At 44.8% G+C, this 288,358-nt stretch overlaps 2 protein-coding genes, 1 non-coding gene and 1 pseudogene across 6 annotated transcripts; 2 read left to right on the forward strand and 2 right to left on the reverse strand.

Moving 5' to 3' along the window:
- The first annotated feature begins 3,315 nt into the window (after positions 1-3,315).
- ATP8A1 (ATPase phospholipid transporting 8A1) lies at positions 3,316-234,872 on the forward strand. Of its 4 annotated transcripts, XM_075997959.1 has the most exons (37): positions 3,405-3,532; positions 41,787-41,901; positions 44,237-44,336; positions 45,303-45,401; positions 53,073-53,118; positions 60,455-60,495; positions 71,673-71,746; positions 75,418-75,487; positions 77,785-77,912; positions 81,874-81,985; positions 84,118-84,283; positions 86,268-86,395; positions 90,156-90,233; positions 91,548-91,636; positions 98,837-98,881; positions 106,589-106,661; positions 108,557-108,662; positions 110,809-110,891; positions 112,983-113,032; positions 114,593-114,662; positions 121,929-122,013; positions 123,805-123,944; positions 140,090-140,228; positions 143,166-143,230; positions 161,624-161,796; positions 180,134-180,317; positions 181,142-181,252; positions 187,977-188,051; positions 188,158-188,280; positions 192,174-192,252; positions 198,967-199,028; positions 201,010-201,066; positions 203,230-203,337; positions 219,723-219,811; positions 220,562-220,654; positions 227,534-227,625; positions 229,929-234,872. In XM_075997959.1, exons 1-37 carry the CDS (start codon positions 3,484-3,486, stop codon positions 230,024-230,026), a joined length of 3,495 nt encoding a protein of 1,164 aa, XP_075854074.1. In that variant the 5' UTR covers positions 3,405-3,483; the 3' UTR covers positions 230,027-234,872. The 4 variants fall into 4 exon arrangements, with proteins under 4 accessions (XP_075854072.1, XP_075854074.1, XP_075854071.1 ...); XM_075997957.1 differs by lacking the exon at positions 98,837-98,881 and having other exon boundaries at positions 3,316-3,532; XM_075997956.1 differs by lacking the exons at positions 71,673-71,746; positions 98,837-98,881 and adding an exon at positions 69,401-69,474.
- Positions 25,477-29,152, reverse strand: LOC142864715 (large ribosomal subunit protein uL29m-like; annotated as a pseudogene).
- On the forward strand, positions 94,240-94,349 carry LOC142864759 (U6 spliceosomal RNA). The gene has a single exon (XR_012915106.1). It is a non-coding gene; the product is annotated as a U6 spliceosomal RNA (small nuclear RNA).
- Positions 234,873-239,451: 4,579 nt separating the features above from the next.
- Positions 239,452-245,480, reverse strand: SHISA3 (shisa family member 3). Its single transcript, XM_020284630.2, has 2 exons — positions 244,795-245,480; positions 239,452-240,951 (listed from the first exon to the last, which is right to left on the reverse strand). Exons 1-2 carry the CDS (start codon positions 245,069-245,071, stop codon positions 240,503-240,505), a joined length of 726 nt encoding a protein of 241 aa, XP_020140219.2. The 5' UTR covers positions 245,072-245,480; the 3' UTR covers positions 239,452-240,502.
- Positions 245,481-288,358: the final 42,878 nt, after the last annotated feature.

Consider the following 288,358-nt stretch of genomic DNA (forward strand, 5'->3'; position numbering starts at 1 on the left):
ATTACATAATATTTCTTTTCTTCACTGGTTATCCTATCTATATATCCAACATCACAGTGCTTCCATAATATACAGTGGAAACAAAATGCACAGCGTACAGTTTCACATATGTTGCGAAAGCCCGTGAAAGCAACTTTAAAGAGCTTCAGATATCGGTAGGATAGCCTGGAAATATTTGGGGGCACAGTCAATACGTACAGATACAGACTACCTTTCCTGTGGAGTACAATATGCCGTTGCGATTTTACATTTATTTGCCTACACAATTATTGGATTGGCATTTGTCTTCCTGATGTGACATAACTTCTATAAGCATCTGGGTCCTGACTTTTTCCGCTGACTGCTCAATTCCCAATACCCAGATCAGTATCTAGAACGTGGTGGACTCCCAAATGGCATGAAGAAAGAGCATCGCTAGTGACAGATAAGGACCATACCGTGGGGCCGGGCGCAGTGGCTCACGCCCGTCATCCCAGCACTCTGGGAGGCCGAGGCGGGAGGATCGCTCGAGGTCAGGAGTTCGAGACCAGCCTGAGCAAGAGCAAGACTCCCCCCCTGTCTCTATTATAAAATAGAAAGAAATTAATCGGCCAACTAAAAAATATACAGAAAAAATTAGCCGGGCATGGTGGCGCGTGCCTGTAGTCCCAGCTTACTCGGGAGGCTGAGGCAGGAGGATCGCTTGAGCCCAGGAGTCTGAGGTTGCTTTGAGCGAGGCCGACGCCACGGCACTCACTCTAGCCTGGGCAACAGAGCGAGACTCTGTCTCAAAACAAAACGAAAATACAAACAAACAAGAAAGAAGGCCATACTTTTAAGCCACGCCTATCACTGAAACAGATACATTTACATGTGAGTCCCGCTTTTTACCCTGAGATGTTCCGTGAACACTGAGGACGTATTTTCTTTGTTCTGGTCCCAACCCCTAAATCAGAGGTGAATAGAGTGGGCTCTCCATACATTCGCATGGACTGCATGGGTATTAAGGTAGCGCAGGGCTGGGAGCAGCAAATGCTACCTGCAGGAAGCAGGGGAAATGCCACCATTGGCGATAAGATGCTATTAGCAGATTTATTTTCATTTTTTTCCCCCCTGAGGCTTGGTAATAAGACCTCTCCAGATCTTTCTTTCCCTTCAGGATCTATCTCAAAGAAGCTCATACAAAAGGCCTCTTTCATTCGGTGGTGAAGAAGAGCAGGAAATGAGGGAAGAGGCGAATTGCTTCTAATTCACTAAATTGCTTCTACTTGATACCTTCCTTGCAGGTTCAGCAGGGCAGATACCAGAATCTGCACAAAACCTTACATCTTCACTCGAAGGTGATCACGTCAGCCGTGAATAAAAAACTACCGTGCTCGTTTGCATGAAGGACCTCAGAGAGCTAAATTCAGCCTGCCCTTCAAGCTAAAACAGGAAGGCTGTCCCCTGTAGCAATGGATGGTAATTGTTAGTTACCCTGTGATTCTTTTAATCCTGTTGATGGTTTCACTCTGTGTAATGCATTGTGTAGTTAAAAATTTACCGTGATTGCTGGATCTGTACAAGAATGCATTTTGGTTTGGGCTAGGGGCTAATGCTTTCAGCTTCTGCAAACCTGCTTGCCTAAGGGTTGCTATCGGGTGGTCCGGGGAGGGCCCCGGCCCCCGCAGCTGTGGAAAACAGGACGTGAGGCTGTAACCAACTCTTGTCACGTAGCCCCTAACTTGGGCCTGTATAAAACCTCCCTGCTTTTTCAGCTCGGGGCCGCTCCCTGAGCCTGCCTGTCCGCAGTGCCGGAGTGGGGCCGCTGGCCGGCTAATAAAGACTCACAATCTGGCTAAGTTCGGTCTGAAGTGGTCATTTCTCACTTTCGAGTCCCTAACAGTCTGGACAACTTGTTAGCACAGATCTAGGTACATGCATTTTGTTATGATGGTCTCTAAGATAGGAGGCAAGTTAAAATTTAATGTATTTACGGACTTTTATTTTATTTTTTTGAGACACAGTCTCACTCTGTTGCCCAGGCTAGAGTGAGTGCCATGGCATCAGCCTAGCTCACGGCAACCTCCAACTCCTGGGCTCCAGCGATCCTCCTGCTTCAGCCTCCCGAGTAGCTGGGACTACAGGCATGCGCCACCATGCCCGGCTAATTTCTTCTATATATATATTTTAGTTGTCCAGCTCATTTCTATTTTTAGTAGAGACGGGGTCTTGCTCTTGCTCAGGCTGGTCTCGAACTCCAGACTTTTCAGTGATCCTCCCGCCTCGGCCTCCCAGAGTTCTAGGATTACAGCTGTGAGCAACTACGTCCGGCCTTATTTACGGATTTTATACTAAGACCCCTCTGCCCTTTTCAGATAAAACTACTGCAACCAACTCTCTGCACGTTTGACTAAAAGCAAAAATCCGAAACAACAGAAGTTCTTTGTGCGCCTCCTGGGCCAACGGTTAGCTGGTCACACGGCAATCTCAGGACCTCGCCAGCCTGCGCCAGGAGCTGGGGCGACGCGCTGGGCCCGCTGGCAGGCGACAAACGCGACTGGAGGGACCCAGCGCCCAGAGACCCCCGGCCTTGCAGCCCGTCGCTGCTGGGCGGGGCGAAGCCCACAGGGGCTGAACTTGCACCCAGGGGGCGAAGGCGCGGGATGCCCCTGCTCCCACCGGGACTTAGCTCGGGGCGCCCCAGAGCCTGTAGCCGTCGCCTGCCCGCTCAGACAGACCCAGCACCCCGTTCTAGACCGCGGGCGGGTCCATCGTTAGTGAACGCTAGAGGATGGCCGGAGGGGACAGAGAGTGGCCGGAGGGGACACAGGGTGGCCAGAGGGTGACCAGAGGGTGGCCGGAGAGTGGTCGGAGGGGACACAGGGTGGCCAGAGGGTGGCTGGAGGGTGGTTGGAGGAGACATAGGGTGGCTAGAGGGTGGCCAGAGGTGGCTGGAGGGGACACAGAGCGGCCAGAGGGTGGCCGGAGGGTGGCCAGAGGTGGCTGGAGGGGACACAGAGTGGCCAGAGGGTGACCAGAGGGTGGCCAGAGGGTGGCCAGAGGTGCCTGGAGGGGACACAGAGCGGCCAGAGAGTGACCAGAGGGTGGCCAGAGGGGACACAGGGAGGCCAAAGCAGCAACCAGACCGCCCTTTCCACCCCGGCCAAGCCCTGGGGGAGTCGCGGACGCCTTAGCAGACACGCGGCTCGCAGAGGCGGCTGATGCCGGACCCCCCCGCGCAGTGGTACGGTCCGCGGTGGCGCGGGGCGGAGCAGGCCCCGGGTGCCGCCCCCGTCCCCGCCCCTCGCGAGCCTCCCCGGGAGCGCGCGCCCCAGACCCCGCCCCGCGCGGCCGCTGGGAGACTCGCCGGGCCCTGCGGACGCCGCTGCGCTTCCTCCTCCTCCCGCTGCGGCGTGCGGGGACCGGGCCGGCCGAGCGCTCTGCCCCGCGCCCCAGCTCCGCGCCAAGCCGCGCGGCGACAGGTGCCGCCGGGCCGAGGACCCACCTGCGGCGGCGGCCGCGATGCCGCCCATGCGGAGGACCGTGTCGGAGATCCGCTCGCGCGCCGAGGGTGAGACGCGCGCGGGGGCGGCTCGGAGCGGGCCGGGGGCGGGGGGGGGGTGCGCTTATCCGGCAGGAGACCCCGTCCCTCCTACCTCCCCCCTCCCCGCTAGTCTGGTGTCGCGCGGGCTCCCGCGGACCCTCCCCCCGCGCTGCCTCCGGGGACACCCGCAGACCCTTTCCAGGGCCCCCGGGGCCTCGTGCCGCGTCCTGGGCGGGCGCCCCGGGCTGGCTCCGCACCGCGGCGTGGCCGCTCGCCTCGGCCGCCCAGACCCTCGCCCTGCCCGGCCCCGACCGCGCGCGGACCTCCCGGCTCCACCCGCACCCCACTCTGGGGAGCAGGTGCCCGCCGGTCGCCCTGCCCTGCGCCCCCCCTGCCCTGCGGCCCCCCTGCCCTGCGCCCCCCTCTGCCCTGCGGCCCCCCTGCCCTGCGGCCCCCCTCTGCCCTGCGGCCCCCCCTGCCCTGCGCACCCCCTTGCCCCGCGCGCCCCCCCTGCCCCGCGCAACCCCCCTCCGCCCTGCGCCCCCCCTTCCCTGCGCGCCCTCCCTGCCCTGCGCGCCCCCCCCTGCCCTGCGCCCCCCCCTGCCCTGCGCGCCCCCCCTGCCCTGCGCCCCCCCTGCCCTGCGCCACATCCGCTCCCTGAGCTGCGCGCTCACCGCCCGGGGCTGCGGGACCCCTGGATCCGCAGTCCCCGCGCCCGGGCCCTGCGGTTCTGCCCCCCGCAGCGCGGCGCCGTCGCGCCCGGCTGGCCCGCGCCCCAGGTTTCGTTTTGTTTTCCCTTTTGCCGGAAGCTCGCGCCGGGGCCGGCTGAGCTGACCGGGCGCCCAGGTGGAGGCTGTTGTTGGCGCGCCGGGGCCAGCTGTTGAGCGGCCGGCTGCACCTGTCGGCCCGGAGCAACAGATGCCCGAGGGTGTCGCAGGCGCAGAAGCGTCTGGAGGCCGAGACGCTCCTAGTCCGCCCGACTCGGACCCCTCGGCATCCTGCTTGGCGACCCTGCGCCAGGGCTGGGGGCAAAGCACAAACGCTGCTGCGTATCTCGAGTTTTGTTGTCCTTTTTTTTTTTTTTTTTGAGACACATCTCTGTTGCCCTGGCTAGAATGAGTGCCGTGGCGTCAGCCTCGCTCACAGCAACCTCCAACTCCTGGGCTCAAGCAATCCTCCTGCCTCAGCCTCCCGAGTAGCTGGGACTACAGGCATGCGCCACCACGCCTGGCAAATTTTTTGTATATATATTAGTTGGCCAGTTAATTTCTTTCTATTTATAGTAGAGACGGGGTCTCCCTCTTGCTCAGGCTGGTTTGGAACTCCTGACCTGGAGCAATCCTCCTGCCTCGGCCTCCCAGAGTGCTGGGATGACAGGCCTGAGCCACTGCACCCAGACAAGTTTTGTTGTCTTTTGATCTTTCCAGTGAACCTGTGCTTTGAACTTGACTTTGTCCAGGGCAAAGCGAAAACTATGCATATCTCGAGGTTTGTCGTCTTGGGTTTCTTTCCCCTAATAAACCTGAACTTGAATCCTGCAGAGGGAGGAATAATAGGTCCCTGAGAGATCTTGCCATCCTGGTTCCTGCTCTTCCACCCAGCCCCCACCCCCTAATGGGAGGCAGGTGGGGAAGTGGTTTTGGGAAAAAGAGATAATACAAGTTAGGAGGATAGCACCCCGGGGCTCGAGACAGCACATTTTTTTTTGTTTTTCACAGAGTCCCCTTGTAAAAATAGGATCCGTGGGCTCTGAATATCTAGAATTTTCTGATTCCAGTGCTGAGAAAATATTAAACGAAACTGCTCTTGGGGAGAAGGCCAGGCAAGAGTCACAGCTGAACGGTAGTCGTGTGCTACGTGGGCATTTAGCGCTTGCTTATTGGCATTGATAAAGCACCAAAAGACACTTAACATGGGCCATCGGCTGTTTTAGATTATCACCTGTTGAGTAGGTGATAACATTATAAAAAATACTAAAGGATGCATTCTCTTTTGCTCGTCTGAGTGGAACCAACAGGTGTTGCCCATCACCACTCCATCAGCATGTAGGGGTAATGAAAATATAGCGGCAATGATAATTGTGTATTGTTCTTTGCAATAATAGCGTCGGTGGGTCCTGCATTGTAGGAAAACAGGGAGGAGAGAAAAAAGCTGAAAGTGATTCCAAACCCGTGGCACGCCAATTAGCGGCCTTGGTTTGCACGTGAGTTTTTCGAAGCACTTTCAGGAGGATTACTTTAGGGAACCTTGCAGCAGTCCTGGAGGCTGGTGGAGCTGGAGTACCGTCTCCCAGTTGGGGAAGCTGGCCCCGGATGGTTTGGTGACTTGCCCACGGTCGGGTAACACGTTTCAGCCAAGAGCTCTGGGAAAAACAAGGCTGGCTTCTTACTTAATCTTGGTGCTCTCTTTGCTTCCGGGAATTGTCAGGTCCACGGTGGCAGCTGGGCGAATGACCGTCCCCTCCCATAACTGGATGATTTCGGTTTGCGAACGGGTTCAGGATTGTGCTCAGGACGGAGGGACGGCGGTGAAGAAGACAGAATAAATAATGACTCTGCGGGCTGGTGGCTCTTGGTGGCTCATTGCCTGCTCTGCCCACACCTTTCTTTCCTGAGGAATATTCGGCTTTGAGAGCTCCTGCTGCCCACAGGGCCTGGTTCTGAGCCGCAGCGTCCCTGGTCCGGGCTAATAGACTCCTGACCCAAGGGAAGCCGATTCTTAGGTTGACTCAGGCCCTTGCAGCCTTGTGGTTTGGCTCAAAAGGATTGTCCCTGCTGATCTCTCTGGGAGGCATTCAAGTTAGAGACTTAGTGGGAAAATGAAAGCACAAAGGGGCAGAGGTGGATATAGGCTGGGAGGTGAATGGTGCTGATAAAAGGAAACAAAAATCAGGAGTGGATACAGACAGGAAAGGGAATGAAACGGGCAGGGCAGCCCCAGGTGCTGAGAGAGGTGGCCAGATCTTGAAGCCTGCCCTCCCTCTCTCCCTGAGTTTTCTAGTGCCAACACCTGTAATCCTAGCACTCTGGGAGGCCGAGGGGATTGCTCGAGGTCAGGAGTTCGAAACCAGCCTGAGCAAGAGTGAGACCCCGTCTCTACTATAAATAGAAATGAATTGGCCAACTAAAAAATATACATATAAAAAATTAGCCGGGCATGGTGGCGCTTGCCTGTAGTCCCCAGCTACTCGGGAGGCTGAGGCAGGAGGATCGCTGGAGCCCAGGAGTTAGAGGTTGCTGTGAGCTAGGCTGATGCCACGGCACTCACTCTAGCCTGGGCAACAGAGTGAGACTCTGTCTCAAAATAAATAAATAAGATACCAAAAATCTCATTAAAATGCAGTTTCCTGTGCTGGCTCATGAAGATTCTGCTGAATGAATCTGGTACCCTGGGAATCTGCATTCCTAAGGCCCCTGCCCCGTTCCGGGGATATTCTGGTGCTGGGTAAACATTTTGAGCAACTCTCCTGCATGCTATTGAAACTGTCTGAGAAAATCGATTAAAAAGGTAACTGAGAAGGAGGGTCCGTGTGCTCAGAGAAGGCATCCTAATTTGGAGGGAACTGTGGGTCGTCCCATTGGACTTGTTTTAAAGGTGCATGGAAATTTTGAGGTCAGATGTGGGAGAAATCAAACTGGGGAACCTTCTGAGTTCAGAGATAATAGCCGAAACCTTGACAGTTGGATAAATTTGCAAGAGTGGATGATATACCAGAAGGCCAAGATGTTTAGGTCTCTCCACTCCTGTCTCGGCTAAATCAGATGGGCACGGGAACACAGCATGAATGATCTGCAAGCTGGGACGCAGATAATGGAGGCTTACACACAACTCGTTTTTTCTCACGCGCGCAAAACCGGTATGGAAGTAGTTCAGGGTCAGCTGTGTTTGCCGCGCACACACGCACAGTCGTAAGGGGTGTTGGTTCCTTGTGCCTTTCTGCTTCACCACCCTGAGTATTATTATGACATCCATAACGTCGCATCGTGGCTGCTTGGGTGCCAGCCATCGTGTAGGAGTTCTAGGCAGGGAAAAAAAAAATGGAAGGGTGAGAGACAAACAGGTTTGGTAGAAAGCACCACCCAAAAATGGATGTTTATTTTTCATTGGCTCCCAGCTGCAAGGGAGGCTGGGAAATGGAATTTTCCAGTGGGGCTCAATGCTCAGTGTTGTCTTCTTAAGGAAGAGGGGAGAGTAGTTTATTGGGCAGGTAACAGGCTCAGTCACACTCAGGTAATCAGATTGCCAAAGACTCTTGCTTGAATAAAACTGTTCTAAAGGTCATACTTTGCAAAAGAAGCATTAAATTATTCAGAGTAACGTAGGCAAAACCCACGTACCTATCCAGTGGTTTGCATTTTCCTCTGCTGAAGGTAATAATGCCACAATGTAAGAACGGTGCATGTGGTTTTGGAAAACATGTGCTAAGTGATTGTGTTTGGAAGTAGTTTTAGGGATTGTTTTCTTACATGGCAACTCTACAATGTAACTACATAGGATACTATGTTTCATTTGTTTAAAAGATAACCAAAGGAACAAGAGAAGTAATTTCTTTGTTTGTTTGTTTGTTTGTTTGTTTTGAGACAAGAGTCTCGTTTTGTTGCCCAGGCTAGAGTCAGTGCCGTGGCGTCAGCCTAGCTCACAGCAACCTCCAACTCCTGGGCTCAAGCCATCCTCCTGCCTCAGCCTCCTCCCGAGTAGCTGGGACTGTAGGCATGCACCACCATGCCCGGCTCATTTTTTCTATATATATGTTAGTTGGCCAATTAATTTTCTTTCTATTTTTAGTAGAGACGGGATCTCGCTCTTGCTCAGGCTGGTTTCGAACTCCTGACCTTGAGCAATCTGCCTGCCTCAGCCTCCCAGAGTGCTAGGATTACAGGTGTGAGCCACCGTGCCCGGCCTAGAAGCATTAAATTATTATTATTATTTTTTTATTATTTTAGCATATTATGGGGGTCCAATTGTTAAGGTTACATACACTGCCCATGCCCTCCTTCCCCCTCGAGTCAGAGCTTCAAGCGTGTCCATCCCCCAGACATTACACATCTTACTCGCTGTGTTTGTATACACCCATCCCCTCCTCCCCCCTCCCACCCTCCCGACACCCAATAAATGTTACTCCTATGTGTCCACTTAGGTGTTGATCCGTTAATACCAATTTGCTGGTGAGCACATTAAATTATTAAAAGTAACGTGCACAAGACCCACCACCTACCTATCCTGTGGTTTGCATTTTCTTCTGCTGCTCGGCAATAATGCTACAATGTAAGAACAGTGCACGTGGTTTTGGAAAACAGTGCGCTAAGCGATTGTGTTTAGAAGTCGTTTTAGGGATTGTTCTCTTACGTGGCAACTCTACAATGTAACTACACAGGATACTATGTTTCATTTGTTTAAAAGGCAACGAGAGGAACAAGAGAAGTCATTTCTGTGTGCACTGTTGAAGGGAAACTCTTAGGCTATTGCAATGGTCCAGGTGAAAGACAACTGCACGTTCTTTTGTCCCCTTAATAAGCGTGCATTATGCACTTGTTGTGTGCCAGCCAAGTGGGTGATGGGACAGAAAGGAATGAACAGTAGTGAAGGAAGGACAGGTTTCATCAAATACGGTAGTGCATGCAAGGTTTGTAACGGACGTGGCCCTGTGCTACAAGGTTGCCATGCTCGTTGCCTTTTAAACAAATGAAACATAGTATCCTGTGTAGTTACATTGTAGAGTTGCCACATAAGAAAACAATCCCTAAACCAACTTCTAAACACAGTCACTTAGCCACACACGGTTTTTCCAAAACCACATGCACCGTTCTTACACTGTAGCATTATTACTACATCCAGGAGAAGAAAATGCAAACCACTAGATAGGTACCAGGGTTTTCTGTATCTTACTTTTAATAATCTAATGCTTCTAGGTCGGGGGGGGGTGGTGGTGGCTCACGCCTGTCATCCCGGCACTCTGGGAGGCCGAGGCGGGAGGATCGCTCGAGGTCAGGAGTTCGAAACCAGCCTGAGCAAGAGCGAGACCCCGTCTCTACTAAAAATAGGAGGAAATTAATTGGCCAACTAATACATGTAGAAAAAATTAGGCGGGCATGGTGAGTGTAGTGATATGCATCCTGCAATCAATATCGGAAAATGTCAACACGTGTGTCATTTTACTTAGTGTCATTCTGGAGATATTAAGTGCCTTAGGACTGTTTTTTTGTGTGTGTGTTTGTTTGATTTGTTTTCTCATCTCTAGTACAGCATGCATTTACTATTATTATTATTTTTTCATTTCGTGTCAAAAACAGTGAGCATGGGAGGAAGCCCGTTGCCGACATTATTACAGCTGTGGCTTGCATCGGTCAGAAGATGCTTTTGAAATGAGCGAAACTCGTTCGCCGTACGGGTCTCCGTTCTGGTGGTTTTGTTGGAACGGCGGCGCTGTGACGGCCACCGGGGTCCCCTCCTTCCCGGAGCCCAGCCCTTGCGGAGATCTGGGGGTCTGGACACTCAGCTCCCGTTTAAGGCAGGGACTTGTGTCTGTTCTGTCCGCTGATGTGCTGCTCCGTCTGGGACATTTCCTGGCACATGGCAGGGCATTGGGGCGAATGAATGACTGCATCCGTGGCCTAGGGCAGGGAATGAATGCCTCGTGGTCCAGTCTGTAAAGCGCTGGGAGCCAAGTCCAGACGTACTGGGTCTTGTCTTACTAAACCCCGAGCACGCCAGGAAGGGGGCGTTTTCTGCGTGTTTGTCCCGCAAGTCCTGTCCACTTCGGAGCAATGAAATAAATGATAACGCCACCGCCGCCATGCTTTGGTTTTGTTTTTGTTTTTTTTTTTAATTTTTTCATTTTAGCGTATTATGGGGGTACAAGTGTTAAGGTTACTTATATTGCCCATGCCCCCCTCCCCCTCTTGAGTAAGAGCTTCAAGCGTGTCCATCCCCCAGACGTTGCACATCTCACTCATTATGTTTGTATATGCCCATCCCCTCCTCCCCCGTCCCACCCTCCCAACACCCGATAGATGTTATTCCTGTATGTCCACTTAGGTGTTGATCCGTGCTGGTGAGTACATGTGGTGCTTGTTTTTCCATTCTTGGGATACTTCGCTTAGTAGAATGGGCTCCAGCTCTATCCAGGAAAATACAAGAGGTGCTAGATCACCGTTGTTTCTTAAAGCTGAATAGTACTCCATGGTGTACATATACCACATTTTATTAATGTACTCATGTATTGATGGGCACTTGGGTTGTTTCCACAGCTTTGCAATTGTGAATTGTGCTGCTATAAACATTCCAGTGCAGGTGTCTATTTCATAAAGTGACTTTTGTTCTTTTGTGTAGATGCCCAGTAGTGGGATTGCTGGATCAAATGGTAGATCCACTTGTATCGCTTTAAGCTATCTCCATATTGCTTTCCACAGAGGCTGAACCAGTTTGCAGTCCCACCAGCAGTGTAGGAGTGTTCCTCTCTCTCCGCAACCACGACAGCGTTTGTTGTTTGGGGACTTTTTGATAAAGGCCATTCTCACTGGAGTTAAGTGATATCTCACTGTGGTTTTGATTTGCATTTCCCTGATGATTAGAGACGTTGAGCATTTTTTCATACGTTTGTTGGCCATTCTTCTGTCGTCTTTTGAGAAGTTTCTGTTCATGGGAGGAAATTTTACAAGCTACACATCTGATAAAGGGCTGATAACTAGAATCCATTTAGAACTCAGGAAAATCAGCAAGAAAAAAATCAAACAGCCCTATCAAAAATTGGGCAAAGGACATGAACGCTTTGGTTTTAGTGGAAGAGCTTGATTTTGTCCAAGCGCGGCCTGCTCCTTGGGAAAACTCACCGCTGCAAAAAAGGTTTCAAGGAGAGAGTAAAAATGTACCACAAACTTTGTGATCATCCACATATGATCACAGTGTGATTCTATTATGAAATGTTGCATGTTTTTAATACTTTTTTATATATATTTTTAGTTGGCCCATTAATTTCTTTCTATTTGTAGTGGGGGGGGTCTCGCTCTTGCTCAGGCTGGTCTCGAACTCCTGACCTTGAGCGATCCTCCTACCTCGGCCTCCCAAGAGTGCTAGATGTTACATATTTTTATATAAAAGTATATATATAAAATGTTAGCGTTTTAGTGTATATCCTTCCCAACTGTTTTCCAGAGGAGGAGAGAGAGATTTATTTATTAAGAAAAAATAAGATCATACTTTCTGTTATTTCTGCTCTTTTTTTTTTTTTTTTTTTTTTTGAGACAGAGTCTCACTATGTTGCCTGAGCTAGAGTGAGTGCCGTGGCGTCAGCCTCGCTCACAGCAACCTCAACCTCCTGGGCTCAAGCGATCCTCCTGCCTCAGCCTCCCCAGTAGCTGGGACTACAGGCATTCACCTGCATGCCTGGCTGATTTTTTCTCTATATATTAGTTGGCCAATTAATTTCTTTCTATTTTTAGTAGAGACGGGGTCTCACTCTTGCTCAGGCTGGTTTCCAACTCCTGACCTTGAGTGATCCAACCACCTCGGCCTCCTAGAGTGCTAGGATGACAGGCGTGAGCCACTGCGCCCAGCCCATTATTTCTGCTCTTTTTTTTTCTCCCACTCATTGAGCATTTCAGAGATAACCAGGCCCGTACAGCATAGATTTGTGCAAATTCTACGGAGGATGTGATTTTTGTCTCCTGTTGCTGCTTATTTTCTCAATGCCTACAATAGTGCTTGGCATTGGTAGAGGTCAGTAATTATTTGTTGAACGCACAGGTTGATTTTGTTAATTTTAAGAAAGCTTAGCATTTTTACATTAGTCTAGAATAATTTACTAAGGAATCCCCTCTGTATTAGCATTTGTGTCATTTCAGTTTTTTTTCTTCAAACAGTTCTTGAACAAGCACCTTTGTACAGCCTTCTGATGATTTTTGTGAGCTAGAAATAGGGTTTTGGGGTTGAATATGTATCTTTTCGTACATAGTTCATAATTGCTAGGAAGATTATACTGGTTTATACCTCCCACTGAAAAATGAGCAAGAGTACCTATTTATCACTTCCCAGCATTGTATGATGTTCTTTTTTATCCTTGTAAATATACAATGCAAAGAAATACAATGCAATATACAATGCAAAAATACAGTACAATGTACAATGCAAAAAATATACAATACAAAAAATATACAATGCAAAAAATAAGTCTTTAAGTTTACATTGCTTTAATTATTAGGTTGGACACAGTTTGTAAGTTTGGTGGTTTTTTTTTTTTTTTTTTTCTTTCTGAATTGTTTACTCCTGTTCCTTTAAGAAGTTTGTGTTGAATCTTAAGGGCTTCTTATATTTAAAGATGTGAACTCTTTTCCCTGTTGATAGTTTATCTTTTAACTTTGTAGTACTTTAGCATATATATAAGTTCATTTTAATGAAGTATACTCTTTAAGCTTCTTTTTCTTGAAATTTCTTCTTTAATGTCATTTGTCATTTCAAGATAGTGGTCATTTCTCACTTATATTTTTCTCCTAGTACATTTGAGTTTCATTTTAAACAACTACATCAGTAATTCCTGTGGTATTTACTCTGTTGTAAGATAAAAGATCTAGATCTAATTTGTTTTCTCAAATTGTTTTCTACCTGACATAATAACCAAATATTTAATGATCCATTCTTTCCATACTGATTTTAAGTACTTCTTTAGGTATGTATTTGAGTTGCTTTTTTGTTTGTTTGTTTTTTAGTTGGTCTGTCCCTCCCCTTCTCCCCCCACCTCCCTATTTTGGTCTCTTTTAGCCTCTGGTATCAAATTTCTTTTTCGCAACCTAATAAAAAATCCTCAGAGCTGTCCTTCACTCACTGCTCCTTTCTCTAAATTTTTCTGTCTTTCTCTACATGTGTATTTTTCTACCGTGAACTTATGACCACATTGAGTCAAGTTAAAACATATTTTGGAATATTTATTGGGATTGCATTAGGTTTATAAATTTACATTTGACAGAATTGACGTAGTGTCTCATTTATGCTCAGTGTCTCTATTTATTGGTATTTTCTTTTTACTACTGGGGATAGTTTTCTCAAATCCTGTCCACTTTAATTATTCCTAGATGATTTAAATTTTGTGAAGATACTGTGAATGCAATTCTTTACAAAAATTTTATGTTCTTATAATTTTTTAAATAAAAATAAAATTTATATGTTCATGTTTGCGACTGTTAGCATATAAAAGGTGGACACTACTGATTTTGAAATTGATCGTCGGTCTGAATTCTTTCATTTCAGGTAGTTTTTCAGTTATGTTTTTATCTCTATAGTTTTTTAAATTATATATCATAAAGCAAGAGTGTTTTTTATTTTATTTTCTTATTTACTAGATTCAAGCTATACTACAAAGGCAGAGTGTTTTTAAATGAGATTTTCAGTTAGTGAGATCTGACCAGGTATACATTGGCGATGTTTTTATTGCAGCAAGATTGATTCATTTTTACCTGCTGAAGTGTTGTGAGCCTTGCTTCTACCTTACTATGTTTAAGCTTTCATGGAGTAGCCGTTACATAATAACCAAGATATTACTCTTTTTTGCTAAGCGTAAGGTCGGAATTTAGATCACCTGGAGTTTAATGTTGCTGTGGAATCTTCTTACCATATGAAATTGGTGTTCATATCTCACATCAGTACTAAGAGAAATAAAACGTGAGCCACAAACGCTAGATACATACGTCGTTTAAAATATTCTACTACCGTGTTTCCCCGAAAATAAGACAGGGTCTTGTATTTATTTTTCCCCAAGAAGACACCCTAGGGCTTATTTTCAGGGGATGTGTTATTTTCTTTTAAGTACGGTACAACCATCTCCATTGATTCAAATAGAGTGAAGGCGTCTTCTTCTGGAACATCATCCTCACTCTCCAAACCCCGAATCCCATCCTGAATGTCTTGCGACTCTGTTTCCTTTAGAACCACTGGCCCCGATCTCTCCTGTGGGGCACTAGATCTCTCACGGGGTGGATGAGAAGGGCTGCTAGTGTTCTTTCCCGCTCCGCGATGACACGCATGGGTTGTGCAGATGCGCTGCGCAGCCACGCCCGTCACTAGGGCTGATTTTCATAGCCACGCCCATCACTAGGGCTGATTTTCATAGCCACGCCCTCCACCAGGGCTGATTTCCATAGCCACGCCCATCACTAGGGCTGATTTTCGGGGTAGGGCTTCTATGGCGTACATGCTTAGAAATCCTGCTTATTTTGTGGGTAGGTCTTATTTTCGGGGAAACACGGTAGCCATATTTAAAATGTAAAAAGAAATAGGTGAAATTAATTTTAATACCATACTTATTTAATATCAATCAAATATTAAATCTGATAATATAAGTAATAGTAAATTTAATAGTATACAAATAAATTACATATATATTATAAATATATATTTTCTTTACCCTGTATATGCAAAATATCATGGTTTCAACATTTTATTGATATAAAAATTTTAAATGAGATAGTTTACACTTTTTTGTACTAAGTTTTCTAAATCTGGTGGTTATTTTATATTTACAGTACATCTCAGTTCAGACCAGCCCTGTTTCATGTGGTTAGTAGCACAGTGGTAGATTATGCCTCTAGCATAAGCTTCCATGTTAAGATTTACTAGAATTTACTAGAATTTTTCAGAATACAAAATTTTTTATAACAGTGGCTCACGCCTATCATCCTAGCACTCTGGGAGGCTGAGGAAGGTGGATTGCTCGAGGTCAGGAGTTTGAAACCAGCCTGAGCAAGAGCGAGACCCCCGTCTCTACTAAAAATAGAAATTAATTGGACAACTAAAAATATATAGAAAAAATGAGCCAGGCATGGTGGTGCATGCCTGTAGTCCCAGCTACTCGGGAGGCTGAGGCAGGAGGATCGCTTGAGCCCAGGAATTTGAGGTTCTGAGCGAGGCTGATGCCACGACACTCACTCTAGCCTGGGCAACAGAGCGAGACTCTGTCTCAAAAAAATAAAAATAAAATAAAAATTAAAAAACATAAAGACAAGGCATGCACACCCTGCAACCATTTCCCTGACCCTGAGTGTCTGTCTCAGCAGCTCAGAGAGATCCGGGGGCCCTGCCTTGCTTGTGGCAGCCCCTTCCCAGAAAGATCTTAGTCCCTGACCCCCACTGCACTCCAGGATGACTTTGGATGCTGAGCCAGGCCTGCCGAAGTTTCCAAAGAGCATTGGCAGCTCCATCTCATCTCAACAAACTTGCTGTCCCATGCAGGAGATTTGGGTTCTGAGCCTGTGTCTATTGTCTGTGACCCTTTCTTCCAGATCTCTCTCTCTCTCTTTTTTTTTTTTTTTTTAAGACAGAGTCTCACTCTGTTGGCCAGGCTAGAGTGAGTGCCGTGGAGTCAGCCTAGCTCACAGCAACCTCAAACTCCTGGGCTCAAGCAATCCTCCTGCCTCAGCCTCCCGAGTAGCTGGGACTACAGGCATGCACCACCATGCCCGGCTAATTTTTTCTATATATATTTTAGTTGGTCAATTAATTTCTTTCTGTTTTTAGTAGAGACGGGGTCTTGCTCTTGCTCAGGCTGGTCTCGAACTCCTGGCCTTGAGCGATCCTCCCACCTCGGCCTCCCAGAGTGCTAGGATGACAGGCGTGAGCCACCGCGCCCGGCCTATTCCAGATCTCTTGCTGTGCTGCTAGACTGTCCTTCTGATAGCTGTGACTAGTTGACTCTTTCCAGTTACCTCCTCGTCTGTCTCACTCTACTTTTCCCTTTTTTTTTTTTTTTTTTTTTTTTTACCTAGCCCATAGTAGGCTATGTCCTGTGTCTGACCAAAGAAAGGAAACAGGTCTTTGTGTATAAGTTTGACCCAGATCTGATAGGCAGCTCTATATGTTAAGTTGGTTCAGTCTATGCCAGTGTCAAAGGGAAAAAGCCAGACTCTGCAAAAATAAATTTTAAAGAGATTTATTCCGAGCCAAATTTGAGGACCATGACCCGGAGCCACTGCCAAGAGGCCTTGAGCAAGTGGACTCGCTGTGGCTGGTTTACAGTTTGGTTTTTATTCATTTCAGGGAGGCAGGGGTTACAGGTAAAGTCATCAATCAATATGTGGGAGGCAGACATTGGGTTGGCCCCAAAAGGTGGGACATCTCAAAGGGGGGTTTACGGTTACAAGTAGGTTTAAAGATTCTTTGGCTTGTAATTGGTTAAAGACATGGAGCTCTGTCTAAAGGCTTGGAATGTTTCAACATAAGGAGCTGTGATCAGAGATAAGCCACCGGACATAGATTTGCTGAATAAACTGAGGACCTGCAGGTGTGTCTTGCATACCCTTAGGCCTGTTAATGGGTCACAGAGGATGTCCCCAAGAAGGGAGTGAGGGCATGATAAGGCCTGTCTGACCTCCCTCCTCCTGGCAGACAATTTAGTTGTAGGATATTCCTTTGGCCACAAGGGGGGGTCCATGCAGTCAGCTGTTGGGGGGGGGTGAGCCTTAAAATTTTATTTTACTTCTTCATACCTGAATGGTTGTGCTAAGTGTCCTCAGGCGTCCTTGGTCGACTTTCCTAACTTTATTTTCATTGTTGTAGGCAAATGGTAGAGGAATGGCAGGTGGAAGGGTGACTCCCCTGTCTTGGATCCAAGCACAGCGTGTGCAGTGTGGGTGGGTCAGTGGGCAGCTTGTGACATACAGCTGTGTTATAGCCATACCGTGTCCCTCAGTGCCCAGCCCTGGCTGCGCAGGGACTCAAACGGGGGCTTCTAAATAATGCCGCTGCCTCAACCCATCCCAGCCCATCTGTCTGGTCTAGGGGGATATGGACCAGGCATTGACATTTTATCTCCCAGGTGATTCTAATGTGCAGCAGGGTTTAAAAATAATAATAAAACAAGCACCACATGTACTCACCAGCAAACTGGTATTAACTGAGCAGCACCTAAGTGGACACGTAGGTACTACAGTAATAGGGTATTGGGCAGGTGGGAAGGGGGGAGGGGGGCAGGTATATACATACACAATGAGTGAGATGTGCACCATCTGGGGGATGGTCATGCTGGAGACTCAGACTTGGGGGAGGAGGGGGAGAAAGGGCATTTATTGAAACCTTAAAATCTTCACCCCCATAATATGCCGAAATAAAAAAAAATAATAATAATAAAAGATGTAGACTCTTGAATTTACTTACACAGAGGATGGGGAATAGCTTGTATATAAAGCTATGTAGGTTGTCAGCCAAGAAACAAGAGCATGTGGAGATTTTTGATAATTTTTTTTTTAAATCTATCACCCAGTTACTTAATAGATCTAATTATACTCCTCTTCATTTCCCCTCCCTCCCAGAAATGGGCAAGGTCATGGGATGCTACTCAGTTATTGGGTTTTAAAGACTTTAAGATGCTGACTCGAACAGTCAAATGAAGTACGATCAAATGAAGCATACACACGTTTAGTTTATTATTAGCTGGTGTTGTACCTACTCTGGGAGCTTGTTGACCATGAGCTTTTCTGCAGTGTCATTACTAGTTTTTTGCTAACCTGCTTGCTTGTAGTAGTTAATGGCTTTATTCATCCTGTATTTATAGCTCACATCGTTTAGACCAGGGGTCCTCAAACTTTTTAAACAGGGGGGCCAGTTCACTGTCCCTCAGGCCGTTGGAGAGTGCGCACTGCGGGCCGGGGACCAGTCGGCTGCTAAGCAGGACAGGCAGCAGCGGCAAAAACATCCCGGATAAATGTCCTGGGCAGGCGGGCGGGCGGGCGGGCTGCGGCATGTGGCCCTCGGGGCCGTAGTTTGAGGACGCCTGGTTTAGACGTTTGCAGCTGGGGGAAAAAAATAGCTTAACGACTTAGTAAACGTCTTTTAAGCTTCTGTGGAAACCTTGTTCCCAAGTGGTGTATTTTCTTTATACCCGCAGTTACCGGTCTGTCCCACCGTGACAATGTGAAACGTACCCCACGTCCTAATTTACCAGCTTCCCTGGCTGCTGAGGTGAAGCCTGTTTTTGAGACTTGATTTGGCCTCTGTGTGTGTGTGTGTGGGGGGTGCTGGGTGCTGGCTTCAGGGTGCTGAAGGTGAAGATTGTCCCTGGAGGCTCTGAGCATCAGGAAATAAACAACCACAGTGCCTTAGACAGAGTGCATTGTGTGCAGCCTTGGCCCGAGTGTTTATAGTTCTCTGCCCTAGATGTTTCTGCATTTAGACTTTTCTTTGTTAGGTGATGGTGTGACTTGTACTCTACAGGCAGAAACAGTTCCAAAGAACCCAGAGTTCGACTTTCGTAGAGGAGGGAAAGTTCTGAGCTCTTGGCTCCATTCAACCCCAGATGGCGACCGGTTCCTGTCTCTTTGTTTAAAGTTCAGTAACAGAATCATTACAGGAGTTGGCCTTTTGTTGACTTCCAAGTGAATATAATTAGCAAAGGAGAGGGGGGGAAGCCTCTTAATTTTCCCAGGTGCCAAATTGAATCCCCCTTGGTCTTATTAAGCGGCTTCCCTGTGGAATTTATCCTTGAGGTTGGTGAACCACTCTCTCCTGTATGTTTTAATTTTAACTAAGCTTGGATACTAAGGCCTTCAGTCTGGACTTAATAGTTTTCTTTATAAAGTGTCAGGCATTTTTCCATATGTTTAGCTAACTCTGTCCGTTTTTTTTTTTTTTTTTTTGAGACAGAGTCTCACTTTGTTTCCCAGGCTAGAGTGAGTGCCGTGGCGTCAGCCTAGCTCACAGCAACCTCAAACTCCTGGGCTCAAGCGATCCTCCTGCCTCAGCCTCCCGAGTAGCTGGGACTACAGGCATGCGCCACCATGCCCGGCTCATTTTTTCTATATATATTAGTTGGCCAATTAATTTCTTTCTATTTTTATAGTAGAGACGGAGTCTTGCTCTTGCTCAGGCTGGTTTCAAACTACTGACCTTGAGCAATCCGCCTGCCTCGGCCTCCCAGAGTGCTAGCATGACAGGTGTGAGCCACCGCGCCTGGCCTCTCTTATATATTTTAATTTTAACTAAGCTTGGATACTAAGGCCTTCAGTCTGAACTTAATAGTTTTCTTTATAAGGTGTGAGATGATTTTTCCATATGTTCAGCTAACTCTGTCCGGTTTTTTTTTTTTTTTTTTTTTTGAGACAGAGTCTCACTGTGTTGCCCAGGCCAGAGTGAGTGCCGTGGCATCAGCCTCGCTCACAGCAACCTCAAACTCCTGGGCTCAAGCGATCCTCCTCCCTCAGCCTCCTGAATAGCTGAGACTGCAGGCATGCGCCACCACACCCAGCTCTTTTTTTTTTTCTATATATTTTTAGTTGGCCAATTAATTTCTTTCCATTTTTAGTAGAGATGGGGGTCTTGGTCTTACTCAGGCTGGTTTCGAACTCCCGACCTCGAGCGAGCAATCCACCGGCCTCGGCCTCCCAGAGTGCTAAGATTACAAGCGTGAGCCACTGCACCCACTGCACCCGGTCAACTGTGTCCTTTAAAAAAAAAAAAAATCGAGGGGGGGAAGGGCACTTATTGAAACCTTAAAATTTGTACCCCCATAACATGCCGAAATTAAAAAAAATATATATCACCTTAAAAAATAATTCATTGAAGCAAACTAATAGAATCGCCGTCTTTTTTCCCCATGTTTCATGTTGTTTTCGTCTGTTCTGTACAGACTGTTGGATGTGGCAGTCACTTAACAAGCAGGGTGGTTTGTCTTGTGGCATAAAAACACTCAAGGCTGTATAACTCTTTTAGTGCTCTCCCTTTTCTTTTTTAGCATCTTAAGAGAATGCCTTGTACACAGTTGACTTCAGAGAAGGTGAAAGGAGGCACTTGGGGCTCCCTCTCCCCCAGGAGGGATATCTAGGTTCTAGCCTCACAAAGCCCTGTGTGGCCTTGGGCAAGTTGCTTAACCTCTCTGGTTTTTCTTTGACAAAATGCTAATCGCCTGCCTGTTTGGCTAGTGAGGAGGAGACAAAAGCACATTGCCAATCTCCGGAGGAGGAGCTTTCAACCTCTAGGGCTCACCTGCAGAGGTTCTGACTTCATCTTTAGGATGAGGCGGGAAACAAGGAGAAGTGGTGAAGGCTTGGACTTTTATTTATTCTGTAAGAGTAGAGGTTTGAGAAGTGGTGGGAATCACCACGTAGCCTGAAGACAGGTCTGGCAGATTTGCTGATGGGGAGGATGCAGAGTGTGAAGGAAGAAGAGGAGTCAGAAATGACTAAAGCTTTGGGCCCTAAGCCCAAGGAGATGGTGCCATTTACTGAAATAGAAAACACTGGGAGGAAGGAGTGAAAAGAGTGAGAAGGGCCCCCTGGGGCAGAAAGCATGCGGCGTTTCTTTATTCTCTTAGAAAGAGTATTGCATCTGTCCTAAAATCCAGACTTCAAGGTTTCCCTCCTCTCCTTCCCCCATTTTTCTTTTCTTGTCTTTCTTCTTCTTCTTCTTTTTTTTTTTTTTTTTTTTCGAGACAGAGTCTCACTTCATTGCCCAGGCTACAGTGAGTGCCGTGGCATCAGCCTCGCTCACAGCAACCTCAAACTCCTGGGCTCAAGCAATCCTCCTGCCTCAGCCTCCCGAGTAGCTGGGACTACGGGCACCTGCCACCATGCCCGGCAAATTTTTTCTACATTAATTGGCCAATTGATTTCTTTCTGTTTATAGTAGAGACAGGGTCTCGCTCTTGCTCAGGCTAGTTTCGAACTCCAGACCTTGAGCAATCCTCCCACCTCAGGCCCCCAGAGTGCTAGCATGACAGGCGTGAGCCATCGAGCCCGCCCTGATTTATTTTCTCTAAATATTTTTTTTGAACTTCCGTAAGCATCTATATTAGCGTCTTACCTGTTCCCCATTGCTGTGAATTTTTGGCGTCTAGGAACCTTGTTGATTTAATCCAGGGCGTCCTCAAACTTTTTAAACGGGGGGCCAGTTCACCGTCCCTCATACCATTGGGAGGGCCGGACTATAGCTTAAAAAAAAAAAAGCAAAACTATGAACAAATGCCGATGCACACTGCACGTATCTTATTTTGAAGTAAAAAAAAAAAGTAACCAGGCAGAAACACCTGTGTGTGGCCCTCGGGCCGTAGTTTGAGGACGCGCCTGGATTTTAATCTTTTTGGGATTGATAATTCGACCCTCTCCTCTCCTCCCCTCCCCTCCCCTCCCCTCCCCTCCCCTCCCCTCCCCTCCCCTCCCCTCCCTCATGAGAGTTGATGAGAACGTCATTGTGTTCTTTTGGCTCTTGAGGCTGCTCCGAAACAGCAGGGACGTCTCCCAGAGTGGGATCTATCTATTCAATGAAAGCGCTCGCCATAAAGCAGGTGCTAATAAGCAAATGTTTCTTGAGTCTGCATCTGGTGAGCGATGGCATTGGAAGCCGAGCTTGTGTGGTTTTGAAATCTCATGGCGTTTTTTGTTTTGTTTTGTTTTGTTTTGTTTGTTTTCACGTACAGGCCCCGTTGCACCTTGCTTGTCACGCGGCCCCAGGCGTGTGACCCGGGGCACCAGTTGCGTGATTCTGGGTAGTCTAGGTGGTCGAATCTGGAGCTCCAAGCCTTGCATAATTAGCAGGTTCTTTCTGCTGCTGGGTGGGTGGTTTTTCATTTCCGGCGTTGGAAGGCTCTTGAAGCGTGTGCGGCCCATGCATCCTCGCCTGGCTCTCGCGCTACCTGTGGGTCGGGCGGGGCTGGTGGCAGTCGCACACCTGTGCAGGTGCTGTGGCTCTCACGTGCCGGAGCGCGGCGCCGGCTCTGCTGCGTCTTTGCAGCCCACCAGCCGCCAGCCGCACGTCCTGGTTTAATCTCTTCCGTGGAGGTTTCCGTGTTCTTTTTAGCAGCCACGGCCTGATGAGCCGAAGGAGGCCAGCCGTGCCTTTGCTTATTTTTTTTTTTTCGGCATATTATGGGGGTACAGATTTTAAGGTTTCAATAAATGCCCCTCCCCCCCCACAAGTCTGAGTTTCCAGCATGACCATCCCCCAGACGGTGCACATCTCACTCATTATGTATGTATATACTCACCCCCCTCCCCCCTGCCCAATACCCTATTGCTGTAGTACCTATGTGTCCACTTAGGTGCTGCTCAGTTAATACCAGTTTGCTGGTGAGTATATGTGGTGCTTGTTTTTCCATTCTTGGGATACTTCACTTAGTAGAATGGGCTACAGCTCTAACCAGGAAAATACAAGAGGTGCTAGATCACCGCTGTTTCTTAGAGCTGAATAGTAAGTACTCCATGGTATACATATACCACATTCTATTAATCCACTCATGAATGGATGGGCACTTGGGTTGTTTCCACAGCCTTGCGATTATGAATTGTGCTGCTACAAACATTCTCGAGTGCGGGTGTCTTTTTTTGTAGAGTGTCATTGGATCTTCAGAAAAGTTTGGCCCTTTTCGTTCTGTGCAGATTTGACTCTCAGATCTTTGAGCCTGTCTTGTCTGACTAGTCCCGGTGGGTTCTTTCATCCTGCTCAGGTGCCAGCCCGGAGCCACACCCCTTGGCCAGGGTCACGTTGGGGCGTGCCGGCTGGGTGCTCCTCGATGGGTTTCCTATTTTTTCTCGCCTTGTTCAGTGGGCTCGTTGGAGGTTTTGCTGGCCAGGCTGTGACAGTGCTTGTCATCGGTAGGCAGATACGCAGTGTATGGTTGCATAGAGCAGAAAGCTGTTGTTATTTATCCTTGCTGGCGAGCAGTTTCTGTTCTGTGTGCTGTGCTGACGGCCCCGCTAAAGTCGTGACCTGAGTTTCTCTATAAGACACGAATTCATTTAAATCAGCCAGGTGTGCTGGCTTTTCTTTTTTCTTTCTTCAGTAATCCCCCTACCTTCTCTTTTGTTTTAGTTCCTCCAACGAATGTTCGCTCCAGCCTTTCTAGTCTTCATATATATATATATACACACACACACACACACCACTTAACATGTGTGTTACTTTCATATACAGACTATTATGCAAGAAAAACAAAAGGGTAAATTCAGGAGTTCTGACATCTCAGACAAGACTTGACTTCGAAGTTTCAGAAAGATATGGAAACTTTTCTTGAAGAGATCTTTCTTCTTCTCTAAACATTTCTTCCTTGTTCTAAATGTGGGCTTCTTTCTACAATTTCAGTCTGTTGAAAATGAGTGTTCTTGACGGTTAGGACTTTAAAATGCAAAGGTGAATTAGGTTTTCTCTCTTGCAAAGTCTCAGTGGAGGTAAGAAGTAGGTGTGAGGCCGGGCGCAGTGGCTCACGCCTGTAATCCCAGCACTCTGGGAGGCCGAGGCGGGCAGATTGCTTGAGGTCAGGAGTTCGAGACCAGCCTGAGCAAGACCCCGTCTCTACTATAAATAGAAATTAATTGGCCAACTAATATATATATATATATAGAGAGAGAGAGAGAGAAAACTTAGCCGGGCATGGTGGCGCATGCCTGTAGTCCCAGCTACATGGGAGGCTGAGGCAGGAGGATCACTTGAGCCCAGGAGTTGGAGTTAGAGTTGGAGGTTGCTGTGAGCTAGGCTGACACCACGGCACTCACTCCAGCCCGGGCAACAGAGTGAGACTCTGTCTCAAAAAAAAAAAAAAAAGCAGGTGGGAGTCAAATGCTGCTGACTTGTTCTGAGAATCAGAACAGCAGGAAAACGATGCTATTTGGGTGTGTCTGCTGCTTTTAATAAAATGCGGACAGGTCTATTGGAACCAGCCACCTATCTACCTGTTTTTATGTTTTAAATGCACAAATAGCTCTAAAAAGGAAAGCTGTGATAACTCATATCACATTGTTTATTAATTTTTTTTTTAGAGACAGAGTCTCACTCTGTCGCCCAGGCTAGAGTGAGTGCCGTGGCATCAGCCTAGCTCACAGCAACCTCAGACTCCTGGGCTCAAGCCATCCTCCTGCCTCAGCCTCCCGGGTAGCTGGGACTACAGGCATGCGCCACCATGCCCGGCTAATATTTTCTATCTATTTTTAGTTGGACAATTAATTTCTTCTTTCTATTTATAGTAGAGACGGGGGTCTCACTCTTGCTCAGGCTGGTCTCGAACTCCTGACCTTGAGCAATCCACTTGCCTCGGCCTCCCAGAATGCTAGGATGACAGGCGTGAGCCACCGTGCCCAGCCTTGTTTATTAATATTTTTGTAGCGCTTTTTAAGGGCTAGCTCATTCAGAACTATAATTCAGTTCTGTCTTCCCGTGAGTGCTTTGCTGCCGGAGTCAGTGGGGTTAACTGTCCCACGAGCATCTATGGCAATGAATTCAACAATACTTTTCCACGTACAAAATGTTGAAAACCGGCTCCCTGCATTGGCACTGTATTACTGGCTCTTTTTTGATACCCTTATAATATTGTCTTTTCAAAAATAAAAAAAATAAAAAATCCTACCAAGTACTACGCTGTATTCACACGAACAAAGATGTGTAGGCATTGCATCGGGTGTTGTGAGTAATCTAGAGATGATTTAGGGGAAGGCGTGTGTAGGTTATATTCAGATGCTACACCTTGATCTAAGGGATTCGAGCATCTGCGGATTTTGGTGCTCACAGGAGGTGAGAATTGGGACAAGGGGTCCTGGAGCCAACCCTGCATGGATATCACGTGACCCCTGAATTTTTTTCATCTTCCTATTTTAGATCCTCTCTCATTCACGGAAGTTTTTCTATGATGAGTGGCAATCTAATTCTGTAGCTTCTCATGGTTCTATAGCCAAAAATAATTTACATATATATATATATATATTCTATATAAGATATGAATTCATTTAAATCAGCCAGGTGCTGGCTTTTCTTTTTTCTTTCTTCACTAATCCCCCTGCCTTCTCTTTTGCTTTAGTTCTTCCAACTAATGTTAGCTTCAGTCTTTTTTTTTTATAAACTACTTAACATGTTTATTACTTTCATATATAGACTATTATGCAAGAAAAATAAAATGGTAAATTCAGGAGTTCAGACATCTTAGACAAGGCTTGACTGTGAAGTTTCAGAAAGATGTGGAAACTTTTCTTTTTTTTCTTTCTTTCTTTTTTTTTTTTTTTTTTTTTTTTTTTTGAGACAGATTCTCACTTTGTTTCCCAGGCTAGAGTGAGTACCGTGGCGCCAGCCTACCTCACAGCAACCTCAAACTCCTGGGCTCAAGCGATCCTCTTGCCTCAGCCTCCCCCCGAGTAGCTGGGACTACAGGCATGCGCCACCATGCCCGGCTCAATTTTCCTATATATATTAGTTGACCAATTAATTTCTTTGTATTTATAGTAGAGACAGGGGCGTCTCACTCTTGCTCAGGCTGCTTTCGAACTCCTGACCTTGAGCGATCCTCCCGCCTCTGCCTCCCAGAGTGCTGGGATGACAGGGGTGAGCCACCACGCCCAGCCTGGAAACTTTTCTTAAAAAAAAAAAAAAAAAAAATCTTCCTTTCTTTTTCTCTAAACATTTCTTCCTTGTTCTAATGCGGGCTTCTTTCTGCAATTTCAGTCTGTTACTAGGTTCAACGTAAGGCATTGCAAAGAATCGCCTCCTGTGGTTTCTTTTATTTGGGTGCCAGGGTATATAGCCCACTGCTTGAACTTGTGCCAGAAGATTCTTCCAAAGAGGTCTCTTCTGCAAGCACTAGGTCGAGGTTTTTTCCTGACCAGTCTGAAGAAGCCTCAGGGCACCTTCTCTTTCCTGGACAACTTTATCTAATGCACCCATGGAATCTGCCACCTTTGCTGACCGCTCTGGACTTGGCATTGGCAGGCTCTGCCGCTTGGCCTCTTGCTCCAGGGTTAAGAAAGAGCATGTTTCTTTCTTTCAGTAGGACATACCAAAGTTTTATGCAAATCTTCATGACTTTTCGTTCCTTCATTGCTGACGACAGGTCCATGGTGCTCCAGATTTTACTTTTCTCTTCTCCCCAATTCTTTGGGTCATCAGAAAAATTCTTCCAGTCCTTTTCTTAATGATGTAGCATGCAGTAATTTGCACTGGTAAAAGGACTGTGACATCTGGTATACTCTTAGGCAACAGACTGAGAGAAAGCCTGCAACCTGTGCTGGCAGGGACCGGAAGAGTTAGCTGAGACTCTTCTACAAACAGTAGCAGAACTGGCCACAGCCATTTTTCACATAATTCCCTTTCTAGCCTTAAGATGAGTATGCTCGATAGCCCAAGGAAGAAGAAGTAGGAGAAGCAGGAGTCGGGATGTTCTGGTTTTCGTTGATATTTTGTTGTCTGTTGACATTGTGTTGTAGTCTGCAGGCCCATCTTGTCAGTCCCTTGTGTTTTCAGGGAAGGAACAAGACATTGCAGTGGGCTCTGACATTTCTGCTCCTTTCTCAGATATCTGTGCATCTGTTAATAGCCACTGTCGAACGTGGGAGCCTCTTTTCAGCCTTTCTCATGATCTGTTTTTTGAGACAGAGTCTCACTGTGTTGCCCAGGGTTGGGGTGCCATGGTGTCAGCCTAGCTCACAGCAACCTCCAACTCCTGGGCTCAAGCGATCCTCCTGCCTCAGCCTCCTCCCGAGTAGCTGGGACTACAGGAATGCGCCACCATGCCCGGCTAATTTTTAAAATTTTTTTGTATATATATTTTTAGTTGGCCAATTAATTTCTTTCTATTTTAAGTAGAGACGGGGTCTCGCGCTTGCTCAGGCTGGTCTCGAACCCCTGAGCTCGAGCGATCCTCCTGCCTCGGCCTCCCAGAATGCTGGGATGACAGGCATGAGCCACTGCGCCCGGCCCCCATGATCTTTGTTTGATCTTCTTCTTCAGGGACTTGCTGTGTGGGGTGGCAGTGGCCTCTCTGAACACAGCTCCCTGTGCCTGTCCCCTCCTGTCCGGGCTCTTCACGGTCACCCGGAGTGCTGCTTCAGAGGGCTGCCTAGGCTTCTGCCCTTTTTTTTTTTGGGTCTTGATAATAAATCAAGCTGTGTCTTCCTGAAGCCTGGGACAGGTATCTGACTTGGCCTGGTATTCCCCTCTTTGACGGTCAAAAGCCCTTTGGTACAGTTACGTGTTTGTGGTGGACCCTTACTACTTTGCTCCTTTTGTGCTGATGAGACCCCGGTCCGTGGGGACAGTTCCTCGTCTTGTTCCCTGCGCCTTCCAGAGATGAGCTTGATGCCAGAGCAAGCCGGCGATGCCTGTAGCTAACCTGAGACCTCTGGACTCTCCGCTCGTTGAAACCCCCTCACTTCTTAGAGCAGTCTGCTTCTGTGACAGCTTTTAGGTCTGTATCGGGAGCATGCCATTTACTTCTTCTCTGGGATATTCCCAAGGTGGTGTCACCAAACCGCCTTCCCCTTTCATTGTTTTACTTCCGTTTCCACCGGAGCATGGTTCGGCATCAGCCGATGTTTTATTACGATTTCCAAACCACTCGGCCTGCCCAAGATGATGATTTTTTTCCGGGCTCACATCCAGGGAGCTGGAGTGCTTTCTGTGTGCAAAGCCCGGCGCCGGGCATACCGTGGACTCTCTTGTGATTCTGCGTAAGGACAGCCTTTCTTCCGACTGTCAGCAATGCTTTCTTCAGTGTCTGGCGCTTAGAACTCGGAGCACTGCTTTTGGAGCTTGCTGCAGTTCAGCTTGAGTTCAGGAAGTATCAAGCCTTTCCTTCCTTTTTCCTGTTTGAGGCAAGAAACGCTGTTGACTTGTTTGTTGCACACTGGTTTATTTTTAGAGCGGTTCCCAGAAAAGGCAATTATATTAAAAATCAGTTATCATTGTATGCTAATGACAGGTCTCCATTAAGAAAATATATATTAGTGGTTTTCGGGATAGGGGCAAGACTGTGGAGTTTCTGAGAATTTTTGCGTGGCTTCACATTGAAACAGAAAATTTAGTAGACATTTAGTACTCTGTTGCATGGTCATAGAACCACATGTCTTTGTCTTATAATATCATTAGGGTCTAGCCAAAAGCCTGTTGAAATCCAAACGCCAAGGGATCTATTTAAAAAAATAAAAAAAGGAAAGGAAGACGATTTAGTAAACTTGGTTGAATGTTACTTATGTTAGTTCTTCCTATTAGAGTAACAAACCTAATAGACACTTTCTTATACTCTTATGCCTGCTCCATCCTCCGTACCCAAGTCTGGTGCATCTATAACATCTATTATTATTCTCAGTCATGGTAGACCCAAGTATATAGCTCAAAAGATTTTAACATTAGAGATACAGTGGCCTGTTACGTATGGGACATATTCAGAACTGTGACAGCAAGTCACTCCATCCCAAAGTTAACTAATAACTCTTTTTCTTTTTTTTTTTATAAATTAAATAAATAATATAACTACTTCTCATATTTTTTCTTTACTCTTTATGGGGATGAGATTTGCCAGAAACTCTTTTCTTTTACGACGATGCTTCCTGGTGGGCTCGCTCAGGAATTCCCAGGGACTTAACCACAAACCGCGTGGTTGACCTTCCATTCTCTTAACGATCTCGCCGACGCCAGCCGGCCGCTACTCGAGGTGACCGTGCGCGGGTACAGTGACTTGCAGGCCACGAGCTCCCGCACCCAAACCCCCAGGACTCCTTTCCCTTCTAAGCCTTTCCGCCAGCCCGCGGGATTTCAGGTGGTCTTGGAGACGGCGCTCGGGTGCCAGCTCTTGAATACAGCCACCTGTTCCCGTCACCGAGGCTTGTCCTCTGGGCGTGGCTTTCCGAGTGGCAGGCAGCCGGGCTTGTGCTCCCTGGAGGAAGAACGGCCGGGGAGGGTGCTCTGATCTTTAACATCTAACATGGGGCTGCGAGTGTACCGCGTTTCCCCAAAAATAAGACAGGCTCTTCTATTTATTTTTCCTCAAGAAGACACCCTAGTAGGGCTTATTTTCAGGAGATGTGTTATTTTTTTTAAGGATGGTACAACCATCTACATTTACTCAAACAGAGTGAAGTCGTCTTCTTCTGGAACATTATCCTCACTCTCCAGACCCCGAATCCCATCCTGAATGTCTTGCGACTCTGTTTCCTTTAGAACCACTGGCCCCGATCTCTCCTGTGGAGCACTAGAGCTCTCACGGGGCGGATGAGAAGGGCTGCTCGTGTTCTTTCCCGCTCCGCGACGACATACATGGGTTGTGCAGATGCGCTGGGCAGCCACGCCCGTCACTAGGGCTTATTTTTATAGCCACGCCCATCACTAGGGCTGATTTTCATAGCCACGCCCATCACTAGGGCTGATTTTCATAGCCACGCCCATCACTAGGGCTGATTTTCATAGCCACGCCCATCACTAGGGCTGATTTTCATAGCCACGCCTGTCACTAGGGCTGATTTTCCGGGTAGGGCTTCTATTGCGCACATGCTTAGAAACCCTGCTGGGTCTTATTTTCGGGGAAACATGGTAGGGGTAGGTCTTGAGTGGAAAAACTGTGTTGTGGTGGGACAGACCCAGGAGAGGGGAGAGTGAGGGAGAAGTGAGGTCAGGCTTAATTGTTGCGTCAATTGACGAGCCCATCCCTGTTGGAGCTTTTGCGTTGGGGTGGACTTTACCTATGTCCAGGTGCTGTCCCGGCCGTTGTGGTCACCGGTGCTCTGACCATGAGCGAGTCCCCATATGAGAAGTGAGGTTTCCTCATCTTCATCCTTCTGAGAATAATTCTTTTAATAACTGAGCCCTTTTGTATGATGAAAAGCAGTCCATTTTTGAAGGAAATAATCATGTTTTACATTTTTGGGGTAAATGTCTCATTGGGTCTTTTTTGTTTGTTTTGTTTTCTGTTTTGTTTTGGGTTTTTTTGAGACAGAGCCTCGCTTTGTTGTCCAGGCTAGATAGAGTGAGTGCCGTGGCATCAGCCTAGCTCACAGCAACCTCAGACTCCTGGGCTCAAGCAATCCTCCTGCCTCAGCGTCCCGAGTAGCTGGGACTACAGGCATGCGCCACCACGCCCGGCTGATTTTTTCTATATATATATATTAGTTGGCCAGTTAATTTCTTTCTATTTATAGTAGAGACGGGGTCTCGCTCTTGCTCAGACTGAGTTTCCAACTCCTGACCTCGAGCAATCCGCCCGCCTCGGCCTCCCAGAGCGCCAGGATGACAGGCGTGAGCCACCGCACCCGGCTGAAATGTCTCTTTGTTGCCTAACGCTGTTATCACTCAGGTGGCCTTGCAGGTAATGAGCTGGGATCGCAGGTGCATGAACAAGAGGGCAAGGGAGAACACGCCACAGATGTGGAAGCTCTTTGGCTACGTGCAAGTTCCCTAGGGTGCCATCCACGGTTATCCAGAACAAGCTGGGCTCGGAGCCTGCTTAGGGCGGCTGTTAATGTCAGTGGAGATCTTATCCAGCCAGCAGGGCCTGTTGGGGAAGGTTCCAGGCAGCCCGATGAGCTCTTGAGCAGGCAGTTGCTTTGTGGTTATAGGCCATCGTTCCAAGTTAACTACTGTGTTTCCCCGAAAATAAGACCTGCCTGTAAAATGAACCCCAGCAGGATTTCTAAGCACGCGCACAATAGAAGCCCTACCCCGAAAATCAGACCTAGTGGTGGGCGTGGCTATGAAAATCAGCCCTAGTGGTGGGCGTGGCTATGAAAATAAGCCCTAGTGATGGGCGTAGCTGCGCAGCGCATCTGCACAACCCATGCGTGTCGTCGCGGAGCGGGAAAGAACACGAGCAGCCCTTCTCATCCGCCCCGTGAGAGCTCTAGTGCTCCACAGGAGAGATCGGGGCCAGTGGTTCTAAAGGAAACAGAGTCGCAAGACATTCAGGATGGGATTCGGGGTCTGGAGAGTGAGGATGATGTTCCAGAAGAAGATGACTTCACTCTATTTGAATCAATGGAGATGGTTTTACCGTAGTTAAAAACAATAACACATGCCCTGAAAATGTGCCCTAGGGTGTCTTCTTGAGCAAAAATAAATAGAAGAGCCTGTCTTATTTTCGGGGAAACACGGTATGTAAGTCTCAGCCTTTAAAACAACCCCGTTCATTATTTTCGGAGTGACGACTCCTCCTTTCCTGCTCGCTCGCTCTCTCTGCACGGCCGCCGTCAGGCTCACGATCGAACATTCAAAATGACCGTTCCGCTCCCAACAGTGCAGAACACGGCATCTCTAATAACCTCCTTTGTAGCCACAGTAACTGCCTGTGTATTTCTAATCAAATAAACTATGTCTTAAGTATCTGTCAGAAGGTACCATCAAAAACAAATAAACCACAGACATCTGCCTTAATCAGCCAAAGATTGTTTTGATCCAGAAGCTGGAGGAAAAAAAAAATAATGATATGTGTTAGGTGAGGACTTTTAACGATTATTTTTTTCCCAGAGAAAAAAATAAAAATATATTAAGCCTTTGAAAAGGACAGTGGGTAGTGCTTAACAATCTCCTAGTGAGTAGCACCTAACTCTATCCGCTCCTGAGTTCTGCAGGTGAACCTCTAAAAGTCTCTAGCTAGTTTTCCAGTTAATATTCCTTTTTTTTTAGATTCTGTGATCGTTGCAAGCGTGACTGCTTGCTTAATGACCTTAATCTAGGGGAAGAAACTTGAGCAACTAACATAGTCTCTTTTAATGTCTAATATCAGAGGCCGTGGAGTAAAAGCTTACATGATTGGACTCTCCTGAATATCTTTAGGAGATAATGTAGTAGATATTCTGATTCCAATTACAGCCTTACGTACAATTGCCATAAAGTTTAGCCTGCAAAAACATAATCGTTCTATAAGCATGTTACCAAGCAACAGAATGATTTCGTATCTTTGTTCTCTTCTGCCTCCTACCTACCCACCCCTGCGTTTCTGTTGCATAACCCCTACGCAGATGACAGTTTTGGGGGAAAAGAAACAAAACATGTTACTTATTTAATATTAATTTGCAAAATTGCATGGTCAAGTTCATTATTTCACTGTCTACGTTGACTCACACCGGTCACCATTATTAAATGTTATCCCCAAAAGTTAAGAAATATTAATACCTACGTTAGTGCCTTTAAGACTTTTGTTTCTCCTCTATCAAGTATTTTGAAGGGGAAATTAGCTTTGGAATCTGAAGGGGAGGGGAGGGTGACGAGGACTATTTGAATGACAAGCATAGTGCTACGTTGCTAACATAAGATCATCGCATCAACCGTGTTGATGGATAAATAACTCAGTGGATAAATAGCTTGCCTGGTGTCACGTCCAAATGCCTTAATCTGAATGTGAGCATAGAGCTGACTACAAAGGCTAATTCTTTTCCCCTGCAGTCTGCCTCTCTGATTTCATAATAAGAATAACAGCTAGGATTTTTGCATGCGTGTGAGGCCCTGTCCCAAGTGCTCTCCACGTGTGTTGTCTCATGTGATCCCCACAAAACCCATGGAAGAGAGTAGGCAGCTTAAGCTTAATGACTAAGTAACTTGTCTAGAGTAACCATAGACCTAACCCGCCTCTCTCACTCTGTAACGCCTTCCCTGATCATATTCTGCATTTTCAGTATTACCGATTACCATGTTACCATGACTGTAAGGGGAGTCCTGTTTATTAAGTGGTCGATCGTTTGTTGTGTTTAAAATCCTACCTTAAAAGTAACAGGCGGAATTGGCCGGGTATGGTGACGCACGCCTGTAATCCTAGCACTCTGGGAGGCCGAGGCGGGAGGATCGCTCGAGGTCAGGAGTTCGAAACCAGCCTGAGCAAGAGTGAGACCCCCCCCTCTCTACTAAAAAAAATAGAAAAGAAATTAATTGGACAACTAAAAATATATAGAAAATATTAGCCGGGCATGGTGGCGCATGCCTGTGGTTCCCAGCTACTCGGGAGGCTGAGGCAGGAGGATCGCCAGGAGGTTGCTGTGAGCGAGGCTGACCCCACGGCACTCTAGCCCGGGCAACACAGTGAGACTCTGTCTCAAAAAAAACCACACACACACACAAAAGTAATAGGCAAAATTAATTTGAACACCCAACACGTCCAAAATATCATACATTTAGCATGTCATCAAAATAAAAGATTACGGATGAGATTTTTTTACTTCCTACATTTCTTTCTTTCATGTCTTGGGCTTTTGCTTGGGGTCCCGTCACATGGCAGGAGAGTGTTGCCCGGTGCAACGGGGGACTGATGCTGAGATCGTTGTCACAGCATCTTTTACAGGCATGCGCCACCAGGCCCGGCTGATTTTCTCTCTATATATATTAGTTGGCCAATTAATTTCTTTCTATTTATAGTAGAGACGGGGTCTCGCTCTTGCTCAGGCTGGTCTCGAACTCCTTAAGCTGAAGCTTAAGGCTTTCAGCGCATTCCGACTGCATAGAGAATATGGGTTCAACTTGCTTATGGTTTCTCCCCACCTGGCCCTGCCTCTTCGTGTTTTATGCTCCACCTGTTTACTGTCACTGGTGCTCACGTTGCAGGGAATGCCAAGTGCATCCTTCCCTGCGGGGCTCTGTTCCTGCTCTCCCCTTGTTGGGGTTACGCTGTCCTTTTTCTTTCCTTATGTATCGTGGAGATCTCAGCCGGGCATCTCCTTGACAGTCCTTCTCCGGGCATTCGGCGTCAGACACCACCAGCTGTTGTCATGGCGTCACTGGCAGTGGCAGCAGCAGCAATGAGAATAGCTGGCCCTTGTTTTCGGCTCTTACCGTGTTTCCCCCAAAATAAGACCTACCCATAAAACAAGCACTAGCAGGATTTCTGAGCATTTGCGCCATTGAAGCTCTATCCCGAAAATAAGACCTCCCCATCAAATAAGCCCTAGCAGGATTTCTGAGCATGTGCGCAGTAGAAGCCCTACCCCGAAAATCAGCCCTGGTGACGGGCGTGGCTATGATAATCAGCCCTGGTGATGGGCGTGGCTGTGAAAATCAGCCCTGGTGATGGGTGTGGCTATGAAAATCAGCCCTAGTGATGGGCGTGGCTATGAAAATCAGCCCTGGTGATGGGCGTGGCTATGATAATCAGCCCTAGTGATGGGCGTGGCTGTGAAAATCAGCCCTGGTGATGGCCGTGGCTATGATAATCAGCCCTAGTGATGGGCGTGGCTATGAAAATCAGCCCTAGTGACGGGCGTGGCTGCGCAGCGCATCTGCACAACCCGTGCATGTCGTCGCGGAGCGGGAAAGAACACGAGCAGCCCTTCTCATCCGCTCCGTGAGAGCTCTAGTGCTCCACAGGAGAGATCGGGGCCAGTGGTTCTAAAGGAAACAGAGTCGCAAGACATTCAGGATGGGATTCGGGGTCTGGAGAGTGAGGATGATGTTCCAGAAGAAGATGACTCAACTCTATTTGAATCAATGTAGACAGTTATACCGCACTTAAAACAAAACAAAACAAAACTCACATCCCCTGAAAATAAGCCCTGGGGTGTCTTCTTGAGGAAAAATAAATATAAGAGCCTGTCTTATTTTCCGAGAAACACGGTACTACATGCCGCCTATTGTTCTTTCGTCTTATTCACCCAGCAGGTGAATTCCACCAGCCGTGGAGCCGAGACACTGTCATTATCTCCATTGCATTGACAATGAAACCGAAGCACAGAGCATTCTATCGGAGTCAATTCTGTCACTTACTCGTCTTATTTTCTTCCTCACCCTTACCACGACTTGTAATTATCTTGCTCCGCTGTAGAAAACGAGTCCCCGAGAGAGAGAGGGGGGACCTTATCTTATGTTCTGCTGTTTCCACAGCATTTTAAAACATGCCTGCCAGGTGGTGGGCAGTTAAAGTATGTTGCATGAACCGACCAAAGAGCAATGGGACCGACTGACCGGATTGGGATATTTATAGGAATGAGAGGCAGAAAATTTCAGAGATACTACCACCTCTGCTGTCGTTGTGCCAGGAGGTCGAAAGCCTTTCGCTTGAATAGCCGTTGAGCATTTTTTTTCTTCCTTTGCTACGTGGTCTTGCGTGCAGGTGAGCCCGTGACCGTGAACCCGGGCAGAAGAGGGAAGGAAGACTGTGCATAGGTCGGCCCACTCGGTATTCCCTGGCAGCTCTTGGGAACAGATTTACAGTCACCGCTTATTTTCTTCAGAAATGTGGAAATTTAGCCACGATCACAAAGCACCAGTTGACTTCGTGACTCAGTTTTGGCTGCGGATTAAGTTAAGGCAACTGTTCTCGTGAAAAAAAAATATCTTCGGAAAGTCTCAAGTAGGGAGTTTTTTTTTGTTTTGTTTTGTTTTTCTAATTTCTCTGCTCTTCTGAACAGATGGGATATTGATCTTTTTCCCCCCCTACCCGAGGCTTGGTACCCAGTGGATACTAATTGCACAGGATTTTAGAGCTGAAAGGGAAATGTCCTGTTACTAGCCTGGCTTCCTCATTTTACAAGAGAATATGACCCCCCAGGGGTGGAGTGGGTTGTGCTGGGTCAGGTGATTGGCAGAATTACCAGAACTCACCTCACAGCTTCTAGGCGAGTTAAATGATCAAACACTACTGGGGACAGTGAACACTTGCTCACTTTGGAGTCACAGTTAGGATGCTCACACTCCAGCATCTTATGTTTTCTTTTTCTTTTTCTTTTTTAGACAGAATCTCACTCTGTCGCCTGGGCTAGAGTGCCGTGGCATCAGCCTAGCTCACAGCAACCTAAAACCTCTGGGCTCAAGCGATCCTTCTGCCTCAGCCTCCCGAGCAAATGGGACTCCAGGCATGCGCCACCATGCCCGGCTAAATTTTTTCTATATATTTTTAGTTGGCCAATTAATTTCTTTCTATTTATAGTAGAGATGGGGTCTCGCTCTTGCTCAGGCTGGTTTCGAACTCCTGACCTTGAGCGATCCAACCACCTAGGCCTCCCGGAGTGCTAGGATGACAGGTGTGAGCCACTGTGCCCGGCCTCTTATGTTTTCTTGATAATGAAAATCATTGCTGGGAGCTGAAATGGTCTCCAAGACATTGTTGCTTATATATATTTTTGTGTTACTTTGTATATATTTTTGTATTATATTTTATATATTTTGTATATATGTTTTTGTATTACTTTGTATATATTTTTGTATTATATTTTATATATTTTGTATATATTTTTTGTATTACTTTGTAATACAAAGTAGCTTCCTTTTGTTAGCATATTCAGTAGTGAAAACTGGCACGTGACTGCTGATTTCTCTCTACTGAAATTCTTGGCCATTCAGGACTCTGGAAATAGCATTTGGTCCTTTTATCAGTGGGAGTGCAGAATTCTGCCTGATCGTATATCTCTGGTTTGGTGTGTGCTCAGGAAATAGTTATTTTATCATGAGTTGAAATAAACCACAATTCAGAAAACAAAACTGCTCCTCTGCTCAAGGGGAAAAAAAAATAAGGAGCAGAATATCACAAACATGTGATGTGGAACTTTCAGTATAGCTAGAATTCTGAATTGCTGAATCATTGTCTATTCCATTTGGCATAAATAAGGACAAGTCTTTTCCTTGCTCGTTTCGACAAAAGCCAGACCAGAATCGTATATTCTGAGACGCTGGTTTGCTTCTGGCCACTTTTAAGAAGTGTTATGGACCTTGGAGAGCAAAAAACTTAGACATCCCAGAAGCCACTGTACAAATAAATGTGCTTTTGTGGAGAAAGAGGTTTGCTCAGTTCAGCTGCACGCAGCGACGGATGTGTGAATGTGTCTGCTTATTTGCTCTGGGGAACTTTTAATTTAAGACTAATAATGGTATTAGCCTCTTTGTGCAATGGGAGATGTCCCACTGAGCACCAGGGCCATCGGGGAGGAATGCCTGAGCGATTCTTCTAGAGAATCCACAAGGTGAGGAAGGGAGTGCAGTGGCTGGTGCCGTTAACACCCTTGGTTTGGGTGTCTGTCCTTGGGCCGTTTGGAGATGCCTCCAAGAGCTTGGAAATTTGGAGACACTGGAGCGGGTCTTCTCACTTCTTTGAGAGGCTACCACGTGACGGGAGCCAAGTCACCTGCAAGGAGGCCAGGTGGGTTCCGAGGTCTGCAGATGTCTAATCTGGAAGACGAAATACCAGTTTGAATTTGTGGAGGAAGGCAGTCAGGAAAGGGGTGTGACCCGTAGAGTGAAATGTCGTCAGCACGAAGCTCAGCTCTTTTGGAAAGGGAGAGGTGTTAGAGAACAGGCTTGAAGCGTCTTGGCCCTGTTGCCAACCTATTCCAGCAGTCTTTGAAGATTGGGGTCCTATGGGTACGTCTCCCCCTTTTTTCATGGGACTGGGTGCGGCAGGCTGGTGCTTGCCTGATGCCGTGAGATTCTATCTCATCCCACCGCTCGTGAGTGACAGCTTCCGTGCTCTCAGACACCCTGTCACTTGGTCATGTAACTTTCAACATGGGCCCTGCTACCAGTCTTGAATTGATTATGGGATTTCAGTTATTATTCTAGTCCCTATGACAGTTCATTCATCATCATCAATTTACTCACGGTTTTATGCAATGCATACATCAATCTTACAGGCTTGGATAACCTCTGCCTACCAAAAAGAGAGGGATCTAGGCTGGGCACGGTGGCTCACGCTTGTCATCCTAGCACTCTGGGAGGCTGAGGCGGGAGGATCGCTCAAGCTCAGGAGTTCGAGACCAGCCTGAGCAAGAGCGAGACCCCTGTCTCTACTAAAAACAGAAAGAAATCAATTGGCCAACTAAAAATATATAGAAAAAAATGAGCCGGGCATGGTGACACATGCCTGTAAGTCCCAGCTACTCGGGAGGCTGAGGCAGGAGGATTGCTTGAGCCCAGGAGTCGGAGGTTGCTGTGAGCGAGGCTGACGCCACGGCACTCTAGCCCGGGCAACAGAGTGAGACTCTTCTCTCAAAACAACAAACAAAAGAAATTGTGGAAGGTTGATACACTTCTATATTTGATGAGTAAAATCTCAGTCGTATAAAAGTAAGGGCAAAAGCTTACACTGTGTCTGAAACATGGAGTGGTGGTGACAGACCAGGTCACTGACCCTGTGATGACCATGGGCAGAGGTGCTAATGGGTCTCAGAGTGTGAAGTGGGTGTGACAGTTCTCACCTGGAGCCAGGTGACCTCCAGGATGATGAGGATGAAATGTGACTCTCACCCCTCCCCGCCCCTCCCACTTGGAGGGCTGTCCCTGGCTGGCTGCCAGGCAGACCAGGAGCTCCAGGCTTCTTCCCTGGCACGTGGGGCCTCCCCGATCTAGCCGGCGTGGTGTCCCGCCCCGCTCTGCCTCACCTCTCTGTGTGTGCCTCAGCCACCCACGCTGCCCTGCCTGCACCCCTGCACCGCCTCTCCCCTCTCACCCTGGCCCCCTGTGCCCACGCCTTGCAGAACCGCCCCAGTGATTTTCCAGTGTTTTTTTTTTTTTTTTTGAGACAGAGTCTTGCTTTGTTGCCCGGGCTAGAGTGAGTGCCATGGCGTCAGCCTAGCTCACAGCAACCTCAAACTCCTGGGCTCAAAAGATCCTCCTGCCTCAGCGTCCTCCTGAGTAGCTGGGACTACAGGAATGTGCCACCACGCCCGGCTAATTTTTTTCTATATATATATATATATATATATATATATATATATATATATATATATATATATATATATATTAGTTGGCCAATTGATTTCTTTCTAGTTTTAGTAGAGATGGGGGTCTCGCTCTTGCTCAGGCGGGTCTCGAACTCCTGACCTTGAGCGATCCTCCCGCCTCGGCCTCCCAGAGTGCTAGGATGACAGGCGGGAGCCACCAAGCCCGGCCTAATTTTCCGGTTTCTGGTTTCCGGTTTCTGGTTTCCGGTTTATAGTCACCAAACCCCACAGGCAAGCTTTGCATGTGCCGTTTGTCGCCAGCACTTGGCTATCTGGACCGTCTTTTTTTTTTTTTTTTTTTTTTTTTATCAGTGGGTGGAGCAGCGTTTGCTCACCCTCAAAAAAACAGCCCTGTGGCCACTCCTTTGACCTGCGGGAGCATGTGTGTGTGCAGCAGACGTGTGTGGAGCCTCTGCCGTCTGTCTGTCGCTCCGGTGGTAGGAAGATGAGTGAGGCACCGTCTCGGGCCCCGGGGGGCTCCCATTCTGGTGGGGGGAGCCCGGCTGATAAGCAGACAGCAGCAGAACCTTCTGGTAAGTGTTTCGCTGAGCGTGGGGAGGCGCGGAGGCTGCGGACTCCCACATCAGAGAAGACTTCAGAAGGGACCACGTGTCGGCCGGTCTTTGGGGAGGGGTTGACGTTGGCTAGGCGGAAAAAAAAAAAGAATAAAAATGGAACTTTTTAAAAAATCTTTATTATTATTTTTTTATTATTTTTTATTTTAGCGTATTATGGGGGTACAAGTGTTAAGGTTATGTATATTGCCCATGTCCCCCTTCCCCCCTCGAGTCAGAGCTTCAAGCATGACCATCCCCCAAACGTTGCACATCTTACTCCTTGTGGTTGTATACACCCATCCCCTCCTCCCCCCTCCCACCCTCTCAACACCCGATAAATGTCATTCCTATATGTCCACTTAGGTGTTGATCCGTTAATACCAATTTGCTGGTGAGTCCATGTGGTGCTTGTTTTTCCATTCTTGAGATACTTCACTTAGTAGAATGGGTTCCAGCTCTATCCAGGAAAATACAAGAGGTGCTAGATCACCATTGTTTCTTAAAGCTGAGTAGTACTCCAGGGTATGCATATACCAAATTTTATTAATCCACTCATGAATTGATGGGCACCTGGGTCGTTCCCACAACTTTGTGATTGTGAATTGTGCTGCTATAAACATTCGAGTGCAGGTGTCTTTTTCATAAAGTGACTTTTGTTCTTTTGTGTAGATGCCCAGTAGTGGGATTGCTGGATCCAATGGTAGATCCACTTGTATCGCTTTGAGGTGTCTCCATATTGTTTTCCACAGAGGTTTAACTAGTTTGCAGTCCCACCAGCAGTGTGGGAGTGTTCCTCTCTCTCCGCATCCACATTTGTTGTTTGGGGACTTTCTGATAAAGGCCATTCTCACTGGAGTTAAGTGATATCTCATTGTGGTTTTTTGGAGGTAGAGCACTGTTGGCATTTCTTTCTAGGGAAGCAGTGAGGAGTGGATTGAATCTCATTTCGTTTAATTTTCACTAGAAGGTGTAATAGGCAGTTTAAAATACTCTGTGTTCATTATCCTTCGTAGAACTTGTATTTTTGTGTAAGGTGTTGCCAACATCGTAACAAGGGACCCGGTTAAATCTGTTGCGTGGTTCCAACGATTGAGATCTTGACAAATTTAAAATTCATTGGTGAACATAAATTCTCACTGGAGAAAAATAGAAGAGGATCCCAGTGAGTTAGATCTATGTGGTGGTTGCCTGTTTAAAACCTCACCATTTATTTTTTCTCTGTCTTCATCCAAACAAAAACAAAACCAGAAAAGCATTCAATGTGTATGCTTACATTTTTGGAATATATTTTAAATTATCTTGTTTTGTCTAAAACTGTAATGTAAATAAGTTTAAAATTGTTACTTTTAGACATATTTTTATATAATGAGAGGAAATAACTTGAACATGTGTGGGAGAAAGATGAGAAACAATTTAAAATCCATGTTCCTGTTTTTGAAGTGGGTCGGTTTTTACGTGAGTATTAAATGCTGGCCTTTATCAAAAAGTCCCCAAACAATAAGTGGCGTGGATGCAGAGAGAGAGGAACACTCCTACAGTGCTGGTGGGACTGCAAACTAGTTCAGCCTCTGTGGAAAGCAATATGGAGATACCTCAAAGTGATACAAGTGGATCTACCCTTTGATCCAGCAATCCCACTACTGGGCATCTACCCAAAAGATCAAATGACACTCTACAAAAAAGACACCTGCACTGGAATGTTTATAGCAGCACAATTCACAATTGCAAAGCTGTGGAAACAAACCAAGTACCCATCAATACATGAGTGGATTAATAAAATGTGGTATATGTATACCATGGAGCACTATTCAGCTCTAAGAAACAATGGTGATCTAGCACCTCTTGTATTTTCCTGGATAGAGCTGGAACCCATTCTACTAAGTGAAGTATCTCAAGAATGGAAAAACAAGCACCACATGGACTCACCAGCAAATTGGTATTAATGGATCAACACCTCAGTGGACACATAGGAGAAACATTTATCGGGTGTCAGGCAGGTGGGAGGGGGGGGAAGGGGATGGGTATATACATACCTAATGAGTGTGATGTGCAACGTTTGGGGGATGGTCACGCTTAAAGCTCTGACTTGAGGGGGGAGGGGGCAAGGGCAATATACACGACCTTAACATTTGTACCCCCATAATATGCTGAAATAAAAAAAAAATTTTGTTTACATTTAAAAAAAGTAAATCTAATGGAAATTTTAGATGGGGGTATTTTACTTCTTATTAATATTATAAAATGACACCCATAAGAGGGAAGTGTGTAGCTTTTTGCAGATTTTATATTCCGGACTGGTTATGAAATAAATGTGTTTTTGGTACGGCTAACAAAATGGAACATTTCTTGTCCAATGAGCAGGTTGTCTCTTTTTTTAAGGTTACGAGAAGACAGACGAGGTTTCGGAAAAGACCTCCCTGGCTGACCAGGAGGAAGTGAGGACTATCTTCATCAACCAGCCCCAGCTGACGAAGTTCTGCAACAACCATGTCAGGTAGGAGCTGCCAAAGAACACTTGGGACCCGCCGTAGCAGGTCCCAAGATAGCTGTATCTTGGCTATTGTGATTGAAGAAATATTAATTAAGAATTCTGGAAGTAGGAAGACTGCAAAAGGGGTAACCAGCACTCATCACACTCTAATTGCTTTTCCAAACTGGATAAATGTTGCAAAGGGTCATTAACTTAAATGGAAGAGGGTAAAAGGCAATGGCTACCCACACAGGAAGGAGAGGATATCTGGATAACGAAAGCTATTTGGAGGTAAACTGCCTTTGTCCCAAACCTGTTAAATAGAGCGCAGTGTGTTGTTGGTTCCTGTTAACAAGACTTAACATTTTAGGAGAGGCCATTCCGCCTTTCCTTTAAACAGTCTTCAAATACCGGGTTTTGATGCTTGTGCAATTTGGTGCGATGAGGAGGAACAGAGGACTGTGAGAATTATGTCGCTGCACCGTTGTTTTATTCCAACAATAATTTAAAATCTATCCCGGTAAGCGCCGGCCACCAAGTGCACACGCCCGGTGTTTCTCTAGGGGAGGAAGTCCCAGATCTGGGAAGGGCCCATTTGAAATTAATATTTGCAACTTCAGATTCTAGAGGACCATGTTTCGCCCCAAAATAAGACCTACCCACAAAATAAGCCCTGGCAGGATTTCTAAGCATGTGCAATAGAAGCCCCACCCCGAAAATAAGCCCTAGTGGTGGGCGTGGCTATGGAAATAAGCCCTAGTGGTGGGTGTGGCTATGGAAATCAGCCCTAGTGATGGGCGTGGCTATGAAAATCAGCCCTAGTGATGGGCGTGGCTATGGAAATCAGCCCCAGTGAGGGGCGTGGCCGCGCAGTGCGTCTGCACAACCCATGCGTGTCGTCGCGGAGCGGGAAAGGACACGAGCAGCCCTTCTCATCCGCCCCGTGAGAGCTCTAGTGCCCCACAGGAGAGATCGGGGCCAGTGGTTCTAAAGGAAACAGAGTCGCAAGACATTCAGGATGGGATTCGGGGTCTGGAGAGTGAGGATGATGTTCCAGAAGAAGATGACTTCACTGTATTTGAATAAATGTAGATGGTTGTACCGTTCTTAAAAAAAAAAAAATACCACATCCCCCAAAAATAAGCCCCAGGGTGTCTTCTTGAGGAAAAATAAATATAAGAGCCTGTCTTATTTTCGGGGAAACACGATAACATTTCTCCATTTGGGAAGTGTGGCGTTGGCCTCTCCTTTAATGTCCTTTCTATTGGATAATCAAGAGGAAGATCTGGATGTTTCCAAGACCTGAGTGGCGATATCTCACAAACGTGGGCACATCAGGTGTGTTTAGTTTGGGGTCTGAGCCAAGTTCCTGGTGTGGGCGCGAAGAAAATTCAGGTACAAGTCCCGGAAACTTCCCTGTTTCTCTGAAGTTATCCAGAAAAGACATCTCTGTGTCCTGTGTCTGGTCCTGCTCAAGTGGCTGATTTTTTTTTTTTGGCAAGATTGCATTTTCTATCAGTCATGTTATACAAGATCTTATCTAAAGTGGCTCTTCTTTGTAAGCTGCTTCTAGTAACGTTAAGCAGGGTAATTGGCCAAAGAGGACAAATGATACAATGTTGAAAGTAAAACTGGTCTTCTCTCTCTCTTTTTTTTTTTTTTTTTTTTGAGACAGTCTCAGCAGTCTGTTGCCTGGGCTGGATTGCCGTGGCGTCAGCCTAGCTCACAGCAACCTCCAACTCCTGGGCTCAGGCGATCCTCCTGTCTCAGCCTCCTGAGTAGCTGGGACTACAGGCACACACCACCATGCCTGGCTAATTTTTTCTATATATATCTTTTTTAGTTGGCCAATTAATTTCTTTCTATTTTTAGTAGAGACAGGGTCTCGCTCTTGCTCAGGCTGGTTTCGAACTCCTGACCTCGAGCAATCCTCCCTCCTCAGCCTCCTAAGTAACTGGGACTACAGGCATGCACCACCATGCCTAGCTAATCTTTTCTCTATATATATTAGTTGGCCAATTAATATCTTTCTATTTTTAGTAGAGACGGGGTCTCGCTTTTGCTGGTTTCGAACTCCTGACCTCGAGCAATCCTCCCGCCTCGGCCTCCCAGAGAGAGTGCTTAGGATGACAGGCGTGAGGCACCGAGCCCGGCCCTGGTACCCTCTCTTTACCGTTTGGGTAGCCAGTTCCTTTTGCTCTTTTCCGTTCAGGTTAACAACCCTTCGCAACATTCTTCCAAGTTGAGACAGCAAACCCCCATCATCCGGTTTTCATACGGCAGCGACAGAACGTTGTAAATGTAGGTGCTGATCAGGGAGTAATTAAGTTTTACGCTGCTTTTTGTTTTTGTTTTCCAGCACTGCAAAATACAACATCATCACCTTCCTTCCGAGATTTCTCTACTCTCAGTTCAGAAGAGCCGCGAATTCATTTTTTCTCTTCATTGCACTGCTCCAGGTAAAGCCACGTTGCAAAACCTTAGTTCAAAGTCAGGTGTTCAGGTATCGTAAAGTAAATGATTTTTGTTAAGTCTGCGGCCAGTTCACTGAGTTTCCCTGGATGCAGAGAGCTAGGCTGGTTTGGGTAAAGGCTCCGGCCCCCTCTGTTGTAAGCAGTGTCATTCTTCCACCACCTCTTCGAGCCTGCGATTCATTTGTACCAGCTCCTTTTAGATGCTCTGTAAATTTGTTGGGGCAAGAGCCGTTCATTTTGGGCGGCAAAGGAGGATGGGAATTTTTCTTAAAATACTGATTTTCACAGCAGTGAAAGCATCCGCTCCGAACCTCAGAATGCCAGAATCACCGCTTAAAATCTTGAGTTTCTCTTTGTATTTTTGTCAGTTAGCATCAGAAAAAAAATGGTTTCATTAAAAAGTAGCATATGTTAGTCGTAAAAAAAAAAAAAAAAGAATTTAAAAGCACAACAGAACACGAAGAAAAAAATTAAAACTTATACTATTCCACCGCCAGAGACAAACACTCTTAAATTTTGGGCACATGCCCTTCTGATCTTTTTTTTTTCTTTTCTGCAATATAAACGCATGGGTTGTGCAGATGCATTGTGTAGCCACGCCCATCACTAGGGCTGATTTTCATAGCCACGCCCACCACTAGGGCTGATTTTCATAGCCACGCCCATCACTAGGGCTGATTTTCATAGCCACGCCCATCACTAGGGCTGATTTTCGGGGTAGGGCTTCTATGGCGCACATGCTTAGACATCCTGCTGGGGCTTATTTGATGGGTAGGTCTTATTTTTAGGGAAACACAGTAAATACCAGCAAATTGCCTCATCCAGTGTTAGTCTGCTGTGATAATAAAATCAGCAAGGCATATTTTAGAAGGCACTAAGACTTTGCTGTTTTTAAATCGGTTATAAACTTTCTAGCTCTCATTGGATTTTTCTCTTTTTTTTCCCAAATAGCAAATACCCGATGTATCACCAACAGGTCGTTACACCACACTGGTCCCTCTCTTATTTATTTTAGCTGTGGCAGCTATCAAAGAGATAATAGAAGATATTGTAAGTATTTGGCTTTTTTTTTTTTTTATAAATACTTGTGACTCTGTTATTTAACATTTTTTAAAATATTAATTTCTAGAGTTATTTAATGTTGGCATAGACTGCTTAAAATATCCATTCAGCTTAAAAATGTATAGAATATGTTCTTAACCCCCCAAATTAATTTTTGTTGGTTTCTTTAGGGTTAATATTCCTGAATGCTTGTTACAGTATTCTGTTATGTTTCTTTGCTATTTAATTTAACTTAAACAATTGGCTTGGGGAGAAAACTGTATCTGAATTTTATTTTCTATTAAATGAAATAAAGTAACCTCCAAATTATCTAACTATAATGGGGTTTTTGGTATTTTTAATCCAAATACTATAATTTTCACCTTTTTAAATGTTTGATTTTCTTTTTGTCTTATTTTAGTAGTTCTTACATTTCCTTTTCTTTTCTCTGATTTCACTAAAAGAAAGTAAAAGCAAGTTTGCTATTTTTGCCATTCCATAGTAGTAGAAAAAAAGGGGAAGTCATTTTGCCCTTTTATAAAATAGATTCAGGCTTCCCTCCTGCCCTCTAGTTTACCTATTTTAACTATCTTACTTGAAGATGCCAATGTTTTGCTTTGTTTTGTTTTCCTATTCTTTTAAAGTATTTCTTTGCCTGCTGAAATGGTCTTCCATCAAGCCTTTGGAAAAAAAGTTAGATGTCAAGGCAAGGAAAGACTGAGAAGTGTTTTAGAAAGTGCCAATTTCAAGTTTTACAAACATTAACCTTTTTTTCCTGTAGAGAATCTTATTAAGACGAAGACATGAGCCATAGCATCACTAACTAGACCCCTTAGAAATGGGTCAGTTGAACATTTAGATCATTGGGTTCAAAGGCATCCGACTGTGTAGGAGTAGACATAGATCTTGATTGGAAAGAACATATTTGATGGGTACCACCAGCTGGGAAATTGAAGAGATCGTCTTCTCACCTGTATTGTTTTCACAGGCTTACGAACCTTTAAATTATGGTTGGGTTTGGCTGTCTATTCGGATTGGTCTTTTACCACAATTTTGTCTCTTTCTTTGCTTGGCGGACTCATTTTTCTTTCTTCGGTGTAACCTGATTTTCATTCCGCACCCGTTATCTGCCAGGCTGTTGTGCTTGTTGCTTTTGCAAATGCTCTCTCCTCGTTTAATTGCCTCAGTAGCTTTCAGAGTTGGGTGCGAACCCCATTTTACAGGTAGGGAAGCTGAGGCCGGGGGAGAGGTCGTTGTAACTTCCCCGAGAAAGCGATGGAATCGGAATTCCATCTCAGTCCAGTGCTCTTGGCTGCTTGTTATCGTGAAGAGTCACTGACAACAATATTAGCAACATCGATCGTGTTTCTGGGTTCCACGTACTTGCTTTTTGTCCTTTACTAAATCTTGTAATAACCCGTTATGGTATCACCTTTTGGGTTGCTCACGAGTTTTCTCGTGTTCCATGAGCCATCTGTTAGGGACCTCGGATATCAGCACACTGTCCTGTCCATTAGGGACAGTTAGAGGTTTACCGCCAGATTTGCAAATGAAAGCATCAAGAATGAAGAAAGATGACATCATACATAAATGTTTTACCCAGTACCATATGTTAAAAAGGTACTAGGAACTTTAATTCGTTGTTTAAAATTGTTTTTGTAAGTAAAACTGTTATCATTATTGAAAAACAACACCCAAAGTGCATTATGATCTGTCGTTAAGATGATTTATTTATTTATTTTTTCCGAGACAAGAGTCTCGCTTTGTTGCCCAGGCTCGAGTGAGTGCCGTGGCGTCAGCCTAGCTCACGGCAACCTCCAACTGCTGGACTCAAGCGATCCTCCTGCCTCAGCCTCCTCCAGAGTAGCTGGGACTACAGGCATGTGCCCACCATGCCTGGCTAATTTTTTCTGTATATATCAGTTGGCCAATTAATTTCTTTCTATTTATGGTAGAGACGGGGGTCTCGCTCTTGCTCAGGCTGGTCTCGAACTCCTGACCTCGATCGATCCTCCTGCCTCGGCCTCCCAGAGTGCTAGGATGACAGGCGTGAGCCACCGCCCCCGGCCAAGATGATTTAAATAGCGTGCAGTTTGCCCAAAAATGTGCCGTCCCTGGCGTGTGTCTTAGAGAATGTGGTCCGAAAGGTGGTATGATGGATCGATCTTGTCCCCATTTTGCAGAAGAGACAGAGCAGGGAGAGGGGTGAGAATTCAAACAAGGCAGTTTAACTCCAGAGCCCTGCCTCACAATCACTCTTCCAAACTGCCTTCCCACTTTTTGTGGCAAAGCTATAAGCTCTCTAGCTGTGGTTTCTAGTACCCCATCTTTGCAAATAGATGGTGAATTAAATTGTACCCAAGAACCTCTTTTTTAATAGAACTCTTACTGGCATAAGATAATAATTGAGTACTATTAGAAACCAGCTAATCAGGCAGCCCCTAAAGAATGTAGTAATAGTATTGTAAAGTAATGATAGTGACATATGGAGTAGTTTTCTAGTGAAATCGGTGGTCAGAAATTAGCCAAAAGTTGTAAGAGTTGTTTAACAAGAGATCTGTACCAAACTATAAATTGATAGAAAGTTTGAAATATTTACTCCCTATAGAAGGAATGGAAATATTTACTCTTTATAGAAGGAAACTACCAATCAACAGTTTAGATAGTTGCACAAAGAGCTATCTTTATCAGTAGCTGTAACGATTACATCTGCTAATCAGTTCTTTCGGCAGGAGTATTTGAGGTATGACTTAGGTGCTGGGCATTCGTTAGGATACATATTAGGAGGTGTTAGGCCGGGCCCGGTGGCTCACACCTGTCATCCCAGCACTCTGGGAGGCCGAGGCAGTCGGATCGCTTAAGGTCAGAAGTTGGAAATCAGCCTGAGCAAGAGTGAGACCCCATCTCTACTAAAAATAGGAAGAAATTAATTGGCCAACTAATATATATAGAAAAAAAAAAATTAGCCCGGCACGGTGGCGCACGCCTGTAGTCCCAGTAACTCGGGAGGTTGAGGCAGGAGGATCGCTTGAGCCCAGGAGTTGGAGGTTGCTGTGAGCTAGGCTGACGCCACGGCACTCACTCTAGCCTGGGCAACAAAGCGAGACTCTGTCTCAAAAAAAAAAAAAACAAAAAACAAAAAAAAATCCTATTATTAATAAAAGAAAACTAAGATCTGTTAGACTAACGGGTAGAGGCGGGGACAAGTGGAAAAATGAATTCACTATATGTTTAAAAGTAAAATTGACCAAACTTAAACTTACCATCGCCCAACATGATACATACCCAACTCAACCTTGCTCGTATTTTTAGCCCCAGCTGCGGGAAGGCAGGCTCCGTGACAGCGGGCGGTTTCCGCTCTGGTTGAGTGCCCAGCAGTGGTAACGGGGCTCGGCACGTGGCGCTACTGGTAAAGACCGACGGAGTGAAGAAATAGGTTGGGTGGCAGTGAGAGCGAGAAGGGGGCACAAGAATGACTCTTGACGAGTTCCTGGCTCCTGCGGATAAGCGGTGTTCGGTTCCGTGTTCTGAGACGAGGACCAAGGCTTGGGGGGTAAGGTCGCAGGTTGCCTGTGGGCACGGTTCGGGATGCTTTTGGGACTGCGACAGGGAGATGCCAAGCAAGCAGGTGACTGGCTGTAACTGTGGAGGTCAGGGGAGCGTCTTGGCTGGCGTGTGTGTTGTGTACTGGCTGGAACTGCACACGGCGGGCAGCACAGAGCTGAACCAGGAAGAGGATGAGGAGTGAGGAGGGTCGGGGGAATACGCCTTAAGGAATCGAGTCACTGAACAACAGCAGCTGGACGGAGAGGACAAGAAAGGGTCAAGATGCAGACGGAAAACCTGGGCAGTGATGTGATTAAAAAAAACAAAACGCCTTGGGGGTGGGGGGGAAGGATTTCCAGAAGGAGAGTAGAGTGGTCAGCATTGCATACTTAAGTATCCTAAAGTTCATGCAACTACCGTGTTTCCCCGAAAATAAGACAGGAGGGTCTTATATTTATTTTTCCTCAAGAAGACACCCTAAGGGCTTATTTTCAGGGCATGTGTTATTTTTTTTTAAGCATGGTATGACCATCTCCATTGATTCAAATAGAGTGAAGTCGTCTTCTTCTGGAACATCATCCTCACTCTCCAAACCCCGAATCCCATCCTGAATGTCTTGCGACTCTGTTTCCTTTAGAACCACTGGCCCCGATCTCTCCTGTGGAGCACTAGAGCTCTCACGGGGCGGATGAGAAGGACTGCTTGTGTTCTTTCCCGCTCCGCAACGACATGCATGGGTTGTGCAGCTGTGCTGCGCAGCCATGCCCGTCACTAGGGCTGATTTTCATAGCCACGCCCATCACTAGGGCTGATTTTCATAGCCACGCCCATCACTAGGGCTGATTTTCATGGCCACGCCCGCCACTAGGGCTGATTTTCATAGCCACGCCCATCACTAGGGCTGATTTTTCATAGCCACGCCCATCACCAGGGCTTATTTCCATAGCCACACCCACCACTAGGGCTGATTTTCGGGGTAGGGCTTCTATTGCACACATGCTTAGAAATCCTGCTAGGACTTGTTTTATGGGTAGGTCTTATTTTCAGGGAAACACGGTATTTATAAAATACTCTAGTGTATGCTGTCAGATATCGATAATGTTAAATAATTCACTAGCGCTCGGTGATAGGAAATGAGTTCTTATTCTAAGACAGTGAACTCAGAGAATACCTGTTAATTATTTTTAGCTGTTAGGTTGAGAAGGAGTAATGATCTCTCTAAGATGCAAAAGTTAGATGCTTTCTTTCTGTAGTCGTAAGGTCACAGTTGGATTGTGGAGGTGGACCCTTACTTCTTGACAGGTAACCTTATTTATTCTGTGGTGGGTAACACACTTACTTCTTGACAGGTAACCTTATTTATTCTGTGGTGGGAAGGCTGAGGAGAGAGAGAGCCACTTGTGCAAGAATTCTCTCCAGATGGAAAGTGCTGGTTAGGGTGGCCTTGGGTTTCACTAAGATTAAATTTCCTTTTCGAAGTGGAGTGTCTCGTTAATAAGCTTTCGCGAGTCTCCTTCAGTTGGAAGTCTAACCGTTGTCTGTCGTAGACGTGCATGCTTTTGGGAATCTTTGCACCTCCTTTGAATATCTACGTTTACCTGGGGCCATTAATTTGGACCGAAACTTATTTGGTATTACTTTCTAATTTTTTTTTTTTTTTTTACAAACTTGATGAAAAACAAAAAGCCAAATGAGTATTTTTTAGAGTGCTACAACTATAACACATTCTCTCCTGATGGTCCAAATTTAAAAGAACGTTAAAAAATTTATTTAAGAAGGAATTTTCTGGCAAATCGTGTTTACTTTTGAAAGCAATACTCTGCCTGTTAAAAGTCTACGTTAGTATCCTTTTCCTGCCTACTGAGAGTTACAGTGTATCCTGCATCTGGATGTGTCTAGAATCATTTTCGACAGTTCTTCCCCAGAGGAGATTTGAATGCTTTATTTATGCATTTTACGCAGTTCAGTGGCAGATTGTTTACGCAGATTGCATTCACTCTACCAGCTATGACTCCATCCCTCCCGGGTGCTGCTGAATCTTTGCGGAGTGCTGATCCACAGCTCTAGATTTTTCTCTTGGAGAGTGTTTGCGTGTATGCACTGTGATTCTAAAAACCGTGGGGTTTTTTTGGCCTCCAATGGAAAATTTGGGAACTCCACTGGTTTTACATTTCTTTTTTCTTTTTTTGAGACAGAGTCTCACTCTGTTGCCCAGGCTAGAGTGAGTGCCGTGGCATCAGCCTCACTCACAGCAACCTCAAACTCCTGGGCTCAAGCGATCCTCCTGCCTCAGCCTCCCGAGTAGCTGGGACTACAGGCATGCGCCACCACGCCCGGCTAATTTTTTCTATATATATTAGTTGGCCAATTAATTTCTTTTATTTATAGTAGAGACGGGGTCTCGCTCTTGCTCAGGCTGGTTTCAAACTCCTGACCTCAAGCGATCCTCCTGCCTCGGCCTCCCAGAGTGCTAGGATTACAGGAGTGAGCCACCGCGCCCGGCCTGTTTTTATATTTCTTTCAACCCATGTTATAGTCAGGCATGCGCAACTGAATTTGACCTTGAGGTTTGCAGGGTGGCACCCTTGAGCAGAGAGAGAGTTACCCTCAGTGCTTTCCTGCAGTGTTAGCCTTACTGATGGGTTGTGCTTGATGCTGCAAGTGTAGACTTAAGTCATGCAAAACATCTCATTGATTCTCGTAGACAAGATAGCTTCCACTGGCCACTCACCTTTCCTCTGACCTTCTGTTTTTGTTTTCTTTCTCACTGCCATGAAACCTGGGCTCAGGTAACTCTCCAGACTTATCCGCCTAGACCCAGGGGTCCTCAAACTTTTTAAACAAGGGGGCCAGTTCACTGTCCCTCAGACCATTGGAGAGTGCGCACTGTGGGCCCGGGACGAGTCGGCTGCTAAGCAGGACAGGCAGCGGCTGCAAAAACACCCAGAGGGCGGGATAGATGTGCTGGGGGGAAGCATGTGGCCTTCAGGCTGTAGTTTGAGGACGCCTGACTTAGAGTAATGAACCTGTTTACCCTTTAATTTTGGAGGTACTTTTGGGAGCAAGGAGAATAGGATAGGATCTTGCGGTTCAGTGGCTCATGGTTGCCACTGGAGGTAGATTTTGGGGAACAGTGAGCAGAAAGGGCCATTTGCAAGTGGTAGATGCATCTGGCTCTGGTCATCCACACACTCCAGCACATCCATAAATCATAGTGGATGTACTCAGCTTAATTAGATAATGAATTTCAAAAGAAGCTGAGACTATTTCAATACCATGATTAAAAGGGTAATTATTATAGGTAACTCTCTTGAGCATATCTTCACTTTCGAGTGAGTTATTTAAGCCAAAGACAAAATCAGCCTTTCAGTTTGAATTTTCCTTGTATGTTAAAATTTTAGGCCAGGCAAGGTGGCTCATGCCTGTCGTCCTAGCACTCTGGGAGGCCGAGGCAGGAGGATCACTTGAGGTCAGGAGTTCGAAACCAGCCTGAGCAAGAGACAGACACCGTCTCTACTAAAAAAAAAAAAAATAGAAAGAAATTAATTGGCCAACTAAAAAAATATATGTATATATATACATATATATACATATATACATACATATATATATATATATATATATATATATATATATATATATAATGAGCCGGGCATGGTGGCGCATGCCTGTAGTCCCAGCTGCTCGGGAGGAGGCTGAGGCAGGAGGATGGCTTGAGCCCAGGAGTTTGAGGTTGCTGTGAGCGAGGCTGATGCCACGGCACTCACTCTAGCCTGGGCAACAGAGTGAGACTCTGTCTTCAAAAAAAAAAAATTTTTTTTTTTTTTTTAATCTGACCTGTGTGCTAATGTGAGATCCTCCTGAAGGGAGCCCAAACTTGAGCTCTCAGAAGAGGATCACTGCAGAAAGATGCTGCAGCTTGTGCTTCTGATTTTAGAATTCCTGAGCATCTTTTGCTTTCTCATGACCCTTCCCGCGTTGATGCAGCTTACTAAACACTGAGATGGACGTGAAAGGGACCAACCTGCAGAAACAGGAGCTAAAAAGAAATCCTCTCTTTTGTTGTGCGTGCTCTTTGGTTTCATTGATTTCATTCCCTTTCTCACAGCTGTTCTTTTTGCTTTTGAACTTTAGAAACGCCATAAAGCGGACAATGCTGTGAACAAGAAACAGACACAAGGTAGGAATTTTACGTCTTACTTCTTCCCACGTGTGTCAAGTAACGCTCATGGTGAAATATTTTCAGATCGTTCCGGTTAAGTATAATTCAGTGGAGAGTACTTCGTTATCCCTTAGGTTTTTCTTTCAGGGTAGGATGGATTCTTGCTTTGTGGCGTTTGTGGCTTAAGTTCGCATTAGAGCGATTCTCGGTGATAATGCTTTTGAAAGCCAACGTTTTTCTAATATGTTTAAGTGCTTGGTAGCAGTGAGCTCCCGAATATAGTCCTTAAAGTCTGGCGGTTGTTTCTGGCAGCGTTAAATACCGTAAACTGTCTTCGCTTGTCATCTGCAGGTGTTGCCGTAGAAAAAATTTACAGAAAATAATCACATGTGATCTTCCTGGGGGTGAAAAGCAAAATTGGAAAGCAAAGCACTCTTGAGTTATTTTATACATGTAGATGGCGTGTGCTCCGGAAATAAAGATGGGTAACACCGGGCCAGCTTCTGCAGAGTGCATGGTGTTCTTGGCGTGGCTCTTTTCGAGTGAGGAGCCGAGACCAAAATGACCTTTGATGGAAGCAAATAGACCATCATGCTCTAAGATGATTTAAAAAAAAAATACCCAGGAACATGGAAACTCGTTGTATTCTGTCCTGGAGCTTTCCCCTCTGTGAGCCTCATCCTTCTCAAAAGTTCTCCTAGTGGCATGAGGGTCAGGGAAGTCGGCCAACGTTACCTGGCAGTTAAGGACAGGGTTTTTACCTGGCTGATATTTTTACGGGGCCCCGTCAAAATGCCCTGCTTCTTTCTTTTCTTACCACTTCACACCTAAAAGCATCATATGCTGATTTTCGATATATTTGAGGGAAGATGTATTTATTAATTTACCTAATAGAATTATAAAATAGTTACTGAGATTATATTATGAGACGTACAAAAAAAGTGTAAGATGAGAACTTCAGCTCCGAAGAGCTTGTCGCCTCTTTGGCGAGACAGGTGCGTGAACAGGTGTACAAGTGCGAGGTAAGAGATTTTGTGGAAGACGCAGGATTTGGACCACATGATCTCAACGTCTCTCTGGATTTTTGTGGCCAGTCGTGGTGCCCATGTGAAATGCCATAGCAGCTCAAAAGGAGAGAAAAAGCTGGTGTATCCTGAGGTAGACCTTGAATGTTGGGAGGACTTTGGATGAGCCAAGAGACAAGGGGAAGACATCATACCATGTTTCCCCGAAAATAAGACCTACGGAGACAACAAGCCCCAGCAGGATTTCTAAGCATGCGCACAACAGAAGCCCTACCCCGAAAATAAGCCCTAGTGACGGGCGTGGCTGCGTAGCGCATCTGCACAACCCATGCGTGTCGTGGCGGAGCGGGAAAGAACACGAGCAGCCCTTCTCATCTGCCCCGTGAGAGCTCTAGTGCTCCACAGGAGAGATCGGGGCCAGTGGTTCTAAAGGAAACAGAGTCGCAAGACATTCAGGATGGGATTCGGGGATTGGAGAGTGAGGATGATGTTCCAGAAGAAGACGACTTCACTCTATTTGAATCAATGTAGATTGTTGTACCGTCCTTGAAACAAATAGCACATCCCCTGAAAATAAGCTCTAGGGTGTCTTCTTGAGGAAAAATAAATATGAGACCCTGTCTTATTTGGGGGGAAACACGGTATGTGGGGGTCGAGTGGGAAAGGAGGCGGTGAAAATTATTGTGGACAGGAATGAAGAAGACTTCTGGGCTGGTCTGCTAAACCGTTATTAGAATGCCAGGGATGGGACAGAGACTCATACCAGAGGGAAACAAACACAGGATTGAAAAGGCAGGCAGGGGTCAGATTTTACAGGCCTTTGAAGGCCGAGCAAAGGGAATTCCAACTTCTCTGTTGAAGGTTTATGAGCCAAAAAAGAGGCAGGATGCACATGGAGGGAGAGAATGGAGGGCAGGATGAATTGGAAGAGGGGAGGAAGCTACCCCAGCAGTTTGGGTGTGAAGGGACACACAGAGGAATCGAAAGAGGAAAAACCCAGGTGTTTCAAGTACTGGTGTTTTTGGCAATATGCACTTTTTGCATTTGTTGCTATATTGCTCAAAATACTCATTAACAGCTTTGGAAATAAAATTAAGTAAACGCTTTTCCAATGCAGCGGAACGTTCTGTCTTCAGTGACTGGTGGTTATTTATCTTCAAGCCTCTGCTCACGAAGTCAGCATCGTGCAGTCAAGGAATATCGTGTTTCCCTGAAAATAAGACAGGGTATTATATTTATTTTTCCTCAAGAAGATACACGAGGGCTTATTTTCAGGGGATGTGTTGTTTTTTTTTAAGTACAGTACAACCATGTACATTTATTCAAATATAATTAAGTTGTCTTCTTCTGGAACATCATCCTCACTCTCCAAACCCCGAATCCCATCCTGAATGTCTTGCAACTCTATTTCCTTTAGAACCACTGGCCCCGATCTCTCCTGTGGAGCACTAGAGCTCTCACGGGGCGGATGAGAAGGGCTGCTCGTGTTCTTTCCCGCTCCGCGACGACATGCATGGGTTGTGCAGATGCGCTGTGCAGCCACGCCCATCACCGGGGCTGATGTTCATAGCAACGCCCACCGCTAGGGCTGATTTTCATAGCCACGCCCATCACTAGGGCTGATTTTCATAGCCACACCCATCACTAGGGCTGATTTTCATAGCCACACCCATCACTAGGGCTGATTTTCATAGCCACACCCATCACTAGGGCTGATTTTCATAGCCACGCCTGTCACTAGGGCTGATTTTCGGGGTAGGGCTTCTATTGTGCACATGCTTAGAAATCCTGCTAGGGCTTGTTTTATGGGTAGGTCTTATTTTCGGGGAAACACAGTAGCCATCGTGGCTGTAATGATTTTGGGCTGCCACACCTCGTACTCACAGGTGCTCCCATTTTTTGGGTCCTTATCTGCTTCCAGAAGTATTCCCTTTTGTCTGCCGGTCAGAGAAAATGTTCTTTCTTGGTTCATCAGTCTTTTTCATGGATTCACAGGTGAGCCCTGTGGCTAATAATGAAGACTAGGCAGGTGAGAGAGAAAACTTCTAGAGTCAGTGTCCATAAAACTCATCTCAAAAATAAAACGTTAGGGCTTAGCTATAAAAACCATTTTAGTCAACAGAATACGGTCAGCCCTCTGCAACCTGTGGGTTCCTCATCTTCAGATTCGGCCGACCGAGAATTGAAAATATTCAGGGAAAGAGAAATACAACAATAAAAAAAAAAATTCCAAATATAAACATGCAGTATATAACAGCTATTTACACAGATACTGTTTCCATATTTCCTGTATGCTAGTTACGCCATTACATTGTATGAGACATTGCAAATAATCTAGAGACGATTTAAAGTAGATGGGAAGATGTTCCTAGAATATATGCAAATACTACACTGTTGCATATAAGGGCCTTCCACAAGTTTGAGCGTCTTGTAGCTGTACTTGGAAGTCCTATTTCCAGGCTATTAGTTTAATGCTTGAAATTTGTTCTCTAAAACAATGGTATCTTTTTGTGTGTGTGTTTTATTCTTTTGCCTACTTTTTTGAGTATCGGTCTCCTTGGTTTGGCAGTTGATAGGAGATAACAAAAATGTTATTAAGTAGGGTCCTGTCTGCTGTCCGATAACTCAAATTGCTTAATATGAAAAGCCACCTGTTGGCATTACTCTAGAATGAAATTCCGTTTACTTTCCTGCATCCAGGCAGGAGTGAGGGTGTAAGAGTGTGGGAAGGGGGGTATTTTTAACGGGCAATTGATTTCTGACAGACATTCAAAGCACTAAACTTAAATTTTCATCTTCCAAATGTTTACCAAGACCACATAATATAGAAGGACATTTTTTCCCCTCCATTCAAATATTAATCCTTCTATAGTCTTAGAGAGGTGAATGTTATCTTTCCTTATTTTGCATGGAGCAGTAGAGAGGGATTCTGTCATTCCCTAGCAGCTGCGTAAATGTGAATTTGTAATTTTATTTCCTACCTTTTCAACCATTCGACTGAAGACTGGTGCCTGTCTGGTTGTCTCATTTTCATTGATTAATGGGCTCAGTCGGGGATCTCGTTATGGAATTCAGACCTAGCTCAGACCTTCATGCACTCCACATTTGTGCCTGTCATCAACATCACTTCTGGACACAAGCCACCTCTTGCCCCAAAGATGTCAGCCGGTTAAGTAGATGGTTCAACCACCAGGCAAATGTGCAATTGTGTGTTGTTTTCTGAAAACCCAAGTTGCAGAGGGAGGGCAGAGTAAATTGATGCTCAGAAGTCCAGGGTGCAGTGAGTGAGTCTTTTTTGGTTTTCTTTGTTTGTTTGTTTGGGTTTTTTTGTTTGTTTGTTTGTTTGAGACAGAGTCTCACTCTGTTGCCCGGGCTAGAGTGAGTGCCGTGGAATCAGCTTAGCTCACAGCAACCTCAAATTCCCGGGCTCAAGCGATCCTCCTGCTCCAGCCTCCAGAGTAGCTGGGACTACAGGCATGCACCACCATGCCCGGCTAATTTTTTCTACATATATTTTTAGTTGTCCAATTAGTTTCTTTCTCTTTTTAGTAGAGATGAGGGTGTCTCGCTCTTGCTCAGGCTGGTCTCAAACTCCTGACCTTGAGCGATCCTCCCACCTCGGCCTCCCAGAGTGCTAGGATGACAGGCGTGAGCCACCACGCCCGGCCGTGAGTGAGTCTTTATGAGTTTTATGAATGGTGACTGCTTCTCTTTGCTTGAGTATTTTTGTTTGTGACGGTCCCTGCATCCTAGCAAGGAACTCTGCAGAGCGCAGGTCAAACCTCCGGCTTGCCCTTGCGTTCCCAGCAGCTATCCCAGCCCAGGGTCCTTTCGTAACAAACAGGTGCTCTGCGTGTGCATGACCGATGAATGGGAGAATGAACCTCTCTCTAGGTAAGGACGTGGGCGTAGATAATGGAGGGAGCAAAGAGACCAGGAATGAAAGGAGCCTTCCTGAGAATTCATTATCTGGACTGTGAATGAGCTGAAAAGCAGTATTTTCATAACACTGTGCTCCACACTGTCTCATAGGCAACCGATAAAATACTAATATTAAAATTTCCCCTTGCTTTGCCTTCTGTGAACAAAACCATGTCAGCCCGCCACCCCCAATACTCAAAGCCCCCCGCCCACTGCCCTGTTCGGGACAGCCCTGTCTTCCTGGCATCTGAACCTACCTTCATTTTTCTCTGATTTCTTCCCTCCATACGTGAACTCGGCACCTGACATACTCCCACGTGTCTACACACACGCTGGGGGCCAACTCTGGTTGTTTTCCCTGCACTGGGGTTGTTTTGCCAAATTTATCTCCGCAGCAATCTGTAAATTATAAATTTCTAACTGCCATCGTAATTTGTACATTGAACTCAATCCCCACGTGGATCTGTGGTGGCGGCTGAGATAGATCTTTTTTGAAGTCGTACAAAAAAATATTCTTTCATTTTGTATGAAACACTGCCATCGTGTTTCCCCGAAAATAAGACAGGGTCTTCTATTTGTTTTTCCTCCAGAAGACACCCTAGGGCTTATTTTCAGGGGATGTGTTATTTTTTTTTTAAGTACGGTACAACAATCTACATTGATTCAAATAGAGTGAAGTCGTCGTCTTCTGGAACATCATCCTCACTCTCCAAACCCCGAATCCCATCCTGAATGTCTTGCGACTCTATTTCCTTTAGAACCACTGGCCCCGATCTCTCCTGTGGAGCACTAGAGCTCTCACGGGGCGGATGAGAAGGGCTGCTCGTGTTCTTTCCCGCTCCGCGACGACACGCATGGGTTGTGCAGATGCGCTGCGCAGCCACGCCCACCACTAGGGCTGATTTTCATAGCCACGCCCACCACTAGGGCTGATTTTCATAGCCACGCCCACCACTAGGGCTGATTTTCATAGCCACGCCCCTCACTAGGGCTGATTTTCGGGGTTAGGGCTTCTATGGCGCACATGCTCAGAAATGGACACGCCACAGTGCATGTAAGATATTCATTCTTGTATTCGTTTGTGTTGCAAGATTTGAACGTCCCGTTTGCCAGGATCCTCCTGCCTCAGCCTCCCGAGTAGCTGGGACTACAGGCATGCACCACCACGCCCGGCTGATTTAGCCGGGGAGATACAGGGAATACAGAAATGAATACGCTGTAACCCCGGTGTTCGGGGAATTTGGAAACACAAAACGATAGTATTTAGATTAAAATAATGTATACTTCTGGTTTTAAGACCTCTTAGTAATTAATTACTAGAGTTGCTGTTTAACATTTGGGGGATTATTATTATCATAGGGATTCCTCTTTTCCAGCATCAGAAGGAACTAAATCCTAGTGGTTTCGTACCTGTAAATTGTTCATTTTGCAAATATTTACTGCTTTGTGCTTGGTACTGTGCTGTTTCCAGGCAATTCAGGGTTAAAGCAAATATGAGCTTTGTCCCTGTGGAATTTACTGTCTGGGTAACTTGATGTATTCCTTTTCCTAAGTACTAAGTGCTGTGCTTTCTGTCTGATATCATTCTCTTGTCCTCTTTTATTTATTTACTTATTTTAGTGTCTATTAGCATGTTCAGTATCATACACAGTCGCATAGTAGGGGGGAACGTGTGCGGAATAGCTTGACTGACGTGAAGCAGTAGTGAATGAGACGCTGAGAAATACCTTCCTCGCTATCATACTTGAATAGTAGTAGCCTCTCTGGCTTTTCTTCAGTAAACCAAATATAGAAAATTTGGGGGTGCAGGTGTTTTGCGTTATTGTAAACTTTAAAGGAGGTATCGATTCCTTTTTTATACATATATTTAAATTCTTTTTTTAATTTTATTTATTTATTTTTTTTTTACTTTTGCCCAGGGATGTCCCTCATTTACTGAATGGATTCTTGAACTGTTGGCTTTATGTGTTAAATGTTTACTAGCCTGTTGGAAACCTGTTAACTTCCACGCGTGTGATTCTTTTCTGTGTTTTAAACATTGCCCCTGTCAGGGCATCTGGAGTGTTTTTAAGCCTGTCGCTTCCTGTTTGTTCCACGTCATTTTGGGGGCTCTCCCCTCCAGGCAAGCTCAGTAACTCCTCTGGGTACTGAAGAAATCCTAGATCACACCAAAGAGATTGTGATGATCCTCTCTTAGTGATGTGTAATTGTGGGAGCTAATTGTGCCTTGGTTGTTTCTCTTCTCTTTGTACAATTTTGCATATTCTTGCTAGCGTGACGTTAAAACTTGTAAGAATGGCTGCCGTTTTACTTGAAGTTATTTGTTAGAAATGGTCATTTCATTAGAAATAGCCTTTTCGTGTCCAGTAAAAAAATGTTGTTAAAAATGTCACCTTTTGTCTTTCCAGTGTTGAGAAATGGTGCTTGGGAAATTGTTCACTGGGAAAAGGTATGCATTGATTTTTATTTTGTTCCAGGAGAAAAAAAAAATATGCATAGAAATGTACAGTAGTCGATGTAATTTTTGTATGTGACATAAAGCAAATGTCAAAATTCCACTAATATGAAAGCTATTTAGGAATGTAAACATGCATGGAGTCTTCAGTTAGTCTCATCCATTTAATATTTCTGCAATATTCAAGAAAGACTATTATTTTTTTAAAAAAATAATCTAGAACTTTTATTTCTTTCATAGTATATTTTGAGTACTGTTTTCGTAGATTTTTGTTTTTAACCATGAACTGTTTTGCATTGTAATTTTTTTCTTTAATCATCTACTGTCCAAGTAAAAATAAAAGTTTGAGTTTTGATATTTTACTTTTGTCTGTTTACCTCAAATTCATATATTGAGACTAATCACATGTGCATACTGCTAATTCCTTTAAAACAAAAGTCTTAGAGATTAAAACTCATCTTCTTATGGACTGGAAGCCAGTTCTATAATATCAGAGGTTAATTTGCACATGGGATCTCTAGCATGGCAGTTATGAGTTGAGTCTTAATGTAGCAAAGGTTACTTAGGTGTTCATTCTTTTCAGACCTCACTTTGGAACGGTAAGCGGTTATTATGAGTTCTCCCTTAGTTCTGGAAGAAGATTTGACCTGTAGTCATTCACAAGTGAATAACTTTTGTAACTTGGTCAAAGTCTCTTTGGAGGCCAGGCTACTCTACCCAGGGGACCTTATTTCCTGGGATGCCAGGACACTAAAGGTGTATATCTAAGGACAGTATATTGTCAGGACAATAGATAGAGGTCTAAAGACCACACTTGGTTTGCATTCCAGTATTTCCCAGCCAGTTTCTGCCTGTGGTCTCAATTCTACCTTGTGATGTTCATGGTCACCTTATATTCCTATAAGAGATACATTGTATCTCTCTCAATCAAAAATTAATTGCATTGTTTCATTGATTTTAAATCAGTAGCTGCAATAGAGTCTGACATCTCCTCTTCCAGATAGTTGAAAATTCACCCCCGTCTTTACTTTGGTCTTTGACATAAAAGCAAAAAGAGGAATATACTTTGATCGTGCTTGCTTTATTTCCATGGTAGGCATCTCTCAAAAAAAGCAAAACAAAAAATAAAAAAGCTAGGCCGGGTGCTGTGGCTCCACAGCCTGTAATCCTAGCACTTTGGGAGGCCAAGGCAGGAGGATCGCTCAAGGTCAGGAGTTCGAGACCAGTGTGAGTAAGAGCGAGACCCTGTCTCTACTAAAAATAGAAAGAAATTAATTGGCCAACTAAAAATATATAGAAAAAATTAGCCGGGCATGGTGGCACATGCCTGTAGTCCCAGTCACTTGGGAGGCTGAGGCAGGAGGATCGCTTGAGCCCAGGAGTTGGAGGTTGCTGTGAGCGAGGCTGATGCCATGGCACTCACTCTAGCCTGGGCAACAGGGTGAGACTGACTCAAAAAAAAAAAAAAAAAAGAAAGCTAAAAACAATTTCAAAATAAGTTTCTTTTATGTTCTTGTCTGGCACTTATGGATTTAAACACTTTAGGGAGAAGATGGGATGTAATTAAGTAGGATAAATTGAATTTTATTAGAAACTTTTTAACTAGGGTTGTCAATGTAGTTAAGTATTAATACACATCCCAACAGATTTATATATCAGTTTTTTTAACTTTTTACCTAGACTGCTTGCTCAGAAAATAAATAAAGTCAGGAGATAACCATCTGCTACTTCACTCTAAAATTAACCTTTAAAATATCTTATTTCCCTAATAAACAATCATCATTTCAAAATGGTGCTAACTAACTTGGTTGATTATAACGAATACTTTTTCTGTTTTTGACAGACAAAAATTAAATCTCTAGCCATGCTCACCCATAATGGTAGTGTTTCCCGTTGTCTTTGGAGATAAATGCCTCATCTCACCTGGGCATTCCATTCTGAGATACAGAGGGATAGAATTTAAAGTGTTGCCAAAAGTCGTTCAGCCAAAAGAGCTGAAGTTTTTTAATATTCATAATTAGAATTAGGTAATTAAATAAAATTAATAAAAGTTAAGTGATGAAAATTCATGATAAATATATAAAAATTGACAGCATTCTTATGTTGGCAATATCAAGTTAGAAAATAAAGTGAAAAGAAATCTCATTCCCAGTGCCAGGTAGGATGCTTACAAATAAATTTAAAATACGTGTATATCCTTTGTAAGGAAGGCATCCGTGCTTTAAGCGTTAAAGATTCACACATTAATAACTGTACAAATATGTCCTATTCCTAAAAAAAAGAAAGAGAAAATATTGTTTCAAATTATTAATATAACATAATCACAAGGACATTATTGTTTTTTCCTCCAGAATTGACTAAATGATTAATTTGATTTGCAAAAATGAATAGTAAAAAAAAAGAAGAATACTTTGGAAAAATGAAGAACAGTGTGCAAACGTTAACTATAAGTAAAAGGGAAAGCAAAAGTAATTAAAACAGTGTGGACGAGTTGTAAAAATAGATACTGATGAATAGAATAGCATGGAATACATTGGAGTAGTATGGAATAGAATTTAGTGTCCTGACATAAAGCCCCTTTAATATTTGATAAAAGAGGCAAAAATAATTGGTAAAAGGATTAATTAATCATGTTGGGATTGCAGATTGGCAGTTTCAAGAAATAATACTTGAATGTTTAGTTTATATCTATATTACAACCTATTGCAAAAATAATTTCCAACTGACTAAAAGTTAAATATTTAAACATTGTTTTGGGAAAATATGCAAATAGGATAAAGACTTTAGCAAATATTTGGAGAACAGCAATGAATCTCAAGATCTGTGGATTTTGCTTATATAAATTTTAAAACTAACATACCACGAAAACCAACACAAATAAGTTGGCAGTGTATGTGAAATATTTGTCATACCATGTATGACAAAAGATTTAGGTCATTGTTACATAAATAGGAAATAAAAGTAGGTAATAAGCAGGAAGAAATAGAATAACCAACCAGACTCAGTGTAATATTCAACCTAATAATAAAAGTTGCAAATTTAAACAAGATTGAAATCTTATTTGCTATCTCTTCAAAGCTTGTTATTTCAGAATTTTTATGAAATATTTCATTTATATGCTACTGTGGATTAGCAGCTTGACTATTCATATCGAGAACCACAAAAAGGGGAATTTATCCCAAGAAAATTTCTACATGCATAAAAATGTTTGATTGCAGCATCATTTATAATGGTGAAAAAGGAGAATGCACGGATATACAATGATGGGGAAAGTATTTTATAAATAAGTTACGGCACTCTACACTGTTTTTTTTATTTTTTTTTATTTTTGAGACAGAGTCTCACTCCATTGCCCAGGCTAGAGTGAGTGCCGTGGCATCAGCCTAGCTCACAGCAACCTCCAACTCCTGGGCTCAAGCGATCCTCCTGCCTCAGCCTCCCGAGTAGCTGGGACTACAGGCACGCGCCACCACGCCTGGCTAATTTTTTTCCCATTTTTAGTTGTTTGGCTAATTTCTATCTATTTATAGTAGAGACGGGGGTCTCCCTCTTGCTCAGGCTGGTCTCGAACTCCTGAGCTCGAGCAATCCTCCCGCCTCGGCCTCCCAGAGTGCTGGGATTACAGGCGTGAGCCACCGCGCCCAGCCACACTCTATACTCTTATATATTCTGTGACAAGTAAAAGCTGTCATTTCACAGGCTGTGGCGATAGAAAAAAAAAAAAAAAAAAAACTTACACTATTCATTTAATGAATGCTTGTTGAGTGTATATGCCAGGCGGTAAGCTCACAGCGGCAGGCAGGGCATATATAAAGGTCCCTGTGTTGCAAAATACAGTCATGGGTGACAAGGACAGGACCTGATGGCAGCCGTGTGAAAATGGCTGTTGAACAAGTGGACGGGCACTGAAAAGCAGCCTGACTTGTTGGGGTAGCCGGATGGTGAGGCGGGTCTTTTCTTTGGCTTATGTGGTATTGTGCACCGTTAAACATAAAAATCGATAAACCAAAAACCAAGATGATGGTTGCATGCCAAGGTAACACGATAGGGCTTGGTGCAGACGGCCTCTCTCTTTGCCTGCCCTTCTGAACGTGCAGCCGCTGCGGTTGCTTTCTAATGGGTCTCGGGGGACCTGCAGAGTTGCCCACGGTCAGCCTAGCCACTCGCAGACTTCAGCCCTGAAACACGCACGGGGTTCAGCTCTTGCCCTGAAGCCTCCTCCCTGTTCCAGGAGGTTAAGCTGCAGGTATCTCGTTTTAAAAAGAAACTGTTGCAATTGCAAAGCCCTGCATGAAAAGAGCCATCTGTGTCTTCACTCTGGATGGGTCAGCGGCTGGCTTCATTGCCTGCCCTCCCCCTCCCCATTACATAGAGCGGTTCTTTGCATTGAGATGCAGCTGAGTGGCCACGGCTGTTTAGACATATGCAGGTGGTGAATTTAGAGGAAGAGTCTGGGAATCTGGCAGGTTGTTCTGGCGGAGTGGAGAAGCACAGCCCAGTTGGGCTGCATACATGTGTAAAAGTCCCTCTGGGAAGCTTTGGTGCATGAAGTTTCCACGACAAAATGCATGCCTTTGGATTAAGAGTTTGCATCTCTAAAGATCCCTTAGTAAAAAATGTGAACCTACTGGGACCTAGGATTGGACCAAAGTAGTTGGATATTTATCCATCTACCTTCCTATCAATCAATCAATCAGAGTCTCGCTTTGTTGCCCAGGCTAGAGTGAGTGCCGTGGCGTCAGCCTAGCTCACAGCAACCTCAGACTCCTGGGCTCAAGCGATCCTCCTGCCTCAGCCTCCCGAGTAGCTGGGACTACAGGCATGCGCCACCATGCCCGGCTAATGGATTTTTAAGTCATTCCGTTAAACTGCTTTGTGACGATATTCCTCCTGTTAGAATAGGTGGTGGATAGCATTTTTGCCGTCTTGACCTTTTCTTCTGTCCTAGTCGTCTGGTGCACACACCAGGCTGGGAAGGGGGTGCCGTGTTAGAAGCTCAGAACCCCAAAAAATAGAGGTGCTTGGATGTCTTTTGAGAAATGGATCTAAATTGTAAGCAACGCAAGGAGCTAATTTCCGGGCTTTCCTTGCAGTAATGAAGTTTATCATTGGCTAATTTAGCATTCCATAGTAAGAATTTCAGCATGTAGTGAGCCTTAGGTTTTCCCATGCCTCTGGGCTAGCTCCAGCATCCCAAGTAAGGTGTTTTTATTTCCCCCATTTTCTTTTTTTATTTTAGCATATTATGGGGGTACAAATGTTAAGGTCACACATATTGCCCATGCTACCCCCTTCCCTCTCGGGTCAGAGCTTCAAGTATGACCATCCCCCAGACATTGCATAGATCACTCATTATGTTTGTATATGCCCATCCCCTCCCCCCACGTGCCCGACACCCTATAAATGTTATTCCTATGTGTCCACTTAGGTGCTGATCAGTTAATACCAATTTGCTGGTGAGTCCATGTGGTGCTTGTTTTTCCATTCTTGGGACACTTCACTTAGTAGTATGGGCTCCAGCTCTATCCAGGAAAATACAAGAGGTGCTAGATCACCGTTGTTTCTCATAGCTGAATAGTACCCCATGGTATACATATACCACATTTTATTAATCCACTCATGTATTGATGGGCACCTGGGTTGTTTCCACACCTTTGCAATTGTGAACTATGCTGCTATAAACATTCGAGTGCAGGTGTCCCATTTGTAGAGTGTCATTTGATCTTTTGGGTAGATGCCCACTAGTGGGATTGCTGGATCAAATGGTAGATCCACTTGTATCACTTTAAGGTATCTCCATATTGCTTTCCACAGAGGTTGAACTAGTTTGCAGTCCCACCAGCAGTGTAGGAGTGTTCCTATCTATCCACATCCACGCCAACATTTATTGTTTGGGGACTTTTTGATAAAGGCCATTCTCACTGGAGATAAGTGATATCTCATTGCAGTTTCGATTTGCATTTCCCTGATGATTAGAGATGTTGAGCATTTTTTTTATGTGTTTGTTGGCCCAGAATATACCATGCTCATGGGTCGGCAGAATCAACATTGTTAAAAACGTCTATACTACCCAAAGTGACCTACAGAGTCAACGCAATCCCTATTAAAATACCATCATCATTTTTCACAGATACAGAAAAAATAGTTTTACGCTTCGTATGGAGCCAGAGAAGACCCCCGTATAGCAAAATCAATCATAGGCAATAAAAACAAAATAGGAGGTATCAATCTACCAGATTTCAAACTATACTACGAGGCTATAGTAATTAAAACAGCTTGGGACTGGCACAAGAGCAGGGACATTGACCAGTGGAACAGAACAGAGAACGCCAGATCTAAAACCATCCTCATATGGCCAACTAGTCTTCGACAAAGCAGACATGTAAGGTGTTAATGTTTCCTTGAGTTTAGTACCCACAAGCTCTTCTTTTGTTTTACAACGAATAAAGATGCCAGAAAGCAGTGCAGTCGATTTAGGGACTTTGTGTCCTAAATACTTTTTTGTCCTAAATCGATTCAGGGACTTTTTTGTCCTAAATCGATTTAGGGACTTTTTGTCCCTTTATACTACGGCATAAAACGTTGTGACAAGACAAGTCTCCTGCTTTATATAGCTTCTTGGATTCAACTAAGATGTTTCAAAGCTAACTAATAGCATAAATGCCTGGAACCAACGTTGGCAATTATTTTATAGCAGGAGAATACTGTCTTAATATTCTTCTTAAATTCTTTAAAAAGGCAAAATAGGATTGCCCTGTATTAATGTGTAGAAATGTCCGTAAACAGAGCTTGTATGGTTTGCTGGGTCGAACAATGTTCCCAACCTAAAATCTATCTCTCATTGCCACTTTAACTACTTTTAGTCATATTTATTAAGTAATACGGTTTGTACTTTTTTTTTCTTTTTTTTTGCAGTTTGTACTTTTTTATTTTGTAACATTTTGTGATTTTTTTTTTTTGGTACAAAACTGTCTTTGTACCATAGAGCAATTCCTAGCTGATGGAATGAATGAATAAAATGCAAATTTAAAAAAAATAGGCCACCCAGATGTGATGCTGATTTTATGAAGCGTATCGTTTAACTGGACAGGAAACTTTAACCCACAGGAGGTGACAGGACTGGACAGTTAAATGGTAATCTAGGAAGCATTATCTATAAGTGCCAGGATGACAGAGGATTTTTAATATCTTACCAATTGTGTGTGCTATCACAGCATATTATTTTAAACACCAGTTTGCATTTATACTTAAAAGTTTATTTTTCCTTTTTGCCCTTTTTTGTGAGTTAGTGTGATTCCAAGGTCCCTGATAATTTGTCAATTTCAGATAGTCCAAATTTCACATTTTAGCTAGAAATAAATTTTTTCCAAATCCAGGCATCCAGAGCTTCCCTCCCTGGGAGTCAGCGTGCATGCCATAGATAAAAAGACAACATCCCCCACCAACCTTCTGTAACCTGTTCTTCCCAGTGTATAAAGCAGAACGCAGTGGGCTGTCTTCTGTGATACTTTTTTATTATAATTCCATTAAAAATACTATTCTCTCCTTCCTCCCAGTAGTGTCATTTTAGCCTTCAAGGAAAAATAGAGAAGGGGAAGAACAAAAAAGCTTTAATTTAAAAAGACTTTTATGTGGGCCGGGCACGGTGGCTCACGCCTGTCATCCTAGCACTCTGGGAGGCTGAGGCAGGAGGATCACTCAAGGTCAGGAGTTCGAAACCAGCCTGAGCAAGAGCGAGACTCCATCTCTACTAAAAATAGAAAGAAATTTATTGGACAGCTAAAAATATGTAGAAAAAAAAAATTAGCCGGGCACGGTGACACGTGCCTGTAGTCCCAGCTACTCGGGAGGCTGAGGCAGGAGGATTGCTTGAGCCCAGGAGTTTGAGATTGCTGTGAGCGAGGCTGACGCCACAGCACTCACTCTAGCCTGGGCAACAGAGTGAGAATTCTGTCTCAAAAAAAAAAAAGAAAAGAAAAGAAAAAAGACTTTTCTTCCATCTATTAAATGGTGAAACTTATTTTTAGGTTCATTTGTCTACTAAGAGGGAAGGCACCTTCCAGGATATAATGGAAGTGGCTGTGAGTGTAACTGGGTCAATGCTAATTTAAGCCAAGTTGTTACTTAGCTGAAGTTGTGTTTGCCGGAAGCTATGTGACAAACCTGTCACTTATATTCTAGCAGTTTCTGGCCATAGTATGTCTCTAATTTGTCTTCCTGTCATGCTTAGAAAGAAATGCTAACAGGTGGTAAAATAAAGAAATTAAGCTGTTTATTTTTAATTTAAAATACTGTGATAGTGCCACTAAATTTAATTATACAAAAACCAAGCTTTGCAGACAGTCAGATGTGGGTTTGAGTCTAAGTTCTTCCACTTCACTGTTATCTTGACAAATAATCTTAGACTTACTCTCTTCCTCTCTGAATTATGAATTTTAACTAGTACTTATTTCAGAAGGTTCCTTGTGGGGAACAATGATGAGATCTATGCTAGTTTCTCCAGTCGTATTGAGAAAACTGCATTAAGAAATTCTTGAAGTAGGGAAAAAAATTTCAACGGGTAAAAATTCCTCCTTTTTACTTTCATGTCAAAGAGAGACTATGAGAAGTGGAGATGTCGATTAAGTGGATAAAACGGATCGTTTAATTTTGTTACGTTACATAGCCGTTAAAACAAAGATGTTCGTTGTTTTTTTTTTTTTTTTTTTTTTTTTTTAGAGGATTCCCCCCCAATCCTGGCCTCATCCCTAGATAATTTCGTTCAGTTTCGAGAAGACAAGTGGTTCTTGGTTTGCCAGTAACCGTTTTGACTTCATTCTGTGCTTGAATGCCATGCGCTGTGTATTTGCAACTGTATCTTTCAATGCAGATTATTAACCGATTCCCAGTTTTCTTTCAGGTAAATGTTGGAGATGTAGTTATAATAAAAGGCAAAGAGTATATACCTGCTGACACAGTACTTCTGTCATCAAGGTAGAGACACCTGCAGATGCTCCTGCAGAGTAGAGGATGGTTTCTCTACCCTGCATTGACCCTTGTCAGTTCTCCAAGGAAATAAGGAATAAACGAAGCGTTTTAAACCTCTTGAATTTTTACTTAAAAAAAAATTGATCGGACTCGAAGGGCTCTTTCATGTTTGCCGCGTAGAATAAGGGGTAGGGACTGTACTCTTATCATCCAAAAGTTGCCATTAAGACTCTACATTCCTTCTGGATGTAGCCGGATACTTTTGTGTGTGTGCCACTTACTCTAAAATTTCCTGTCATTTGTTTTATATAATACACGGATTGGGTTCTATTGACTTTATCTTTCAGTCATGGTCGTCATAGATCCCTGCAAAGTTTCTCGAGCATTATGGTGAAATGGTACCCAAAAAAAAAAAAAAAAAAAAAAAAAAAGGATGAATTCCTTTTTTGTCATCCTACGTTTTGAAATGCCATCCTCTTCCAACAACAGCACCAAAAATTACTTTGCTCTTTCTTTTAAGTTCTGTTGCTTCATTTAGAGGATTTTTTTTTTTTTGGTTTTACTCATATTGAAGATAGTCATGAATTAGTATTCAGAACGTATGGCACTGTTACCCTTTAACGAATGTGACTTCCAAATGGTTTCAGGTTTCAAAACTGCAAAACTAGTCCTCACAAATTGAGAAGAAATGTTTTTTTTTGTTTTTTTTTTTTAATATTTTAGAGGTTGTTTATCATCATTTCCTTGGACAGTTTTATTTGTAAAAATCCACAAATAAATATGGACAGTGTCCTTTTTTTCAAAATCTATTTAATCAGGTCTTCATTTAAGGTGATTATATTCATGACAAGTTAGTGAAACTTAATTGAGCAAATAAGACTCAACCAGATAGTCATAGAAGTGAGTCCGCAGGTGTTTGCAGTTAACTGCAGGTAACAGTATTTCCGTTTGTAGTTGGCATCTTTTTTTGTGCCGTGTGCCTGTCAGTTTTTGTTTTCAGAAAAATCCTTATGGATGTTTTCAAATCAAGCTTTCTTAGTTTCCTCTGCTTATAACTTTCTCAGGGTAAGTTTCTAAAACTGAAGTCAAGCTAAGTGGGTTTGGAGTATTCCTAATCTACTATCTTCATTATGCAGCTCCATCCACTGTCAAGATAAATATGGTGATTTTCAACCATTTCTGAGCACCATTGAGCAGTAACAATAAACCACTGTTTATAACATTGTAACTTTCAATATTTTTCAGTTATGAATTACTAATAGTGCATCTTTCTGTACGGTAGTTTGAAATGAAAGCGTGAACATGGTTGGAAGTTACTGCATTTCATTGGCTTTCATGTTGAAGAAACTGAAATTTTAGCAGTTAATAAACACTACATTTGTGTGTTAAGGAAGTATAAAATAGGGTGAAATAACTCAAGCTGTTAGTTCAAGTCTAAACAGATTCTTGGAACGTCTGTTTCCTTCCCTCTCTGAAAAATTTTCTCTGGGTTCAAAGGCTTACCCTCTGAAAAGAAGGCATTACCTGGATTTTATTAATTATAAAATAAAAGGCTCCAGGTATACATTAGGCTGACTTCCTCAGGCCCATGTCTTTGCAACTTTGTACTAAGGTTAATAAGATATTTATGCAGTTTACTTTGAAAATGTCTTATAATCAAATTTTCAACAAAGTTTTTTTTTTTTTTTAGGGTATATGATGAGGAGAGGAAAAGTATAGCACACTCCATTTTTCAAAAATTTAAAACCATAATTATTTCTTTCCTTTTTTGGGGGGGGGGGTTAGGAATGGACATACAGTGGATGGCATGAAGTTGAGGAATTTGAGAGAGGAAAAAAATCCATAAGATCAAGTAGCTGTGTATATAAAATACGTTCTTGGTTTCGTTTGATAAAGGCAAGCTTATGAGTAAACTTTAAAAATCAAAAGTGTTCACCTTGAACATTAAAAAAATTGGGTTCCCCCTCCAAAAATCAAGTGAAGTCATTCTTAAACATCAGATATTTTGTTACTACCTTCAGACCTGATCAAAATAAGTTTTGAAAAAATCGGCATTAGACATTTTTATGAACGTGTCTTATTTTCTATAATGATTTCAAACTTTCTGTCTCTTTTTGTCCATTTGTTTGTTTTTGTTTTCTCTCTCTCTCTCTCTGTTATTCATTTTTCCCCCCATTTTAATTATTTTAAACTGGGACGTGCAGGTGGCAGTAGGGGAGATAGTGAAAGTGACCAATGGGGACCACCTGCCCGCAGACCTCATCAGTCTGTCCTCCAGGTTAGAACCCCCGAGCCGTGCAGGACGTGTTTGTGGGTCCCCACCCTACCCACCCAGACACACGGCTGCGCTCTGTGTCTCTTCCTTTAAAACACAAACTTTTTTTTTTTTAAGCTTCTCGGTGATAGACACTTCGCCTACGTTTTCAAGGCGTTTCACGAACACCATGTCGAACGGTGTTCGTCCCTCAATTGGGAGGATTCCAACTCCTGTTGCCATCAATAGGAGTGTCTTAAGAGGCATGCCGCTAAAGGTAGACTTTAATGTCCTCCACACCATTATTGATCCATAGTCCTATTTAAGAACATGCCTAAAGATGAAGGCTTGCTTCATCTGCTACCTCTCCAGGGTATTGCTTTGAACGATTGTTGGTGAAGCAGTCATTGGAAATCGATGAGATTTTTAAAAAAAAAAAAAAAAAAAACAGATGTGTCGATCACGTCTTAAATTTTCTGTCGATTCTAATAGAACCCTTCCAGAGATGACCATGGCTGTCATTTGGGCTTGCATATATAGGGTTCAAAGAGGACCCCCCCTACCCCACCCCCCGGCACAAGGCTGGCTGTGTTGTGCATTTTGCACGGCATGCTCTGGGTTCAGTTCTCATCCCACTTGCAACTAGTGACAAAGTGCACGTTACTGTGATCAATGTCAGCTGTCTGTTAGTGTCTGTATTCTGCTGTGCATCTTGTTTCATTTTTCCACCTTGCTAATCCAAAAGCTTGCTTTGCCTCTCTGACCAGTTTGTGTTTTGGATGTCATTGTCATTTGCCGAAGTCCTTGCTATCTAGCATGCTTGCTTCTCTGAGTCTTCTTGCTGCCTTTCGTAGCACGAAGAACTGCTTTGGTTACAGCTTCCTTAAGTGATTATTAAGAATGTTCACAATTTGGATGCGTTTTTTTTTTCATTTGTCCGACTTCAAATGTAAGTCAGCCATTTAAACTTCCTGATGTCCTAGCCATTTGAAGTCTTAGAAAAGTTACTTTATGAGAGAGGAAAAAAAAAAAGTAGAATTCGAATGTTATTCTCATTTTAATAATGGCTCTGGCCTTGGATAAGCCTATTGAACAGTAAAATCTTAATGCATTTTACTGCCAGAATACGGAATCAACATTGTCATCTAGCATTTTGTTTGCCATCATGCTTCCCTGTGACCAGAAGATGTGTTTTATAAATCCATAGGCTATTTCAGATGTATGCATAAAGAAATCACAAATTTAGAGCAATTGCCAGAGGCTCAAATTACTATTGTGACAGTGATCAAAAAATAAAATTTTTGAATAATTGATAGAGTGAAAATGTAAACACCAAACAACTTCTCATTGGGAAAAAATAGCAGCTTTTACGAAAGAAAGCCCAGAGAGTAAATTGAAGAACTTGCAAAGGTTACTTTAAAATGAATCTGTTGGCCGGGCACGATGACTCATGCCTGTAATCCTAGCGCTCTGGGAGGCCAAGGCGGGAGGATTGCTCGAGGTCAGGAGTTCGAGACCAGCCTGAGCAAGAGCGAGACCCCGTCTCTACTATAAATAGAAAGAAAATTAATTGGCCAACTAAACATATATATAGAAAAAATTAGCCGGGCGTGGTGGTGCATGCCTGTAGTCCCAGCTACTGGGGAGGCTGAGGCAGGAGGATCGCTTGAGCCCAGGAGTTTGAGGTTGCTGTGAGCTAGGCTGACGCCACGGCACTCACTCTAGCCTGGGCAACAAAGCGTGACTCTGTCTCAAAAAAAAATTAAAAAAATAAAAAAATAAAATCTGTTAAATATTTGATGAATGTCCACGTGTTTAAGCAGTCTGCACAAAATTCAGGCCACAGAATTCAGCCAAATGCCAATTTCCGAAACGTGGAACGGCCGGTTCTGCACATGGGCAAACTGGAAGTTGATGAGAAAATTCCAGGGGTTCGTCACTTTCGTCATTTCTAGCTTCAAGGACACATGCTTCTCAGAGGTCGAATTCATAGTTACTGATAGGACGTCAGTAAGATTAGGGTTGTTCCATAACCAGGGGCTGTAATGAGATGGATTTCAGGATGCTTTTCCCATAGAGTTGAGGATCGGATTATACGGCTGGGCTACAAACTCACGTGTCTGTAGTTACTGGGCAGGTAGATATGCAGGTGAGGAGGAGGAGCTTAGGACAGTCTAGGGAGGGACACCTTAGACAAAAGTGGAGAACACAGGCCCCTTCTGCCTGTCACTGCCCACCAGACGTTACCACGACACTGGTGGGGACCATGACATGGATCTTCTAGGCTGAGTTCCAAGAGCAGTAAGGCAAAACTGAAAGAAGATTTTACCGTGTTTCCCCCAAAATAAGAAAGGGTCTTATATTTACTTTTCCTCCAGAAGACACCCTAGGGCGTATTTTCAGGGGATGTGTTATTTTTTTTTAAGCACGGTACAACCAGCTACATTGATTCAAATAGAGTGAAGTCGTCTTCTTCTGGAACATCATCCTCACTCTCCAAACCCCGAATCTCATCCTGAATGTCTTGTGACTCTGTTTCCTTTAGAACCACTGGCCCCGATCTCTCCTGTGGAGCACTAGAGCTCTCACGGGGCGGATGACAAGGGCTGCTCGTGTTCTTTCCCGCTCTGCGACGACACGCATGGGTTGTGCAGATGCGCTGCGCAGCCACGCCCGTCACTAGGGCTGATTTTCATAGCCACGCCCCTCACTAGGACTGATTTTCATAGCCACGCCCCTCACTAGGGCTGATTTTCATAGCCACGCCCATCACTAGGGCTGATTTTCATAGCCACGCCCATCACTAGGGCTGATTTTCATAGCCACGCCCATCACTAGGGCTGATTTTCATAGCCACGCCCACCACCAGGGCTGATTTTTATAGCCACGCCCACCACCAGGGCTGATTTTCATAGCCACACCCACCACTAGGGCTGATTTTCGGGGTAGGGCTTCTATTGCGCACATGCTTAGACATCCTGCTCTAGGGCTCAGGTAGCCCTATGGGTAGGTCTTTTATGGGTAGGTCTTATTTTCGGGGAGACACGGTAGTTTTAGCTTTTGCTGCTGTCAGAGTAGCAGCGGAAAATATAAAGAGAGAAAAGTGCCTATCCGCTTTCCAACCGTACAAATTTGTTTGTACGGTTTTTAAAAGTAACCTTAAAATTTCAGTTCTATGGGATCATAGACTCCTATCCGTCATCGTAGCTAAAAAGGGGAGTCAGTGCAAGTTTGTAGACGGGGCCGTCTGGAATTTTCTAATCAACCGCCTCTCTTCACCAATTGCCATGTGGGCCGTGAGCATGAAATCTCACTGGATGTGTTTTGAGCTAAAGACAAGTCTGGACACAAGCTGCTTCACGTTCCGGGTGCAGGCCGTGTTGTGTCTGAACGACTTAAATGAGATGTGACAAATCCCTTTGCATCACCTGGAAGGCCGTTACGGATTGCTGTCAGGAAGTGGCTTTTGGGCCCCTCTGGCTGCAAAGCTGATGCATGAGTTGTCATGCATGGGCTCTGCATCACTGCCCCTTGCTGTTGGATTGCAAGCTGTCAAGAAGCTCGGTGACAGCCACTGTGTCTAGAAGGGAAGGCTTCAGCAGAGTCTGGGCATTTAAATAAGGTGGTGGTCTCATGCCCGCCTCCCTCCACTAAACCTCTGCACTTCTCACCCCCTGCCCCCTCCCCCACCACAGCGAGCCTCAAGCCATGTGCTACATTGAAACCTCTAACTTAGACGGCGAAACCAACCTGAAGATTAGACAGGTAAGCAGAGATCCTACGGGTTTATATTATCATTGCTGGTTTTTTGTTTTGTTTTGTTTTGTTTTCAGACAGTCTCACTCTGTTGCCCGGGCTAGAATGAGTGCCGTGGCATCAGCCTCGCTCACAGCAACCTCTAACTCCTGGGCTCAGGCGATCCTCCTGCCTCAGCCTCCTCCCGAGTAGGTGGGACTACAGGCATGCGCCACCATGCCCGGCTAATTTTTTTTTCTCTATATATTTTTAGTTGTCCAATTAATTTGTTTCTATTTTTAGTAGAGACGGGGTCTCCCTCATGCTCAGGCTGGTTTCGAACTCCTGAGCTCAAGCGATCCTCCCGCCTCGGCCTCCCAGAGTGCTAGGATGACAGGCGTGAGCCACCGCGCCCGGCCTATAATTGCTATTTTATCGTAGGGAATTAAGAGCTGCTTTCTCAGTGCTGTTGTCTTGAGTTGAAGTACGTGTAATTGCAAATATTTTCTCACCGAACCACTGTGAAGATAGATGGCTTATAAGCCGGTGGTGTGTTAAGTAATACGGAAGACTCGGACTTACTTGCCTGATGCAACATGACCCATTGATTGTATAGTTACTTCTCGTAATATCTTAAATGCCTTCATGTACTAGCCAGGACTCAGGTAATCGTAGTAGCTCTAAGTGCTTTGACGTGTGCTAGCTTATTTATTTGCCCTGTGCACCCAGCCCAAATAATTATTTGGCTTTGCCATATTAGAGACCCATAGTTTCTATTGCGGTTCCAAAACCCTGTTTGTCTCGGAGAATAGTTTGTATTTCTATGTTTACTTTTCGTACCATCTCTAGCAGAAAACAACCGGAAAAATTTTTTGGAGTTTTAAAAGGCACTTAAAAATGTATGCCCTTGGGTTCCAGCCAGTGATGAAAATGGCCCGTGGCAGGACTGGGAGGTGGCAGACCTGGGTCATCACAGAGCACCTAGACACAGGTGCCAGAGGGGGAGGGGGCGAGCTCAGTGTCAGTCACTTCTCATTGGCCGCAGGGAAGAACCTGTTGGAATTTCCCTTCTCAGTGGAAAAGAAAGAAAGGAAGAAAGGGAAGAGAGAGAGGGAGGGAGCAAGGAAGGGAGGGAGGGGAAGGAAAAGGAAATAAAGAAAACGACTTTCTTTGAACGTAGATTCATCCATTTTTCATCCCATTTTGTTAGAGAAGACAGACTCAGCCTGTGTAGTGCTGCCGTGCTTCCCTGAAAAAATAAGACGGGGTCTTATATTTATTTTCCCTCAAGAAGACACCCTAGGGCTTATTTTCCGGGGATGTGTTAATTTTTTTTTTAAGTACGGTACAGCCATCTACATTGATTCAAATAGAGTGAAGTCGTCTTCTTCTGGAACATCATCCTCACTCTCCAAACCCCGAATCCCATCCTGAATGTCTTGTGACTCTATTTCCTTTAGAACCACTGGCCCCGATCTCTCCTGTGGAGCACTAGAGCTCTCACGGGGCGGATGAGAAGGGCTGCTCCTGTTCTTTCCCGCTCCTCGACGACACGCATGGGTTGTGCAGATGCGCTGCGCAGCCACGCCCCTCACTAGGGCTGATTTTCATAGCCACGCCCACCACCAGGGCTGATTTTCATAGCCACGCCCATCACTAGGGCTTATTTTCCTAGCCACGCCCGTCACTAGGGCTTTTTTCATAGCCACGCCCACCACTAGGGCTTATTTTCATAGCCACACCCATCACTGGGGCTGATTTTCATAGCCACGCCCATCACTAGGGCTGATTTTTCATGGCCACGCCCACCACTAGGGCTTATTTTCGGGGTAGGGCTTCTATGGCACACATGCTTAGAGATCCTGCTGGGGCTTGTTTTATGGGTAGGTCTCATTTTCTTCGGGGAAGCACGGTACTTTCTTTGAACATAGATTCCATCCATTTTTCACCTCATTTTTTTTTAGATAGAGAAGACAGACTCAGCCTGTATTGTGCTAAATATTAATTTTGTTTTTGGAAGCAAATGGTTCTTTGGGGACATGCTTCAAAACATCTTTGCGGACTAGCTTACGGTCTATGAAATAACATTTTGGAACTTTTGTTAAAGCTGCCTCGTTGTTCTAGAAACCTGTGCTCGAATCAGAGAGGAAGGTACCCTTTCATTATGATTTGACAGAGTATTGAATAAGGGGGTGCGGGGTGAAGAGGTTCTAAAATAAATGGGATCCCTTAGATCTTAAGACCTGCGAGAATTCAGAATTCCTCCTCTTCTTCCCCCAACACACCTTACTGAATGTCCTCTTTGCTTATTTAAAAATTTCTAACAGGGCTTACCAGCAACCTCAGATATAAAAGACATCGACAGCTTAATGAGAATTTCTGGCAGAATCGAATGCGAAGGTCCAAATAGACATCTCTACGATTTTGTTGGAAACATACGGCTCGATGGACATGGGTATGTGAAATCGGTCTTCGTGAAAACACAGAGTGTCCGCTGTGTGGTAGTGTTTGCCTGGATGCCTTCCAAGCATGGGCACATACTGTTTTCTTGGGCACTGAGTTGCAATACTGAAAACCCCTTTTTGTAGCGTTTTTATATCCTACGCCAAGTCCTTGTGTGGAAATTCTGGATCTTATCCGTATTCGTGTGGTATAACTGAAGACTCCCCCCCCACACACACACTTTTTTATTCTTTTTTTGAGACAGAGTCTCACTCTGTCACCGGGCTACAGTGCCGTGGTGTCAGCCTCGCTCACAGCAACCTCCAACTCCTGGGCTCAAGCAATCCTCCTGCCTCAGCCTCATGAGTAGCTGGGACTACAGGCATGCACCACCATGCCCAGCTAATTTTTTTTTCTATATATTTTTAGTTAGCCAATTGATTTCTTTCTATTTATAGTAGAGACAGGGTCTCACTCTTGCTCAGGCTGCTTTCAAATTCCTGACCTTGAGCGATACTCCCTCGTTGGCCTCCCAGAGTGCTAGGATGACAGGCGTGAGCCACCGCGCCCGGCCATCGAGCACATTGTTTAGTGAGTAAATAACTTGTAGATTACTCTTTGGCCCAAATACTGGTACTGTAAACTTAACTATGCAATCTTCTCATTGTGTATGTGTACACCCATCCCCTCCTTCCCCCCACCCGCCTGACACCCAATAGATGTTATTCCTGTATGTCCACTTAGGTGTTGATCAGTTAATACCAATTTGCTGGTGAGCACATGTGGTGCTGGTTTTTCCATTCTTGGGATACTTCACTTAGTAGAATGGGCTCCAGCTCTATCCAGGAATATGCAAGAGGTGCTAGATCACCATTGTTTCTTAGAGCTGAGTAGTACTCCATGGTGTACATATACCACATTTTATTAATCCACTCACAGATTGATGGCCACTTGGGTTGTTTCAACATCTTTGCAATTGTGAATTGGGCTGCTATAAACATTCGGGTGCAGGTGTCCCATTTGTAGAGTGTCATTTGATCTTTTGGGTAGATGCCCAGTAGTGGGACTGCTGGATCAAATGGTAGACCCACTTGTATGGCTTTAAGGTATCTCCACATTGCTTTCCACAGAGGTTGCACTAGTTTGCAGTCCCACCAGCAGTGTAGGAGTGTTCCTCTCTCTCCGCAACCACGCCAGCATTTGTTGTTTGGGGACTTTTTGATAAAGGCCATTCTCACTGGAGTTAGGTGATATCTCATTGTGGTTTTTTGGAGATAGAGCACTGTTGCCATTTCTTTCTAAGGAAGCAGTGAGGAGTGTTAGGATTCTGAAGGACAGTCGGAGCCGTGCCCTGGACTGTCATCCTCATTGAGACCCTCCAGAAGCTTCTTTTTGTAATCTTTGAAGTGATTATACGTGTTCCAGAATTCGCACAGAGTGATCCTTCCATGAACATACGGGGTTGTAGGCTGATGGTAGATTTGGCCATTTATACAAGCAGTGTTCCTCTGGTCCCATGTTCCTTGCTGGGCAGCTTCCACTCCGTATCAACTTTCCATCACATTGACGCCTAAGCGAATCTACGGCGTGAAGGAGAAACTTGGTAGGATGGTGCCGAGATCCAGGGTGCAGATAAAATCTGCCTAACGTGCTTTATTAGATGTGAAAGGCAGAAGCAGATTTGCAAGACCTTTGTGTTTGTAGCACATTTAGCTTTGTACCTTAAGGCACCCAGAGCTCTTGGAGACCCTTTGGAGTGAGCGTGCTTTGGTAGCTCAGGACATGGGGGGTCACCGGCTAATGCCAAGAGCCCCGGAATTCCCTCTGCGATGGAACTAACAGGAACTACCTCCTCTTGAGTCCTTGTAATCGAAAAGCAGCATGTTTTGCTTTTGAAGAGTTTGTACCTAATTCCTGTGGGCACGACGACACAGATGTGGAGGGGGTGAGAGTTTGCCATCAGTGTATCACACTCCGCTGGGTGGGTGAGCCACACTTGAGACATGCATGCCCAAGAGCTCAGCCCAGCAACTTTCCAGCAACTTCTTGGAAACCTGGTTTAGGCCCAAGGCCCGTCCCAACTCTGAAGTGCATCCCGAATCTTTTTTTTTTTTTTTTTTTTTTTTGAGACAAAGTCTCATTTTGTTGCCCACGCTAGAGTGAGTGCTGTGGTGTCAGCCTCGCTCACAGCAACCTCAAACTCCTAGGCTCAAGCAATCCTTCTGTCTCAGCCTCCCGAGTAGCTGGGACTACAGGCACACGCCACCATGCCCAGCTAATTTTTTTTCTATATATATATTAGTTGGCCAATTAATTTCTTTCTATTTATAGTAGAGGCGGGGTCTCTCGCTCTCGCTCAGAGCTGGTTTCGAACTCCTGACCTCGAGCGATCCTCCCGCCTCAGCCTCCCAGAGTGCTAGGATGACGGGCGTGAGCCACCGCACATTTTGCTTTTGAGGAGTTTGTACCTAATTCCTGTCGGCACGACGACACAGATGTGGAGGGGGTGTGAGTTTGCCAGCAGTGTGTCACGCTCCGCTGGGTGGGTGAGCCACACTTGAGACATGCATGCTCAGCCCAAGAGCTCAGCCCAGCAACTTTCCAGCAACTTCTTGGAAAGCCAGTTTAAGCCCAAGGCCCCTCCCAACTCTGAAGTGTACCCCGAATCTTGACGCACACACCAGGGGGTTTGGGGGGGGGGGAATTCCCTTCCAGATGGGTCCCGAAGGCATAACGGTCTACATGAAGAATGAGAGTTGTAGTTTTAGGAATATGCTATCTCCTGACAGTTCATTCACCTGCTGTTGTCACCTGCCCGCCCGCCGGGGTCCATTTTACCTGAGCTGCTAGAATTCGTGTAGCTCCTGCAAGACGTTCGAAGCCCACGAGGCCGCTGGCCTTACAGGCCTGTTGGGCCACAGAAGCCACCGGATATAAAGGCGGCCTCTGTCTCACTTTTCCTCCCATTACAAGAAAGTCCTGCGTTCTCTGCAGACTTCCTTCTTTTTTTTTTTTTTCCAGCATATTATGGGGGTACATATGTTAAGGTTACCTGTATTGCCCTTGCCCCCCTCCCCCCTCGAGTCAGAGCTTCAAGCGTGGCCATCCCCCAGACGGTGCACATCTTACTCATTATGTGTGTATACACCCCTCCCCTCCTCCTCCCCTCCCACCTGCCCGACACCCGATAGATGTTATTCCTATGTGTCCACTTAGGTGTTGATCCGTTAATACCAATTTGCTGGTGAGTGCATGTGGTGCTTGTTTTTCCATTCTTAGCATACTTCACTTATTAGGATGGGTTCCAGCTCCATCCACGAAAATACAAGAGGTGCTAGATCACCGTTGTTTCTTACAGCTGAATAAGTACTCCATGGTATACATATACACCACATTTTATTAATCCACTCATGGATTGACAGGCACTTGGGTTGTTTCCACATCTTTGCAGTCGTGAATTGTGCAATAGAATTTCTTATAGAATCATTTCTTTCCTTTTCCAGAAAGTTTTTAAATGTATTTTTCTTTATATTTGCCTTTTCTTTCTTTTTTTTTTTTTTTGCCTTTTTTCTTATTAAAATGAAGAATTGGTCATAGGAATCCTTGAGCCATTAAAGTTGTATATATCACATGTCTGTCAAGAACTCAGTACATCTGTGAGAGTTTGTTTCTCTTTATATCCCGGTGTGAGTTTGTATCAGCCAACAGCCTAGCAGAGCTGACGGCCTTGTGCAAAACCCGCAAAATACCCCAGCTTGTGCCTTATTTGTTGAAAGTGTGGTTTTAAATTAGGGGGGATGGATAGCTGCAAAAAATGCTTTACTGTTCATTGGACGTTTATCAGTAAATTTGCAAGTGAATGCGAGAAGGGTTATTTTAACAGTGGGACTTTTTGAAGCTGCACGGTGTCAGTGTAGTGTTCTCGAGGCCCTTCCGGAAGTGGCGTTCCTGACGTCTCCACCCATCTGTTCTAGCACGGTCCCGCTCGGGGCCGATCAGATCCTTCTCCGAGGCGCTCAGCTGAGAAACACCCAGTGGGTCCATGGGATCGTTGTCTACACCGGACATGACACCAAGCTGATGCAGGTGGGGTTTTTATCTGTCTCTTGGTCCTAAGTCTTTTGTCAGTGTATCTGACATAGTGGAGTAATCCCACACATAGCATCCCGTCTGTCCTTAACATCCAGAATCTGGTACCCCAGCGAGCGAAGCCTCGAATTTACCATGTTTCCCCCAAAATAAGGCAGGGTCTTCTATTTATTTTTCCTCAAGAAGACACCCTAGGGCTTATTTTCCGGGGATGTGTTGTTATTTTTAAGGACAGTACAACCATCTCCATTTATTCAAGTAGAGTGAAGTCGTCGTCTTCTGGAACATCATCCTCACTCTCCAAACCCTGAATCCCATCCTAAATGTCTTGGGACTCTGTTTCCTTTAGAACCACTGGCCCCAACCTCTCATGTTGGGCACTAGAGCCCTCACGGGGCGGATGAGAAGGGCTGCTCGTGTTCTTTCCCGCTCTGCAACGACATGCATGGGTTGTGCAGATGTGCTGCGCAGCCACACCCATCACTAGGGCTTATTTTCATAGCCACACCCATCACTAGGGCTTATTTTCGGGGTAGGGCTTCTATGGTGCACATGCTTAGAGATCCTGCTGGGGCTTATCTTATGGGTAGGGCTTATTTTCGGGGAAACATGGTATCTCAATAAGAACGGCTCAGAGTACACAGGAACACCGGGAAGTCTCACCAGAGATCACCTGGTACATGAGCCCCCGATGGTTTTGTGCATTGGGCTGTTGGCCGCATCTACTGACTCTTGTAGTGATTATTGCAAGTTGTCTGTGCAACAGTGAGTGCTCTGCCTTATGGGGCATTTGCTTCATTGTTTTAATGCAATGATCAAATTTTAAAATGTATTTAATTAAATGCTTTTAATTAAATGCATTTAATTGGAAGAAAAAGTTTGCGAATCAGATGATCATATTTCATAGCATTTATATGTGTAAGGCTGTTTTGGCCATCAGCATTCATCCAAGCGCTAATGTTTACACGTGCCTATGGGTGCTTCTCCACACGGTAGGACCATCAATGTTCAGTAGATAGACGGGCACAGGGAGCTCAGTTTTATGATGCTCGGTGAAACTGCTCTAAGGGCTAATACCTTTGCACATCTGGTACTCCAGTGAGCGAGGCCTTGAAATTACCATGTTTCTCTGAAAATAAGACAGGGTCTTGTATTTATTTTTCCTCAAGAAGACACCCTAGGGCTTATTTTCAGAGGATGTGTTATTTTTTTTTTAAGCACATTACGACAATCTACATTGATTCAAATAGAGTGAAGCCGTCTTCTTCTGGAACATCATCCTCACTCTCCAAAACCCAAATTCCACCCTGAATTTCTTGCGACTCTATTTTAGAGTCGCAAGAAGTTAGAACCGTCGGCCCCGATCTCTCCTGTGGGGCACTAGAGCTCTCACGGGGCACGAAGATGTCGTCAACAGGCAGGTGGGACTGTTGTTAATGATTCTACCCCGAGTCATTCATAAATCTCCATAAATCCTCCTTTTATAGTAGTCAGGACATTTGATTTTCTGTCCCGTGGGTGTCTTGGCAAGCACAGATCTCGCCTAACCATCTGGGTCATCAGACACAAACGAGGAAACTTGCCTTGGTTATTCCTGGTAGCCCAGACCACTCGATTGGCCGCTGTGTGTCCAGTAAAACACAGTTGCTAAACGCCGCCAGAAATTTGGGGATCAGAGATCCCTTAAACGTTGCTCCCATACCTTGAAATTTCCAGTTGGCCGGTTGTGCACGCACAGGCCGGCTTCTCTTGCTCTCTTCCGAGTTCAGACACTAAGTCGATCCTTCTAGATACCCTGTTTGCCCAAGCAGGCAGGGAATTCATCTTACCCGACACAAAACCAAAACCTATGTCTGCAGAAGGAATGTAATTCCCTTTTCTTCTTCTTTCTTACTGTTTCACTTCCTTTAAAAAAATAATAATAATAATAAAGCTTGGGTGGTATAGTGGCCTTCGCAAAAAGAGGTAGTTAACCATGGATACCTTACATTTGTCGTGGGTTTCGTGCGGTATTCATGTGTGCACCCCAGTCTGGATACTGTGACTCTGTCCTCCTCGTGAGCATGCTGAGTGCACGCTCCTAAATCGTCCGTGGCTATTTTTATTACTCATCTCGTCTCCTTTTGCAGAATTCGACAAGTCCGCCACTCAAGCTGTCCAACGTGGAGCGGATCACCAACGTTCAGATTTTGATTTTATTTTGTATCTTGATCGCCATGTCTCTCGTCTGCTCCCTGGGCGCGGCCGAGTGGAATCGAAGGCATTCCGGAAAGGACTGGTACCTCAATCTGAACTGTAAGCGGTGCCCTGCCTACGGCACTCACTCATTTTATTGAAACGTGTGTTTGCTTTGCAGTCGATCTCGATTTGGGGGATTTCCTATTGCTTCTGAAGAGAAGCCCTGGTTGCCAGGATAGCTGGGCATTTAATCTTTATTTTTTTTCAGTGAGATTTTCCAGAAAATGTAAGTAAAATGTTTAGCACCTCTAAGAAGTTCAAGTCCTTGAAAATATAATAAGCACTCCATAGTAGTATAAAATATTTGCTAAATACAGCCATGAACGATATTCTTTTACAATTTCTTTTTTTTTTTTTTGAGACAGGGTCTCACTTTGTTGCCCAGGCTAGAGTGAGTGCCGTGGCGTCAGCCTCGCTCACAGCAACCTCCAACTCCTGGGCTCAAGCGATCCTCCTGCCTCAGCCTCCCGAGTAGCTGGGACTACAGGCATGCGCCACTATGCCCGGCTCATTTTTTTTTCTATATATATTAGTTGGCCAATTAATTTCTTTCTATTTATAGTAGAGACGGGGTCTCTCTCTTGCTCAGGCTGGTTTCCAACTTCTTACCTGAAGCAATCCACCCACCTCGGCCTTCCAGAGTGCTAGGATTACAGGCGTGAGCCACCACGCCTAGCCAATGATAATTTTTAACATAAATGGTTAACTATATGGTAAAGAAAGTAGATTGAGTATGTGTGGAGGATATTATAAAATACACATACCTATGTATACATACATATGTATATCTATATTTAAGTAAAGTGTACCAAAAGCTCGTTCACATAATTTAAAAATGTTTAAACTGAACGTACTTTCATTCGAACTCAGTAATGCAGTGAGTGCTGTGTTAAATGGTCATCTTGCACTGGAGAAAATGCTATTAAATAGTTTCCTTGGTCAGGTGCAATGGCTCATGCCTGTAACTGTAGCACTTTGAGAGGCTGAGGTGGGAGGATCGCTTGAGGCCAGGAGTTCAAGACCAGCCTGCGCAAGATAGTGAGATCCATCTCTACTAAAAATTAAAAAAATTAGCCAGACATGGAGGCCTGTACCTATTGTCCCAACTACAGAGGAGGCTGAGGCAGGAGGATCGCCTGAGCCCAGGAGTTGGAGGCTGCGGTGAGCTATGATGATGCCACGGCACTCTAGTCTGGTCAACAGAGTGAGACCCTGTCTCAAATAAAAAATTAATAATTCCCTTTTGGAGCATTTATCCTTTTATTATTATGGTATTAATCCCCACCCACCCCCCGATATTTCTAAGAAGTGAGTTTGCATTTCTACCTGATAAATGCTTATCCAATAAATACTTAATTTCCAAAAATGTGAAAAAAATCTAGTAAGATCTTGCAGCAAAAAAAAATGATTTTTTGAAGTTTTTTTATTACATTTATTTAACTTCACAGCCATTCTGAGTTATTTTTATAGTCATTGATTTATTATTTCAACAGGAGAACTGTTATTACTACCATCAGTTCGTTTCTCCGTATACTTTACAATATATTTGGTGTAGCTGTTTTATTTTCATTGTTGAGAACAAAGAGTATAATTTGCCTAGGAGAATAATTTACCTGAGACCGAATAGTACTCATACAGTTTGGATTGTTTTTGAAGCTGCTTTTTCATCTGTTTGCTTTTAAAGCATGCTTTTGATTAGAAATGCTTTTAAGAATTCATGTAAAAGTAATTTACCTAGTTGAGATTTTACATTTATAAACCCTCAGTGGTATACTTAATATCTAAACTTCCTATTTAGAACCGCATTTGTGATACTTGGTAATACTTTCACTTTTTAGTACTATTATACAGTTTTGTTTTTTTTTTATTGAACACAAAGAATGCAATTCCATCTTGACAGATGCATTCGAGAATTATGTGATAGTACCAGAAAAATGTTCCTCTCTATCTGGGCATGCTGTATCATGTGGAAAATTCTTATGCTAAATTTCTGGTCAATGCAAAGAAACTATTAAAACTGCAACTGACATTCTCCCCACAGATGGTGGCGCCAATAATTTTGGACTGAATTTCTTGACCTTCATCATCCTTTTCAACAATCTCATTCCTATCAGCTTGCTGGTTACGTTAGAAGTGGTGAAATTTACCCAGGCCTACTTCATAAATTGGGTAAATACGAATTATTGTTTGTCAGCACATTGCGCATTCATTTTGTCGTTTTTTTTCTTACGGTGGGATCTTTCCATCTCTCGGGGAGAAAAACGCTTAATCACACCTACCTTTTTGAATACGAGACAACATTTTTGAGCCTGGTAGCGTTATAGCACAGAGGTCCCTCCTTTCAGACTCATGCAAGTTTACGAGGCAAACACCATGGGGGAAGTAGGTGTATCTAGTGCAAGAAAACTATTTTGGGATATATAGTGTTCATCAGGGAGGGAGAACCAGGAGTTTGGAGTTATTCATAAAATATTCGGATTGTGGGTCTAGTATTATAAATTTACTAGACGTGTAAAACGTTCTTCAGTTGCTTCTTTGAAACTTATTTTCTTTGGCGCTAACGTGGGAATGACAAAATATGCCTTACCTGTGTCTCATAGTAGTTGCATGGATCAAGGAATCTCTTGACATACCAAAGAGCTTCATAAAAAATCAAGCACCCTACAGTTAATGCTATATTTGCTACTAGTAACATGTGTATTCATCTTTGCAGTTCATTTTTCCACACTGTAAACCATTGCAGCTGTGCTTAAATTTTTCTTCTTAACTTTTTTTCTTAAATATTTTTGAATACTGGAAAAAATATTTTGGACATCCATTTCCCAAATGTTGTTGGAAAAAAAAAAATACGTTGTTGTTCTTACAGACTAGGCCTGATAGCTGAGCTCAGATACAGAAAAATAAAATGATTGACTAGTTAATTTGACTAAATTAAACAAACCCTCAGGCCTAATCTGCCAGAAAGTTTAATGCTTCTTTTATTTTGAGAAATCTTGGTGTTCGTTTTGATGTTTCTTTCTTTTCATGGCATTTAAAAGTCTTTCCATAGGAAGAGTATTAGGATTTTAGAGAATATAACCGCTGATACTTATGCAACTGTTCGTTATCTCCTTGTGATGAATGATCCACCTAAAGCTGTCAGTCTCTCAATTCGTTGGTAAAAGATCAGTGGAATTTAGAAATCTGAAATGAGCCGTGGGTGTAGCCCACTTCATGCAGGAGATAATGTTACAGAAAATTTGTGTAATATAAACAAAATATATGCAAATACAATTAAAATGTATTGAAGTTTCTCATAGCAAAACTAAGGCAACTCATTGTGAAGGTCAAAGAACTCATCGACAGCTTTCTTTTTTTATTTGGATTTTCAAAAATAGTGTTTACTTCAAATAAGGATCTGATTTTAGTGTTGGATGAGTCCAGCAGGCTCAAGCTTTTCAAGGACCTTTCTAACATACAGAGATTTTATAACATCCTTGACAAATGGACGGGGAAGGTTTCAAGGCTTCCCTTATAAGGCAGCTGTATAATGAGATTAGTAGCTGTTTTTCACTCGTTGGTAAATGAGATTAGTGTTGATTAAATGAGATTAGTAACTGTCTTCCTTTGATTCTTGTTCTGCTCAGCGGATCTTTTATGAAAATGTTTAATCTGGTTTTCAAATGAGATAGCCTTGCAAAATATCCGAGCTCAGGCATCATGCCTATTCATTCTTTTTTTTTTTTTTTTTTTTTAATTTCAGAATATTGTAGAGGTACAAATGTTCTGGTGACATAAATTGCTTTTGTACCGTTCGAGTCAAAGTTATAAGTGTGCCCACCACCTAGCTAGTGTGCATTGTACCCATTAGGTGTGAATTTACCCATCCCTTTCTCTCCCCTCCCACTTGCTTGATTTCCAATGAATGTTATTTCCATGTGTGCACCTAAGTGTTGATCGATTAGTTCCAATTTGCTGGTGAGTACATGTGGTGTTTGTTTTCCATTCTTGGGATACTTCACTTAGTAGAATGGGTTCCAGCTCTATCTAGGTCAGTACAAGAGGTGCTAGATCACCATTTTTTTATGGCTGAGGAGTACTCCATGGTATACATAAACCACATTTTATTAATCCACTCATGGATTGATGGGCACTTGGGTTGTTTCCACATCTTTGCAATTGTGAATTGTGCTGCTATAAACATTCGAGTGCAGGTGTCTTTTTTATAGAATGTCTTTTTTTTCCTTTTGGGTAGATGCCCAGTAGTGGGATTGCTGGGTCAAATGGTAGATCTATTTTTAGTTCTTTGAGGTATCTCTACGCCATCTCCAACTACTTTTCATAGAGGTTGTACTATTGTACTAGTTTGCAGTCCCACCAGCAGTGTAGGAGTGTTCCTATCTCTCTGCATCCTCCCAGCATTAGTTGTTTTGGGACTTTTTGATAAAAGCCATTTTTACTGGAATTAAGTGATATCTCATTGTGGTTTTAATTTGCATTTCGCTGATGATTAGAGATGTTGAGCATTTTTTCATATATTTGTTGGCCATTACTCTGTCTTCTTTTGAAAAGTTTCTGTTCATGTCTCTTGCATGTCTTGCCCACTTTTTTTTTTTTTTTTTTTTTTGAGACAGAATCTCACACTGTTGTCCTGGCTAGATTGCCGTGGTGTCAGCATAGCTCACAGTAACCTCCAACTCCTGGGCTCAAGTGATCCTCCTTGCCTCAGCCTCCTGAGTAGCTGGGACTACAGGCATGCGCCACCATGCCCGGTTAATTTTTTTTACCTATATATTTTTAGCTGGCCAATTAATTTCTTTCTATTTTTAGTAGAGACGGGATCTTGCTCTTGCTCAGGCTGATTTGAACTCCTGGCCTTGAGGAGTCTGCCCGCCTTGGTGTCCCAGAGTGCTAGGGTTACAGGCATGAGCCACCGCGTCTGGTCTCTTGCCCACTTTTTAATGGCTGATTTGTCCATCTTATCTTATTCTCCTTAACTAAATATTTTCCATCTCCTTTCATTGTTCATTTCATGTTATGTCTACTTAATCTCCATTCTGATCATGCCTCTTCTCTAAACATAAACCAGTTGTTTAATCTCTCTCTTAAACTCAACAGCCTATTCCAGAAGGAATACTGATTAGTTCAGAATACAGACCTGGCAGAGATCAGCTTTGATTTAGATTTGCTTTGATTTAGATTTGCTTTAGATCAGCTTTGATTGAGATTTCGGCCTTTTCACTCGAGACGTGAAAAATCTGTAGACCACAACCGGGACTTGTTAAATAAGATATTCTATGGAAAATCCTGTTTTTGTAGGATAATATATTCAAGCCTCATGATTACTGGGTACACAAGGCAAGTACACATAGATAAAGAAACTATACATTTTCGTTTGGCTTTTGCGAAGTTCCTTTGTTTTATTTTCAAGTTATATGCAGTGCCAAGAAACTTGGCCCAGAAAGTACAAACAGATAGAATTCCTTGGGTGATTTTTCCAGGGGTTCAAAGACCTAATTATTGGAGCAATATTTAGTTGCTGATGTCTCTAGCTCACATTGTTAAACACTTGCATTGTGTCAGACGCCCTCGGATTCATTTTATGTGTGTTAACTTATTTGATGCTTGGAATAAGACGCGTATACAGAGAATGGTGGGATGATAGTAAATCTAGATGACTCTTAGGCAGGCACTAACCACCATACATACTGTTCTTCCTTTACTGGGAAATACAATATTCTACGTTGAGTATTTTCAGAAGAATCAAGTGAAATGGTACAGGGATGACAAGAAATAAGAGTGATTCCATCTAACTCACCGGTTAAAGAGTGACTCACTCAACACTGAAGGTGTTAATCATATGGATTATTAACTTTTAAAATTTCACCCCATTCCTTATTATCAGTTGTATTCAGTGATTTATTTTACTGATTTTTTTTTTTTTTTTAAGGATCTCGACATGCACTATGAACCCACAGACACTGCTGCTATGGCCCGAACATCTAATCTGAATGAGGAACTTGGCCAGGTAAACGGCATTTCTTGTTGATTTTTTTTTTCTTTTTTTTTTTTGAGACAGACTCTCACCCTGTTGTCCAGGCCAGAGTGAGTGCCGTGGCGTCAGCCTCGCTCACAGCAACCTCACACTCCTGGGCTCAAGTGATCCTCCTGCCTCAGCCTCCCGAGTAGCTGGGACTACAGGCATGCGCCACCACGCCCGGCTCATTTTTTCTATATGTTTTTAGTTGGCCAGCTAATTTCTTTCTATTTTTAGTAGAGATGGGGGTCTCTCTCTCTCTTGCTCAGGCTGGTTTCGAACTCCTGACCTTGAGCGATCCTCCTGCCTCGGCCTCCCAGAGTGCTGGGATGACAGGCGTGAGCCACCGCGCCCAGCTCTTGTTGCTGTTTGATGATTTAGAAATCAGACTCCGTGTAGTATCTGCTAAACGTAGCAACTTCAAAGGAGCAGACAGCTTATAATTTTCCATTATTTGAATAATCAGCAAAAATATATTTGTTAGTAACACTTTTCCTTTTCAGTAAATGAAGTTTTAAAAACACTATCTAAAGCAGAATTCTGCTCTCAGGGTAAGGTACTTAATGAGCCTAGAAATGTCCCTCAGTATATGGTCTGATTAGTATGTAAAATATTGGCTGTTTTTTACATACAGTATTAGAATGGTTCATAGCTTTCAACCAAGAAGGAAGGAGAAGTTCAAGTTCATCCGTGAAGTTGTGTGAGTCTAGTCAAATAGGAATTTTAGATTTATAAATCACACTATGTTCCCATAGATGGATATTTATAATCCATTTACACATGCTAGCTGAAAAAAAGATTTTTCTTTTCTGTGCCGTTGCCTTATCCCAACTCTTACTCTTCAAATAGCATTTGGTCCAGAATTATCCTTTTTCTTAACAATTCAGATGTTGCATGAAGTTAATCGCACAAACCATCACCAATCCTACAATCGCTCGTCGTGCTTGAGAAAAAAACCGATAGAGGTCTTGTTGCTCCGTAAATTTACATAGTGGTAATGGCCCCTTTTAGTAGAAATTCAGACCATAGTAAGGCATGTTTCTATGTAACATGGTTTTCCTAATATGTTGATAGTCTTCAGTATTCATACATAAAATGATTCGTTGCTAAAATAAAAAAATAGCTGAATATATTCCTCGATGAACGTGAAGAAAGTATTCGGTTAATAGCATTCGTTGTGTCCCTAAAATGTAACAAAGTTGATACACAAAGTACAATCTAAGGGATTTTTTTTTTTCCTCTGTAAAAGACTGGCATAAAAAGACTTCTGCAATATTCATGAGAAATGGTAAAACTTCTTTCCAGGTGAAATACATATTTTCTGACAAGACCGGCACTCTGACTTGCAATGTCATGCAGTTTAAGAAGTGCACCATTGCAGGGGTTGCTTATGGGTGAGTTTTTTTTTCTCTTTCATGAGAATATGAAATACACATTTAATCCGTGCTGGCCATTTTTATATATATGTGTGTGTATATATATATTTGAGAGTTCTTATGAGGGGAGAATTGTGGGATTTTTTTTTTTTTTAATCTAGAAAGCAGATATTTTAATTTCAGGACACCTGTGCATTTCATGTTTTATAGCTTGGTATTGCTTTCACTTGGGATGTGCCCAGGAGTTTATCCAGTGTTTATTGTCGCTGAATGTGCTCTCTGGCCCTGGTAATAAGGAACAAATACATTTCCCTTTACGATGCCATAAAGCTAGAGCACAGCTTGGGCGTGGTGAGAACACGCAGTCAGGCCTGGGGCAGTTTCGAAGTTAAAATAGTATTACTGTTCCTCTCACGGTTATCCCTTTGAATTATGTCTTTTACCACCCTTCCTTTTTGCAGTCACCAAGCAACCTAAAATTCAGATGATAGGAAGGAGGTAGAGACATGAAACTCTTTAATACGGAGGGTAAAGAATATCATCCAAACCTTTTATCGGGCTATTAACGTCCTTTAGAACATGCTTGCTGAGCACCCATTTGATTTATTTCTCTCTTTTTTTTTTTTTTTTTTGAGACAGAGTCTCACTTTGTTGCCCAGGCTAGAGTGAGTGCCGTGGCGTCAGCCTCGCTCACAGCAACCTCAAACTCCTGGGCTCAAGCAATCCTCCTGCCTCAGCCTCCTCCCGAGTAGCTGGGACTACAGGCATGTGCCACCATGCCCGGCTCATTTATTGTATATGTATTTTTACTTGGTTAATTAATTTCTTTCTATTTTTAGTAGAGACGGGATCTCGCTCTTGCTCAGGCTGGTTTTGAACTCCTGACCTTGAGCGATCCTCCCGCCTAGGCCTCCCAGAGTGCTAGGATTGCAGGCGTGAGCCACCGCGCCCAGCCCACATCTTGTGCTTATATATTCACCCGTAATTCTCCCAGAGGAGGAAAGAGAAGGCCTGTTGTGATTCTAGAGTTTGTTGTGCTTTCAGATTTATGGCGATGTCTGTTTTTACACAAATTCTGCATTCATTCGTAAATAGTAGTGTGTCTACGGTGGCCTGTTTAATAATGATCATCCTTTTTCACTCTGTCTAGCTTTCAATTCAGCGATAAGCAAGTTCTTCAAAGTAGTCATCATTGATCATGAAACTATCAGAACAGAAAACTAAAATTAGATCTAGCCTCTCTCCTGAATTTTATCGGGTTGTTTCTTGTTCTTGGAATAAATAGATCTTTAAACACTCCCAGGCAGTAGTTCTGAAGAGCAGTGTTCTTAATGTCTGTTGATGATGTGATCTTTAGCAACTGATACAGGATAAGGGTGGGTTTGAGCTAAGTATTGCCATCATTTGGATTAAATTGCCGAGTCAAACGAATTTCCTCATGGAAAAATAGCGTTTCTTAATAATGAGGGATAGTCATAAGGCACAAGGTTCAGCTTCCTCTTGAATTCTCCTTGTGACCCTAGACAATTTCTCCCACTCTTTTTTTTTTTTTTTTGAGACAGAGTCTCGCTCTGTCGCCCGGGCTTGAGTGAGTGCCGTGGCGTCAGCCTCGCTCACAGCAACCTCAGACTCCTGGGCTCAAGCCATCCTCCTGCCTCAGCCTCCTCCCGAGTAGCTGGGACTACAGGCATGCACCACCATGCCCGGCTCATTTTTTTCTATATATTTTTAGTTGGCCAATTAATTTCCTTCTATTTTTAGTAGAGATGGGGACTCGCTTTTGCTCAGGCTGGTTTCAGACTCCTGACCTTGAGCCATCCTCGCATCTGGGCCTCCCAGAGTGCTAGGAGTACAAGTGTGAGCCTCCGCGCCCGGCCTCTCCCACTCTTTAAAATGGGGATGGTGAGACCAGATGATCTCTAAGGTCCTTTTCCAGATAGGAAATCTAACATAAGGTTTAGAAATAAAAACCCAGAAGTGCTGTTGTTTGCAGATTTTTAACTGTATAAACCAGAATGTGTTTTCTCTTTGGATATCGTGTCATGTTTTCAAGAATACCAGAGGCCACGCAGAGTAAAGCTAAGTTGTCGAACTGCTTAAGGTTAGTGATCACGTATTGTTGGCGTTGTGGGCTTTTAGGCGTCCTTAACCCTGATTGAGTTGTTAATCCACCTCCCCTTCCCCACAAGTCCTGGTTGGGGTTGGATTGTCGGTGATGTGTAGAGCTGTCGCTATCTGAAATCTCTCGATAAGCCGTGGCCATGTGTTTATAGAAGGAGGGAGCATGGCACCAACCCCCTTTCTGTGTGGATTTCCTCTGGACACTCTTGGGTTACAGGAACCCAGGCAGGGAAAGAACGTGGTCTTGCTATCCCGGAAGAAAGCAAGGTGTTTGTCCTCCTTACCCCAAAGACCATGACAAAACAAGAGAGAGGGTCACACAGACTTTCAAAGACCTTTGGGGTTACAGGTTCAGAGCTAATTTGCCCTCAGCGTTTTTTAGGCAGTAAGGTAGAGAGCTTGGTTTTACCCTAGGCAGAGTCAAAGGTGAGTTCTGCTGTGTTTTATTAGCGAGAAGAATAAGACTTCTGAAGTCTCCTGAGAGTATATGCTTGAGCTAGGTGTTCACTTCGGCAGCTCATATACTAATAAGATTGGAAAGATAGGGGGAGGATTATCATGGGCCCTGCACAAGGATGACATGCAAATTCATGAAGCGTTCCATATTTTTCTATCTGGGTAACAGGCCATGGAACCCAAAACATAGATACCCTGTGATACTTCAAAATAAAAAAAAATAAAAATTGCAATAGAAAAAAAAAACTCAAGTAGTTCTGTGCATGTATATCATAAGCTTATAAGAAGATAATAATACTTAATCATGCTTCCATATTTAATTTTAGTAAATTTTCTCTCATTTCCCTTAACCTTTGCCCCAAATTGGATTCACGATGAGCAACAAAATAAAAAGATTTGAGCACAGTTGCTGAGAACGATTACTTTGTAGAGGTTAACTTGGTGGTACAGATACACTGTACTTTAACTTGTTAGATTATTTCATTAGATCTTTATAGGGGATAATTGTGGTTAAACGGTAGTGAGTGGTGCTATCATTTATAAATGACTACAAACCGGACATTCCACTGTAAATATTTATTATTAAAGTATCATTTCAGCGAATTGCTTCCCGTAGAGAATAAGTCAGTTTTGTCACAGTGACTGGAGCGACAGGAACATAGGCGAGAAGCTTCTGGGCTCAGTTGTCCGGGTTCTCAGTCAGATGGAGACACAAGCCTACGGTTCCATCTCACCGGACACGGTAGACCTGACTGTTAGAATGAGCTGGCTGGGGCTTAACAAGTTTCGATCTCTGATGCATAAAAGAAAAAATGTTGTTGAGCAAACTAAACAGTACTTTTTTTGTGGGCAGGACATTCAGTTAGCATTATAAAAACATCATTTACATTTTCCTTAAGTAAAAAAAAAAAACCAATAGTTCTTAAAAGCAATCTTTATCTCTCTATATAAATATAGTCTATGAATAGCTTTACTCGATAATATTTTGTGCAGTAGTGTGTTTGCTGAAAGGATCAGTCGCTTCTTTGATCCTGAGAAAAGATTCCCCAATGGGAAACTTCACAATTGCAATACTTGGCCCCATTGTCTATGGCAGGCGTCCTCAAACTACGGCCCGAGGGCCACATGTGGCCCACCGAGGACATTGATCCGGCCCCGCCGGGTGTTTTCGCCGCCGCTGCCTGTCCTGCTTAGCAGCCAGCTGGTCCCGGGCCCACAGTGCGCACTCTCCAACGGTCTGAGGGATGGTGACCTGGCCCTCCTGTTTAAAAAGTTTGAGGACCCCTGGACTAGCGTGTAACCAACAAGTTTGCCTCACTGCTCACCATGCTGATAAAAGTCCATGCCGTTCGTCCATCTATTCACAACCCCCCACGGGCCTTGTCCAGTCTCCTGTGTGCTGTGGCACTTTGAGTCAGATGACGATGGAGATGAAACAATCAGCACGAGTTCCCATCGTTCCCGCCCTCCTGAAGTTTACAGTCTAATTGTGGGGCGTGATGGAGGCTAATTAAGGAATCCTGTAGACCAAGCATAACACCATAACACAGTGCAAAGGTCCATCTGAGTTTATGCTGGGTGGTTCGATCTAATCTAGGAGGTCAGGGAAGGGTCCCCGAGGAGCTGATACTGGGGCCGAGATCTAAGCATGAATGAACTTGACCACGAACGTGCAGAACTTGCCGGATAGATCCGACAGGGGCGAAGGCCAGTAGCCAGACCTGGCGCGTGAAGCCCAGAGCCGCTGCAGCAGTGATGACCAGAAAGCTCGCAGGCTCTGTAGTAGCAGGTGCATGGGGGTCACCTGCTCCTGTCACGCCCTGGAGTGACGCTCAGCGTTCTGCCAGGGCAGTCCCACCGGGTGGGGGACTGTGACCCTTGAGCTCTGGGACTTTCAAGCTGCAGTTAACTCGAGAAGCCCCAGCCCCTGCCCTGGGGTGAGATCAGTAGGACTTTGCCCAGGGTGTGTTGCTTGGGTGGTGCCGGGCCCTCCCCTGGCGTGGTCCCTAGGGGCCGAGGTCCAAGCCTTGAGGTCCATCAGGAGTGATCGCTTCAAACACGGGGCCGCCGCCAGTTTCCCCAGAGCCTGGCAGCGTGCCGGGCTCGGTTTTTTCTGGGAGCCCAGCCCACAAAAGGCTCGGTTGGCCCCTTCCTCTTGAGCATGCACAAAAGCCCTTTGGTAGGAGAGAGAGAACAGGGAGTTGAAAGAGGTCGCCACTGTGACTGCAGAGGTCCAGCAGGTACCAAGCTGGGAGCGGTTTGATGTTTGGAAGTACAAGAGCCACCCTGGAGGGACGAGGTCCCGGCCCTGGCTGGGTGGATGAAAGGGTAAAGAGAGAGGAGGAGTGGACGTGTGGGGAGTGAACGGGTCTCATGAGTTTTCAGCGGGGTTTATTGTCTCATCTGTCAAAGATAGCAATGACTTTGCATCTGTAGTGAAACTCTGAATTTCAGCACCACTGACTGCCCTGTGGGTTGTGTTTAACTCAGGCTAGTTTGGAGCCCGGGGCCTCAGGAAGCAACGGCCTGCAGTTGATTTGTGAAAATCTTTTTTTTTTTTTTTTTTTTTTGAGACAGAGCATCACTTTGTCACCCAGGCTAGACTGAGTGCCGTGGCGTCAGCCTCGCTCACAGCAACCTCAGGCTCCTGGGCTCAAGCGATCCTCCTGCCTCAGCCTCCCGAGTAGCTAGAACTACAGGCATGCGCCACCATGCCTAGCTGATTTTTGTGTATATATATTTTTAGTTGGTCAATTAATTTCCTTCTATTTTTAATGGAGACGGGGTCTCGATCTTGCTCAGGCTGAGTTTTGGACTCCTGACCTCGAGCGAGCGATCCTCCCGCCTCAGACTCCCAGAGTGCTGGGATAACAGGCGTGAGCCACCGCGCCCGGCCAGATTTGTGAAAATCTTTCTTGTTGATGTTCTTATCATTACGATGAATATTGACAATTTAATTCTAAAAATGTGGATTGAGTTACATGTAACTCATGCACAGAAAACAATAAAAAAAGAATAAATTAAAAAGGATTGTTTTGTTTTAATAAAACACGATGTCCCCAGGGGAAAAAAATTATTTTTCTAGAGTGTCAATGTGTTAAAACTCTACCTATACCTAATAAATTTAACTTAAAGGAAAAATACTGATGAGTCTTATATAATGAAAGATATGGGAAGTAAAGAAATCCGCTCTGTTATGTAGTGTGGACCATTTTCACCTGAATACCCAACTGGCTGGTTAAAATGAAATACATCCCTTAGAGTTTTCCTAGTGCTCAAATGAGCTAATGGATGAAATTAAAGAAAGTATTGATGAACATGCTTTCTGTTTGTGATAGAGAATAGTTTAATGAGTGAATGATGGTTTAAGTGAAAATTTTTGAATATCAGTTCATCTTTTAAAATGTGATTCCATTGAATTATAAAAATACAATTACCTTTTACTTTAATATACCTGTTTAAGGAACCACCATCTCATGGTAGCCGGAGTTACCTCTGAAATCATAGCAAATTTTATCAGTGTGATGCTTTGCTTCTAGGTATAGGCATGTCTGTTTCATTGAGACACTTTATTCAGATTATACGATATGTATGATTGATTTCCCATTGACTTTGGCATCAATTTAAACTGCTGGGTTCAAATGTTTCCTACTGAATCCTGAATTTTGGTGCATAGAATAAATAAATTTTGTGGTGAAGAGGCAAGTTGGCTCCCAGCTACAGGAAAACTTTGCAAGCCTGCTTAGTAACCATAAATCATCATGTTCTGCCGTGCTTCCCCGAAAATAAGACCTACCCATAAAATAAGCCCTAGCAGGATTTCTAAGCATGTGCGCAATAGAAGCCCTACCCTGAAAATCAGCCCTAGTGGTGGGCGTGGCTATGAACATCAGCCCTAGTGCTGGGCGTGGCTATGAAAATCAGCCCTAGTGATGGGCGTGGCTATGAAAATCAGCCCTAGTGATGGGCGTGGCCATGAAAATCAGCCCTAGTGACGGGCGTGGCTATGAAAATCAGCCCTAGTGACGGGCGTGGCTATGAAAATCAGCCCTGGTGGTGGGCGTGGCCATGAAAATCAGCCCTAGTGACGGGCGTGGCTGCGCAGCGCATCTGCACAACCCATGCGTGTCGTCGCGGAGCGGGAAAGAACACGAGCAGCCCTTCTCATCCGCCCCGTGAGAGCTCTAGTGCTCCACAGGAGAGATCGGGGCCAGTGGTTCTAAAGGAAACAGAGTCGCAAGATACTAGGGATGGAATTCGGGGTTTGGAGAGTGAGGATGATGTTCCAGAAGAAGACGACTTCACTCTATTTGAATCAATGGAGATGGTTGTACCATAGTAAAAAAAAAAAAAAAAAAAAAAAAAAAAAAAAAAAAAAAAAAAACACATCCCGTGAAAATAAGCCCTAGGGTGTCTTCTCGAGGAAAAGTAAATATAAGATCTTGTCTTTTTTTATTTTCGGGGAAACACGGTACTTACTACACTAACCGCCATTCTTTCGGATCCAACTAAAAGTTCATTTTCTTAACTTTCTGTAGATCTGTCTTTCAGTACTTCCCTTATTCCTGGTTTTATGTTCCCGGCCTTTCTGTGATTGTTTTTCCTCTCTCTCTCTCTGCCCCTCTGCTTGCTCTCCCAAAGCCACATCCCTGAACCCGAGGATTACGGCTGTTCTCCTGATGAATGGTAAGCGGCATGTCCCTTCCTGTATCCTTGAGCTCTTTAAAAGGTTTGCATCGCAAGGTTGTTTTTTTTTTTTTAGACACATTTCACTACTTTTGAAAGAAAAAATAAAAAGCATTGCTGACCAGGTAGGATGCCAGTGTTTATAATGTAGGTATTTCTTTTTAGGTATCCTTGATTTTCTATGGAATAACCTTTAGTCGTTTTAGAGGCATGTAAAGGTCAGGCTTGCTAGAGTTTTGCAATATTTGTCTGTAATGAGGTCCAATGTCCCATTCCTGAACCATCCCTGGCCTTGGGTTGCCTGGGATTTCAACTCTAAGGGCTGAAGCCTTCTTAGGCTTTTCTAGCTCAGCAGCGCCACCTGCTGCCACCACCTGTGAATTCTGCTGCCCCCTCAACGTTGGGAATTGCATTTCACATTTCTTTCCATTTTTCTAGTAAATCTGGAGGCTAGAAAAATAACATCATTTACATGAAATGTCTGAGACAAATGTTGGAAACCCATGCCACCGAGGACTAGAGTTAACTTGAATCGATTTAATTTTAGAATTATTTTTTATTTTATTTTACTTTTTTTTTTATTTTGGCATATTATGGGGGTATATAATAATTTTAGGGTTATTAAAGATAGATTTTTATAAGTTTAATTTCACTACTTGTGGGGGTTTTTTTGTTGTTGTTTGTTTGTTTGACCTTAAGATCCACCTTCTCCGTGGATTTCCATTTTCATCTGGGAATAGTATGCGTTTATTTTGCTGTTTTTAAAATTCATCATGATTTGGTGGCAAAGGGAGTTTCAGAAAACAAGTTATTTTGATGTGAGTAACTTTAGAGAACATTGAGAATGTATAGGTGGTTATGTTTTTATTTTCGGATTACATGTGTCTTTTATGATTAACTTTTGAGAACATTGAGAATGTATAGGTGGTTACGTTTTTGTTTTCGGATTACATGTGTCTTTTATGATTCAGCCACATTTCCAAGATGCATTGAAGTTGAACAGCATAATTTAATATTTTTCAACTTTCAATTAAAGTGGGGATTTGGTAACAATTTTCAGTGAACCCCAATACCTAGGATTAATGACAGAGGCAGCTGTTTGGTTCAAGTGAAAGCCAATACTGTACTCACATGCTCATTGTGTGGAGTATCATACATTTTGACACCTACACATGACTAAATCATTTCTAGTATTATTATTATTATTATTATTTTGAGACAAGTCTCTGTTGCCCGGGCTAGAGTGCCGTGGCATCAGCCTAGCTCACAGCAACCTCAAACTCCTGGGTTCAGGTGATCCTCCTGCCTCAGCCTCCCGAGTAGCTGAGACTACAGGCATGCGCCACCATGCCCGGCTAATTTTTTCTATATATATTAGTTGGCCAATTAATTTCTTTCTATTTTTAGTAGAGACGGGGGTCTCGCTCTTGCTGAGGCTTGTCTCAAACTCCTAACCTTGAGCGATCTGCCTGCCTCGGCCTCCCAGATTTCTAGGATGACAGGCGTGAGCCACCGCGCCTGGTCTGATTTCTAGTGTTTTTTAAATGTGCCAAAGCGTCTTACTATTGGTGGATAATTCAAGTTTAATGTTTTATATATTCCCTTTTATTTCATCCTTTGAGAATGTAGTTAAAATTTTGACTGTATCTTATTTATTGTTTTTCTGCATCCTTCACATAATTCTGTTAATTTTAAACACTCTTTCATTAGTGTAGAATTGATACACATTTTCTCTAAGAAAGATAACTCAGTTACTCCTAACAGAAGAAAATTACTTTTACCATATTCTTCTTAAGATTGGATGGAAATGTTTAAAATTGGTGTTTGTTTGCTCAGATCATTTAAAATATCCTTTCCATAGAGGTTGCTTCAAGATTTTAATGACTGTTGGAAAGAGGCGGTTACTTTATCTAGTTTAATAAATTCTTTTTTTCTTTTGGAAAACTCTATATTTGATATTCTGAACTAGGTAACTCCAAATGAAAAACCGTCAGCTTTTTAATAGATTGTACATTTTTCACTTTTACTTACATATAAACTTAGATATTAATGGTTTTATTTTTATAAAAAGCACTACAGAAGGCTTTTGCCACCTTATTTATAATAAAATTAGCTTTATTTTAAATACGTACTTGACTACTTCATCTGTAAAATAATTACCTGTAGACCTGCAAAGGTGAAGAAAGAACCGTTTCTTGAGCTTCTATGTCCCGGGTTATGCGGTATGGTCAAGGATGTGGACTTCGGATTGTGACCACCCAAGCAAGTTCAGATCCTCATTCTACAGGTGGCTTTGAACGTATCACTTCACTCCCTGCCCGAGTGTCCTCATCTGGAAGAATGTAGATAATATACTAATAGTAGTTACATCATCGGGAAGCTTTGAAGATTCAATGGGTTCTGTTTTTTTTTTAAAGTTCTCAGTACAGCGTCTGGACGTAGTAAGCCCACAGTGAGTGCTAGCTCTGGCGGATCTCACTGTGCCTTTGTGACACATTTGACGTGGCCACTTTAAAGTTGGCGAAATTTAGGAAAAGAAGCCCGTAAGTGATTTGCCCCCGAAGTAGACAACCAGAGTTAACTGTGGGAGCCAGAGTTCAAACCTCAGTCAGCCTGGTTATAAAACGAACGCTGGTTGCATTACATCCTGTAGACGCCAAAGAACTTTTAAAGACTATCTGCTTTTCAGAGCACGAGATATATCCTTTGCAATTTCCAACATCATTTTCTTCTTTTTTTTTTCTTTTCGGTGTTTTCATTTAACCGTTTTTCAACCTGGAATGTGTTTCCCCGAAATTTCTTGTGGTGGTTTTGAAAAACAGGTGGAGCGGGTAAAAATTTAAATTGACTGGAGGAAAGTTTTCGTTGGAGGCACACGGCTTTGCGGACTCACAAACCTGGCCGTTTTCCCAGCCTCATCCAATTGGGTTCTTGTTGCCGGTGAAACCAAGGTGACAGGTGTGATCCTGGTTGGATTCTTGTTCTCCCGGCATCTGACCATACCTTCGTGCTGCTGGTGTGCAAGAGTTAGAGAGTGTAGGTGACTCTCTAAGTCTTAAATACGAAAGTGCGTCCCCCTCTGCTATTATACAGCTTCGCCTGGTGATGTGAAGTCCATTCGATTTCACGTGCACATGAGCTGTGCATATTTTACTGCCCTACTTGAACCAGTACTCACCACCCAAATGTGAGGTTAAAAAAAATACATAATGTTTAGCACTTAAAGGTAGGTAGGTGACTTTATATGTAGTTGAGTTTGAAGGCAAATCTTCAATGCATTAGCCCTTTGAAACAGATTCTGTTAACATTAAAGGTAGTTAGATGATGGCTGAGGCCCTGCTCTGTTAAATATATTAATATAGTTTACAGAAATAAAATTATTTCCCAGCCGCTAGTTATTTGCTCCAGAAATCAATACAGGTTTCTTGTTATTGCCAAGAACCATCAGCTAGCATTATAACCTCACAGAGCGATTCCTTTTTATTAAAAAGCTACCATTCTCTAAATTGATCATCATTATTTGGGAGATTCATTATTTGGGAGATTAGAGAAAAAAAAAATCTGTTATTCTCAGCATCTGTATAGCCCTGAGATCTGCTTATTTTCCAAAACTATATATTTCCATAACCATTTTTTCTCTTTTTATAACTCTTTTTTTTTGTGGAAAATTTTAATCATAAACGAAAGCAGACAGATGTGTACCCAATCCACTTGTTTCAGTCGTAGGTACTCAAGACCAATTTCAGTCCATCTATGCCTTTTTCCTCACTATTATTTTAAAGCAGATCTCAGATAACATTATTTCAGTTTTCCTTAACTATTTAATGTAGTTCCACATTATTCTTAAAAATTTTTTAGGAAAATTTTTCAGAATAATTTTTAGGTAAATACTAGTATGGGTGATTCTTCAGAAGGGTCACCATAAAGTGTTCTTGTGCTTAGTCATTTCGCTGTGCTTTTTAGTATTATTACAATACCAATATCAGTGGGTAGTACTACACTGTATTTTCTATTTTACGATCTTATTTATTTTCTCATTGCATTCTGGCCTGAAATTATGTACGACGTGAGTGGCATTTATTTACTCTGCTGCCAAAAAAAAAAAAAAAAAAATAGGCTTACTAAAAAAAATCTTTCCAGGTGTGACTGAGTAATAACAAGATCTAATGCATCCAGATCAGCGTTAGTTAGTCTTCAAAGCAGTCACGCCGGCAGTTGACTCCCACAGTGCGACCGTTTTGTTTCACTCCACGTTTTTGCAACTCTACGATGGGCCCCAGAAATACTTTGAGTCACGCAGAAAACCAGGCTTCCTTCCTTTGGTGGAAACCAGTGTCTAACGAAAATACTGTGATTGACTTCCATCACTCGTTCATAATTCTTGGACTTGACTCTGAATAATGACAGGTTCATTTATCTAAAAGTTAAATCTCTCTGCAAGGAATGTTGACTTGGAACCAGTGGTGCCCTTGGGAAAAAATAAATAAAAAAAAAAAAAAAAACAGGAGGAGTGGACCTTTTCAAAAAACAACAATGCCCACATAGAGAAGCCTCAGCACCACCACGACCTGGAGACTGGCCTCTACCTGCCTCCACCTGGCAGCTTTTTTCTTCCAAGTCCCTCAGTGAGCCTCTTGTGGAGCGTGTTGTCGATGGCCTGAGCTCACCTGGCCTCCAAAACAGAAGGGGCTTCAAGACAGGTGGAGGGCCCTCCTCGGTGTGTGTCACTGCTTTCGGCGTCTTTTGAACTCAGAACAATCAGCAAGAAAAAAAATCAACCCACCCTATCAAAAAGTGGGAAAAGGACATGAACAGAAATTTTTCAAAAAGAAGAAGAATGGCCAACAAACATGTGAAAAAATGCTCAGCATCTCTAATCATCAGGGAAATGCAAATCAAAACCACAATGAGATATCACTTATCTCCAGTGAGAATGGCCTTTATCAAAAAGTCCCCAGACAATAAATGCTGGCGTGGATGTGGAGAGAGAGGAACACTCCTACACTGCTGGTGGGACTGCAAACTAGTTCAACCTCTGTGGAAAGCAATATGGAGATACCTTAAAGCCATACAAGTGGATCTACCATTTGATCCAGCAATCCCATTGCTGGGCATCTACCCAAAAGATCAAAAGTCACTCTGTGAAAAAGACACATGCACTCGAATGTTTATAGAAGCACAATTCACAATCACAAAGATGTGGAAACAACCCAGGTGCCCATCAATACATGAGTGGATTAATAAAATGTGGTATATGCATACCCTGGAGTACTACTCAGCTTTAAGAAACAACGGTGATCTAGCACCTCTTGTATTTTCCTGGATAGAGCTGGAACCCATTCTACTAAGTGAAGTATCTCAAGAATGGAAAAACAAGCACCACATGGACTCACCAGCAAATTGGTATTAACTGATCAACACCTAAGTGGACACATAGGAGTAACATTTATCGGGTGTCGGGCAGGTGGGGGAGGGTAGTGGGTATATACACACATAATGAGTGAGATGTGCACCATCTGGGGGATGGACACGCTTGAAGCTCTGACTCGAGGGGGGAGGGAAGGACAAGGGCAAGATACATGACCTCAACATTTGTACCCCCATAATATACTGAAAAAAATAAAAAATAAAATGCCAGGAAGTAATTGGAGGGCACAAAGAAAGCCCAGGCTGACAGCCCTGTGAGTGTCTCTCCAAAGGCAGAGAGACATGAAGTCGGAGCAGGAGCTGAGTCTACAGGGTCCCCGCTGAGATCCGCTTTTTCCAAGAGGAGGAAGAGCACCAGGGCTCAACCCACTTCCGGTCAGAGCCCGAGTGACTCCGTGTCGCAGGGGCACTTGCGGTATTCCCTGCAGGGACTCTCTGCGCCTCCGTGGACTTGCAAATACCCACCCAAGTCTCGGAGCCAGACCTCAACCCCGGCTGTCCGATGAGAGCGTGCCTTTGTTGGTTTGTGATCTTGGGAAGGAAGCCTCTTTCTGGAAGAAGAGTTCTTCCTGGAGTAGTGTCCCTGGCAGAAGCCCTCATCAGGGAATGGAGAATGGGATATGTCTCTATAAATATTTCAGTTGCTCGTCTAGAGTTACTGGGTTATAAATACACTTGAAAGTTGTTATCAGTCACGGTAACTGTGATTTATGAAATGAAAGAATTGCTGGTGAGATTAGTGAGACACATCTTCAGATTTGTAAAGGCTTTTAGTCTGGAGTTCTTTGGAAAGGAAATAGACTTGTACATGCGAGATGTTACTGCGAATATTCCTTGGCATTTCAGTTTATCTGGCAAATAAATAGGTAGGAAGGTATGACTACAAGCCATTGATGAATACATTTTAACAATAGAGAAATTTCATAAAGCCCCAAATAATGAATTATTTTAGTAAATGGTAACATTTGGAGAAGGCATGTGTGTTAACTTTTTTCTGTGAACCCATTGATAAATCATTTATAGAGTTCTTGGATTTTTTTTCCCCCTCCATCCTTAAAACTAGAGCAAAAATAACGACGGTAATCTGTTCATTCTGCCTCCCGGGGATATTTTGAGAATTCTAAACTGCTGCCTGCTAATAAAGGTGTATTTCATTATAAACATTCTAACTTCCTCCTTTGGTTTATTGGAGAAAATGTATTTTACTAAAGATTCTATGGCTGTTCTATTTCTTCACATTTTATTTTCTTCAATGATTTTTCTTCTTTTCCAGCTTCTGGCTTTTAAATATGAAAGTCTCGGTAGTTGACACAGGGGCATTGGTAATACTCTTTGTAACCTGTGAAAATTGTGATGAAAATCTTTCTGGGTTATAATGATTTAATATTGGACACATTTTTTTCTCAGTGGATACTGACATTTTCTTCTGTGCATAAAAGCTCAGATGTGTGTATATATATATATATATATATTAATGTATTTTTTTCACTAAATGTTGTGAACTGTACTCTTCTATTTTACATTCCCACTTAAATGTCACCTGTTTTTCTTTTGAATCTCAATATTTGTATATTAAACTGTATGGCCATGAGATTAATGATAGTTTACAGAGATGATTGGACTCTATTTGTGTCCTGTGAAGTACCTAACACACATGCCAATCTGAGGATAGCCACAACACAGAAAATTCCATACGCTTTTATGATTCGTTCCTATATATAAAGAGCAAATATTATATGTTCAGAAATGTTTGCTCAGATATTAGTGCTAGACATGGGTGCAAAATGTAAATGGTTTATTACTCATTTTTGCATTTCATATTGTAATGATCATCACTATAAAGATTTCTCGTATGGCTAAAGTAAAAGAATTAGTCAATATTGCTTTTATAATAACTTTATTCTTAGAATTCTAAAATAATGACGATATTATGGAAGTAGAAGAAATTCAATTTCAGTTGTTTTTGTTCCTTATACTTTTTGAAATTCATTTTTTAAAACTTCATGCTGGTATAATGGTAATTTGACTCCAGAAAAAATGAACTATAAAATATTATTTTTCGTTACAATGTGATGTCACGTTTTAAAATACATTTAGAGTGTATTTCAGGATACAATCACAAAGTCTGTGGTACCATACTTAGAAATGCAGGCCAGGTTATATTTAATTTATCAAGGGTTTGGAGACATAATGATTTACTTAAAAGTAAGTTACACATAGCAGGCTCGTATAAATGATCTGGGTTTACTCTGGTTTTTTTTTTTTTTTTTCCCCCTTTAGGCAGAGCTCACAGTTCGGAGATGAAAAGGCATTTAGCGATTCATCATTGCTAGAAAATCTCCAAAATAATCACGTAAGCGATGTAAAACCATTACCTTTTCATTAACGGATGACACCTAACGGATGTTTCTCCGCATTATCTTCCATGTTTACGCATTTCTCTCTTTTTACGTACACGGTCGTTTTTTAACGGTTATTAATTTCAAAGCCTATTCTGGCTGGATCCTTTTTGCTTGGCCTTCGTGAACTCATGGCTGCTAGAAATTTGGTTTTAACATGGAACGAGTTGATCAATATTCTGTCTTTTCAAAGATGATGATAGAATTCTCTGGGAAACAACCACAGAATTTTCTACGAAACAGCTCACTATATTAACGATTTCAGAATATCTGTAGGAATGAATTAACCTGCTCAGTGTCGTGGGTCGGTACCAAATCTACGTCTACACTCCAAGTATCTGCTACCCAGTGTGAACCTCCTCCGGCCTGTGAGGTTACTAACACTTACCAGATTCCATAAGATCAAATTATAGTGTCTCCGGGAGTTTCAGCCCCATAACTTTCTTTTCTTGCAGTTGCTTTAAGCTCAGTACGTCAAAACTCAAAGTCATACTTGTTACCCCAAAACCTGCAGCTGTTCAAGCACAGGTAGACTTCCCACCTCTGCCCCCGAGTGAGGTTCATACAGGTATTTTTGTACCCTTTTTTTTTTTTTAAGAGAGCCGTCAACAACATATTAGCTTCAGGATCAACAAAACCTAGATCGAGACCACCTCTTCCCTCTGGGTTCTCAGTTTCAGTAAATCGCACCATCAGCTGTGTTATCATTCTTTCTGGAACTCAAGGGCTGCCTTGGATGCCCTCCGTGTTTCCCTGAAAATAAGACAGGGTCTTATATTTATTTTTTCTCAAGAAGACACCCGCAGGGATCCTCAAACTTTTTAAACAGGGGTCCAGTTCACTGTCCCTCAGACTGTTGGAGAGTGTGGTGCACATTCCACACATGCGCACTGTGGGCCCGGGACAAGTCGGCTGCTAAGCAGGACAGGCAGTCCTAGGTGGCAAAAACACGCATCTGCACAACCCATTCGTGTCATCGAGGAGCGGGAAAGAACACGAGCAGCCCTTCTCATCCGCCCCGTGAGAGCTCTAGTGCTCCACAGGAGAGATCGGGGCCAGTGGTTCTAAAGGAAACAGAGTCGCAAGACATTCAGGATGGGATTCGGGGTTTGGAGAGTGAGGATGATGTTCCAGAAGAAGACGACTTCACTCTATTTGAATAAGTGCAGATTGTTGTACCATAGTTAAAAAACAGTAACACAATATAACACATAGTTAAAAAGCAATATCCCCTGAAAATAAGCCCTAGGGTGTCTTCTATAGGAGAAATAAATAGAAGACCCTGTCTTATTTTCGGGGAAATACAGCACTTTTCTCCTTTAAACTCTAAGCTCCTTGCAGAAAGGGTTCACCTTACTGTCTTCCTCAGGCCACGAAAGTCCATTGGACATCGTTGGCTCGGCTATTTATTTTTATTCAGTAAAACACGGACCAGGCTGAGGTTCCCATTTTTGGAGAGAGGGAGGACAGAACATTCCAAAGAAAACCCCCTGTCATCTTCACTCCAAGCAAAAGTAGGGGAGTAAGATTACACACCTAAAATTTAAATCGGATCGGGAATTGCAACCGGGTAAAAATGGACAGCGTTTTCCCAAGGACGGGATTCAGCCCTGTCTGCTTTATTTCACTGCACAGTTTCTGTTTGATGACATGAATGAGAAAATGTAAGGATGAATAACTTGAGTTAAAAAAATATATATTTTTTTCGTGCTGATAGATGTTGGCTTCTTAGTTGGCTATAATCCCGCACGCCCAGCGTTTAACAACTACATTCTTCATAGATGGCAAGTCTTACTATACTCTTGGTGTGTAAGTGAAAAGGGCTGAGTTATGCGTTTATTTCTTGCAGCCCACTGCACCCATAATATGTGAATTTCTCACGATGATGGCTGTCTGCCACACTGCGGTGCCAGAGCGGGAAGGCGATAAGATCATTTATCAAGCAGCCTCTCCAGGTACAAGTATTTTGGAGTATTTTGTGGAGTATTTTTCCGTGGAAAGTTGCCCTAAAAATTTGGGATCGTCGAGGAAAAAAACATCAATTTAGTTTGAAAATAAGAGATCCACATTGTTCTGATGCTGAATGAGCTGTGGGGGAAAAAAAGAAAAGATAGCCACATTGAGTATGTTTTTTAGATTAAAAAATGTATTTACTGATCAGAAACTCTTGGCTGTCAGGATTAAATATAGGTGTGTCAAAATGCATGACTTTGTGTATGTCATTTTTGGCGTGTGACAAGACTTACGTGGAAATTTAACAGAATTCTCACAAGTGAAAAATACTTTGTGACATACATATAATACTTTTTTTCCCCCTTCTTTATAAATAACCAAGAACAAACTATTAGGCTACTTTTGCATCTAAGCAAACAGGAAAAAGAAGATATGTTTTCCTAAAAATTGTCAGCATATCTGACATTAAAACACCAATTTGCTTTTCGATTTTGGAAATGACAGTCAGGGAGCTTGTTGTGTATTTATTTGGGTGAGGAAAGTTTTACACATTTTTTTTTTTTTTTTGAGATAGAGTCTCGCTTTGTTGCCCAGGCTAGAGTGAGTGCCGTGGCGTCAGCCTAGCTCACAGCAACCTCAATCTCCTGGGCTCAAGTGATCCTGCTGCCTCAGCCTCCCGAGTAGCTGGGACTACAGGCATGCGCCACCATGCCCGGCTCATTTTTTCTATATATATTAGTTGGCCAATTAATTTCTTTCTATTTTTAGTAGAGACAGGACCTTGCTCTTGCTCAGGCTGGTTTCAAACTCCTGACCTCGAGAGCAATACTCCCGCCTCGGCCTCCCAGAGTGCTAGGATTACAGGCGTGAGCCACCTCGCCTGGCCAAGTTTTATACATTTGAAGAGAGCCCATAAAACATTTATTGGTATAATTACCAATGTTTAATATGCATGCTTGATTTCAGATCTATTTTCAACGTAAAATCGGATAATTAGGTGATTGCAAAATTCTAGGAAAGAAGGAACACATTTTAGAGAACCTAAAGTGTTTTAAACTCTAAACTGGCACCTGTAATTTGTAGAAGGCATCGAATTGCTTAAAAATCTAAGCATCGTCACATCTCATAATTAGAACAGAAACTGTGTGAATGTTTTCTTACGCCACATCCTGCTTCTGGCATTGAAAAAGTTTTATGTAACATGAAATTAATTAATACGTAGAAAATAAATAAATCTGTTTAAATCGAATCCTCAATGAGTAGAATTAGTTCTTTATATTTGACTTTTTAGGAGTAAAAGAATAAAACTTAAGGTAATCTCGTGCCATTCGTTTTGAGAACGGTTTTCTGGAGAATATGCTAGACTAAAGGGTACATTTAAATTACCCTTTTTAGGAATTTATGACTAGCAGTGAGACTTAATATTCAGAACTATGACTCTGGAGTCTGTATGTGTCTCAGACACTTAAGATTACAGAGATGGGTGCAGTCACACCTAATGGGAGAGGTGTGCACCGTCTGGGGGATGGACGTGCTTGAACCTCTGATTCAGGGGGCCAAAGGCAATATATATAACCTAAACATTTGTATCCCTGTAATATGCTGAAATAAAAAAAAAAATACTACCCTCGTTTTTTTTAGCATTGTCACACAATGTTTTTTTTTTTTTTTTTTGAGACAGGATCTCGCTTTGTTGCCCAGGCTAGAGTGAGTGCCGTGGCGTCAGCCTAGCTCACAGCAACCTCCAACTCCTGGGCTCAAGCGATCCTCCTGCCTCAGCCTCCCGAGTAGCTGGGACTACAGGCATGCGCCACCATGCCTGGCTCATTTTTTCTATATATATTAGTTGGCCAATTAATTTCTTTCTATTTATAGTAGAGATGGGGTCTCACTGTTGCTCAGGCTGGTTTTGAACTCCCAACTTTGAGCAATCTGCCCGCCTCGGCCTCCCAGAGTGCTAGGATTACAGGCGTGAGCCACCGCGCCCGGCCCACAATTTTTTAAATAATGGATTTCAGTAGTCGGCTAGAAAAGAGAGAACTTTAAACAGAAAGCGATATCACCTTGTTACACTCATGTATTTCTCTTGCATTTTGGGATAAACTGTTTTCCGTCACCTGTTTGCTTTGACCTCTTTTCCGAGAACAGATGAGGGAGCGCTGGTCAGAGCGGCCAAGCAACTGAATTTTGTTTTCACGGGGAGAACACCGGACTCAGTGATCATAGATTCAGTAAGTTGTGTTTGTTTAAAAGGCCCTTTCATCGGAGAAACACATTTGCATAGCTTCCAGGGTTAAGCAATACCAAAAAAGCCAGTCGTAAAATAGAGATTTCTCCACTCCAGAAGCAGCCACTTCCTGTGCTTGTAGCTGTTTCAAGCACTTACTGTTTTAAGCTGTTTCAAGCATTTACATTTTTTCAGAAAATATGTGGTGAAGGATGCGTGTTGTGGTTCTTTCAGTTTTAGTCTTATTTACTGACTGTTCTGTTAAATGAGGATTTATGTCTCTCAAATCACTATCCCTTTGTTTGCCCTTCCTCAACACTCCCAAAATTATTACAACAATTTTCGGTTAGGTGTTCAGGCTCCACTTTTTACATGAGTAAAAGAATTGAACAGACATTTCACAAAAGAAGATAATACGAATAGGCAATGAGCAGCACATGAAAAGGCATTGTTGTTAGTCAGCAGGGAAATGCAGGTAAGACCACAATGGGACACCACTACACACCCACCAAGAAGGCTAAAATTAAAAATAGTGACATTAACAAGTGTTGGTGAGACTGTAGAGCAAGTGAGACAGTCATACGTTGCTAGCTTATGTGTTAAAAGTGGTGCAATCCCATTGGAAAACCTTACAGAATGTTCTAGTAAAGGTAAACTTGAACCCGACCCAGCGATTGCACGTTGTTACCCAGAAAGAAATGAAAAGTTTGTGTCTACAAAAACACTTGTAACAGAATATCCATAGCCGGCTGTATTCATAGTAGCTAAAAACTAGAAACAAACTAAATCCCCATTATAGGAGAATAGAAACAAACCGATACATTCTTACGATGGAATATAATAAACTGTAAAAAGGAATGAGTTATTGATTCGTCAGCAGCATGGATGAATCTCAACCACATTATGTTGAGCAAAACAAAAAACAATAAAGGGGAAAAAAAACGCACAAATGAGTGCATCCTCCTTCTTTTAATTTAGGTGCAGCTCGAGACCAGGCAGAAGTGATTTATGGTGACAGGATTCAGAACAGTGGTTGCCTTCGGGTGGGGAGGAGATTGATGAGAAAAGGGCACTTCTGCATGTTTAGTTTTTGTAAGAAATTACCAAAGTGCTTTTCAGAGCGGTTGTGCTAGTTTACACCCCCACCAGAAATGTTTCTCTGCAGCCTCGACACTATTTTGTGTTGTGACTGGTTTTTATCTTAGCCACCTGACACTTATATAGTGACATTTTACTATTTAAATGTGCATTCCCCTAATGACTAATAAAGTTGAGCATCTTATGTGCTTAATTGCCAAAAGAAAGAGAGAGAAAGAAAGAAAGAGAGAGAAAGGAAAGGAAGGAAAGAAAGGAAGAAAGAAGAGAGAAAGAAAGGAAAGAAAGGAAAGAAAGAAAGAAAGAAAGAAAGAAAGAAAGAAAGAAAGAAAGAAAGAAAGAAAGAAAGAAAGAAAGAAAGAAAGAAAGAAAGAAAGAGGTGCAAGGGAATTTATGGGATGGTGGGAATGTCCCATATCTTGACTGGGGTGGCATGTGTTTTGCTGCATATAAATTATATCTCACTTAAAAAATCATTATTTAGTGTGCTTCTATGATACCCATACCAGTATTCATAGCTGAACATTGTTGCATTCACTAATTATTTTCTTTTTTTAATTTCATGTTTTCCTGGCACTAAATTATTTCCCTAAAGATAATTTTTTTATTTTCTAAAGAGAAATCTTGTATTTTTGTTTAAGTTACCTGTGTTACTGTCCCCCATAAACTTCTAGTATATTTTTCTCAGTACAGTCACACCAAACAATCTGTTCTTTCTTTAGGCTATTCCTTTTGAGGTCCTCCATTCTCTTGTCTGGGCTGCTTTAATTCTAAGACTTGCTTCCGAAGCACTTGGAATTCCTTTTGGCTTTCTCCTGTTTGGCACTTTGTATTTCCTATGTCTCAGTCAACCTTAAAGTTAAGAAGTCCCCTTCTTTATTTCAAAAGGGAAGGTTTGTGCTGGTCCTTTTTTACAATGAAACTTCATGACAAGGGTTTATCTCCAAAAAGCTGAAGATATTTCCAACTGTATGTAATCGTGTATTCCTTTTCTTCCTAGCTTGGACAGGAAGAAAGATACGAATTGCTCAACGTCCTGGAGTTCACCAGGTAATAAAACATCTGCTCTGTGATTTGTATGGGTAAGATACTGTGTTTCCCTGAAAATCAGACCTCCCCATACAATTAGCCCCAGCAGGATTTCTGAGCATCTGCACCATAGAGGCCCTACCCCGAAAATCAGCCCTAGTGATGGGCGTGGCTATGAAAATCAGCCCTGGTGATGGGCATGGCTATGAAAATCAGCCCTAGTGATGGGCGTGGCTATGAAAATCAGCCCTAGTGATGGGCGTGGCTATGAAAAATAAGCCCTAGTGATGGGCGTGGCTATGAAAATCAGCCCTAGTGACGGGCGTGGCTATGAAAATCAGCCCTAGTGATGGGCGTGGCTGCACAGCGCATCTGCACAACCCATGCATGTCATCGCGGAGCGGGAAAGAACACGAGCAGCCCTTCTCATCCGCCCCGTGAGAGCTCTAGTGCTCCACAGGAGAGATCGGGGCCGGTGGTCCTAAAGGAAGTAGAGTCACAAGACATTCAGGATGGGATTTGGGGTTTGGAGAGTGAGGATGATGTTCCAGAAGAAGACGACTCCACTCTATTTGAATCAATGTAGACGATTGTACCGTACTTAAAAAAAATAACACATGCCCTGAAGATAAGCCCTGGGGTGTCTTCTTGAGGAAAAATAAATATAAGACCCTGCCTTATTTTCAGGGAAGCACAGTATTAACTGTTGTCCTCGTGTTGTGCTTTAGAGACAGCAGAATATTATAAGGAAAAACAAATAGGTCCAGACATTTGAGAAGTCCCTTTTCCCCACAGTTCTATAGAGATTGCTTGTAAACGCATGGGTCAAAATGAGTTCTAACCTCTATAATGCTGTGCCCATTTCTTCTGTTCAGTGTTACTTGCTTTCTCTTCTTACTAACGCATCGAAAGATAGTACACATTTGACTAACAGTTTTGATTAGGCTCACGTCACCAACACGGCGTTAAAATGTCTGTGCTCATTAGCTTATTAACTTTGCTGGCGTTAATTAGGTTTTCTGCATGCTGCCAGTGGTTTTGCTAGTCATCATTGAAAAACGGTAGTTGTTTAAGTGCTTAAACTACTTTTTAAAGCACTGGTGCTTGCCCTTTAGGTGTGATTGGTGTCATTGATTATCATTCGTTTTCAATAAAAATTGATTTTTTTTATTATTGATTATCATTTCTGTTTTTAATTTAAAAAAAACCCGTAACATACAATCAATCCATCTTTTAAGATACTGGCTTAAGTACGTTTTTCAAATCTGAAAATGTTGAACCAGGACTACTCTACTCTGGTGGGTTTGAGCTCTTGCAGGTTTCTAAGGAGCTATTTTGTAAATTATCCCACTGGGGCAGTATATGATACTCTGGTGCTTTAAAAAAACGTGATGTATTTTTTCAAATGTACCCAGCTGCACTCCCAGGGGATGGTTTGTGTGTGTGGAAGGTCAGGACTCATAATTTGGTCAGATTTATTTTTTCCACTGTGACTATGAAACCATGAGAAGGCATGACAAGCATCTATATGCATGTATGCTTGGTATGATGACATATCACGGAAAACCTCTTTTCTTTCAGCGCTAGAAAAAGAATGTCAGTGATTGTCCGCACTCCGTCCGGGAAGTTACGGCTCTACTGCAAAGGAGCTGTAAGTTTTTATTTCCGTCTTTCACAGTTTTGATTTATGATGGTTTATAATGTACGCGTTGGGCGTTCTGCTGTGGGAACGCAACACAGATGTTTAACACGGAGTTGCTGACATCCACTTTTTGCCGGTGTTTTATTGTAAGAGTGTTCGGCCTCTTCTGGTGAAATGTGGAATTTCCTTCTGGGTAAATCGGGTGCTTTGAAAAAGTGTGGCCTAGGTTGTTTTTTATAATTCGATTTTTTACACATAGTATTTGGAGTTTGTATTGTATACGCTATGTTAGAAGACAGTTAAATATAACCAAATATTTTAAAATTTTATTAGAATACACTGATCCACTCCAGTTTCAATCTAATTTTCTAATGATCATAGGAATGGGGTGGGGGGATTGGATTACACTTTCTGCTATAATTTCCTCATGTGATTGCTGTTTGTCTTGCATTTCTTAAATTGTCATAGCATTTCTATTGGTTGGCTTTGGTATATTGGCAAGTTATATCGACAGAAATGGTAATACATCATTCTAACTGAATTTTCCTGGTTAAAATGATATTTACGCTCGTGGAAAAATGAAAAATGTGCTGACTGGAGCCTTTTTAAAATTAAGATCAATCATTATTTTCCTTCTGAATTGCTACTTCCAGGTACCTGGTTTATAAACTTACCAACTCGGAACTTTCTAGTTTTAAATAGAATCAACAACCTTGCTTTATCGCTTGGAAACTTGGTAACTGAACTTAAGAAGCCCAAGACTGTTGTTTAAATTCCTCTTGAGAATGTTAAATGCCCTGGCTTTAAAGCATTTTGGTAGAATTATTTCGTGATGTCTCATGAATTTAGTTTTAGGATTCCTTTGGTTTTGTATTCTCATTGATTCAAACACCCAACATTGATTCATTCTATATATTTTATCATCAGAATTTGAACTGGAGGAAAGACCTAAGATTTGTCAGAAGCATAAGACTAGTCAGGGGAATATTTACAATAAAGAGAAGATTAGGATACAATTTTAAGTATATTGTTAAATTCTTCTACATCCCCAAGGTACCATTCAGCGATAAGGCAATAGAGTCATTAAGACCACCCACTTTAAATGGTTGCTATATGTCTAGTTTACAACCCTCAAATCACATTCTTACTTTTTTAGTTTTGAATAGTCTTTTACCTAGAAACTTTGGGAAGTTAAAACACTGAATAAAAAATAAAAACATTGCCTTTGCTTTAGTAATAATCATAGACATAGTTTGCATACATTTTTTGTTCTGGAAAAAATTTTTCTTAATATAATTTTATTAACTCTACTTGTCATGTTGTAGATTGGATCTCTAAACTTATTGATCCTCCATGTGTGCTATTTTGTATCCTTTGGCCTATATTTCCCCATTTCCTCTCCACCTCCACCTGCCCATGGTAACTAACCACTGGGTTATTCTCTATCTCTATGTACTAGAGCTCTTTTTTTAAAAAAATATATATATTCCACATATAAATTAGATCATGCAATATTTTTCTTTCTGTGTCTGGCTTATTTCATGTGGCATAATGTCCTCTAAGTCCATCTGTGTCATGTCAAATGGCAGGATGTCTTTCTTTTTCAAGGCTGAGTAAATATTCCCTTGTGTATAGGGACCACGTTTTCTTTATCCATTCATCTGTCCATGGACATTTGGGTTTTCCCATATCTTTACTATGTGAATAATGCTACAATAAACGTAGGAGTGCAAATACCTTCACAAGGTGGTGATTTCATCTCCTTTGGGCATATCTTCAGAAGAGAGATTACTAGGCCATGTGGCAGTTCTATTTTTAATTACTTTAGGAACCCCCATCCTGTTTTCCATAATGGCTGTATCAGTCTAAATTCCCACCAACGGTGCACAAAGGTCCCTTTGTCCCTGCACGTTCACCAACATCTATATCTTTTTAATAATCATCCGTATGAATGTGATACCTCACAGTGGTTTTAATTTGCATTTCCCTTATAACTGGTGATGTTGAGAACCTATTCATATACCTATTGGCTATTTTTATGTCGTCTTTGGAGAAATGTCTGTCCAGGTCCTTTGTGCCGATTTTTTAATTGGATTATTTGTTTTTCTGCTATTGAGTTGCAAGAGTTCTTTATGAACTCATCAGATATATGGTTTGCAGATATTTTTCCTAGTCTGTAGGTTGCCTTTCCATTTTGTTGATTGTTTCCTTTGCTGTGCGTAAGCTGTTCCGTTTGATGTGGTCTCATTTATTTATTTTTGCTATGATAGCCTGAGCTTTTGGTCTGATAGTCAGAAAATTATTGCCAAGGCCAACATCAAGGAGCTTTTCCCACTGTATTCTCTTATCAGAGTTTTACGGTCTCAAGTTTGACATTAGGTCTTTGTTCCAGTTTGAATTTGTTTATGTATAGTGTAAAAAAAAAAGGGGGGGGGGTCAGTTTTATTCTTTGCATGTGGAAATCCCATTTTCCCAGCACCATTTATTGAAAAGACTATCTTTTCCCGACTGTGTTCTCTTGGTGCCCTTGTTAAAAATCAGTTGACCGTATATGTTTAGATTTATTTCTGGGCTCTCTGCTCTGGTCCTTTGACCTAGGTTTCTGTTTTTATGACAAGTTTGCATATATGAACTTGCCGACTTGTTTCCCCTCATTCCCAGATTGGCTGTGAAAAGTGCTTAGGTAATGAAAAGACATCAGCATGCAAAACAGCAAGGAGCATTTGAAAACCACTTGTAGCTTGTCAGGGAAGACCTGAACATGTGGCTGGAAAAGTGGGTGTGAGTTAGATCATGTGTGTGTGTGTGTGTGTGTGTGTGTGTGTCTGTATCATGCTCAAGAACTTGTGCTTTCTTCCTGATCATTCCGATGCTATTTGGAAAGATGATTTAAGGCTGAAAAGAGATGCAGACAGAGCTACCAACTGGGACCACTGACAACAGTACAGGCAAGAGTCGAGAAGGATCTGAACCAAGACAACTGCAGAAAAGACTGGGAGGAGAGAGATTAGGACTTACCGTGTTTCCTAAAAAATAAGACAGGGTCTTATATTTATTTTTCCTAGGGCTTATTTTCAGGGGATGTGTTATTTTTTTTTTTAAATATGGCATAACCATCTCCATTGATTCAAATAGAGTGAAGTCGTCTTCTTCTGGAACATCATCCTCACTCTCCAAACCCCGAATCCCGTCCTGAATGTCTTGCGACTCTGTTTCCTTTAGAACCACTGGCCCCGATCTCTCCTGTGGAGAGATCACGGGGCGGATGAGAAGGGCTGCTCGTGTTCTTTCCCGCTCCTCGACGACACACACAGGTCGAGCAGATGTGCTGCACAGCCACGCCCACCACTAGGGCTGATTTTCGGGGTAGGGCTTCTATGGCGCACATGCTTAGAAATCCTGCTGGGGCTTGTTTTATGGGCAGGTCTTATTTTCAGGGAAACTTGGCAGTCATCAGTTGCATGTGGGTTAGGAGCAGAAGGATCCTGTAGGAGGATTGCTTGAGCCCAGGAGTTTGAGGTTGCTGTGAACTAGGCTGATGCCACGACGCTCTAGCCCAGGCAACAGAGTGAGACTCTGTCTCAAAATAAATAAACAAATAAAAATCCTTGAGTTAAGCATCACAGGCTGTGGATTCAGAATCAAAGAGCAGTGGCTGGAGTTTGGCTTCCGTGGGGAAATGAGGCGAATAATGCTTTATGTAAAAAGCAGGTGGGAGCTAGCCTGCTCACTTTGAAGCCTAAGACGGTGGTAAGCTTCACCAAGATCATGAGGAGAGGCTGAGGAAAGCTCATGCCAACCTGGAGGTTGGGATGCATGCAGAGAGTGAGAGAGCAACAGCAGCTCTCATAGGCACATGAGGAAATTTCATGCCAAGGGACATGATCAGTGTCTGTATCAAATAAAAATAGATTCATCTCTAAGCACGCAGCTTTATTTGGGAATATACAAATGATACAATTGCATTTGGGGGCATATGCACAGACTAGGGTGGCCTGAAGTTGTTTTGAAAGAAAGTTCATTGAAAGTTAATTGATGCCCAATTCACAATTGCAAAGGTGTGGAAACAACCCGAGTGCCCATCAATACACGAGTGGATTAATAAAATGTGGTCTATGTATACCATGGAGTAATTATTCAGCTATAAGAAACAACGGTGATCTAGCACCTCTTGTATATTCCTGGATAGAGCTGGAGCCCATTCTGCTAAGTGAAGTATCTCAAGAATGGAAAAACAAGCACCACATGTATTCCCCAGCAAATTGGTATTAACTGATCAACACCTAAGTGGACACATAGGAATAACATCTATCGGGTGTCAGGAGGGTGGGAGGGGGGAGGAGGGGATGGGTATATACAACCACAACGAGTAAGATGTGCAACGTTTGGGGGATGGACACGCTTGAAGCTCTGACTTGAGGGGGGAGGAAGGGGCATGGACAATATACGTAACCTTAACATTTGTACCCCCATAATATGCTGGAAAAAGAAAGAAAGAAAGAGAGAGAAAGAGAGAGAGAAGAGAGAAGGAGAGAGAGAGAAGGAGAGAGAGAGAAGGAGAGAGAGAGAGAAAGAGAGACAAAAAGAAGAGAGAAAGAGAGAGAGAGAAAAAGAAGAGAGAAAGAGAGGAGAGAGAGAAAGAGAGACGAGAGAGATGAGAGAAATAGAGAAAGAGAGAGAGAGAAGGGGAGAGAGACAGAGGGGAGAGAGAGAGAGAAAAGAAAAAAAAGAGAAGAAAAGAGAAAAGAAAGAAAAGAACAGAACACTTTTGCCAGTGGCGTGGGGTTGGCCAGCTCTGATTGGGCGGTGGCAGCGGTTGTAGGTAAAACTTGTGATCTGGACATCATAGCAGGCTGCCTGGTTGCACTGGGTTTGGGAGACAGCGTCAGCTGTTTGGTATGAGCTGCCGGCTGTCCTCCTGTGGCTCGTGGTAGTAGGCTGCGGTTTGGAAGAATTTCGAGTCACAGTTCCTGTCTTAAGGCAATTCATGCCTGAGAACCTCTCTCTTATGGTCCTCTCCTGCCTCCGTTTTGCCAGGGTTTGCTCTGTTTGGAATCTGACACCTTTCACAGTGACAGGGACCAACCGGGATGCAGACTCCCTCCAGGTTAAACCCCTCCTTCGTGTGGACTAATCTGGCAGGGATGTTTACAGCTCAGCATGCAAAATAAATTCCAACTATTTTTTAACCAAAAACAAATTAGGGCCGGGCGCGGTGGCTCACGCCTGTCATCCTAGCACTCGGGGAGGCCGAGGCGGGAGGATCACTCAAGGTCAGGAGTTCGAAACCAGCCTGAGCATGAGCGAGACCCCATCTCTGCTAAAAATAGAAAAGAAATTAATTGGCCAACTAAAAGTATACATAGAAAAAATGAGCCGGGCGTGGTGGCGCATGCCTGTACTCCCAGCTACTTGGGAGGCTGAGACAGGAGGATTCTTGAGCCCAGGAGTTTGAGGTTGCTGTGAGCGAGGCTGACGCCACGGCACTCACTCTAGCCTGGGCAACAGAGTAAGACTCTGTCTCAAAAAAAAAAAAAAAAAAGAAAAAAAGAACATAGAAAATTAATTTCTCAAAGCATCAATCTCTTCCACTAGAATGTTTGGATACACTGCAGAATTTAATCTTTCTACCTTATTACCTACCACTTTTATTTTCATTATTTTAAATTTAAAAAAAAATTTTTTTCTTAGTTTTAAAGTGGCCTGTATTGTTTTCATTGACAATTTTATTAGCCTCTGGAAAAAAAAAATAGAGTTTGTAAATCCTACTTTTCATTCTCAGGAAGGAGCCATGAGAGGAAATCATCATTTCCTTTTGCTTTGCTCCCCCTTCCCCTTCAGCGACTGGAAAATGAAAAGAAATTCATAATTGGGGGCCCGGAATATTCCATCCGTTCTGAGGTCACTAAGTTCTGTTTCTCTCCAGGGTTCTAAATCATGCTCCATTAGTCTGCCTCCACATCTCAGCCCTGAGACTAGAGACCCCACAAATTGGGTCCTACCACTGAGAAAGTAATTGCAGGTAGATGATTTATTTTCTCCTGGTCTCATAAACCCATGAAGGCTGAATACTAAAAATTCAGAAAGCATTAAACCCCAAAGCCAGGTAATAACTACAGGAATAATAGGCAATTTTAGGAAAGAGCAAAGAGCAGGGACAGGTAAGCGGTGCATGAAGTTTTAAAGCTGAAAAGAACCTGAAAGATCATCCAGTGATTGAGTTTTACAGATTAAGTCAACGGGATCTTAGGGCTAAAGCGACTCCGTCAGAAATATTCAGCTACTTACGGCAATTCGAGGTTTGTCCAGGGTTCTTCCCCCCCCTGTACCCACTGGTCCTCTGAGTGGATGTAGTTTTGTGTCCCTTAAAGTTTGCTTTGTGGTGAGGACCAGTCACCCTTTAAGGTTCGGTGGTCTGATGAGTTTGGATAACATAGCAAATAACCTGCTTCAAGATGCACTGTGTATACCGGCATTTTAAAGAGTTTTGAGGAGGAGTCCCGGAGCAGGACGAGCTCTTCTGCTTTGCTCTGTCCGGCCCATGCTGGGCCATTCTTCTTGCAGCACCTACGGTTTCCTGCAGAACCTTCCGGAATAGGCCGGGTGCGGTGGCTCACGCCTGTAATCCCGGCACTCTGGGAAGCCGAGGCGGGCGGATCGCTCGAGGTCAGGAGTTCGAAACCAGCCTGACCAAGAGCAAGACCCCGTCTCTACTATAAATAGAAAGAAATGAATCGGCCAACTAATACATACAGAAAAAAATCAGCCGGGCGTGGTGGCGCATGCCTGTAGTCCCAGCTACTCGGGAGGCTGAGGAAAGAGGATCGCTCGAGCCCAGGAGTCTGAGGTTGCTGTGAGCGAGGCTGACGCCACGGCACTCACTCTAGCCTGGGTGACAAAGCAAGACTCTATCTCAAAAAAAAAAAAAAACAAAAACAAAACAGAGCCTTCCGGAATGGAGGGAAGCTCTCACAGCACGTGTGGAAAGGCAGGTGCAGGTATTAATGGACGGTGAGATGCTGAGCATTGGCATAACTAGGGAGTCACTCGGAAAGAGGAGGGTCGAACATGCAGGACGCGAGCCTTATTTCTTAAGGTTTCACCAGGGAAATAGTATTTATGAGATGAAAATATTTGGCGCTCTAAAACTAATGCTAAACGCGATTGATGGGCTGTCACAGCGATTTGCTGCTGCTGATGTGGCCACCGTCAACTCTGTTACACTGAGAATTCTTAAGTAAGTGGGTTCCTTACACCTTCTGTTTGTTCCTGCAGGACACTGTCATTTACGATCGGCTGGCAGAGACTTCGAAGTACAAGGAAACTACCCTCAAACATTTGGAGCAGTTTGCTACAGAAGGTGAGTGCAACAGGACAACAAAGCATGATCGAAACAAGAAGAAATGAACTTCCGACTCCTCGAAGGATTACTATTACCGTTTTACTTTAGAGATCTCTGGAAGCAAGATACCAATTAGCGTTGATAATTTAAATCGTACTGTGTGCTCTTCCCACTTAGCGTTTTTATTTCCCTTTTCTCAGACGGGGGTTTTAAAAACCTTGTTCCCTGTGCGACAGGTGCCAGGGGCCTATAAATCTGTTCTGCTTTTTGGAACGGATGCGATGTACGGCTCAGGCATGTTGCCTTGTATCGCGAGCAGTTTTCCGTCAGGAAAAGAGGGAAGGGTCGGAGAACTCTGAGGTATTGCCATCTGAATCAAAAAGAGGAGAAATAAATCTAAAAGCTGTCAGCGCAGTGATGCAAAATGTAATTTCAACTCAGGACTTTTGATTAAAAACGTACTTAACTAGTAAAGTAGTTTGTCCTGGCCCGTTTACAGGATGGAGGATGAACACAAAACACAAACGCAGAACACAAAGAAAAACGCAGACACACGTACAAACGGTTGACTCGAGTACTAACACACCGGGTCGGTTTTATTTTTATACTCTAAAAGATTAAAGTTAGTTCCTTGTACGCAACCACCCAGGCGTGGCAGCGATAGCCATAAATTCCGGAAAGCGTAGCCTTAGGGAAGCAGATATCCCCTGACTCAGAATTTCAAGGTGGTCGCTCTAGGCACTAGGCGTAGATAAAGGACCGAGATTAGCAAGGATGGGCAAGGTGAGCCACAGGGGGCATTTCTCATCCCCAGCTTCTCTTAGGGTGGCCCCCTGAGATCTTCGGCTGAACTCCGATGGCTGTGCCTGGCTTAGGTCGCCCCTCCCTTGAGGGGTCTTACCCGTCATTGACTAACCAGCCATCTTATGGGGTGTACGCAGCAATCACAGGAACAACGTGTTTATCGTGTGGCCTCCAGACCCCCAGTGCCGTGGGATGGGGCAGTACAAGAATCCACATTTATTCAAACATAGTTAAGTCTTCTTCTGGAACATCATCCTCACTCTCCAAACCCCGAATCCCATCCTGAATGTCTTGCGACTCTGTTTCCTTTAGAACCACTGGCCCCGATCTCTCCTGTGGAGCACTAGAGCTCTCACGGGGCGGATGAGAAGGGCTGCTCGTGTTCTTTCCCGCTCCTCGACGACACGCATGGGTTGTGCAGATGCGCTGCACAGCCACGCCCATCACTAGGGCTGATTTTCATAGCCACGCCCACCACTAGGGCTGATTTTCATAGCCACGCCCATCACTAGGGCTGATTTTCATAGCCACGCCCGTCACTGGGGCTTATTTTCGGGGTAGGGCTTCTATGGCACACATGCTTAGAAATCTTGCTGGGGCTTATTTTATGGGTGGGTCTTATTTTCGGGGTAGGGCTTCTATGGCACACATGCTTAGAAATCCTGCTGGGGCTTATTTTATGGGTGGGTCTTATTTTCGGGGACACACGGTAGGAGATTTCAAGCAAAGGAATAGCCTAATGTGATTAGGATTTCAGGAAACGTTCTGTAGGCATTGCAGATGGATCAGAAGGGCTGCGAGTTATAAGCAGGGTGCAAGTTTCAAAGACCGGGGGAAGAGTAAAATCTACACTTTCTGCTAAGACTTTTGTCGTAGCTCAATCAGACTTTTGGCATAGAATGGAGTGGGTCCTTTCAAAACGAGTTTGTTAGATAAGGACGCAGACTGTAGACCTCTGAGGAAGGTCTTTGGTTGTGTTGAGGAATGTACCCTGCCTTTTTCCAGGGCTGAGGACGTTGTGCTTCGCCGTGGCCGAGATTTCGGAGAGCGATTTTCAGGAGTGGCGCGGCGTGTACCACCGGGCGTCTACATCCGTGCAGAACAGGCTGCTCAAGCTGGAAGAGAGTTACGAGTTAATCGAAAAGGTATGTTGGATGGCTCCTTTGATCCTGCAGAAAGTTTGGTTTCCAGAAAGTTCCGGTCTTTGCTCGAGGGACCGGTGGAACAAAAAAATCAAAATATCCTGACGCAGCCCTTCCCGTTTGGTCTCCCCTTCTTGTCCATGAGCTGAAAAATCTTAGTGCAGGTTAAAATGTTGCTGAAGAGTCTTTGGGGTTCGGTGTTGCTCTGCACAAATAAATCTGCACGCTCGTTCCACAATGTCAGGTCAAGGTTTGGCCGATCTGGCGATCTCTTTGCCCAAATGTATTTCGTTACTTCTGCGTCAACTGAGGATATGAAACGTGCCCGTGCAAACACGTGCACACACATTACACGCACATACGTGTGCACTGAGAGTTAGTAAATGTGTGCATTGTAAGATATAAAATAATGTAATATATACAGCTTTTGTGAATCTGCAACTGATAATCGATAATGTATATAAGTGAATAGTCCAGTGCTTACACCCAGCCATTGTGCCAAGCATATCATTTGTCATTTCTGTCACAGCTATAAATATCCTCCTTTTACAGATAAACCGAGACTACTCAGCCAGCAAGTGATGGATACATTATAATTATGCTATTGGATACATTATAATGATGCTATTATGCTATTGGATACATTATAATTATGCATTATGAATAGCAAGAAATATTTGTTCCTTAATTAAGAATGGCAGATATTTTTATAGGTTATATGATTGTAATATTTTATATATTATATAATTATAATTATTTTATATATTATAATAATTATGTATAGGGGGAGATAGCTAGGTATCCATCTACATATATATATACATATATATATATATATAGGTATGATGTATATGATCTAGATCCATATAGATCATTTAGGTCAGGCATCCTCAAACTGCGGCCCGAGGGCCACATGCCGCCTGCCTAGGACATTTATCCGGCCCGCCGGGTGTTTTTGCCGCCACTACCTGTCCTGCTTAGCAGCCGACTCATCCCAGGCCCACAGTGCGCACTCTCCAACGGTCTGAGGGACAGTGAGCTGCCCCCCACCCCCCGTTTAAAAAGTTTGAGGACTCCTGAAATAGATCATATCATATAGAGATATCTAGATATCTATCTACATATATATATGTATGATGTATATGATCTAGATCTATATAGATCATATCATATAGGGATATCTAGATATCATGCAAGTATGATATCATACCTGTATATATAGATACAGCTATGTAGATGCATATCTAGATATTGCCCCCTTATATTTGAACATCATTTGTTATAGTGGCTCAGTCCTGCACCCTTTTTGGAGGGACAACCTTTGGCTCAGTCATGGGGTCATGGCTGGAGGTCATGCTTCCCCACAGCACGGGGCAGATCCTAGCCAGTGGCTGACTGCAGCCACATTTTCTTTTCCTTTTATAAAAGCAATTTTATTGTGTGTCTTTAAGGTATACAGTGTGATGGTATGCGTCAGTGTATATATATAGCAAAGCAGTGACTACGGTGAAATGAAGCAACATTATCGCCCATAGTTGCCCATTCTCCCCCCCTCCATGGCGAGAGGAGCCATGACCCACTCGTTTAGCGAAAATACTGAATACCATCCGCTATTACCCTGTTTCCCCGAAAATAAGACCCACCCATAAAATAAGCCCTAGCAGGATTTCTGAGCATGTGCACAATAGCAGCCCTACCCCGAAAATCAGCCCTAGTGACGGGCGTGGCTGCGCAGCGCATCTGCACAACCCATGCGTGTCGTCGCGGAGCGGGAAAGAACACGAGCAGCCCTTCTCATCTGCCCCGTGAGAGCTCTAGTGCTCCACAGGAGAGATCGGGGCCAGTGGTTCTAAAGGAAACAGAGTCGCAAGACACTCAGGGTGGGATTCGGGGTTTGGAGAGTGAGGATGATGTTCCAGAAGAAGACGACTTCACTGTATTCGAATTAATGGAGATGGTTGTACCGTAGTTAAAAAACAATAGCACATCCCCTGAAAATGAGCCCTAGGGTGTCTTCTTGAGGAAAAATCAATGTAAGATCCTGTCTTATTTTCGGGGAAACACCATATTAACTGTTGTACTTTAGAGCTTTAGACTTGTTCATCCCACATCTTATTCTTATTTCTAAGAAGATATTTTTTTATGGTACCTTACACTGTTAGGGGCTTGTTAAAAATTGACTTAGAGTCAGTCTCTCTCTCTTTTTTTGGGGGGGGGGAGGGGGGGAGATTGCCACTTCCTAACATATTTATATATGATTGTGTCTTCAGGATATTATGATTGGTGAAATAATCTGAGGTCTTAACTATAATCTCTTTCAATCTCTCCAACCAAAGTCACATATTATCTTAAAGCATTAATGGTATTAATTTTTAGTCTTTTGCTTTTCTTACTCATTTAAAAAAAATTTTTTAAATTATCTTGTTTGGAAATGATTCTCTTTTTTTTTTTTCCTGTCCCCTTTCCTGCATAGCCTGAATATAGCAAAACCTGTACCATTATGCTCATGAGACAGAATTTATATATAGTAAGTGGAAATAAAAAATATATTTAAAAATGGATCCTAAATATATGAAATTGTTCATTTCCCATTTTGCACAGTACAGAAAATCTGGAGTTGAATGTCTAATGTGCCTAATGTTCTTACTCTCTGGATGTCCTAGAGTTTTTAGATTATAATTTCTAGGTTTTACTGTTTTGTTCTCATTGGTTTTTTTTTATTGTTTATTTTTTTTATTTCAGCATATTATGGGGGTACAATTTTTAAGGTTTCAAATAATGCCCTTGCCTCCCTTCCCCCCACAAGTCAGAGCTTCAAGCGTGACCATCCCCCAGATGGTGCACGTCTCACTCATTGTGTATGTATATACCCACCCCCCTCCCACTTGCCCAATACCCTATTACTGTAGTACCTATGTGTCCACTTAGGTGTTGATCCGTTAATACCAATTTGCTGGTGAGTATATGTGGTGCTTGTTTCTCCATTCTTGGGAAACTTCACTTAGTAGAATGGGTTCCAGCTCTAACCAGGAAAATATGAGAGGTGCTATGTCACCATTATTTCTTAGAGCTAAGTATTACTCCATGGTATACATATACCACATTTTATTAATCCACTCATGGATTGATGGGCACTTGGGCTGTTTCCACAGCCTTGCAATTATGAATTGTGCTGCTATAAACATTCGAGTGCAGGTGTCTTTTTTTGTAGAGTGTCATTGGATCTTTTGGGTAGATGCCCAGTAATGGGATTGCTGGATCCAATGGTAGATCCACTTGTATCGCTTTGAGGTATCTCCAGCTTGCTTTCCACAGAGGTTGCGCTAGTTTGCAGTCCCACCTCGTTGCTTTTTTCATGTCTGGTTAAAAGCCTTGTGACTTCCAGCTTTTAACTGAAACAGGTGCTCAGCCTTTCCCAGCAGATGGCGATTGTGAGTTACATTGAAATTTAAGTTGCCTGAGGAAATCCATTAAAAGTATATATATATATTTTTTATACCCCGTAATATGCTGAAATAAAAAAAAAAAGAATAAGTAAGGCCGGGCGCGGTGGCTCACGCCTGTAATCCTAGCACTCTGGGAGGCCGAGGCGGGCGGATTGCTCAAGGTCAGGAGTTCAAAACCAGCCTGAGCGAGACCCCGTCTCTACCATAAAAATAGAAAGAAATTAATTGGCCAACTAATATATATATATATATATATATAAAAATCAGCCGGGCATGGTGGCTTGTGCCTGTAGTCCCAGCTACTCGGGAGGCTGAGGCAGGAGGATCGCTTGAGCCCAGGAGTTTGAGGTTGCTGTGAGCTAGGCTGACGCCACGGCACTCACTCTAGCCTGGGCAAGAAAGCGAGACTCTGTCTCAAAAAAAAAAAAAAAAAAAGAATAAGTAGTCCAATGTTCTAGGGAAAAAAAGTATGTGTATGCATATATATACATGCATACGTATATATACATATATATGTATATACACATATATGCATACACATATACACATATGTGTATGCACATATATGCATGTGTATATACACATATGTGCATATGTGCATGTACATATGTGCATATGTGTGCGTATACGTATATACACATATGTGTGTATGTACATATATACACATCTATGTACATATACATATACATACATTTTTTTCTTAGTTTCAAAATACAACTGCCTTTTACCTAAAATAAATGAAAAAGGGAATCCGTAGCTGGTTCCTCTTTGCTTGGTGATAAGCCGTGCTCTCTGTTCTTGAAAAGGCCAAGACCCGGAGAGGTAAAGGGGCTGGGTCCCTTACTCAACCAGCCTGTTGCAGACCCCGCTCCTGGCACTGCATTTCGTGCCGTTGTCCATTTCGTGGACTTCCAGCACGGGGTTGATACGTGACTGGAGCGGGGGTCGCACTGGCGGGCGAGGGGGTTGGCGCCGGGCCTCTGGGTCCCACGGTCTGAACCCTTTTCCCAAGCGGACGAGTGTGGGGGACCCCAGACTCTTGGTCCGAAGGAGGCTTTTCAGAGAGGTGGCAGCTTTCGAAACCGGCCTCAAAGGGTGATGTCACCAGTTACGGGGACCATAAGTCTTTTTTACCATTTAGGGGAAAAAAAAAAAAACGGGCAAAATGACATACCGGGGGTCTCTAAGACCAAGCTGTTTTTCTGAAATGTGCTTCTGCCAACCTTGATCTAAGTTGGGGTTCTGTAGGGTTTTTTTTTTTTTTGAGACAGAGTTTCACTTTGCTTCCTGGACTAGAGTAAGTGCCATGGCGTCAGCCTCGCTCACAGCAGCCTCCAACTCCTGGGCTCAAGCAATCCTCCTGCCTCAGCCTCCCGAGTAGCTGGGACTACAGGCATGCGCCACCATGCCCGGCTCATTTTTTTCTATACATATATATATATTTTTAGTTGGCCAATTAATTTCTTTCTATTTTTAGTAGAGACGGGGTCTTGCTCTTGCTCAGGCTGGTCTCGAACTCCTGACCTCGAGCGATCCTCCCACCTCGGCCTCCCAGAATGCTAGGATGACAGGCGTGAGCCACACCGCGCCAGGCCTGTGGGGTTTTTATGTTAATCTCTCTGGAGCCAGAGCGCTGTCACTTCTGTCTTGGTGTGAGCTTCCCTTCGTTGTTAAAATCAGGGGAGCCGAGTGTTCGGTGGACATTGGGGTGTACTGCCACCAAAACCATTCAGCCTGAGCAACAGCGAGACCCCGTCTCTACTAAAAATATAAATAAATTAATTGGCTGACTAAAAATATATATATATATATATAAATTAGCCCAGCATGGTGGTGCACACCTGTAGTCCCAGCTACTCTGGAGGCTGAAGCAGGAGGATCGCTTGAGCCCAGGAGTTGGAGGTTGCTGTGAGCTAGGCTGACAAACGACACTCTAGCCTGGGCAACAGAATGAGACTCTGACCCCCCGCAAAAAAATAAAAAATGAGTTACCATCACTCCTGCAAGACCAGGCTATGGGGCCTCCACCACCACTTGCATTTATGTGGTAAACTTTTCAGCGTGTTAAAAGAGTTCTAATGCTGTGAGTTGTTTCAGAAATGAGTTCCTGACACATCTTTTCTTATTTATTTTTTCTGTTGCTAAATAAACCAAGAGGTGGCATTTATTCCCGGCAAGGCCTGACTTGCTCAGGAATGAGAAAGTTCGCGTTGTTACGTAAAATGCAAAAGGGGGTTATTAAAATTATCAGGCACCTCAGCTGTCTTGACGGACTTTGAGAAGTGAGGCTTCACTTTGGGTGTTGTGGACGGTGACACCTCTTAGTGTCTCTTCCCTCACCAGTTGGGAGAATTTACAGTTGTCTCATTCTTTTTTCAGACACCAAACCTGACCTCTTTTATCTTCCTTAACCTTGTTCTTTTGAATCACAGTTAACATAGTCTAACTCCTAAGTTTAGGTTATGAAACCACTTACAGTGTCGATCTGTGTTTCTTTTAAATCAGACTGCCTTGGCCGGGCGCGGTGGCTCACACCTGTCACCCTAGCACTCTGGGAGGCCGAGGCGGGAGGATAGCTCGAGGTCAGGAGTTCGAAAGCAGCCTGAGCAAGAGCGAGACCCCATCTCTACTATAAATAGAAAGAAATTAATTGGCCACCTAATGTATATAGAAAAAATTAGCCGGGCGTGGTGGCGCATGCCTGTAGTCCCAGCTACTCGGGAGGCTGAGGCAGGAGGATCGCTTGAGCCCAGGAGTCTGAGGTTGCTGTGAGCTAGGCTGATGCCACGGCACTCACTTTAGCCTGGGCAACAGGGTGGGACTCTGTCTCAAAAAAAAAAAAAAAAAAAAAATCAGATTGCCTTTAAAACAATTGTTAAAAATGTATTTGCAGCCAGGCGCGGTGGCTCACGCCTGTAATCCTAGCTCTCTGGGAGGCCGAGGCGGGCGGATTGCTCAAGGTCAGGAGTTCAAAACCAGCCTGAGCAAGAGCGAGACCCCGTCTCTACTATAAATAGAAAGAAATTAATTGGCCAACTGATATGTATATAAAAAAATTAGCCGGGCATGGTGGCGCATGCCTGTAGTCCCAGCTACTCGGGAGGCTGAGGCAGAAGGATCTCTCGAGCCCAGGAGTTTGAGGTTGCTGTGAGCTAGGCTGACGCCACGGCACTCACTCTAGCCTGGGCAACAAAGGGAGACTCTGTCTCAAAAAAAAAAAAAAAAAAAAAAAAATGTATTTGCATTTATTTGCTCATGAAGAATTGTAAATAACAGGATAATTATGAAGTTTTGTGGTTAATTAGCAGTGCGCTCTCTGAAATTTCTTACTTCGATCTGTCACTTGACTTCTATTCTAAGGGACATAGATTTTTTTTTTTTTTGCCTAATATTCATATTATGCCATTGGATTCCTTTGAAATGAATACGACAGAGGACACTGATCTTAATTTCTTATTTTATAATTAAGCCGTTGGTGAAATATGAAGGCATGCCCTCATGGCATGAAACAGGTTCTTGAAAAATTTCTGTTTATTTGCTTCAATACACAGATGCAATTATGTGTTTAAGCACTGCATAGATTGCCTATTAATAGCTTCTGTGTTCATAAAAGCCAGTCATTTATCTTGAGAATTACGGAAAATAGAAAACAGGGTGAGCTCTAATACCTGTCTAGATTGAGCCTTGATGGAAGCAGCCTTTCCCTGTTGATATAAAATTTTTCTTTCTCTCTTCTTACGAGCTGTAGGTTGGGAAATATGTTTTTAGAAAATGAAAACCAGGCCGGGCGCGGTGGCTCACGCCTGTCATCCTAGCTCTCTGGGAGGCCGAGGCGGGAGGATCGCTCAAGGTCAGGGGCTGGAAACCAGCCCGAGCAAGAGCGAGACCCCGTCTCTACTAAAAATAGAAAGAAATTAATTCGTTGACTAAAAATATATATATAAAAGAAAAATTAGCCGGGCGTGGTGGCGCATGCCTGTAGTCCCAGCTACTCGGGAGGAGGCTGAGGCAGGAGGATCGCTTGAGCCCAGGAGTTTGAGGTTGCTGTGAGCAAGGCTGACACCATGGCACTCACTGTAGCCTGGGTGACAGAGTGAGACTCTGTCTCAAAAAAAAAAAAAAAAAAAGAAAAGAAAAGAAAACTTATCCAATGCTTTATCTGTTAAATTTTTCTAAAAATGGGTTATGGGTCAGAGGATCATTTCTGAGCTTAGGAGTAAAATCAGAACACCATAATTTTGGCATCCAGCCCTCTGCTTTGATCAGACAGCGATACCGGCGTTTTGTGTTTGTGATGAATGCATCCCCTCCTCGGGATGGAAGCTTCGTGAGGGCAGGCCCCTGTGTCCATCACATTCCTCCCTGCATCTCCACCACCCGCCTGTCCGGAGTGTGCTAATCATTCAATAAACGTTTGGTGAATAAATGCATTATGCAATTAAGTAACGCATTCAGAAGCCGCAGCTTAGGACGTCCTTGCTTAAGGAGAGCCTGGCCTGGATTACGTTCATGCCTCCCACACATCCAAGGCCTTGGTATGGATTGTGTTATCACTGAGGATTCTTTTTTTTTTTTTTTTTGGAGACAGAATCTCGCTCTGTTGCCCAGGCTAGAGTGAGTGCCGTGGCGTCAGCCTCGCTCACAGCAACCTCCAACTCCTGGGCTCAAGCGATCCTCCTGCCTCAGCCTCCCGAGTAGCTGGGACTACAGGCATGAGCCACCATGCCCGGCTGATTTTTTTTTCCTATATATATATTAGTCGGCCAATTAATTTCCTCTTTTCTATTTATAGTAGAGACGGGGTCTCGCTCTCGCTCAGGCTGGTTTCGAACTCCTGACCTCGAGCGATCCTCCCTCCTCGGCCTCCCATACCAAGTGCTAGGATGACAGGTGTGAGCCACCTCGCCCAGCCCCACTGAGGATTCTTTTAGGGATACGTTCTCCATAGAAAAGAAGCCAGTAATTTTACAGGATGCGTTCTTTACAAGTTTAGGCTTCTTTATGAGAACCTGTCTTCAAAGTTACTTAATATGTAAACGGGAGACTGATACGGATGAGAAGATTCGAGAAAACCTCCCAGCACTGCTGTCCGGCAGATTCTGTTCTAGGCTCTGAGCACACCCGGGAAAAGGAGAGAAAAATTCTCCGCCTTTGTTTTAGTGATGGGAGATATGGGGGGTGAACTTGTAACCTCAAAAAAAAAAAAAAAAAACCAGAAAAAGTAATCCCAGACAGAGCTTAGTCCTTGGAACTGAAATACGGCTCTAAGATAAGACAACGAGGTAGTGATCTTTTTTTTTTTTTTTTACATTATTTGCTTTACTCCTTCCCTAAATATGATTGACATTTTTGAGATGTTTACAGACCGCCTTGATGTGGCATAGTGTGTGGTTCAATTATTACACTCAGTGTGACTAAACAGCGACGTAGCCACATGTGGCAAGGAATGGTTTAGAGGATTCCTAAAGAACTATAAAACGTAATGGAAAACAGGACATTCTTGAACACGTAAGGATTGCCAAGTTCACAGGAACTTCTGTATTAGGATGGAAAGCTTTTTCAGGTAAAACTACCACATCTGTTCGTAGCAGCTACAAATACTGCTTTCATGTGTACTGAAAACCAAAATGAAAATTTACATAATATACTGGTGATTTTTGTGGCTTAGAATTTCAGTAGTTTCCTGTTTTACCGCTTGGTTAAGAACATCTGCAGTTAGTCAACTCATCTACTAATAAGACCTGCCACTTTTTGGCCATCTGCATGCTCTAGTCTTTACCCTGTATGTTTTGTTTTAGTTTATTTATTTTTTGAGACAGAGTCTTGCTCTGTTGCCCAGGCTAGAGTGAGTGCCGTGGCGTCAGCCTAGCTCACAGCAACCTCCAACTCCTGGGCTCAAGCGATCCTCCTGCCTCAGCCTCCCAAGTAGCTGGGACTACAGGCATGTGCCACCATGCCAGGCTCATTTTTTCTCTCTATATATATTAGTTGGCCAATTAATTTCTTTCTATTTATAGTAGAGACGGGGTCTCGCTCTTGCTCAGGCTGGTTTCCAACTCTTGAGCTCGAGCAATCCGCCCGCCTCGGCCTCCCAGAGTGCTAGGGTGACAGGCGTGAGCCACCGCGCCCGGCCACCCAGTATGTTTTTAGTTCAATGTGGAATGCACAAGATATTCCATTGCAGTGAGCAAGAAAATGCCAGAACTTCTGTTTATGTTTTATCTCATCTTTTTTATAATCTGTTCTCACGTTTTGTGATGCCCCTAATCTATTAATATTAACAGAACGAATACGTCAGACAAAAATGTAGCTGTCATAAATGCTCAACATTTTTTTAATTATACTACTCAAAAAAATAATTTGAGATGACTGATCTACTTTCATCCCCAGAACAGCTCTGTTACATCAGTGTTATTAGGTTTATCCTGCCGCTGTAGAAATTGATCCTTAGGTAAGTTACTTGCCGATGAACCTATATCCCGTGGTTGGGGAGAGCAAGGATGCAAAGCCCTGTCCTGTCTTAATTCCAAATCCCGTGTTTGCAGTCTGCATGCTCTGCTGCCAGCTTCCTGTCGAAGAAAGCAAGAATGTGTACAAAATATTGCAGACTTGGAACATAAAGCCTAATCAAGCATGTAGTTGCGTGATCGCTAGATCAACCTTTAGGCAGAGGGACCCACTGATTGGCCTGTTCGTCTATTTACTGAGGCAGCCTCTACGTGCTTCATGTAACGTGCAAAAAATAAGACGGAAATGTGATTTTTTTTTTTTTTTTTTTTGCATTTTCCACCAGCTTGTCTTTAGAATCTTCTTATTTGAAGTACTTAACGTCCCCTTATATCTCTAAGCACAAGCTCCTCCTCTCTGGCCTGATAGATTCCTCTCTGCAGATGCCTCCTGGTGGCCTTTCCACACTGCACGTTGCTGTCTCCTCAGCCCAGATAAGACGGGTGTGTTGTTTTTGCAAGTCACACCCAGCCGCCTCTCGACTCGTGATGTTTTTCAGCTGGGTGTGTGAATGCTGGCCTTACTGGCCAAGCCCTGGGCTTTGTGAGTTCAAGTGTGAATTCTGTGGTTTGAAAAACACCAAGTTTAAAACTTTTTTTTTTTTTTTTGGCCTTGGAAAAATTAACCGGTTGCGTGATTCCCCAGAAGCAGGCAAAGGAGCTGTTCTGATGGTTTAATCCTCTTAGTCTTGATACGGCGGCCCAGGTTACACTGAAAGAAAAGGAGATATGAGTTCTTTTTTTATTTCGGCATATTATGGGGGTACAGATTTTAAGGTTTCAATAAATGCCCTTTTCCCCCCTCCCCCCACAAGTCTGAGTCTCCAGCATGACCATCCCCCAGATGGTGCACATCTCACTCATTGTGTATGTATATACCCGCCCCCTCCCCCCTCCCACCTGCCCAATACCCTATTACTGTGGTTCCTATGTGTCCACTTAGGTGCTGCTCAGTTAATACCAGTTTGCTGGTGAGTACATGTGGTGCTTGTTTTTCCATTCTTAGGATACTTCACTTAGTAGTATGGGTTCCAGCTCTAGCCAGGAAAATATAAGATGTGCTATATCACCATTGTTTCTTAGAGCTGAATAGTACTCCATGGTGTACATATACCACATTTTATTAATCCATTCTTGGATTGATGGGCACTTGGGCTGTTTCCACAGCCTTGCAATTATGAATTGTGCTGCTATAAACATTCGAATGCAGGTGTCCTTTTTGTAGAGTGTCATTGGATCATTTGGGTAGATGCCCAGCAATGGGATTTCTGGATCAAATGGAGATATGAGTTCTGTTATTATTATTATTCATTCATTCATTTATGAGACAGGGTCTTAGCATATTGCCAGGCTAGAGTGCAATGGCACAATCATAATTCACTGCAGCCTCAAACTCTTGGGCTCAAGCGATCCTCCCACCTCAGCCTCCCCTGTCGCTGGGACTACAGGCATGCGCCACCATGCTTGGTTAATTTTTTAAATTATTATTATTATTTGTAAAGTGGGGGTCTTGCCATGTTGCTTAGCTGGCCTCAAATTCTTGGCTTCAAACGATCTTCCCTCAGCCAGGCATGGTGGCTCACACCTGTCATCCTAGCACTCTGGGAGGCCGAGGCGGGAGGATCACTCAAGGTCAGGAGTTCGAAACCAGCCTGAGCAAGAGCGAGATCCCATCTCTACTAAAAAAGAAAAAAAATAGACAGAAATGAATTGGCCAACTAAAAACATATAGGGGAAAAAAGTCAGCCGGGCGTGGTGGTGCATGCCTGTAGTCCCAGCTACTCGGGAGGCTGAGGCAGAAGAATGGCTTGAGCCCAGGAGTTTGAGGTTGCTGTGAGCAAGGCTGACGCCACGGCACTCTAGCCGGGGGAACAGAGTGAGACTCTGTCAACAAAACAAAACAAAACAAAAAAACAAAAAGAGGAATTGAATCCCCCTGGCAAGAATGTCTCAGGACTGCAGCCGAAACCCCCATTCATAGAAACAAAGCACGATTACAGACTGAAGAGCAAAGGCAAATGTTTTTAAAAGCCTGATGATTTCCCCTTCAACTCAGTTTTACTTCCCATTTGCTTCCTCTGGGCGTGTCTTGATTCTTGGTGTTTGGTTAATTGTCATCGCCCAGCTGTCCCTTTGTGTGAGCCTAGGTACTTTACTCAACCTCTCTGAAGTTACTAACGGAATTAATACATGTAAATTGCTTAGCAGTGTCTGGTCCATTTTCTCTGCTCAGGAAATGCTAGTTGCTGCTTCATCATCTTCCTATCATAATCTTTTTTCATATTAATATAAAGGTTAATACACATTACTAGTATCTATCCGTATTTACACCAGTGGTAACATTTTGCTTTTGCTTACCAATATTACTTCTTTTATTTTCTTTTTTTTTTTTTTTTTTTTTTTTTTTTTTTTTTTTTGAGACAGAGTCTCACCCTGTTGCCTGTTGCCCGGGCTAGAGTGAGTGCCGTGGCGTCAGCCTCGCTCACAGCAACCTCCAACTCCTGGGCTCAGAGATCCTCCTGCCTCAGCCTCCCGAGTAGCTGGGACTACAAGCATGCGCCACCATGCCCGGCTGATTTTTTCTATATATTTTTAGTTGTCCAGCTAATTTCTTTCTATTTTAGTAGAGACGGGGGGTCTCGCTCTTGCTCAGGCTGGTCTCAAACTCCTGACCTTGAGCGATCCTCTAGCCTCAGCCTCCCAGAATGCTAGGATGACAGGTGTGAGCCACCACGCCCGGCCCATTTTACTTCTTTGTCTTTAAAGAAACATCTGCCAAATAGCCCATGTTGTAATCTGAAGCCTGAGTCGATAAGAGTTTGATTATTATACTTTTCTCATTTAGGAACGTATCACAAACTGTTTGAAACATATGACATCATTAAAGCACTGACAAAATATTTGCTAATGTGGAAATAGGTTACTTTGAGGTTCTGTTATTAGCAAAATACACATCTATTGGGGAAAAGACAAACTTTCTGAATCTATTATTATTCATTTTAACCAGACCCTACATGACGTTTTTAAATACTCTACATGAAGCTTTTTATCTGCAGTAGGGTAGAAATTTTATATGCCTTTTTTTAAATGCTGCATACATTAGGAACATATGAAAGAGAAAATACAATTATTGCGGGCTTTACTAGGCTAATAAATATTATTTCATGATTTTTCAGTGATAACTAAATCTGTAGTATATCTAAGAATAATCAACCTAAAACCTTCATAACTGCTGGCATGGTGACATTTTGAAAGTAAAATTAGCGTTCAGTTTTTTTGTTTTTGTTTTTTTTTAATTCCATAAATGCCATGGGAATTTCATCGCGTTTCAACGCTCGCCGACCATATAATTCCCACAGTGCCCATTAGTGGCTGTCTGTGTAAGGTAATATGTATTTGGGATGAAATTGATTATGGCCTAAACACTCCTGTGTTATGCTCAGGAAAAGCACGCAAAGTTCACATCTTTTTTTTTTTTTTCTAATGATCGTTCTGTAGCTAAAGATATTAATTTCCAGAGGCAGAACAGCCTATCACTCAAGATCTCAATCTCAAAATAAATGACACCCGGACAAAAGGAAATAAATCTGCAGGGCCTACCACTAAGATGAATAGGTTCTCTTCTCAAGGAGCTCTTAGGATAAAGGGAAAATTTAAAAAAAAACTGTTTGAGTACAGTGTTTTCCTTATAGGCATCAGAGTAGACCCACTGTAATTTTTGCTGAATTTTCAGAAGTGCCCTATTACCCTTGTTAGAAATCCCCGTGATCATAAACACCAGCACACTCCGATGTTAACCTACTTGTAACTTTTCTCAGTATACCCTGCTGGCTGTATACATCTTTGGTCCTTTATTTTTCCCTGGTTTAAAAAAAGTGTTTTTTCCCCTTCCATCCATGCAAAATCAGGTGCTTTCCTTCTTCCAAATACAATTTCCACACGATCTCCCCAGTGAAATAATTTTATTTTTAGGCGTTTGTGTCTGTCAATGTGTGTCTGTATGCTTTCTGAGCTCATTTCTCTCCTTAAAGCTAGAAAATACACAGATATATTTTATATGGTTCCAGTGGATGTGTTCATATCTTAGCTCTCCTGTCATCTAGTTACCCCAGTGTTTTATGAAACATACCATGAAGAAAACTTTTTTTGGTTTAGAAAATTTTGAGGGCTTGTATTACTAAACTGTCCCGTGATCACTATAATCCTCATGGTGCTTCCTGTAGAATATTTAAAATTTGAATATAGCTATGTCCTGATTTTCCCTGGGATGTGAGCCAGAACGATTTAACTGAAAATGCCCTGTAAGTAGCCGAAGGCATTGATAGAACCGTGGTCTAAAATGTTGAAGTTTGGTAATTGCGGTGTTCGCATAGTTGATGCTGAAATGTTCTTCCTTTCCTTTCTTGAACTTCTTGATGATGATGACGGTTCATCAGGTTATGATAGATTTCCAATCTGCTTCCCATTAAAGGTAATAAGATAAATACTATCTTTCCAAAGAAGGAAATTTGCCTTCCTGTTTTATACTGTGTTTCCCTGAAAATGAGACAGGGTCTTGTATTTATTTTTCCTCAAGAAGACGCCCTACGGCTTATTTTCAGGGGATGTGTTTTTTTTTTTTTTTAAGTACTGAACAACAGTCTTTATTGATTCAAATAGAGTGAAGTCGTCTTCTTCTGGAACATCATCCTCACTCTCCAAACCCCGAATCCCATCCTGAATGTCTTGCGACTCTGTTTCCTTTAGAACCACTGGCCCCGATCTCTCCTGTGGAGCACTAGAGCTCTCACGGGGCGGATGAGAAGGGCTGCTCGTGTTCTTTCCCGCTCCGCGACAACATGCATGGGTTGTGCAGATGCGCTGCGCAGCCACGCCCGTCACTAGGGCTGATTTTCATAGCCACGCCCATCACTAGGGCTGATTTTCATAGCCACGCCCACCACTAGGGCTGATTTTCGTGGCCACGCCCACCACTAGGGCTGATTTTCGTGGCCATGCCCATCACTAGGGCTGATTTTCATAGCCACGCCCATCACTAGGGCTGATTTTCATAGCCACGCCCATCACTAGGGCTGATTTTCATGGCCACACCCATCACTAGGGCTGATTTTCATAGCCACGCCCATCACCAGGGCTGATTTCCATAGCCACGCCCACCACTAGGGCTGATTTTCATAGCCACGCCCGTCACTAGGGCTTATTTTCGGGGTGGAGCTTCTATTGCACAAATGCTTGGAAATCCTGCTAGGGCTTATTTGATGGGTAGGTCTTATTTTGGGGGAAACACGGTAGTTCCAGCGCCTGGTCACGTGATGAAAAGCAACATCTAAATCTCAAAGCGTCACTGTGCATTCCTGTGTGTTTAGGACCAAGAACACCATTACCTGTGTCTTCTTTGCAAACAGGGTTTCCTTAACAGAGATTAAGAGATTATTATTCTCACTTCACACCCCTACCACCACCTCCTCCCTTTTGGGAAGACGAACGTAGAAACCATTCTCCTTCCTGAGACATTGAAGACGGCTTTACCCAGAGCCAGACGGCTTGTGTTCGCGTCTCAAAACAAAAGATCCCATCTGATGAGCAGAAGATCTTTTAACAGAGTCTTACCTTCCACCAGGCCAATGTGGAAGCAATGTGGAAAACACTTGAGCCTGTTCTTTGTTAAGTATGGGGAGTGATGCTGTCACCGTGTGTATTGGTCTCTTCCTCATTGTTTCTAATTGTATCACGCGCGTGTACATTTCTCAACGCTGCGCCGCATTATAACACAATTCAGTAGCATTATTAGCATGCACCCTTAGTCTTTTTCAAACAGGGCAACAAAATCCCTTCTTCACTGTTGTCATCTCCCGTAGTTTTTTTTTTGTCTGTGTATTTTTTTCTTAGCATGCCTGCTCTTTCGTAGCCGAGTTTTGATTCACCGCCACCACCTCTTCGGTGAGCATTGCTTTTAGAATCAGTCCCTCACCTTAGGACAGCTTCGGGGAACCTCTGTCTCATGCCTGAAGACTGGAAGAAAGTCAAGGATCCCTAAGCGAGAAAACTCAGTGGCGTGGTTGGAATTTGCACTGGCGTCCAGTAGTTGTCATTTAGTCTCTGATTTTAAAATATAAGACACACTTTGGGGTGTTTTTGTTGTTGTTGTTAAGGATTCTAAACTGGTTTTCTTCTTAAAATTCTCATTTTTCTCCAGAATCTTCAGCTACTCGGAGCTACGGCCATTGAGGACAAATTACAAGATCAAGTGCCTGAAACCATAGAAACGCTGATGAAAGCAGACATCAAAATCTGGATTCTCACGGGGGACAAGCAAGAGACTGCCATCAACATCGGTAATTCACCTGACTCTGACGTTAAATCTGGTGCTTTTTAATAGGTTGATATGTTTTTTTGTTTGTTTGTTTTTTGAGACAGAGTCTCGCTTTGTTGCCCAGGCTAGAGTGAGTGCCGTGGCGTCAGTCTGGCTCACAGCAACCTCAAACTCCTGGGCTCAAGTGATCTTCCTGCCTCAGCCTCCTGAGTAGCTGGGACTACAGGCATGCACTACCATGCCTGGCTCATTTTTTCTATATATATTAGTTGGCCAATTAATTTTTTTCTATTTATAGTAGAGACAGGGTCTCGCTCTTGCTCAGGCTGGTCTCGAACTCCTGACCTTGAGCGATCCACCCGCCTCGGCCTCCCAGAGTGCTGGGATGACAGGCATGAGACACCCACCACACCCAGCCTCTGGGGCCTTTTTTAGCAGGGCACGAATCCCAGCCCCATTCATGGGGTCTCTGCCTTCATGACTGAACATGTCCCAAAGACGCCCCCTGCTTCCCTCTTCTCACTGGTTATTAGGTTTTGACACGTGAGCTTTGCAGGAACGCAAGCACTCAGACCATAGCTGGCCCCATCCTTTGACCTCCATTTAATCTCAGTAGCCTCCTTAGAGGTCCTGTGTCCAGATGCAGTCACACTGGGGCTTAGAGCTTCAGCGTATAAATTGGAGGGACAAAGACACAATTCAGCCCACAACAGAAGTGTTCCTGAGAAGAAAGTTAGTATTTGGTGTTAGAAGACTGTAGTGCCAATAATATACCCCCTCAAAAAAAAAGAAAAAAACTACTCCTTTTCCCCCAAAATTCAGTAATATACCATGTTTCCACAAAAATAAGGCAGGGTCTTATATTTATTTTTTCTCAAGAAGACACCCTAGGGCTTATTTTCAGGGGATGTGTTATTTTTTTTTAAGTACAGTACAGCCATCTCCATCGATTCCAATAGAGTTGAGTCATCTTCTTCTGTAACATCATCCTCACTCTCCAAACCCTGAATCCCATCCTGAGTGTCTTGCGACTCTGTTTCCTTTAGAACCACTGGCCCCGATCTCTCCTGTGGAGCACTAGAGCTCTCACGGGGCAGATGAGAAGGGCTGCTCGTGTTCTTTCCCGCTCCGCGACGACACGCATGGGTTGTGCAGATGCGCTGCGCAGCCACGCCCGTCACTAGGGCTGATTTTCGGGGTGGGGCTTTTATTGCGCACATGCTTAGAAATCCTGCTGGGGCTTATGTTATGGGTAGGTCTTATTTTCGAGCACTGTAAACTGTAACATTCAGCCTCTTGACATTCATCACGTATATTACATATAAAAACTCCCCATCGTTGGAAAAAAAACATTTCAGGGGTTTTCACAGCGTGAAACTACATTTTCAGGAAGTCATTTTTAAGTGTTCTCTATTTTTAAAAATCCAGCTAATATTTATTTTAGAAGTGTTAGCAGTCTCCTAAAGTAGCCTACAAAAACAGGTCTACTGCAAATTCATAGTAAATTGATGTTATTAATAGAAAATTGATTTTTGTTTTATAAAACCAGCCAGTAGAACTTTAAATCTACATGCCACACATGTTGTTGATTTTGATTGTAAAAATTGTCACTGATGTTAGAGACAAAAATGGAAAGAAGATGAGAAGGGTATTAAGATAAATGCAGATCGCGTTAGAATTGGGAGATGTAAAAACACAAATACAGTAAAATGGTAAGACTGCAAATGGATAAAGAGTGATATGTGAGCAAAATGCCATGTTTCCCCCAAAAATAAGACCTACCCATAAAGTAAGCCCTAGCAGGATTTCTAAGCATGTGCACAATAGAAGCCCTACCCCGAAAATCAGCCCTAGTGATGGGCTTGGCTATGAAAATCAGCCCTGGTGGTGGGCGTGGCTATGAAAATCAGCCCTAGTGATGGGCGTGGCTATGAAAATCAGCCCTGGTGATGGGCGTGGCCATGAAAATCAGCCCTAGTGATGGGCGTGGCTATGAAAATCAGCCCTAGATGGGCGTGGCTATGAAAATCAGCCCTGGTGGTGGGCCTGGCTATGAAAATCAGCCCTAGTGATGGGCGTGGCTATGAAAATCAGCCCTAGTGATGGGCGTGGCTATGAAAATCAGCCCTGGTGATGGGCGTGGCTATGAAAATCAGCCCTGGTGATGGGCGTGGCCATGAAAATCAGCCCTAGTGATGGGCGTGGCTATGAAAATCAGCCCTAGATGGGCGTGGCTATGAAAATCAGCCCTAGTGACGGGCGTGGCTGCGCAGCGCATCTGCACAACCCATGCGTGTTGTCGCAGAGCGGGAAAGAACACGAGCAGCCCTTCTCATCCGCCCTGTGAGAGCTCTAGTGCTCCACAGGAGAGATCGGGGCCAGTGGTTCTAAAGGAAACAGAGTCGCAAGACATTCAGGATGGGATTCAGGGTTTGGAGAGTGAGGATGATGTTCCAGAAGAAGACGACTTCACTCTATTTGAATCAGTGGAGATGGTTGTACCGTTCTTAAAAAAAAATAACACATCCCCTGAAAATAACCCTTAGGGTGTCTTCTTGAGGAAAAATAAATACAAGACCCTGTCTTATTTTCGGGGAAACACGGTACCTGCCTGCCTGCACCCTTCTCTGGAAACGGTCGTTGGCCCGTCTTTTACTCTTCATGTCAGTCATCACGAAGGGCATCCTGTGGACATCTGTCAGCTTTCAGGATGTTGAGAATATTTACAATCTCTCTTTGTATTTTTCATCCAGATAGCATTAACAAGCCAGATGTTGTCCTCGTAACATATTCCATCCTTTAGCTAGCAAGAGCATTTCGTGTTTATCTGGCTGCCATCCCTCCTGATGAGTCCATCTTTAGATATTTTGTTAGTACGTACTATTACTACTTTAACATCTTTATAGGTTTTCTCTGGAGAGATTAATTATATCAACTGATTTACTCTGTTTGGACGTAGGGCACTCCTGCAAACTTTTGAAGAAGAACATGGGAATGATTGTCATAAATGAAGGTTCTCTTGATGTAAGTAAAATTATGCCTTTATTTTTTTTTTTAAAAGAAAAAACTTCTTTAATAACTCATTTATCTTGTAGCATTTTATTTCGTATTCGGATAGCTGTGGAAATAGTTTATCTTCCCGAGGTTAAAGGATTCCTCATCACTCTTGTCCTTTAATACCATGTACACTGTCTCGAACCATATTGAATTAAATTGATTCGAGCTTCGTTGCATCTGTGACAGTTAAAAGAAATTTCTAGACGATTTGCTTAATACCGTGAGACAGAAAAGCCACTTTGCAACAGTGTTATGTGGGCAGGTTGCCCAACGACTTCAGCTCGTTCGTGTCTAAGTGTTTTGTACATTGAGCATCGTACGTCTGCTTTAACTTCCTGTGCTAATATGTGTTTTTGACTCTTAAAAAAAAAAGGTTGAGTGCCATTGAACACACAAAGTAGCCATTCCTACTAGGACAGATTTTTATTTTATTTTTTTTAATTTCCTGACTTCTGGGATGAAAATTTAAATTCCCAGGGTATCTTTTTCTTTTTCATGGCTACGATCACGTGTGCTTATTATATTTGGGAAAGGGGAGAGGATTTGTTAGGAATACAGCGTAAAGTAGAAGTTAAAAATAATAATAATAATAAGATGTGGGCCAAATGACCTGTTAACTATTTTAAAGTAATTTAAGGTGGAAGACAGAACAGGACAAGTGATGATACAACTGCTTGAAATAGTCACTGTGATGAAAAGAGCAGAGCAGAGAATACCTGATAATTAGGCATCTTGGTGAGACCGAGAAGCCAGCCATGTAAAAGGGACAGCGTTTATGCCTTTGTCGGTCACGTGGGTCACGCGTGATGCATGACTTCTCCTACATTTAAAGGAAATCAGAGCTAGGACCCTATGATGATGAAGGAAAAACAGCACAAGCTGTCCTGGATTTGACGTGGGATCCCTCTTGCCTAGATTTACGCCTTCACCTTTGGTAGCATTTGCTGCTTTCGTTTTATTCCTTTCCATTATTTCCTCCAAGTTTTGGATAAACTATCGGGGGAAATAATGGAACACAATAAAACAAAAGCAGCAAATGCTAGACATCAAGCATTTATATGAAGAAGTGCTTTAGGCCAGGCGCGGCGGCTCACGCCTGTCATCCTGGCACTCTGGGAGGCCAAGAGGCGGGAGGATCGCTCGAGGTCAGGAGTTCGAGACCAGCCTGAGCAAAAAGGAGACCCTGCCTCTACTATAAATAGAAAGAAATTAATTGGCCAACTAATATATATAGAAAAAAATTAGCCGGGCTTGGTGGCGCATGCCTGTAGTCCCAGCTACTTGGGAGGAGGCTGAGGCAGGAGGATCTCTTGAGCCCAGGAGTCTGAGGTTGCTGTGAGCTAGGCTGAGGCCACGGCACTCACTCTAGCCTGGGCAACAGAGTGAGACTCTGTCTCAAAATAAATAAATAAACAACAACAAAAAAAGAAGTGGTTTGGTTATCAAGAAGCATAAATAGTAATCTCAGGGAAAAGCCAAAAGTGAAATACCAAAGGTATCCACTGTAGCGGTAAGACAGCAGCAGCATGTGTTTTCATTTTTGAGGTTTCTAAGGTGGTGACTCAAAATTAATAAACACCTCGAAGTTGCTTGCACCGCCTGTTTCTGCCGGAGCAAACGTTGGCGGGAGTCTCAGTTTGAATACTCAGTTTGGATGGAAGCGAGGATGGAGTCTCTTCTGGTTTTCCTTTCTCTCTCAGCACCCAGCAAATGGTCTAGCGTAGGAAGTACTCTATCAATGTTTGAGAATTGACTCACTGGGTGATGTTAAATTATGGGGTTCCCTTTTTTTAAAAAAAGTTTTAAAAAGTTGTGCATGAGTTTTAAATTTGGTAGCAATAGATCCTGTCTGATATGGTAAAAGTAAGGCGGTTAAAAATCTCCTTAGCAATAATTCAAGTACTGTGTTTCCCTGGAAATAAGATGGGGTCTTATGTTTATTTTTCCTCAAGAAGACACCCTAGGGCTTATTTTCAGGGGACGTGCTATTTTTTTTTAAGTACGGTACAACCATCTCCATTGATTCAAATAGAGTGAAGTCGTCGTCTTCTGGAACATCATCCTCACTCTCCAAACCCCGAATCCCATCCCGAATGTCTTGTGACTCTATTTCCTTTAGAACCACTGGCCCCGATCTCTCCTGTGGAGCACTAGAGCTCTCACGGGGCGGATGAGAAGGGCTGCTCATGTTCTTTCCCGCTCCGCGAGGACACGCATGGGTTGTGCAGATGCACTGCGCAGCCATGCCCGTCACTAGGGCTGGTTTTCATAGCCACGCCCATCACTAGGGCTGATTTTCATAGCCACGCCCACCACTAGGGCTCATTTTCATAGCCACGCCCATCACTAGGGCTGATTTTCACAACCATGCCCATCACTAGGGCTGATTTGCATAGCCATGCCCATCACTAGGACTTATTTTCGGGGTAGGGCTTCTATGGCACACATGCTTAGAAATCCTGCTGGGGCCTATTGTATGGATAGGTCTTATTTTCGGGGAAACACGGTAGCAGTTTGGTAATGGCAGGCAGACACCGTGGCTAAGTAGATTAACTTTAATTTGTCCACCCCCAGACTGCCAGGCCTTCTAAGGCTACTGTCTGGGGAAGGGTTTTCTCCCAGGGAGTTTGGTGGTGAGGGTACCAATCCGACTGTTGGGGTCAGGCCTGCTGGGCGCCCTCATTTGTTTCTCAGCAGGAAAGGAAGCACCACTTTGCATAGCTCTTTCCAATCTCGTGTCTCGTAAAATCCACGGCCGAGATGTCAGGCAAATCGTTAGGTGTGCAGGAGTGCCTGTGGGTAAATGATGATTTATTTTTCCACCGCTGTGGGAGAGAAAAGCATCCAGCCTGTGTTCAGATTGTACTGATGGATAATAAGATATGGGATTATCGTTCCATCAGCATAAAGAATAAATAACATTTAAGTAATAAACTTAGGAACATAATACCTTGGGAAATAAATTGTCCGTGTACGTTTTTTTTTTTTTCAAGTGACAGGTTTTCATGAGCAGACTCAAATCATTCTGTGCAAACAGCACAGTGGTTAAGTGAGCACAGTTTGCCCCAGCCTGACTTGGGGGTGCGGAGGAGGACCCTCAGCAAATAAAAACCTCTCAGAAACCCCCCCAAACCTCTCAGAATCCCCTCCTACTTAAATCATCTATATCCAGGGAATCTTTTTTCTATGTCTTTTAGTTTGTTGTAAAGTGGTGTGTTCAAAGCCTGTCTATTAAAACTAGAAGCGTTAAAATTGTGAGCCTAAGAGCTAGAGTGTCTCATATTGTGACCTATTTTAGCTCCCAGTTTTTAATTAAAGTCTTTCAAAATGCACTAAATAAAAAAAAAAACGGTTCTGGAAGGATTGGACTTACGTGATATTAAGAAGTGTGATTATAATATTATTCAAATTGCTCCTAGCATAGCTACTCTGTGACTCCCTGGAAATAGTTTCAGGTGACTTAAGATACTAGCTCTTTCAAGTGAGGCACAGGGCATGTGCCCGTGGTCCTGGCTACTCAGGAGGCTGAGGCAAGAGGATCCCTTGAGCTCAGAAGTTCCAGACCAGCTGGGACAACATAGCAAGACCCCATCTCTTTAAAAAAAAAAAAAAAAAGCCTTTTTATATAATAACTTGTAGCAAAAGTGTTTAACATAGGAAATCCACCGAAAGACTACAAGAAAATAAAACAGCAACGTTTTTTTAAAAATACATTATGTATTGCTTTTTTTCAAATTAGTTTGGTCCAAAGTCTTGTGCTTCATGGTAGAAAAATGTTGAGGAGTTGTTTCGCTGCGATAGCTCAGGATTTCACCATTATTTCATCTAAATGCGAGGTGGGCAGGAGGGACCATAATTTCTGAAGCCACTAACTGTGGGACTTAAAGAAACAGATGTCTTATCGGTGTCAAAACTGTCTTTCTCGAATCTCTCGTGATATACCTGTAAGCGTGGTCTCTCCTTCTCAAATCTCTTTTCTATGGAGGGTTGTGGAATCTGGAATCCTGGAGGTGGAGCTAAATCTTATTATCACACCCATCCGTGCTGTTTTCCCTCCTCCTTCCTGCTGCCTGGCTTGCCCAGGAAACAAAACAGGAGCAGAAAGAGAAAACAATCACTGTGCATTTATTGAACCAACAGGCATGATGTTTGGAGAAATAAATTTCCTTACCCTCAAAGTCTAAGGCTTCCAGCATTCCCAAAGTTTCGCCCTGGAGAATCCCTGCCTACCCTCCACCCCCCATGACCACCTGGGCCCAGTTTTTTCCAGATCGTCCCTGCTGTTGTGGACATTCACATTCAGCTGGCGTTTTTTTTTTTTTTTAAGTCCTCATTGTTTTGTGGCAGGTACTGGACTAAGGGCTTGACAGGGACAATCACATTTGCACCTAAAAATACTAGCAGGCAGATACTGGTGTGCCCATGTTGCAGATAAGGAACCCAGAAAGGGTGACTTGGCCAAACAAGGGTAGCTCAGCAGCGTGGAGTATGTCTGTCTAACTCATTTGAGCATGAGAAGCAAAATAGGTCTGTCTTGCTCTCTCAGCTACCACATTTATAAGACAAGAGCAGTGAAAAGGTCCCTCTCATACAGGGGTGAGGTTGTGAGGATCAAACTAAACAATACCTGTTAAATACTTAGAAACAATGCGAGGTATGAGGATTGTCCTGCTTATTATTTCTTTTGTGTAGCATTATTTCTGGAGGAGGAGGGTTCTTCGTGGCCAGCTGCTATAAGACACGACCTCGAACAGCCACCCTGCTCTTAAATTACTTAACTTTCTCTATTTAATTTAAGAACATGAGGCCGGGCGTGGTGGCTCACTCCTGTCATCCTAGCACTCTGGGAGGCCGAGGCGGGAAGATCGCTGAAGGTCAGGAGTTTGAGACCAGCCTGAGCAAGAGCGAGACCCCCCCCCCACCATTTCTACTAAAAATAGAAAGAAATCAATTGGCCAACTAAAGATATATAGAAAAAAATTAGCCGGGCGTGGTGGCACATGCCTGTAGTCCCAGCTACTCGGGAGGCTGAGGCAGGAGGATCGCTTGAGCCCAGGAGTCTGAGGTTGCTGTGAGCTAGGCTGACGCCACGGCACTCACTCTAGCCCGGGCAACACAGCGAGACTCTGTCTCAAAAAAGAAAAAAAAAAAAAGGAATATGACCCCAAAGCAACCCTAGGTTCGATTAAGTTTGCCAGTGTTTCCCTTTGCTTATGTATTTTACAGAAAACGAATTGTTAACCACATTGGATATTAAGTTAACAAGCATTAGAATATACATTTTTCAACACCATGGTAAAAGAAACCCCTTTATGGGATTGCTAATTTTTTTTTTCTAAGCTTAATTTGACATTCTTGCACCGTGTAAGTTTCGACCATAACTCACAGGACGTGCAGGGCGCAGTGGCTGATGTTGTCACCTGTACCCTTTCAAGCTCAGCGTACACGTATTATTATGCAGAAGGACCTCACTGTTTTGGGAACCAGCCAGCGTCGAATGGCTTCTGAAACAAATCCAGAGTAAGCAAGCTATTGACTGGACTCCAGAAAAGAAGGGGGGAGAAAGAGAATTCCGGCTACTTCAGGTTTTATTTTTATATGTCCCAGGAGTCTCGTACAGTATATTCTGTATCGCTTTTGAAAACAGTTCAGGAAGAGGTTTCAACCACACTGAGCTTTTCCTCTAGTACCAGTGTTGTTGCTTCGTGTCTGTGAATTTTCTTCTGCCGTTAGCAGAGCTGCTTCAAGGCCTCTCTGGCTTGAAACCGTGAAGATCTTAAGTTTAACTTAGGAGGTGTTAATGTATGGCTATCAGAAGCAAAGATGCTTTTTGATGATATGCTCTTGTAGGAAGCTTGCTCCAATACCGCCTGGCACAGGGATCTCTCCAAGTAGCTCTCAGGGAAGAAAGCCAGTGGTGTTACATCCGAAAGAAGTGGGTTAGTAAAAAAATGTAAACATTACCCAAAAAAAAAAAAAAAAAAAAAAAAAAAAGAGAATCTGTTCCCTTTTCCCCTGATTTCATACAGCGTCTGCTGCACGCCAAAGTAGGTGGTCAGTATAGTTGCACCAAACCCATGGTTTGGTCTCATAGAATTAAATGTTGTGCCCCCCACACTCCTTTTTTTTTTTCTTCTTCTTCTTTTTTTTTTTTTTTTTAAACATAATTCAGTGATCCTGGCTTGTGTGCAGAACCCTAAGTGAAGTTGTTCGCAAATGCAGAGTGTCTCTGTTTCAAGAAATTCTCCCTCCTCCCAAGCCTGCATATTTGTTTGCCTTGGTTTTGGCTAAATGTCTGAACTCTTCCAGGAGCTGGCAGGCAGGTAAATGCCTTCTAACAGAACGAGAGTTGGGGAGGGTGGAAAGAAGCGAGGCCCGCTCCAGACTGCGGGTCTCAGACAGCCCCACCCCCACACGCAGACTTTCTGGCTGAGCGGGGCCATTCCAGCCCCGCCCTGACAGCTTTCCCTGGAAGCAGAGAACAGAACGTTGACCCCTGCTAACGGCCTGAGGGCAGGCTTACCCAACCCAGCTCCGCCCAGAACAAGAGCTGATAACAGGACACAAAATCAACACCATAGCCTGTTCCTCCAAGCAAACGCCACCTACTGACAGGGACGGCATCTTGCACAGCCTTTCCACGGCACCCACTGACTCAATATACAGGGAGTGGTCCAATTTCACCCACAGACACCACCTAACGCCTCAGAAACTAAACAAGGGGTGTGAATACCCAAACAAAAACCTAAAGGAAAGAAACAACAACTGATTGACATGGGAAGAAATCAGCGAAAGAACTCAGGAAATATGAAGAACCAAACGGAAAACACACCCCCAAAGAGGAGCACCAGCCCCCTAGAAACGGACACCAACCAAAATCAGGCAACCAATATGACAGAAGAGGAATTTCGTATGTGGATCATAAGAACACTCACCCAGCTGCAACAACAACTCAATAACCAACACAAAGAAACCACAAAATGCCTCCAGGATATGGGAAAAGAAATAGACACAATGAAGAAAAGTGTAACCGAACTCCTGGAAATGAAGAATCAATTCAAGGAACTACAAAATACAGTGGAAAGTCTCAAGAACAGGGTAGATCAAACAGAAGAAAGAATCTCAGAGCTTGAAGATAACACCCTCCAATTAAAGAAATCAGTCACAGAAATAGAGCAGAGAAACAAGAGAAAAGAGCAAAGCCTACAAGAGCTATGGGATTATGTGAAGAAACCTAATGTGAGGGTCATAGTGTTACCAGAAGGGGAAGAAGACAACACTCAAGGGTTGGACAAGCTGTTTGAAGATATAATAGAGGAAAATTTCCCAGGCCTTGCTCAAAATCTTGATATACAAGTTCAAGAAGCTCAGAGGACCCCTGGGAGATTCAATGCAAACAGGAAGATGTCACGACATGCAGTCATCAGACTGACCAAAGTATCAACTAAAGCCCTTCTAAGAGCTGTAAGACAAAAGAAGCAAGTAACATACAAGGGAAAGCCAATTCGAATAACATCAGACTTCTCTAATGAGACTTTACAAGCAAGGAGAGACTGGGGCCCCATTCTCACTCTTTTGAAACAAAACAATGCCCAGCCTAGAATCTTATTCCCTGCAAAAGTAAGCTTCGTATATGAAGGAGAAATAAAAACATTCTCAGACAAGCAAAGGCTCAGAGAATTCACCAAGACAAGACCAGCCCTACAAGAAGTACTCAAAACAGTGTTACCCCCTTGTGTTTTTAACCTCCTCATCACTCATTTCCCTACTTCCTTTCCCACTCAACCACCAGGACCACGGAGTAGCTGAGAGAGGGATGTCCTTTTGGAATGGCAGGGTTTGGACACCTCGTGTTGTGAAAGGAACTCAGGAAGGACCTTATAGTAAGAGTTTTCCTAATACAACGACTGCACATAAGACTGTATTAGACATCTATAAAAAATGATGGAAATGGTGTGCATTTGGGATTTGCACTGAAAATACAGCAGATGACTCCTCTGTGTTCCTACATTAATTATTAAGAAAATAGGCCCAGCACTCACTTTCTCTGTGGCTCTGGGTAACAGTTTCTGACAGGCCCTAGTCGCTACCATCTCCAAAGCGTTCATTGTAAATGTGCGTACTTTCGGGGAAACTGGTTGCACGTTCCAATGGGCCCCAGCCTGGCTGATTTGGAGGCAGCCTGGGAGACCTGGTGTCTGCCCGCCAGCCCAGCCCAGCCTCTCCCGGGCCCCTCCTCCTGCATTTGAACTCGGCCGCCACTGGAGAACGGTGGATGCCCGGGCTTAAGACAAGCGTTTAGGAGGCTCTCGGCGGTGGTTTGAAGCAATTTCCGTGAGGGTTTTGGTAAAAGCCTTTATGCACAAAACTGCTCAAATTATGTCATTATATCCCCTCCTCCGCCCCCACCTCACTCTTCCTTCCTGTCCCTGGCTGGGTCTTCCCTGGGCTCTACCCCAGCGCTGAGACGCAGACGGGATGCAGAGGCAACACCTCTCTGCCTGTCTCTCTCTGCTGTGCCCCAGGTGGGACCAGGCGCAGTGATTTGCCCCCTGGAATCTGTCAAAATTCCCAAACCCCAAACCTCCGTGGAGGGGGCCAAGTGCCATTTACCAAGTGGCTGCAGCTTCCTCTTCTTACCTGCTTCCATTTGGGGGACCCTTGACCTTTCTCAGATGGCACGGCCGTGCTGGGAGAATGAACCATTTCCCCAGTTACGGAGTTTTCCTATCTGTCCCCCCCAAACCCTGGAAAACCTGTATCTGTGTATCCACATGGCATGGATTTTTTTGTTGTTGGTTTTTTTTTTTTTTTTTGGTCTCTTCCCCTGCGTCCATTATCTTTAGCAATATATATATGTTGATTAAATGCATTCGTCTGGCTGCCTTCCACTAAGCTGTTTTGAGGGACCTCTTTGACCATGTGTTTTTAATGACTTCGCCTTCTGTCTGCCCTCACCCATTTTGGAAAAATTGCTTTTCTATTTGGTTTGGTTCCGTGTGCATATCTTTTTAGACGTTCTGTTCCAGTATAGGCTAGCAGTTTATTTCTTTTTTATCTTTTTAATTAATTTTTTTTTATTTTAGCATTTTATGGGGGTACAAACGTTAAGGTTACGTATATTGCCCATGACCCCCCTCTCCCCTCGAGTCAGAGCTTCAAGCATGACCATCCCCCAAACGTTGCATATCTCACTCATTATGTTTGTATATACCCATCCCCTCCTCACCTGCCCCCTCCCACCCTCCCGTCACCCAATAAATGTTACTCCTATGTGTCCACTTAGGTGTTGACCCGTTAAAACCAATTTGCTGGTGAGTCCATGTGGTGCTTGTTTTTCCATTCTTGGGATACTTCACTTAGTAGGATGAGCTCCAGCTCTATCCAGGAAAACACAAGAGGTGCTAGATCACCGTTGTTTCTTATAGCTGAATAAGTACTCCATGGTGTACATGGACCACATTTTATTAATCCACTCATGTATTGATGGGTACACTAGCAGTTTAGAAGCACCAAAGCTTTTCCATCAAAAACGACATCAGATAAATAAATACGTAAAATCTTTAAAAACAAATTTTGATTTTTATAATTGTGGGAAAAACAAATTTTTTAAAAAAAATTTTATAATGAGGGAGGAAGGCCACATTCTCTATCAAAGAGAGGGAGTGATCCTGACTGAGATGGGCCAGTCGCACACAAACGCAGTTCCTCTCTGCTCCAAGGCGGGCGTTCTTGTACTGCCGCTTGCAATAGCTCGAGGAGTCATTGACATATGTCTTACATAGGAGTATGTGGACTGTCCATGTTCCGCTGAATCAGTAACACATTGCAGGAAAATAAGTAATACCCGATGGTCTATCCATATGTTATTACGGGAGTCGTAACTCACGCTTTAAGCGCGTGCTAACATTTGTCCATACTTGATATGGTCGTAATGGAGTATTAAGAATGTTCTTGGAACGTTCCGTTTAATGCGTAATCTCAAAGTGTGAACATTTGGAGAATATAAACGCAGAGAAAGAATGAAACGTTATTTGACCGTAAATTTGTAAATACCTCGTGTCTTAAAATGATGAGGAGGGTGGAGTTCCAAAAACCACCAAAACAGCTAATAAAATATGTGTTAAAGATTATATATATATATATATATATATCGCCTCTCATTTGACATTTTTTTTTTTTTTTTGAGACAGAGTCTCGCTTTGTTGTCCAGGCTAGAGTGAGTGCCGTGGTGTCAGCCTAGCTCATAGCAACCTCCAACTCCTGGGCTCAAGCGATCCTCCTGCCTCAGCCTCCCGAGTAGCTGGGACTACAGGCATGCGCCACGATGCCCGGCTAATTTTTTATATATATATCAGTTGACCAATTAATTTCTTTGTATTTATAGTAGAGACGGGGTCTCACTCTTGCTCAGGCTGGTTTTGAACTCCTGACCTCGAGCAATCCGCCCGCCTCGGCCTCCCAGAGAGCTAGGATTATAGGCGTGAGCCACCGCGCCCGGCCTCATTTGACATTTTAATAACTTTTATAGTAGGTTTTAAAAGGTAGGTCTTTAGCAAACTAAAGTGAGGAGGTTCTTTCCCCCAGTAAACATTTATTTTTCTAATTTAAAAACAGTCTGTACTTAAAAATCAACTCAGTGTTTTGCCTGAAGGACATGTGGGCAAAACAAGCCCTGTGCGTTTGCCATTTTGTCATTAGTGCTTTTAGACCAGATATATGTATTGGTGTGGTCATCTATGCAAAAAAATATACATATTGTATAGTACATCAGTTTGTGATCTTCAAATTATTTTCACTTTAAGAGTGGTATGGAGCTGAAGGCAAGAGTTAAGAGAGAGAAAAAAAAACACAGTGGTTCGTTATATAAGCATCTGTTGTCCTGCTATGTACAAAGAGCTGTGTGTCGTAAGATATGAAATGATGCTATCTTTCCTAGAATTTTTTTTTGAGACAGAGTCTCACTCTGTTGCCCAGTCTAGAGTGAGTGCCGTGGCGTCAGCCTAGCTCACAGCAACCTCCAACTCCTGGGCTCAAGCCATCCTCCTGCCTCAGCCTCCCGAGTAGCTGGGACTACAGGCACGCGCCACCACGCCCGGCTCATTTTTTCTCTATACATTTTTAGTTGGCCAATTAATTTCTTCCTATGTTTAGTAGAGACGGGGGTCTCGCTCTTGCTCAGGCTGGTCTCGAACTCCTGACCTTGAGCGATCCTCCCTCCTCGGCCTCCCAGAGTGCCGGGATGACAGGCGTGAACCACATTGCGCCCGGCCGCATGCGTTTATTATCTGTCGGACCTGCGCACGGTGACCAGATTCCTAGGAATAAGTATAGACGCCAGGAACTTGTGCGTATTTGGACCCAAACACCAAGATATGCTTTGAATAAATAGATATAGGATGGCTTTTTTCTTTTACCTTTTGGTTTGGGGTCAGCCTTGCAGGTGGACGCACTCTGGGATAAATGTGGGAGATCACCTGTTGTTTACTGTCGCCGCAAATAAGCACCGAGCAAGGCATGAAAGCTGGCACCTCGAGGTGTCTCTCGGGGGACTGTTTATCCGTCATCTTCACCTCCGCTCTGCTCCTGGACCCCCCGGGCTGCTCAGTCCTCTAGTCAGATGCTAGAGGCTTTTCTTCCCCTTTCCTTGGGGGGGGATATTTCCACATTCTCCACTAGGGTGTTTCATGGATTCGTTCCTAAGAAATACTGTCTTTCCTATGAACCTCTGAAACGAACCAGGAAAACAAACAAACAAACAAACACAAAGGGCCATTTTCACGGGGGTGCTCTCTGCAGCCTTGAATTTGGGGCCGTCGAAAAAAAAGCACAGTTCTTAGGTGGCCTGGCGTGTCCTTTGCACATCTGGCCCGTGGGTTCCTTGGAGACGGTTCCAACCAGAGCTTCGCCGAAATGAAAAGGACGACTCGCGTGCTGTGACGCTTCCCAGACAAATCGGGGCTTTCGATTTTTCACTTGTGAAACCGTGAAATTTTTCAGATTGCATCGTCTAGGGCTCCCCGATTTTTAATCAAGGGTTTTTTTTTTCTTCCGTGGCCCCTCCCCCCACCCTGGCCCGGGGACCCCCCCCTTTTTCCCCCAAAATCGCCTTTGCCTCAGAATGTCCCCGTTTGCTCCTTTTCTCTCTCAGCCCACAAATAAAAATATGCAGAAGAAGGAGCTACGCAGACCTTTCGTTCTGTTGCATTTATGGGGTCCTTTATCCTTTTTTTCTGATTCAGCTTCTCATCGGTGTATTTTCGCTTCCACAAGTCACTAAGTTTAAACGTTTCCCCCTTCTTCGGTAGCCAAAAAGGGGAAGAAAAAAAAACAAAAACCAAAATCAGCAACAACAGCTAATAGAGTAATAAATGTATCTTTAGCTCCGGGAGATGAGCCTCACTGCAATACGGGGCTACAAAACATGGCTTGGGGGCTTAGGGGAGAAGCAATAAACTTTCATAAATAAAAAAAGAGTTTGGAAAATACCACCCTCCCCTCCCCCCCGGCAGCAAATAAGGATAAAATATAACTTGTCCCTGGCAGCACACAGAGCCGACAACAGAGCTGCCTTACAAAGGAAAAGCTGTAAACTAAAACAGGGAAATGTTTGCAGGTTTCCTTGTGGCTGTTACCTTCCACCCTCGGTGGTTCTGACTCAGTTCCTGCAATGTTGTCCCTGTCACCTCTCCTGACACCCTTTGATTGGCCGAAGCTCCGGGACAGTCACCAAGGAAACCCAGGGGCGCCGATGCCAGGACTAGGGAGAACATTGGACAGAATTTTAAGGTGTCAGAAAGGAGGAGGCAGGGAAGGCGTGAGACTCAGTCCCACGGGTTGGTTCACGAGGGAGTTTCAGTTGTCAAGGGGGGGAGAAAAAAAAAAGCCAGACTCTGTAAAATGATTTCAAAGAGATTTTTTTTCTGAGCCAAATTTGAGGACCACGACCCGGAGCCACTGCCAGGAGGCCTTGAGCAAGTGGACTCGAGGTGGCTGGGTCACAGTTTGGTTTTTATACATTTCAGGGAGACAGGGGTTTATAGGTAAAGTCATCAATCAATCGATATGTGGTTGGCAGACATTGGCTTGGCCCAAAAAGGTGGGACATCTCGAAGGGGGCGGGGCTTACAGGTTACAGGTGGGTTTAAAAGATTCTTTGGCTTGTGATTGGTTAAAGACATGAAGCTTTGTCTAAAGGCTTGGAATGTTTCAACATAAGGAGCTGTGATCAGAGATAAGCCAGGGGACCTAGATTTGTTGTGTAAACTGAGGACCTGCAGGTGTGTCTTGCATACCCTTAGACCTGTTAATGGGTCACAAAGGATGGCCCCAAGAAGGGAGGAGGGGCATGATGAGGCCTGTCTGACCTCCTTCCTCCTGGCAGACGATTTAATTTTAGGATATTCCCTTGGCCACGCAGGGGGTCCATGCAGTCAGCCGGTGGGGCTGGGAGGGGTGAGCCTTAAAATGTTATTTTAGTTCACACAGTCTTGCTCTGCAGCCCAGCTCTAAAGAAACCGGAAGAATCCCTGAGGTCCATCTCAGGTTTCGTGTGAGGTTTTCAGCTCAGAAGCCACTAGGGCAGTAGCTCAGAAAAATGACAGAGGCGTTTCGGTGAGTAGCGCCTTTGTCTGAAAGACTGCTGAAGTCGTGGCTTATTCGCTCCCTAGAAAATCAGGAAGCAAGGAGGGGACGTGCTCCCCCTTCCTCAACCCAAAGTGACCATAAAAGGGCAGCACAGGCTGACATCAGAACTGATCAGTGCTCTCACTCCGTAAATACATGCATCCTGGCCGGGCGCGGCGGTGGCTCACGCCTGTCATCCCAGCACTCTGGGAGGCCGAGGCGGGAGGATCTCTCGAGGTCAGGAGTTCGAGACCAGCCTGAGCAAGAGCGAGACCCCGTCTCTACTAAAAAATAGAAAGAAATTAATTGGCCAACTAAAAATAGGAAAGAAAATAAAGAAATAAAAAAAATTGTTTTTTAAATAAGAAAAAAAATATATACATGTTTCCCGCACATCTGCGACTTGCAGAGAATGCCTGATTTTGCCGGGAAACCATTAGACGTGGTTGCACCCCAGGAACTCTGAGGCTTTGCCAGGGTGGATAGAGTTAACTATCCACACTGGCAGGGTCAGGAAGGAGGAAGCCCAGGAGGGCCGGGCAGGGTCAGTTGGTTCTAGAAGGCCGTGGCCCGTCCTGTCCAGGGAGAGGGAAATAAAGGAGGCAAGGCTGTGAAGTTTGTTAGCTGGGCTTGGGCTACAGAGTCAGAAGCCCGAGAGAGAGATCTTAGAGGAGGTGTCCTCAAGCTTTTTAACCGGGGGGCCAGGATTACAGGGGTGAGCCACTTCGCCGGGCCCCAACTTTTTTTTTTTTTTTTAAAGAAATCCAGCATATATATTGATAATGGGAGAGAAGAATCAGTGTATATCCCCCTAATTCATATTTGTTCAAAAGGCAGGCATGTAGCGAAGAAAAAAATATATATCAGAGGTCCTCAAACTTTTTAATCAGGGGGCCCAGTTCACTGTCCCTCAGACCGTTGGAGGGCTGGACTATAGAATAAAAGAAAAAAAAAACTATGAGCAAATTCCTATGCACCCTGCACACACATCTTATTTCGAAGTAAAAAAAACAGATGGGCAAAAACACACGCATGTGGCCCGCGGGCCGTAGTTTGAGGACGCCTGCCTTAGACCAAGAAGAGACAGGGTTTGTGTTTTCAAATTTGTTTTATAAAGAGGAACCTCTTTTGGCGAGGATGGCGAGGTGAGGGACAGATGGCCAGGGCCCAGGGACGCGTAGGAGGAGGAGGAGGGCATTCCGTGCGTGGCTCGCCGTGCCTGGCGCTGTCTGAAGCTTGGCTTGCTTTTCAGCGGGATCATGCTTAGAGAAAGGCCCCCGTCGCAATTTAATTCGCAGTTTGGGCCGGGTTCGGTGGCTCACGCCTGTCATCCCGGCACTCTGGGAGGCCGAGGCGGGAGGATCGCTGGAGGTCAGGAGTTGGAGACCAGCCTGAGCAAGAGTGAGACCCCTGTCTCCACTAAAAAATAGAAAGACATTAATTGGCCAACAAATATATATAGAGAAGAAATTAGCCGGGCGTGGTAGCACATGCCTGTAGTCCCAGCTACTCGGGGGGAGGCTGAGGCAGGAGGATGGCTTGAGCCCAGGAATCTGAGGTTGCTGTGAGCGAGGCTGACACCACGGCACTCACTCTAGCCTGGACAACAAAGCGAGACTCTGTCTCCAAATAATAATAATACTAATAATTCTCAGTCTGATGTCACTATGTATAGCCGTGTGTTCTTGGGCCAGGAGCTTGGGCACACTCTGCCCCGCCTTTCCCATCTGAAGAATGGAGACAGCAGCGGTGCCCGTGCCCAGGGTGTGTAGTCAGTGTGAGCTTAAACATTGCACCTGACGGTTGTAACCCTCAGAGCTGCGCGTGTGTGGCGCGTGCTCGATATTATTTTTAAATTTTTTTTTTTTTGATCTGTGCATTGACTTGTTCGTGTAACGCATGTGAATTTTCTGTTAAGACAGTGCAGCTTCAAGCAACCAACCGCAGGTTGTCGGGAGTAAATTTAGGTTGTCATTGGTAAATTTTGGTTGTCGCTAGTGAATTTAGGATTGTCGCTAGTAAATTTAGGATTGTCGCTAGTAAATTTAGGATTGTCGCTGGTAAATTTGGCTTGCCGAATTATAGCTGACATTATTATTATTATTATTATTATTATTTGAGACAGAGTTTCACTTTGTTGCCCGGGCTAGAGTGAGTGCCGTGGCGTCAGCCTAGCTCACAGCAACCTCAAACTCCTGGGCTCAAGCGATCCTCCTGCCTCAGCCTCCTCCTGGGTAGCTGGGACTACAGGCATGCACCACCATGCCTGGCTAATTTATATATATATATATATATATATATATATATATATATCTTTAGTTTCTTCAATTAATTTCTTTCTATTTACAGTAGAGACGGGGTCCCGCTCTTGCTCAGGCTGGTTTCGAACTCCTGACCTCGAGCCATCCTCCCTCCTTGGCCTCCCAGAGTGCCGGGATGACAGGCGTGAGCCACCGCGCCGGGCCAAGCTGACATTTTTCATTTTATTTTATTTCCCCCCCCCCTTAAGTCCTCTTGGGCCCTACATTTCCAGCAGGAAATGGGAGGGTGAGATCTGTAAATTAAAACAGCTCCTTCCTTGCCCCCCACCCCCTCACCCCACCCACCAGGGTGCAATGTGAGCAGACAGTGTTGCAAAGAATGCAGCTGTGGGGCGGTCCCTTGTATACCCCCGTGGGTGATGAGAGCCAGGGGAACTGTGAAGAGACGCCCCACTGCTGGGAAAGCCAGGCATTTTTATTTTACGGTGCAGCGTGGTTCCCTGATCTCCATAAACAGATTCTGACGATTCTAGACTAACAGCGCGAACCACCTTTTAACGCAGACGCAGGAACACCTTCAGAAAAATCCGCACTGTGAAATCTTACCCGCTTGTGCCTCTTTGCTTTCCTCTTTGCGAAACAACTGTGAAATCGCCAACACCCCCGTCCTCAAATCGGAGCAGTGGTTACATCTCCCGTGGCTACCGTAAACGTCGTTGCGTAAGCGTGTTGTATTTTTTATCGTGGGCATATGCTGTTCTGCGAACACCTATATCTGTGTTTATTACATCAATAACTGCAGGGTTAGCACTCGGAACAGAAATCTAACGGGGAGAGCCGTTCCTTATGTTTTCCTCCTGCAGGGCCAGGTGTCGTGTCTCATCACCACTTTAGGGCTGTCTGTAAATAGGAAGTTGGTTCCATTAGGGTATGGGAAGAATCTGTAGGATTTTGTGAGGGGGGAAAAACTAAAAATCTTGACTCGTTTTCCCTTTGAAGAGCTGGGAAAGAAGCCATTCTTGACAGAGGGGGACAGACGCATCCCCTCTGCACAGTCATGGCGGATAAAGCTTTCCTCGCCAACAAAGGTTTTTTTCGTTTTTTTTTTCTTTATTGTGCCCGAAAGTGAACTCCACATTGGCGGAAAGGGTTCTTTCATTGGATCCGTCAAGATTACCAAGCCACCTGTCACCCTGCCCGGCCGAAACACAGCGGCGTCACGAAACCACGATGAAAGTCGCAGAGCCAGTTCACCAAGTGGCAAGAGATTACAGACCCTGGGCTTCCTCCTCTCTCGGGGGACCGGGAGTGAGGTTTCAGTCGCGCCGAGCACTTTTGAAAGAATACCCATACGTTATTTAAAGGGCGGTCACGGGTCGCCGAGGCCCGGACCGTGTTCTGAGGAACTCGGGGCCGGGCGCAATTTCACGGCTGTGCAAGCGTCACGGCTGTGCACACCATGCGTGATTGTGCACGTGCGCTTTGCACAGACCCGCGTGGCATGCCGCCCCACGGCACACCTGAGCTGTAGGGTACATACACGGCCTGTCGCTGCCGGGCTGCAGACCTACACGGCGTGTTCCCGTAGCGAACACGGTAGGCAGGTGTCATTCAACAGCGAGTATGTGCGTCTCCAAACCCACAAATGGCACAGCGCAAACGTGGTGTCAATCATCTCTACGGGGCCGCCACCGTGCGTGCAAGCTGTCTGCCAAAAACGTCGTTTTGAAGGGTGCAACTATATATTCCCCCAACTTTCCCCCTGGATTCATGGCGAAGCCATTCTGCTAGGTTATAAACTAGAACGGCGTGTTTTTTTGTTGTTTTTTTTTAACAAGATAACCGACCGGAAATATTTCTGTAGAATTGCGATCGTGTGGATCAAAGAGCAGGAGCAAAGCCTGCAGAGCCCCTGAGGAGCAGGTGACTTGTAGCCCAGCCCCGACTCTGGTGGAGAGAGAGAGAGAGAGACACACACACGTGTGACTTGGGCGGCGTGATTTGCTTTTTTTCCTGATAACCTTTGTCCAGCCTCCTGAGGGAGGGGCGTCCGTGAGAATTGAAGGAGTTATGCAAAGGCAATTTGAAATGTTAAAAAAAAAAAAAAAAATGAGAAAACTGGTATTAACTGAGTAGCACCTAAGTGGACACATAGGTACTACACAGTAATAGGGTATTGGGCAGGTGGGAGGGGGGAGGGGGGCGGGTATATACATACATAATGAGTGAGATGTGCACCATCTGGGGGATGGTCATGCTGGAGACTCAGACTTTTGGGGGGAGTTGGGGAAATGGGCATTTATTGAAACCTTAAAATCTGTACCCCCATAATATGCCAAAATAAAAAAAAAAAAGATAAAAAAAATGCTTTAAAAATAACTAAATGTAGTTCCCAGGCGTGCTTCAGGTGCCGTAGGTAGCAGCACAGACGGGAGTAGCTGTTGACGGCTGTTTTGTTCGTTTGCTGTTCCAGGCGACCAGGGAGACCCTCAGCCGTCACTGCACAAACTTGGGGGACACTCTTCGGAAAGAGAATGACTTTGCTCTGATAATCGACGGGAAAACCCTCAAGTACGCCCTCACCTTTGGGGTCCGGCAGTACTTCCTGGACTTGGCTCTGTCGTGCAAAGCCGTCATCTGCTGCAGGTAAATTTCTCCTTTAATGACGTCCGGTTTCGAGCCGGGCACGCGGTGGCGCGCGCCTGTCATCCCGGCACTCTGGGAGGCCAGGGAGGGAGGATCGCTCGAGGTCAGGGGTTTGAGAAACCAGCTCCGAGCAAGAGCCAGACCCCTGTCTCTACTAAAAATAGAAAGAAATTAACTGGCTAACTAAAAATTATAGAGAGAGAGAAAAAAATGAGCCGGGCGTGGTGGCGCACACCTGTAGTCCCAGCTACTCGGGAGGAGGTTGAGGCAGGAGGATCGCCTGAGCCCAGGAGTTGGAGGTTGCTCTGAGTGAGGCTGACGCCGCGGCACTCATTCTAGCCCGGGCAACAGAGTGAGACTCTGTCTCAAAGAAAACAAAAACAAAAGTCAGGTTTCCATAAAGAGTAACCTAACCCTAAATTCTTGGTCTCTGAAGTTCCATAGTATTATCCTGTCCAAAATGCATACATGTTAGGTTACTTATATTCATGCATTCACTCAAGACTCAAGGTTTCACAGACTGGGATGGGATTTGTCAGCGGAGGTTTTGAAAGCGAGTCCTAACGATTGTTACTGAGTGTTGTTTGTAATTTGGATGGACGGGCTTCTTGCCATTATCTGTGTCTTCAGTGGCCCATTTACCTGCATTTCCACCTGGGGCTATTTCCAGCACGGTTCAGTTTTCTACACTTACATCTCTGATCCCGCGTCTAAGACTTAGTTTTGGGGGGAATATTCGAGATGGAAGGTGTAAACTGAATTATTTCCCAGAGAGCTGGGCGTTTTTCTGAGGTTTATTTATTGACGATGCAGCCCCTTGCCCTCTAATTTATAATCTTGCCTATCTATATCCTAAATTAAACTCTGTTGTCAGTTCTCCAGGCCTCATTCATGGAATTGCATTTTTGTAAACTACGTAGCTCCAAGTCCTTCCTGAGTTTTCTGTCCCAGAATCTTCCCCATGTCTTTGTCTAACTTGTCTAAACTCTGTCTCCCTAGGACCCAAAGTAGGTTCATGCCTATTATGGCTCTCTGGTCTACTCTCTGATGGTCACCATGAAACCAAAGGACTTTTCTCTCTGTCATCTGCTACTTGCTTTTTTTTTGAGACAGAGTCCCATTCTGTTGCCCGGGCTAGAGTGCCGTGGCGTCAGCCTAGCTCACAGCAACCTCAATCTCCTGGGCTCAAGTCACCCTCTTGCCTCAGCCTCCTGAGTAGCTGGTACTACAGGCATGCGCCACCATGCCCGGATCATTTTTTCTATATAGTTTTAGTTGGCCAATGAATTTCTTTCTATTTATAGTAGAGACGGAGGTCTCGCTCTTGCTCAGGCTGCTTTCGAACTCCTGACCTTGATCGATCCTCCCGGCTCAGCTTCCCAGAGTGCTAGGATTACAAGGGTGTGAGCCACCTCGTCCGGCCTCTATTTGCCTTTATCATTGTCTTTAAAAATATATTCACTAATAACGGAAGGTTACGCTTCTTAAGCATTTTTTTTTCCGGTCTGGACTTATTCACTTAAATATCTAATGTATGATACTGTCTCTGATTGTATAGATAGTTGCTAGATTTCAGTTGCAATACACTTTCTGAAAGTTAATTTAAACCATACTCGGTAAGTAACCATCCTTCATAAGCATCCTTTCAGCCTATAAAATTATATCTTAATCAGGGAATTAAGTTGCTTATTATCCCCAGGAGTCCAGTTATTCTAGCCATGTGATTTCTTTTTCTTCTGTGGCATGCAGTAATCTATAATGTGACTGTAAAGCCCTTGAACAGTCATACATTTGTACAGATGTTTGGAGTTAGTGACGATCAGACTCTGCTTCATCAGGAAGAAAGAAAGAGTTGGAAATGATTTCGACGCTCGCCCTCGCTTCGGGATTCTCGTGCTTTCTAAAAATCTGCTTTTACGGTGGTGGCTTTCCTCCGTCCCTTGCTGAGATCTTGACCGAGTCTGGCTGGCGTTTGCCTCCGGCCCACTTGCATCAGGATGATCTTATGCCAGACACGGTCACGCCTCCGTTTCCACTCACGGGATCGAAAGGATCCACAAAAGATCGCCCCCCAATGCGCGCCAGGGTTAGGGCTGGGGGCTCCTATCTGGAAACGGAGCTCAGAGCAGAACCCGGAGCAGCTGAGATAGGAATGGCCGGTTCGCTGGGGGTCCGGCATGTGTCACAGGCTGCACCTGGGAAGACGGGGACAGGGCTTGGTTCCTGCTGTTCTGCACGCGTCTCTCTGTGTTTCCGGTCAGATCACGGCTCGGTTTGGAAGCCGTGGAAGAGGCCGATATGCTCGTACCGCAGCCTCATTCTTGGGGCATATCCCTGCACCCGGCACCTCCCACCGTCCCTCGCTTAAGCAGAACCACAAAATTAAACAATAGCAGAGGCGGCTGGGCACCTATCATCAGTCTGTCATGAACCTATCATCGGTCTAAGGAGGACTGTATTTTCATACATGCCGTGTTTCCCCGAAAATAAGACCTAACCATACAATGAGCCCCAGCAGGATGTCTAACCATCTGTGCAGTAGAAGCCCTACCTTGAAAATCAGCCCTAGTGGTGGGCGTGGCTATGAAAATCAGCCCCAGTGGTGGGCGTGGCTATGAAAATCAGCCTTAGTGACAGGCGTGGCTGCACAGCACATCTGCACAACCCATGCGTGTCGTCGCGGAGCGGGAAAGAACAAGACCAGCCCTTCTCATCTGCCCCGTGAGAGCTCTAGTGCTCCACAGGAGAGATCGGGGCCAGTGGTTCTAAAGGAAACAGAGTCGCAAGACATTCAGGATGGGATTCGGGGTTTGGAGAGTGAGGATGATGTTCCAGAAGAAGACGACTTCACTCTATTGGAATCAATGGAGATGGTTGTACCGTACTTAAAAAAAAATAACACATCCCCTGAAAATAAGCCCTAGGGTGTCTCTTCTGGAGGAAAAATAAATATAAGTGGCTCACGCCTGTCATCCTAGCATTCCGGGAGGCCGAGGCAGGAGGATAGCTCGAGGTCAGGAGTTCGAGACTAGCCTGAGCAAGAGCAAGACCCTGTCTCTACTAGAAAAAATAGAAAGAAATTAATGGGCCAATTAAAAGTATATATAGAAAAAATGAGCCAGGCATGGTGGCGCATGCCTGTAGTCCCAGCTACTCGGGAGGCTGAGGCAGGAGGATCACTTGAGCCCAGGAGTTTGAGGTTGCTGTGAGCTAGGCTGACACCATGGCACTCACTCCAGCCCGGGCAACAGAAGTAAGACTCTGTCTAAAAAAATAAAAAAATAAAAAATAATAAAATAATGGCAGAGGGAAAGAAAAACAAGAACGGGGGAAAAAAAATGTGTTCTGCGCTGCAGAAAATCCCTCCCGAAACCCTCGTTCTGTTTGCTCACGGGTCACAAGGCGCTCTGGGCTCCTCGAGGGCCCGGCCCCGGGAGGGACTCTCCCTGCCTGCACGTGCAGTGGCCGCCCATACAGTCGTGTGTGGCCCCTTCCTCCCCCGTCCTGTTTTATGCGTGCTCCAGGACCGTGATCAAGTCCCCGTGCAGACACTGAGTTTTATTTAGAGTTTTAAGGGTTGTTGTGTTTTTTTTTTTTTTCCTCCCTTAAGTAAAATATCTTTCCTCTTAGCCATTTTCTGCTGATTGCCTTCCTTACTCTCTCTTTTCCCGTAAGGACTGTGGCTCAGCCTTCGGCCTGGGTCTGAGAATCGGTCCCAGCCCGTGATGGCATCACGGCCGCTGGTAGGTTCATGTCTCTGCCGGCCGCCGTGACCTGGTGCCTCTTGGCATTTTTTTTTTTAATTTTTTCTTTTATTTCATCATATTATGGAGGTACAAATATTGTTAGGGTTACAAATATTGGCCCTGCCCTCTCTCCCTCCCCCCGATGTGTCCAGTCCCCCGGTGGTGTGCACCACACACATTATGGAAGCATGCACCCCTCTCCCCCTCCCCCCACCTGCCTGCCCACCACCCGATACAAAGTTTTGTTGTGCTTTGTTGTGTTGACATTTTGGATACATTGTATATCTTTGCCTCTCCCTAAGAAGGGTTAGAGTTATGCCCTCCCCCTCCAAAATGCTCGCCACCTCCCTAAGATTGGGTCCCTTCCCCGCCTCCCCAATCCCTGGTGAGCATTGCCACCATTTGAAAACCATAGTTTTGATCCATCAGTGCCAATCTGATGGCGAGTAGATGTGGGGCCCATTTTCCATGTCTTGTGTCGCCTCACTTTGGATAACGGGCTTAAGCTTGATCCAGGATAGCATAAACGGTGCTGGCTCACCATCATTTCTTAGGATTGAGTAATATTCCATTGTGAGCATACACCACATTTTAATTATCCACTCATGAATTGACGGGCTCTTGGGTTGTTTCCACGTCCTTGCAATAGTGAATTGTGCTGCCATAAACATTCGGGTGCAGATGTCTTTATAATAGAATATCTTATGCTCTTTGGGGTAGATGCCCAACAATGCTATTGCTGGGTCGAATGGTATTTCTATTTCTAGCTGTTTGAGGTATCTCCAAATTCTTTTCCACAAAGGTTGCACTAATTTGCAGTCCCACCAGCAGTGTTAAAGAGTGTTCCTGTCTCTCCGCATCCTCGCCGGCATTTGTCGTTTTGGGATTTCTTGACATAGGCCAATCTCACTGGGGTTAGGTAATATCTCATTGTGGTTTTGATTTGCATTTCTCTAATAATTAGAGAAGTTGAGCATTTCTTTATATGTTTGCATGCCATTATTCTGTCTTCTTTGGAGAAGTTTCTTTTCATTTCCGTCGCCCATTTCTTGATGGGAATTGTTTGATTTTTTTTTTCTTGTTAATTCTTTTAAGTTCTAGATAGATTCTTGTTATTAGGCCTTTATCAGAGGTGTAGAGAGCAAATATTTCCTCCCACTCTGTGGGTTGTCTGTTTGCTCTGATGATGGTTTACTTGGATTTTTTTTTTTTTTAAAGCGACTGGCACCGGAGCATCTTCCTGTCATTTCGCTCACTGCCCCTCCCAAGTTGCAAATTCCATGAAAATGTCCCGGGATGGGGGTGGGGGGCCCGTTCCGAGCACCCTTCTCCGCAGTTCTGCCCGAGTGTCCCTCCTCGTTTCCCAGACGACCGACCGCAGTCTCCTGGCATCAGGAAATCCTCTGTTTCCCTCCATCACGAGGTAGACGCTCCAGGTAAACACCGCAGGTTATTTTCAGAATACGGTATGGTGTAGACTCTTTCCCAGATTCACGCACGTTCATGCCGGTTTTATGGATTTTTTTTTTTTCATTTCTCAGCCCTCCCAAGCCGAAGCTATTTCCCGACCGGTCCCTGGTCAGTCCGCACGCGTGGACGCGGGTGGGAATCTGATCCTCCTCTGCCGTGGCCGGCGGGGAAGGAAGCGGAGGGCAGAGCCCTCCCCGGGACGTGCAAGGGGGGGGGGTCCCCGAGTCGGTTTCGGCTTCAGGATTCCGGCAGCCGCTCGCTTGCCCCCCGAGTGATGGGCGTGGCGGGTGGAAGGCAGCTGTTAGGGTTTGGCTCGTGGACGCGGTTGCTGGAGGTGAGCTTGGTCCCTCAAGAGTCTGCAGCCGAGTAGAAAGCAACGGCTGTTCTCGATCACCAGACGTCGCGACTCCCGCTCGCCGCTGTGCTCTTGGAGAGACGATGTTCAGAGACAGAACTGATCTCCCCCAACCCCCACGCCCCGAATTTATGCAGCATGTTGGAGTCCCGGTTTGGGTTTACAAAGTGTAGCATGCAGCTGGGCGCGGTGGCTCACGCCTGTCATCCCAGCACTCTGGGAGCCCGAGGCGGGAGGATTGCTCAAGGTCAGGAGTTCGAGACCAGCCTGAGCAAGAGCGAGACCCCGTCTCTACTATAAATAGAAAGACATTGACTGACCAACTAAAAATATATAGAAAAAATTAGCCGGGCATGGTGGCGCATGCCTGTAGTCCCAGCTACTCGGGAGGCTGAGGCAGGAGGATCACTTGAGCCCAGGAGATTGAGGTTGCTGTGAGCTAGGCTGACACCATGGCACTCACTCTAGCCTGGGCGACAGAGTGAGACTCTGTCTCAAAAAAAAAGTGTAGGATGGCTGTTATCCCTCAAATAATTTTCTTAAGCATATTGAAACCATGAAGTAGAATGGAATCTATCATCAGTCTAAAGGGGACTGTATTTTCATAGATACCGTGTTTCCCCAAAAATAAGACCTACCCATAAAATAAGCCCCAGTAGGATCTCTAAGCATAAAATCAGCCCTAGTGACGGGCGTGGCTATGAAAATCAGCCCTGGTGGCGGGCGTGGCTGCACAGCGCATCTGCACAACCCATGCGTGTGGTCGCGGAGCGGGAAAGAACACGAGCAGCCCTTCTCATCCGCCCCGTGAGAGCTCTAGTGCTCCACAGGAGAGATTGGGGCCAGTGGTTCTAAAGGAAACAGAGTCGCAAGACATTCAGGATGGGATTCGGGGTCTGGAGAGTGAGGATGATGTTCCAGAAGAAGACGACTTCACTCTATTTGAATCAATGTAGACGGTTGTGCCGTACTTAAAAAAAAATAACACATGCCCTGAAAATGAGCCCTAGGGTGTCTTCCTGAGGAAACATAAATATAAGACCCTGACTTATTTTGGGTCAAACACGGTACTAGGCAGCTTTTGTTCTTACCCACGTCTACCTGCATAATCTGAGTGTTGTAACAGAAAACGGTCATCTAGTTTCAAGGTAGTTTCTGGGAAGTTTTTCTGTTTAGAAGCTCCTACTTTGTGGTCCTTTCCCTGATTCCCTTGTTCAAGCCCATTGGTCTTCACCGTTTGGTGCAGTCACAGATACTTTTGTAGAACTAACGGAGGCTAGGGACCGTCTATCTCCTGCAGGAGGAATGTGCATGCACACGAACACATAACATTGCGTACACCATTTTAGAGGTTTTACCGACTCACTGAAACCCCTTGGGCAGGTGGGGGAAAATAAGCTTCCTCTGAGACTCGCGGAGATTTGCGGGCACAGCTAAAAATCAAGAGTTACCCCGGGAAACGGTAGTGCTCGGTAAATAGTTCCTGGTCTCGGTGACAGGGCCTCACCCCCTGAGATCCTGCAGCTTGTGTGGTTGGTATGAAGGGGCTCGAGAAATGCTCGTGGTGGCTCCACCAGCCCTGGCAGTTTAGGGGCCTAATGGACTCTCCCTCCTTGGCTTTGTGCCCTGTAAAACGAGGAGATTGGAATAGGGCGGAGATTCCAGTTTGCCAGGGAACCTGGATGTAGGAAGCAAGCAGAAGTGGAGCTGCTTTGACATAGAAAGGTGGGAGACACACAACACACAGACACACACAGACACATACAGACACACACATACATACACATACACACAGACACATACAGACACACACATACATACACATATACACATACACACAGACACACATACACAGATATATACACATATACACATACACACACATACACATGCACATAGACAGATACATCACATACATACACATACACGCACACATATACACATACACACAAAAACATGCATACACATACACACATCACATACATATACACACATATACACATACAGGCATGTATACGTAAACGCATACACATGCATGCACAAATAGACACATACATGCACACACGCGCGCATACACACATGTGCACAAATAGATACATGCATGCACATACACATATGCGCATACACACATATACACATACATACATGCATGCGTACACATATACATACAGACACGTGTGCATACACAGGCATACACATATGCACGTACACAGACACTCGTATACATATACACATACAGACACACAGACACATATACACATACACACATACACATGCACATGCACATACACAGGCATACACACATGCACATACATAGACACAGGGCGCACTCCCTGACCTGTCAGGTGTGGACGTGCCCCCTGCCCTGTCAGGTGTGGACGCGCCCCCTGCCGCCTGCCGGAACGGCCTTCCCGCTGCCTGGCTGGGCTTGATGTCGGGAGGCGCCTGTCCTGCCTCCCAGACTGTCCCCTCCAGAGCAGGGTGGGCACGTGGCAGTCCATGCTGGTGGCGTGAGTCACAGAGCATGTGGCGTCCGAGTTTCTCCACGGCTCGCCTAGCCCAGCCTTCCAGAGAATATCACGTTTTTTTTTTTTTTTTTTTTTTCCTGTAGTTGTCAGTTCGGTTTAAACATATTTTGAGACTTACGCTCTGTGACGGGCGGTTGAAAATTGGCTTTCGGCTCCAGCTTTTAGGCCGTGCAGTAGTAGTGTCACCGATCCTCCGCATGATCCATGCATGCGTGTCTTCTGAGAAGCAGAAGTTAAATTGCAATAAGCATTTTTTTTTTCCCTGCTGGCAACATCTCTAATCAGAGTTTAACCGCATTTTGAGGCCATTTTTTCCCCGTGGTGTTCATAATAAAAAAAAAAAAAAAAGGAGGTCGGTGGGTGTTGTCGCTTGGGCTGGCTTTGTAGGCAAGACCTTTCACCTCACTCTGATCAAGGAACCCTGTGAGAACCTGTCTAAAGGGACGCTGAATATTTTGTGTCACAGGATGAGCACATTTTTAAATACAGCATCAAGGCAGACCTGCTACTGGAACCTTTGGGGATTGCCTTGAGCTTTAAGAATCTCTCTAAATAGCATGTTTTTACTTAAGAAGTCGTCATAAAGCACAAATAATCAAGCTAATAACATGCTCCACAGACATTCCTTTACAGAAAAAAAAAAAAAAAAAAAATTTCTGTGAACACCCCTGGGGGCCAGGACAGATGTTTGGCTTTGAGAAAGACTTGTTGCAAACTGCTAACGAATGTCAACCCTGTGTCTGCTTCCAAGAAAATATGAACGCGTGTTGGGATATTTCTTTCATACGTGTGCGGCTAAAAGAGGACGCACACACACCGAACGAATTTTAACGACTTCGTAAAAGGCCCGTATTTTGCTTCGGTTGCGACGATCGTCCGCCCGGCCCTGCCCCGGCTCATTTGCTGCTGAGTGACGTGGGATAGTCACTGCGTGGTGGATGTGGCAGCCTCGTAGCCGATGATGATGCTGCACCACCCCAGGGAAGTGCGTGTTTGACGGGGAAATGTCCAAAAATATGTGCAAAATCTAAGTGCTAATAACGTCCTCTCCCTTGAGCTTCCCAAGGGTAAACCGCTATCTTCATCTCCATCACCATCCCTCTCAAATTCTCCCTTACTTGTTGTATTCTTTCTCTATTTTTTTTTCTTATCTTACAGAACATGCCTAGATAACTTCCGCAGATCCATCCACGTTGTGGATGATTGTTTGCTGGAAAATTAGTAATTATTTTCATGTTTCTCCTTGTTCTCTTCTTGGATTATCATGATATACATGTAGTTGCCGCTGTTCCTCCTCCATGTCTTTCCGTTTTTCTCGCCATCTTTCCTTTAATTTGCTGATGTTTTCTAGAACATATTTTTTTTTATTATTATTATTATTTGAACCATCGGGCTCTATCCTGGTAACTGTCCACTTTGTCACTGGATTCTTTATTTCGGCAGTCACGTTTTTATTTTTTTACTTTTTTATTTCGGCATATTATGGGGGTACAGATTTTAAGGTTTCAATAAATGCCCTTCCCCCCCCAAGTCTGAGTCTCCATCATGACCATCCCCCAGACGGTGCACCTCTCACTCATTATGTATGTATATACCCGCCCCCCGCCCCCCTACCACCTGCCCAATACCCTATTACTGTAGTACCTATGTGTCCACTTAGGTGCTGCTCAGTTAATACCAGTTTGCTGGTGAGTACATGTGGTGCTTGTTTTTCCATTCCTTGGAAACTTCACTTAGTAGAATGGGTTCCAGCTCTAGCCAGGAAAATATAAGATGTGCTATATCACCATTGTTTCTTAGAGCTGAATAGTACTCCATGGTACACATATACCACATTTTAGGCAGTCAGGTTTTTATACGACTGTTTCCAATGGGTTCTTTCTCATAACTGCTCGTTCTGGTTTCATGTGTCTCTCCAAGGTTGTTTCTCCTGCTTCTTATTTTATTTTATTTTATTTTATTTTATTTTATTTTTGAGACAGAGTCTCGCTCTATTGCCCAGGCTAGAGTGAGTGCCGTGGCGTCAGCCTAGCTCACAGCAACCTCAAACTCCTGGGCTCAAGCGATCCTCCTGCCTCAGCCTCCTCCCGAGTAGCTGGGACTACAGGCATGCGCCACCATGCCCGGCTCATTTTTTCTATATATATTAGTTGGCCAATTAATTTCTTTCTATTTATAGTAGAGACGGGGTCTCTCTCTTGCCCAGGCTGGTTTCGAAATCCTGACCTTGAGCAATCCTCCCGCCTCGGCCTCACAGAGTGCTAGGCGTGAGCCACCGTGCCCGGCCTCTCCTGCTTCTTTTAAATTCTTTATACGTCTGTTTCTACTGCCTCTACTTTCTCGTAGGTGGTGATATTTCTTTTGTGCCTGTGATTCTTCTCTGCCTTAAAAGTTTTCCTTGGGTGAGACCTTTTTTTCCCAACTGGCCCTACCAGGAATTCATGAACTTTTTTGGGGGGGAAGGTGGGAGCTGGGTCCTAAGTAGATAAATTCAGGGGCACGGCTCCATCTGAATTTAATGCTCTGCATCCCCCTAGCTCCTGGTGAGGTGGCCCTTAGGTTGACCAGAAAGCTCTGACGTACTCGTTCAAAGGCACTGTGGTAGGTAGCAGTTGTGCCTGTGGTTTTAGCTTTAGGACCCTGGGGGTGTACGTACTCCTGGAAATTTGGGGTGTCTTGTTTTTTACGCATGTCGTTTGGGAGACTTGGAGTTTTCCCAAGTCCCAAACCCGAGCCAAAGTTGACAGTTGCAAAAAAAAGAGAAGCCGCTTGGTCTCGTGCAGCCCAGTCTCTCCCTGTCACACCTGTTGGCCGAGGGTCACACACAGGTCACCTTGGGAAGCTGTCCTATCTGTCCGTGTGTGGTTTTGGGGTCCTTGGCATACCACTCTCTTCCTCCCTGCTGTGCAGCTTCTAGCAAGTTCTCCTCCACTCTCTAGCTCCCCAAGGGTTTCTTTCTCACAGATTTTTTTTTTTTTTTTTTTTTTTAGTGGATAATTAGGACTCTGAAATTCACCGACCTCCTTTTTTGACCTCTGGCATCTTAGAAGTTGTATTCCAGTTTCCCTCGGTGACTCGTGCTACCCCTTGTCCCATCTTCTACCAGGTCTTTGGAAGGGGAGCGACCCAAATGGATATTTTTCAAAACTGCTTCTACCGTGCTCTTTTTTTTTTTTAATCTCAAAAGCATTTGACACTTCCTGTTGCTCAGAGCTGGCTGTGACGTTAGAACTTTCTGGCAGGGCCATACAGAGAGACACCTGTCCTCTGGATCTGACCCAACCCAAGTAGACCCGCTTTCCTTTGCAGCAGTAGGTGTTTCTATATCTCATAATTTTTTTTTTTTTTTTTTTAGACAGAGTCTCACTCTGTTGCCCAGGCTAGAGTGAGTTGCGTGGCGTCAGCCTCGCTCACAGCAACCTCAAACTCCTGGGCTCAAGCCATCCTCCTGCCTCAGCCTCCCGAGTAGCTGGGACTACAGCCATGTACCACCATGCCCGGCTAATTTTTTCTATATATTTTTTTAGTTTTTTAGCCAATTAATTTCTTTCTATTTATAGTAGAGACGGGGTCTCGCTCTTGCTCAGGCTGCTCTCGAACTCCTGACCTCGAGCAATCAATCCGCCCGCCTCGGCCTCCCAGAGAGCTAGTATGACAGGCTCGAGCCACCGCGCCCGGCCTGTACCTGATAATTTTTTTTACCTGTCCTTCCCATCCATGGGAGAAAACCTGGAGAATCTTTTACATGGTTCCCTTGTACTCCAAGCACAGAGCAGATTGAACAGAGTTTGCTCCTTAACACCAGACCGTCCACATGAGTTACGAGTTTATGATGCTAGCATCCTGGCATAATGCGATGAATTCCTTTTTCTTATAAAGTTTTCATTTATTTAGTTCCACTGCCGTTTTTACATCTGCTGTGTGCTCAGTACAATGTCAGAGTCAAAATAACTACATGTTTTTGTTTTAGTTTTTTTTTAAGAAAATGGAAAGCAGCATTGTGGACAAACTATGCCTCCCCAGTGTGAATATTGTTATAAAAATTTCTACTGGGAGGAGTTTTCCTTGTAGTGCCTTTTATAAGATATGTTTGCCAATTCGTAGTTTGGGTGTATCTGTGCGCACACGCACATACATGCTCTCTATATGTAGATATTCAAATACATACATACAATAGGAACAGTCCCTATTTAAAATAATACATGAGTTATTGAAACAGAAGGCAGTAGTGGTTTTACCTACAACAACATAAATTCCACAAAAGAGAAGTTTTATATCTAAAATGCATTGTAGAAAGGAAATCTTTTTTTAAAGTTGCTTTCTTTTTTTTTTTTTTTTTTTTTTGGCCCGTGGAAAGGCTATCTGTATTTGATTTCTGTAGACTCAGGCCCTGTTTATGTAAGGTCTCTTGAATGCCTGTGATTGCAGTTTATCAGCAGATGTTGGTTTTGGAGGCTAGGGGAGTGCTCACTCATCAGCCCCATGAGTACCGCGTTTCCCCAAAAATAAGACCTACCCATAAAATAAGTCCCAGCAGGATTTCTAAGTATTTGCGTAATAGAAGCCCTACCCCGAAAATCAGCCCTAGTGATGGGCGTGGCTATGAAAATCAGCCCTAGTGATGGGCGTGGCTATGAAAATCAGCCCTGGTGGTGGGCGTGGCTATGAAAATCAGCCCTAGTGACGGGCGTGGCTGCGCAGCGCATCTGCACAACCCATGCGTGTGGTCGCGGAGCGGGAAAGAACATGAGCAGCCCTTCTCATCCGCCCCATGAGAGCTCTAGTGCTCCACAGGAGAGATCGGGGCCAATGGTTCTAAAGGAAACAGAGTCGCAAGACATTCAGGATGGGATTCGGGGTTTGGAGAGTGAGGATGATGTTCCAGAAGAAGACTTAACTATGTTTGAATAAATGTAGATTGTTGTACTGTCTTTAAAAAATAAAAAATCCCCTGAAAATAAGCCCTAGGGTGTCTTCTTGAGGAAAAATAAATATATGACCCTATATTATTTTTGTGGAAACGCAGTAACATGGCTCTCCTACCTACGCCCGGTTGAATGTTTCGTTACATACCACGTGCTAAGTATCACTTTTAGGATTTGCTATTTAAGCTGCTGTTTTCAGTCCAAAAATAAACCAATGATGAGTTTCTAGAAGTTATGATATTTACGTAGTTTTGGTATCTGTAACACAGATTTTTTTTTTTGCCATATTTTGATCCCATCTCAATTTAAAACTTTGTAAATGAACCTAACATGATTTAAGTCAAAAAGATTCAAGTAAGGTCCTTCTAAGTAATGTTTTTCTCTCTTCTTGTAATTTCTTTATTAGTCAACAGAATGTGACTCAAGGGGAAATACACTGATATTCACAGGGGAGATCTTAGGAAGTTCATTGCAAAGGAAAGCACAACAGAATCCCTCACTAATAATTCTGAGCTCTAGATAGTTGCCAGAAACAGAACTCAAGCTTAGTAAACACTGGGGCTTGGTCACTGTATAAAACACTTCAGGATTATTAAGAAATACTATATTCCTCCATGTTCTTCTTAAAAGTTTATTCTAGATTCACCTTCTAAAGGCAGCTGTATAATAACTTTTACAATATAAAAGCTTTGAGATGGTATTATATTATGGGTATAATTTTAAGTGTATGTGTAAGAATTTTTTTAGGTTATTAATCCCAAAACAGAATCCAGTAGGATAAATTATTATAATCCTTTTGGCTACCTATAAAAAAAAATCCCTTAAGTTTTTCTTTATTATATGTCTCTCTCTCTCTTTCTCTCTCTCTCTCTCTCTCTCTCTCTCTCTCTCTCTCTCTCTCCATATATATATATATATATATATATATATATATATATATATATACATACACGTGTGTGTGTTTTAATTTCAGCATATTATGGGTGTATATATATAATTTCTATTCATATTGCATTCAGAAAGGTGGTTCATTTAGCTAATCCCATTAAAAGAATGCAACACAAGGCTTATATAAGATGGACCACCTAGATGCTTCTTAGCTACAGTGGTAAAAATTTCAAGTGCTCTGATCTAAGGGAGGCAGGGAGAGTCACTACGTAGCAAATAAGAAAAGTAATGAACAACATGTGCAGAAACTGCAGCCAAAATAACACTGGAAAAGCACATTGCGCTCAGTGCACTTCTACACCGAATCGCAAAGGACCACCCTCTGCTTGTGGAGCCACAGGGAAGAGAAATGGCCCTTTCCAGCACATGCCGGGTACGTAGTCTTTTCCCGTAGAGTCTCTTCTCCAGAAGAAGCAAAAGCAACAGTGGAAGGACGAGAAGAACTGTGAATCATTGAAATCCTGATGCAAACCCATAAGTGGTTAAAAATATATATATATATGGGGAAAGAAAACAGCACTTTTATGATGTTTCCAAAGTCCACGTTGGGTCACTGCTGGTACCATGTCACCCCGAAAATAAGCCCTACCCGTAAAACAAGCCCCAGCAGGATGTCTAAGCATGTGTGCAATAGAAGCCCCACCCCAAAAATCAGCCCTAGTGATGGGCGTGGCTATGAAAATCAGTCTTAGTGATGGGCGTGGCTATGAAAATCAGTCTTAGTGATGGGCGTGGCTATGAAAATCAGCCCTAGTGATGGACGTAGCTATGAAAATCAGCCCTAGTGGTGGGCGTGGCTATGAAAATCATCCCTAGTGGTGGGCGTGGCTATGAAAGTCAGCCCTGGTGACGGGCGTGGCTGCGCAGCACATCTGCACAACCCATGCGTGTTGTCGCGGAGCGGGAAAGAACACGAGCAGCCCTTCTCATCCGCCCCGTGAGAGCTCTAGTGCTCCACAGGAGAGATCGGGGCCAGTGTTTCTAAAGGAAACAGAGTCGCAAGACATTCAGGATGGGATTCGGGGTTTGGAGAGTGATGATGATGTTCCAGGAGAAGACGACTTCACTCTATTTGAATCAATGTAGATGGTTGTACCGTACTTAAAAAAAAAATAACACATCCCCTGAAAATAAGCCCTAGGGTGTCTTCTTGAGGAAAAATAAATATAAGACCCTGTTTTATTTTTGGGAAAACACAGTACACTGTTTTAGCAAGACTTTTTGAGTTGCTAAAAAAGAAATTGCTGTTGAATTCGGGGTGGATACGAAAACTATAATCTGGGGTAAAAGGAATCCTTGCATTTCAGCTCACACTTCAGCAAAACAAACCATGCACTTTGCCTCGCGCATGAGATTCCTGCAACAAAAGTGTGTGGGATTTCAAGCAGCAGACCGCTGTGAAAAGTGAGGTCCTTTGCCCTATAGCACAAGTTTGTACATTTATGTTTGGAGTTAAATGTTTTAAGAAGGTGCGTTTCGTTTTTTTTATGGATTTGAACTTGCATCGGACGTCTTTGTTTAGGAACCAGCTGCTCTTTCAAGCCGACAGGTATGAGCGTGTTGTACAATGTCTGGAAGTTTCTTCCAAACCAGTCGCCTGCTTGTAGCTTGGTGACCGAGGCAGGTGCACCTGCTAGTACCACGGACAGTGGACTTTGGGGGCTGCCTCTCACCCCCGAAAAACGCAGGGCATTTTTCCTGCTGAGGGGGCATTATTACGCTTTGTTCCTAGCCCCGAAGTTAATCTCACCCACAGATTAGGGGGAAAATCCTCAGCCAATCTTTTTTTTTTTTCCTTTTATTTCATCATATTATGGAGGTACAAATATTGTTAGGGTTACAAATATTGCTCCTGCCCCCTCCCTCCCCCCGGAAATGTCCAATCCCCTGGTGGTGTGCATTGCACACGTTATGGAAACATTCATTCCTTTCTTCCTCCCCACTCCTGCCTGCCCACCACCTGCTAGAAAGTTTTTGTTGTTGTTGTTGCTGTTGTTTTGTTTTATTTTTTTTTTTAACATTTTGGTTACATTGTATATCTTTGCCTCTCCCTAAGAAGGGTTAGAGTTATGCCCTCCCCCTCCAAAATGCTCATCCCATCCCAAAGATTGGGTCCGATCTTAATTCGAGTATGTTGAAAATGACACCTTCAAGCAGAGGAAGCAGCAGTTGGTTGCAGTCCCCACAGAGAAAGAAAACTGAATTCAGTCCAGCTCTTTCTGGGGCTTCTTTAAGTCACGAATGTTAGCTCACCATGCAGCTACTTCTTTTTTTATTGCAGGCTCAGTTTAGGAGAAAAGCACCACCATTTCCTAGTTCCGTCGATCCCCTGGCGTGGCTTCCTTATGTATTTATACTGTTAGCCCAGGGAGTTTGATACTGTTTTCAAGTGCTGCTCTCTCTTTTCCCATTTGCTTTCTAGACCATTTCTTGGTGAGCCCTCTCTTTCCTGACATTCACTGACCGTCGTCCATGGTCCATGCTTAGACTTGGGCCTAGCGCCAGCATGCTGACTTAACCAATCTCTATCAGCCCGTTAAGAAAAATTAAATAAGATATGAAAATGAAATGGAAATTGCCTCCCCCGAAAATGGGGGCTCAGAGTGAAATAGCCCATTAGTGGCTCGACCCTCTCGTTCATTCCCTCGCCGGGTTCACGGTTGTGTTATTTTGTGCCGTTGCCAGACTCTGAAAGGAAATCCAAAGAAAAGAAGATTAAAAATGATTCTTTCATACAGCAACCATTTATTAAGTATCTACTCTGAATGAGGCACTAAGAATACAAAGAAGGGGAGACCGGTTCAGTCTGCAAAGGACTCACAGTCTGATGCAGTGATTCTAAAACTCGAAATAAAAACCAGAGCTGCTCGGCTGAAGCGGTTCAGAAGGGCAGGGGCTGCCTCCTGAAGGCACGTATTTGCACAAAGTCTCCATTGCTAGGAGTTTTTCCTACGGGATAATCAGGAAAATGCACAAAGATGAATTGATTCTTTCAGAATAATGATCTTCATTTTTAAGTAGATTAATGACTTATCAGATATTTATTAGACAGCTGTGCATGCCACTTAATCTTGATAAAGAATTCAGCTCTGATTTATTTTTCTCGTGTACTAACATTATGTATGTTTAGTCATTTCTTACTACCTAGTATCTTTTTTTTTTTTTTGAGACAGGGTCTCACTCTGTTGCCCAGGCTAGAGTGAGTGCCGGGGCGTCAGCCTAGCTCACAGCAACCTCCAACTCCTGGGCTCAAGAGATCCTCCTGCCTCAGCCTCCTGAGTAGCTGGGACTACAGGCATGCACCACCACGCCAGGCTAATTTTTTCTTTATATATTTTTAGTTGGCCAATTAATTTCTTTCTATTTTTAGTAGAGACAGGATCTCACTCTTGCTTAGGCTGGTCTTGAACTCCCGACCTCGAGCGATCCTCCCGCCTCGGCCTCCCAGAGTGCTGGGATGACAGGCGTGAGCCACCACGCCCAGCCTACTTAGTATCTTAATAGTTTTCTAGACCAATTCATTCTGTAGTCTTCCTACCTTAATCACCGGTGCTGTATAGACAATATATTAAGTTAATTATGCAATGCATTCTGTCATTGAACACTTCTGTCATTGTCTTTGGGTTTATTTCTTCAGGGGCTTTAGAAGTTTGTGAAAAGTTACTCCAAATTGAATACCAAGTCTGATTTTAGAATAGATGGTGTCTTCTGTCCTTGACCCATGTTTGTGTAAGAGCTTGCTTGATTTCTACTTGGCCATTAGTGGCTTTGGAAGAAAATGAAGCCCGTGAACTACATATAATCCAACACTTGATGTTTACTTTGGTGCAGCTTCACCTCGGTGTCTGACAACAGGTTGAGAGAGGTTAGGCGATTCCCAGTTAGTTTAAGTCGAGTTTCAAGTTGTTTACGCATGTATTAATAGTGTATTGTCTTAAAACCAACCTGCAGAAGCTCAAAACCTTCACCTTCCCGGTGCCGTGGGGTTTAGTTAGCAGCCTTTATGACATTTCTTCTTAAATCAGAAGTGAAGAATGAGAAACTCTTGATGTTACCTGTTAGGAAGCAATGGGATGACTGAACTCAAACGTAACTCTTGTAACAAATGAATGCAAACATCCTGGCAAGTTGGTGCTTAATGAAGCACTGTATCTTCTTTTGTCACACCCTCCTAGGACTTTGCTTCTGAGATTATTATTATTATTATCTCCTTAACGTGGCAGAACCGAACATCTGCAAACCTAGGACTTTTTCCATGATGGTTCTTCAGCGAATTTGGATCTTCTGCTGCCTTTATCCTTCAAGTTTCCAATTTCCTTTGTTCGGAAATCAGAAGGTCATGAATGGTTTGTTGTGATTTTTTAGGGTGTCTCCTCTGCAAAAATCTGAAGTGGTCGAGATGGTTAAGAAACAAGTCAAAGTCGTAACTCTTGCGATCGGCGACGGAGCGAACGACGTCAGCATGATACAGACGGCGCACGTCGGTGTGGGCATCAGCGGCAACGAAGGGCTGCAGGCGGCTAATTCTTCCGACTACTCCATCGCTCAGGTGAGGCGTCATTTCTGCAGAACGCGTCCTTCCCCTCAGTCAGCTACGGTGCTTCCCCGAAAATAAGGCAGGGTCTTATATTTATTTTTCCTCCAGGAGACACCCTAGGGCTTATTTTCAGGGCACGTGTTATTTTTTTTTTAAGTATGGTACAGCCATATACATTGATTCCAATAGAGTGAAGTCGTCTTCTTCTGGAACATCATCCTCACTCTCCAAACCCCGAATCCCATCCTGAATGTCTTGCGACTCTGTTTCCTTTAGAACCACTGGCCCCGATCTCTCCTGTGGAGCACTAGAGCTCTCACGGGGCAGATGAGAAGGGCTGCTCGTGTTCTTTCCCGCTCCTCAACGACACGCATGGGTTGTGCAGATGTGCTGCGCAGCCACGCCCGTCACCAGGGCTGATTTTCTTAGCCACACCCATCACTAGGGCTGATTTTCATAGCCACGCCCATCACTAGGGCTGATTTTCATAGCCACGCCCATCACTAGGGCTGATTTTCATAGCCACGCCCATCACTAGGGCTGATTTTCATAGCCACGCCCATCACCAGGGCTGATTTTCATAGACACGCCCATCACTAGGGCTGATTTTCATAGCCACGCCCATCACCAGGGCTGATTTTCATAGCCACGCCCATCACCAGGGCTGATTTTCATAGCCACGCCCATCACTAGGGCTGATTTTCGGGGTAGGGCTTCTATTGCGCACATGCTTAGAAATCCTGCTAGGGCTCATCTTATGGGTAGGTCTTATTTTCGGGTAAACACGGTAACATGATGAAGAGGAAAATACTAATTTTTCTCCGCTCTTGTTTTAGTTCAAGTATCTGAAGAATCTGTTGATGGTGCATGGAGCCTGGAACTACAACAGAGTCTCCAAGTGTATCCTGTACTGCTTCTACAAGAATATAGTCCTCTACATTATCGAGGTAAGAGCAGATTCGATTTAAAATCCTTGTCACTGACATGCATACATAAAGAAATTTTCTTTATGAAGATGTTTTCTTGTCGTTTTCATTAATACGTCATTTGCCCACTTTTTTAAAGTTGTTAAAACAACTTTGCCAGCCATGGAGAGCAATTAGTGTTTAAATTCTAGCTAAAAATGTTATGCTCCTTTGTTAGGAAATGTTGAATTAGAACCACTAATGAAGTAATGTTTCCAGTTTTAAAAGGACTACCTGCTGGACTGCATTTTGGGTTTTTTTTTTTTTTTTTTGAGACAGAGTCTCACTCTGTCACCCGGGCTAGAGTGCCGTGGCGTCAGCCTCGCTCACAGCAACCTCCAACTCCTGGGCTCAAGCGATCCTCCTGCCTCAGCCTCCCGAGTAGCTGGGACTACAGGCATGCGCCGCCATGCCCGGCTAATCTTTTCTATATATTTTTAGTTGTCTAGCTAATTTCTTTCTAGTTTTAGTAGAGACGGGATCTCGCTCCTGTTCAGGCTGGTTTCAATCTATTATATCTACCTCAATATATTAAAAGATTATTATTATAACATATAATCACTGTTAAAAAAAAAAGTATTGGGATATTTCACATTCTTTTCTTTATCGTAAGTGTTCAAAACCTGGCATATATTTTACCAGTTTGGACTAATCACATTTCATGTGCTCAAGAACCACCTGTGGCCAGAGGTTATTACCCTGTGGGCAACACAGCAGTAGCAGATAAATAAGTGAACTGAATGGTTAATCGGGATGTGAGAAATAAGTTATTTGCCTTTTTAAAAAAAAAAACATATTGTATAATCAGAAGCTATATTTGGGCCGGGAGTGGTGGCTCACGCCTGTCATCCTTACACTCTGGGAGGCCAAGACAGGTGGATCGCTCAAGGTCAGGAGTTCGAAACCAGCCTGAGCAAGAGCGAGACCCCCGTCTCTACTAAAAATAGAAAGAAATTAACTGGCTATCTGAAAATATATATATAAAAAATTAGCCAGGCATGGTGGGGCACGCCTGTAGCCCCAGCTCCTCGGGAGGCTGAGGCAGGAGGATCTCTTGAGCCCAGGAGTCTGAGGTTGCTGTGAGCTAGGCTGACGCCACGGCACTCACTCTAGCCCAGGCAACTGAGTGAGACTCTGTCTCAAAAAAAAAAAAAATGAAAAAGAAGTTATACTTGTAATAATTAAATTCTAAGTATAATCAAGTTCATGTTCATTTTGCAGCTCTACAGAGCATGGGAGTGAGCTCCCCGTTGCTTGTTAGGTAGGAAAACCCTCACACCATCCTCAATCTGCCTCGGCCCCCTGACAGATGTCTGTTCGTGCCACTGTGCTCTCTAATCCCTTGACTGACCGTTTCTGCACACCCGTCGGAAAACACATACCCTAAAAATTTGCTGTGTGGAAATGATATTCCGTACTCCAGAGAACTGACACTCTAGACCAAGGGTCCTCAAACTTTTTAAACAGGGGGCCAGTTTACTGTCCCTCAGACCGTTGAAGGGTCTGTGGGACCCCGAAAATAAGACCTACCCATAAGATGAGCCCTAGCAGGATTTCTAAGCATGTGCGCCATAGAGGCACTACCCCGAAAATCAGCCCTAGTGATGGGCGTGGCTATGAAAATAAGCCCTGGTGAGGGGCGTGGCTATGAAAAATAAGCCCCAGTGGTGGGCGTGGCTATGAAAATCAGCCCTAGTGATGGGCGTGGCTATGAAAATAAGCCCTGATGAGGGGCGTGGCTATGAAAAATAAGCCCCAGTGGTGGGCGTGGCTATGAAAATCAGCCCTAGTGATGGGCGTGGCTGCGCAGCACATCTGCACAACCCAGACTATAGCTTAAAAAAGAAAAAAACTATGAACAAATCCCTATGCACACTGCACATATCTTATTTTTGAAGTAAAGAAACAAACCGGCAAAAACACCCCTGCATATGGCCCACGGGCCGTAGTTTGAGGACGCCTGGTCTAGACGCACACACTCAAAAATCAGTAAATTCTGCATCTGCCCTGTTGACACTCCCAGTTAGAGACTGCCGTGATGTTTGGGTCCGCTGTTCTTTGTCCCCTCTGTCGGAATGCTTATCTCCTTGTTAAAATGTTACCTGAGCATAGTTCTTATTAAGGGGCCTAGTAAAATTGAAAATGAGCTTTGGAGTGTACACAGGCAGTCTCATTTATCGGTCACTAAAAATCTGTAATTAGGTTACAATAACTCATCAGGTAAAAAAAAAAATCACCAGACACTTGGTAACATAAACAAGATGTTTCGTGAACTTATTTGTTCGTTGTTGCTAGATTTGGTCTGTTTTGAGGAAAAACGCATTTCCGAAATGGTTGAGGGGAGCCAAGAAAATATTCTCTGTTGTGTATCAGCTTGTGATTCTTTTCTAAAATAATTATTTTTTACTCTTAATCCCCCCTCTGCCTCTCTAGCTTTTCTAATTATGTGTTCTCACTCCAAAACATTGTTATTTAAAAGAGTAACAGTTGATACAGTTTACTTACATAAACTTTCGAAGATGCAAAGATTTTTAAAGCCACTGCTAGCAGTATATCTGCTCATAAAAAATTTAATTTTATAAAGTGAAATTTTAAGAGCGCTCAATTTGCCACTTTTTAAAACCTAGATTAATTGACAATCAGCAACGAAGCAGGCAACATTTATGTACCAATGGGGGAAACAAAAACACGTTAAGCACAAACGAAAGCTAAATCCGCATGCTCTGTCGCAAAGCTGGCCTCACCGTGGTTTGCGGTTGATTCGCTCCCGAATTTCACTTGGCTTTGAATTTAAAGCCTCTTCACGAGATATTTAGCCCTTGATCAGATTCTTCACGCCTTGGGAAGGAAGTGAGATCTAAACTCTCCTGGAAATCTCATTTTTATTTCTCTCTTTGAGCGCTCTGCGGAAGTGCTTTTTTTTTTTTTTTAATGTAATTCAGCCGTCTTGGAAATGAATTGAGCTTTTCAGTCAATTCCCAGATATCCAAGGTCTGCCAGCTAAAACAAGCTCTGCAGATGTTAATGGCTCATGTCAATACTGTGAATGGAGAGACAGAAAACACATCTCTGAAAGTCTCTAGTGAGGACAGCTGCCAGTCTCCAGTCTCCCCTTTTTCAACTTTTTTTGTGCCCATCAGGCGTGGGAGCAGACGACCCCTTCGCTTTTTTGTAAGCTGCTGTTTACTATGCAGAAATGCTCCGGGAGGAAAATGAATGTGAAGCTTTTTCGGCCACGCCTCTCTGCTGGGAGGTGGAATTTAGGAAATAATAGCAGGACGGGGCAGGTCTGCAGTTTTCTTTGCTGATATTAGTCCCGGACACTGTGGGTTTTTGTAGATTATCTGCCCAAAAGTGCTTGTTCCCATCGCTGTGTTGCTCAGAATGTCACCGTCTCCATAATCTGTTGCCATAAGTCGCAGCCAGACAAAAAAAAAAAATATATATATATACATACAGATTTGGCAGGTGGTCACATAAAGCTCTTCTTACTCACGGTAGGCAGCCACAGACGTAGGCATTCGTTGAAATTATTGGCTCTTTCTAAAGAGATTTTGTTGTTTTTTGTTGTTGTTTTTTGTTTATTTCTCTGAAATGTCTGACTGCTTCCTAGCAGAATGAGACCTTTTCTTTCAAATGATCTGTCAAATCCAGGTTTTCTAGTGAGACCCCAAAACAGTGCAGTGTTTCTAGTTTCCAGAAAAACTTTGATTAAAAGTCAATAAGGTGATAGTTTCCCAGCCACTTTGCGCCGGGAGAACAGATTTCCCTGGGAATTTAAAATGATCCAGACACTCCACCTGTGGGGCTGGTGTTTTCGTTCCGCACTTTTGGCTTTGGTTGAGTCAAAGGAGGGACTTTTATGTGTTTTTAGTAATGTAGGTGGTGTTTTATTTAGCATATGTTCCTGGTGTATCATTTAACTACAGATCTCAACCTAACCTGAAATCAGCCTTCCAGTAGAACTTTGCTTTCTCCTTTAAAATATGTAAAAAAAAAAAAAAAAAAAAAAAAAAAAAAGGAAAAAGAAAATGTAAACTTGAATATCAAAATATTGGTGTGAAAATGTAGAGTACTTTATCGAAAGGTTTTGTTCTGTTCTAGTCATTTCTCCTTTTGAGGAAAAAGTATTAGAATATTAACTTTCAAAAATGCAGTAAGTAAATTTCTAAAAACACCGTTCACCTACCTTTCAGCAGGAAAAATAAAATGATAAAAGAGTGTTGGTAGCTTTCCACTTAAAAAATTTCAGTCATAGGGCAGTTAACGTATGCATTTTAAAATACACTTTGAACTCAGATATGTTGCTTTATTTGAAAGTGTTTGGGATTTGAGACTTTCTGTAAATATTCTTGATTTTGAGGGAAGGTCTTAAATTTCAAGCTCATAGTTGCCTTTGAGTTGTCACTAAATGTCATGTGCAAAGGAGCTAGAAGACCGATCACATTTATAAATGTTTACCCATTCACAAATATATTAGCTTGAACTTCTCATACTAGTATTGATTATGGAAGATGCATTTAAAACAATAACCTTGAGCCACATAATGTCTGTCAGATGAAGATGGTATGCAGATAGCCCCATCTTTCTTCAAGCCAACAAAGATAGGACTGTGTCTTTATAATCTAGAGGGACACAAGTGAAAGTTCGTATTTAAAATTTCCTTATATTTCCGTCATACCCCGAGAAATCTGAAAGAGCTTTTTTAGGGTATATCAGTACAATAGATCACAGCTGCCTTCACGGAAAATATATAGTACCATCACCAGGAGTATCACAAACATGTATTTATTATAATCCACATCTCAAAAAGGCCAAATGTGAAAAAGACAATAGAGAGCATTAAAATCCGTTTGTCAACTTGTAAATACCAGGGGGGAAAAAAAACAAACTTAATTTCCCATGAAGATGCCCCGTTGTTTTTGAATTTGCAGGGACCACTGGTCTGACCCCTTGTTTCAGGCAGATGTTCAAAATTTTTTCTGTCACTACAGGTAGCAAGAGCAAGCGGGAATTTGAGATTGGAATCTGATTTCTGTGCTTTTTGTTACTTTTGTTGCCATGCGTGTTACAACTCAAACAGCCCTGTGGACTTTTCATGTGCTGTCGCAACTTTGTTTCCTTTTGCATCTCATGGAGCAGACATTTGTTTTTATACGTGCTGCCTGGTTCTCTTACACTATAGAAAGGAAGAAGATCAGCGTGGATCGCAAAACTGTTCACAGGGAGGCCAGCCTGGGCACATTATTGATAAATGGCGAATTTGTACCAGTTCACGCTTCCATAATGAGGTTAAATGAAACGTGAAGTGTAGCAAAGTCCCGGTGACTCTGATTCACAAATTCACAGGGGTGCATGTCAAGAATCCTTTCCTCCAACAGCAATTTGTGTTGTTGTTTTGTATTTGTGTTTGTGCTTATGTAATCTCATCGCCGGGCCAGCCTTTTTACTCTTTAATTTTTGCACCCTGATTTCTAGTTCTATTTTAGATCTGCTTTTCAAAAAAAAAAAAAACTGATCTTATTTATTTACTATAGTCACTTCGATTTTCCTTATGTCTTAGACATGTTGAAGAAAAATTTCCCTATGTTGTCCCTTAATTTTGTTTGCAGAGTTTTCTGTTTTAAAAAGAATTATAATAGGCGTAACGACATTATGCTCTAGTAGTTAAACATTTGATTTTATTTAAAAGTACAATTCAAGTGAAAAATATTTTAATATATAAATTTAACATTCTGATGGCAGTAATTATCAAGAACTGTAAAAAAAAAAAAAGAAACCATTATGCACTTTATTTTTTTATTTATTTTTTTATTTTAGCGTATTATGGGGGTACAAGTGTTAAAGTTACATATATTGCCTGTGCCCCCCTATTATGCACTTTAATGCATTAATTCTACTTTAAGAATTAATCCTAAGGAAAAAGAAATGTGTAGGGTTTCAGTTTAGAATTATTTAGCAAATTAGAATTAAATTAGAATTATTTAGCAAATTAGAATTAAATAGCAAACCTGGATTAGTAAGCTAATTGTCCAAAATAGTCATATCTACTCGAGAGGTTATATATCCATTGACATCATTTTAAAGGATATATAACAATTTAAGAAAATACATGTCATAGAATGATGAGGGTGTGATACTGCTGTATACAGTAGGTTTCCCGTAAGGTAAATCATGAAGGCATTTAAATGAACTGTATAAATACAACCAACACGGAAGAAAATAGCGATTGTATTATTACAGCAAAATGTTTTCTAAAGATACATATTACTTTTATAATGAAAATGATCTTTAAATAACTACATCCTGATAGATATTGTATAAGCTAATTAAAAGCTGTGAAAATCTAATAGCATATAAATATATTCCCTAAAGTACCTTTGAGAAACAAGATTGTATTTAATTTTTTTTTTTTATTTTTAATCTGTGATTCCCTGTTCACATAGTTCTTTTCTGATTCAACAAGTAGAACCCATCCTGACTTACAAATAACAAATGCCTTGTGGAAGTATTCCTTTAAATCAAAAAGTAAAAGCAAAGAAATGGCATTTTCAGAAGAGTCACGAAACTTCAGCAATATGTTAACACTGCTGTCATGCGAGGTTTTTAGTATACGACAGATTATAAATAATGCATTTATGTTTTTGTGTTCTAATTTGGGGGGTTTGGGTTTTTTTTTTTTTTTTTTTTTTTTCTTTCCCCTTAGATCTGGTTTGCCTTTGTGAATGGCTTCTCCGGACAGATTCTCTTTGAGAGGTGGTGCATAGGGCTTTATAACGTGGTAAGTCTAGAACATTTGATCATCTCCGTTTCGTTCGATTACTTTTAAAGATAAGCGTTCGCCCCGCGTTTGGCGCTTGACATAATGACCAGTTTGCGCGCTTTAGATGTTCACAGCGATGCCCCCCTTAACTCTTGGAATATTTGAGCGGTCGTGCAGGAAGGAGAACATGTTGAAGTACCCTGAGTTATACAAAACGTCTCAGAACGCCCTGGACTTCAACACCAAGGTAAGGAGACGCGCTGCCCCCGGCCCGCGTTGGGTGGGTCTAGCTTTCCTGATCTCAGAACTCGGGGGGCGTCTGGTTTCCCAAAAGCCAAGGAGATTGCCTGCCAGCCCGAGACAACCATGGCAGGTCGTAATTTTCTAAGTTTCTGAAATGAACGGAAAAGGTTTGACGTTGTTTGCTTGGGGGAGGGGGAGGTTATTATTATGATTATTATTATTATTATTATTAAAACGTAAGTGCGAGCCACTGAGATTTGCAAGGTAGCAGTTAAGCTGGTCTGGGATGCAGAAGTTGTCTTTCTGGTCCTCTGGCGTTCTGTCTTTGCAGTGTTGTGGGGAAATGTTCGCTTTTCATGGAGCTTAGTCGTCTAGGATGGGCAAAGGCTAGCTTCACAAATGGGTATAGGGTACTAATTTCCTATTTTTGTCCTCATTAGATTCTTACAGATGGATTGCGTCTGGTATCAGTGTTGTAGTCTCTGGGAATTAGCTTCTTCAATCCTAATTACACGGTGTTTCCAAGCCGTAAAATTAAAAATACAGGAGAAAATATCCAACATTTTATCTAAAAATCACATTCTGGGTTTGTATTCTACATAACAAGCAGTAGACAGGCTGTCATCTCTTATTGGTCCATGGTATATTTATCCATCCCAGCAACAAAAAAAAAAATATTTCAGCTTCTGCCTGGTTTATTTTCCTGCAAGTACATATCCTAAAGTTTCTGCTGGTATTGGTTAATAATTCAAATTTGTGTTTCAAGAAAGGAGGGAATCATTTAGTATCATGTAACAATCAAGGCACTAGCATTGTGCATTTCATAGCATTATAAAAGCAACAGATGCAATGCACCCTCACAGAACTTTTTTTCCATTTCATATACTGCATGTTTATTAGCATGTTAGTGATCATTAGATGTGATGTTAATTCAGTGTCTTAAATATAGGACAGTTAATGTAGGTTATTTTTAATATTTACGAATTCTTAGAGCTTTCCAAGGGCATTCTCGGTAAACCTGGCGAATAAATGGAAACAGGTGTTTTAGTGCCTCTCACTTTGCGCCATAAATCAGGCGTCCTCAGACTACGGCCCACGGGCCATATGCGGGTGTTTTTGCCCGTTTGTTTTTTGACTTCAAAATAAGATATGTGCAGTGTGCATAGGAATTTGTTCATAGTTTTTTGTTTGTTTGTTTGTTTTTTAACTATAGTCCGTCCGGCCCTCCAACGGTCTGAGGGACAGTGAACTGGCCCCCTGTTTAAAAAGTTTGAGGACCCCTGCCATAAATGATAGTGCTAAGTTTATGGCCAAGAGGTTATTCTTCTTCTGAGACTCAGTCTCCATGAACACTCTGAGTCCGCCTGTGCACACCCACATGCCACTCGACAGCCTTGCTTTAAAGAATTGAATGTGGTTAATTAAAAAAAAAAAAAGCAAACACGCTAAAGGGTTCTTTATTGCTTCTGAAGAGTATTTTTAATGACCTCTTTTGAAACAATCACTGCTTATCATAATGTCTCGCTTTTGTTTTTAAATGTTTTATTTTTGGATTGTTAAAATTTATTTATGATGCCCAGTGTGTATCGAACTCCCCCCCCCATTGCTGTAATGTTTTTTCATGACCTATGGTGGGTGTTTTCAAGTGACAGTCAACATCGGTGACTGAAAGACAGACACTAGGGACTGTGAGCTCTTATTTCCCTGAGGAAGTGATCTGGGAGCTAGGAAAGTTCTGGCTGGTATGCTAACAATAATTCTCACCAGCCTGGACGGTTGAGCCTCAGCCACAGGTCTCTGTCTACCGTAGCCCAGGCTCTGTGGTCCCGTCTTGGAAGTTAACTTCCAGCCACAAAAACTTGGCCATGTCCCTTTTGCTTCAAAACACAAATCGAGCTGGCCGGGCGCGGTGGCTCACGCCTGTCATCCTAGCGCTCTGGGAGGCCAAGGCGGGAGGATCGCTCAAGGTGAGGAGTTCAGCCTGAGCAAGAGCGAGACCCCGTCTCTACTAAAAATAGAAAGAAATTAATTGGCCAACTAAAAATATATATATAGAAAAAATCAACCGGGCATGGTGGCGCATGCCTGTAGTCCCAGCTACTTGGGAGGCTGAGGCAGGAGGATCGCTTGAGCCCAGGAGTTGGAGGTTGCTGTGAGCGAGGCTGATGGCAGGGCACTGTAGCCCGAGCAACAGAGTGAAACTCTGTCTTAAAAAAATAAAAAAAATTAAAAAAACACACAAATTGATCCTCACAGGATTACCCGAAATCATTCCCAAAAAGCCACATCTTTTCACGTCCTCTGTGAGTTGGCAGTTTGGACGCAGTTGTGGCCCGGGAAAGGGCATATACCAGGTAGTAGCATATAGTTTTAACGTGGGAGCGCCATTTCTTGTTATCTTTGGTTGCTGAAGATGTACCTCGTTATGAGCCAGACCCCAGGCAATTCAGAAAAGTCGGTCAGATCAACCCAAATAGGTCACACCATTTCCATAGCCGTGTGAATATTTTTTAGTCTATATGCACAAGTTGCCAACCACACTTCATAGGGAGTGTGGATTTTTCTGATGGTTTCAGTGAAGAGTCCTCGATATAAAGAAACCTCATATAAATGTTTGAAAATTCAGCGACAAATGTTTGCAAAATGCATCTCTGTGGACTCAGCGATTGGTTGCCAGGGGTGCCAAGCACAGAGGCATTGTTGCCCTGAATCGCCATGCTTGCTTTTGTTATGCTAAAAAGGGGTCGGAGGTTCCCAAGGTCATGACAGGGGTTAAAGGATTAGCATGGGACAATAAGTACCCGTCAGGAAAATGGAAAAGTAGAACTAATTTCTCCTGCCACCCACCTGTGCTCTCTGTCAAATAAAAACTCGGGGGAATGACATAGTGAGGGGAAGAGACAGAGGTTAATGAGTAACACAAGTTCAAATGTGTAATGTGTTGGGGCGTAAATTGGATCATACAATCTCCAGCGTGGCTTGGGGCAGCTCACAAAAGAAATTGAGCTCGCGGTGGAAAATTTTGGGAGGCAAGCAACTTAATTTCTGTTGTTTGAACAGCTTAAAACTATTACTACGTGCCGGTTGTATGTAGCGTTAAGTTTTGTCTGCAAGAAGCACTTTTAGAGGACAAAAACTACAACTGTTTTGGGGGGGCCGTAAGAATTCTAAACATTTCTTATTCTATGACTTAATCTTTCACATGCGTGCTGCTGAGAACACCCCAGAGATGCTTACTCCCTTGTTCTTGGGATACAATAGACATAAGAAAGTAGCAGCTATATTAAACGACGTTACAATTATTTGAAACTTGGTATTAACAAGTGTTAAAAAAAAATGTGGGAAAGCCTCTCTTAAACTCAGTTGTAGTCACAATGCTTTATTCTAATGATGATACAATTTAAATGTTATACTTTGACAAGTGTGTATCTTTATATCTCTCTTATAAGAGAAAACATTGTGTCTTTAGCATTGAAAAGTTTACGCTTGTACAGGGGGAAGAGAAAAAGGATTTCCCCAGGTTATATAATCTCTTCAAAAGTCGCTTCATCTGGAATTAGGAAAACAGTCCCATGTAAGAAATTTCAGAATCTGCGTGGATTTTTAAATTCTATTTTCTTTTCCAGGCAGGAAAATGTAAACTGTTGCTGTCTGATTTTTAAAAAGCAGAAAAAAATGCCATTGAAGCCGAGGAAACATTTCGAGAAACATAAAAATAAATAAATGACCCATGAGAGTCTAAGGAGGCAGAAAAGTGTCTGTCAGTTCTATTAATTCACAGTGGTGGCCCGACCAAAACACGTTCTGTGGATCTAGCTTGTAGATAAAAAGGAAAGGTCAGGGTTCACAGAGCTAGTTTATCGCAAATGGTTCTCATGGATTTTTGTTTTCCCTCAGGTTTTCTGGGTTCATTGTTTAAATGGCCTCTTCCACTCAATCATTCTGTTTTGGTTTCCACTAAAAGCCCTTCAGTATGGTAAGTAGAAAGGGTATGAATGCTAAGAGATGACTTTTTACTTTTTAAGAAAAATATCCCATTGTCAATGTATGTTTAAAAAAAATAATGCAGTGTTTCATTTTTATGATATTTTCCTTAACCTCAAACTCATGCATCCAAAAAATTGTACACACTTTAAAGATTTTTATTATTCCTTTGGGAGCCAAGTGATTTAATATATGCAAAGCCTTTCTTCTTTTTACTTCTCATGTTTTCCAAACTTGCAGAGAGTTAAATTTTAGGGCTTTTTTTTTTTTTTTTTTTTTTTTTTTTACCTCCACCCCTGTTGATGTATAGTTTGAGGACAGTGAGCGCTAATATTTTATGTAGCCTATTTATTATACCTGTGAGGCTTGTAGCGAGCTCTTTTATCCTGAACCTAATCAGACATGCTAGTGTTTTCAAGCACACTTGAGCCAGCGTCTTGGATGAGGTTTTTAATATGTTTTTTATGTTCGTCTCGAGGTGTCAGATCTTTCTCTGCTCGTTTTGAGGGGCTGATTTTATGCTGTTGGTTTGGAGAGATGGGATGGTGGCTTTGTTTCCTACACACATAAAAATGATGAAATAGCCACTCTAGGACTCGTAAAAGCTGGTGCTGCTATGTCCCGGGGCAGAGCTCGCCTCGGGATCCGGGGAGGACGCCAACCCTTTGGCGATTCAAAACTGCAATAATAAAAAATGTGGCACATGGTCCACCCTGGGAGTTGCCGGTCCCCGCTGTCTAAGGGTTAGTGGTGGCCCTGGCCCCACCTACACCCCCTGCTCCACGGGTACCCAGAGAGATCTCTGTATAAAACCCACATAAGACCAGATGCCTCCCTCCTCGGAAACCCACGAGGCTTTTATCACATTTAGAACAAAACCCTCCACCTCCACCCTATTCCCCATTCTTCACCAGATACTTGAGCTGGCTCTTCCACCCCACCCCCAACTCACCCCACCCCTCCCCTCCCCACCCCTGTGCTCAGAGGGGCCTTCCCAGATCAGCCCATCCGAAAGAGCAACCACAGATGTAGAATAATAAGTTAGCGCAACCACTATGGAGAACAGTATGGAGCTTGCTCAAAAAACTAAAAACAGAATGACCATGTGACGCAGCAATCCCACTGCTGGGTATCCGTCCCAAAGAGGGGAATTCAGTGTCTTGAAAAGATATCTGCACTCACTCCCATGTCTATTGCAGCGCTATGCACAATAGCCAGGATTTGGAATCAGGCTAAGTGTCCACCAACAGATGAATGGATAAAGAAATTGTGGTACATGCGTGTTTCCCCGAAAATAAGACCTACCTATAAAATAAGCTCTAGCAGGATTTCTGAGCATGTGTGCCATGGAAGCCCTACCCCGAAAATCAGCCCTAGTGGTGGGCATGGCTATGAAAATCAGCCCTAGTGATGGGCGTGGCTATGGAAATCAGCCCTGGTGATGGGCGTGGCTATGGAAATCAGCCCTAGTGATGGGCGTGGCTATGAAAATCAGCCCTCGTGATGGGCGTGGCTATGAAAATCAGCCCTCGTGGTGGGCGTGGCTATGAAAATCAGCCCTCGTGGTGGGCGTGGCTATGAAAATCAGCCCTCGTGATGGGCGTGGCTATGAAAATCAGCCCTCGTGATGGGCGTGGTTATGGAAATCAGCCCTAGAGATGGGCGTGGCTGCGCAGCTCATCTGCACAACCCATGCGTGTCGTCGCGGAGCGGGAAAGAACACGAGCAGCCCTTCTCATCCGCCCCGTGAGAGCTCTAGTGCCCCACAGGAGAGATGGGGCCAGTGGTTCTAAAGGAAATAGAGTTGCAAGACATTCAGGATGGGATTCGGGGTTTGGAGAGTGAGGATGATGTTCCAGAAGAAGACGACTTAACTCTATTTGAATCAATGGAGATGGTTGTACCGTCCTTAAAAAAAAATAACACATCCCCTGAAAATAAGCCCTAGGGTGTCTTCTTGAGGAAAAATAAATAGAAGACCCTATCTTATTTTCAGGGAAACATGGTATACACGGTAGAATATTATGTAGCCACAAAAAATGATGAAATCCTGCCATTTGCAACAACAGGATGGAACTGGAGAATTTTATGTTAAGTGAAATGAGCCAGGCACAGAGAGACAAACCTTGTACCTTCTCACGTACATGTGGGAGCTAAATATTATAAACAGTTCATCTCGTGGAGACAGAAAGTAGAATGATGGTTACCAGAGGCTGGGAAAAGTTGCACAGAGTTGGGGGATAGAGTGAGTATGGTTAAGTTACTCTTTTAAAGTAGACAATTCAGTGGTTTTTAGTATATTCACGGAATTGCGCAAATATCACCACTACCTAGTGACAGAACGTTTTTATCATCCCATAAAGAAACCCCCTACCCATTAGCAGTCACTCTCTGTTTCTCTGTATCTTCTACCCAGCCCCTGGCAACCATTAATTTTTTGGTCTCTATGGATTTATCTATTCTGGACATTTCATATAAATGGAATTATATAATACGTTCACCCATATTGCAGCGTGAATAGTACTTCATTTCTCTTTATGGCAGAATAATGTTTTGTGGTACAGATATGCCACATTTTTTTTTTATCCATCCATCAGTTGGTGGACAATTTCCACTTTTTGGAGCAATGGCATGTTGAAGTCCAGGGTACCATTCGGGATGCCCTGACCTTAGACAGATTTTCCAGGTGAAGTCTGTTTTCAAAATGCAAAAGCAATATAGGTATGAAAGACAAGGCATGTGCATCTGTTAAACTGTTATCTCAACATTCTAAATAAGAAAAAAAATCCAGCTCTAAGAAACAACGGTGATCTAGCACCTCTTGTATTTTCCTGGCTGGAGCTGGAACCCATTCTACTAAATGAAGTATCTCAAGAATGGAAAAGCAAGCACCACATGTACTCACCAGCAAATTGGTATTAACTGATCAACACCTAAGTGGACACATAGGAATTACATTTATTGGGTGTTGGGCAGGTGGGAGGGGGAGGAGGGGGCCGGGTATATACACACATAATGAGTAAGACGTGCACCGTCTGGTCACACTTGAGGCTCAGACTTGTGGGGGGAGGGGGGGCAAGGGGCATTATTTGAAACCTTAAAATTTGTACCCCCATAGTATGCTGCAATAAAAAAAAAGAAAGAAAAAGAAAAAAATCAAGTACCAAAAAATAGCTCAAACCAAATAGAATCCGAAACAGCAAGGACAGAGTATGAAAGGAATTCCCAAATAATTTCCTCTTCTGGAGAGCAGATTGTAGATCTCTCGTTGCACTTTTCTGGGGAAAAACCTGACTACCCACCTTCATTCAGCTGAGGCAGTCCACAGGGGAGCTGCCCGTGGAGACCAAGTCTAGCCATGTCCAGCCAACGCTTGCTTTCAGTTTTGTTAAAGGATGAAGGACGTGTATCGTAACTCTGTTTTGTAGGTCTGATGTTGAGGGGTTTATAGTTGTTCTGCCTTATTTTTTGTTGTTAAATAAGGAGGGTTTGGGTGGAGGTTGTTTTGTTTTGTGGTGTTTGAAAAGATGGGGTACAGAAGAACAATAAACATGCAATATAATACGTAGCTATAATTAATATTTATTCTCTTGCCTTAGCAGTCCTCAAAGAGCAGACTCCTGGGAATACCTCTTTTGGGGGATCCATGAGGTCAAAATTTCATAGTTTAAAAATTTTTTTAATAGTATTAAAACATTATTTGCACTCTGGGAGGCCGAGGCGGGCGGATTGCTCGAGCTCAGGAGTTCAAAACCAGCCTGGGCAAGAGCGAGACCCCGTCTCTACTATAAATAGAAACAAATTAATTGGCCAACTAAAAATATATAGAAAAAAAAATGAGCCAGGCATGGTGGCGCATACCTGCAGTCCCAGCTACTTGGGAGGCTGAGGCAGGAGGATCACTTGAGCCCGGGAAATTGAGGTTGCTGTGAGCTAGGCTGACACCAGGGCACTCACTCTAGCCTGGGCAACAGAGCGAGACTCTGTCTCAAAACAAACAAACAAACAAAAATATTTGACTTTTTCACTGCTGATGCAAAAGCAATGGTGGGTACAGCTGCTGGTGCCTTCACACAAAAACAGTGGACCGGTGGGTACGTTGTTCACTGCACCCACCCAGTTTCTCTTCCTGTGCTTGAAGACACCATAAAACCCGTGTGTTCATTGAGTCTTGAAGCTTGGTGCACACCGTGCTATTCTGCCTAGCAAGATGGGAAGTGCGCACAAAGCACTTTTGCACACCACAGTTCAGAGGGGGGCTCAAGGAACAAGGATTCCTCGTGGATTGTCGAGAGCCGAACCAGTTTCTTTCTCGAGGTCATAGAATCGTGCATCGGTGAGAGAGCCGTGCAAAGTGCAAAGTAGACATGTGGATTTTAATGTCATACAGTAAAAAGAAAAAAAGAAAAGGTTCATTGATGCGGTTTCTGATTCCACGCCAGCAGCTCGCCTTGGAGAGACCACCTCTATCTACCTCTTTAGGAAACGACTTGTTGAGCTTCGGTGTGGTGTTGTCAGAGAATATCCACCGTTACTGGGAAAGATGATTAAAAAACTCTTGCCCGTTATAAATCCCCATCTCCCTGTGAAGCTGGGTCTCCCTCCTATATCTCAACCAAAGCATCGTATGGGGAGCCAGCTGCCTTCTGTTAAGCCAGATATTAGAGAAGATTGTAAAAATGTAAAACCATGCCAGTTTTCTCACTCCTTTTTTTTTTTTTTCCCCATTTTGGAAAAGAGTTACTTTTCAGAAAATCCATTGTTTATAAGTATACCATGTTGGGTCTTATTTTTATATGAATCAATATATAATTTAAAATTTTCTGTTTTAATTTCTGATGTGGGAAACATTAATAGATATTAATCTATTAACATTAATAGATACTAATATAAAGCACCTAAACCAAAGTTTTCGGGGATCCTACCCAGGGATCCAGAGACCAGAAAACATGAGAACGAGTGATTTACCTGAATTCTCCAAATGCTAAACTTCATCCTCACTCTCCTCAGAGTGTGAACATCATCCTCACTCTCCAAACCCCAAATCCCATCCTGAATGTCTTGCGACTCTGTTTCCTTTAGAACCACTGGCCCCGATCTCTCCTGTGGAGCACTAGAGCTCTCACGGGGCAGATGAGAAGGGCTGCTCATGTTCTTTCCCGCTCCGCGACGACACGCATGGGTTGTGCAGATGCGCTGCGCAGCCACACCCGTCACTAGGGCTGATTTTCATAGCCACGCCCATCACTAGGGCTGATTTTCATAGCCACGCCCATCACTAGGACTGATTTTCATAGCCACGCCCATCCCCACCCCTAGGGCTTATTTTCGGGGTAGGGCTTCTATTGCGCACATGCTCAGAAATGCTTCTGGGGCTTATTTTATAGGTAGGTCAAATTTTCGGGGAAGCATGGTACTTTACATACGTAACCTTATTTTTACCCTCAGCCCTCTCCAGGGTTTTGCTCCTCCTTGGTGGAGAAACTGAGTTGCGTTGGAGAGTAAGGGTCTGTGTCTCTCAACCTCCAAGCACAGCCCTCCCAGCTTCCTCCGTGCTTTTATTCTAGCATATTCTGTGCTCCTATGTTAGGCTTTGAATAAATGTTGTTGAATATGTGCATAAACAAAATATCGTGTTATACCTAAATCATATTATAATTATATATTATATCATATATTTTTATAATTATATATATGATTCATATATATTATAATTGTATATTATATAAATGTATTATGCCTAAAATATTGTGCTATGCCTAAATTTTTATTATATCTAAATTTTTCAGTTGTTGTGCCAATACTTTAATTAGCCAGCCATTTTTTAATTTTCATTTGATTTTTATCAGCAGTAGTTTTTGTTTGTTAGCTAACTACCACTTCCCTTCGTCTAAAGCCATGTGTGTTTATTAATGATAGCTAGAATAAGGAAAGAGTTCAAAATACGCCCCTAGTTTCAGCCAGACCCTCAAAGAACCGCTACGCCTGGAATCCTATTGGCGCTTCTTGGCCCTCTGTGAGTTTTTATAGATGCCTTTTGGTCCCATGGGAACAAATTTATTGAGGAATAGCGAGAAGATTCCCTGTGACCCTCATCCGTAATGTCAGCAAAGTTCTTTATTACGGTTCATAATGCCTCCTCCTGCCTTCATGCCCACAGCTTTGTTTGAACAATTAGTTTGATTTTTTTTTTTTTTTAAATCTCTGGGACCCTCAGAATTGGTTAACAGGTCAGGTTTTCTTCTTCGTGTCGCCCCTTGGAAATTTTGTTTTGTTTTGTTTGAGACAGAGTCTCACTGTGTTGCCCGGGCTAGAGTGAGTGCCGTGGCGCCAGCCTAGCTCACAGCAACCTCCAACTCCTGAGCTCAAGCGATCTTCCTGCCTCAGCCTCCCAAGTAGCTGGGACTACAGGCACGCGCCACCATGCCCGGCTCATTTTTTTTTCTATTTTTAGTTGTTTGGCTAATTTCTTTCTATTTATAGTAGAGGCGAGGGTCTCACTCTTGCTCAGGCTGGTTTCGAACCCCTGAGCTCAAGTGATCCTCCGGCCCCGGCCTCCCAGAGTGCTAGGATGACAGGCGTGAGCCATCATTCCCAGCCTGGAAATTTGTTTTTAATTCGTGGACTGTTTTAGAGCTGCTTCGTGAGACTTCTGAAAGAATCTCGTTTTCCTTTCTGACATTTTCCTCTCTTCTTTTCCTTACAGGTACAGTCTTCGGAAATGGGAAAACCTCGGATTATCTTCTGCTGGGAAACTTCGTTTACACTGTGAGTGCAGGACTTTGTCTCCATCTGCATGCAAAATCAAAGCCTTTCCTCTGTGCTTTTGCTTTATTTTAAAATTTAAATGCATGCATTTCTGGATTTAAGAGTTGTTTGCCATGCCTTTGAAAGACAGAACAACTGTGTTTTGACTGTTCAAGAGACTTTTATATTAGGTTTTTAAAATCTCATTTGGGTTCACCAACTTTAAAGGGATTCGACTGCTATTGTTTTCAGTATTTTCTCTTGGCTCTTACTACCCTGTTTTTGTTGGTTTTTTTTCCTCCCTTTTCATTTTCTCCTCAATTTTGCATGACCACCATCGTTAGTATTGTCTTGCTTTCCTGGATTTATGGCAAATGCCATCGAAGTGTTCTTGGGTGTGTAACCACCAGTGATTATGCTGGAGTTTGTGATAACCGAAACCAGAGGGGGAAAGCTCATTGGCGTTGGGCACGTTTAACCACTCGAGGCGTGGGGCCACTGGGGTCACCACTCTAAGCGCCGTGGACCATGCACACACAGGGGTCCAGCTCTCCTCCTCGTCTCCACCAAAGAGCCGGAACACGTTTTTGAACCCTTTTTCCCCTTAAAAGACCACTTGAACGCTCAATGCACGAGGGTGCACAGCTGGTGTCTGACAAAAAGCTTGCTCCAAGCTTCGACCCCTGAACTCTCCGACCGGGGCCCTGGTCTCTCTGTCCATGCCCATGCTCATTTCTCCGTGCGGCACCTGCTCTAGAAGCAGGAGGCTGACCGTGCGGCACACTCAGGGAAGATGGGGAAAATTGTCACACGGCGTTTACATATCCGCTGTTCAGATAACTGAGGGACCTCCAGGTCACACGGGGATGAAGGTTCTATCTAGCACCTCCAGGGGGCGGTCTCCTTTCTGTGGACGTCAACCCTGGGGTAATAGTTAAAAGAAAAGCAAAAGAACCTTCGAGGAGACTGGGGGCTTGTTCTCTTACAGCACGAGAGGGAAAACAGAAAGGAGCAGATACTCAACAGAGGAGATAAAAATAAATGAGAGTATGTATCACGGATGTCCCCTAGGGACACAAGTCTCAGAAAGGGTGTTGAAGGTTATGTCAAACTAAATCTCATTTTAGAGAACGTTTTATAGACCCTAAATTAATTGATTTTTGTACTCTAATAAGTTTTATTTCTACAGATATTAACCCTAAATTGCTATCCATAAGATATCCTGCCGTTAGCTGCTCGGCTAATTCACCTTTTTGGACACACAAAGCGAGCAGACAATGGTCTAGTACCGTGTTTCCCCGAAAACAACACGGGGTCTTCTATTTATTTTTCCTCAAGAAGACGCCCTAGGGCTTATTTTCAGGGGATGTGTTATTTTTTTTAAGTGCAATACAACCATCTCCATTTATTCAAATAGAGTGAAGTCGTCTTCTTCTGGAACATCATCCTCACTCTCCAAACCCCGAATCCCATCCTGAATGTCTTGCGACTCTGTTTCCTTTAGAACCACTGGCCCCGATCTCTCCTGTGGAGCACTAGAGCTCTCACGGGGCAGATGAGAAGGGCTGCTCGTGTTCTTTCCCGCTCCGCGACGACACGCATGGGTTGTGCAGATGCGCTGTGCAGCCACGCCCGTCACTAGGGCTGATTTTCATAGCCACGCCCCTCACTAGGGCTGATTTTCATAGCCACGCCCAGCACTAGGGCTGATTTTCATAGCCACGCCCATCACCAGGGCTGATTTTCATAGCCACGCCCATCACTAGGGCTGATTTTCATGGCCACACCCATCACTAGGACTGATTTTCGGGGTAGGGCTTCTATGGCGCACATGCTCAGAAATCCTGCTGGGGCTTGTCTTACGGGTAGGTCTGATTTTCGGGGAAACGAGGTAGTCCCAGGGTTTAATTTGGATTCATCCGTTCTTTATACATCCCACCCTGAGTCATTCGATGAACTGTAGTGTTTGTACAATGGAGTGTCATGTTCCCTTCTGTTTCAGTTTGTGGTGATAACTGTGTGTTTGAAAGCTGGCCTGGAAACCTCGTACTGGACGTGGGTAAGAGCATCTTTCTTTCTTTATTTTAGCGTATTATGGGGGTACAAGTGTTAACGTTACTTATATTGCCCATCCCCCTCCCCCCTCTAGTAAGAGCTTCAAGCGTGTCCATCCCCCAAACGTTGCACATCTCACTCGTTGTGTTGTATACACCCATCCCCTCCTCCCCCCTCGCACCTGCCCCACACCCGATAGATGTTACTCCTATGTGTCCACCTAGGTGTTGATCAGTTAATACCAACTTGCTGGGGAGTACAAAGAGCACCTCTGATGACAGCCGAGAAATGTCACATGGCCTTATGCGTTCGCTCCAGCTTTTTGGTTATTTTTCACTCTTCGTCTGTCCCTTTATCCTAGTTTGCAGGTTGTTAATTATGGGGTGTCAGAGTGGTAGGGGTGAGCTAGGAGTTCTAGTTGGGAAACACTGAGTTAAAGTTAAGCTGGTTACCATAAGATAGACTTCTCAGAGCCCTTTATATATGTGTGTGTGTGTGTGTGTATATATATATATATGATTTTTTTTTCTTTTGTTTTTGAGACAGAGTCTCACTGTGTTGCCCAGGCTAGAGTGAGTGCCGTGGCATCAGCCTAGCTCACAGCAACCTCAAACTCCTGGGTTCAAGCAATCCTCCTGCCTCAGCCTCCCGAGTAGCTGGGGCTACAGGCGTGTGCCACCATGCTCGGCTAATTTCTTCTATATATTTTTAGTTGTTCAGCTAATTTCTTTTTCCTTTTTTTTTTTTTTTTTTTTTTTTTTTGAGACAGAGTCTCACTCTGTTGCCCGGGCTAGAGTGAGTGCCGTGGTGTCAGCCTCGCTCACAGCAACCTCCAACTCCTGGGCTCAAGCGAAACCAACGGGTTTTCTGCAGAATGCCCGTCTGCGACGCCTCTTAAGAAAAGATCTGTAGTCAGACAAGTTTGCAAGTCTCCCGGCTTCCTGGGATACTCACATTATTTGATAATATATTAAGAAGGGCCAGACCTGGTGGCTGACACCCGTCATCCTAGCACTCTGGGAAGCCGAGGAGGGAGGATTGCTTGAGCTCAGGAGTTCAAGAGCAGCCTGAGCAAGAGCCAGACCCTGTCTCTCCTATCAATAGAAAGAAAATTACCCAAACAACTAAAACTAAGTAACTAGCCAAACAACTAAAAATAGAGAAAATTAGCCGGGCATGGTGGCGCGTGCCTGTAGTCCCAGCTACTTGGGAGGCTGAGGCAGGAGGATCGCTTGAGCCCAGGAGTGTGAGGTTGCTGTGAGCCAGGCTGATGCCACGACACTCTAGCCCGGGTGACAGAGTGAGACAGTCATTAAATAAATAAATGAAAGAAAGAAAGAGAGAGAGGAAAGAGAGAGAATAAAGAGAGAGAGAGAGAATAAAGAAAGAGAGAATAAAGAGAGAGAAAGAGAGAGAAAAAAGAGAGAGAGATAGAAAGAAAGAGAAAGAAAGAAAAAGAAAGAAAGAAAGAAAGAAAGAGAGACAGAGAAGGAAGGAAGGAAAGGGAAAGGAAGGGAAGGGGAAAGGGGAGGAACCAAACAAACAAACAAATGACCATGATCTAGCACCTCTTATATTTTCCTGGATGGAGCTTGAGCCCATTATCCGAAGTGAGGTATCACAAGATTGGAAGAATGGGCTCCACATGTCCTCGCCATCAAATTGGCACTGACTGATCAACAGTGAGGTGCTCACATGGTAGTGATATTCCCCAGGGATCTGCAGGCATCCTCAAACTACAGCCCGCGGGCCACTTGTGGGCCGCCTAGCACATTCATCCGGCCCTCCTCTGGGTGTTTTTGCTGCTGCTGCCTGTCCTGCTTAGCAGCCGGCTCGTCCCGGGCCCACGGTGCGCACTCTCCAACCATCTGAGGGACAGTGAACTGGGCCCCCTGTTTAAAAAGTCTGAGGACCCCTGGATTAGGGGGTTCGGGGTGTAAACTCAACAACTAAAGGTGAGCATCACAGAGGGGGGAAGGGCATGCCTCTAACTCCTCCCTGGGGAGAGGCAAAGATGTAAAATGCAACCAAAATGCTTGCACCCTCATATAAAAACCCTGAAATTTAAAAAAAATAAAATAAAAAGAGGGTAATCACAGAATCTGTGAACGTGTCCGTCGTTGCTCGTGTGCTCGGTTTACCTGACTGCTGTTTCCTTGCTCTGCAGTTCAGCCACATTGCAATCTGGGGCAGCATCGCGCTCTGGGTGGTGTTTTTTGGAATCTACTCGTCCCTGTGGCCCGCGGTTCCCATGGCGCCGGACATGTCGGGAGAGGTAACCATGCTAATAGCCCCCGTTCCAACAGAGCCCTAAACGTTGCTTTTCAGCAATGAACTTCCACCGTTCGGCACGATCTTTCCGTCTTGTCGATTTAATGCAAAAATGGTATTTGACCGTTTAAGTTCCTCAGTTGTGACTGGTAAATCTCGATAGAATGCTTTAAACCCGAACATTTTCTTTTACCAGAATGTTAACGACTTACCCTTTCACAAGCATAGCTAGGACCATAAAACATGCTTCGTCAGGAGCTCGAATCTCGTGGCGAAGAATGTCTTAAGTAGGCCGGGCGCGGTGGCTCACACCTGTCATCCCAGCGCTCTGGGAGGCCGAGGCGGGAGGATCGCTCGAGGTCAGGAGTTCGAGACCAGCCTGAGCAAGAGCAAGACTCTGTCTCTGCTATAAATTAGTCAAACAACTAAAAATAGAAAAAGAAAAAAAAAACATTAGCCGGGCACAGTGGCACGGTGCCTGTAGTCCCAGCTACTCGGGAGGCTGAGGCAGGAGGATCGCTAGAGCCCTGGAGTTGGAGGTTGCTGTGAGCTAGGCTGATGCCATGGCACTCACTCTAGCCTGGGCAACAGAGTGAGACTCTGTCTAAAAAAAAAAAAAAAAAAAGAAAAAAAAACACAAATTAATTGGCCAACTAATATACATAGAAAAAATTAGCCAGGCATGGTGGTGCATGCCTGTAGTCCCAGCTACTCGGGAGGCTGAGGCAGGAGGATCGCTTGAGCCCTGGAGTTGGAGGTTGCTGTGAGCTAGGCTGAGGCCACGGCGCTCACTCTAGCCTGGGCAACAAAGTGAGATTCTATCTCAAAAAAAAAAAAAGAATGCCTTAAGTAGAAGATGCTGTTTTTACATTCGACCATAATTTCACAAATACCTTTTGGATGAGAGATTTGGGGACATGGTGAGTCTCTCTCTAGGACAGCCTGTCGTTTTCTGTTCTGATCTCTTATTCTAAAGAAAAGCACGCTATCGCCAGATTAAGTGTGCTGTTGGGAGTTGTCTTCATGAGAGCGGTTTGGTTTTCATCTTGAAGGAATCGGGGCATCTGTCGTTGCAGCCTTACAGCGGCCCGTTTTCGATTCTGTCTCCCAGTTTCTTGTTCCACGGGCAGGAATGGAGTGATTAGGTGCTCGTAGGGAGGAGTATCAGAAGAGCTCTCCCTTCCTTCAGAAGAGATTCCTGCAGTAGGAGGGTTTATGATCTCAGTTGCAGGAAATTTGACATGCAATGTACAGAAGGAAATGTGGGAAGCATTTCAGGATTTCCTGTGACCTCACAGTCACTTGCAAATCAGAGTCACGTGAGCCCCGTTGCAGGACCTTGTTTTACCACAGTTGCAGGACTGCTTTCCCGGGTGTGCAAGCACGTACTGCCCGAGTACCTTTTTCACGTCTGACAGTCTGGCTTGTAGATCATTTTCGTGAAATTTTATCTGACAGCATCCTGCCTTTTTATAAATTAGCAGCGTGCAGACACATGTAAGAAAAACTTTTCGTGGTTGAATTTACTGGAGAGAGGCATTGTATACTATTACAGCAAAACCAGACATGTCAGGGAGCGTGGGCTTCCTTTTAATAAAAAAAAATAAAATAAAAAAATGAAGGCTTGTTTTGAAACATGGTCCTGTGAACCCTAGAAAACGTGCATGCAGCATGTATTATAAGAAAAGAGAGAAAGTTGTGCAGGCGTCTCCTCTCCTTACCTTGGGTTCTGAGTCCCTTTTTCTCCTGAAAGAAATAAAAATCGATGGCTCTATACGATGCCATTTGGAAGATCCAGTTCCGTTCTTTTTTTTTTTTTTTATGGGATGTGCTCTGATTGGACCTGCTTTTTTCCTGCGGTCAATGCTAATCCGATACCTTTTTCGTTCGTTACGCGTACGTACGTCTTTGCCTCGTTTTAGGTCGTTTCTTGATGTTTATTTTATTTTCAAAATGGGTGATACGAGATTTTTCAGACCCAGATGGTGTAAGCAACCATGGCCCGCGGATTTGATGACAAGAACGGAGTTGTTGACCACCTACTTCTAAGACAAGTGTGAGGTTCGGCTGGCTTTTTGCCAGCCAAATGTAATTCTGCCTCGGCCGGTGGCATTCCCAGTATTAGCCAAACACAGAACTTAATATCATCTCTCGAGACTGTGTTTAATTCACAGTGAAATGAATGTCAGTACTCCCATCATGTGGGACGTGCTGACACAGGATCTCTTTGTTGTTGCTTTATTACTACTGCTACTTTGAATATAGTGCTAAAAAATAGCTGGTGGTCCGGTGAAAATACAAAGAATGGGTTAATTCAGCTGTAGACTTTACTAGCTTGTCCAAATGTAAGTCTGTTTTATTATTTAAAAAAAAAAAGAAATGCCGTGTTTCCTCGAAAATAAGACAGGATCTTATATTGATTTTTCCTCAAGAAGACACCCTAGGGCTTATTTTCAGGGGATGTGTTATTTTTTTTTAAGGACGGTACAACCATCTACGTTTATTGAAATAGAGTGAAGTCGTCTTCTTCTGGAACATCATCCTCACTCTCCAAACCCCAAATTCCATCCTGAATGTCTTGCGACTCTATTTCCTTTAGAACCACTGGCCCCGATCTCTCCTGTGGAGCACTAGAGCTCTCACGGGGCGGATGAGAAGGGCTGCTCGTGTTCTTTCCCGCTCCACGACGACACGCATGGGTTGTGCAGATGCACTGCGCAGCCACGCCCACCACTAGGGCTGATTTTCATAGCCACACCCGTCACTAGGGCTGATTTTCATAGCCACACCCGTCACTAGGGCTAATTTTCATAGCCACGCCCATCACTAGGGCTGATTTTCATAGCCACGCCCATCACTAGGGCTGATTTTCGGGGTGGGGCTTCTATGGCGCACATGCTTAGACATCCTGCTGGGGCTTGGTTTATGAGTAGGGCTTATTTACGGGGAAACATGGTAATACTTTAAATTTAGTGCTTGCAAAGCATTTTGGTGGGTGGTGTATTTGTAAATGAGCTTCACAACAACTTCATAAGAAAGCTGCAACAAGAATGCCAGGCAGATTCTGAAGGGAAGACCGTCTTCATTTAACTGTTTCTCGAGCACTCGAGTCATAGGTCTTGAAACAACATGGTAGTAGCCACATTCAGTTTTTAACATCTTCATTGTAGGTATAGAGTCACTAGTTCCGTTACAACCCAGCTCATTTCAGAAAGAAGTGACTATTCTTAGGTTCACACCTTTCCAAACTTGAACTTCTATATCTTGAAATTCTATGTCTCATTCAAGAGAATAGCCAAATGCGTAAGTATGTACACACATGCATATATACATGTGAAAAATTCGTTTATGTTCCAGTATCTAAATGTATATGTGCAGAATCGGCCTTTTATTGATCTGTTAACTTTCATAGCAATAGAGTTATTGCAATATATTATGTATTACATATATTGGTACATATCATAGTATTGCATTTATATATAGTATATATACTATATACATATAGTGTATATATATACTATACTATATACATATAGCGTGTGTGTATATACTATACATATGATGTGTGTATATACATTATACATATAGTATATATACTATATAGTATATATACTACACATATAGGACACTATACTATAGTACCATATATAGTACTATATATACCAGTATATATAGTACTATATATCCACTATACATATAGTGTATATATGCTATGTATGTACTATAGTGTATATATATACTAATAGTATAAATACTATATATAGTATATAAGTATATATATTCTATATAGTATATATATGCTATATAGTATACAATTATATATTAGTGTATATATAGTATATAGTGTATATATACTATATTGTATATACTATATATTATACATAGAGTGTATATATGCTATATAGCATACAATTATATATTATTGTATATATAGTGTATATATACTATACTGTATATACTATATACTATGCATAGAGTGTATATGTATGCTATATAGTATACAATTATATGTATAGTATATATATGCTATATAGTATACAATTATATATTAGTGTATATATAGTATACATATAAGGTATATAGTATACAATTTATATAGTGTGTATATAGTGTATAGTGTATATATACTATACTGTATATACTATATTCTATACATATAGTGTGTATATATACTATATAGTATACAATTATATATAGTGTATAGTATATATATACAGTATATATATACATAGTATATATATACACTGTGTATATATACTATGCATATAGTGTGTATATATGCTATATAGTATACAATTATATAGTGTATAGTGTATATATACTATATAGTATACAATTGTTTATATAGCGTATAGTGTATATATACTATATAGCATACAATCATATATATAGTGTGTAGTGTATACATACTATGTAGTATACAATTACATATTAGTGTTTATATAGTGTATAGTGTATATATACTATATAGCATACAATTATATATATAGTGTACGCTGCATACTGTGTATACGCTACATACACACTAAAATGCAATGTAAGTGACACCAGCTCACGGGTAAGTGTCAGCGCCGGCCGACCGAGCGTGTTCTGTACCGAGTGCGCTGTGGAGCCCAGCCCAGAGCGCCCCCTCCACTCGAGGCTGTCCCGAGGGCTGCACGCCCGAGCGGGCCCCTTCCCTCGTGAGCACCGGCGGGCGGGGTGTCCCATCGGAAGACCGCCCCGTGGGTGCCGCCACTTTCCCGTGCTGGCTTGGCAGCCGCCCCTCCCCAAGCGGCACGGCCGACTGTGGGCGAGAGCGCGTTTTGTCTGCCCCAACACTTAGCAGGGCCGGGGGGTCAGGTGGGGCAGACGGAACAAGGAGGGCAGCCCTGTCCCGCTCCGTGCTGGAACCTTCCGGAAGGTTCTGAAGGCACCTGCGAGGCCGCCTTCTGGTTCCTAAGACCGAGACCCTCCTGGGTCCTTCTCTTCGCTGTGTTCTCTCCTCTTGGGGGAACGCTTTAGATGCCGAAAGGGCTCGGACCGATCACTCTCGTTAACCGGCTCTCGGGGTGCAAGTCGTGCAAACTAGGCAGCTCACATGTACAGGTGTCAAGCCTCCGTGTTCGGCTCCATGGACAGTCACACCTCCATCAGGGCGTGTGGCAGTCGTTTCCGGTTTATCGTCTCAGTCCCACCGTGTGTAGACAGAGCCGTTTCTATCAACGCTCGGGAAGGGAGCGGACGCTAATTGTGCACCTGCTGTGTACAGTCTCCAGGTACTGTGTTTCGTGCCGGGCACGCTCTTTGCTTCCGTTACATCCATTATTTCAGACCTTCGTGGTGAGCAGAGAAATCGCCAGCAACCCAGAGAGCGTTCAGCCCAGGTATTTCTCTCCAGTCGCCATGGGTTTCTTCTGAAATTTTAAAGAATTCGGCACCTTCTCATTGGGGTCCATCGCCCTGCTGTTTTTCCCTCTCAAGTGGAAACTCTCTTTATCTTGTGGCCGTCTTCCTTGCATCCAGCTGGTCCGCTACCTCCCCGCTCGCCCGGGGCCCTGCAGAGTTTCCGTGAGTTAGCCAGATGGAAAAGTGGTCCTGTGTCTCTGTTTTTTTGTTTGTTTTTTTTTTTTAACAAATGCCCAAATTTTTTTTTTAAATTCCCACTTTTCAGCACCTGCCTAATTCCCTCAACCCCATTTATAGAGATTGCATCCTAGAAATTCGATCCTAGCTTCTTGCCTCTTCCTAATAGCAGTATTAGTATCAATAATACCTGTCTCATTAAGAAAAGCGATGAAATGGGAAACTCAGTCATCAGAGAATGTTGGGCGGCTGCCACTTAGCTATCACGGGGCCCTGGCGGAAGCGCTTGTCGCGTGTTTGCTCGTTTCGTGTTCAAGCATCACCTGTGAGGCGGGCGGGTCCTATTAGACATCTCACAGACACGGGGTGGTCACATCAGTTTCTCAAGGCCACACGGCTCCTGAGTATGTTCCTTCTCCGTTTCTCCTTTCGTCTTTTCTTTCCCCCTCCACGGTGGCTTTTCTCCTGGCCTTACCAATTTTAAAGCTTTAAAGCCCTTTTACAGAAAGAAATTAATTGGCCAACTAATGTATGCATGGAAAAAATTAGCCGGGCCTGGTGGTGCATACCTGTAGTCCCAGCTACTCGGGAGGCTGAGGCAGGAGGATCGCTTGAGCCCAGGAGTTTGAGGTTGCTGTGAGCGTGGCTGACGCCACGGCTCTCTAGCCCGGGCAACAGAGTGAGAATCTGTTGAAAGAAAGAGAGAGAGAGAGAAGAAAGAAAGAGAGGAAGGAAGGAAGGAGGGAGGGAGGGGAGAGAGAGGAAAGAAAGGAAAGAAAGAAAGAAAGAAAGAAAGAAAGAAAGAAAGAAAGAAAGAAAGAAAGAAAGAAAGAAAGAAAGAAAGAAAGAAAGAGAGAGAGAGAAGAAAGAGAGAAAGAGAAAAAAGAAAGAGAGGAAGGAGGGAGAGGAGATAGAGAAAAGAAAGAGGGAAAGAAAGAAGGAAGGAAGGAGGGAGGGAGGGAGGGAAGAGAGAAGAGAAAGAAAGACAGGGAGGGAGGGAGGGGAGAGAGAAAAAAGGAAAGAAAGAAAAGAGAAAGAAAGAGAGGGAAGGGAGGGAGGGGGAGAGGAAGGAAGGAAGGAAAGAAAGAAAGAAAGAAAGAAAGAAAGAAAGAAAGAAAGAAAGAAAGAAAGAAAGAAAGAAAGAGAAAAAGAAGAAGGAGGGAGAGGAGATAGAGAAAAGAAAGAAAGAAAGAGAGAGGGAGAGAAAGAAGGAAGGAAGGAGGGAGGGAGGGAGGGAAGAGAGAGAGAAGAGAAAGACGGGGGAGGGGAGAGAGAGAAAAGAAAGAGAGGGAAAGAAAGAAAAGGAAGGAGTGAGGGAGGGGAGAGAGAGAAGAGAAAGAAAGAAAGACAGGGAGGGGAGAGAGGAAAGAAAAAAAGGAAGGGAGGGAGGGAAGAGAGAGAGAAGAGAAAAAAGAAAGGGAGGGGGAGGGGAGAGAGAAAAAAGAAAGAGAGAAAAGAAAGAGAAAAGAGAAAGAAAGAAAGGGAAGGAAGGAAGGAGGGAGGGAGGGGAGAGAGAAGAAAGAGAGAAAAGAAAAGAAAGAAGGGAAGAGAGAGAGAAGAGAAAGAGAGAGGGAGGGAGGGAGGGAGGAAGGAAGGAAAGGAGGAAGAAAAGAGAAGAAAAGGAAGCCCTTTTACCGTCCATGCCAGCGACAGAGTCCTTACTGGCATGTGGCTGGTGCACTAGCAGGTCGTCACCTGTGGATACCGCCCAGCCCACAGCCGCCCCCGCTGCAGGGACCAGAAAGCTGCTTCCCAAACATCTCCGGCTTCAGCGCAGGCTGGGTGCCTCCTGCCCCAGCCCCAACCCGGAGCTGAGCTGCTGCTCCTTCTCGGCGGGTGGGCAGGGCGTTCCCGTCTGGGGAGACATTCCTCCGTGTCCCTACTGTTGTAGCTTTGCTCTCTGTCTCTGTGACAGTCACTCTGCCTCGCTGCCCATGATACTCGTCCAAGTGACAACGATTAGCAAGTTACCCCAGTACTGCATCGAACGACTGAAATGATTTAACTGCTCAGAAGGAAATCATTATGGCATGCCGGTGGGCCGAGGGGAGGGGAGGAGCAGGGACGGGTTATGCGAACGTCGTAGACACTTGGAAAATGCACACAGACTGTAAGAAACGACTTAGGGAAAAATTTTTTCGAAAATCGTGCAAACAAACCTGGCGGTGACTTTAACCACGCCCCGGTCTTCCTCTCCTCTCCCAAATATGGTTGTGATTTAAGGGGAGGGCTTTGTTGTTGTTGTTGTTGTTTTATTATTAGTTTTTATTTTTTTCCCAGACCCGACTTGTGTTTTTTTCACACCAGCACAATTTATGGGGCAAGGCGAGCCCAGGGGACAAGCACTATGTCATATAAACACACCCGCTGGCCTGGTTTTTTCCAACTTATCTCCAGAACCTCCCTGGGTATTTTTCTTTTTTTTTTTTTTAATTTCTAGAAGAAAATATTTTAGAGCCCATATGATGAGTCGGCCTGATTTAAAAAATAAAAAAAATAAGAAAACCATCTCAAGGATCATTTCGTAGGGGGATCAACACCCGGAGGTCCGTGTCGGCAGAGCGTTCGAGTCTACCATGGAGTTGCAGACGAGCACCGAGTCCTCCGAGCCCGATCGGTTTCTGCTCTCCCCGGCCTAAGGGATCCATAAACCACGGAAGGAAATTGAAGTTAAGGGACGAGCATGTGTGGTACCAGATCTCGGGTCTCTCGGCTGAGCTTCCTAAAGCCTTTCTGAAACAACGGTGAAAATCTCGAACGCTTTGGGTTCTCACCCCGCTAGGCGAGGCATTCGTAAACTACATTAGCGGCACGATTTCCGTGAATCTCGCTGTGTCACCTGTTTCATGCAACGTCATCAATTAACTTTCCGTAGGCTGGGCACGGTGGCTCACGCCTGTCATCCTAGCACTCTGGGAGGCCGAGGTGGGCAGATCACTCGAGGTCAGGAGTTCAAAACCAGCCTGAGCAAGAGCGAGTCCCGTCTCTACTATAAATAGAAAGAAATTAACTGGCCAACTAATATATATAGAAAAAATGAGCCAGGCGAGGTGGCGCATGCCTGTAATCCCAGCTACTCGGGAGGCTGAGGCAGGAGGATTGCTTGAGCCCAGGAGTTTGAGGTTGCTGTGAGCGAGGCTGACACCACGGCACTCTAGCCTGGGCGACAAAGTGAGACTCTGTCTCAAAAAAAAAAAAAAATTACTTTCCATAGCAGGAATTTCCTGGCTGAAATGGTCCTCATTCATCTCTCAGCTTCTAATTGCCCAAATGGCCTGGAGTATTGTACTGCCCGGCCGGCCAGCGAGTGTGGACGGTGTTGGGCAGAGTTGGGGTACACGGGGTTTGGTCCAACGCTGCTGTGTTCGGCCGAGCAGCCCGGAGGGAGTCGCCACCCAAAGCTTTGTCAGATGTTCTTCAAGGAGCCGGTGGTCGTCAGCCCGTCCAGTAAAACATGCCATCGCTCACGGTCCTCGTGCGCCTGCAGTAACTAAGACCGGCAGACTTTCACAGTTCTACCATGTCTCCCCAAAGAAAACAAGACAGGGTCTTCTGTTTATTTATCTTTTCCTCCTGAAGACACCTGAGGGCTTATATTCAGGGGATGTGTTATTTTCTTTTTTTTTTTTTAGCACGGTACAACCATCTGCATTGATTCAAATAGAGTGAAGTCGTCTTCTTCTGGAACATCATCATCACTCTCCAAACCCCGAATCCCATCCTGAATGTCTTGCGACTCTGTTTCCTTTAGAACCACTGGCCCCGATCTCTCCTGTGGAGCACTAGAGCTCTCACGGGGCGGATGAGAAGGGCTGCTCGTGTTCTTTCCCGCTCCGCGACGACACGCATGGGTTGTGCAGACGCGCTGCGCAGCCACGCCCGTCACCAGGGCTGATTTTCATAGCCATGCCCATCACCAGGGCTGATTTTCATAGCCACGCCCATCACTAGGGCTGATTTTCATAGCCACGCCCACCACTAGGGCTGATTTTCGTAGCCACGCCCATCACTAGTGCCGCCGGGCACTAGTTCCTGGTTAGTATAGTATTAGTATAGTATTATTAGTAACAAAATATTTTTTATTAGGAGACACAATTTTAAAATGTTGTGTTACTGCATACATTGTATATAAGACAGGGCACGGAATCTCAGTGATCAATATTTTCACTTGTTACGCCATTCTTGTAGGTTTTTATAATTTTGCGATGAGACAGTGTCTATCGCCCCGGCTAGAGTGCCATGTGGCGTCATTATTAGCCCACAGCAACCCTAAACGCCCGGGCTCAAGCGATCCTCCTGCCTCAGCCTCCCGAATAGCTTGGGACTACAGACACACGCCAGCCACCATGCCCGGCTAATTTTTTCTATATATATATTAGTTGGTCAATTAATTTCTTTCTATTTGTAGTAGAGACGGGGTCTCACTCTTGCTCAGGCTGGTTTCGAACTCCTGACCTCGAGCGATCCTCCCGCCTCGGCCTCCCAGAGTGCCAGGATGACAGGCGTGAGCCACCGCTCCCGGCCTTGCCACTGCATTTTTACGTAGATCTCCTTGGCCAGAAGCTAATAATGGCATGGCCACAACTATCTGCAACAAGAGAGCCAGAAGAGTGTGGTCTTCAAGCTGGAGGAAAAGGTGTCCAGCCAAGGATCAAGGTGGTTCCTTCTAAGGAAGATGGGGGGAAAGGTGTAAGTTGGGGAGCAGCTCAAAGTCTCGCCCATGGAAGTCAGTCGTTTTTCTACAGAACTCACGTATCAGCTTTTGTGTGCTTTTCCGTAGCTGAGTGCTTTCTGAAGTTTTGAGTTTTCTAAAAGTCATTTTACACGGCTTTGAAATACAGGTCATTGTGTTTTACAGACCCGATTATGAGTAACCAAACTGTCGATACTTGTATGAGACGGTTTTTAAAAGATTAGGCATGGGGAGGGGGGCATGGGCAATATATGTAACCTTAACACTTGTACCCCCGTAACATGCTAAGATAAAAATAAATTAATTAATTAATCGATTGATGAATTAATTTAAAAAGATTAGACAGGACACACTGGCTCACGGCCCGTAATCCTGGCACTCTGGGAGGCTGAGGTGGGAGGAACTATTGAGGCCAGGAGTTCGAGACCAGCCTGAGCACCGTAGTGAGACCCCATTTCTACTAAAAATAGAAAAATTAGCTGGGCATGGTGGCGCACGCCTGTAGTCCCAGCTACTCGGGAGGCTGAGGCAGGAGGATCGCTTGAGCCCAGGAGTTTGAGGTTGCTGTGAGCTAGGCTGATGCCACTGCACTCTAGCCAGGGTGATAGAATGAGACACTGTCTCATCACCAAATTATAAAAACCTACAAGAATGACGTAACAAGTGGAAATATTGATCATTGAGGTTCTGTGCCCTGTCTTATACAATGTATGCAGTAACATTTTTAAGTTGTGTCTCCTAATAAAAAGCTATTTTGTTACTAATACTATCCTCATTTTTCTGTTGCTTTTAAGTTTCTTAAATAGCACAATACGGAAGATTAAAATAAAACAAATTCTGTTCTTAATTATTTTTGCTACCCTGGGAACTATATTCCTAGAAAACAATGTTTGAGAACCACACATTTTTTTTTTAGTGCTCCCCACGCTTTTTTAGAAAGACTGTTTTCTTTTGCCTGTTCTGTTCTCAGTGTGTGTGTATATATATATATATATAGTCAAATTTTACTATTTTTAGGGAAAAAAATTACCTTCTGATTGATCCACGTCCCAGCTAGTTCTTCCTCCTTTTTTCCCCCTGCATCTTTTTTTAGCCATTTATTTTCTCAGCCCCTCGCCACCCCTCTCCCCCAGAAACGTGCAAGGGACAGATGCACGTAAACACTGTCAGGTGGTGTCTAGCTTGCGTGTTTTCTAAAATTCCCATTTGTTTGTTTGTTTGTTTGTTTGTTTGTTTGTTTGTTTGGGACAATTCCCAAGCCAAGGGGCTCTCTTTGTCTCCGAGTAACCAAAAGCTGCTGAGAGCTAATTGCAAACATCCTGGGCTTTTATCTGAAACATCCTTCTCCCCGAGCTGTTCTCTGGGTGTTCTGCCCTATTTTGGACGCAGAAATTAATAACGCGTCACATAGCGGAGGCGGGTTCAGCTCAGTCCAGCTGAGATTTGTGGAGGGCCCTGTGCCAGGGTGTCGGCGGGCCAGAAGGCTAAAAAGGAGAGGTCCACTCTCAGGAGCCGTGGAGGAAGCCGGTAGACACTCAGGGTGTGAGACGCTCATTATTATGACGCTAGCAACACAGGAGAGAGCACCCGGCCCCCCAAGCCGTCGTTTGGAAAGGATTCTTGCTACGCCACGGTCACCCAGCTCCGAGTGCAGGAAGGGCTTTCCAAGTACAGAGCAGCCTTGGGCTCCCGTGTTTTGGGCACAGTCTGTGAGCAGCACCCTTGGCAGCCTGGGTGATCCCCTCGGGTGTGGATGCAGATTAACGTGACCTGCCACACGGCGTCCTGTTAGCTTTGGGTAGCGCTGTTGTCATTTTAAAAGAACCCACGGGAGCCGTTTCATTACCTGTCCCCCCACAAATTAGTTGTGTGGGATGTTAGTCTAGGGGGAAAAACGTGTGCCGTGATCGGTGAATATGTTTGGGAAACCTCGCTTTAAAAAGCTTTATGTTCACAGAAGAAAACTCCAGGAAGGAAACTGGTTGGACTTGCAAAACAAGTGGAAGACAACAACTGTGTTATCTGTGTCGTGGAATAGATTCTCAGGTTAAGTAAGGAAGCCCTACAGAGAAGTGGCTGCTGACTGTTACTAATAATGCCAGGATGGATGTTGACGGAATGTCTAAGCTGCCACTGCTTAAATTAAAGATAAATCAAGAAATCTTAAAAAAAAAAAAAAAAAAGAATACTCAGGGCCGGGCGCGGTGGCTCACGCCTGTCATCCCGGCACTCTGGGAGGCCGAGGCGGGAGGATTGCTCGAGGTCAGGAATTGGAGACCAGCCTGAGCAAGAGCGAGACCCCGTCTCTACTATAAATAGAAAGAAATTAATTGGCCAACTAAAAATATATAGAGAAAAAATGAGCCAGGCATGGTGGCGCATGCCTGTAGTCCCAGCTACTCGGGAGGCTGAGGCAGGAGGATCGCTTGAGCCCAGGAGTCTGAGGTTGCTGTGAGCTAGGCTGATGCCACGGCACTCACTCTAGCCTGGGCAACAGAGTGAGACTCTGTCTCAAAAAAATAAAAATAAAAAATAAAAAAATAAATAAATGGACAATCCTGAGCAAGAACGAGACCCTGTCTCTACTATAAATAGAAAGAAATTAATTGGCCAACTAAAAATATATAGCGAAAAAATTAGCCGGGCATGGTGGTGCATGCCTGTAGTCCCAGCTACTCTGGAGGCTGAGGCAGGAGGATCGCTTGAGCCCAGGAGTCTGAGGTTGCTGTGAGCTAGGCTGATGCCATGGCACTCACTCTAGCCTGGGCAACAGAGTGCGACTCTGTCTCAAATAATAATAATAAAAATAATAATAATAATAATGATCGGTGTCGTCAGCGGATAAGAGTGGACGCTTCTGCGATCTCTGGGCTGAAGCAGCCCCAGCCGGGCCCGGGGAGGCCTCATCTCTTAAAGGCGTCTGTGGGTGTGCAAGGGCGAGAGTCTCGGCGGGCCGCTCTGAGGCTCAAGGTGCGGACGTCCGGCCAGGCCAAGGGGCTACTCCGGCACTGAAGGCTCCCGGGCGGGTGGCCATCTGCCCGCCTCGCTTCCCCCACCAGACCGGGCACGGCCCCTCCAGGGTGTCTCAGCGTCTTCTCCCACATGGGGGGCGGTGCTGGCGGGCGCCCCGTCGGGTCAGGAGGGGTGTGTGACCCCCTTAGCCGTCTGGTCAGGCCCTGGGCCTGGTCCCAGAATGCCAGCGCCCCGGTGATTCATTCTCTCTGTCTCTCTCTGTGTCTCTCTATCTCTCTGTGTCTCTATCTCTGTGTCTCTATCTTTCTTTGTTTCTCTGTGTGTCTCTGTCTCTCTGTGTGTCTCTCTGTCTCTCTCTGTTTCTGTCTCTGTCTCTCTGTGTCTCTCTCTGTGTCTCTGTTTCTCTCTGTGTGTCTCTCTGTGTCTGTTTCTCTCTCTGTCTCTCTCTGTTTCTGTCTCTCTCTGTTTCTCTCTCTGTGTCTCTCTTTCTCTCTCTGTCTCTCTCTGTGTGTCTCTATCTCTGTTTCTTTCTCTGTATCTCACTCTGTTTCTCTGTCTCTGTGTGTGTGTCTCTCTGTCTCTCTCCATCTCTCTGTTTCTCTGTCTCCCTCTCTCTATCTCTCTCTGTCTGTTTCTCTCTCTCTCCCCCCTCTCTCTGTGTGTCTCTGTGTGTGTGTCTGTTTCTCTCTCTGTCTTTCTCTCTGTCTCTCTCTCTGTGTCTCTCTCTCTCTGTCTCTCTGTCTCTGTCTCTCTGTCTCTCTCTCTCTCTCTCTCTCTCTCTCTCTCATCCCCAGGAGCCACTTTTGTGGCAGACTGGGTTCCACGGGCCTCAGGGAGGAGCGCCAGGGGGGCCCTGGCACGGCCCTCCTGTCCCCGTGTTAGGGGCCATTTGCAAACGGCCCTGGGAGGCGGCGGGAGCCTGGCCCTGTCCCCAGCATTGTGCGCGGGTCCCGGCTCCGGCTGACCTGCGTGCGACTGGGCCGTGTGAGGCGTTAGAGACAAGCCCGTCTCCGTGGAGGGGGGGAGGCTTGCTTGTGCAGAAAGGAAGGAAATACCTCCGTGGGATCTGACTTTTCTTCCCCTCTCTTCACCCAAAAAAATACAAAGAGACTCTCTGTCCCCCATGCGAATGTCGGCTTTAAATCTCTTAGGTTTGGATTAACTCTGCAAAGGAGAAAGGAAAAAAAAAAAAAAATCTGACAGGCTTTCAGATATGACTCAGAAAAACTTTTCTCCCCTGGATGCCTGTTGTTCAGTTCTGCAAAGCCAAAGGCCGGTGGGCTGAATGGTGGCTTTCATAGTTAGCATGACAATGGGCAGAATGGGCAGCCCAGAATTTTCCACCAGCGGACGTTGCATGCAAGGTGGCAAAGGCAGGAATAAATCTTCTCTTGCAACCCCCTGCACACTCCCCCACCCCTCCGGCAAATTAAAATATATTAAAAAATTAAGTCAACGGGGTATTCTTCGTTGTTACATGACTTGGAATCTTATCTTGCCTTCTGCCCCCAGCAGGAAAAAGAAATTATTTTTTTTTTGTTTTTTTTTATTTTTTTATACAGTTGCTACCTAACTAAGAAAGGCTTCCTCCTCTGATCTAAAGAAAAGCCCCCTCCTTGACAGACACTTCCGATTGCACAGCTGCTATTGGTTTTCACTATTGAGGATGTCGGGAAGCCCGTCAAAGATCATGTTTTGCTTATTTAAACGAAGTGACTTTTATGGGAATATTTGTCCTCTCTCTGGTGCCTGGAATTGGGGGGGGGGCTATTCCTCGAGCCCACGTGGCAAAATTCACTTTCCCGAAATTTTGCGGAATCGCGTGCTGACACGGCTCTCGCGGCGTTCAAAGCTGTTCGATCCTGCGTAGTGAACAAAAACCTTAGCACGCTTGAGCCCACGGCGGCGATGAGCCCGTGGTAAAATGGAGAAAAAATTTAAACGGAGGTTCACGAGTTCCTTAGTTCAGAGTCAAAAGGAACAGGGAACCTGAAACATAATTTAAAATTAATCTTTATATTTGGTAAAGGTTTGATCGATTTAGGACCGTTTGTGTGTAAATGTGGAATTGCCTAGAAGAATTAAACTCAAGATCTGTTTTAATTCCTGAACCATACCTGTATTTTTTTTTAATTCCTGAATGATTTTCAGTAAAATGTAAATGTGCACGCTTTAGTTGGCTGCTTTTTAATGGAATTATAACAATACATTTATGGATTTAAATATGTCCTACAGATTTGCTCTTAACAAACAAATAGACTAAAGGAAGTGAGACTAAAATATTTATTTTGGTTTTATTGTACAACACAATTCTTTTTAAGTGCTGTGTAATTGTATTACAGAGGTATTTTTTATTATAATTGCAAGCAACTAATAGAATTTATTACTTTTTTAATCACAGAATCATTTTCTTTGCAACCCGAAAGCCTATGATGTACCAATTTGGGATTTAATAGAAAGAAATCATTAAAGTTATTTTTAATATAATTTTATTTGGGTTTTACATACATATTTGGTTTGACTTTAGCAATAACAGGCCTGCACTGATATGAGTTATATAAATCACTGAACAAAAATTAAGATTATCCCTAACCTAATATTACTATTAACCAAAAATAATCAAATTATTTGCGTAAATATCATAATTTTGATTATACTATAGTCATGATTTATCTGGATGATTTCTAAGTATCCTGCAACTTTACAAAAGCAAAGTTAATTTTCACTTGCCAGAAATAGTTAAACTTAGTTTCTATTATTTATCTTACAAGTTATATTATTATAAGAGAATTTAATCCAGAGTATATTTTAAGTTTGCTCAAAAAGATTGATCCTGGTGTTCTAAGTTGTAAAAGAAGGTCAAGGTTTATTATAACGTCGTACACTGAGCACAATATTACAGATTTCATGTGAAATATGAAAAGATGGGGTGCACCATACAACTGTGCTCTGTCAGCTACTTAAGGGAAGAAGAGATTCAGTAAATGCACATTTTAACGCATTCAGCTTTTAATGCCAGGTATTTCGTAAGTTCGAAATCAGAGTTTATTGCATATTCTCTCATAGAATGGTGTTCTTAAAGTGATGTGAAAACTAGGCGAAAAACGATGCATTTCTTTGTTTTTCAAGTTAACGTTTTTTCCCCGACGGTTTTGCAGGCAGCTATGCTGTTTGGTTCCGGAGTGTTCTGGATGGGCTTGTTCTTTATTCCCGTGGCATCTCTCCTCCTCGACGTGGTGTATAAGGTGTAAGTATGATAGCTGGCCGTACGCACAGAAATGCAGACGCATATTAATCCTCAGACTTCTCTAGTCGTAACATCAACCCAGGCAGGGAGAGTTTGCAGGACAGGAACTAGTAAAATTAACTAATTTTAAATAAAGATGAAAAAGGTGGGAACTAGATTCAGGAGCTGGAAAACTAAACTAGTTTAAAAGACCAAACGAGAAGTAAAGCAGGTAGTTTTCCATTAACCTCAGAGAAAAGTGCATTTACGTTGGAGAAAATTACATCAGAGAGTATGTTTTAAAAAAAAAAAAAAAATTAGCCCCCCAAACCCATACGAGGTAGAAGAAAAAAATTGTACTACCTCCAAACATGTTCTTCTAAATAGTTATGAAACGGAATATTTTTGCTCACCCGATTCTAAACCTATATAAAATACAGAATGGAAGAGATGAAGTTTATCTCAGGATTATAACTTTTAAAATGTTATCTCTTCCCACAATAAAAGGTTTAAGTTAATTTATATGATGTTTATTTAATAACTGTGAGAGTTTTAATATTATAAACCTAGGCCATTTACTTGAAGACTATTATTCTTAATGATCAAAATTACTATGATATTTTAGATTCTATTAAAAATGCTCATACTCTGGTTACTTTGTACTTAGCAGCGGCATGATAAGAAACCAGACATCATCTCGTTTTGTAAACTCTTTGCATGAGTATTTCTATGCAAACCTTTTTTTTTTTTTTTTTTTTTTTCTCTTTCCAGTGTCAAGAGGACTGCTTTTAAAACATTAGTAGATGAAGTTCAGGAGCTGGAGGCAAAATCTGAAGACCCAGGAGCAGTTGTGCTTGGAAAAAGGTACGACCCACACTGAATATATTCTTTTCCAAGTGAACTTTAAATTTATCTTTTGCTAGTGGTTGGAAATAGGGTGGTAAACTTGTGTTTATCAGTTAACAGGGAGCTGGCAGTGTGGCGGACAGATTTGGGAAGCAAACCAGATCTGTCACTTTCTAAGCTTGTGTGTGGCCTTAAGCCAAGGGGCTTAATGCCACTGAGCCTCAATTTCCTCGTCCATAAAACGGGAGCGATAATACCTCCCTCATGGTTAGTGGTGAGAACCGAATAGAGTATTATTATTAAGCACGTAGCGCAGTACCTGGTCCTTAATGAGCATTCCATAAATGGCAGTTACAAATATTTTAGTGTGTTATTAAACTGAAAGGGAAGAAAAAGACTGTTAGCTTGAAACAGTGTCCACAATAAAATAGGACGTAATTGTAATCACTGTTTGACATAGGACGAACTGCCCTATAAAGACATGTATGGGCCGGGCGCGGTGGCTCACGCCTGTCATCCTAGCTCTCTGGGAGGCCGAGGCGGGCGGATTGCTTGAGGTCAGGAGTTCGAGACCAGCCTGAGCAAGAGCGAGACCCCGTCTCTACTATAAATAGAAAGAAATTAATTGGACAACTAATATATGTATATATACAAAAAATTAGCCGGGCATGGTGGCGCATGCCTGTAGTCCCAGCTACTCGGGAGGCTGAGGCAGGAGGATTGCTTGAGCCCAGGAGTCTGAGGTTGCTGTGAGCGAGGCTGACGCCACGGCACTCACTCTAGCCTGGGCAACAAAGCGAGACTCTGTCTCAAAAAAAAAAAAAAATAAAGACATGTATGATTCAGTAATTATTAGGAACTGACCTAGATATAGATCATCTATGAAGTAAGTTATGTTTCTGTGTTCTTTTCCTCACTGCTGCCATCACCCCTCCCAAGAAAAGCAAAGTTAAAAAGCTAATTGAGTTCACCAAATTCAGAAAGCATTGTAAAAAAGGAATTAAAATCAGTTGAAAGCAGTCTGTGATAAAACACAGTTATGAAGATAGTACCGGGAATTTGTTTTGTTTTGTTTTCTCTTTCATCGTGCTCAAGTGAGCTAAAGTTTTGTCTAAACCACAGGAAATGTCTGAACCCTGGTACCGAGTTTCCCCAAAAATAAGACAGGCTCTTATATTGATTTTTCCTCAAGAAGACGCCCTAGGGCTGATTTTCAGGGGATGTGTTATGTTATTTTGAATGCAGCACAACCATCTACATTTATTCAAATAGAGTGAAGGCGTCTTCTTCTGGAATACCATCATCACTCTCCAAACCCCGAATCCCATCCTGAATGTCTTGCGACTCTGTTTCCTTTAGAACCACTGGCCCCGACCTCTCCTGTGGAGCACTAGAGCTCTCACGGGGCAGATGAGAAGGGCTGCTCGTGTTCTTTCCCGCTCCGCGACGACACACATGGGTTGTGCAGATGCGCTGCGCAGCCACGCCCGTCACTGGGGCTGATTTTCATAGCCACGCCCATCACTAGGACTGATTCTCATAGCCACGCCCACCACTAGGGCTGATTTTCATAGCCATGCCCACCACTAGGGCTGATTTTCATAGCCACGCCCATCACTAGGGCTGATTTTCATAGCCACGCCCACCACTAGGGCTGATTTTCATAGCCACGCCCATCTCTAGGGCTGATTTTCATAGCCACGCCCATCACTAGTGCTGATTTTTGGGGTAGGGCTTCTACTGTGCAAATGCTCAGAAATCCTTCTGGGGCTTGTTTTACGGGTGGGTCTTATTTTCGGGGAAACACGGTCTGTATCACTTTAATCTGATTCACGGTGTTTACCCAGTTTGACATGACGGAGTGAGGCACCAGACTGGGGACCCAGGCTGAGACCGGGGCCTCAGCTCCTACGGGTCACACGCTAGTGTGTGCCTCCCTTCTGAAAACAGTAGCACCGACCTGTGCTGAGAGCTCACTAGGCTCCAGGTGCTTCATTTGCATTTTAGGTGCCACCTCCTGGAATCCCTGTACCAACCTGTAACAGACCCATCATCTCCATAGTTTCCAGATGAGGAAGCCGGGGCTTAGAGAGACAAAGTCCCCTAGGTTACAAGTGACAGAGCCAGGCCTGGAGCCCCTGCTCCCAGTCGTTCACGGTTCTGCTTCCCTTTGCTACTTTTCTGCCGCTGCTAACGTGGCAAAGCACTGACCCTCTCTCTAACTGCGTGCCCTGCATACCTGTGTACGACGGGAGTGAGAACACCTGTCCTCCCCCCCACCTTCCCCCTTCACCTGAAAATTCACCTCGCAGAGTTCCTTGCACAATGTTTCCCCGAAAATAAGACATACCCATAAAACAAGCCCCAGCAGGATGTCTGAGCATGTGCACAGTAGAAGCCCTACCCCGAAAATAAGCCCTAGTGATGGGCGTGGCTATGAAAATCAGCCCTAGTGATGGGCGTGGCTATGAAAATAAGCCCTAGTGATGGGCGTGGCTATGAAAATCAGCACTAGTGGTGGGCGTGGCTATGAAAATAAGCCCTAGTGGTGGGCGTGGCTATGAAAATCAGCCCTAGTGACGGGCGTGGTGGCGCAGCGCATCTGCACAACCCATGCGTGTCGTCGAGGAGCGGGAAAGAACACGAGCAGCCCTTCTCATCCGCCCCGTGAGAGCTCTAGTGCTCCACAGGAGAGATCGGGGCCAGTGGTTCTAAAGGAAACAGAGTCGCAAGACATTCAGGATGGGATTCGGGGTCTGGAGAGTGAGGATGGTGTTCCAGAAGAAGACGACTTCGCTCTATTTGAATCAATGGAGATTGTTGTACCGTCCTTCAAAGATCACTAAAAATTCCTTAAGATGCCACATTCCAGAAACGTACATGGGTTTATACCAACGCTAACATTTTTTGGTGTTTCTAAGTGAAATAGCATTTTGAACATGGTGTCTTTCCACTTGGCCTCCACCAAGGATCTAAGTTGCAGCACTTTAGTAAATTTGAAAATAAGGTAACAATGCTTAAGTGGTAGTTGTGTGATTGCATTAAACAAATCAGAATTCGCAGAGCCTGGTATGAAAATGAAAGACCACACAAGACCGAGTTAAAACTGCTAGCCAGGACTCGAGAATACCGTTTTCAATGTGACTGTCCCCTTAACTTCCACCCGAGATCTAAGTGGCAGCATTTCCGTAGGTTTGGAAATAAGGTAACTGTATTTAAGTGGTAGTTGTGTAGTTGCATTAAACAGACTCGGGATTTGCATAGCTTGGTATGAAAATGAAAGACCATATAAGATTGAGTAAAACTGCTGGCCAGGACTTGCGAATAATATGTGGTTAGTGAGACAGTATCTTGGTCTTTTGTCTTTTTCTTTTTTTTTTTCTTTTTTTTTTTTTTTTTTGGTCTTTTCACACTGTGTCATGCTGTTCAACAAAAAGTGAACTTTTTTAGTGTCAATAACCATTAATGTTAACATGTTATCAGTATACTTTATAATGTGATTTAATAGTCATATCAGTACCCATAAACACCAATGGCATAGGACACAGAATTGCATAAATTCTGAAATGATAGCTCCCACATTTAGGATAGGACTAGAGAAACACAACTCATCATCACTTATTGTTCATCCAGCAGCCTCCCGTAAATGTGCATTTATATTCTGGAGAAAGGGCTCTTTGCTCTACAAGGACTAAAAGCAAGAAACTCAAGGTAGCTAAGGAAAAACAAAACAAATAGCAAAAACCTAGTCGTTTTCTCAGTAAAGGGGTAGAATGAGGGCGTTTTGAATTAAAACTCACGAGTGACAACCGGCGTCTCACAGTGAGCTAATGCTAGATACAAACCGATGCAGAGAAATGATCCTTACAAAGCATCTTTTGTTTTGTGATGATCTCTGTTCTACCGTGTTTCCCCAAAAATAAGACCTACCCAGAAAATAAGCCCCAGCAGGATTTCTGAGCATGTGCGCAGTAGAAGCCCTACCCCAAAAATCAGCCCTAGTGACGGGCGTGGCGGCGCAGCGCATCTGCACAACCCATGCGTGTCGTCGCGGAGCGGGAAAGAACACGAGCAGCCCTTCTCATCCGCCCCGTGAGAGCTCTAGTGCTCCACAGGAGAGATCGGGGCCGGTGGTTCTAAAGGAAATAGAGTCACAAGACATTCAAGATGGGATTCGGGGTTTGGAGAGTGAGGATGATGTTCCAGAAGAAGACGACTTCACTCTATTTGAATCAATGTAGATGGTTGTACCGTCCTTAAAAAAAAAAAAATAAATAACACATCCTCTGAAAATAAGCCCTAGGGTGTCTTCTTGAGGAAAAATCAATAGAAGACCCTGTCTTATTTTCGGGGGAAACACGGTAGTTGGTTGTTTTTGTAATAAATTCCTTGGAACCTGGAAGATAAGGGTGGGGGAGGCACCCCCGTTTGTTGCGTGCTTTCTGCATGTCAGAAATGGTACTGGCCATTCCCCTAGCCCTCCCAGTCCACCTGCGAGTTAAGTATTGTCCTCCTGTTCTATATGAGATGCTGAGAAAGGTTCGCCTAAAGTGACGCAGCTAATAAGTAGCAGCCTCGGAATTAAACCTAAGCAAGACCCCAAAGCCCACGCTCTTTCCTGAGCAGTGCGCTACTTTCACAAGGAAGAGACTTTCTTGTTTTTTTTGGTGGTGGTGGTGGTGGTTGTTTTTTGTTTTTTAACACCGGACGTTAGCTTGATGTCACAGCTGAGAGCAAGCGTCCTGCAAACCGTTGCTTAAACAGGATCACGTTCTATATTTCAAGTGCCGTCGTACGAAAGACGAAACGTTCTCGTGCAACGACCTCCTGTTGCAATACTAAAAAGCGTCATGCCCTGAGGAAGGCCAGCCTGAGACCTGGAAAATGTATTTCGGGAGGAAGCAAGCCTCAGAATGATACCTCGGTCATCCTCTGGTCCGCTGTGGTCATTTCGGTTTTAAACCAAAGTCAGACCACCTGCTGCTGAAGTTGGGGCGTCTGCTAAGTAGTGACATGGTTTAGTGCCCCTCAGGGTCCCAGGGCCTGTGATGCTAGATCATTTAAAGAGCAGAGCAGGAGAAGTGCTTCTGAAGGCCCCTTCTCATTCCTCAGATCTGTTTATCTCACTGACAAAAAAGCAAGTTTTACAACTATTCTCAGAGCCGCTGGAGTTGCAGATGGATTAGTTTTTCTCGCCCTTCACGTAGCTAATTCCCAGCGACAATAAAATACGGTCTAATGGTGCCAGTTAACATGCCTGGACTTTGAAAATATGTGTGGAAGATTACTACAAATGTCAACATTTCTAAATATTTTTCCTTCAGTTTTGGCCTCTGTGTTTGTGTAAATCATTCACGCAACGGGTTCATGTGCCGGAGGATTCTTTACATGCATGTATTATATATGTGATAAATATTGTTCCATTTCAGGGTCTCGGAAAAATTGGCAGAATACGGAACTGACATAACTTAACAGCAATTTAAGTAAAGCTTTTACAGTGGGAAAAAACACAGGATGGAAATTTTTCAACTGAGTCAGTTCCAGTTATTAAAACAAAATTGCATAAACATTTGGCCTTCAGTGCATGTGGATTATTTATTTGCTCCTCACACTTATTCTCTTCTTTCATATCAAAGCAAAATTTTATAAATCAACCCAGGGAGAAATGGCAGGATTGGGAAGATTGACGATGTTTATAAGTGCATTTAGGAATTATTACTCAGATTGATTTATCTGGCAAACATTTGAGTTCCTACTGTGTGAGGTAGTCAGTGAGGGAAAAGATCCATTATTTCTCGCAGTGTGCTTTTAGAAGTCGCATAATTATGTGGATCTGTATCTGCGGAGAAGATTATTCTAGACATCCATTGAAAAAAATAAATACCTTCCCTGTTGTTTTACCTAGTAGCCTAATTGCTTTCTGAAAATAGTTTATTTTAAAGTGAAATTAAGGAACCATATCCGAGTGGTAATGGCATTTTTCTAATTAAAAAGGCAATACAGTTTCTTTCTTCTATGTGTAAACGTAGTTGATATTTAGTTCCGTTCATATTTTTAACTAAAAAAATATTTTGCACCAGCTAGGTGCACAGTATAAAAAAGACATCGTAATAATTAAGGTTTTTTTTTTAATTCTATAAAGGCCATGCTTAGAATATATGTTGTAAATTAACCACGTTTTCAGAAGTAATCATAGTTAATATTTAGTTTCATTAACATTTTTAACTAAAACAATATTTTGCACCAACTAGATGCACAGTATAAAAAAGACATAGACATAATTAAGGTTTTTTTTTAATTCTAAAAAGGCCATGCTTAGAATATATGTTGTAAGTTAACCAAGTTTTCAGAAGTAATCATAGTTAATATTTAGTTTCATTAACATTTTTAACTAAAACAATATTTTGCACCAACTAGATGCACAGTATAAAAAAGACATAGACATAATTAAGGTTTTTTTTTTTTTAATTCTAAAAAGGCCATGCTTAGAATATTTGTCGTAAGTTAACCAAGTTTTTCAGAAGTGAATAACCATACTGATGAGTTGGTATTTATTATTATTATTATTATTATTAATCACGTTGTACCAGTTATCTGTGTTGTCACCGTTTGACTTACATGTAACTACGGGGCAAGGAAATCTTACTTTTTACTAGCAGGGGATTATGGGGGACAAAACTCCTCTTTAGCTACGGGACATAAACGGCCTCAAAAGTGTCTGGCTAACTAAATACGTGCAATCTCTTTTGCTATCTGGGAAAAACGAGGGAGAGAAAAAAAAAAAAAAAACCCAGGCTGCAGGTTTCCCAAGCGACCTTTTGTCTGAGTCTGACTGTCTCGGGCTGCCCCTGCCTGTTGAGCTGACGGTCCGTTTCCCACGTTTGCACCTGCCCACAGCCTCACCGAGCGGGCCCAGCTGCTCAAGAACGTCTTCAAGAAGAACCACGTGAGCCTGTACCGGTCCGAATCTCTGCAGCAAAACCTGCTCCGTGAGTATTCCAGTTCTCGTTTTGTTTTTTTTTTTTAAATGAACCCCCTGCCATTGCCACCTCATAGCGTTTGTCAGAGCAGGAGCTGGGCTGCAGGGACGTTTAACCTTTTGCCACTGATGCCTAAAAAAAAGAGTCCTGCGTATTTTGCAGCATGTCCTGCAGATATCAATAACAATAGTCAGAAAAATGCACTGGCTGAGACAATCTGGCTTTTACCAGGAGAGAGAGAGAGGAGGGAGCATTTTAAAGTCTTGCTCTTTTCCTTAAAGAAAAACAGTATTTCCGCATTGCTTGCTTCCTTCAATCTTACCTCTCCCCCCCTATGCCACCCATACACACAAAAAAGAAAAAGTAAAATAAATCCTAACTCTTAAAAGCTGCCTCTGTGTTGTTATCTTTTCTGCTTGAGCAGCTTTGCAAGAAGCTTTCAGCTCTCCTACGGCACCAGGAAGCATATATTTTCCCTTTCGGAGATATTTATGAATATCTGGAGTCATAAGGAATTACTGGGGGCACTGTGCCCTCTTAGCATTTCAAGGATCTGAAGAAGAATATGAAATATATAAGGCCCTGGAGCGAATTTATCTGTGTTAGTAATATATCTTTTGTTTCATGTTGTTTCCACATATAATTTATTTTCGTGGTTTTTTTTTTTTTGCACACTCATGTCTAATGCTTTTGCTCTTTTTACTTCGAGAGGCTTTTGCTGAAGATGTGACACTCTTGGGGGCTGTTACTCATCCCCGACTCCCCTTCCCAATCCAACCCTGGTGGGGTGTCAGCTCGGAGTGTAGATTCTGAGAGCCAAACAGGACAATGTGCTTTGCAGGCAGGCAGGCCGTTTTTCCACCCTGACCACCGTGTCTATCTTTTCCTCCTCACTCTTCTTAATTGGCAGATACTAATCGTATGTGTGCATGGGGTACATTGTGATAGTTCGATAGATGTATACAGTCGGCCCTTTGCACCCGTGGGTTCGGCCTCTGTAGAGTCAGTCAACCGCAGATCAAAAATGCTCAGTAAAAAAAAAACAACTCACAAAGTTTTGCAAAAAGCAAAACTCAAACTGGCCGTGCACCGAGCATTGCACTGAATCTATGCAAATCAACTGACGTGCGGGGTCGTGTTGGGCATTACGAGTAATCCAGAGATGATGTGAAGTATCTGGAGGATGTCTGTAGTTTATGTTGCAAATTCTGTGCCATGTCATAAGAGGCAGTGTGGTCCCCAACCTTTTTGGCACCAGGGACCATTTTCATGGAAGACAGTTTTTCCATGGACCCCGGGGAGAAGAGGGGGAAGGTTGCAGGATGACTCAAGTGCATCACGTTTATCGTGCACTTTGTTTCTATCATCATTACATTGCAACATGTAATGAAATAACTACACAGCTCACCATGGGTTGGGGATTCGAGCATCTGTGGATTTCCGTATTCGAGGGGTTCCTGGGCCGGGCGCGGTGGCTCCCGCCTGCCATCCTAGCACTCTGGGAGGCCGAGGCAGGCGGGATCACTCAAGGTCAGGAGTTCGAGACCAGCCTGAGCTAGAGCAGAGACACCCCGTCTCTACTAAAAATAGAAAGAAATGAACTGGCCAGCTAAAAAAATATATAGAAAAAAATGAGCCGGGCACGGTGGCACATACCTGTAGTCCCAGCTACTCGGGAGGCTGAGGCAGGAGGATCGCTTGAGCCCAGGAGATTGAGGTTGCTGTGAGCGAGGCTAACACCACGGGACTCACTCTAGCCTGGGCAACAGAGTGAGACTCTGTCTCAAAAAAAAAAAAAAAAAAAAAGAGGGGTGTTTCTGAAACCAGTCCCCAACAGATAGATCCTTGGGGTGATGGAGTCAAGCTAATTTGCCTTATCCGTCACCTCATCTGCGTATTATCGTTTTTCCTTTCCTCCTCACCACCTGAGCTGTATGGAACTCCGTGATCCCACTTAATCAAACTCCCTCACTCCTTCCAGAAGTGAGGGGCGCACGAACGAAGGACGGTCGGGGTTGAGAATGGGGGCATTGAAGGGGGGACGCCCAGTGCCCACCCGGTCTTCCAGGGAGCACTTGTAGAATCCAAACTGGCATCCCCCACGGTCACCGTCATCCCAGTCTTCGATTTGCAGCTGCGTCTTTCCCAGACGCTAGAGATTTTTTTTTTTTTTTTTTTTTTGAGCGGGTGGGAGGGACACATCCGTGTCCCCCAAGCTAGAAAACGACCGCTCGGGAGAAACCCAGAAGGACGGTGATTTTTTTCCCAGCGCCTGAGCGACCGACAGTTTCTGTTTTATCTTTAACTTGCAGACGGGTACGCTTTCTCCCAAGACGAGAACGGCATCGTCTCGCAGTCCGAAGTGATCCGAGCCTACGACACCACGAAACAGAGGCCCGAGGAGTGGTGATGGGGGAGGGCCCGAGAGGCAGGCCCCCCGCCGCCTCTGCTTAGGAGAGCCACCCAGGCTGTCACCGCCACCTGCCGGACCCGTGCCAGTGTGGTCCACGGAGAGGAAGGTGGATCTGAGCTCCCCTGGCCGGTGGACGTTCAGACCCGTGTACATTATTTATAGACATAAGCACTGTGCAACTACACTGTAACACCGTCTCTCTCTCTCTGAGTTCTTAGAAGTGTCTGTTTAAGTCTCTGTAAACGGAAATTGAAAACTCGCCAGAGTGCTTTCTTAAACGGAGACTGGGTCAAGTATTCTCATGCCACCACTCCGGGGCTGTAACCGGCTGTCAGTGTCTTGGCTTCACCACCAGGTGATCAACCATCACAAAACTCTAAAAAAACGGTATTAAGTTAAGGGGACTTTTGGGATCCAGACTTAGATTTCAGGCTGTGCTGAAACAAACCAGCATTCTTAAGGAAGGCGGACTCTACCGAGCATCATTTCTAAATGAGGCGTTATTACCTGTGTCTGTGTCTGTGTCTGTGTGTGTGTGTGTGTGTGTGTGTGTGTCAAAAAATTGTCTAGAGGATGAACGTCTGCCAAAGAAGTTCGGTAAAGTGTATTTTCTAGCTCGGTAGTCATTTGGCCGGAAATTTTAAAGAGTTACTGCCAGTTCTGCTGTTAAGATCTGCATGCTCGACTTTTCAAAATGCAAGAGTGGTTTGCAAAAAAAAAAAAAAAAAAAAAAAAAAATGAATATTTCAAGGCATCTGCTACTAAAATCTGTGATGTCGCACCTTTTGGCCTTACAAACGCTTCCTTGCCGTGTGTCTTGTGTGTGTGTGTGTTAAAAGTTAGAGGACACCACGTGTGTTAGATGTGACTCTTTGTCATGATGACACTGATTTTTTTTTTTTTTTTTTTTTTTTTTTTTTTTGTAACGTATGTTTCGGTCCTTTCTAGTGAGGTTTCGTTCATCACTTAGGTTTTTCCGAAATCCTGGCTTGTGCTGTGTGGATTGAGTGCCACTGTCAATTTCTCTTACAAGTTTTCCCTCCCTGGAAAAGCACGCTTACGTATTTGTGTGGCGTTTCCAGTTTCTTTCTGTCGCGCTGTTCGAAATACCGACGACAGGTCAACGCGTGGGCTTCTGTGACGTGCTTTGGTTCTGTCTGGTCCCGCTAGAGACGCTTTGCTGTCTTCCCGGCGCACCCCCGTGTGGTGGCACTTGTCCCTCTGCCTAAGACCGAAGATGACGTCACAGTTCGCTCCCCAAGGAGTTCCCCAAACTGGTCACGTGCTGCTTAAATTTGTACATTTCCCCCCTTTAAAAAAAAAAAAAAAAACGCCTGTTTCCCTCCAACCTGTGACTTTACAGTTAAAGGATACTTTTCATCGTGAGTAGTGTCATTAACATGCTTTCAAATGTACGTTCATTTTAATTATCTTCAGCGTTTTCCAAGAAATGTCTCCTGAAAATGCCTGTTTCGCCACCAACAGCAAAGGATGAAGGGGCTGCTTAAGAACCTACCGCCCGTTTTCTACACCATTTTTTAACTACGCTTTCATTTTAAAAAAAAAAGAAAAGAAAAGAAAAAAAAAAGGAATTATGATTTTCAGATACACTTCAGAGATTGCAGCAAACTCTATACCTTTTACTCAAAAGCCTGTTTGCCTTTACGTGCACTTGTCAACCAGATAGGTGGAACTTCCTCTTTTAAAAAAATAAAATAAAAAAGTCAACCGAAATTGAGAAGGAAGGATGATTTTTTCAGATCGCCCCTTGAGTTTAAGACTGTCACATTCTTTCCATCCTTTTTTTTTTTTTTTTCTCCCTCCATCTGGATTTAAAATTGAGATCGGTATCATTGCTTTCTCTGTATCTGTAGCTAGTTGCCAGCGCACCTCCACGGTTTCCACAGATAAGGGGTCACTATAACACGAGGCACGCCATTCCAACCTGAAGGTGGTAAGGCGTTCACGTTGCTTTGTTTCCTAAACCCTTCCTACTTGGCGTAGGAAGATTGAGAGACTCGTGAACCTGGACATCTGGGAAGGACCCCAGGTGTGTAAGAGTCTAAGATCCTCTTCAAGACTCCAAAGGCACGGACTTGGACTGGTGACCAAATGGACAATTCAGAGCGGCTCTCCACGGGCCAGTTGACAGGTTGAGGTCAAACCGCAAGATGGTGAGAGACCAAGAAGGACCCGTCTGTCCCCCTTTCAGAGAAACACTTCATGGCAGGGACGCAGAAGAGCTGCTTCCATTTGTTCTCCCTGCACGAGCAACGTCCTTCTGCAAAAAACGCGAACATGAGAAAGCACGGAGAGAACAGAACTGAATTTCCTGACTTTAAGAAAACTGTGAGTTTTATGTTTTATCTTGAGAAGATTGTCTTCTGTGGAGCACTTCAACGTGAGAAGAACACTCACGGTGAATTATGCGTGACAACGTGATCAGAAACACGGCCCATGTATGTCTTTTTTGTCCCGTAGTCCTGTTTTTAATCATTGGCATTCAGTGAATCTCTTTGCTTCTCGGGTTGGGGTTCAGGGTGCAGGGGGGTGACCGCCTTGGTAAAACTCAGAATATAACATTGCATAATTTCAGTGACTGGACAGTGTTAAATGAGAAAACACTCTGATTTTTTTCACCTTCATTGGGGAAAAAAAAAAAAAAAAAGTCAACATGGTTTACCAGGATGACAACAAACAGCCGAAGTGACTTTTAACGCGTTTTCCTGAAAAATAAAGGACACATACAGTTCATTTTAAAGTTCCTCACAGGGGCTCTGGCAAATGCTAACACGGTTGCTTTACGATGTTTACAATTCAGAAAAAATACTACTTACAGGAGAAAATCCTCATTCATTTAATGTCGAAAAGCTGGGGGTTGCTTCTTGAGTGTTGAATAGTAACACAGTGGTGTTGGGCATGGACTTTCTAAATATTTTATATGTACATACTAAAAAATATATTGGGGTCTCACACCCAGAAAGATGCTATATTATAGAATTTATTAGCAGGAAAACAGTGTTTCTCAGGAACGTAGTAAATTTCCAGCGATACATGTACTGCCATCCTCCCCCTCCACTCTGTGCTCTTAATGTGAGACAAGTCGGTGTTTTCGCTAACTCAATGGAAAACTCTTTCTGAGCAAGTCAGGTGAGTGTGTATTCTGCTAAATAATGTGAGCATCAGTTGTATGGTCATGAAATGGAATCCGTGATTCCTCTTAATTTCCAGGAGGGAAAATGAATTGTAGAAATCGGCATTTATTCCGAACGTTAAGTTCGTTATCTTTTTTAATCTTGTGATCCAGCATTCTAAACATCCAAAACGAAAGTCACATGGTGGTTTCTTCTGCACGGTGTGCGCTGCACAACGCTTATCACCTATCATTTGAAATGCCGTTGTTTTGTTTTGTTTTGTTTTTTTTCCAGGAAATGAATGCTAGTCAGAAGGTAATAATAGATTGCATTCGCCATCGTTTTAAAATCATTTACAACAAAATCACAATGACTGCAGAGCTAATCGTGCATGTTTGTTTTTTGTGCAGTTGCCCTCTGGTAGTTCCTGGTTTTAAAACTGATTTAATTAAATGAATCTATCAGCACCTTATGAATAATTATCTACAAAATGTATGGGGGAGATGCCCCACCCATTGACATCACCTGGACTAGGAATTCTTTTCTGTAAATTAAGGTAACACCACGCAGTTCGGTGCCTAATAAGTGCTTTCTAATGATGCACATTTTTATGATGCCTCCTAAGATACCATGGTCTGATTTGTCTCACATTAAAGTAACTTGAGTCACTTGTGAAACTTAGTTATACTTTGCTGCATTTTAATTAACCTTCAACGGCTATTCAGATGGAATGTAAGTTAAATTCTGAAGGAAAGGAAATAAATGTTTTCCATTTTTCACCTTGATTTATTTTCTGTGTGCGAGCAGCTGTGTTTTTGATAGGTTTATGGTTTGCATGAATTAATATTTAAAATGATCCAGGCCAGTGCATGGCTATTGCTGTAAATCTTGATGTTTATTTTTCTGCCTTATAAAATTCTACCATGGCCTACCTGGAATTTAATATTCAGTGGACAAATTAATTGGTCCTCTGCACAACTTTTTTTTTTTTAATAAGTGGATTATTTTTTACAAACAAATATGAGCAGATTTAATTGAATCTTTTGTTTAGCTTGCCTCTGAGAACTTTTCGTAATAGAACTCACGGAACTTATCAGCAAATAAATCTCCCTGAGGTAGGAAAAAGCTAGATTTCACATTTTGCTTACTTTGAATTAGCAGCAACTTTGCATAGGTAAATCTGCTCTTGTGCAAAGATGTGAGCAGAATACTTTTAAAAATAAAATAAAAAAAATTTTTTATGTTTTGTGGTTCTAGACTAGAAGCCATACATGCAGTAAATACTGTTTGTTGTTTAACTACTTCAAGCTCCATTTTTTCACATTTTCAAGTTTATTAGGTTTAAAAAAAAAAAAATCCACCTGGAAGGCAGCTACGAGGGAAAACTGCAGTTTGCGTTAAAGATGATGAAGCAGTATTTTCAGCTCCCTGAAAAGCCATCCCTGCTCAAACTGCTGTGATAACTAAAGCTGCGTGAGTGGAAAGAACTGAATCTGTGGTGTTAGTAGTTCTCTCAGGTTTGTTTATGTTGATGTTCAATTGCACTGTGTTTTCCAAATAGTTACTAGAGTTGAGTAATATCCATTTCTATGCAGTGTTACGTATCATTGGCCTTTTGTGAATGTGCATGTTTTAAACCGAAGATTTTAAACATTTTGTCCTCTAATTGTTATTAAAAATGAAATAAACTTGAGCATTGCGTAAAGAAAGCTCGTTGAAGTTTTGCTTGCTAGTTTTACAGATGGCGTTGCTTTATAAAACCTTCAAGTCCATAGTCACCGCAGTCTGTAAAGGTATGTTCATTGAATAGCTTTTTGACATATTTCGTCTGCGACCCAAGTGGTATATAAAACGTCCCTTCATTCTAATCCAGTTAAGCATGAAATGGAGCATATTAACTCTAGTTTGGTAAGAGGGGGAGTTTTGATAATGAATGAAGACTTTTTTTTATAAAATTATTTTTTCTCTACAGTCAGAAAAGCATCCTGAGATCGTCAACCGTTACATATTTTAAATCATTTTGCAAGTAAACAGCCAGTCTGTGCCTCCATCTTTTTTTATGTAAGATGAATCTCTTAAATTTTCTAAACCCATCAAATTTTTTTTTTTAAGTTCATGAGAAAGTGGCCAGGTTTTGCCAGTAACCTTTGAAGGAAGTAACTGGAAAATAATAAAGTTGGGCACATGAGACGAAAATACAGTTTTATCAAAGAGTAAGTGTCCTTTGGTAAAAGAGAAACTAAAGCTGCAATTTTGGTGAACTGCCGGAATAGGGTTAGTTTGCAGACAGACAAATCTGAGGAGCCTCCGGTTTTATTAGACAGAAGGAGTCAGTCAGTCCCCTGATCCTCTCCCCGCCTTCCCCGGGGACAGTAATCGGGTATGGGTCTCCATGCAAAACCACAGGAAGATAATTATGGAAGTGTTACATCTGAATTGTATCAGATAATTTTCACATCCAACTAAGCAGTGTATACTGACCCTGTCATTGAAGATGCCTCCTAACACCACCATAGAGAAACAGCAAACTGGAACTACATTTCCATGAATTCCATACATCAGCCCACTTAAAGCGTGTTTTTGCACACTTAGGGTGTCTCTAACCTACAGCTTCCATTTCAGTAATCACTGAGCCACCTCGCTTTAATGAAGAAAGGTCTTCCCAACCTGGATGACTTCGCAAGTAGGCTCATAAAAACCGTCGGAAAATATGAAATACCTCTCCACATTCAGTTTTTATTGCTTTCAGGTACCAACTATGCAACTTAGCAATTCAAATAAGAATTCCCTGGCAGAACAGTTCCGTTCATAACTGGCTTTTCACTGCCATTTTAAAATAGCCATGCACGTATAAAAAAAAAAAAATGTGTTTGCAGTTTGTTCCTTTAGTGGCTTAACAGGCCTGTAAATTCTTATTTTTCCTGGACATATATACCAAGACTTCTTAGATTATACAAAGGCAAAATGATCCCAACCCGGTGGATTATGTCAGATTCCTAGTTGTGACTGTGTGTGCTTTCAGGAAGCTGTTTGGTTATCTCATTTTAGAAGGGAAAAAAAATATATGTATATATATATATATGGATTGTAAATGCTCCACCATGAGATACTGTAGCTAATAATAACACCAACAGGAGAATGAGTGAGAAAAACAAGAGGGAATTCCGAAGCTGTCCGTTCGGAGGATGAAAAGTACATTCTGTTCGCTTTGAAATGAATAAACGTTTTAAAGCAAACTTACTATGTTGAATGTGTTTCCTAAAGCAGATGATAAACTTACAGACTGGGACTCCCCAGCAGGCTGGGAGGGTCCTTACCCCAGGCAGTATCGGGACGTCGTCGGCCAGATACCAAAGGGGCCGTGGATTATCAGGGACTGCCCCTATCAAGCTGTAGGGCCATTCTCTCTGTCCCCTGCCCCGATCAGCACTGACGGCTACCTTCCCTTCCCACAGTACTTACCCTTTCATTTTTATCCTAGACTATTTAATCTGCTTTCTGTTATTTATCCTTTTTTTTTTTTTTTTTTTTTTTGAGACAGAGTCTCACTCTGTTGCCCAGGCTAGAGTGAGTGCCATGGCGTCAGCCTGGCTCACAGCAACCTCCAACTCCTGGGCTCAAGCGATCCTCCTGCCTCAGCCTCCCGAGTAGCCGGGACTACAGGCATGTGCCACTGTGCCTGGCTAATTTATATATATATATATATATATTTTTTTTTTTTTTTTTTTTTTTGAGACAGAGTCTCAGTCTGTTGCCTGGGCTAGAGTGCCATGGCATCAGCCTAGCTCACAGCAACCTCCAACTCCTGGGCTCAAGCGATCCTCCTGCCTCAGCCTCCCGAGTAGCTGGGACTACAGGCATGCACCACCATGCCCGGCTAATTTTTTTCTATATATTTTATTTATTTATTTATTGAGACAGAGTCTCACTCTGTTGCCCAGGCTAGAGTGAGTGCCCTAGCGTCAGCCTGGCTCACAGCAACCTCCAACTCCTGGGCTCAAGCGATCCTTCTGCCTCAGCCTCCCAAGTAGCTGAGACTACAGGCATGCGCCACCATGCCCGGCTAATTTTTTCTGTATATATTTTTAATTGGTCAATTAATTTATTTCTATTTTTAGTAGAGACGGAGTCTCGCTCAGGCTGGTTTCGAACTCCTGACCTCGAGCGATCCTCCCGCCTCGGCCTCCCAGAGGGCTAGGATTGCAGGCGTGAGCCACCACGCCTGGCCTCCATATATATATTTTAGTTGGCCAATTAATTTCTTTCTATTTTTTTTAGTAGAGACTGGGTCTCGCTCTCGCTCAGGCTGGTCTCGAACTCCCGACCTCAAGCGATCCTCCAGCCTTGGCATCCCAGAGTGCCAGGATATCAGGCATGAGCCACGGCGCCCGGCTCTGTTATTTATCCTTAACTTCCTACGCATCCGTCCACATCAGGATACAAGTGATTTGAGACAGTGTCTGCAACTTCTTACTCCTCAAGACAAGCTTAAGCAATAAGGTGCTATTAATATCTCCATTTTACAAATGAGAAAACAGTGAACTTAGTGGGCGACAGTCACTCTGCTTTTAAGCAACAGAGAACATACCAGGCACTATGGCTCCAAGATCCAAGATCAATCACCCTCTGGTGTCTCAGGTAAAGAGAAAAATGTTTGTCGTCTATTATTTCTATCCATGCACTGTCTTATTCCACATTCTTGTGATGCAGCACAAACTCTGCTTGACCTCTGCAATCCCCTGATATCCACAGGGTGGGCATGATACGATGCAGTTAATCACTGTTCCCTTTATAGATTTTCTGGAAAGTAGATTGGATATTTTTTTTCCCCTGAGAAAATAAAGAATGTAGAGTTTCAAAGCAGATTGCCTGGGCTCCAATCTTGGTCCTGCTATTATTGCCTGTCCTTGGGCATGGGGTCTAACCTTCGTACCTGGATTTCTTCATCTGGAAAACAGACATGATCATGGTCCCTGCTTCGGGGTTGTAAAGATTCAGTCAATCCATATACCGTGTTTCCCCGAAAATAAGACAAGACAGGGTCTTGTATTTATTTTTCCTCAAGAAGACACCCTAGGGCTTATTTTCAGGGGAAAATTGTTGTGTTGTTTTTTTTTAAGTACGGTACGACCATCTACATTGATTCCAATAGAGTGAAGTGGTCGTCTTCTGGAACATCATCCTCACTCTCCAAACCCCGAATCCCATCCTGAATGTCTTGTGACTCTATTTCCTTTAGAACCACTAGCCCCGATCTCTCCTGTGGAGCACTAGAGCTCTCACGGGGCGGATGAGAAGGGCTGCTCGTGTTCTTTCCCGCTCCGCGACGACACGCATGGGTTGTGCAGATGCGCTGCGCAGCCACGCCCGTCACTAGGGCTGATTTTCGGGGTGGGGCTTCTATTGTGCACATGCTTAGACATCCTGCTGGGGCTTGTTTTATGGGGAGGTCTTATTTTCAGGGAGACTCGGTAGTTTAGAAAAGAACTACCGACAGTGACAGGCGACAGGATGTTTAAATCTGGGCCCCCAAGCCTCAGCTGCCTGGGGCCAGGTGGGGACCAAACAGACAGGGCTGGGCCAGGGGGAGAGACCAGGCAGGAGGCTGGCAACGCCAGGTGTCCAAACGGCAGCTCGGGACCCACCGAGCCGTGCCGTGTTTTCTATTTGTCACGAGGAGGCAGAAACCCAGATTCTTACGGGAAATGTCCCAGTGTTTAATAACCACTTCGGGACCAGAGTCAACTGTAGTCGACAGCCACAGGTGAACGTGCACAGCGACTATAGCCGACAGCCGTGGTATGACTTTGCTAATTTTTCATGCATCAAAATAAAATCGGGAGCATTTAAAAATAACGTCATGAAAACATATATGCATATGTTACCTGTTCTGATATTTACATGACAAGGAAAAAGCTGCCTGCAAAGTAAAACAAGCTTTGGGTGCTTCCAAGCTTTCCTCGTCACACAAGAGCAAGACGGACGCGCCGTCCATGCACAGCACAGACCACGGTGCGGACTGTGAGTGCCGGCTGTGGGCGAGGCGTTGTGGCCAGTGATCGCCGAACCCAAGTGGCTAAGTCTCTGCAGGCCACATGAGACATCTGAGACCTGAGACCTCTGTGACAGTTCACCTCCTCTGCTGCCTTGGCAAGCCTGGATGCAGAAAATGTTTCTTCAATGTCCAAATAGAAAGTGTGCGTTTAAGTAAAGACATTCCCTTTGATTACACAGCAAAAGAAAACCACCAAAGAGATCAAATGAAGCACGTTGATGTAGAATTTCAAATAGAGTTTACAGAAACATAAAAGTATTTTATTTCTTCTAACCCAGCAGAGTATGGGCCCCCAAATATGTCATCGCCGGACACAGAATTCTGGGGCACTGGAGATAGGTAATATTAGATGATGATTACACCCATAGCTGGACTTTGAACACCACCGTTATTATGAACATAAAAATGACAGCGTGGCTACTGAGTAATTAGTACAGTCGATGCGGTAAATACATTAAATTACAAATCTTTACATTTGTACATAACTCATTTTACAAATAAGTGTTTTGAGACCCGACCGTCCAACTCTCATCAAAACACTAAACGTTGCTGAACAACAACAAAAGTCTGCAATAAATATTCCCTCAGGCAGGTGGGGGGAATGACTCCACACAGAATCTGTGTTACGACGAACGAGTATAGGTTTAAACTCCTCATGTGGTTAACTGAAAGCTTGTATTTCGGAAAAAAAAAAAACACAAAAAAACCCTCATATCTTAAACAAAATTTAGTTATTTAGAAAGTAAATGTTCTCATTATGCTAATATTATTCAAGGTTAGGTTACTCCCCAAATCATAAATAGGTTGTTCAGTACTTAATTTTTAAGCGACCCTCTGAGGATTGCAATTAGGCGTCTTTCTTTGCTTATCTGTGTGTGTATATTTCTGTCACACTCAATAAACAGCTCCGGTGAGAAATGAACACGTGGCCCTTTTCTAAACGGCGTGGCTGAACTGTCCAGCAGAACATCCGCAGCCCGTCCATTTGCAACTGTAAAAGGCAACCTGGCTGCCCATTTCGAATATAAAGGAGCATAAATTGAAATGTGACGGTGGTCCCTATGTTTACAAAGCCAAAAACAAAAGCCAATTCTCCAACTGAGGCATTCTGCGACTGGAGCCAGACACTGTAGTAAGACGAGACAAGGCATCGAATTTCCCCAGCACAGTTCCTTCCTCGGGGACAGGGATCGACCGACCGGTGACAAGGGACTTTTCCCAGGGAGTCTCACGGCAATGGGAGCGGTGGCTTCCCCTCCGTGGCGGATTTGGGGCCCCAGCCCGTCAGCCGGAGCCGAAGTCCGGGCCGCTCTTGCCGGGCAGCGGGGGCTCCTGCTGGACCGGGTACCCGAAATACTGGGGTGACATCAGGAAGCCGGGTGGTGGCGGCTGAGCCGGGTGGCTCGGGGGGTGGCCGGTGGAGTAAGGTGGGGGCGGGGAGGGCGCCAGGCCCCCGGGCTCGGCCCGGGCGAAGGAGAACCTGCGGGTGGAGCCGCCGGTGGAGCTGGAGCTGGTGGCCGTGCTGGACTGCCGGGACGGGGCCCTGGGGCTGGCGGAGGTCAGGATCATGGGCAGCGTCTCTGCCTGGTAGCCGCGCAGCGAGAAGCGGATGGGCTGCTGGGACGGCTCCTTGGGCCTCAGGCAGGTGCAGCAGTAGATGGCCACCACAGAGCCCAGGATAATGAAGGCGATGAAGATGGAGCCCACGATGAGGAAGGGCACGTAGACCGGCTCTGAAAGGCAAAAGCAGACACCCCCCGCAGGGGGGCTCGGATCCAGGTCCCCAGACTCGGAGATCCAGGTCCCCAAACTCGGAGATCCAGGTCCCCAGACTCGGAGATCCAGGTCCCCAAACTCGGAGATCCAGGTCCCCAGACTTGGAGATCCGGGTCCCCAGACTCGGAGATCCAGGTCCCCAGACTTGGAGATCCGGGTCCCCAAACCCGGAGATCCAGGTCCCCAAACCCGGAGATCCAGGTCCCCAGACTCAGAGATCCAGGTCCCCAGACTTGGAGATCCAGGTCCCCAAACTCGGAGATCCAGGTCCCCAAACCCGGAGATCCAGGTCCCCAGACTCAGATATCCAGGTCCCCAAACTAGGAGATCCGGGTCCCCAAACTCAGAGATCCAGGTCCCCAAACTCAGATATCCAGGTCCCCAAACTAGGAGATCCGGGTCCCCAAACTCGGAGATCCAGGTCCCCAAACTAGGAGATCCGGGTCCCCAAACTCAGAGATCCGGGTCCCCAAACTCAGACCTCTGCTCGAGCAGCCAAGGGGCACTGGGAGGGCTGGGCATTATACCACTGCGGGCAGCTCAGCTTTTTCGGAGCTCGTTACTGGGAACCTCCAAAGCGCAAAACCCCGATGCCTGGAACATTCTTGCTCCTCCCAGCAGGGAGGAAGCAAACGGATATGGCAGCCTCTGGGGGCAAGGAGCCGTCACGGCACATGGCTGGAAGCCAGAAACAACCAGAATATCCATCCTCCTGTCCGTGCATGGGAGGGAAAAGGTGAGCTTGCGGGGGGTCACTCTAATTCCAGGTTTAGATGCGAGGTTTTAGTAGCTGTCTCTAAGGCTTTGACCCCTCTCTGGGCTGACAATCCACCTTCCAACCAAAGGTCTCCAATCTGAGCAAAGACAACCCGGCCTGTTAAATGAGTGAGACCCCTTCTCCCCCCCCCCCCCCCCCCCCGCACCGCCCCAAGGATTTTATGAGACTCCAGAAGGAACAGAAATCCATAGCGGGCCCCAGTCTACTGTGTCTCTTCCTACGTCACAAATCGTCAGTTCCGGGCTGCTCCGTTCCCCGGACAAGCCTCAGTCTCTCCACGGTCACCCAAGGTCTGGGAAGGTCACACGGAGCATGGGGTACAGTTCGAGACGCAGTTCCTGGTGACCCCAGCCCTGGCTTTCTGGGAGAGCGTCCCTCAGACCGGACAAACGCCAGTGCCCTTCTCTGTCTACCAGGCAGACTTAGGTGGCTCTCGCCTGTCACCCCAGCACTCTGGGAGGCCGAGGCAGGAGGATCGATCAAGGTCAGGAGTTTGAAAGCAGCCTGAGCAAGAGTGAGACCCCCCGTCTCTACCAAAACTAGAAAGAAATTAATTGGCCAACTAATATATACATATATAGAAAAAATGAGGTGGGTGCGGTGACACATGCCTGTAGTCCCAGCTACTCGGGAGGCTGAGGCAGGAGGATTGCTTGAGCCCAGGAGTTGGGGGTTGCTGTGAGCTGGGCTGACGCCACGGCACTCACTCTAGCCTGGGCAACAAAGTGAGACTCTGTCTCAATAAATAAATAAATAAATAAAATATAGAGAGAAAAATATTAGTCGGGCGCAGTGGCACATGCCTGTAGTCCCAGCTACTCGGGAGGCTGAGGCGGGAGGATCGCTTGAGCCCAGGAGTTGGAGGTTGCTGTGAGCTAGGCTGACGCCACGGCACTCACTCTAGCCTGGGCCACAGGGCGAGACTCTGTCTCAAAAAAAAAAAAAAAAAAGGCAGACTTAAAGTGTCCCTCCCCAGAGGCCACCCCTGGGCAGGTCTGCAGGTCTCTCCCTCGGAGAGCCACACTAGGAGGTGGAAGAAAAAGGAAACCTGCGTTGGCCAGGGCGCTGCTGCGTGTGCCCGGCTCTTTCTTACTCATGAACCGATTGGAGTCCCGTGGGGTGGGCACGAGCGGGGTGAGCTCCATTTTCCGGATGTGGAAACACAGCAGGGAGTCCTTGACAGTTCCCAGAAAAAACGGCCGGCGAGTGACAGGTACAGGTCACTGTCAACGACCCTTCCCGGGCGCTGGCCGCACCAGCCAGGAAGGCCAGGCCCTTGGGAACCAGAGCACCCCTTACTGAGCAGGTGCCAAGGAGCTGCGCACTCCGCCCCTCTGGGCAGTCTAACCCCCTTTGAGAGCAATTACAGGAACGGAGGAGAGAGAGGCCACAGCAGTCGTGGGTCACGCCTCAGGGAAGTGACAGAGGCACCATCCGCCAGGGTCTGCCTCGTTCAGGACTGCCCGGCTCTCGCCTGAGCTGTCCTCGGGCACCAGAGCGTCCGGGCCGGGGTCCCGGGCTGCAGACTGCGCAATTGCACTCAAACTCCGCAGAGAGCCCCGGGGAGGGTGCACGCAGTGGAGCCCTAAGGCAGAGAGTCTGCGATTGTCTAACCGGCCAGGATGGCCTAGACTTCCCTCCTCCCCACTGAGTATCTGTCTTTTCTCCAGAAACGACATACTTCTTGAATCCTCCAGATTGGCTATTTTGACCCCCACCATTAAATGCCTCCGGAGAGAGAGCCTAACGAGTAAACAGTCAAGACTAGAGTCCCTAGGCCGGGCGCGGTGGCTCACTCCTGTCATCCTAGCACTCTGGGAGGCCGAGGCGGGCGGATTGCTCAAGGTCAGGGGTTCGAAACCAGCCTGAGCAAGAGCGAGACCCCGTCTCTACTAAAAATAGAAAGAAATTAATTGGCCAACTAAAAATATATAGAAAAAATTAGCCGGGCATGGTGGCACATGCCTGTAGTCCCAGCTACTCGGGAGGCTGAGGCAGGAGGATCGCTTGAGCCCAGGAGTTTGAGGTTGCTGTGAGCGAGGCTGACGCCACGGCACTCACTCTAGCCTGGGCGACAGAGTGAGACTCTGTCTCAAAAAAAAAAAAAAAAAAAAGACTAGAGTCCCTTTTTGTCTCTGGCTGTCGATTGGCTGGTTGGGGACCACCCGGCACCTCTAGTGACCCCTCCAGCCCCCTCGCCTGTCCCTGGGACCCTCCTTGGCTAGCGGGGTGTCACCGGGTCCCCCACTCTGGCCTGTTTCTCCCGCGTTTCTCCCCCCGGCCTTAAAAGCATCGCCCCCACGAGGAGCCCTAACGGGTCTCCCCTTAGAGCTCTGTTCTGACTCAGGTGGAAAACTTTCTCTCCAGGTGTCAGTTTTTCCTCTGCTTGGAGCCCCGATTGATTCTAAAGCGAGCGGCGGATATTTGACCCCTGTTGTCCCACGCGAGAAGAGGGGGCGGGACCCCCCTATTTCTGAAAGGCGTGTCAATAGCCGGAGAGGGTAATTCGATGCAGAGAAATGAAAGGAAGTTGGAGAAGAGGGCAGCGGCTCAGAAACGCTACCAAAGGGACCAAAAAAAAAAAAAAAAAGAGTGGTGTAAGTTCTTTAGCGGTGCGTGCGGGGCTACAGATGAACGCACGACAAGAGGAGGGTCGCACTGCCAAAGCGACGAGGGCGTGTGCAAAGGGTGGCCCCTCACCGCCCCTAAAAGTCCACGTCCAGCGCCCGCCGCTGCGCCCACGGCCCTTCTCCCCAAGGCCACCAGGCGCCCATCCGCGCTCCTCGCTGTCCCTGCAGACTCTCCCCGGGGCTGACCCGCGGGGACCGCCCGAGGCGGCCGGAGGAACTGCAAAAGGGACAGATGCTCGGGACCTGAAACGCGGCCACCCGCTCCTCCCCGCGGTCCCCCCCAGACCCGGGCAGGCCCTGCGCGCCCTCCCCGCGCGCGCGCGCACCGCCACCGCCGCCGCCGCCGCCACGGGCGGGGACACGCGGGTTGGCGCTCGGGGCCCCGCACTCACGCGCCGTGACGCCGGGGAGCTCCAGCCCGCCGCGGTCGTTGGTGCAGCCGCCCTGCTCCAGCCGGGCGTCGGCCGCGGCGCAGCAGTAGCGCAGCGCGCAGGAGCCGCAGCAGATGGTGGCGTCCGGCGTGTCGAAGTCCTCGGGGCACTGGAAGCCCTCGTGGTAGCGGCCCTGCGCGTCCACCCAGCCGTGGCAGTACTCGCCCGGCCGCTGGGCGCGCGCGGGGCCGCAGCGCAGCCCGCCCAGGAGGGCGCAGAGCGCCAGGAGCGCCCGCATCGCCGCCGCGGGGCGCGCGGGAGGGGACGCGGCCGGAGGGGAGGGCGCGCCCGCCGGCCCCGCGGCCGAAGCCACCCCGGTGCGCGCTAGCAGGGCCCGGGGAGGCGGCGACGGGGGCCGCGCGGCAGGCTCCGCAGGCCGGGAGTGGGCATGGCGCGCAGGGGCGAGCTGGCGACGCCGCCCTCCGCCCGGCTCATCGCGCTCCCCGCGCGGGACCCCCGGCGCCCGCCCGCCCGCCGCGCTCCTCACGGGGCCATCGCGCTCAGGGGCGCACGGCGTCCGTCCCCACGGGTGGCCGTCGCCACGTCCCGAGAGGAGCCGGAGAGACAAGAATGCGCTCCCCGCGCGCGGGTGCCCGGGCCGCGTCTGTAGCGGGAGCAGGAGCTGGCTGGCCCCGCTGCTGACAGCTCTGCCTAAGGGGGGGCGGGGGAGGCGTCCCTTAAAAAGGAAGAGGGAGGAGGCGACCACGAGGTCGGGAAGGAGTCCGCCCTCCCGGGCCGCCCCGCGGGCGCTGATCGCAGCGGGTGGCGCGCGGGTCTCGGGTCCCTGCGCCCTCTGTGCGCGCGCCGTCCCCGCCCACCCCGCCGTCCCGGGACTTGACTTTAAACCTGGGAGGGGGGCCAGGCCCTCCCCGCCCCCACGCCCACCAGATCCCACACGGCCGGCCGGGAAGAGCCTCACACCGTGCACGAGGGCTGCCAGGGGCCCGCGTCCATCCACGCGCGTCGGCGCGCGAGTGGAGACGCTGGTTTTACATTTTACCGGCTTAATAAAAAATGAGCGCGGTGATTGAGGCTTGTTGAATCGTCTGATTCCCGTTGCACAGACCCGGACTCGCTCCTGAAACGCAGGTTCTAAAGGCTGAGGCCAAATTGCATGATGTTTGTTTAGGACCAATTGCGTGATATTTGTTTAGGACCAATTGCATGATGTTTAGGACCAATTGCATGATGTTTAGGACCAATTGCGTGATATTTGTTTAGGACCAATTGCATGATGTTTAGGACCAATTGCATGATGTTTAGGACCAATTGCATGATGTTTAGGACCAATTGCGTGATGTTTGGGACCAATTGCATGATATTTGTTTAGGACCCATTGCATGATGTTTAGGACCAATTGCATGATATTTGTTTAGGACCTATTGCATGATGTTTGGGACCAATTGCATGATTTTTGTTTAGGACCAATTGCATGATTTTTGTTTAGGACTAATTGCATGATGTTTGGGACCAATTGCATGATATTTGTTTAGGACCCATTGCATGATGTTTAGGACCAATTGCATGATATTTGTTTAGGACCTATTGCATGATGTTTGGGACCAATTGCATGATTTTTTGTTTAGCATCAATTACATGATGTTTAGGACCAATTGCATGATATTTGTTTAGGACCTATTGCATGATGTTTGGGACCAATGCATGATTTTTGTTTAGCATCAATTACATGATGTTTAGGACCAATTGCATGATATTTAGGACCAATTGCATGATGTTTGTTTAGGACCAATTGCATGATGTTTAGGACCAATTGCATGATATTTAGGACCAAGTGCATGATTTTTGCTTAGGACCAATTGCATGATGTTTGGGACCAATTTGATGATGTTTGTTTAGGACCAATTGCACAATGTTTAGGACCAAGTGCATGATGTTTAGGGGATGGGCACTTTGCACTGAGCTTTCCCCGTGCACTTCCACTTTCTCTGGGAGGAACAGCACATTTTCCCAAGTACCCCCTCCCCACCCTGCCAATACCCCCCCTCCCCACCCTGTGAAGAATCGCAGGTCACCCCCCCCTTCACCCCACCCCCCTACGCCCCACCCCCAGCTCGCCAAAACCTCAAAGAGCACACGACTTCTCCATTCACGCCCTCAAAGGAAATAGAAGAACAAAATTGATGATCATGGAGCAGATCTGAACTTGTGTTCGGGCAAAGAAACACATTTCTTTAAATGATGGGTCCCCCGTGGGCTATTTTCGGGGCACAGCTCCTTCAGCGGCCTAAGTGCCTTACGAACCTGTGTTATGTGAACCTGGGCTGGACGTAAGCATTTATTTTTACTGCATCCCGCACTTCCTCTCCTGGTTCGCCCCTGTGAGTGAGTGTGCTCCGTGCATCTCCGCCTATTTGTCAAACTCCCTGATTTAGATGTCGGGCCAGCCAGAGTGAAACAAAAGCCACCAAGTGCTCTGAGCAACAGGAATCCAAGAGTCCTGGTCGGAAGTATTTATCACACCCGATGCTTCCTGATGACCTGAGTCAGTTCCAGAGAAAACTTTTGTTTTAGCCTCTGCCTAAAACAATCTCTTTTTTTTAAAAAAAAATCTAAGTTAAAGTAATACCCCAAGCAAAGAATGACTTCTAACTTCTCATGTCAATTATTGGGGTTATCCTTTAGTTATGAGCTCATAAAAATAAATGTCCAACATTTCACATGTTCCATGTTGGGACTGCCTAAACATTTAACTTTGCTTCTCTCTTAGAAATTGGTGTTTCTTGGAACGATAATAAGCTATTAAGTAAAAACCAAATTAAGTTGGAGCTTTTACCGACACACAAACAATGGGACAGTTTTTTTTTTTTTCTTGACTTAAGAAGTTAATGTAAGCATCTGGATCTGGGAAATTGTTTTGTAGAAATGTCTTAGGTACTGGGTTTTTATTTACCAAAAAAAAAAAAAAAAAAAGTTCTTTCCAGGTTTAAACTTTTTTTTTTTTTTTAAACTTAGTTGTTTTTTGAGGAGTGTTGTTTGGATTGTAAAAATATCCTGGGCAATTAAGGCGGACAGTCATTTGGAACCTCAGCGAAAATGAGATCTATGATGATTCTAGTAAGATGATAAAAACTACAATGACATGTTTACTGCTAATAACTTTCCCAGAACCACACCTCTTAATATTATTTTTCTTAATGTTTAGAGGAATTTCATTACATCACAACTGCACTGAGTTTTAGCAACCTCTGCTAGCCCCTCAGGGTCAAGTTTCGCCCGTTATCCAGCTGTTCTTTGATAGCATTAATATTTTAAGGAGTGATTTGTTGGCGCTTACCTCCCATTAATTACATCGTGCCTGCCGCGGAGGAATTCTTTTTCCTTGGGACACCAGCAAGAATTAATTCCCTCATTCAAAGGCCCTGTCTGTTTGACTTATTGAGAGGGCATTTCACCCAAATGCAGCCGGCTGGCGCTTACTAATGGAAAGTAACAAAACCTCGATGGACTTGATCCTCTGTGCACAACCGTGCACCATGCTCTCGTGGTTTCATACCTACTTCTCGGTTCTCAGTGCCTTAAAGCCACTGCAACAGGCAGCTCTGGGAGTTTGCACAGGGTTTGCAAAGAAAAAAAAAAAAACACGTTTGGTTTCTTATCACAGAAGATCTCAAACTCTACATTGACAAAATTTAACTTTAACAGTGATGCTCTGAGAATGCTCTTTGATGGCAGTAAAAGAATATTCACCTCTTTTTTAGGTTTGTAAACATCCAAAGTTTCTGTTATTCTGGTATCTTTTTTTTTTTGGACAGAGTCTCACTCTGTTGCCCAGGCTAGAGTGAGTGTCATGGCGTCAGCCTAGCTCACAGCAACCTCAGACTCCTGGGCTCAAGCGATCCTCCTGCCTCAACCTCCCGAGTAGCTGGGACTACAGGGATGCACCACCATGCCTGGCTCATTTTTTATATATTTTTTTAGTTGGCCAATTAATTTCTTTCTATTTTTAGTAGAGATGAAGTCTCGCTCGCTCTTGCTCAGGCTGGTTTCGAACTCCTGACCTTGAGCGATCCTCCCGCCTCGACCACCCAGAGTGCTAGGATGACAGGCGTGAGCCACCGCGCCCGGTCTCTGGTACCATTTTAATAGTAAAGGGAGACTTAAAAGTTCTCATGGACACTGGGAGTAGGACGTGGAGATAGAAAATAAAGTCTACCGTAACTGGGGTATTAGGAAGAGGCCTTAGAAAGTCTACATGTTTTCTTATCTTGGTAACACAAATTTCATATTTTGGTGAAGAACGAAATCAAAAGAGGTCATTTCCCCAGACAACACTCTCTCGTGGCCCTGCCTCCAGGAAATTCTGTAGGAAATGAGGTTAAATGATGGGATGTCTGGGATTTGCTTTAATAAACCCCAGCAAGAAGGAAAGAGAGAGAAAGAAATAAGAGAGACAGACAGAGAGAAGAAAGAGAGAGGAATAAAGAAAAGAGGGAGGGAGGAGGGGAGGAAGAAGGAAAGACGGGGCGTACTGGAAGTGAGAAGATGGGACTGATAGAACTAAAACACAGCTGGCAACACGTTGGTAAATGTCCCCGGCTGAATAGGACTCATAAAATCGAAATGCAATTTTCTCTATTTCTATGTACGAATAAAAATTACACAGTAAAGTATTTTTTAAAAAAATGGATAGGAATTGGTAGCAGCAGGAAACAAGACTGGAATATATATATATATATATATATACACTTGTATATATATTTTTTAATTTTTAATTTTCAGATACAGGATCTTCCTCTGTCACCCAAGCTGGAGTGAAGCACTGTGAAATCAGAGCTCACAGCAGCCTCAAACTCCTGGGCTCCTGTGATCCTCCCACCCCAGCCTCCCAAAGCACTGGGATTAAAGGAGAGAGCCACCATGCCCAGCCCTGGACCATATTTTTATTATTTATTTTTTAATTTTTGGGGGGTGGGTGGTGGAGACAGAGTCCTGCTCCGTTGCCTGGGCTAGAGTTAGAGTGCCATGGCGTCAGTCTAGCTCACAGCAACCTCAAACTCCTGGGCTCAAGCGATCCTCCTGCCTCAACCTCCCGAGTAGCTGGGGCTACAGGCATGCACCACCATGCCCGGCTAATTTTTTCTTTTTCTTTTGGTAGAAACAGGGTCTCGCTCTTGCTCAGGCCGGTCTCGAGTGCCTGAGCTCAAATGATCCGCCCGCCTTGACCTCCCAGAGTGCTAGGATGACAGGCGTGAGCCACCGCGCCCGTCCCTGGACCATAGTTTTAAACTTCATCCTGCTCACTTCTCTCTTCTATATTCTTTTGAGCAGAGCGAATGATTTGAGAAAAACAGAAGCTGAGACTTGAAGGCAAAAACACAACCACAGGGACCCAGCAGAAAGGGTTGGGGACTCAAATGTACTAAGGAAAGGCAGGTGGGGGTAGACCGAAGGAATGCAGAAAACAGCAAGAACAAAAATAGGGCAATTCCCTTCGGCTGTGGAAGTCCACCCCAGCTCGCTTGCATTGCACCCAGAAACCAAACAGAAAACAAAAAAAGTTTCTCGAACTTTCCTTAAGTTCCTTCCCGGAGAGATCTGTTATCACTGAAGTTTCTTTAACTACTTTGCCCGTGACTTAACAGAGTTCTCCTCCTTGGATCCCTCACCGTCAATCTCACTCCAGGCTCCTGTCAATCCGAGTGATTCCAAGAGGTTTTTCTCTCAATTTTTTTTTTTTTTTTTTTTTTTGCTGTGGCTGATAATCACCCCTAGAGAGCAGCCCAGGGGTGCACTCTCAGGCCCGGCCCTGCTCCTGCCCCCTGCTCCGGGTGGCCTCTGGTCTCTTCATTTGTCAAAAGAGGGGATTAGACCAGGGTCCCCAGGGCAGGTTGCTCAAAAGGTAAGAAAATGAGAGGGGAGGCCTTATAGAAATGCAGGCTTCCGTTCTCAGGGTCTGCCGTGCACCTGAGATTCCGAGTTTGCAATGAGCTCTCGGGTGACGCTGAGGCCGTCAGTTTGGGGACCTTTCTCTGAGCCCCTCTGGCCTTCCTCTGCCCTGCCCCCAGCCTCAGACGAGAGGAGAGTAGAGCCACAGGGCCGTGACCACCCAAAACCCATGTCCTCCCTTTCCTCACCACGCTCTGGGCCCTGGGTCCCAGCGCTCCCACCTGAACCCCCCAAAAGTTTGCTTCACAGACGCCTCTTCCTGCCTGTAAGAGGTTCTAGTGGGGAGGTGCTTACAAATTTGCACGTGCCCTGCACGGCGGCTCACGCCTGTCATTCTAGCACTCTGGGAGGCCGAGGCAGGAGGATCGCTCAAGGTTAGGAGTTCCAAACCAGCCTGAGCAAGAGCGAGACCCCGTCTCTACTAAAAAATAGAAAGAAATTAATTGGCCATTTAAAAACATATAGAAAAAATTAGCTGGGCATGGTGGCACATGCCTGTAGTCCCAGCTACTCGGGAGGAGGCTGAGGCTGGAGGATCGCTTGAGCCCAGGAGTCTGAGGTTGCTGTGAGCGAGGCTGACGCCAGGGCACTCACTCTAGCCTGGGCAACAGAGTGAGACTCTGTCTCAAAAAATAAGTAAATAAATCCCTTCTTAAGACACACGAACCTAGAGAGGTTGCAAAGGGCGGACTCAGTCTCCCTCTCCACCCGGCCACCCCCCGGCTCCCCACGCTGGAGCAGGGCCGCCCCTGGTGGCTGTCTGCCCCGAGTTCCAGATGGAGAGCGAGGCCAACCCCACTCTGCTCTTGACTTTACCCTGAATTTCCTGACACCTTCCCGTCTCACCTGGGCTGGCTCGGAATAGAGTGACCGGAGCACGCTATTCCCACGGTTGCCTCTTGTACCTTCTTGGATCCGAGCTCCGCCGTGGTCCGAGGGGCTGTTTTTTTTCCCCTTTCTCCCTGTGGTCAGGGACTTCCCTGACGCCGTTCGCCGTGTCCCTTGTCCCTCCGGCTCATCGCAAACCCAAAGCCCTACGGGCTCAGCTCCTCGTGCCAAAGGGGCGCTTGAGGAATTAACTTAGAAGATGCCCAAGACCATCGTCTCTCTCGGAACTGAGAAGGGAAATTCCACCGGGTAGCCGAAAATCTGGGCATTCATGTTTCTTTCTCTTCCCTTCCTGCTTTAGCAAACCTTGCACGCCTAGAGGTGAATGGGTAGCGTGGATTGCATAGGAGGAAGGGTATGGAAACTGAAAGGTGCCGTTAAAATGATCGGCCCCATCGAACACACATCACCCTTTCAGGAGAATCACTTAAGTTAATCATCGTCATCACACGTGGCGGTGGGCTTGAAACTGACACTCAGGTGTGAATAAATGCTTCCTGCCTGTATGTGTAAACCCACCCACACATACCCTCGGCATTTCCGCCATGAGACTGGGGGACAATTGTTCGCCATCATTCGTAAGAGTGGGTGTGAGCACAGGAATAGCCCTACCTTTCAGTCCAAGGGAAAAAAAAAGAAAAGAAATTTCTAGGCAGAGAACAAAGAAAATTGATTCTTCTAGACCAGCAAACGTTTTCTGTTGCGCAAACGTTTTCTGTTGCAACAGCCAGATTAAAACACGTTTCAGGCCTTGCTGGCCATGTGGTCCCTGCCTGCCACCATTTCTCACCTCTGACGTTGCAGTATAAACATAGCGGTACATGGTTCGTGAGCGTGAATGACACACGGCTGTGCTCCAACAAGACTTTATTTATGGACGCTGAAATTTGAATTCCGTGTGATTTTCAGTTGTCACAAAATGGTATCCTCCTTTACATTTTTTTTCCAACCATTTAGAAACGTAAAAACTATTCTTAACTTGTGGGAGACACAAAACAGGCAGGAAGCTGGGTTCAGCCCACAACCTGCAGTTACTGAGCCCCTGCCCTAGATCCCTGTTTTAAAATTGGTACGTTTTGGCTGGGCGAGGAGTGGCTCACGCCTGTCATCCTAGCACTCTGGGAGGCCGAGGCGGGAGGATCGGTCGAGGTCAGGAGCTCGAGACCAGCCTGAGCAACAGCGAGACCCCATCTCTGCTAAAAAAAAAAAAAAAAAATAGAAAGAAATCAACTGGCCAACTAAAAATATATATAAAAAATTAGGCGGGCATGGTGGCGCATGCCTGTAGTCCCAGCTACTCGGGAGGCTGAGGCAGGAGGATCCCTTGAGCCCGGGATTTGGAAGTTGCTGTGAGCTAGGCTGACGCCACGACACTCACTCTAGCATGGGCAACAGAGTGAGACTCTGTCTTAAAAAAAAAAAAAAAAAGTGTATGATACCATTAGAAAATGCTCCAATCCAAATAGCTAAAATATTCATTGGTTTGCTATCTGGGACTTTCAGTTTATCCGGAACAATCTATTCCCACCAGGTCTAGGGTAGCCTTATTTCGCCATAAATTTTCCTTCCAGGGGGATTTGTCAGCGTCACTCAGAGTCTAGGGTTTGCAAGCGTCGTTTATGGCAGCGTGTGAGGTTATAGACAACTAATTTCTATGTGACACTGTTTTTATTACCCAAAGAAAATGCTAACTAAATAAACCGACGTGTGAAATATGATTTCTCTCCAGAATTTACACCAGCCCTCAAACTCCGGGCCGTCGCTCATTTTCACATTACATAATTTTTAAGTTAATTGAACGAAAATATTCTAGCATTTTGATGGTACAGCTAGACCTCAGAGGTTTCATTATGAGAAAGAAAAATAAGTCACACAAGAAACCCTCTTCACAGGAGAGAACTTCATATCAGGTGGCAATAATGAGTGAACATGCAGGGTTTGTTTGTTTTATTTTAAATTCATTAAGGGTAACTTTGTGATCACTTTTCAACTTTGCATCCAGTCAAGTTGTTTCTGAAAGTTAACAAGATACACATTGCCCTAAATAGAAAGGTTACATAACAGCAATTAATTTTATGTCACACTCTTTGGTGTGGACAATCTTTCTGAATCTTTTTTTTTTTTTTTTCTTTTGAGACAGAGTCTCATTCTGTCACCCGGGCTAGAGTGCCGTGGCGTCAGCCTCGCTCACAGCAACCTCAATCTCCTGGGCTCAAGCGATCCTCCCGCCTCAGCCTCCCAAGTAGCTGGGACTACAGGCATGCGCCACCATGCCCGGCTAATTTTTTTCTATATATATTTTTAGTTGGCCAATTAATTTCTTTCTAGTTTTTAATAGAGACGGGGTCTCGCTGTTGCTCAGGCTGGTTTCGAACTCCTGACCTCCAGTGATCCTCCTGCCTTGGCCTCCCAGAGTACTGGGATTGCAGGCGTGAGCCACCACGCCCGGCCTGGAATCATTTTTAAGTTCTGACTTTGTGTTAGGTGCTACGGAGGGTGTTTGCCACGTGTGCCTTGTTTAATTGTCACATCGACCCTACGAGAAGGCGTAAGTGACTTGTCCCAGGTCACTCACATAGCCAAACCGACTGACTCTACACTCTGGGCTTCCCATCAACTTCAGTCTGAATCCACCCCCTGAGCTGTCTACCCACTTACGAGACAGCTGCAAGTGAGAGCAACAGGGAAATACTCAGTTAATCAATCAGCTGTTTTATTTATGTGATGCAAAAATTGAAATTGAAAGATTTTTTTTTCTGAATAAATGACCTTTTCTCTGTTCTTACTCAGTGGACCCAACATGGTTTAGGATTTAATATATTGACTGGTCTCTACTTAGGAAGCCCAGGCCCCCATAAAGTTTTTAAGTCATTTGTCAGATTTGTAGCAGGCTAAAGAATTAGGGTCCCCAACCAACCTCCCTCACACTGACCAGTAAACTCCTCGGCCTGGGCTGACAGTCTAAACGTGTAGGTGTTACAGAGAGTGTCATTCCATAGTTTCTTTCTTTTTTTTTTTTTTTAATTAAAAAGCTCAGATTTCTGGGATCACCAATTCATTAAGCTTTCATCCTTGGAGAGTTCTTTCTGCGATTAAACATAATTTGTTTTTTCAGTCATAGATCAGTTCTATAGTATATTAAAATCGGCTTTGGGGATTTCTTATTTCATTCCCATTTTGTGTAATATTCAGCTTTCACTCGAGTTGTGTGGGTCAAAAAATTAATGGGCTTCCAGAGCAGAGTCATTACTTAGGGGGAAGAATACACAGACTTCCAAGCAAAGGGATATGATTGCTTACACCGTGTTTCCCCCAAAATAAGACAGGGTCTTCTATTTATTTTTCCTCAAGAGGACACCCTAGGGCTTACTTTCAGGGCATGTGTTATTTTTTTTTTTTAAGGACGGTACAACCATCCCCATTGATTCAAATAGAGTGAAGTTGTCTTCTTCTGGAACATCATCCTCACTCTCCAAACCCCGAATCCCATCCTGAATGTCTTGCGACTCTGTTTTCTTTAGAACCACCGGCCCCGATCTCTCCTGTCGAGCACTAGAGCTCTCACGGGGCGGATGAGAAGGGCTGCTCGTGTTCTTTCCCGCTCCGCGACGACACGCATGGGTTGTGCAGATGTGCTGCGCAGCCACGCCCTTCACTAGGGCTTATTTTCATAGCCACGCCCTTCACTAGGGCTGATTTTCATAGCCACGCCCATCACTAGGGCTGATTTTCATAGTCACGCCCATCACTAGGGCTGATTTTCATAGTCACGCCCATCACCAGGGCTGATTTTCATAGTCACGCCCACCACCAGGGCTGATTTTCATAGCCACGCCCACCACCAGGGCTTATTTTCATAGCCACGCCCATCACTAGAGCTGATTTTCATAGCCACGCCCAGCACTAGGGCTGATTTTCATAGCCACGCCCATCACTAGGGCTGATTTTCATAGCCACGCCCATCACTAGGGCTGATTTTCATAGTCACGCCCATCACCAGGGCTGATTTTCATAGCCACGCCCATCACTAGGGCTGATTTTCATAGCCACGCCCATCACTAGGGCTGATTTTCATAGCCACGCCCATCACTAGGGCTGATTTTCATAGCCAAGCCCATCACTAGGGCTTATTTTCAGGGTAGGGCTTCTATTGCGCACATGCTTAGAAATCCTGCTAGGGCTTGTTTTATGGGTAGGTCTCATTTTGGGGGAAACACGGTAGCTAGCAAGAGATCATTTGTCCCTGGAAGAGGGCAGAGAACACTCTGGAAAGGCCTTGAACAGGCGGGAGGCTGGAGGGAGAGATGGAGGCTCGTGCTTCACAAGCCGAGGAAAGTCAATGGTGAAGGGGTCGACTGTTGAATTGCATAGAACAGGGGTCCTCAAACCTTTTAAACAGGGGGGGCCAGTTCACTGTCCCTCAGACCGTCGGAGGGCCGGACTACAGTTTTTTTTAAAAAAAAAACTATGAACAAATTCCTATGCACACACTGCACAGATCTTATTTTGAAGCAAAAAAACACAAATGGGCAAAAACACCCACAGGTGGCCGTAGTTTGAGGACGCCTGGCACAGAGTGTGTAACTGGCGATCGAGCCCTGGGCAGGGCCCCCCCCCCCGGATTAAAGAAGGATGGAAGAAGCCCACAGAGACAGCTGAAGTGTATACTCAGGAGGAGAGAAGATGGAGAGATCGGAGAGACTCTCTAATGCATCAATTTAAATACTTAGTAATCTACGTGCGTCACGTTTGTAAGTTGACAGTGACGTCCTTCTCAAGAAACTCACTAAGGAGCCTACTGGCACGGGATCTTCCCTGTCAGAGGTACCAGGACCTGAGCAGAACTTAGCAGCCTTCCAGAGAGGCCCAGACCAGCCCCGCTCGGCTCTTCCGAAAACCTCAGTCGCCGGGCTCGAGGAGGAAAAGAGGAGGAGGAGGAGGAGGTTGCAGGAACTTTTGTGTATCCGCTGTTTTGCTGCATGGCCGCAGGCCCCCGGCCAGCTCAAAAGCACCTGCTGTCTTGCCGCAGGTTAGGGTTAGGGTTAGGGTTAGGGTGAGCACTTGCATTTATCTGCAGCCTGGATCCACATCCAAGATAGAAACTTCTTAATGAGCCCCCCACCCAAAAATTAAAAAAAAAAAATAAAAATAAGTGGCAGCAGCCACTCTCCCCTCCGGTTGTAGGTTCCTGGGTAACACGGTGAGGTGTAGGAGGCTGCCGTCGTCCATCTGTCTGTGCCGTGTGTGAGTCTCCACCCCACAGGAGCCGCCGGGCCTTTGCACAGCTCTGCTGTCTTGAAACCCATTTATCCACTCGCTTCTCAGCCCCTCGGGTGAAATAATAATTAACGGGCCCGGGAAATCACCACGGACTTTACAGAAAACGAGGGTTGTTGGAATCGCAGCAGGAGCACTGTTTACACGTGGGCCCTTCCAACAAATAGTCTGCACCTGCTGTCTACAGACGGCGTTGGGCTGTGTGCTTGTTTGTTTCTTAGCACACGCCATGCGCTCAGGTGTTTGTTTTTTAGCACACGCCGTGCGCTCAGGTGTTTGTTTTTTAGCACACGACGTGCGCTCAGGTGTTTGTTTTTTAGCACACGCTGTGCGCTCAGGTGTTTGTTTTTTAGCACACGCCGTGCGCTCAGGTGTTTGTTTTTTAGCACACGCTGTGCGCTCAGGTGTTTGTTTTTTAGCACACGCTGTGCGCTCAGGTGTTTGTTTTTTAGCACACACTGTGCGCTCAGGCCGGTCCTTGTTGCTTTAAGTCTGGACTCACTGCAAACGCCAAGCGCAGTGCTCGGTCTCTAAGCATCATTGGGGTGCCCCGATGTATGCAGAGCATCTTTGTATTCACTGCCATTGAAGGATGCTGGCATCCCAGGGCTGGGGTCCCCAACCCCCCTGGGCCGAGGCACCTGTCAACGGCCTGTTAGGAACCGGCCCCCCCTGAGCTCTGCCTACCCTCCCCACCTTAACCCCCATCCGTGGAAACACTGTTTTCCATGAAACCGGTCCCTCGTGCCGAAAAGGTTGGGGGCCGTCGTCTCAGGGAGAATCGATGAGCGACTCAACTTCTTACTGATTGCACAAACATTTTGAAACATCTCGTGGGTATTTTCTTTCTCTTACCTACAATCTCCTTTCCTTTCCTTTCAAGATCTGACCTAAGGAAAGGGCCTCTCTTAATAAGAGCCGGAATGTAGATATTTGCAGTAAATAGATACACGTGGCTTTAATGATTCAGCTATAAAATTGTGAAGTAGCAAAGCGTGTTCCTGAGGATTCCGTTTCTTTTCCTAAGCAGCCCTTGAAATTAAGAATTGAATTTTGGGCCGGGCGCGGTGGCTCGCTCCTGAAATCCCAGCACTCTGGGAGGCCGAGGCGGGCGGATCGCTCGAGGTCAGGAGTTCGAAACCAGCCTGAGCAAGAGCGAGACCCCGTCTCTAGTATAAATAGGAAGAAATTAATTGGCCAAATAATATACATAGAAAAAATTAGCCGGGCGTGGTGGCACATGTCTGTAGTCCCAGCTACTCAGGAGGAGGCTGAGGCAGGAGGATCGCTTGAGCCCAGGAGTCTGAGGTTGCTGTGAGCTGGGCTGACGCCACAGCACTCACTCTAGCCTGGGCAACAGAGTGAGACTCTGTCTCAAAAATTAAAAAAATAAAGAATTGAATTTTGCATTAATGTCTCTATATAGCAAACTCATACAGGAAATGGCATGGTGCCCTCTGTTGGTCTGTTTGGGGTATTGCCGGTCTCTTTCCTATTTCAGATTTGAAATGGTCTTCATGCATTCCTTCAATTATATGAAGCACTTATACTCCGAGAGGGCTACACAAAGTACTATTGAGATTAATGAGACACGATGACCCAGTCAAAATTTAATGGAAGAAGCCTGCCGTTTTATGCCCTATTCCAAAATTCCACAATTTCACACACTCGTACTGCAGCAAGACAGACAACTGCCTATATTTCGGGGAACGATGTACGATCCCTCGTGTTACTCATCTGATTCCTAGTAACCCTAAAAAACAGACTGGGAAATCCTAGAACACTTTGTCCACAAAGATTTCCGTAGGCCACACCAAACACGGGAACTCCTTTAAAATTCTCAGCGTTCCTTAATTGCAACGAGGTAAAATTAGAATCTCCCCGTTCGTTCAGGCCAAAAACTCCATGGAGAATCAAAAGCCAGTAGCTGATTCAGGGCGGGCCCTAAATCGAATCACAAGGGTCTTCAGAGACAGGGAGGCAGGGAAATTGAGGCAGGGGTGCGGGAGGCCACGTGACGGCAGAGATGGGAACCGCGCGGCCACACGTGTGGGCCACACGACAGCCACCGGAGTGGGACACAGGGAGGAACGGATTGCACAGGGAAAGCTCAGCCTTGCCGACACCCTGTCTCGGCCCCCCGGGACGCTCACGGCAGATTTCGGGCCTCCAGAACCAGAATGTGCTGTGAGACGACACACTTCTGTCCTTTGAAGCCACCAGTTTTACAGTCCCTTGCATGGCGGCCACAGGAAACCCGGCGGGTGGTTTGGACAAGGCCTCGAGGGGCTCATCCGGAGATGGGAACAGGATCTGCAGAGCCGGCCCGGGCGGGGAAGTGCTGGTGCAATGACTATGCTTTCCGGAACATGGGAGAGACCAGATTGTGGACACTCAAGACCCCCTTCCTGAGTTGCCTCTCATAATTTCTCCGAACTCCTAAAGAAGGAAGCACTTAGCTCGGCCGGGCGCGGGGTGGCTCACGCCTGTCATCCCAGCACTCTGGGAGGCCGAGGCGGGAGGATCGCTGGAGGTCAGGAGTTCGAGACCAGCCTGAGCAAGAGCGAGATCCCGGTATCTACTAAAAAATAGAAAGAAATGAATTGGCCAACTAAAAATATATATATAGAAAAAATCAGCCGGGCATGGTGGTGCATGCCTGTAGTCCCAGCTACTCGGGAGGCTGAGGCAGGAGGATCACTTGAGCCCAGGAGTCTGAGGTTGCTGTGAGCTAGGCTGACACCACGGCACTCACTCTAGCCCGGGCGACAGAGTGAGCCTCTGTCTCAAAAAAAATAAAAAGAAGAAGATGCACTTAGCTCAAAATTATCAGAAAGCTCCATACAATATGCTGGTTTCTACTGCTTTCCTCTATTTGCTTTCTGCGAAATATAAACAAACCACGTAAACTAAATATGTGAAAAATAGCAAGTTTAAGTCTCATGTATACATTTCTCCTCCACCGAGAGGCAATTTACATAAAACACAAACATAAACAACATCTGCGTACATCCCCAGTAATTATATTAAGCGACGACGACGTTCTCTTTAACCAAAAATGTACTTAACGCATTCAAAATTGCCGTTTACATAGAGTTTTGGGGGAGGGGAGGGGGGAAATACACATTTTTTTCTTATTCCCCCGACAAAAATTGCCCTAATGTGTTTTAAAATACGCAAACATGCCCTGGATCTATCAAAGTGGCATTTGTGAAACATCACACACATGTTCGAGGCTAACCCTTGAACAGGGATTCTATTTTTATGGCTTTTAAAATGGCATGTATCCCTGAACACACACAAACACACAAACACACAAACACACGCCACATACACACGCACACGCACATACGCCCACACACTGCATACGTGCAGCGAGTTCAGAGCTGAGCGTAATGTCAGTGGGATTCCTTCTCGGGGTGATTAAGACGTTGAGGATTCTAGTCACCCCTCCCAGGCATAAAGCATGCGTCGTTTGTTGGTGGCAAAGTGGTGCAGGCTTTGCTACATGCTATTTTAGTCCGGGGGGCTGATAACCTTACTCATTTGGGTCTCTGGGGCCTGAGTACTGGGATGTCAAGGAGCAGCAGTCCCACCTCTGTCCCCAAAGCCATCTGCGTGGGGTCAGCAGCCCCTGTCAGGGAAGGTACCAAAGCCCAAAGGTGAGTAGCGTCTCCTTACCTGTACCGCTCCACCTGTCTGAACTGGGTTTTCTCCACCGTCTCTCCTCCACCTGCCCTGTCCGGCCAGGTCGCCGACACTCTTTCTTCTCCAAAAGACCGTCTTCTTGGAAGAGGCAGGGCGCCGTAAGCTCCTGGTTCAGCACACGTGGGCTCTGAAGCCACCTGGGCCTGCGTGTTCAGGTCCTGCCCCCCACACACACCTGTCATCGGGGTGACCTTGGGCAAGGTCGCCCACCGTGCTGGAGCCTCCCTTTCTCTACCTGTGACATGGGAAGGACGCCACGGTGCCAGACTGGCTCTGAGTTGTCACCTGGCTTTCACAAGTGATCGGCACGAAACAGGTACGCGGTGCGGGGGAGGGGTCCAGGTGCGCCCGGGCGCCTCCCCCTCTGCTCCCGTGAAGAGCCGTGTGCTTCTTACGTGCAGAAGGTACCGGCAAGATCACGCATGGCGAAGAACTCAGGGTGCAGCTGGCACGTGGCCCTTCTTCCCTCTGCACCCAGCACAGAAACTCACCTTTCCTGGACCTGCTCGGCTACACCTGCAACAGCCCTCAGGTGTGCTCCCGGTTTTCTGTCTTTCGGACTCCGTGGGATCCGGGTTGGAGTTGGCTGCGGCATGGCTCTGCTAGCTGTGGGGACGGGCCAGGGGCTGGACCTCGAGCGCACTCTCACCCTCTCTCCTCTCCCCGCTGCTAGCAAATGTCGTGCTACTGTGTTTCCCCGAAAATAAGACGGGGTCTTACATTTATTTTTCCTCAACAAGACACCCTAGGACTGATTTTCAGGGGATGTGTTTTTTTTTAAAGGATGGTACAACCATCTCCATTGATTCAAATAGAGTTAAGTCAGGCGTCCTCAAACTACGGCCCGAGGGCCACATGCCACCCGCTTAGGACATTTATCCGGCCCGCAGGGTGTTTTTGCCGCCGCTGCCTGTCCTGCTTAGCAGCCGACTGGTCCCGGGCCCACAGTGTGCACTCTCCAACGGTCTGAGGGACAGTGACCTGGCCCCTCCTGTTTACAAAGTTTGAGGACCCCTGAGTGAAGTCGTCTTCTTCTGGAACATCATCCTCACTCTCCAGACCCCGAATCCCACCCTGAGTGTCTTGCGACTCTGTTTCCTTTAGAACCACTGGCCCCGATCTCTCCTGTGGAGCACTAGAGCTCTCACGGGGCAGATGAGAAGGGCTGCTCGTGTTCTTTCCCGCTCCGCGACGACACGCATGGGTTGTGCAGATGCGCTGCGCAGCCACGCCCGTCACTAGGGCTGATTTTCATAGCCACGCCCATCACTAGGGCTGATTTTCATAGCCACGCCCAGCACTAGGGCTGATTTTCATAGCCACGCCCATCACCAGGGCTGATTTTCATAGCCACGCCCACCACCAGGGCTGATTTTCATAGCCACGCCCACCACCAGGGCTGATTTTCATAGCCACGCCCACCACCAGGGCTGATTTTCATAGCCACGCCCGTCACTAGGGCTGATTTTCGGGGTAGGGCTTCTATGGCGCACATGCTCAGAAATCCTGCTGGAGCTTATTTTTTACGGGTAGGTCTTATTTTCAGGGAAACAGGGTAGTGGAGCCTGTCGTGCGTTTTGCCTGCTGTCCACGATCTGAATCGTGCACTGGTCTCTTCTCTGGGTGGTACCTACCTGCATGGGACCGTGGCCGCGCCCTGTTACACTCCATAACACGCAGCCCGACCACGCTCTGGAACGTAACTATCAAATTGTGAGAACGAGTTATGAACCCCGCCACATCTAAATGGCGTCAATAACAAGAAACGTCCCTGTTTTTTTGGTGCCACTGATAAAAACATGTCCAATTACACCTGCTACGACATGTCATTGATTTTAAGATGCATTCTGATTTCAGAGATACTAAAATGTGAAAACAATGGGCAGCCTCAAATCCGTGAAATGCAGTATTTTCACAAGAAAAAAAAATGGATATATGCATTATAAAAGCACTTAGTGCCTTGTCTGATTAAATAGAAAAAAAACCACGTTTCCTTATGGATGCAGAAATGCACTTAAATATTAGTGTGCATGAGCTGCAAATGGCATCCAGTTCTTAAATTCCCTCTAAACTATCCCTGTGTAGTCACTTCCCACAATCACTTACTGTCATTCTTCGTATTTCCATTTAGTCACCGACCGTTCGTGTGCCATCGACAATTAGTTTCCCTGTAGACATCTTTTATTTAAATAATCTCCTTTATTGCTCCCTTCCTTGCTCTGCCTCTACATGCACCTTCTTCCTCCTGTTTCAATGGCATCCAAAGAGCAGAATCTCATTTAAAATAAACAAAAACAACGAAAAAATTCTTGCAGTGAACACCAGTTACCCGACGATCAGCTTGTCTCCCAGTGCTAGAATGTGTTAAGTACATGTCATTAATTCCAAGGACTTCAGCCTTTATTTCGGGCCACCAAGCAAAGTGGACGGAGCCCCCCATCTTCCCCTCCCTGTCCCCGGTAGCGTTCCTGCCGGCTTCTCTTGGGGCTGCTTCTTCTCAACGGCACCCTTTTCACTAATAAGGGCTTTTTTCTGGGCAGTGGTTTTGCTCATGATTAATTATAACGAACCCAGCTTGGACCTTTGGCCTTCTGGCTCTTAGCTGAGTAGCGGAGATATTTCTCTAGACCGAGATAGTTGGCTTCAGCTCTAATTAACGATGGGCCGTTATCAGCTTGGTTTAGACTGTTTGCTCTCTGACTTCTTGGCCGGATAGCCTAAACACTTCCCAGATCCAAACGGCAGGCGCTAAAATTTATGGTTCCCTTTTTTTTGGCACCGTCTTGATATTTCTGATGCTTTCCCGGATCTGGTGGAAAAAAAAAAAAAAAAAAGATTTTAATTGTTTACGGCCTTGATGAATGGGTTTGCTGTTGCTTTGAGGAGTCCATCATTTACAATGATAAGAAACCGGAAAAAAAAAACAAAACAAAACAACAACAAATGGGCATTTCATATTGCTCTTCTGGGATGTTTTGGTCAATCCTTTTTAAGGAGTTGCTGTTTTGTTTCCTTCCCTATTACAATTAAGTTAGGAATAATGTCATTATAACGGAACGTTAAGCTACCACTATTTCTAGCGCATTTCTTCCTGCAGGATTTATTACGCTGTAGAATTCCGCGCCGTTGTTTCCAAAAAGTCCTTTCTCAGACAGAGGCTCTTCCGGCTGTATATCTGAACTGAGCTGCTCGCTGAGACAGCCTGGTCTCGGTTTGCTTGCAAACACACGGCGTCCTTTATCACTCTTTTAGCACCTACCACAAAGCTCGGCGGCGAACCTTGTCTTCTTACTCTCTATCCCATAAATCGACCCCTCCCACGCCACAGAAATTCCTTGGTTAATGACCTCATTTGGCCAAGTAAATCACCCCCATTTACAATGAAACCCCAAGTCTGTTTTTACTAACAAGTTTTATCTCTGTGTGTCCACTGGCTGTCTAAGTTCTAGCTCGTGTCAGAGGGTCTGCTTGGTGTCCAGCTATCGCTCCCGAGGCTCTTGCTGCTGTGAATTCACGCACCGCTAACCTAACCTACCGTGTTTCCCCCAAAATAAGACGGGGTCTTGTATTTATTTTTCCTCAAGAAGACACCCTGGGGCTTATTTTCGGGGGATGTGTTATTTTTTTTTTTTTAAGTACGGTACAACCATCTACGTTGATTCCAATAGAGTGAAGTCATCTTCTTCTGGAACATCATCCTCACTCTCCAGACCCCGAATCCCATCCTAAATGTCTTGCGACTCTGTTTCCTTTAGAACCACTGGCCCCGATCTCTCCTGTGGAGCACTAGAGCTATCACGGGGCGGATGAGAAGGGCTGCGCATGTTCTTTCCCGCTCTGCGACGACACGCATGGGTTGTGCAGATGCGCTGCGCAGCCACGCCCGTCACTAGGGCTGATTTTCGGGGTAGGGCTTCTAAGGCGCACATGCTTAGACATCCTGCTGGGGCTTGTTTTGTGGGTAGGGCCTATTTTCGGTGAAACACGGTAGGTTTTTGTTTTTCAGAAATTCGTTGAGCGAAGAGAAGAAAAGAAAGTAATGTCTGTGCCTCAGCATAGACAGACAGAAGAAGAAGAAGAAGAAGAAGGAGGAGGAGGAGGAGGAGGAGGAGGAGGAGGAGGAGGAGGAAAGGAAGGAAGGAAGGAAGGAAGGAAGGAAGGAAGGAAGGAAGGAAGGAAGGAAGGAAGGAAGGAAGGAAGGAAGGAAGGAAGGAAGGAAAAAAGAAAGAAAGAAAGAAAGAAAAGAAAAGAAAAGAAAAGAAAAGAAAAGAAAAGAAAAGAAAAGAAAAGAAAAGAAAAGAAAAGAAAAAAGAAAAGATCTACAAATCCCCGGAGACTGAGTGCTAGGGAGAGAGAAAGGAAAAGTTAAAGGCACCCAAGGGAGAAGTAAAAACTTGGGCCAAAAAAGCCGGAGGCCACTTACGCTGGAGTGCTTGCCCCTTCTGGGGCCGTTTACCGCACAAGCTCTTTCTTTCTTGTCATCTGGGGGATTTTGGTGTTTTATTTTATGGTGTAATTCCCACACAAACCGCTCTCCTGGTGGGGTCTGGTTTGAAAACGATGGTGTGTGGTTCCACGCCGGTTGTATATGTGTGTGCATGTGTGCGTGTGTGCGTATTTTTTAAAAATTGTTCCTTGTCACTAGGAGGGTGGCTGGGGTCCCTATTCGTGCTTTCCACTATTTAAGTTTTGGGCCCCAAGAAGGCATTAACTGGCATTTCTGAATTCTACACATGTGGAGAAGCACCGCGTGGGAAACAGAGACCCGAACGTTAGGTTTATGTTAATTGAGTCGCAGAGTCATTTAGACCTTGAACTTCTTCCACCCGTCATAAAGGGGCTTTGGGCCGGGCTTGGTGGCTCACGCCTGTCACCCTAGCACTCTGGGAGGCCGAGGCAGGAGAATCACTAGAGGTCAGGAGTTCGAGACCAGCCTGAGCAAGAGGGAGACCCCGTCTCTACTATAAATAGAAAGAAATTAATTGGCCAACTAACAATATATATATAGAAAAAGTTAGCCGGGCATGGTGGCGCATGCCTGTAGTCCCAGCTACTCGGGAGGCTGAGGGAGGAGGATCGCTTGAGCCCAGGAGTTGGAGGTTGCTGTGAGTGAGGCTGACACCACGGCAGTCTAGCCCAGGCAACAAAGTGAGACTCTGTCTCAAAAAAAAAAAAAAAGAAAGAAAAAGAAAAGAAAACAAATTTGCACACGCCAGCGCTGGGGTGTCCAAGCCATTGCATCATCCTGGGACCTGGTGGAGCAGCTACATACAGTGGGTGCTTAGTAAATGTCCCATAAATTACTGACTGCAAACGATGCGTGGCTACCGTGTTTCTCTGAAAATAAGGCAGGGTCTTATGTTTAGTTTTCCTCAAGAAGACACCCTAGGGCTTATTTTCAGGGGATGTGTTATTTTTTTTTTTTAAGTACGGTACAACTGTCTACGTTGATTCCAATAGAGTGAAGTCGTCTTCTGGAACATCATCCTCACTCTCCAAACCCCGAATCCCATCCTGAATGTCTTGCGACTCTGTTTCCTTTAGAACCACTGGCCCCGATCTCTCCTGTGGAGCACTAGAGCTCTCACGGGGCGGATGAGAAGGGCTGCTCGTGTTCTTTCCCGCTCCGCGACGAGACACATGGGTTGTGCAGATGCGCTGCGCCGCCACGCCCGTCACTAGGGCTGATTTTCATAGCCACGCCCATCACTAGGGCTGATTTTCATAGCCACGCCCACCACTAGGGCTGATTTTCATAGCCACGCCCACCACTAGGGCTGATTTTCATAGCCATGCCCATCACTAGGGCTGATTTTCATAGCCACGCCCACCACTAGGGCTGATTTTCATAGCCACGCCCATCACTAGGGCTGATTTTCATAGCCACGCCCATCACCAGGGCTGATTTTCGGGGTAGGGCTTCTATTGTGCACATGCTTAGAAATCCTGCTGGGGCTTGTTTCGTGGGTAGGTCTGATTTTCGGGGAAACTCGGTACCTCTCTTAACCTCTGTCAGCCCCAGTTGTCTCATCTGCGAAATGGGAACAGTAGTACAACTGGCCCCTGCCCTGTTTCACAGGGCCAGGCGAAGATCAGACCCGGTAAAAGGATGCGAGAATTCTTTCAGAAAGCAGAAAGTCCTCTGCTGACAGGAAGCGCGGCCGGCCCGGGATGGGCAGGTCCAGGGCGAGTGGATCTGGCCGGGAACCCAGACCCGGGCTGTACGGGAAGGCACGCCCGGGGAAGTCCTTCTCCTGCCCTGACCCCGACACCATCAGCCGCCGGGGACAGCTGCTCCCCGACAACACAGAGGTCGTTGGGGGTGAAGGGCGGGGATGAGGGGAGGCCTAGGCACCATTCTCTCAGTTTTCCAGAACATTCCCTCATGCCAGAACATCGCTGTGTTCCTTCTGTCCCTCTCTGACACTTTGATGAGTTTGGAGACAATGAAATTTAGCCCGTGTGCATTCAGCTACGATTCCTTAAGCAGCCACGACGGCAGTGAAGACTGGGTCTGGACATCTATCACCTGAAGCTTATTTATTTTACACACACAGCCCCTGTCCTTTGAAAACATATCCATTCCTGCTGGGACTCTACAGAGGCCCTTCTGTGTCTAGTAACAGCTGGAGATCCCCCCAGACGGTAAGCCGAGCATATTCCGGAGTGTGTTAATCTCTGCTAAGGGGTCTCCAGACCCAGCCCCTCCCCTGAGCTGCCACCACCACCCACACAGGGCCGGGGCTCCCCGGGGGGGACGCCCTGCAAACCCGTTCTCTCCGGCCCCAGGAAAAAACACCAGGTGCAGAATCCCGTGCGGAATGCAAGCCGGGGAAAACACGTACATAAATCAAGCCGGTGCCGGGGAGCCAAAGCACAAGTTAACAAAAAAATAAAAACAAAAATAAAAAAACAACCAAGTGAGTGTGAAAGATTAAAAATCAGACCCAACCCAATGGGGCAGGGGCTGATTACGAAAACCAGTCTCTCCAGAAAGCCCAGCGGTGGGGACCGTTGGGTGACAAGCGGGGGGGAAACCGGAGACGCGTCCGACCTCCCCCACTCCCCGAGACTGGTCACTCTTCAGGGGCACTGGCCCTGTGATGGTAACATAGGTCGCTGGTATTTTTTTCCCCAGCTGTCGGTTGTCTTACGACTTTGGCACGATTTGATTTTTTTTTTTTTAATTTCCCCTGCAACTACGTCTTACTCGTAGGTAGTACCAGGGATCCGTCCTGTCTTTTGCCGCCTCCGGATTTGGAGCGGAATTTGGAGCCGCATCTCCTGGTAACGGGGCTGTAGAGAAAGAAAGTCACCCACATTTCCGAACCCTGACGTTGGTGGGTTTCGTTCTCGATCCACGTGAAGTTTATTCCTGCAGGAGGCTGTCTAGCTGCCCCCACGCCATTTATGCAGAAGCCTGTTTTTGCCCCAGAGATTGTAGATACACCACCTTGAACGTGTACTAGATTTCCACACACGGTTGGGTCTGTTCTTGGGCTTTCTACTCCATTGGTCTGAGCATCTGTCCACATGCCAGCATGACGCTTTTAATTACAGAGGCTAGAAAGCCTATAATGTACTAGAAAGTACATTATATCATATATGTACTAGAAATTATATTTATTTATTAAATTACTTATAAATTAAATTAATTTATAAATTAATTAGAAATTAAATATATTATATATTATATATGTAAATAGAAAATATATACCTAGTACATTATATATGTACTAGAAAGTACATAATATGTCAGGTAGCTCTTTTTTTTTCCCAGTGTTTTCCCAAATATCCTTGCATGATTTTTTAATTTTGTTTTGCTTTTTTTTTTTTTTTATTGAACTTGAGCATCAGCTTGTCTGGCTCCAGAAAAAGGTTTATTGGTATTTTTCTGCGTTCACATTAACTTAGGAAGAACTGATACATCTTTATCATATTTGTGATACTAAACCATTCTGTCCAGGCTGGGTGCGGTGGTTCACGCCTGTAATCCCAGCACTCTAGGAAGCCAAGGTGGGAGGATCGCTCGAGGTCAGGAGTTCGAGACCAGCCTGAGCAAGAGCGAGACCCCGTCTCTACTAAAAATAGAAAGAAATTAATTGGCCAACTTAAAATACATAGAAAAAATTAGCCGGGCGTGGTGGCACATGCCTGTAGCCCCAGCTACTCGGGAGGCTGAGGCAGGAGGATCACCTGAGCCCAGGAGTCTGAGGTTGCTGTGAGCTAGGCTGATGCCACGGCACTCACTCTAGCCCGGGCAACAGAGTGAGAGTCTGTCTCAAAAAAAAGCCATTCTATCCAAAAACAGGGATATGTTCTTGGGTATTTTTCCATATGTTCAAGTCTACTTTTATGTCTTTCAGGAGTGTTTTAAAGTTTGTTTTTCCCCATACAAAATGTGCACATTTATTGTTGAATTTGCTCCAAAGTATTGTATCCTTTTTCTTTTTTTTTAAATTTTGTCCACTGTTAAGAGTCCTAGGACTGAATATGGTTTCTTTTATGTTGCTGCGTCCTATTACTTTTTGAAGCCAAGCTGATCTGGCCACTTGATCTCTGGCTCTAGATAAAAAATAATACTATATTCTTTTCCACCCACATCTTAACTTTCCTTTGCCTGGTCCACTGGGCTCTTTGTTAGGAGTTGAGGGTATGTCTATTGACCATGTTGGAAGAACAAGAGACAATAGCAGGTCTAGCGTGTGAGACAAAATGACATTTGAGACAGACATTTGAAAGTAAAAAGAAAAATTGGACCAAAAAAAAAAAAAAAGAAAGATAAAATGACATAAGCCAGTGCGGTGAATAAGATCTTCAGGTCTTAGATAGAAGACATTTACATATGTCTGGGGGCAAAGATAAGAAGTTACAGGACTCACATATTTCAAAAATCTGAAATTGGATTCCCCTGGCCTGCTGTTCTCAGCCAAGTAAACTCTATCCATCTTTGTGACATCTCGGACAGTCTTCTAAGTCCTCTTTTGCCTTCCTGGGCTGATATGATACAATGTACTTATGAATAATAATAGCATATTGAGTTGATAAATCCCTACTATAAATTCTCCTTTCCTAATAGTCCCCTAATACTTTTTTTTTTTTTTTTTTTTGGAGACAGAGTCTCACTCTGTTGCCCAGGCTAGAGTGAGTGCCGTGGCGTCAGCCTCGCTCACAGCAACCTCCAACTCCTGGGCTCAAGCAATCCTCCTGCCTCAGCCTCCCAGAGTGCGGGGATGACAGGCGTGAGCCACCGTGCCCGGTCTGGATAGAATGACTTAGCGTCATAAATATGATAAAGATGTATCAGTTCTTCCTAAGTTAATGTGAACCCAGGAAAATACCAATAAACCTTTTTCTGGAGCCAGATAAGCTGATGCTCAAGTTCAATAAAAAAAAAAAAAAAAAAAAAAAAAAAAAAAAAAAGCAAAACAAAATCAAAAAATCATGCAAGGATATTTGGGAAAACATTGGGGATGATATGCCACCGAGCCCGACTAATTTTTTCTGATTTTAGTTGTTTGGCTAATCTCTTTCTATTTTTAGTAGAGACGGGGTCTCGCTCTTGCTCAGGCTGGTCTCGAACTCCTGAGCTCAAGCCATCCTCCTGCCTCGGCCTCCCAGAGTGCTAAGATGACAGGCGTGAGCCACCGTGCCCAGCCTCCTAATACTTTTATGATCCAAACTCCATGTGGCCATAAGACTCTCTGATAGATAGTTGTCTTTAAGGCTGTCTGCAAAACCAGGTTAGAGGCAGGCCCTGTGAGCTGTGAGCCACATCTCAGACTGTACGTTTCTGCCCAGTTTCAGGCTCAGGTGTGTCCAGCTGGTTTACTCGGGCAGCTGCTGCAGGGTCCTGCTGAGGCCAAGCCCACCGGATGGATGTCACTGCAAACGAGCCAGCTCTCCCCTCTCAATGCCTCTCTCTCTTCCAACGGTGCTATAATTACCTTGGACCCAAAGAAGAAGACTGGGTGAGAAATCTGGGCAGGGCACAGAAAACACAGTGCTGAGAAAGCAACTGGGAGACCTAAAGCAGTTGCAGACTCTTCAGCCTTTATCAGGAATGAGAAGAAAGGCCCCCTCTGGGTCCTCTTTTTTCCACCATTTCCACTGTCGGACTCCTAAACGCCCCTGTTTAGGTCAAGCTTAGCCGTCACCTTTGGTGCATAATTTTTCATGAGCTCCTTCTACCTCTCAAAGAAGTAACGGCTTCCCCTCATCTGTTTTCCCACTAAATTTTTAAGCATGCTTCCATCATCATTTTAATCACATTTCATTACAGTTCTATCATTGCTTGCTTGTATATCTCTGCCTACCAAGGAGAGGGTGCAGATTCCTGCAGGGCAGGACTGTGTTTGATTCATCTCAGTGACCCTCAGATCTGGCGAAATTTAATTGAGCTAAATGGACCAGAGGAAGAGACTTGCTTGAGCTTTTATTTTTCTGTTCGCCGTTTGAAGATCTGTTAGCACGGCCTCGGCAGCAGGCAGGGGTGGCGATGTTACCCGGAGGGCATTTACCCCGGAGACCCGGGATCGAGCCCCCTGGTGAGACTATGGGATGTGGCACACAGCCCGTCTCACTTTCAGCCTTGTTAAGGAACTCTTAATTAGGAAAACGGGAATTGGCATAAGGGTTAAGTGAGAAGATGGGACTAAGGCAGTCACTAGCAAACAATTAGTAATATTATTACTACACAGACTGACAAGAGAAGCTGGGTGACAACTAGAGCCACTGAGGCCAAGGCATGCCCTTAAGGGACTGTTAACGTGATCCAACAACATTCTTCCTACTGCCACACATAACACGGGTGACACCGCGTGAGGGACACACGCCCAGGGTCATTCCTGTCCACTGGCAGGTCATGGGTCCGTTTCTGGTGCATTTGCTGAAATTCCCTTTCCCCTTCCCGTCTGTCTCGGGAAAGCGTACTTGAATGCCGGTGAGCCCAGACAACACACCTGCTCTTGTTAGTTTTTAATAAAACACTCAGTTTTTTGGCCGGGCGAGGCGGCTCACGCCTGTCATCCCAGCACTCTGGGAGGCCGAGGCAGGATCGCTCAAGGTCAGGAGTTCGGAACCAGCCCGAGCGAGAGCGAGACCCCGTCTCTACTATAAATAGAAAGAAATTAATTGGCCAACTAATATATATATATATAGAAAAAATTAGCTGGGCATGGTGGCGCATGCCTGCAGTCCCAGCTACTCGGGAGGCTGAGGCAGGAGGATTGCTTGAGCCCAGGAGTCTGAGGTTGCTGTGAGCTAGGCTGATGCCACGGCACTCACTCTAGCCCGGACGAGATGGTGAGACTCTGTCTCAAAAAAAAACACAAACTCAGTTTTTCATTATGACTGAGGAAAACTCCGTTCTTCATCAGGGCCCACAAAGTACTGCAGCAGACCTGTGTTTGGGCACCACAGTGTTTTGCAAAACCCAGGTGCTAAGCTCCGCTGCTACGGCATCTAAGGGGTTAAGGCCGACCGTTGTCACCCCACGTGAGAGATTTGCAAACCCTTCCACTCACCCCAACGACTGTCTAGCGTGCCCGTCGGAACATTCTCAGGGGTGGCCGTGATACAGAATGGAGCTGTTCTGTCCCGCAAGGCGTGTTTGCAAGCTCAGGGGCCTGCCAGGAAGGAGGTGGCAGATTCAAAAGGAGAGATTGAAGAGAGTTTGATGAAAGGACGATTGATTGATTGATTGAGACAGAGTCTCACTGTGTTGCCCAGGCTAGAGTGAGTGCCGTGGCGTCAGCCTCGCTCACAGCAACCTCAAACTCCTGGGCTCAAGCGATCCTCCTGCCTCAGCCTCCCGAGTAGCTGGGACTACAGGCATGCGCCACCATGCCCAGCTAATATTTTCTGTATATTTTCAGTTGTCCAATTAATTTCTTTCTATTTATAGTAGAGACGGGGGTCTCGCTCTTGCTCAGGCTGGTTTCGAACTCCTGAGCTCAAGCGATCCTCCCGCCTCGGCCTCTCAGAGTGCTAGGGTGACAGGCGTGAGCCACCGCGCCGGGCCAGGAGGATTTATTAATACAAAGGCTCGGCCGGGAATAAGGAGAACCAAGGAAGGACTGCAAAGCGCCCGGAGGGTCTAGCACCAACCGGAAGCTGCTCTCACCTACCTCCCTGGCCTGGAAGGGGCGGACGGGCGATGAACCAGTGGCCGGAGCCCAGAGACAGCCGCAGTGGCAGGAGGGGCTGCCTGGCAGATGGTAGAGCCACCAACGGGAGCCCTGGCCCAGCAGAAAGCGGAACGAAGAGCCAGAGGAATAAAACACCAAGGTCTCCCCCTTTCTCCTGCACCTGTCTCCCATGCACCAAAGCCACCTGGGACCCAGGGGCACGGGCCACAGGTGCGGTTCCTCACGGTCAGCCTTGGACAGAGGGCTGGGTGAGGGACCAACAGGAAACACGCAATACCAGACGGACCCCTGCTAGCGATTTTCTTCTGATGTCATGCTCTGGATTCTATTCTCCTTTTTATGTGCTGGCCAGGGTTTGAGTGGTTTTACACTTAGGCTAAAGGAGAAAGCTCTTTTTTTTTTTTTTTTTTTTTTAAATTAGCAAAGCTACGGACAACTAGACTCACACGTGTGCAGCTAAACCCTGGAACCACACAGCTTTGTCTCAGACCTAAGCAGAGAGAGATCTCAGCCATGCCTCTTCCCTGGGCCGTGTGAATTCAGTTTCTTGGGAAAATTCCGGACGTCTCTGCTCTCTTTATCTTCATTTTCGGGCTATCGATCGGGCAGAAGGGAAAGATAAAAACCTAACAGAATTTAAACTGAAGAGGAGGAGGGGAAAAAAAAAAACCCTGAAAAAGAGCAGAGATATTAGGAGGGGATTTTTCTTCTTACCCTCTTCCTTTCCACTTCTTGTGCTCACTCAAGAGAATTTGGAGGGTCGACAGAACCAAAAACAGTCTCCTGAACTCGCTTTGCTCCAGGTGGAATCTCTTGGGGAAGGGAGCAGAGGTCAGACTCACCTGCCCATTTCTGCTGGGCAGGTGGGGCTTCCATTTGCATTCAAAGATTGAACTCAGCTGAAATTTTTACGAGAATACCAAATATTTGCTCTTTTTAAAATTACGTTTTTGGCCGGGTGCGGTGGCTCACGCCTGGCACTTTGGCACTCTGGGAGGCCCAGGCGGGAGGATCGCTTGAGGTCAGGAGTTTGAAACCAGCCTGAGCAAGAGCGAGACCCCGTCTCTACTAAAAATAGAAAAGAAATTAACTGACCAACTAAAAAATATATATAGAAAAAAATTAGCCGGGCATGGTGGTACATGCCTGTAGTCCCAGCTACTCAGGAGGCTGAGGCAGGAGGATTGCTTGAGCCCAGGAGTTTGAGGTTGCTGTGAGCCAGGCTGACGCCACGGCATTCACTCTAGCCTGGACAACAGTGAGAATCTGTCTCAAAAATAAAAAATAAAATAAAATTACATTTTATTTTAAAATTACATTTTGTTGATTGTTAAAATAATGTATACCTGCTAATTATGTATAATTTGGAAAACCCAAAAGTATAAAAAGAAGGAAATAGAATCCTTGAATTTCCTCACCACAGAGTGGCGACTACCATTGACATTTCGTTCTCTTCTACTCTTTTTCTATACATACACTTCCCAGGCAGGCAAGCCACCCTGTGTCTGGTTTTGCATCCTCTTCTGTTATAATTAACATGGTAAACAAGACTCTCCATGTCATTACGTAAGTTTCAAAATAATAAAATTTGAAGACTGAGTGACAGGTCGCACACAAATGTTCATGCCCGGATGTATTTAGCCGTTCCCTATCATGGGACATTTTGGGTTTTCCCCATTTTCCTTACGGTAAATAAGATTGCAGTGGACACCCTCATGCGTCATCGTTTTTAACGTATAATAAATTTCTTAGAACACATTTCTAGAAGCAAAGTTACAAAGTTAAACTTTGCAAAACTGCTATCCAAAAAGGTCATACCAATTTACATTCCCACCCATGGTGTAGAAGAGAGTCTGTTTTTACAGAACTTGGCTGACACTGGGTGCTGGAATTTATTCCTACCTCTTTCAGTGGCATTTTGTTGTCAACTGACATTTCTTTGTTCGGCGAAGCCGAATAATTTTCTCACACGTGTAAGCTCTTCAACTCCTTTCCTTGTGAATTGTCCGCGTCTGCCTTAGTTTGGCAGCTAAACTTTCTTCCAAACTTTTGTTCCTCTCCTGAGGATCACAAAACTTTGTACGACTTCATTCCAACTCACTGAGTGTTTTCAGATGGTTGGTTGCTTTTTAACAGAGTGAGCCGGTTCCAAAAACTGTCGTTTTCGCTTGGTTTTTGACAGAGAAAGGGCTATAGGTTCGGCTGAATGCTGCCCAGACTGTTTCCCAAAGCCATAACTAAAAGTTATCTTTAATTGTCTCTCTGAATATATTAAAATACACAGTAGCCTTACAGTTTTCAGTCCATAAATCCAAAGCTCTTGGAAACAAGCTTCTTTTGTGGGCCTCTCTAGGCCTAATTAGGACTATATGATCCTTTTTAGGTACTGGAAAGAGTGAGAAGGAAAAACAGTTTGGGCGAGCACAGGCCTTTTGACGTGAGTTTTCAACTTGATGTGAAGCCCTGAAAAGCTGCTACCAATTCGGCCTTGAGTGGCTGCACATTCTCCTGCTGTTTCTGTGTTAGGCAATGGTGAAACTCTTTCTGTGCTTGGGCACACCTTGCCGGGGCTGCTAGAGGTTAGTGGCCCCAAAGGACAGACCGAGAGAGCCGGTGGGATTTAAGTTCATGGAATCGTTTTCAGTTGCAAGTTGACCAGTAACAGCAAGTACCGAGTTTCCCCAAAAATAAGACCTCCCCATAAAATGAGCCCTAGCAGGATGTCTAAGCATGTGCATGATAGAAGCCCTACCCCCAAAATCAGCCCTAGTGATGGGCGTGGCTATGAAAATCAGCCCTAGTGATGGGCGTGGCTGTGAAAATCAGCCCTGGTGATGGGCGTGGCTGTGAAAATCAGCCCTAGTGATGGGCGTGGCTATGAAAATCAGCCCTAGTGGTGGGCGTGGCTATGGAAATCAGCCCTAGTGAGGGGCGTGGCTGCGCAGCGCATCTGCACAACCCATGCGTGTCATCGCGGAGCGGGAAAGAACATGAGCAGCCCTTCTCATCCGCCCCGTGAGAGCTCTAGTGCTCCACAGGAGAGATCGGGGCCAGTGGTTCTAAAGGAAATAGAGTCGCAAGACATTCAGGGTGGGATTCGGGGTTTGGAGAGTGAGGATGATGTTCCAGAAGAAGACGACTTCACTCTATTCGAACAAACAGACATGGTTGTATCATACTTAAAAAAAATAACACATCCCCTGAAAATAAGCCCCAGGGTGTCTTCTTGAGGAAAAATAAATAGAGGACCCTGTCTTATTTCCGGGGAAACACGCACGGTAGTAGTGTCTGTTCAGTGCTTTCCGTTTTGCAAAGCGCTTTCTCATCCACAATCTCATGTGACACTCACAACAGCCACCCGGGATGTTTGACACACACACCCCACCCAGAGTGTGGGGATGATTGCACGGCTGGCTCAAAGTCATATGGCTCATAAGTGGCTGTCATGCTCGAACTCCTGGCTTCTGTCTCCACACGTGACTCTAGCTGTATTCTCCTGCCACCCTGGTACTGTGTTTACTGAGCATTCTTTTTTTTTTTTGTTTTGTTTTTTTTTTGAGACAGAGTCTTGCTTTGTTGCCCAGGCTAGAGTGAGTGCCGTGGCGTCAGCCTCACTCACAGCAACCTCCAACTCCTGGGCTCCAGCGATCCTCCTGCCTCAGCCTCCTGAGTAGCTGGGACTACAGGCATGCGCCACCAATGCCCGGTTAATTTTTTTCTATATATATTAGTTGGCCAATTAATTTCTTTCTATTTATAGTAGAGACGGGGTCTCGCTCTTGCTCAGGCTGGTTTCAAACTCCTGACCTCGAGCGATCCACCCGTCTCAGCCTCCCAGAGGGCTAGGATGACAGGCAGGCGTGAGCCACCGCGCCCAGCCAACAATCTACTTTTAAGCTGCCATGTGTCCACTGGGATTGGGTGATTTCAAACGGTCGCACAGGAAATGTACAGGAAACTATGAAATTTAGACTTATATTCATGCCACATTTTTAATATCAACAGGTGAGACTGGTTTCATTTTAGGTTCATATATCCACCTTTATTGAGGAATAGAGATTGCACTAGACTTTTCAATTAGAGGACTTCTTAAATCCAATACCCCCCCTAAACTCCTGACATTTGTATCCCAGTGAGATCTGATTCGTAGAGTACCTCAGAAAATGGGTTGACCAAGACATCATACGATCAGTCCCTTTTCATTACCTATCAAGTGGTTGTGTTTTCTTTGTTTGTTTTTCAGAGACAGGGTCTTGCTCTGTTGCCCAGGCTGGAGTGCAGTGGCACAATCATAGCTCACAGCAGCCTCTACCTCCCAGGCTCAAGTGATCCTCCTGTCTCAGCCTCCCAAGTAGATGAGACTGCTGGCATGAGCCACCACACCTGGTTAATGCTTTATTTTTTGTAGAGACGGGGGTCTCACCATGTTGCCCACGCTGGTGTCCAACTCCTGGCTTCAAGTGATCCTCCCGCCTCAGCTTCCCTAGGTGCTGGGATTACAGACGTGAGCCACTGCACCCAGCCTAAGTAACTTTTACAGCTAATCAGCGTATATGTCATGTTTATGATTAAAATGTCTTCAAGTAGTTCTAGTTACAGGACTTTAAAAGTTTTTTTTTTAATAAAAAAATTTTTCTGTACTTTTATTTATCATGATAACATTCCTTATTCTGAATACAATGTTTATGTGGGGGGGAAAGAAGGAGTGGAGAAGGGCATCTTCATCAATCTAAAAGCTGTGGTTACTTGATTTCTTGGGCTTTGTTTCTCTCATCATCCCTATTTTTAATCTGTAAAAGTTAGTGCCTCTGCTAAAACGTAAATCTCTCCCTCCAAGTCACCAAATTCCCCTCAATTTAGTTTTCATCACGCTAATCTGTAATCAAATAGCCTCGTGAATACCTCGCTTCACCCAGCTGGGAGAAAAGACGTATTTTTAAATCTTCTGACATGGTTTAGCAAAGAAAATAGAGCACGCCTCTGCACATGTTTTTGAAATCCTGAATGATTGTTACAAGGGACGCAACGTTTCAACTTAATGCCACAGGTAACCTATAGATGTTAATATAACCACGGACGAATGAATGTCTTTCGAAGACTTGTTGGCAACCAAACAGATGCCAATTCGCTTTTTTTTTTTTTTTTTGGATGAACACGCCTAACTCAGGATGGATTCATTTACCGACCTATAATATAAAATGTTGTCCTATCCAGAGATGTGTAGTCCTAATGTTGAACCTACATTCATCCAAAAAAAGGTTTCAGCAGTTCATCTTTGTCCGACCATTGTTCCAAACCCTGGCAACGGTCAAAAAGTATAGATTTTCCATCACACGTAACAATACAGTGTAGAAACGGTTCTCCTTTACGTTGTGACAGCAAAGGAAGGCAAGCTTTGAGACGATTTCTCTTCTGACGCTCATTTAATTCATGCAGAACCCATCTACCCAGCTTCTCCGCCTTGCCCATTTGTTCCAAATGGTCCAATATTGTTGGAATAGGAACGTCAAGCCTTGCTGCTGACTCACGCGTAGGATGAGATGGATTCGCTTCTGCTACAGCTTTCAGCTCGTCACCTCTGTCTCAGGTCGCCCGCGTGGCTCATTGTCAAGATTAAAATCACCAGAACGGAACTTCTCAAATCGTTGGCATACTGTGCGCTCATTGGCCACGTCCTTCCTAAATGCTTCGTTGGTATTTCGAGCTGTCTGCGCTGCGTTGTTTCCACGGCAGAACTCACACTCGAAAATAACACAGATTTTTGACTTGATCGGTGGTCTCATAAAAAAAAAAATCGCTGTAAAAAAATCTGGAAGATGATCTACAAGCCCAACGTGCGTCTGGAAGACAGAGGATGCACCTTCAGGGTAAAAATAAAACGAGAAGTGTCAAAGCGAAATGTCAGAGATGCCGACTGTCAAACTCTGTACTTGAGGAAATCGGACATTTTGCACTTAAGAAAATAAATATTATAGGCCGGGCGCGGTGGCTCACGCCTGTCATCCCAGCACTCTGGGAGGCCGAGGCGGGAGGATCGCTCGAGGTCAGGAGTTCGAAACCTGAGCAAGAGCAAGACCCTGTCTCTCTATAAATATAAAGGAATTCAATGGCCAACTAATATATATAGAAAAAATTAGCCGGGCGTGGTGGCACATGCCTGTAGTCCCAGCTACTCGGGAGGCTGAGGCAGGAGGATCGCTTGAGCCCAGGAGTTGGAGGTTGCTGTGAGCTAGGCTGACGCCACGGCACTCGCTCTAGCCTAGGCAACAAAGCGAGACTCTGTCTCAAAAAAAAAAAAAAGTGAGGCAAAAATCTCCCGCCGTTTTACCCAAAATAGATATTCATATGTATGCTTTGCACCTTCTTTTCTTTCTTTCTTTCTTTCTTTCTTTCTTTCTTTCTTTCTTTCTTTCTTTCTTTCTTTCTTTCTTTCTTTCTTTCTTTCTTTCTTTCTTTCTTTCTTTCGCCTTGTTTCAGATCATCAGCTTGCCTCTTTACTCGAGAAACACAAGCGTCTCAAGAAAGTTATTCATCAGTCGTTATTCTTTCTGGCCACTGGGACCCCGAACAGAGACCCTCGTGTCATCCGATCCCCTGACCACGGATTCCCAGTACCTTGGGGTTTCATCTGTCTTTCAAAACCCCTCACAGCGACGTGAGTTCCGTGTCCGGATAAATGTTTGAGGCGAGCAGGTGCGCCTCTCAGCGCTTCCGGACAAGGTGAGGTCACCTCGAAATGTGACAAGCAGCACGAGGGCGTCCCGGCTCTCCCTGCCTCAGGAATCACGTGCCCGATGGCACGCGTGAACCCGGGAAGGAAAACCAACTCCCCGCCCCACCCCACCCCCAAGTGATTCATCCACGACTAGGACGTGATTTCCCCACCGGAGAACACGAAAGCCGCTCTTGGCACTCTGCCAGGCCCCAGCGAGCCAGGCGTGGGGGTGGGGGGGTGGTCTGGCTCACCCTCCCCCCAGCCCCCCTACTCTGGGGGCAGAGCAGCCCCCGGCCCCTGCAGGAGAGTTCGGCAGGGGAGGGCTTTTCTGGAATAAATCTTCTGCCTTTGTCAGGACGATGATCTGACTCTGCAAACATCACAGCTACTGGCCAGTTTCGTGCGATATTTTAAGCGAGGCAGAGGTTCAGGTTTTCTAGCAATCCGGTGGATAAAAGAAGCCACGGGCAACGGCTGTCCATCAACTCCAAGACGAGGAAAGGGACTCTGGCCTGGGTCTCCTCTCTCCCCTGGCCCGGCTGAACTCCCTGTCTTCCTTCGGGACCAGCCCAAATGTCTTTTCCCAGATTCGCTCTCCTTGGCCAGCCCCATCCTCTGTTAATCTTTATGACACCATCCTCGTTTATTTCCTTCAAGGGTGCGGCCCTGTCTCCGTAATGGCTCTGTGTATTCGGTCTGTCTCCTTCGCTTGAATATGAGCTCCGGGAGACCAAGAGCAAGCCTCGAGCGCGTGGGGCCTGTTCTCTGCCTCGGCCCCAGTTCTGACACTGTGGCTGGTACAGAGAAGATGCTCAGGAAGTAGGTGCCTGCTTTGCCGAAGACTAGACGGCTAGAAGAGGATGCTTTTATACCTGGGTTCTCGGTTCTGTTCCACTGGTTGATGTCCCTGGTCTTGTGCCAGTACCAAGCCATTTTAATTGCTATAGGCTTGTAGTATAGCTTGAATTCTGGTAAATTGATACCTCCTGTTTTGTTTTTATTGCCTAGGATTGCTTTTGCTATACAGGGTCTTCTCTGGCTCCATATGAAGCATAAAAATTATTCTTTTATTTTATTTTTATTTTTTTGAGACAGAGTCTCACTTTGTTGCCCAGGCTAGAGGGAGTGCCGTGGTGTCAGCCTAGCTCACAGCAACCTCAGACTCCTGGGCTCAAGTGATAATCCTGCCTCAGCCTCCCGAGCAGCTGGGACTACAGGCATGTGCCACCATGCCCGGCTAATTTTTTCTATGTGCATTAGTTGGCCAATTAATTTCTTTCTATTTATAGTAGAGACGGGTCTCGCTCTTGCTCAGAGCTGGTTTTGAACTCCCGACCTCGAGCAATCCGCCTGCCTCGGCCTCCCAGAGTGCTGGGATGACAGGCGTGAGCCACCGCGCCCGGCCCCCATTTTGTTTTTATTGCCTAGGATTGCTTTTGCTATACGGGGGTCTTCTCTGGTTCTGTACGAAGCGGAAAATTATTCTTGATCCAGCAGTCCCACTACTGGGCATCTACCCCAAAGAACAAAAGTAGCTCTACGAAAAAGACACCTGCACTCGAATGTTTATAGCGGCACGATTCACAATTGCCAAGATGTGGAAACAACCCAAGTGCCCATCAATACATGAGTGGATTAATAAAATGTGGTATATGTATACCATGGAGTCCTACTCAGCTCTAAGAAACAACAGTGATACAGCACCTCTTGTGTTTTCCTGGATAGAGCTGGAACCCATTCCACTAAGTGAAGTATCCCAAGAATGGAAAAACAAGCCCCAAGTGCACTCACCAGCAAATTGGTATTAACGGATCAACACCTAAGTGGACACATAGGAACAACATCTATCGGGTGTCGGGCAGGTGGGGGGGAGGGGAAGGGTGTATACAAACATAATGAGTGAGATGTGCACCATCTAGGGGTTGGACATGCTTGAAGCTCTGACTCCAGGAGGGAGGGGGGGACAAGGAAAATAAACGGAACCTTAACATTTGTACCCCCATAATATTCTGGAATGAATGAATGAATGAATGAATAAATAAATAAATAAATGGAAATAGGTGTCCAGAGATTGACGTTCCAAACACCCAGGCGGGGAACCCCTACTCTCGGAGCCCCGTGGGGCTGGTGCCGGAGGTCCAGCGCCTGCTGTAGGTTGGATCGAGCCATAAAACGTCAACCTGAAAAATATATCGATCTCCTGGAACATCCACTCTGGCCGACATAAACAGAAGGAGCCCCGAGGAATCCTCATCTTGCTAGGCTGAATTTGGTAGAGCGGTCGGCTGGCACGTGTGTAAAATTCAGAGAATAACGGATGCCCTGAGCGCAGATGCTGTTTTTGGGAACTTGTGAGCCCCGGGGAAAGCCTTCGGGGAGGGGCTGGCCCTGCGGGAGGGAGGCCCCCCTCACTCTTGGGGGTGACGTGTGAACTGGAGGCTTGTGAAAAGGGAAGCTCAGGCTGAGTTACCGGACCCTTTCCTTCCGAGCTACAGCTCAGCAGGAAGGCAGGCGTGAGCGACCACGGTCACTGCTGGGCGCTGAGCAGTCTGCGGCGTTGTGCACGTCACCAAGGGGAAGTGACCACGTGGCCCAGGTCAGTGCCTGCAGCCCTGCACGACTGAGCAGAATCTCCTCCAGCCCAAGCTGGGAGCTCAGTTAAGGGGAGCTGGGTCGATGGGGAAAAAGGCACCCAGGAGAGCGAGTACATCAGTGGACAGCGCTTGTCTGGGGCCAAATTACTTTAAAAGCCACAAATGAGAGGCCAGGCGCGAGGAGGCTCACGGCTATCATCCCAGCACTCTGGGAGGCCGAGGCAGGAGGATCGCTCGAGGTCAGGAGTTCGGAGACCAGCCTGAGCAAGAGTGACACACCCCCGTCTCTACTACAAATAGAAAGAAATTAATTGACCAACTAAAAATATATATACAAAAAAAAAATTAGCTGGGCATGGTGGCGCATGCCTATAGTCCCAGCTACTAGGGAGGAGGTTGAGGCAGGAGGATCGCTTGAGCCCAGGAGTTTGAGGTTGCTGTGAGCTAGGCTGACGCCATGGCACTCACTCTAGCCCAGGCAACAGAGCGAAACTCTGTCTCAAAAAAAAAAAAAAAAAAAAAAGGCAGAGCAGAGAAGTGAGCTCCGAAGGGAAGAAATGCTGCCACTGCTACTGTGTTCCCCCGAAAATAAGCCCTACCCATACAATAAGCCCCAGTAGGATTTCTAAGCATGTGTGCCATAGAAGCACTACCCTGAAAATCAGCCCTAGTGGTGGGCGTGGCTATGAAAATGAGCCCTAGTGACGGGCGTGCCTGCGCAGCGCACCTGCACAGCCCATGCGTGTTGTCGCGTGGATAAGTGAACGGGCACTCTCCTAGTGGACAGTTCGCCACGTTAGATCCGTAGAGACCAGGAATTAACTGTTGGCTCCGAAGCTTGGCTGGGCATTTACTTTGAACCTTCGAGACTTTCCTGGGTGTGTCTTCTCAGGAAGACACGGGCTTGCCTGTGTGTTTGGACTTCGCAGGAGCAGAGCGAAGACGCTCAGTGTTCGAAAGATACCAGAAACTGGAAAAAGTAATAAAAGGAAAAAAAAAACTGAACCAGAGGGAAATTGCTGAGAGGGAGAGAGCTGATGAAATACCAAGGGGGGTTTTCATGCTACTTTATTTTTCCCAAAACTCTTTTTTTTTTTAAAGAGACGAGTGAAGGAGTTCTGAGTGGCCGTTCCCAGGGGGCCCAGCCCGTCACTGCCTGTGTTTTGTGGTCACACCGAGATCCGTGTGGGAGGAGCGGTGGGGCCGTGAAGCCTCCCGCCCACCCTCGTTGGCAGGCTGCGTGACAGGCTCCGGGAGCCTCCGGGGACCGTCCCATGTCGGCCGAGCTTGTCCACACCTTCCTTCCTCCGTGCTCACTGTCTGGCTGTCGCTGCACGTACCGTGTTTCCCCGAAAACAAGACAGGGTCTTATGTTTATTTTTCCTCAAGAAGACACCCTAGCGCTTATTTTTCAGGGGATGTGTTATTTTTTTTAAGGATGGTACAACCATCTACATTGATTCCAACAGAGTGAAGTCATCTTCTTCTGGAACATCATCCTCACTCTCCAAACCCCGAATCCCACCCTGAATGTCTTGCGACTCTGTTTCCTTTAGAACCACCGGCCCCGATCTCTCCTGTGGAGCACTAGAGCTCTCACGGGGCGGATGAGAAGGGCTGCTCGTGTTCTTTCCCGCTCCGCGACAACACGCATGGGTTGTGCAGGTGCGCTGTGCAGCCACGCCCGTCACTAGGGCTGATTTTCATAGCCACGCCCACCACTAGGGCTGATTTTAGTAGCCACGCCCATCACTAGGACTGATTTTCATAGCCACGCCCACCACTAGGGCTGATTTTCATAGCCACGCCCATCACTAGGGCTGATTTTCATAGCCACGCCCATCACTAGGGCTGATTTTCATAGCCACGCCCACCACTAGGGCTGATTTTCATAGCCACGCCCATCACTAGGGCCGATTTTCATAGCCACGCCCGTCACTAGGTCTCATTTTCGAGGTGGGGCTTCTATGGCGCACATGCTTAGACATCCTGCTGGGGCTTGTTTTATGGGTGGGTCTGATTTTCAGGGAAACACGGCATGGTGACCATGACTTGAACATTAGTAAAAAAAAAAAAAAAACTGTTTTTCCCTGGCATGTTCCCTTTAAAATGTACAGTTCAGTGATTGACTTCCCTTAAAGGATCAGCAACTCTCTAGGCCTAGTTGAAAGGTTTCCAAAAACAGCTGTCCTCGATTAGACAGCAGATCCCGCTGACAGACCACGTCTGTTTTTCGAGAGCTTCAGAGCAGTAATTAATCAGGCCCGTGACAAAGCGCAGGCCTCATCTTCTTATCCAATTAAGGGCGGCCTCTCTAAGTCCCGGCCACCAAGCTGTTTGGTTTTGTTGAAACGCACTGTGATGTGGGGCTGATTTTAAGTCTCAGAAGAAATATCAATGTTTACTTTTAAACTCACAGTTAAAGAGGAACAAAATAGCGTCGTTAACTGTCACGGAATCTACGGAAGGCTGGGATTGGGTTGCTACCGCAGGGTGCTGTGAGTGAGGAAAGAGGCCTTCAAGACTGTGCTCTGCCCAGCGGCCGGGGAACATTCTAGGCTTCCCCTTGGTGCTTTCGAGTCTCCGTCTTCCATCCATCCTCCACCTGTGAGGGGCTTGTTCCCACCTCCGCACCTTTGCCCGTGAATCCTAGACCGGCTCCTTCCTCCCTACCCCATGTCTGTCATTCGCTACACCTTAAAAATCCCAGGCCAGACTCCAATCCCAGGGAAACGCGGCCGGCTGCCTCTGCTCAGCACCCGGAGAGCCTTTCTCTCACTCAGTGTGAACCACCGTGTTTCCCCGAAAACAAGACAGGGTCTTCTATTTATTTTTCCTCAAGAAGACACCCTAAGGCTTATTTTCAGGGGATGTGTTATTTTTTTTTTTTTTAAGTGCGGTACAACCATCTCCATTGATTCAGATAGAGTGAAGTCGTCTTCTTCTGGAACATCATCCTCACTCTCCAAACCCCGAATCCCATCCTGAATGTCTTGCGACTCTGTTTCCTTTAGAGCCACCGGCCCTGATCTCTCCTGTGGAGCACTAGAGCTCTCACGGGGTGGATGAGAAGGGCTGCTCGTGTTCTTTCCCGCTCCGCGACGACACGCATGGGTTGTGCAGATGCGCTGCGCAGCCACGCCCCTCACTAAGGCTTATTTGCATAGCCACGCCCATCACTAGGGCTGATTTTCATAGCCACGCCCGTCACTAGGGCTGATTTTCATAGCCACGCCCATCACTAGGGCTGATTTTCATAGCCGCGCCCATCACTAGGGCTGATTTTCATAGCCACGCCCATCACTAGGGCTGATTTTTCATAGCCACACCCATCACTAGGGCTGATTTTCATAGCCACGCCCATCACTAGGGCTGATTTTCATAGCCACCCCCATCACTAGGGCTGATTTTTCATAGCCACGCCCACCACTAGGGCTGATTTTCGGGGTAGGGCTTCTATGGCGCACATGCTCAGAAATCCCCACTGGGGCTTATTGTACAGGTAGGTCTGATTTTCGGGGAAATACGGTAGAAGGATCTTCAGGCAATTAAATCCTGACAGTCTAACAAAGGCAGCTGCACACTAAGTGCCGGCCTGTTTTCCAACCGAATTCCATGAGACACCCAGGAGTCTTGGAGCTCGGGACTGGAGGAGGTGGCTGGGGACACCGAGCCTGAGCTCCAGCTTCAACAAGGAGACCGAGGTGCTCCGAGTTTGGTGGAGCCAGAAGCCGACCTCACCCCTTTCAGCCCCTGCCCCGGAGCTCTCTGAAGCTGCCTGGGTCTGCATGTCAGGTCTGGTCTCTGCCTCCTCCTCAGCAGGACAGCTCTGTCACCAAGAAACCTCCAGGAGTGGGGTGGAGGAGAAACAAAAAATATCATGCCTGCTCAAAGTTGCGCTGGAGCAGGGGTCCTCAGACTTTTTAAACGGGGGAGTCGGTTCACTATCCCTCAGACCGGACTATAGTTTTAAAAAAAAAAAAAACCCTGTGAACAAATTCCTATGCACACACAGCACATACCTTATTTTGAAGTAACAAAACAAACGGGCAAAAACACCCGCGTGTGGCCCGAGGGCCGGAGTTTGAAGACGCCTGCACTAGATGGTTAGTTCTCACCAGAGAGCACTGTACCAAAAGAGGTAAGTAATCCCAAAGACGCCCCACAGGAAAAAACAAAATTCACGCATGTTCTCTTTCCATACTATGAACGCAGCACACGCTTACTAAGCAGTATAGAGAAGAAAATTAAAATAACCCGTGATCACATCACCCCCAGGCTTAACATGCTACTTCATTTACTACAAGGATTTTTTTTTAAATTCATGCATGGCAAAAAAAAAAAAAAAAAAAAAATTTAACTCTATATATAAAGGAAAATAGTTTTTAACATTTCAATTTTGAAAATTCCAAACATTAAAAGTATTACTGTGGTCTGCTCAAAAAGTCATATAAAATAGAGTGATAGAAAAGAGAAAACTGATCCATAAAATGGAAAGGTAAAAAAAAAAAAAAAAGATTTTTTAAAAAGTAAAAAAAATAAGAAAATTAAAAAGACAAGAAGAAAACATCATGTCTCACAGCATCGGGGACAGGACATAGGTAAATTGGTTTTTTCTATGAAGGAAGGAATGATTAAGACAGGACACTTGCACAGCTGACGCCTGTCATCCCAGCACTCTAGGAGGCCGAGGCGGGAGGATCGCTTGAGGCCAGGAGTTCGAAACTGGCCTGAGCAAGCGCGAGATGCTGTCTCTACAAAAAAAAAGAAAAAAAAAATAGAAAAATTATCCAGGCATGGTGGCGCACACCTGTAGTCCCAGCTACTCGGGAGGCTGAGGCAGGAGGATCACTTGAGCCCAGGAGATTGAAGTTGCTGTGAGCTAGGCTGATGCCACTGCACTCATTCTAGCCTGGGCAACAGAATGAGACTCATACTCAAAAAAAAAAAAAAAAAAACATGATTATCTCATTTAATCCACCTGGCACCCTTAGGAGTCACTTTTATTATTATCCCCATTTTAGAGACAAGGAAACTAAGGCCAGAGAGGTTAAGTGACCTACCCAATGTCACACAGCATAGGTAGTTGAGAACATCAAGCCCAGGCATGTTTTACTGCCAAATCTACGTTCATAACCACTAGCCAGGCACACCATAGCTAATATGATCCAACCTCCCAATGGTTAAAACAAGAGCTACTCAAGGCAATCAAATATTAAGATGTAATCAGATATTATCATAGTTGTACAAAGAACACTGTGAGGTAAATAAAATACAAATCAATATATTTATCAAAAGTGATCAAAGTATAATTAGGATGGGTAATCAAATCAATCAAGTATTAATATGCATTAGCATTTTCAACATCTAATTATAGAGCACACAATCAAAATATAATGGTGACAGGGGTAATAACAGCCACTCTTTGAGACTGCTCATCTAAAAATGTGACATTCTTATCCAAACAGAGCCAAATCCAAACCCTTATAAACCTTGTGGGTATTACTCAGAACACTTCCTGGGTCCCACAGGGACCCCTGTAATTAGAGTGCTCACATAATTTGTCTTTTAAATTTTTAGGCTGAAAGAGGACTCTATTAATAGTTCCATCAGATTAACACCTGATGTAACTAGCAAATATAGCTATATGTTTGCCTTTAATTGTTCTTGTTAAGGTAAATACCTCACCTGTAAGCAGCTCTGTTCCAAAATTTTCAAACCTTCAACCCAAATTTTAAAAAATAATGATCAAGTCCACACTTTGTGCAGAACTGATGCTAGATATCAGAAATACAATGGGCAGCAAACCATCACTTCCAGCCTTGTATTTCCTATTTGGAAAAACAGACATGTAGATATTAGAAAACTAAACTACAATGCAATAAAGCTCCACGCTGGAGGCAAAATAGAATTCTCTGGAAGCAAGCACAGAGAGAGAGAGAATTATTGCAGTTGTCTATCGCTACCTAACACACCACCCCAAAACATAATGGCTTTAAAGCAATAACAATTTTATTACAGCTAGTGATTTTGTGGGCCACGAATTCAGACGGGGCTCAGCTGGGCGATTCTTCTGTTAATCGTGGCATCGATGGAGGTCACGCAGTGGCGCACATTTGATGGGTGAGCTGGTCTGGAGGGTGCGAGACCGCCCAGTCGTATGTCTTTCACCCTCGTAGAGAGAGCTGGAATGCTGGGTCTCACGGGAACTGCCCCCTGGAGCACCTCCATGTGGCCTCTCCAGCCTGGTGGCCTTGGGTACTTGGGTTTCATATACGGCAACTCAG

This window comes from Microcebus murinus, chromosome 26 (genome assembly GCF_040939455.1).
Source record: "Microcebus murinus isolate Inina chromosome 26, M.murinus_Inina_mat1.0, whole genome shotgun sequence".
In the NCBI taxonomy this organism is placed as follows: domain Eukaryota; kingdom Metazoa; phylum Chordata; class Mammalia; order Primates; family Cheirogaleidae; genus Microcebus; species Microcebus murinus.

Coding starts and splice junctions, on each gene's coding strand:
- ATP8A1 (XM_075997959.1), top strand. CDS start 3,484: ATGCCGCCCATGCGGAGGACCGTGTCGGAGATCCGCTCGCGCGCCGAG. Junction 41,902..44,236: donor TTCTGCAACAACCATGTCAG/GTAGGAGCTGCC, acceptor TTTGTTTTCCAG/CACTGCAAAATACAACATCA. Junction 181,253..187,976: donor TAGTCCTCTACATTATCGAG/GTAAGAGCAGAT, acceptor CTTTCCCCTTAG/ATCTGGTTTGCCTTTGTGAA.
- SHISA3 (XM_020284630.2), bottom strand. CDS start 245,071: ATGCGGGCGCTCCTGGCGCTCTGCGCCCTCCTGGGCGGGCTGCGCTGC. Junction 240,952..244,794: donor GCTCCCCGGCGTCACGGCGC/GTGAGTGCGGGG, acceptor TTTGCCTTTCAG/AGCCGGTCTACGTGCCCTTC.